Source organism: Amia ocellicauda, chromosome 10 (genome assembly GCF_036373705.1).
Source record: "Amia ocellicauda isolate fAmiCal2 chromosome 10, fAmiCal2.hap1, whole genome shotgun sequence".
NCBI classification, from domain to species: domain Eukaryota; kingdom Metazoa; phylum Chordata; class Actinopteri; order Amiiformes; family Amiidae; genus Amia; species Amia ocellicauda.
This window is the reverse complement of record NC_089859.1, coordinates 32,740,204-33,028,561: the sequence shown is the minus strand read 5'-3', so window position 1 is coordinate 33,028,561 and position 288,358 is coordinate 32,740,204. Positions and strand designations below refer to the sequence as shown.

The following is a 288,358-nucleotide window of genomic DNA, read 5'->3' as shown; positions in this document are numbered from 1 at the left end:
GTCTAATTGAAAAAATAGGTTGTTCACACAGTTGGCGGAAGGTTTTGAAACTCTGCTAAAATAAGTTATATAACACACACGGAATGTAACTTACTGGATCAGAATTAACACTGAATCAGTTACAAGTATTTTTTTTCCAAACAGAGAAGAAAATAAATGCCTTCATAATTACATGTATAAACATAGAACGCAAGTGGTTTTAATCATGAAAAGACTACAGTACTGTTTTCTTCAAGCAAGTTTTTCTTCAAGTAACAGGGGATATCAGAACTACTTTAATGCCAAGGATTGCATACATATATGTAATTCATTATATTAGACGCACCTAGAAAATAGTATTCTGGAATACAAACATACATACATACATAAAACAGGATTCTCTTTTATAACATTTTCCTTTTAAATTATAATTTAAAATATATGTTTTGTTCTCTGAATGTATTCTTCTTCTTCTTCTTCTTCTTCTTCTTCTTCTTCTTCTTCTTCTTCTTCTTCTTATTATTATTATTATAATTATAACTAGTAGTCTAGTAGTGTTTATTTTCCAGCAGATACCCTTACCCAGGGCAACGTACAGTTGTTAAAAAAAAAAATGAATTTTAATACAGCAAGTGCAAGAAATTACAGTTTTACTCAAATAAAAATGACATATCTACCATAGACCTAATGCTATTTTGAAACTGTAAATCAGATTTAGCTTTTCTATTTCCTGTTTCTTCCCACTTAGTCTATTGGTGGATTTTACAGATCATGAAATATGTTCATGAAAAAGTTTTTATAAGTGTAGTTTTTATTTAAATATTTTTTAAAATATAAAGGTTTTAAAAGCCTTTCCAAAAAGGAATCCCTGAATTACTGAAGAGCAAAGCATATTGGAACACCAGATAAATTAAAAAAAAAAAAATTATATATATATATATATATATATATATATATATATATATATATATATATATATATATCCATAATCCACTTTTGTAATGCTTTAATTTAAATCTGTATTGATTTATATTACTGCACTGGTGTAATGTTTAATTGCTTAATGTGTAAACTGTAAGTCACCTTGGATAAGGGAATCTGCCAAGAAAGAAAGACATAAAATAAATACATTGACCAGAATAATTAATTTGATTTTATAGTTTTTCTGGAATTATTGACTAGACTATACTTAAAAAAAAACTGTGCCATATTTCCTTAAAGCATTACATTATGTTAATTGATGACCAAATAAATACATTTATACATTTATTACAAAAGAAAAAAAAAGAAGAATGTTTGATTCTGGGGGATGTAGATTTTATAAAACAAATGTATTGAGTGCATTTAGAAATACCAATAAAATGATAAAGTTAAGAAACACATTGAAAAAGGTACACTAGTTTGCCTAAGGAAGGCTGAAGTCACTGAGCACTTTTAAAAGACAGAGTTTTGTTAAGATGGAGTAGTGATAACTATTCAGTAGTTAACGACAACCCAGGAATTTCAAACCTTTACATTTTACTTAAACACAAGCCAATGACACTAATTGGAATAATTAATAACAGAATAATTATATAATTAATCTTGATCATTCACTTAATAGTTTACAATCAATATGATATCAGATGTCATCAAACTAGCCTTCAGGAGCTACACAGCACAAATACCAAACAGTGAGCATAAATAAGCAAATGCTGTGCTGTCCTATTATTCTTGAAATTGGACCCTTTAAATAAACTCTATTTTTTCATGAATGAGACTTCAATTTTCTGGTCCAAACATGCAGGGCTTTTTTGTTTTGTTTTGTTTGTTTTTTGTTCCTTTTTTTATGTGAACAAGTTGTTGTTGCTGAGTCATATTAAATTGTACATTGTAATCACTTGCTTTGTCTCAGCAGGAATTTCTTTTAACACTTCACATAACACACGATTGGAGTCTACATATTTATAACCCTTTTATTTAATATTAATGTCAAGTAATGAAGCGCACAACAACATACTGAGAAAGCTACAGCATGGAATACAAAGTGTTATGATTGAAATTTGCTCCCAATGTGAGGTCACAGCTTTGTGCAGCAGGAGCTGAGCGCAAAGAACGTATTCCGTTTACATGTGTAAAAATAGCAGCTACCAAACAGTTCCTTATTTTCTTTAAATGAAAGCTTGACCAAGTTTTTTTTTTCCACAAGTAGCTTCAAACTTTGAATAATCTTTGAAACTTTCTTTTCATATAATTCTTAAAAGATCATTGATTTCATGTAATCTTTCTAATCCCTTGAAGATACATATGACTGTAAATATGAAAAATAGTAGAAATGTAAAATAAATGTAAAAGGAAAGAAGTTTGTTCATTTTTTGGTAATGTCATATCAGTAGAATGAGCTAACCTTGCCTTCTGACTAAATATAGTTTCTTCAATTTCCAAATGTTTGTATTTCTCAGAAAGATGTTCAGAGACACAAAGACTTATTTTGTTGTTGTGGTTTCAATACCTTGTTCAGTTTTCTTTATTTATTAACATCTGTTATGAGCTGTTCTCATACATTGCCTGAGAATATATTATTGTTTAGCCCAGTTAACATTGCAATAAACAGTACTCCATAATGATAGAGGTTGGCTGGAATATCTTTAACACACTAATAGAAATTGTCTTCTACTTATATAATTGCTATCAAGTTCAGGTAGTTAGCAGGTGGGTCAAGGTTTTGATTTAATCCAGCCCATGGACCTTCATTGACTGTAATCAATGCATTAGATCAGTGGAGTGATATCATGCCTTGTTTATGGTAGGTTTGAATTACTTGCATTAATCAATACAACAAAACAAAATGGTCTAAAGCAGGAAATATTAAATGGATGTAGTATTGCCCAAACACTATCAACCAGCCACACCATCTTCAATGAGACTACCCTATCTGTCATGACTTAACTGTCATTGATGTACCTACTGATATATACCTTGTTGCTGCACTGGTAGTTGAAAAACCAAACAGAAACAACTTAATTTGCAAAGAAAGTTTAGAGGGGAAACAAATCAGTGTCACCTAAGTATTTGAAGCCCATTTTAAGGCAATAAGCATTGGCACCTATTCACTGTTGGCATCTTTCCCAATTTAATTTCCTTACATTTACCTATGACAAATCCTTTCATTTCTGCTTCTGACTTAAGTAGTTTGCCAAATAACTGTGTCAGAGAGAAAGAGAGAAAGTCAGTAACAAGACACAAATTAGGATGTGAAAAGTGAGAAGATAAACAATAGGAAACATCAGATAACAATCCCCATCTCTGTAGATTTAAAGGGTGTCCTTTTGTTCTGAATAATTAGAGGGACCCTTCGTTCTGGATCTTAACCTTCACTGCATAAGAACATCGTCATCTGGAAGTCAAAGAAACCTAAGGGACTCAATTCAGCTGCTCAGTGAATATATGAATCAAAGGATTTCATCCAGTGTGATTTGTAATACTTAAGCGTCCCTGAAAATATGCCTGAAGCAGTACACCTTTAATGATCTATTTAAATTATATCCTTTAACAGGAATAATGATTTGTATTTATTTTTTTGGTGAATGTTATTGGCTGAAGTGATTTGGCCAGTTAGTTGTCATTTAATGCAGCCAACACAAGATTGTTTCAAAATAAAAATAAAAGTGAATCAATTTCAGTGGCCACATGTTGATCTATTATTGTACATTCCTCATTTAAGCTGTGATTACTAGGGTTGTGTTATTTTCCAATCAAAGTACCAATTTAACCTTAATTAAATGATTAAGTCATGAAACCATTTATTTTTAATATGCTTAACAATTCAGGTGAATGAAACTGTTTTTAACTATAGGCTCAAATTACATTTCTGGTACTTTCAACACCAAAACTTGACTCAGTTCCAGTCCAATCTCCAGGGTAGTTTGTTAACTGCGATGGGAGGAGGAACATCCCACTGCACTGTATAATCTTAAACAGCTATTTTTCTCTTTTTGGCTGTCCGGTCTAAGGTCCACATTTCCTCCAGCGTATTGATGGAACGGATAAATCACTCTGCTTTGCCTCTCTCCCCTCAGGTATCTCCAGGAACCAGAAGCAAGAGCCAAGAAAATGAGAGAAAGGAACACCAAATGCCAACAACACGGATTCACATGGGCCGTGAATAAGTTCCCATCTATTACTAAAATGACTCTATAACCTCTTCTATCACGAAATCCATTGTTATTGCATTGAATGTGTGTTTGTGTTTTAGAATACAATGCTTATGTCAGGGATTTGTTTGAGAAGGAGCAGGGGCTTATTTGAACGGAAAATCCTTGCAGAACCAATAGACAGGTGTATTTTTTCTTTTCGGAGAAGCTTAGCAAATAGCACTAAACATCTCAACATGTAAAGGTATATTTGTAGTTTCCCACTACGCGTACTGAGTTTATTTGTATTAAGGTTTAGAACCAATGGCAATTTATTTGCATGAATATCTATTTATATGTCATCACACCCATTTATTTTCCTGTCACTATTAACATTCTGGCAATAATTACTGTATGCTCCCAAGTTAGTCTACAGCAGCCTCATGGTTTCCATTACCTTCTTTAACTAATATATCACCCTGCTCGATTTGTTCACCTAAAGAGATTCCCCGAGGCAACTAGCGCCATTAGAAAATAATTAAGGGAGAAATAAATGTAGTTCAGTGTTATGCAGGGGTGTCTCTAGACTAGGCTTCAGTCCCTCAGTATTTTCTCTCAGACCCGATGAAAATAATACAACAAAAGAATCCAAGAATTAAGAACACTGTCAGCACCCCAACCGCCCCCAACCCCCACCCCCCTCACAAGATCCTGGACACCATTTCAAAGCCCCCCTAAAACTTTAAATCTACAAATGCCACTGGTGTTATGGGTGTTTATATTAGTTCCATAGAAACACATAAGAGCTGGGAAACCTGTCTGACAGTGGTGAATCTCAAAAACCAGAAATAAAACACATTTTCAGCAAGCTGCCACTTGAGGAAGGCTCAAGTTATATTAAAAGAATACAGAAACCACTTTGAAATTAACCTCAACAAAGTCCCAAAATGCTCAAAACACTCAGTACATTTTGGGAAAAAAAAGGTTACATGTTACATGCATATTTCTTATTAAAATATAGAAAATTGTATAAATACATGAAAGTAATTTATTTGGCCTTTCTAATGGGATAACATTTCCACTTGCATGTCTTGCACAATATTATTTGTGAAACAGTTAAAATATTTTATATGAAAATCATTTTTATCATGTTTATCTCCATTCCAGAAATCCATAATCAGTGGTACAAGAAATAAATAAATAAAAATGAATAGATTTTCTTCTTCTGTGCTGTAAAAGATTATTCCCATTGGAAGTCTGTTGCCATTTATTGATATAAGAGCCAGTGGGAAACATTCTATACTTTCCTTTGACATGAAACTGATTATTTCTGTGCTGAATAATATAGCCTAATGATAATATTGCAAGCCTGCAAAATTCATAATAAGAATTCTCTCCTAGAGAAATGGATTAGAATGTGAAGTAATACACAAATAAATATATATAGGACCAGACTAACTCAAAACTTCAACACACCCAGCAATCACAATTTCTTTACATGCCACTTATTTGAAAGTGCATCTGGAAAACAAATGTCTGATACACTTATCTTACTTTGTCATGAATTAGAACATTATAAGGCTGCAGAGATCTATTCTTTTCTGTGTGCGGGAGAGAATAAAACACGTGATAACTTCTAAATGTAACTTTTTAGTGGAATTAATATCAAATATTAATACAAATATTAACTTGTGTAACCAATTATAGAGAAATATAATTGCCCAGGAATTGTCACTTAACCCTCAAAGCAAAGGCTGGTAAAACCAAGCTGTGGAACACAAAAGCAAAATATTTTTTTTAAAACAAACTCAGCAAGTAGCAACAAGGACCATTTGTGAACCTACATTTTGATTTTATGCTCCTTAGTCTTTAATTTTTTTCTACTCCTGCCATCTGATCATTAGTGCAGAATTTATACATGAGACTATGGTTTTGGAGAGATAAATGTCTTTTACTTTGCATTAAGCTGGTCAACCTTGATCTCAGAGTCTATTTTGAGGTTACAAATCCTGCCAAAATACCAAAATCCTAATTCCAAAGTAATGTAATAATAAACACCAGAAGGAACTGACTGACCTCATCTGTAACGCTTTGTGCTCATGTGCCACCCAAGAAGGCCCTTTCATTAGTGTCTAATGAAGTCTTTAGTGTATATTTTACAAAAGGCAAGCAGTAACACCACACCGTGTAATGATAGTTGTTTTTGATTGAGCTGGAACAAGCGACTGCTGATTAACATTACTTGTGGAGCTTGTACACAGCACTTGCAGAGCACCCTAAGAAAATGACAAATGGCCTTCATTACAATTTAGATGAGACCCCTGAGCAGGAATTATCATTTGTAGAACCATGAGCTCCTACTAGCAAATCCATTAGACAAGCCTTTTCCAATAGAAATCACAACATGATGCAAACAGCTAAAACAAAACTAGGCAGAGTGCCCAAGAATTTCTTTCATTTATTAAGAATTACATAAAAATACACGCAAAGTTTAAAAGCAACTCATAAAAAGACAACACAAATGGAAATCTGTGTAAGTACTATTTCACTGTAATTTAGTTCTTATGGTACCAATGGACTTTTACAACATTTATGAGCTAATGAAATCAGGACCCAATTAATCAAAGTAGTTTCTACAGAGAAGCATTTAATGGGTAAAGAAAACACCAGGCAGAAAAAACATGGGAGTTCATATCAACCTTTGTGTCTTTCTATTTTTTTTTTTATTTCTTTAGGTAAACCAATTTGTTTTTCAAACAAATTGTTCCCCTGGGTAATGAGTTTCATTCTTTACAAGCTGCTTGGTGTACACCATTCACCTCTCAAACCCAAATACCGATTTTAATATTTCAAACATGCTTGACCTGCAAGTATAACAATAGTTGGTCACAATTCTGATGTTTAATTTTTTAGTTAATATTTTATGTTGTGAAAAGGGTTTTCATTTTGTGTTAAAAAAAACAAAGTATGATGATTATTATTAATGATTAATAATAACACCATGTGTTTATATCTCTAATGTAGTAATAAGTACAGTAATTAAAAGTGTAACACAATCATTTACATTTGATGTCACAGGTGTTATTTTATGCACTGAGAATTACTGAAATAATTTGTTATTTGTGCACAGACACCTCTATTGCTCTGTATCTCAGCTGGGCATATCAGATTGGTGTGATGGTGCTGCCTTTTCACACTCCTTTCCTGCTTAGCTCCACCCTTATAATGGCCTGTGTAAATGCAACATTTGTAAAGATTTATTCATCCTTCTTTATATTCTTAATATTGTATTATTTGTATATATATATATACACACTTTATTTGAATCTAAAGCTTTACATTATAGCTATTTAGGGTGGATGGGTTGTCTTTCTCCTGTTTCCATCAAATTCTCTGATATTGAAGATAAGATTTATTTGAAAAACACTTCGCCATAGCATTTGGATTCAATTTGAAGACACATACATCAAAGTCCTTCAAGAGAAGGACTGCATGCTGATAGCTTATCCCAAGTTCCTTTGTGAAAGTGTGTGATGTTCATCCCAATTTTAATCACAAAATCACAAGCTAAAATACATACTTTACTCAGTAAATAAGATACATATGCAAGGAAATGTGTGCAAGTGCCACGTTGAAAGCAAAATAGACTATTTTCTGTATAGACCATGCAAATGAGTGATAACATATTTAATTATATCGATGTAGGTAATTCCTAATGTCCTGCAAAGGTAGAACTCAGTGTTAATTCTACACAGCTTTAACTCAGGGGCATAGGTTTTGTTTCAGTATTGAGGGGGATGCTGTCAGTATTGGGGGGGACGCTGTCAATATTGGGGGGGATGCATCCCCTAAGCTTATGGAGCTGGGCATACATTATTTGGGGGGGCAATTTAGCATTCTCTCAACATTGGGGGGAAGTGCCCCTTCCCCTTCCCCCCCTAAACCGACACCTATGGTTTGGATTAAAATGTTTGCAGGTCACCCCTTCATTTACATCTCCAACTGGATGCTCCTGCCATCTGAGTTCTGCAGGGCAGCTTCAACATTCTAATCGAGACTGTGTTCCACTAAGCTTACAATGGAAGATTTGATTGAATAATAAATACAACAGCATTACCCACAGACCTTGGCAAAAAACACAAAGAAAACCTTAAGTAAAGAATTGCTAATTTCTAACATGACGCATACCTATGGCTGTTAAGCATTCATGTCAAAGGCATTTTTAATGATTTCCAAAGAAATCTATGTTAAAACAGCAGGCATCTGTGTGCAAAATGCATTATGGGCCATTGAGTGATTTTGAACTACACTTACAGATCACTGATTTTACAAATGCTGTTTTGACTTGATACAATAAAAATGTTGGTTACTGTAATCAAAGTGTCTGGACAAAGGAGACTGACATGCTTCTGATTTAAGAAAATTGGGGAAAACTAGAAGTGGAGGCACAGTGTAAATCAAGTTGTAGGCTGCAATAGTATAAATAGCTGTTTTTGGCTTTAATGGAACAACACAGAGCTTGGAGGATATTTTGAGATTCAGATTGAAACTCTTAGTTTGTCAATTTCTCGGTATATGTCATTAATTTCTATAGATGATGTATTTCAGTAGATAATGTAAGGGTTTAAACATCAGCATATGCAATATTCATTTCAGCATATATCATACTCAGAAAAACGCTATACACCTTACTTAAACACAATAACAAGATGCATAATACCATATTTTTCAATGGATTCAAATATGTCACATTTTGGCAAAGGCAATAACTTTGAGGCAACTTTCATCACATTTTTCCTTGTTGACTGGAGATTTCATGGTGCACGGAAATTATGTTGAACATGTCTACTGAATACCTTTTTTATCACTCATTAAATGTATGGAACTTGATTGATATACACTCATTTTTATCCAGGACTAATGCCTTGGTCAGCTATACCTAAACAACACCAAAGGTCTAGACCCCTTGGCTTCATCTCCAATCACAAATTACAAAAGTAGTAGTAGTAGATTTCCATTGTGTAGGAAAAATAAGGCTTTGGCCAAAGGAAAATAAAAAGCAAAGTATTTGGAATATGATATAAGAAACTAGATTCTTGTTTTGAATTCATTAAACCAATGTGTTTATGAAAAGTTTGAAATCATATCTAAGTCATCATTGGGGGAATTTACATGCAGTGTTTTTAAGTCTTGAAGTAATGATATGAGTGCACGTTTGGCCCGAAAATCAGTTTTGAGGACACAGAGAAGGACAGGCTCAATCCTAAATATTCAAGTAAATTACATAAACATTACGAAAACACAGGGAAAACATACCCATTTCCACATGTAAACCCACATTTCACGTGTAAATTATACTGAGATAATCGATTACAGTTAGGTCCATAAATATTTAGACAGTGACACAACTGTCATCATTTTGGCTCTGTACGCCACCACAATGGATTTGAAAGGAAACAATCAAGATGTGCTTTAAGTGTAGACTTTCATCTTAAATTTGAGGGTAGTTACATCCAAATTGGGTGAACGTTTTTATATGTATCTTTATATGTGTTCCCCCAATTTTAGGGGCTCAAGGTATTTGGACAAACTAACATAATCATGAATTAAATTGTGAGTTTCAATACTTGGTTGCAAATCCTTTGCAGTCAATGACTGCCTGAAGTCTGGAACCCATAGACATCACCAGATGCTTGGTATTTCCTTGGTCGTTAGGGAAGCTGTCTAGTTCCTGCTTGTTCTTGGGGCGTTTTGCCTTCAGTTTTACCTTCAGCAAGTGAAATGCTGCTCAGTTGGATTCAGGTCAGGTGATTGACTTGGCCATTGCAGAACATTCCACTTCATCGCCTTAAAAAAGTATTGGGTTGCTTTCGCAGTATGCTTCGGGTCATTGTCCATCTGCACTGTGAATTGCACAGCAATTCCATTGCAGTGTCGTACAGAGCCAAAATTATGATAATTGTGTCACTGTCCAAATATTAATAGACCTAAATGTTTATCCTTAAATTAATGCATTATGAAAGTGCAAGATAATTGGTCAGTTTATTGTGGGTTTTAAGGTAAAGTAAGCTGCTGATGGGTTAACAATGGTGTATTTCAGGTTAATGGCAATGCATTGTTTGTTTCCTGTTATCATTATACTATATTGTTGTGGGTCTGTTGTGCACTATTCAGTACTCTATATCGTTTTGTAATCTTAACTTTATAAAACATTTACATTCACAAATTGTTTAATCTGAAGCCACAGATTTAGTGTTGTAAACATCTTGAGTACTGTTCTCTGTGCATGTAAACCAAATCTGAGATTTTCCTGCAAATACAGCTCAAGAACTGTATGTAGAGATAATGTACATATTAATGCACTCCTTTGCCCTTAATTTGCATGACATTGGGTAAACAGCAGCTAGTCCTGAGTGCACTAAACTAAAGTCATATAAACCCAGACAGGGAGAGTATTATTTCATCTTTGACTTATATTGTCTCGAGTAAGGTCAAAACACACATGTAAACTCCGCCATTGTGGGTACCAACTGTTTAGTTCCAAATATTGCTTTGCTAGGATTATGGAAAGAACAACAAAAATCACATATGGTACAGAAGCAAACTCTTAGAAATGGTTTGACTAATAGAATACTGGATACTTCAGTGAAACCTAAAAATAAAATAAAAAGCATCGAGTAATTTTAAACCTCTCTGCTGCTTGAAGAGGATACAACTTTAGGACAGAATGTATACCACATTGCACTTCGTTGTTTGCACACCATTGGGTCAGCTGAAGATTAAGAAGAGTGGTTGCTCAGTTGATCAGTAAAGTTGATCTATAAAGGACAGGAGCATATCAGAGAAACTAGCTTACCAGAAGTGATATGAACCCATACAGTATATGTTTTGGGAACTGTATTTTAAACTTTCTGAGTGGAACAAAACATCTAGGCTGATTAAAAGCCAAATGTATGAAAACTCTTAGCATAGAAAAATGTATTCCAAGATATGATTGAGATAAATTGGAGTAGATTTCCGTTAATTCCATTCATGCATGAAACAGGATTATTTTTGTACTGAATGTACATCAGTTTGTGATAAACATGCTTGCATGATGGGCTATTAAAGCAAAAGAGAAACATTTACCTTGAATACATTCCAACTTGATAGGCTTAAAGGATTTGGCTTGGACCATATTTTAGAATATGATACTTGGTGACTAGGAGGTCTATAGGTGCCTAAGAGATCTGACTAGGTCTGTAGAGCTGCCCATTATTCCAATCATTTATGCATAGAATTCAGCAAGATCATAATTGGTCTCTAACTTTAATAAGTGTACACTACAAATATATGTATATATTATATACAATAAAATATTACATAAAAGTGTAAAATGAAGCTCTCAAATAAGTGTTAATTTCATTAAATATTTTACCTTAATCGTGAAAATTACTGAAACCACGGTATAATAAGATAAAGGTTATATGGTTATTGAAGAGTTAGTATTGTGGTTAAATATGTAAAAGAATTACCACTGCTTCTACTGTCGTACAGTATATTTTTTGTGTACTTTTCACTTTTTTTTTTTTGCTAAAAGGTTGTTTATGAACAGGTGGCTAATTTTCTAATGAGTGTCAATCATGTAACCTTCAAACCATTCTAATCAACTTGAACAGCTGGACTGTGCTGAATTTAGGAATTGTTAATTGTTGAGCTACAACCATATATGTCAGTAAGTTGGCAGAAACCATTAAAAAAATCTGATGTAGCCGATTGTGAGATTTCATTAAATAACCTTAAGATAATACTATTTTCATCAAATGTTCCAAATAATTCCAGGTCTATCTGTATATTGTATTTGTATATTATACAAATGTTGATATGTTGATATAAATACATACACACACACACACACACACACACATATATGTACATACACACATACATACATATGTAAAGAAAACTACGTGTTTGCTATTTTTAGGATATAGTCTGACATCTATTAGGAAAATGAAGGCATCCAGCTATAGGGTCTTTTTTGTTATTGTTTTTATTGTGTCAGTTTTATCTGTGGTTTTTCTGTAAACCATATTTTTAGAATATGTGTGCCTTTACCTAAGGTGCACAGATGTTTGTATAATTCAGGACAGATTGCTTTGCATAAGTGCACATAAATTATCCATAGCTTTAAACACTGAATCATAAACCTCAGTAAATTTAACTTACATAATTCACAACACATGCATTTTTCATGTGTCATTTAAAATATATCAGTTTAAGAAGATAAATACATACATACATTAATAATAATAATAATAATAATAATAATAATAATAATAATAATAAACATACAAGATGACACTCTATAAAAACATAACAAAAGCATGGTCAACATATGAACAAAAGATAAGAACAAAGTAAGCCAATATAATAAATTTAAAAAGCATATCCAATTACTTTAAGAAACTGTAAAATTACTATGGTAACGGTGATTAAATCATGCCTTGCTTGTCTGTGTGCTTTTTATTTGACCCCCATGCATGTAATGTTTTGAACTTTGCTTTACGAAGGAAGAGGAAAATGTGCTCTAATGCTTCCTTGTATCTGCGCATGAATGAGGAATTCCTCTGTGTTGCTGGCATTTCAAACAGAAAGAGGTAAAGCGAAGAATTAATCTAGCAATGCAAAAACAAACTACTAGTCACTGATCTATTAATATACATCACTGTTTATAGGCAAGCTAAGTTCTTCTTTGAATTGATAGAAAGGCTTGTTAAAACTTCACATAAATGGAAAACGACTAATGAATTTCATGACCGTAGGAAAATAATGTAATTTATGTAAGATGAATATACACATTAAGCCAACAAAGATTACTTTTTTTTTGGTAGTGAGTAGAGCTTGGGTGTGCTAAGTGTGTATTTTCTTTTCACAAAGAAAGGGGGACCAGGTTTTGTATTCCTAGTTCTCTTTGTGTTACAATTATATATTTTTTCTTTTCATAAAATATTTACAAGTTATTTTGATGACAATGATGATTATGTTTATTAGGCTGCTGATGCTTTTATCCAAGGATGCTTAGAAGAAACAGAAAACAAAAAAGTAGTTTTTCTATAGTTTCCTAGAAATGTTGCTTTATTATTATGGTGAGGTTTTAAATTTTTATTTAATGTCTATTTGAATGTAGAAAGGGGATATCAGTCTGTTATGCTTTCTTGATCAAGCAACTGCTGTATTGAATTACAGAAGACTATCCCATAATACATTATACATTTTTCAAGAGATTTTGACAAAGAACTATGAAAATAGGTTAATTCTTAGTCAGATGGATAACCACAGATAACAGATGGAATCCAAGGTGGAATATGCATGTGGACTAAAAGAGGCAAATGGAAATACAAAGAGAAAAGAGAAATACAGATAAATGTGTAAGGGGATATACCTCAAACAGATCATTAGTGCAGTACCGCAGGTAACAGTAGAAGGTCCACTTTTCTTGTTATTCATTTTGTGTTTGTTTGAAACATATGTGAGTTTGCAGATAATACAAAACTGTAGTGGGTAATGGAAATTACCATACATGCAAAGGAACAATAAAATCTAACACAAAGTATTAATAAACACAAGTAATACTGTATGCCTAGAATAATTTCAGGAGTGACATGTAAAAATTTCAAATGAAATACAAAACAATCTCTATTTTATTGTATTTTAAACAGTATCCAAAACACTCCAGAGCAATCATATTGCCAAAAAGTACACATTTAAATGCTTTATTTCTCTGTTTTATTTAAACATCCATTTTCAATGGGCCATAGATGCATTTTGTTTTTCTTCCCTAAGTTTACATTTCTGCTACCAACCATGAATTCTTAGACTTTAAGATTAACATTTTCATGAAGGATATTTTAAAATAGATCAAAGCATTCCCATTAAATAGAAAACTGTAATAACAGTCAAGTAAGAGCAGAATTAAATTGGCCTAGAATGAGGGCATTCAAAAGCTTAATATGACAGAGACAGCATGAAGAAGTCAGCAAATGTAAAGATCTTGTGTACAGCTCAAGCTTTCCAGCATGGCGCATAAAAGGCAAATAAATACATTTAATGTGGTGAAATCGAACACTCAAAATGTTTAAAAATGACATTTCATAATGTATCATTACTTTAATCTTTATTACATTTTAGTATTGCTGATATATTGTATTGCTATGATGTTTCACTTTTACTGTCACTATTTGTCCACACAGTACAATGTTCACATGGAGATGTACTTAGGTTCCTGTATTATAATTAAACAATATAGGCTACACTAAACTACAAATACATTTGGAACAAAATGTAATGTGATTAATAATTTATAAATATTTGTCTGATCCATTTTTATCAGCAGTAAAAAACTTAAACTAAATGGAAAATGTATCAAAATATGCTCAATGGCCCCAGAACCAGCACACAATTATTGATATACTTAATCCAAATATTGTCGTTTCTGTCCAGAAAAAGACATGGTGTCACCACAATTGAACTGTTAGGGCTGTGATGCTATGGAAACATATCTGTTTAAACTAAGATTAGCACCAAGTCATTAAGTCATGTGTTGTTTTCCTCATACACATTCAACCTATAATCATTTATCTGGCTGCAACAACCCAATAATTACGAGTATTCACAGCAGACCTTTTTTTTAATATCTGATATATATATATATATATATATATATATATATCCACTACACACCACAAGAAAAAAATCTCTGTAATTTATAATAGAATGTGGAGCTGTCCACATTTTGAAATAGATTATATTCAATTTTGAGTGACTTCCATGACTTTATTAATTAGTCAAAATACATACAATTTACCTTCATTGCTGAGAATGAACTGTTCTTAATTTGGTAGTGGATTTCTCCATACAAATATGTAAATAAAAGATGAAAAGCATAATGTAACATGTTCTTGGTCTTACAGTGATCTCAACATTTCAGATACATTTTCAATTACCTAAGTCATTATGAGAATGCATGGAGACTAACCTTATAACGTCTGTATTGTAATTAAATAATGTTAACAGCTAGTATACCTCGATAGTGAGGCTAGAGACATTAAGGGTGCGTCCAAGAGAAACACCATTAACAAAGGTCATAGAGGCATTGAAATGGCTTGTTGCTGATAAAACTAATAGCATTGGCTGAGTCTTCTCTTGTTTTTAACCTTTTTTTGTAAGTGTGTATATACAGTTAGGTCCATAAATATTTGGACACTTACACAATTGTCATCATTTTGGCTCTGTCCGCCACCACAATTGATTTGAAAGGAAACAATCAAGATGTGCTTTAAGTGCAGACTTTCATCTTTAATTTGAGGGTAGATATGTAGGATTTACACCCATTTCTATATATGTGGTCCCCCCAATTTCAGGAGCTCAAAAGTAATTGGACAAACTAAAATAATCATTAATTAAATTGTGAGTTCCAATACATGGTAACAAATCCTTTGCAGTCAATGACTGCCTTAAGTCTGGAACCCATAGACATCACCAGATGCTTGGTATTTCCCTTGTCGTTAGGGAAGCTGTCTAGTTCCTGCTTGTTCTTGGGGTGTTTTGCCTTCAGCAAGTGAAATGCTGCTTAATTGGATTCAGCTCAGGTGATTGACTTGGCCATTGCAGAACATTCCACTTCTTCACCTCATAAAAGTCTTGAGTTGCTTTCGCAGTATGCTTTGGGTCATTGTCCATCTGCACTGTGAAGTGCCGTCCAATGAGTTTTGAAGCATTTGGCTGAATCTGAGCAGATAATATAGCCCTAAACACTACAGAATTCTTCCTGCTGCTTTTGTCTGCAGTCACATCAATAAATACAAGGGAACCAGTTCCCTTGTCAGCCATACATGCCCATGCCATAAGATGCTTCACAGATGAGGTGGTATGCTTCGGATCATGAGCTGTACCTTCCCTTCTCCATACTCTTCTCTTCCCATAATTCTGGTACAAGTTGAACTTTGTCTCATCTGTCCATAGGATGTTGTTCCAGAACTGTACAAGGTTCTTTAGATGTTTTTTGGCAAACTCTAATCTTGTCTTCCTGTTTGTGGGGCTTACCAATGGTTTACATCTTGTGATAAACCCTCTGTATTTACTCTGGTGAAGTCTTCTCTTGACTGTTGACTTTGATACCGATACTCCTACCTCCTGGAGGGTGTTCTTGATCTGGTCAATTGTTGTGAAGGGGTATTTCTTTACCAGGGAAATACTTATTCTGTCATCCACCACAGTTGTTTTCCATGGTCTTCCAGGTCTTTTGGTGTCCCTGAGCTCATCAGTGCATTCCTTCTTTTTAAGAATGTACCAATTAGTTTGGCCACACCTAATGTTTTTGCTATCTCTCTGATTGGTTTGTTTTGATTTCTAAGGCAAAACTGAAGGCAAAATGCCCCAAGAACAAGCAGGAACTAAAGACAGCTGCAGTAGAGACCTGGCAGAGCATCACCAGGGAAGAAACCCAGCATCTGGTGATGTCTATGGGTTCCAGACTTCAGGCAGTCATTGACTGCAAAGGATTTGCAACCAAGTATTGAAACTCACAATTTAATTCATAATTATGTTAGTTTGTTCAAATAAATTTGAGCCCCTAAAATTGGGGGGACGACATATAACAATGGGTGTAATTCCTACACCGTTCACCCAATTCGGATGTAGCTACCCTCAAATTAAAGATGAAAGTCTACACTTAAATCTTGATTGTTTCTTTTCAAATCCATTGTGGTGGTGTACAGAGCCAAAATTATGAAAATTGTGTCACTGTTCAAATATGTATGGACCAAACTGTATGTGTGTGTGTGCTTTGTAACCCTTGTACTTACCTTATAAATACCTTATAAATAAGTAAACAAATTACATTCAAAACAACCTGCTTTTAAGATATATATTATTATTATTATTTTTTTTTTTTTAATACTTCAGGTTATGATTAGTGGTAATAATAATAATAGTTAGCCTTAATTTGGAAATATGGGATGTAAAGGATCCATGTGTTCACTGACTATATAGTATCATACATCAGTTGATAGGCAAAGTGATGGAAAATATTAAGGACACCATTTCTTGGAAACCACCTTTTCTCCCCTCCACACCAAAACAAAAGCAGAAAATACAAAATTGTATAATTGTGCCTTGCTGAATAAACACATTGTATTGATAACAATGTGGCCCTGGGGCTGTTTCTGAGATTCCTCCTTTTGGACGTACACTCCACCTTATTTAAGCTCAAAATGTATATATCAGCATTCCATTCAGATAAATCTGTATCTCTCATGCCTAGTTTAGCCTTTCCCTCCTTTCATAAAGAATCTGAGACCAATTATAAAATGACATATTTGGAACTACTGGTTGGTGTGGATGTACACAATGATGGGTTTTACGCCTTTGTTCAAAATGTTTTTAGTAGGATGTGTGCAGTGTTAAACAGGAAATATATAAACATGCAAAATCTCAGTAATCATATTTTTCTGCATACGATTGATGCTGGTCTGCTAAGGGTTATTTTTTCAGAGAATGCCTAGAATACACTGAGTCTTTTAGTAATAGAAGTCTAAGTCAGATTTTAAAGGTATACTAAATATCACAATCTAAATGCAAATGTGTTGACTGAATGTGTATATTCAATACATATTGTACTTATTCATTGTACTTTAAACTTATACTAAATATATATTTTAATAAATGGTGCAATAGTGTTATTGTTTTTAATTGGTGACTTCTAAAAATAATTCAGAAATGTATGGTTGTTTTATGTGACATATATAATACTACTAATATCTAAAATATCTACTAATCTGTCCTCTGATATTGTTAATATGATGAGAAAACTGAAAGTACTTCAGTTGCCAAGACCAGTATTGGAAATACCAAAAAATAAAGTATATTTTATAATAAATTGCATATGTCGTGTAAATACATAAAATACATACAGGGATTCAAAGTTTTTTTTTCCTGTATCAGTGCTGTCTCTATCTTTCAACTTTTACAATTACCTTTTGAAAGCCATGAGTATTTTATTCTCTTAAACAAAAAGCTTTGAAAGTCATGTTATATAAAAGTATATGAAACACCCACGATTAGATTACAATTACAGATACATAAGCTCAGGTCTTGTAAAAGGCATATAAAGCAAAAATTGAAAAACTACATAACATAAAATAGAAAATCTAGTTAATCATTAGAGCATCTGCAAGAACTGTACCTATCTTATATTTTTGCTTACTTTATAGCTTCTTGAAGAAGTGGTTTGCAAATACACCTATTTACAACAATCTTGGCTGTCCTTGATAAACTTAGTTCACACAAAATCCTTGAACGACTATTAAAACTAAGTCATAGCTTTTGACATCGCTTCTGACAAAGCTTTTATTGTCTGTACATTTACTAATGCAGTTTACGGTAAAACAAAATCCCAATAGACTTTGCATAGACTCTTCCAAGTGTTAAAAATAAAAAGTGAAAAAGCCCTTGGTAAAAGTTGCATATTATTTTGAATTTACTGTTTAGCATAAGGGCCCTAATACATGGTACTGGCCCTAAATGCCATGCTGCCAGGATATACCCCAGGCTGTGCCTCAAGGACTTTTTGCATCTACCTTCCTCCTTTAAAATTGTATTCAGGGCCTCTCCATTCAGCACAATATATTAGTTTAACCAAATAAGAATACAGTACATGTAACACTTCCTGATCACTCTGCAGCCCCTGATATCGTGTCACCTAAGATTATGCATTGTGTGCTATAATTATACATTGTGTTATGGTCAAGCAATGCACAGAAATCCACTTTTTCAAGCAATATCCAACCTGCTTATGAACTTGTGTTGACATAATGTATACTGAAACTGGAACCTTTGATCATTAAAGAAGGGTTGCCCCAAATTATTTTTTATTTATTTCCATCTGAAATCTACTCACATAATATGTCGGTCCTCACAGGGGATTAGAATTCTCTCTCTCTCATCACGGTCAGGGTTAAATGGAGTGGGTTGCCTGCTGAAAGTGACTAGTAGACTACAAGAAGCAACTGAATGAGACCACTTGAGATATCAGACACTTTATAATTGCATAATTTAGCTATAACATGATAAAGCAAACAAATTACTCATAAATCTTTATTTAGTATGCCCCATTCCTCAATGTTTTTTTACAGCTCTTGTGAGTGCAGTTACCCTTTCAATAACTTGGCTCTGAATGCTGACTGACTAGCCTGGTTCATTATTCTGATTAACTGAAGACGGAAAATTAGATTAAATACAATATCTACCACCTGAGTTAAGTGTTACTGGATCCCAAAATTATTATAACCCGAAATCAGGCTGTCACCAAATAACCTGCACAAAAAACTGTCACTTTGGAATGTGTTATAGGATGGTTTGTCATAAATGTCCAAGCAAATCATGTCTCATAGTTCAGCCTTGACAAATAGACTGTAGTTTATCTGTATTTTAAAACATATTACTCCCTGAGCAAGGTCCTTTATTTTCCCTTTTAATAAAATATGATTATGCTTAGATATGACATGCCATAAAAGTTACTGACATGCAGTTTGGATCTTGTCATTTCTGTTCAGCTGCATCAGGTCAGCAGGGCTGCACAGGGACCCCCTGCCTCTCCAGGATATATTTGCAGGAAGGGGAAATATTAGTTTTGTCTGAAAACGCAGATGCAATGCTAAGTTAGTAGTGACCTTCCTTGTGTTGTGAGGAGTGACCTTATGAAAGATCATCTCAGATCTTTCTCTGAATGGAACAGACAACTCAGTGCAGGCTTGCTTCCGTAATTGTCATCCGCTGAGGACAGTTTCAATGATAATAGTCTTTCCTGCTGTATTATGGTGCATAGATTAAATGCATTTTATTCTCTAGAATGTGACATTTAAAAACACAAAATGTGCCAGTAAAGTTTTCTCTGGAAACTAATTAATACATGAAATATAACAAAACAAAACAAAAAAACACAAAGCAGTACTTTCTCCTCAGTAGCTTGGATAGTTAAATGATTATGCTTATCTCCTCATAACAGGAGTCTGGCCTGAAGAAATGTAAAATAATACAGTATTAAAGTGACATGGTGCAACTTCTGATATCCCGTTTCAGGAATTGTTTATTTTTTATTTTTGAATGAAAACAGTTGTCTGTTCTTATCTTTCATAATCATTTAATCAGATTTTAGGGCAAGATATGTTTGTAATACAATACAATACAATACAATTTATGCTTGTAGTTAATATTTTCTAGAGCAGGGAATGTGCATTTAACCTTACATTTCAACCTACAAATACATTTACATCTACATCTCAAAAGGACATGCACATATGTACAGCTTTTATTATGAAGAATTTGCAATCTCCTGAAGATATTTTAAAGAAAGATATGAAACAATGGGCCACTGAACATCCTTAGGTGTAGCTAAAACAGTGAAGTTGATTAGTGTTAGTGAAGTTATACCTGAGGGGACATAGGTGTTGTTTTGGAAATTAAAACTACATGTTCTGATAAAGATATAATCTGTACTGTTATCCTCAGATTTTCTGCATGTAAAACGTTTAAAGAAACAGCCAACTACATATATATTACAACTTTTTTTTTTACTAATGGTCTTATCATTTAAAGATATCTTTAATTAATTTAAAGAAATCTTCAAATATTTTGAGAGATCTCTAAATCATTTAAATATATCTGCAAATCAATTAGATATCTGTAAATGAATGAAAGTACATTTAGAGAAATCTCTAAATCAGTGGTCCACAAAGTCGTGCCCACGAGAGGTGTCGGCTGTGCCCACAATGCTTATTCAAAATTTTAAATAAACTAAGTTTCTTGAGGGGAAAATGCACCAAAAGATTTTAATTCTGGAAAAAAAAAAAAAAATATATATATATATATATATATATATATATATATATATATTCCAATAATGCACTGCAAAAACTAAACAAAAAAACAGTTGTCAGGTACTCTCACGCACAGACATGCAGTGTAGTGAGAGATCGGAACAGATAGAGTTTCAGAATGACGTGTCTGTGGAACAGGCACTCAAGTGCAGCAAAATAACGGACTTTTGGTTGCAGTTACCAAAAATACAGCTGTTGGCGTCCGCAGCTTCAAAGTCTCTGCGTGTTCACAAGCATATATCCATGCTGGGATGCTTCCCTTTTTTTTGCCTTATTGGTCCCAACCGCCAGTGTTGCCAACTAATTGTCAGGGGAAGTTGCTAGAGGCAGTTCAGTTTGTTGCTAAAAGTTGCTAAATGGTGTTGTGATGTCATTGCATGATGATGTCATTTTGTAATAACATAAAACTGCGTCATTACGTAGAATACACAATAACGTTACTCAAACTGATTGGCCATCTCTGCAAAAAATATGATTTGACATTTGTTAGTTTAGATTTGTTTGTTTATTTGATTGTTTATTATCACATTTTTATTTGTAAAAGTAATATAAACACAACACATTGAATTATTGAACAATTACACATTATTGAACAATTTCATTGTATTTTCTTATTAACTAGTAAACCTACACATTCTGAACAATTATAGTTTTAAGCAGTGTATTGGTAGTTAGTTAACATGCTACCTAACTGATCAACAATTATAGGTACAAGCTAATAACAAGGTATATACACTCACCTAAAGGATTATTAGGAACACCTGTTCAATTTCTCATTAATGCAATTATCTAACCAACCAATCACATGGCAGTTGCTTCAATGCATTTAGGGGTGTGGTCCTGGTCAAGACAATCTCCTGAACTCCAAACTGAATGTCTGAATGGGAAAGAAAGGTGATTTAAGCAATTTTGAGCGTGGCATGGTTGTTGGTGCCAGACGGGCCGGTCTGAGTATTTCACAATCTGCTCAGTTACTGGGATTTTCACGCACAACCATTTCTAGGGTTTACAAAGAATGGTGTGAAAAGGGAAAAACATCCAGTATGCGGCAGTCCTGTGGGCGAAAATGCCTTGTTGATGCTAGAGGTCAGAGGAGAATGGGCCGACTGATTCAAGCTGATAGAAGAGCAACTTTGACTGAAATAACCACTCGTTACAACCGAGGTATGCAGCAAAGCATTTGTGAAGCCACAACACGTACAACCTTGAGGCGGATGGGCTACAACAGCAGAAGACCCCACCGGGTACCACTCATCTCCACTACAAATAGGAAAAAGAGGCTACAATTTGCACAAGCTCACCAAAATTGGACAGTTGAAGACTGGAAAAATGTTGCCTGGTCTGATGAGTCTCGATTTCTGTTGAGACATTCAGATGGTAGAGTCAGAATTTGGCGTAAACAGAATGAGAACATGCATCCATCATGCCTTGTTACCACTGTGCAGGCTGGTGGTGGTGGTGTAATGGTGTGGGGGATGTTTTCTTGGCACACTTTAGGCCCCTTAGTGCCAATTGGGCATCGTTTAAATGCCACGGCCTACCTGAGCATTGTTTCTGACCATGTCCATCCCTTTATGACCACCATGTACCCATCCTCTGATGGCTACTTCCAGCAGGATAATGCACCATGTCACAAAGGTCGAATCATTTCAAATTGGTTTCTTGAACATGACAATGAGTTCACTGTACTAAACTGGCCCCCACAGTCACCAGATCTCAACCCAATAGAGCATCTTTGGGATGTGGTGGAACGGGAGCTTCGTGCCCTGGATGTGCATCCCACAAATCTTCATCAACTGCAAGATGCTATCCTATCAATATGGGCCAACATTTCTAACGAATTCTTTCAGCACCTTGTTGAATCAATGCCACGTAGAATTAAGGCAGTTCTGAAGGCGAAAGGGGGTCAAACACAGTATTAGTATGGTGTTCCTAATAATCCTTTAGGTGAGTGTATGCTATCTTATTGAATAAGCAGCTTAACTCAAATAATGATGTGTGTGCTAGGCATCTCTCTCCAGCTCTCTCCAGGCTGTTGAGCTGCTTGGCTGGCTAGCTGCTCAACGGTTTCCTCCAGATATTGCAACTCTTCTCACTCACACTGCAGCGTTCCACAAAGTCCACTCCTTGCATACGTACTGAAAATGTGATGAATCATAGATTGGCAAGGAAATCCTCTTCATTTTCACTGTCCAACTTCATTGTCATGGAGCTGGAACCAGCAGAAGAGGATGGAGCTTAAAGCTGTATGCTGCTGTGGTGCCAAATTGCTACAGAACTTCATTTGGTAGTTTATGCTGGTAACAAGTATCACCAGCCAGCTTCAGCACCAGGAGTATGGAGTTGAGAGTGTGCAGTGACATTCTATTTCTTAACTTTGACTTGACCACACTCATTTGGCTGAACAGCCGTTCAACCTCCGCATTTAAGTGTGGCAAGGAGAGGGCAGTGAGTGCAGCTTTGCACAGTTCTTCAAATGGATTTGACCCAGAAGACTCAGTGTAGTTATTCACTTCACTCCAAAACTCAACTATTTTCAGTTGAGTCCCACCTAAACAGATGGATGTTTCTCCATTGGGAAACAATTTAGTCAGTTGTTTGGGGCTGGTACCCCAGTAGCTCAGCTACTTTAATAATTTCAGTGGTGCCTTTATTGTGCTTTAGCGGTTCCTTAACACTGAACAAGGCCATGTTTCGCAAGGCTTCTAGGTTGTCTGGGAGCCTTGCTTGCAGCTCCTTGCTTAAAGCAAAAATGTAGTTGATGCACCATCTCCGAATGACCTTTTCATCCAAGACTGATTTGGTACACCGTGCTCTCGAAAAGGTACCCAAGGTATGGTGATGGATTGAGATGTCCATCAATGGCATCCTTCGGGACATTAATTTTTGCAATACGGTTGACTACTCTGCTGCAAATTGATGTTAAGAGGTGTACCAGATTGTCCAAAAGCTTGACAGGATCTGTTTGCTCTCCCTCAAATGACTTAACTGCAACTTGTATGTTGGACAGGATTGATTTCAAGAATGTCAAGTAGACATAGTTGGTCTTGTCCATGTACATGGTGTGGAGCACATACGCCATGTAGCAATGCTTGCTGGCCTTTGGTCAACACAAAGTGGAGTTTCAGTTCTTCCCACTGGCTCAATATACAAGTTACCACAGGCTCAATCGATAGCCAACGTGTGGCACACACTTTGGTGATCTGCAGAGGTTTCTGGACACAATTAATGGTGGCATACACTGCTTTGTACACGCCATTTTGGAGAAATCGAAAAAAACAGTTGCAGGTTTCCCTGATTAAATACTCAACACTCCTAGGGATGGTTTCATTGGATGCTGCACTGACAGCCAATTGTAAAGAATGGCACACACAGCGGATGAGTACCAAATTGGGCAATGCACATTCTTCCTTTAAAATCTTGTTCACCCTGTTGTGCACCCCAGTCATAATGGACACATTATCAGTGCCAATACCCTGAAGATTTAAGGTTACACTTCTCAAGAAACTCAACTGGCATCTGGCATCACCCCCCTCCAATTCAACCAGTGGACACAACAGTTCTTTTTTTAACACTGAAATACCGAATCACCGCACCCAGGTATTTTTAAACTTAAATCTCGAGAGCTTTCACAATTAATTGCTCCCCTCAGATCAGAGTTCAAATATGTATCATCAGTTAGAGTTTGTGGATAAATGGTTAGCTAAAACATATTGGGAAAATGTTAACATACTGTACAAAATATAATAGAAAAGGAAATAAAGAGCCTTTAGTTATATTTAGTGCAAGGAAACAATTATTCTGATTTAATTAACAGAAGTTAATTCTGTATAGAATTGGCACTACTTTTGCTTGTGACCAACAAAAATAATGATGTTACCTGAAAAAATGTATTGTTAGTTCTGTATAAATAAGTTTACCTCAAATAATGTAGTGAATAAATTAATATTATCCATGTACACAGGTGTATGCATAAACAGTACTTTGAAAGATAAGCATAAGTCTGTGACAAAATTAGAAATCAATTTTTTTTTCATTATCTACACCTCCCAAATTCAAAACAGGAAATATAATTTGTTTGTTTAATTTATTATTACATCCTGTATAATTTCCTCACGTTTCCATGATGCTGAGCTCAATCTCTAATGGTATAACATAGAAATGCATTTGGCTCCAAAACAAAACCTGAGGATGAAGAGAATGAAACTGAGAAGGAGTAATATTTTAGTTTGGCCAGTGTGTAATATAATATGACGGGGTCAATGCATTTGAACAAATGTTCTATTTTGTTCCAAGCTTTCTTTTTCAGAATATGACTGGAAAAATACTATACAGAATTACTTTAGAGAGAGAGAGAGACTGTATTTTTAAATATATAGACTACTTTTGTATGACACAATAAAATTGAATGGTGCTGTATTCATAATGTAGCAATGTAACAGTAATAGTTATGCTGAGACTGAAACCATAGTGCATGTGCCTAGTGTAACGGGGAGGCTACCATAGGTAGGGGACCTAAATGCACAGCGAGAGGAATCTGATGACAGATCAGAGGTTAATGGCCGGTAAACAACAATGTCAAAGGGAAATCCGAGAGGCTTGGTCAAAGAGGCAGATAAGAGGTGTGGGATCAAACAAATAGACCAGAGAAGGTAATCCAGAAATCGGGAGTTGTGAAGAAGTACCAAAGGTCAGTAATATAAAGGCAACAAGGAGACAATATCAAGGACCATATCCTTCCCAATCAACCAGGTATTCAAGCCATCCTCTATGGCGATGGGAGCGGAGCAGGGAGCGAACTGTATAGGCAGGACCAGCCACCAGATCCAAGGGCGGAGGCGGAACCGGAGGAGAGCTGAGAGCGGGATCGGCGGGAGGACCCGGGTAAGATCCTACGGGTTTCAACAGAGAGACTGCGATGCTTCGGCGACGCCAGTCGTCAACAGTGGGGATGTCAGATGCATCTTCGGTCCATGGAAACAGGGGAGGCTGATATCCTAGGACACATTGGAAAGGAGAAAGACCAGTAGAGGAGTTTATTAGAGATTTCTGGGCATATTCTGCCCACGGTAAAAACCTGCTCCAATCATTCTGGTTGTTGCTGTAGTAGGTCCATAGATACCATCCAATCTCTTGATTTAGTCATTCAGTCTGGCCATTGGACTGGGGATGGTAGCCTGAAGAGAGACTTATGTATACATGCAGAGCTTTAAAGAAGGCAGACCATACCCAGGAGGTGAATTGGGATTCCCCAATCCGACACGATGTCCTCCGGCAAACTGTAGACTCTGAAGACATGATGGAACAGGGCGTCAGCAGTGTCCAGTGCACTAGGAAGATGTTTAAGGGGAACAAGCTGGCAGGATTTAGAAAATCGATCGACTGCCATGAGTATGGTGGTATAGCCCAGGGAGTTTGGCAGATCAGTAATAAAATCAATAGGGATATGAGACCAGGGTCAATGAGGTATAGCAAGAGGTTCAAGGAGACTGACAGGGTGTTGATGGGGGGGATTTAGATTGAGCACATGGTTGACAGGCAGCAATGAAGTGGGTGACATCAGTAAACAAGGTGTGCCACCAGAACTTTTTTCAGACCAGAGTGACTGTACGATTAATCCCAGGATGACCAGAGGCAGGAGCTGAATGAAGCCAATGAAGCAACTGGGATTGTACAAAGACAGGGACATATGTGCGCTTAAGTGGACAATTAGATGGAGCTGGGTCAGTAGTGAGTGCTTGTCAAATCTAATCCATTATATCTCATTGGATGGGAGCAACAAAGCAGGAAGAAGGAGGGATGGGTTATGTAGATAGCAAGACAAATTGTCGTGATAGTGTGTCTGCTTTTGTATTCTTAGAGCTGGGCCAGTATGTGAGAATGAACTGGAATCGGGTAAAGAATAAAGCCCAGCAGGCTTGTCGGGGAACAACTTTTTGAGTTTGTTAAAGGCATCAGTAGCTGTCTCGGACCAGGTTAGGGAACGGGCAGAACCTTTCAGCAGAGCTGTGAGAGGGGAGGCAATCGAACTGAAATTACAGATAAAGCGCCTGTAAAAGTTTGCAAAGCCGAGGAAGCTTTGTAGTTCCTTGATTGTCCCGGGCTGCGGCCAGTCTGTGATGGCTTTCACTTTGTCTAGATCCATATGGGCACCATCAGCATCTATAATGTAACCCAGAAATGCAATGCGTTCACGGTGGAATTCACACTTTTCAGCTTTTACATATAGTTCATTCTGCAACAGACACAGGAGTACCTGGCGGACATGGGAAATATGTTCAGAAAACGTAGGGGAATAGATTAGAATATCATCAATATAGGCGATGACAAAGTGATTTAAATAGGTTCTTAGTACCTCGTTAACGAAAGCCTGAAAAACAGAAGGGGCATTGACAAGACCAAAGGGCATATCAAGGTATTCATAATGGCTGTTGGCAGTAATGAAAGCCATCTTCCACTCATCCCCCTCCTATAATTCTGATCGTGTTGTAAGCGCTTCTCAGGTTCAATTTCGTAAAGAACCGGGCTCCACATACTTGTTCCAGAGAGGCAGGTACCAAGGGCAGAGGGTAACGGTATTTAACAGTGACAGAATTAAGTCCTCTGTAATCAATACATGGCTGAAGTCCGCCATCCTTTTTGAAGCTTGCCACAGATGGTGATGTGGAAGGATGAATTATGCCTTGTTCCAGAGCTTCCTTAATGTATTCCTCCATGGCCTGAGATTCCAGGAGGGAAAGAGGATAAATACGACCCCTCGGAGGAGCTGAGCCTGGGAGGAGATCAGTGGCACAGTCCCAGGGCATGTGCGGTGGCAACTGGAATGCTTGGCTTTTGCAGAACACGGGCGCTAAATCCTTATATTCCGAAGGAAACTCAGGAGGTAGGGATATGAGGGGATTTTCGATGTGTGTGGCTCGGCATGGCATAGACAGTCCATAAGAAAAGCAGTGCGACCCCCAGGCGAGGATTTCGCCAGTTTTCCAGGCTATGGTTGGATTGTGACGTGCAAGCCAAGGAAGTCCCAGAATGAGATCCGTGCCAGGGGAATCCTTAACCAAAAGGGAGATTTCTTCTATATGGAGAATACCTATTTGAAGCTGGAGAGGGACTGTTCTGTGACAAATACGACCAGTACCGATAGGTTGGTTATTAATTGCCTTGATCTGGAGAGGAGGCATGCACGGAAGAAGAGGAATGCCTAGTCGATTCGCTGTATCTCCGTGTTTCCAGCTGACCCCAAGTCTAGTAGGGCAGAAACAAAAAGGGTATTAGGATCCCAAGTGATTTTCGCTTTGATGAGACTCTGTGCATGGGCAACTAGCGGGCATTGGGTGCTACTCACTGCGGGGTCTCGGGAGGTGCCAGGGCAGACAGGACAGGTGTCACGGTAATGTCCCTCCTGACCACAGTAGAGAGACAGTTGAATCCGTCTCTGTCTCTCTTCTGCTGTCAGCCGTGTACGACCCAACTGCATAGGTTCGGGCATGGATACAGGTTGGGGCGCTGGTAAAAACCTGGCAGGGTGGCATGATTATTCAGGTGTTGATCTTCAGACTCGGAGAAGATGATCCAGGCAGACAGCTACTTGAATCAGATCCTCCAAACCAAGATCCTCATCCTGGCAAGCCAATTAATTCTATAGTTTCGGAACCATGTCCTTTTCGAAAGACTGTTAACAAAGCAAGTTCATCCCACTGCTGCTAGCAGCCAGTTTACAAAATTTAAGCACATAGTTGGCTGCCAAGGAAGTGCCTTGTTTTAGCATGAGGAGCTGTTCACCGGTGTCCCGTCCTTCTGCTGGATGATTAAAGACATCTTTGAAGTTTCCCAGGAATGCACTAAGGGAGCGTGTTATCCTTCCTTGCTATGTCCAGACGGCAGAGGCCCATTGTTGTGCTTTACCGGTTAAGAGCGTAATTATAAAGGCGATCTTAGCAGAGTCGCTGGGAAAGGCTGTTGGCTGATGGGAGAAAAGGAGTAACAAAGGTCGGTAATATAAATGCAACAAGGAGACAAAAGGCTTGGAATTGATACTGGAGCGTAAACAATACTTTGTGAGAAAGGGGGGACGTGAAGGGATTATAGTGAAGGGAAACAAGGGTCAGGTGTGGTGATTAGTGCAGGTGGGAAGAAGCAATGATTCAATAAGTGACAATACTGGGGAAAAAGAGCAAGGGTGACATCTAATGGTGACATGGGGAAGTGTAACAAGGGAATGTCAAACAGGGGACGTGACACAATTCTACAGAAAAAAAGGAGGAATTACATGATTTTCAATACTGAGAAAAGATGGAACGATCTGGAATGTATGTGCACTTGAGTTAATTGGACTCTACTGATAGAGTGCCTGAAAACATCTTGAAGATGTGCATTAGGAAGTAACAATTTATTTATATTGATTAATTGCCTTAACATTATATCTGCATGCACACTTGCAGCAAATGTGATCATAATGTAATACTTTATGGTACATCATTTGCAGTTTATATATTCTAAGCTATAAAAATTTAGAAATGTAATCTAAAGTTTTATCACTTAGACCAGTGTTGTTGTTTTCAAGTCAATTTAACTTTCAAGGCTGCCGGATATAAGGATGGGAAATATATGATTTGAGAGACTTTTATAACAGCAGTGTACGCAGGACCAAATTAACTTTCATTTTTCACTATTTGATTATCCCTATAAATTTAGGTCCTACTACATTTGAAACATCTCTCAAGGAACATTTGGGCGCAAATGTTCCTTGAGAGATGAGACCCTGCTATCAAGTATATTTATGAACTTCTAACATTCTTTTTATGTTTCATCACTAACACTAGCAGTAATAGTAGTACTTTGATAGACTACTCTCTTGCCTCCAGCACACACCAGTTTATTGTAAAATGATTTTCTTCACCAAAGTATATCTGTCTTAAAGGTAGCTTTGTCGCTGACACAGTTCAGTTTCCAACCAGGTGGAATGTAGGGATACCCTAAAACTTCCCCCCCAGCAGTGTGCTGCTTAAAATGTGTCTATTACTTAACAATTCCACAAATACCCTCTCCCCCTGCCCTATATTTCTCAAAAGTACTCAAACCATGTTGTCTCATGTCTGATCATCCTTGCGGCTGTTAACAAGAAGCCTTGGAGACTAGACTGATTTACAGAAACGTGTATGTGATTCCCTCCAGCAGTTATAATGCCTTTCGCAAGCTAGTCAAGCTCATTTGGTATTCCTCCAGATAATTTATGACTATTGCTGGTTATTCCTGCTGAAGTAGAATTGCGCCTTTAAATTACTGTAACAAATCATTTATGAGAGACTTTCTTTCTGGGCCCACAAAGGATTTTCTGTGTGATCAAGCTCAGCACTTGGATTACTAAATGTGGCCTTTTAACTTGCTGAAAGTCAACCACTGTCAATTATAGAGAAAACATTGCGTAAAAGACCTTTAAATGCAAAGTGAAATGAATTGCCTTTCTTTCTTTTTGAAGTGCAATAGTGATAATGAACCAGTTTTTTTCAAATGGGCAAATATGTTAAAATGTAATGCTTATATACTTAATTCTGTAGTGCATTTATAAACAATTGAATATACGCATGCTTTATTTGAAATTAATTAGGATTGGAAGACCTTTTTCCATTTAAATGTGGAATATAGATTACTTAAACTTCACATTATAGAGGGATCTGAATGTCAATACAGGTCACTTTGGTATTGTAAAGTTGTTGATTTTTTTTTCATTTTTTCATCAAGGAAACTAAGATGAGGCACAATCTATTAATAAAATGTACAACATTTCCACTTTATATTACACTGACTTGGGGTCTGGTTTCCCAAAAGCAATGTGAACCCAAGAAGTATCACTAGATCATCGTAAGAGCAACATTTCAAATGTGATATGTTTAATACTGTTGTTAGGTAAGACATTTGCAAATAGCATTGTGAGTTTACAAGTGGTCTGGGGCAATCATGGGGAGAAAGAAGAGTTGTGAAGAGTCATGAAAATTATCAAACGTAATCATTATAGTTGCTGCTCGCACATTACATTTTTAAGAATAGTAAGGCATCGATCTTTGCTGCAATTCCTTCACATATTTTATTTTGATTTTTGATTTGTTATTTTTATGTTGTAACACAACACATCACTATTAGCCTCTACCTCGTTGACAAATATTTTCTCCTGTGATTTGGGGAATGTGTCTTCTTTTTGTGTCGTCACTTGATAAAATGAGAACTTTTGCTTTCCCATATTCTTTTCTGCATCCAATGTAATGTATAGGGTAGATGCAATTAATAGGCATATTGAATGGTTGCATTATCAGGGTGAGAATAAAACAAACAATTCATAGGATGATTACATTTTAATATATTGCTTTACTCTGTCGTATAACATGAACTATCGCTGCCACTCATTTAAAAACCTATTTATTAAAATTACATTGGAATATATTGAACAAATCGATAATTTTGTGATTCCTTTTTCAGCACCTTTACTGGGACAGTACCTTTTGTGATCTACTTCAACATCGTTCTTCAACTGCAGGTGGTTTGGTAAATGCACGAGATGGATCGGTCGAAGTTGGCAGTGGTTAATCGTGAGATTGAAATCTCAAGTAAACTGCACTATTTTATTGATGTTGAGTGTGACAAGGGATTGGAATAATGTAGGCTGTGTGGCCTGATGTTTATAACTGGGGACAATAAATGCTAATATAAAAGTAAATTTTTGCTTTACCATTGCCCCTATTCATAATGTACAGTCTGTTTTTCAAGTTATTGTTTGTTGAATCTCATGTCCCTTACTCCTTTAGAAAGCAATTATATTTCCCTGAAGTTTCTCATGCATGAAGTTTCTCAATAATATTTTTTTATAAGTTCCCAACAGCTGGAAAGTGGAGGTGAAACTGGTACAGTAATCAGCACCCATTTCATAGACTACCTTTACCTGCCTTTCTCATCATGTCTTAATTTTTTTGTAGGATTTAGTTTCTTGCAGTTTAGACAAGTGCAAAACCAGATTCTAAATCTTGGCAGAGAGGCTGCCACAAACGGGACAGATCAGAACCCTAATGAAAATAAATATGCCAATTTAAGTGTGGCTCATTAAACATTGACAAACTGCAGTCATAACAGGAATAATAGTACAAAATGTTTGCCCTTTGGGCTTAATGCATGGATTCTTGTTCATAGCGTTTACATTTTCTGGTTTGCTTTTTTGTTTTAGTTTTTTCTGAAAAGCTTACAGAGCAACAACAAAAAAAATAAAAAAATTGCCAGTCTGAAAGGGTGGAAAAACTTGTGAATAATGTCTTGAACGTTTAATTTCACACATAGACACAGAAAGTAAAACACAGTAGTTCATTGCCAATTTTCCTCTCTATCAGAGAAGCTGGCTGAAATAGGTTAGGCATGGAAGTCATTTCCCTTTTAGGTGCAGTAGCATTTCTACCCAGACTCAACAAAGTCATGAAATATCATTAACATCTGATTCAAAGAAGTCTGACAACCACTTCTTTGTTCCCTACAGCAGACAGGAGGGGGCTGCTCAGCATTACCATATCACCAATATAATTATACCTATTAGACCTAGAAATATAGGATTTATTTTATTTTTTATTTTTTGCTCCCATTTGTTGAGAGAAATGGTGTGTGAATATGTCTATTGTATTCATTTAATTTTTGTAAGTGGCACGGCATAATCGTACATAAACATTACCTCACCCAAAGAACGAGCAGAAATGGTTCTGGGCATAGTACACTAGTTAACTTAATGGGCTGTACAATCAAGCCTTTGTTTTTTGAAAAGAAAAATGGTACCATCTTTCAAAATCTGAAATCTGTGGTGAAAGGGAAAAAAAAACATTCATAACCTGTTAATATTCAATGTTAAAGCCAAGTGTAACATAAGTGTCTCATTCAGTTTTTATTCTGTTATTCTTACTGTCACGTTGAACATTAAATTGACCTTCAATCCTTTTAGGCACATACTTGGATATTTATCCTTTACCCATTTATTTAACATCACTGACCTAATATCTCTGACACTACAGACATGATGTTACAACTTGTTATTTTGCTGTAATAGCAAAACATTTAAAAAATCAAATAATGGAATCTATCTATCTATCGTTATGAATTTGTATTTCTCACAAAGAAATATTTGATTGGCTAACCTCAGGATCCTACATTTATATTCGGTATGTCTGCTCTATGTTGATTTTCATAAACTGGTGATTTGAGAGTTTATATATATATATATATATATATATATATATATATATATATATATATATATATATATTAGCCTTTTTTTTTTCTTCTCTCTCAAATGGAACTGACCACATGTACTATTGAACTTGTTCTGACTAGAGTTTGATCTCCACAGTTAGGTTTGGTTATGTGTGGGCATCTTAGGAAAAAATATATTGGAAAAGGCCTTGAATCTCTTAACATCCATGACTTCCTTTACCTTTGATCCAGTGTAGTGGCAATAATTAAATAATCAAAAAAGAAATCACAAAGAGCTTGAAAATCAATTCCACTGGCAGCTTGATTTACTCAATATGAAAACCAGGGGGTTTGGTTGTTGTTATGGTCTTGGATTCCTTTCAAAAATTGATCTGTTAGTGATTGATTGAAATAAACCCAATTCAGTCAGATTCTCTTCTACCTCACACTTGATCTTTAAGCCTGAGTAAGGGAAAGAATATAAGTAAGCATGGGTTCATCACAAATGTAAACCAAAAAGAACAGCCACATGTTTTGAGTGATCAAGTAGCCTATGTGTATATATTCTCTATTGGTTTAAGGGGGAAGCTTAGGGTACAAACTGTATATTCATAATTGTTGAGGAAAGACAGATTGTCTTTCAAAAGAAAGGAAAGATCTGTAGCTTTAGCTTTCCTCTTCTAAGGACATTTTACTTGTATAATGCCTTCAGGGTATACAATTTAAGGAAAGAGTGAAATACTGAAGGCTGAACTGTACTACAGTACACATACTCTCATTTTGCCTTGATTCTGTTTATTAGTGTGGGTTAGTTAGAATGCCATCAATCAGCAGTCACATGATCAGTTGCTACGTGTGTCATTTGGTTAAAGAGGTAAAAATATAAAGTGTAATATACACCGATCAGCCATAACATTATGACCACTGACAGGTAAAGTGAATAACACTGATAATCTCGTTATCATGGCACATGTCAGTGGGTGGGATATATTAGGCAGCAAGTGAACATTTTGTCCTTAAAGTTGATGTGTTAGAAGCAGGAAAAATGGGCAAGCGTAAGGATCTGAGCGACTTTGACAAGGGCCAAATTGTGATGGCTAGACGACTGGGTCAGAGCATCTCCAAAACTGCAGCTCTTGTGGGGTGTTCCCGGTCTGCAGTGGTCAGTACCTATCAAAAGTGGTCCAAGGAAGGAAAAGCAGTGAACTGGCGACAGGGTCATGGGCGGCCAAGGCTCATTGATGGACGTGGGGAGTGAAGGCTGGCCCGTGTGGTCCGATCCAACAGACGAGCTACTGTAGCTCAAATTGCTGAAAAAGTTAGTGCTGGTTCTGATAGAATAGTGTCAGAACACACAGTGCATCACAGTTTGTTGCGTATGGGGCTGCGTAGCCGCAGACCAGTCAGGGTGTCCATGCTGACCCCTGTCCACTGCCAAAAGCGCCTACAATGGGCACGTGAACATCAGAACTGGACCATGGAGCAATGGAGGAAGGTGGCCTGGTCTGATAAATCACGAGTTCAAGGTGTTGACTTGGCCTCCAAATTCCCCAGATCTCAATCCAATCGAGCTTCTGTGAGATGTGACAAACAAGTTCGATCCATGGAGGCCCCACCTTGCAACTTACAGGACTTAAAGGATCTGCTGCTAACGTCTTGGTGCCAGATACCACAGCACACCTTCTAGTGGAGTCCATGCCTCGACGGGTCAGGGCTGTTTTGGCGGCAAAGGGGGACCTACACAATATTAGGCAGGTGGTCATAATGTTATGGCTGATCGGTGTATATCAACAGGGGCATCGCTAGACCCTGTATTTTCTCTCAGCCCCCCTAAAAATAATACAACAGAAGAATCCAAGAATGAAGAAGTAACTCCGCAAAACACTTTCAGCAACCCCCCTGCTCTGACAACGGAGAAAAACACCATCAGCACCCCTCAACACCCGCCCCCCCCCCGATCCTGGACACTGTTTCGAAGCCCCCTTAAGACTTGAAGTATAGAACCGCCCCTTTATATCAATAAATATATACACTATATAAATGTATAGAGAGAGATTATTACAGAATTCTATAACTAAAATATGATGCAGTGGAAATCAGCAGAATCCAATTAGCCTCTCGAAAACAAACAAAACTAAAATGCCAAAATGAAATGAGTTAGTACTCTGTAATTGGCAGATTCGTCAAAGTTTTTTATTTAATCTTTGTTTGATTTGATTTGATTTTGTGAAATGATTAGGCACAAAATCAAATGGAAAACTGCATGTCAGAGGTCCATGAGGATATATGTACAAAGAGCTCTCACATAATTATTCCTGCATATGTCATTTTGGCACAGGACTGTACTTTAACTATGATCATATAACCTGATACCTTAGTGATCTGTTACATTTATCCATAGAAATGACAGTGAGGAGGATGTGGTTATTATTTATAATTATTTTTAAGGTAAACACTCTTGGATTTCATGAACTAATAAACACAAATATGTATTGCTGAATTACTGGCTTCCAAAACTCTAGTTTATACCCACAAGCGTGGATGAGTGGAGGCTGTGGTAATCTCATATCCTCAATGATTAAGCGAACAGTTGGGTTTGTGTGCAATAGGACCAGCTCTGTGTTTATTGGGGAGTTATAAGATGAACATGAACACCCTGGCACCTGACTTAAATACATAGGCAAGATGATCAGAGGGTTCAAAAGGCTTTGGGTATTTATTCTTGGAGGAGGCTCATTCAATCCCCAGTCATTCATTTAATTTGACCTATAATTCCAGAAACCCCTAGCAGACTGTTTGCCTCTCCTGGTAATTGATGTGTTCTCAATTAACAATAAGCTAGAGAACTGTCCTTTTTACCAACACATATTCACTTTTGCACCTAGCAATTTAACTAATTAATTCTGTCAAATTACATAATGAGATTCTACAGTGAGGGAAAAAAGTATTTGATCCCCTGCTGATTTTGTACATTTGCCACTGACAAAGAAATGATCAGTCTATAATTTTAATGGTATGTGTATTTTAACAGTGAGAGACAGAATAACAACAAAAAAATCCAGAAAAAGTTATCAATTGATTTGCATGTTAATGAGTGAAATAAGTATTTGACCCCTTCGACTTAGTACTTGGTGGCAAAACCCTTGTTGGCAATCACAGAGGTCAGACGTTTCTTGTAGTTGGCCACCAGGTTTGCACACATCTCAGGAGGGATTTTGTCCCACTCCTCTTTGCAGATCCTCTCCAAGTCATTAAGGTTTCGAGGCTGACGTTTGGCAACTCGAACCTTCAGCTCCCTCCACAGATTTTCTATGGGATTAAGGTCTGGAGACTGGCTAGGCCACTCCAGGGCCTTAATGTGCTTCTTCTTGAGCCACTCCTTTGTTGCCTTGGCTGTGTGTTTTGGGTCATTGTCATGCTGGAATACCCATCCACGACCCATTTTCAATGCCCTGGCTGAGGGAAGGAGGTTCTCACCCAAGATTTGACAGTACATTGACCCGTCCATCGTCCCTTTGATGCGGTGCAGTTGTCCTGTCCCCTTAGCAGAAAAACACCCCCAAAGCATAATGTTTCCACCTCCATGTTTGACGGTGGGGATGGTGTTCTTGGGGTCATTCCTCCTCCTCCAAACACGGCGAGTTGAGTTGATGCCAAATCTGATCTCATCTGACCACAACACTTTCACCCAGTTCTCCTCTGAATCATTCAGATGTTCATTGGCAAACTTCAGACGGGCCTGTACATGTGCTTTCTTGAGCAGGGGGACCTTGCGGAGCTTGCAGGATTTCAGTCCTTCATGGCGTAGTGTGTTTCCAATTGTTTTCTTGGTGACTATGGTCCCAGCTGCCTTGAGATCATTAACAAGATCCTCCTGTGTAGTTCTGGGCTGATTCCTCACCGTTCTCATGATCATTGAAACTCCATGAGGTGAGATCTTGCATGGAGCCCCAGACCGAGGGAGACTGACAGTTATTTTGTGTTTCTTCTCACCAAGCTACTTGGCGATGGTCTTGTAGCCCATTCCAGCCTTGTGTAGGTCTACAATCTTGTCCCTGACATCCTTGGACAGCTCTTTGGTCTTGGCCATGGTGGAGAGTTTGGAATCTGATTGATTGATTGCTTCTGTGGACAGGTGTCTTTTATACAGGTAACGAGCTGAGATTAGGAACACTCCCTTTAAGAGAGTGCTCCTAATCTCATCTCGTTACCTGTATAAAAGACACCTGGGAGCCAGAAATCTTGCTGATTGATAGGGGATCAAATACTTATTTCCCTCATTGACATGCAAATCAGTGGGCAAACGTACAAAATCAGCAGGGGATCAAATACTTTTTTCCCTCACTGTATGTTTAAAAAAATCTGTGTTGTTTCAGGATCAGCATTTGATGCCTTTGGAAACCTGAGAGGAATTGATAGTAAACTATACTGATGAAAAATGATCTCACCTTCAGGGGAGAAATGAAATGCATCATCTGAAATAATTGTTTGATGAAAGAGACAGAAAGAGATTCTTATATTTATGATTATAAGCAGGCGTAAATTTAACCTTCCTACCCTACCCATTTCAATTGTATTTGTCCTCATCCATTAGAATTTAGAGAGACTTTTGTAAGCTTTGTGCAAATCAAAATGGCACAACGCATGATAACCAGCAACACAGAGCTGTAGTAGTACTCAAAACATCTATACAGATAGAAGGAAACTCACTTACCCTAATATGTACTGACCTCAAGTTAGAAGATTTCATCTTTATATACACTGTAGAAATGAAGAAGAATTAGATGTGTTTAATCATAAGATCATAGCAGTAAGCTTCATAATGCTAGATTCATGAAAAGTTCAGATTACTAGGAAACAAGAAAAGAGAGAATGGACTTTGATTAGATCTTTGCACACTTCACACATTAATCCTAAATACTTACTTATTCTTATTAGGATTTCTATTCTTGTTTTCATATTTCAGAATATAGACAAGCATGTGTTTTTAAAGGTATATACGCTGCGTTGCCAAAAGTATTTGGACGCCTGCTCGTCGAACATCTAATTCCACTAGATGTTGGATCATTTGCTTCCATTCAGCCACAAGAGCATTAATGAGGTCGGGCACTGATGTTTGGGTGATCAGGCCTGGCTCTCAGTCTGTGTTCCAGTTCATCCCACAGGTGTTCGATGGGGTTGTGGTCAGGGCTCTGTGCAGGCCAGTCAAGTTCTTCCACACTGATCTCAATAAACCATTTCTGTATGGCCCTCTCTATGTGCACGGGGGCACTGTCATACTGAAACATGAAAGGGCCATCCCCAAACTGCTGCCACAAAGTTGGAAGTGCAGAATCATCTAGAATGTCATTGTATGCTGTAGCGTTTAAGATTTCTCTTCAGTGGAAGGGGCCCAGCCCAAACCATGAAAAACAGCCCCAGACCATTATTCCTCCTCCAGCAAACTTTATAGTTGGCACTGTGCATTTGGGCAGGTAGTTGTCATGAAATTCGTCCATTGGACTTCCAGATGGTGAACCATAATTTGTCACTCCAGAGAAGGCGTTTCCACTGCTCCAGAGCCCAATGGCGGCAAGCTTTACACCACTCCAGCTAACGCTTGGCATTGTGCATTGTGATCAACATGTTGATGTTGCTTACAAAGGCAGTTTGGAACTCAGTATTGATTGTTGCAACTGAGGACAGACGATGCTTCAGCACTCGGCGGTCCCATTCTGTGAGCTTGTGGGGCCTACTTCGTGGCTGAGCTGTTGTTGCTCCTAGACGTTTCCACTTCACAAAAACAGCACTTACAGTTGACCGGGGCAGCTCTAGCAGAAATTTGATTTAACTGTGGCATCCTATGATGGTCACTGAGCTCTTCAGTACACTCCAGTCTACTCCCAATGTTTGTCTATGGAGACTGCATGGCTGTGTGCTTGATGTTATACACCTGTCAGCAATGGGTGTGGCAGTCAAATCCACTAATTAGAAGGGGTGTCCACATTCTTTTGGCCATGTTGTGTATATGTACACACTCCTATATAGAAAAGGTTTTCACTGTGAATAATTTGCAACAGCATAAGTAACATTAACTTCAATAATTATGCTGCTAAATATTCATGCTATTAAACAATAAAAAGTTTTCAGTGTGAAATCAAGAATCTCATAGCTCCTGTTGTGCACTGCAATACCATGGTAGTGGTCACATAATAAAAAATACATTAAAAAAGGAATTCAGGACTAATGCATTTATCCAATACACAAGATGCAGGAATGTTGAAGGGATAACATGAAAGTCAAGGAGGGTTTAACAATTTGTGATGCACAATTTTGATTACGGTATATTTTATCTGTATATCAAAGAAGTGCTTCCATCTGGGTATATACGCGTGTATATATTTACAGTGTAATTTCTAATTTGGGAAAATTAACATTTTGGCAAAGTATCAACATGTTAATCAAGTTGATCATGTTTGCTCAGACTGTAAACAGACTTGGTAAAACCCTATGCATCTCTCTATCTCCTAAGTTATCTCTTCTTGAGTAGAGTGCTGTGTATCATTTCCATGTATATGTTTGCATGTTAGTCCAAACAATATCTAAACGAAAATTGCACCATTCTGCAATTATATCAGCTGCAGTCAATGTACACTTACTGTATACAGAGATACTATAATATATTGCAATATGCATTTGGAGTGAGCTCAAGCACACGATTACTGCCTTGCCAATGGGTATGGCCTGTTTGCCAAAGTGGTAGCATGTGCAGCCAGGCTGAGGGAGATCAGGATTTCTAGTCCTGATGCCAACTGCCAGCCCCCTTTAGTATTACAATATATTAAGAATAAAATAGTAGCTACGTTTTATTTTACAGTACAATTCTAAACATTTAAATGCAGCTTTGAAAATTACATATATATGTATAATTTATGTATTTTTGCTCGTTGAATGCATGTAACAAAAAGTTATGAGTATGATTAATGAGTCCTTTCTACTTCTTTATTATTAAACAGAGATGTCTAAAAAAAGATAATTGATCAACTTTTCTGATTGCCATGGAAAACAGCATTTCATTAGAAGCAAATGTGCAACAATTTTGGGTTTAATCACCAGTTCGCAAAATATGAAGTGTATGTCTAGTACATGTCTAAGAAAAAAAATGTTGAAATTTGAAATTATTTTGAAGTTGGGTCTTATCCATGTTCAATAGCCTCAATATTACACATTCCGAAAATAATGTAATATTTTAAGAAACAAATATTTAATACATGAAGATATATTCATATATGAAGATATATTTGAAAAGTAGATGACATCTATTTTTCATGGTATGTATTTTACAATTTAAAACACACATGCATAGGAAAGCAGGGAGGTCTCAAAACACATGAACACAGTATAAACAGTTCTATGTATTTTGTATGGAGATTTTACACTCCACAAAATGTTGGGCAATTCTGCTCAATCAACATATTTTTTTTGCTGCTGTAGACTTGCACAAAAAGGTGTCACAGTAAAATAGTGAACAGTAAATGTGTTAACTAAGTATGGTGCTTAGTCTGGTCGCATTCGTGTAGTACACATTTTCGCAGTTCTGCACAGATCTGCGCTGTTCCACTAATGGGATCTATGGATTGTGCAGATCTCTACAGAACTGTGGATATCTGCGCAACACGAATTTACCTGCTACAAAAATGAAATTAGCACACAAACAAAAACCTTTTCATTGTAATTAGATTTTATTCAATATAACAAGACTGATAGCCACTGAAAATCATCTTCGACAGTCGATCTTTTTGGCTGACAGAAATCTCTTTCGTAACCTGAATCACAAATGAGACACCTTGAACAAAATCGCTTGTTCCACTCCTTACACATAGTAACCTTCTGCCAATACTAGGTTATTTATAAATGCAGAATAAATGCTCTTATTGGATGCCGAGTGCAAGAAAATATATCCCTTTCAGGTACCGATCATACATGATTTCCAGACACCACGCTTGCAGAAACAAACTATTTTTAATTATTACAAAACACTGCATGCATTCTCATGCAAATTTGTACATAACTAATATCTGTGTGGTTATATGCATATGATAATACATCATGACTGTAGTTTCTATTGAATACTGCGATGGACAACAAAATTGTGTGCTACAATGACAGTGTTGCGAACGCGACCGAGAAAAAATAGTACATTACAACTTAACTTTTTTTTTCGTTATCAATGAATGGTATAATATCAGTCTAAATCCTGTTAAAAATTAATAAGGCAGACAAAAATTCTGAGCCATTTTATTTGAAAACAAATTGTTTGTGACGACTACAAAGCATGTGACAAAATGGCGTCTTTTTGTGATCAAATTATTATTTATTTATTATTTATTCACCCCTCTTCACATTTATACATTTTGTTTGTTGTTTGGAGGTACCCCTCTCATGATCTGTAACTTTCAATGTTTATCCCAGAGTTGTTTTGAAAGCTCCTTGGTCTTCATGGTAGTAACTTTGCTTTGAATGCACTACCCAACTGTGGGATCTCTCTATATACTTAATCTGAAATCATGTGGGACCACTTTTAATGCACAAAGATGGACTTCATTAACCTTATTGTGTAAATTCTGAAGGCACCTGAGGGAAAAACAAAAGATTTAAATGCATCAAGATTTCAGGTTGTGAAAATCTGAAAAATAACTGTGATGTGTTTGTCACTTCCTAATTCTTTTTGTTATTTATGGCAAGCACAGGTTTCATTTATTACAGTACAGGCAATGAATTACCATAAACCAAAGTTAAATTGAGCTGACATTTATGATATTTCAGGACAGAGTTTACACTCAGAATAATGCTGGATGTTTGTTGATGGGTTTTGTTTTGTTTTGTTTTGTATTTGTTAAGGGGAGGAGGGGTTAGGGGACAGCATTGTTGTGATTTAAAAGACAAATAACAGATTCTGGGTGGTGTCAAGGAGTGGGGCGTTTTATATTTATGTAGAAGAAGCTAATGTACCAGTATAAAAAATGTAGACTAGACCTGACATGTTTCTTGTAAATGTTGATTATTTTTCACACTACAAGGGAGGTGTAAGAGCATGTAAGCTTGCGAAGACAAACTTCAGGTATGGAGTTCTCTTAACGTACTATACCATACTTCCAAAAAAAATAATGACAAGTAAACTTATTTCTTAAATAACTGCATAAATAAGTGCAGATTTGTATTTTTTTAATTATGTAAATGAGTATATGCAGTCTTCATTTAAAGTGCATACAATTTGGATTATTACACATTGCTAAAGCACTTTCTCTGCCATACACTTTGACAGAACCAAGAAATTATATATTAATTTGTGGTTGTGGATAACTTTGAGATATTTATTTCTAAATCTCTTAAGTGTTACATTTGAAATAAGTTAATTATCTGTAACAAATCTAGACAGATGTAACATTCTATGATAAAACTCAAATTTCAAGCATTTGTTAAAAACTGAAGCACATATGTTATGCTTTAAAATATATATATCACCAAAGAATTATAAATAAATAATAATAATCAAAAATATTTATTATTTTCTAATGGTCTGTCTGTTGTTTCGGTAAGACTTTTTTTTCAGCCTTAATGATATAATTTTGCTTTGTTTATACCTGTTACTGGATTTAATTAAGCTAGTGTCCTAGCCTGAGTTTAATCAAACAAAGGCCCAGACCAAATCACAACCCTGCCAGTCACAAATTACAATACTTGATGGCGGTTCTTTGTTTGACAGAGGATACTTCCTTCTACCTAATGCAATCCTGCCATCAAGTATTGTGTTTTTAATTTGCGATTGGCAGAGGGTTGAGGTTTTTGTTTCATCTATGCCAAAATCAGTAATTAATCTACAAGAAAACGTACGTCCAAATAATGATAATCAGTTTTTCAGTCTAGGTTGTGTACTTGGCTGATAATGTACTATTTGCTTTGTTTTCCAAAAGACTGTGATCAATTCAACAATAAATTGTTTCTAGCTCACAGCTGCGTGCACTGATATTCACTGTTGCCAGCAGCAGAGAAGGAAATTAAGAAGTGAGGAAGAAATTATACTTATCATATTTAATCTAAATCTCACTCAACACAGGTCACATTACCAGAAATCTTTTATAGTTTCCGCATCTTCAGTGAATATTTTAAAAGTATTGCTATTTAAAATATAGATGGTTGCTGGAACAAGGGGTTCAAGAACCAAATGGATTTGGAAATGTCTCAGAAAGAGTCTTCATGTGTTTAAAAAAAGTGAATAAAAACCCTTCAATCTATGTTGTCACGAATTAAAACTAGTTTCATGAATAACCATATACCATACTGCTACTTGGTTCAGGGATTGTACCAGCAGCTGACCGTCAGTTGAGTTTGCCACTGTATGTAAGTTAATAGTGATAGTTATTGAAATGGGAAAAATGACAAATATTGCTTGTATAAATTAATGTAAAAACATGAATAGGAAAAAATAATAATCATAAAATCAAACCAGAAGCACTAGGAAAGTCTCCTTTTATATGAACTTTTGGCCTAGTTAAATACTTCTAGACTGAGGGTCAGATTAAAATCAAAACTGTGACCCACCTGCTAATAGAAAACTACAGAACTGTACTCAGTTGCAGCTTCATTTTTAGTAAGATGCCTCTTCTAATCAGAAATGTAACCGCTATGATGTACAGGTTTGTAGTTTGCTATTAGCAGGTGGGTCAAAGTTTTGATTTAATCCGGCCCTAGTTTAACTTCTTAAATTCTTTACATAAAATAAAGCATGCATTAGAAACAAACACAAAATCACAGATTCACAAATATATGATAGCTGTAATTGTTTTCGTATGTATTGTCTGCTGCCTCCCTGGGAGGCAAATACAAATATATCTCCAAGGGAAAGAAACACTATTAAGAATAATTAACTAATTTACAAGCCGTGACAAGAGCAGTTGACATTTACAATTTTGTAATGCACAGAAAAGCACTGCAGACATTTCAACACTTAAAAGTTTCCATCGACCCTACTGCACATGGCAGTGTAAGCCTGTGATTAAAAAAAAACACACTTATGTCTGTTAAAGGATTGTGGTCTTAACATTTTATTTTTCAGAATTTATATAAGGGTTTTGTCTTTTTGAGATTATATATAATCCCTCAAATTATTTTTGAAAAAGCAAATTGTGTCACTGTTGAAATGTGCTTTTCCAGCAACCATCCTGAACGCTGATAAGGGCTTTAATGAACATCCCAGAGTGGGTAACTATATGGATACAACTGTTTCAACTGGTGCTTTATTCTTTAACTAAAAATATATATCTGCAAATATCACATAATGATTTTACCAGCATTCTTACAACTCAGTAACGAAGTGCAATTTTTTTCAGTCAGTCAATTGATGTTCTTTGGTTGATCATGGCCACAAAAAATGGAGGAAAGTAAGAAACTAAACTTTTCTGACAGTTGATGTTTATGAAGTCCCCAAAATAGTGCTTGTATGTCTATGCATTGAGGCCACAACAGCAAAGGCAACTGCTCTGTATCAGCCACCTTTGCTTTTTCATACCAAGAGAGGCAAATCTGACTGTTGCCAAGGAGATTAGACTGATGCACATGCAGAATGTGACAGACTGTTGGTCACAGGGAGAAGGTCAAGTGCCAAACTTTAATTAGGTCTGCAGTTCAAAGAATGAAAGAGAGGAAATAAGTTAAAATACAAAAATTAGAGTAAACAATTGTGTCCTCTGTTCCCCATATTTTAAAGCCCGAAATGCAAGTTTGGCAAAAACATTTTGAATAACAAACAGCTTCAACAAATGTCTGCAATATTTCACATGTATTTCATTTGTTTTCATTAATGTTTGTTTTCCCCCTGTGAAATAGGGTTTACACTTTGAAAAGCTCATATTTAGCAAATATATTAACTTATATATTTAGAAATGGTTTTAGGGGCAATATTTAATTAGGCTAATCTAAGTTTTAATGTTATACATTTCTTGTATTATTATTCTGGTCATTTATGTTTTAAACTGTCTTTTTAAAGTGTCTTTTAAACTTGTACATTTATTAGATATGTGACTGCTGTCTAGTGATCTAATCATTGCTGTAAAATAATAATAATTTACAACTTGCATGTATTTCAATGCAAAGATTTAAATTTTAATTAAACATGAGCAAATAATTAAATTTTAATTTGTATTCCCTAAATCAAGTAAATTAACTGTGGTAATACTCTAGAATCCATTTACATATAATAGTATTTTTAATCTAGCATACTGTATATATGAGCCAAATCCCAATACTTGGTATCACTTTATTTTTTTATCAAAATGAAAAAATAAATTAAAGGCTCATGTAATAATTACACAGCACAAAATACCATTTCAATGACAATGTAACAACAGTTCCTGACCTTGAATTCATAATTACTCCAACACATGTGGCACTTTTTATATAACATATATTCTTTCCATACATCCCTTATGATTATACGTTATGAATCATTTTATGATTATATATATATATATATATATATATATATATATATATAAACTCTGTTTTGTTTAAAATGCCATTTAGGACCAGACCAAATCAAAATGTCATCTTACTGGCCAATTTAAATATGAAAAGCATCGTCGCATCAGCTAGTGTTCCCAAGTTTGCATTTTCGTTTTCACTAAGAAACAAACTTTACCTTTCCTTTTTCTCCTGACAAGATATATCATGGTTTGTTACCTTTGTTATAAAATGGCAAACCTCATTGATAAACTGTTTTATACCATATTTCAACAGACAGCAAGCCCTTAAAGCGATAGAACTTCATAAATTTTTGCTTCTGGGAGATTTTCGGTCAGTCACACCTCAGAGTCAGTGCAATGCAGCACAAATGAATTGCTATGTTTTATGATGTAGGAATAGACAAGGTAATGAAAGATATATACCATACTTAAATTTGACCTAAATTTACAGAAATTGTTTTATGATTTATGGATTGACAGACTGTGTTATAGTGTTAACACTTTTTACCTACTGTCAGTAAATTTATGGACAGTTGGCAACACTCTTTTGGATTAGTTTGAAAGAAGAAATGTTGCAAACAGCAAGCCACTTTAATATTTAAACAAGGACCTAAAATACAAACATAAGAAGTACCTCTATATTCCTGTCTTTCAGCAAACCAAGGCAACATGCATACTCTCTCTGCATCACAGAATATGGAGCATAAAACATTACAATGGGAAAATTATGCTTTACATGCCTGCTACGAGCCCTACTTGTTAGAGTCTTAAAATTAGTATTAAGTTATTATAAATGAATACATACATACATACACACACAAACAAATAAATAAATAAGTGCAAATGGCTCTGCTCTGTTCAAGGTAATCTGCATGTGTCAGGATCACTTTAAGTAAGCAGTATCTTAACTATGAAACAATGTTAATTGTTGATTCCTTTAGTTTAATAAATATTGTATATTACAATATACTTATTTATCAATATTATCTCTCCAGAATTTGCTGAAGACTAGAGAAACCTGTCAAGATTCCAGTTGACAAAGCTGACATAAAATATAAATCAGTAGAGCAGTAATCCAAAGTTTACACAACCTGGACTGTATTACAGAATGATTTTCCATAAATTCAACATTAACATTGTTTTCCCCCGAAGACTATAAAAAATCACAAAAGCTGTATATATACTTTATCATAAACAGCATGTTTAAAATAAAACCTATGCTTTTAGACTTGCTGCATTTAATTTGTATTTTATTATTCTTAGAAAGGGCGTTTACAAAAATGAATTTGGGTTAAAAGCTTTTTGAATATTGCTCTCCCTGTGTCAACTCAAGTCAATCATTTTGGATATTTACAGTTGTATATTAGGCAGCACAAAAACATCTCAATGTTTCATCATCTATTGTTAAAATATATACAGTAAAAAATATATTTTATATTTTATAATGTTTTATAATGTTTGTAAATATTAAAAATGCATACCAGCATTACTATGCTTCCAAACCAAACAGCCTTCACAGCTAAGTTATTGGACTGTTGCACTATGGATTAAGTATAATGGAAAGCAAAACAAGACTTAACAGAAAGTCTACTAAACTATTCAATTACATTAAAAATATAACACAAGTCTTTTTTTATCTTCAAAGTTGCACTACTGGTTAAAACAGTATGACTGGCAGAGTAGCTCATTTTTTACTGTCATGTTCACTTTTGCCTAACAACCTCAAGCATAGTTGTGCCTTCTCATCACTCTCCAATCTCCCATGCTCCCTCCTTCTCTTCCTCTGAGCCCCTGCGGTGGAACCGTCAACTTATGAAAATAAGGACTGTAACTTTTTGCACCTCTTTACAGTGCCTCCTCGAAACAAACTCTCCTGTCCTCATTGCACTGGTAGATCCTACAATCAATCACACTGATTGCTCTAATGCGCTGCACTCCTGCTATATGGTTTTACTGTATTACACTCCAGGTACTGTATTGTATATCAGCATTTTGCTGCATTGTACAAATTGAATTACACTGTTGTAGACTACTGAACTTGGTAACTTGTAACACTTCTATGATTCAATTCATTTTTCCACTGTCTTTTTAAAAAATGGTCTGTTTTTTTCCCATATTATAACCTTCCTAAAATATTTTGGGTAAATGAATCAAGACAATAAAGACATATTTATAGACATGCATATAGCCTGGAAACATGGAAAAAGGTGAGCTACCTGCCCTTTGTAAGTTACAATTACAATACTTAATGAGCCCTTTTTGCTTGAGACTTCTGCATTCTACCAAATGTGGTACTGTGTTTAATTTGTGAATGGCAGGGGTTTGAAGTTTATAGCCTACAAAGGTCTGATGTAAAATAAGGTGCAGTTCATAGCACACACACAATCAACGTATTATGCTGTAGGAAGATTCTGTCCACGATGTCAATTCCAGGGTCTGGCATTTCAGAGACAAATGTTAACATGTCACCATGCTTGATTTCTATGAATAATTGCTTAGCTGTACCTGACATGAATCTCGCCCTTTTGCATCCAAATGCAATTCAGACAAATTAACGATATGCAAAAGAAGACCCACTATGGGTTTATTTATTTTAGAGTGCAAACATTGTCACAGTGAATTTATTCATAAATCCAAGCTGAATAATTATGCCAATGGAATAATGGTGGGAGATGTGAAGATCTTCTGGAAGTTAACCCTTTATAGTAGCATTTTTGTTAGTTTATAATAATGTATAGAATACAATTAATAATTTACTATGATATCACACAATTCAAGACCATTTCACATTGCAAAAAAGTAATTGTGTATTTATTTGAGCAGAATTTAATTAATGTCTGAACAAAAAATACATTCATTATAATAATACAAATGTAAATGAAATAGTCTAATAAAGATTATTGCACATGAAAAACAAAGTAAATACATACATTATAAATCAAATCCTGTTATCAATCTGGTTTAGGGAGCATATGCTATGCTTCCTTCACTTATGGATAGAAATATTATCTGACAGTGACATCTACTGAGAAGGTAACCATTGAGGTAAGATGGAAATGCCACTGGTCAGAGTCAAACCTGAGGGGAATCAACAGCTAATACACTCATCTCTCTCATGTCAGATTTGAAACCATCCATTAGGCCTTGGTGTACTTTTCTCCTCTCTCTCTCAGGAAGGTTTATATTGGGAATTCAAAATTGGTTAGGAAATAAAAGGAAGAAACCATACAATTAAAATATATCATCACATATGGTTAGATATCCCCCTGATGTTGTTTGTATAATATAATCAAATAGACATTACACCTTTAGTTGTACAGTCTGATTTGAATTCATTGGGACAGCACTACTAAATAATGATTAAATCTATGGCATATTTAGTGAGGTTTTCTCACCAGCAAAACAGCAATCAAACTACTTCAACGCAATATCAACGCAAATTTACTTAAGCATAGAATTTAAAATAGCAATACATTTCTTGAGTGCATTCACAGAGAAACACAGAAAGGCAGATACATGTCCCCACTTCCCCAAGGTAATTGTTAAAGAAACATTTGTATCATTGTGTTATTTACAGCTACAACCACACAACAAAACATACAACATTAGTACCACTGCTACACCCCAGGCTTTGGGACATGAGGTGACTTACAGCAGGAATATTCTGAGAAGACCACAGACCACCTAAAGGTTTTTTTATATTCACTGGCAGTGAGCAGTGCAATTCCTTATCCCTGCACTGAACAACAATAGTAACATTTGCAAAAGAATAGATTGATCCCATCAAGGTTTTGCTTCTTCATTTGCATATCACAACATCTGCGTTTCAGAATACACAGGCAAGACTGCACCAGTAATATGTCTTGAAATAGCGGGTAAATAGTTTTGTTGTCAGCTTTAGGTACTTGACAAATTGCATAGCGTTCTGGTTAACAGACTTAATCTTTTCAAACCACGTTGTCATGCAAAGCTAAATTCCCAAGTTGGACAAAGGGAAAGTAATTGGAATGCATGCTGTTGTGTGAAATGCACACCTACCCATAATTAAGTACAATTTCTGTTGTGTAATATAAAATGCTGTCTTTGCATTAACAGGTTGAGGAGGATTGACTTGTGTTTGTAAGACCTGCTCCAGCTTTTTGACAACCATCCGCCTCCTTCCATAAATAAATAATTAAATACACACTCACAGACATAAATAAATAACAACAAATATTTTATCCTGACAACATTACTTCCATTTGTAATAAACTTTCAGAATTGACCACTTGTGTCTTGCCTTGGATTTGCAAAAACAAAGCAAGAAAACAAGTATTTGTTTGAAAATAACTTCTTAAACCAATGCATGGCATTAAAATGAAGCAGCCATTAAAATAAATAAAGTAATAAACTATTTAACTTTACCCTGTTTCCAGTATATACAGTATGCCCATAAGAGAAATGAATGCAAATAAACATTTTATATACAAAGTTTCAAGTTACTTAAAAAAAACAAAAAAAACAGGTATGTGCAAATATCTTTTTTTTTAATATACCCATTTCTAAATCCTTTTTCAATCCCTTTTTCAAAGCAAAAAATAAATAAAAAGCTTGCTTTCCTATTGATAAATAAATATATTATTGTTGTACAAGCAACATGTAAAGAACACCACCAGGATATCATATAGTAAACTTGAACACAATTCTGATGTGGAAACTATCTGTGGAAAAACATACGTACAACATTTGAAGACTGTGTATCTCTAATAAGAAGGTTATAAGAAGAAATGTGTGGTTATAATGATAGAGCAAAAATATTACAGAGACTAACTTTCAGGTGCCCCAAAATATTTTGATTATTGTATAGTTTCCTACATTTGTACATTAATAGGAAAAACGAAATAAGCTAGCCCGACTGCTAACATACACATAGAAAAGTGAAGACAAGCACAGGAAAATGAGACACTCTTGAGAACAGTGGTCGAGTCATACACCGCATATGGCCCTCGTTATGCCATGATAATGGGTTTATTTAAGTCCCTGTTTCCAGTGCACTGACCCCACCATAGGCCTGACAAACTAGTTTAGAAAAAGAACAATTCCAAATTTTTCCATAAATCCAAGTTGCTGAAAGCAGTTGTCTTGCTTTTATTGAGCTTATGTCTGCATGAGCTACAGTATGTGCATGAACCTAGCCCATAAAAAGCGATTTCCTCCCAGTACATTATGTTTCATCCACTCAGACATAAAGGTCCACGGGCTATTCATTGAAAAAGACGAGGAGAATATCAAAGTGAAGAAATTTGAAATGACATGAAATAAAAATGTACTTACAGTGTCAAAAGTCAAGCTGTGGATCATATTTCTTTTGCTTCTCTAAGAACTGTCATAAGGATTTCTAATTATTTTCCCCTTCCAAACTCATAAAAAATATCCTCCAGCACGGAGCTCATACTTTTCAAATCTATATAAGCCACATAACTCGTCGATGCTGTTTGTAATTATCAATTCATTTGGGATTTTCTTTAAAAAATAAAGAATTGTTTTGCTCTTAGATGAAACCACATCAGAAAGCATCAAACATAAATCTTTATTGTATCTTCAAACCAAGAAAATGGAAATTCTACAGCAAGGCGCCACTGATAAAGCTTTCAGATCCCATAGGAAAAGTCTCACAGATTTTGCTTTTTGGAAGATAACAATATTTACTTGTCTAAAGAAAAGACCATCTTGTCAGTTCTTCATGAATTAATATATATATATATATATATATATATATATATATATATATATATATACACAAAAAAAAGCTAACTTACATTTTACTACATCAATTTTACAGTTGCAACACCCATCTGTAAAGGAATTCAAACCTTACATATACTTGGCTAACATACACTGTTAGAAAAATACTTTATTTTCTTTATTTTCACACAACTGCCATAAAATTCACATTTTCACAGACCTTAAGCACAGAAGTTAGGAAAGGTATAGACTTCATAGGATGTCCATGTCTATTTTGTTTAAGCTCTTATCCATATTCTAAAATAAATTAGTAAAATTGTGTATCCATGCATTGTTCATGATTTTGCCCACCCATGATCAGTAAAATTTATGTACTGAAACCTAACCTTCAAATGGTAAATTAAACCATTATTTAAATGACAGTACGTTAAGACCAACAATACATCTAAATAAACATTAGACAGAACTAGCTTTTTTAAACCAGTTAGCTATATCCAGTATTTCCATTCTGCAATCAGTTTGTCATGTGAAAGGTTATGGTGAAACCAAGCCTGGGAGGGAGTTTTAAATAGTCATCTCACAAAGTTCACTCCATGTTCATTTTTCTGTTCAGCAGGAACTGGTACAACACTGGCAAAGTGTATCAATTTTCTATCCAGAGGTGATTGTGAGAGAACAGCTACTTAAGTTAAAATTGTATGCATACTATGTTCTCTAGAGTCCGTGAGTTTGAGTTTTTATTTATTTTATGTCACTATATATGTATTGCATAGAATTTCACATAAACCTTAATTAACACATTTATTCAAATATCACAGTACGTTTTTTTTTTTTTTTTTTATGAATTACCTAATATGACTTTTAATGGAGGCACCCCAGGAGGGAATTAGTTTGATTTAATCTTTCATATAAAATTTTTAAACAACATTGCTTTAAGGTGAAAAAGGTCTGTATTTATTCAGGCACAGATCCTGTGTTCAGAAGATCTGACCCTTTACCCCACAAATACTGAAATAATTTAAACTCGCCAAACCCATCCAATCTCCTTCTCTTATGGGTCTGCACAATAATATAGAGCTCTTTATCAATAGTGGACATTAACTTTCTTCTCTACCTTTAATAGCATCTCTTCCCATGTCTCATTATCCTGTTCCAGGCTTTTATCCACCTCTAATGGCACATGTAAGACATGCCAGTGCCACAGAGTGTACTAAACTAAAAAATGTCTACAAAAAAGAAAAACAAAACATGACAGAGAGTCTTGCTCATTTGCCATTACCAGACCCAACAATTTAGATTTTCCAGAAAACCTGTTGCTGAAAAAACAGTAATATTTTTATGTCATGACGGCAACTCCTTCCACCCTCATTTCCACATAAGCATTGCGAAAAAAGAGGAAGAGGTCTATTTTATAAATTACCCGTCACTTAAAAATAAATAAAGATCTCTTCAGACAATGTCTTGTTGCAGTTGTGTTTGAGAAAAACAAGGATTCTGTTTTCATAGTCTTGTATTTCTTTGTGGAAATGGAAATGGAAAACATGGAATTGTTTAAAAATTGTTTTATCAATTTTGAAGGACATTTTCTTTATGTATATGTGTTAAGTGAAAGCTGGAATGATGCAGAAACAGAATTAGTATACTGTCATTTTAGTATTTGGAATAGTGTAGAATGTGTTTAAATAATTTTATTCTGATGAAAATTAAATTAGACAAGTAAGACAATTGTACTAATATTTGTTTTGTTTTCTTAATAGAGAAACTTTTTGAGAGAAAAACAAAGAGGGAATAAGAGTGCTATTGATTGAGATTTCTTACTGTGTATTACTAATAATGGTATCTATCTACTGCTAAGTTTTTTTTTTATTTTAGTTCTGACAGAAGTGTTCCAACCTGCTATGCCAAAGCTGTGATACATACTGTGTCTTCAATACATCACCTGTTTGCGTTGGTGTTGGTGAGTTTGTTGTAATCTCATACATCATTATTTTCTACTTCAATGCTGTGGAAAGACGAAGTTATGCACACAAGAAAAATCATAATCAATATTTAAATGTGTGAACCACAATACAGAGAATCTTTTTGACAGAAGTCGATAGTAAGATTAAGAGATGCAGTTTTCAGATGTTTTCTTAGGTGGGTGAATAGGAGAAAAAATAAGTTGTTGTTTTGTTCAGAAAATGTATTCCCTCTGTGAACTGAAGCTGTTAAACCCATACTCTCTGTAATCAAATGTTTTATAGATCTATTGATTCCTGCGGCATCCAAATCTTTGGCAAAAAACTGACAGTTACAACCACGAATCAAAACCAGTTAGATTACATAACACTGTCTTTTCTCAGAAGTGATCTTACTCTTTTATGACATAGTTCAGTTTTGAATAAGAAAGAGTTTAAGAATTCCAATACTTTTCCAGAAACAGTTTTCTGTTAACAAAGAGGAATATTCCAAAAGTTAGCTTTCAGAAAACACCATTTTGAAATTCATAATCGCATTCTGAAAACCAGTATATTCTCTGTCATGTTATCACACTGTGCAGATGGTGTACTTCAAACCATGCAAACTTTGAACTTGATTTCTGTGTCCTATATTTAAATAAAAATATATATTCATATGTCACCTTTTTAGGTGCATAAACAAACATATTTAAACAACAGAGCCCATCAATGCGGGTCTGGCTTGGGACGCATAACTCCAGTCCCAGTCATCTATCAAACGTTAGAACCCGTATCGATAGGGCTCTTTTGCTATTCAAAAAATTATTTATGTGTTTATATTTTAATTTAATAAACTCAAAAACCTATATTTACCTTGATATTCTGATGTTTTGTTTGGTAACCTTCCACTGAGAAAAATTGGGAACAATGTAATTTGAATGAAAAATGAAAATGTTCCCAATGTAATTTGAATGTTTTTTTATTTTTTATTTTATTTGGCTAAAATATATCCAATTTAATGACTATTGTGTCGTTAGTCTTTCTTATAGTTGATCTGGACATTGCCAGAGATGTCAAGTAAGGTTACAGTTACTGAACAATCCCTGTAGTATTGTTGTTGATGGAGGTGGGGCATCATTCATCATTGCTCTCACCTGGTTCTCCTCCTACCTCAATGACCAGACCTATCAAGTGACCTGGCAAGGTTCCTCATCCACCCCCTACCTCTCCTCACAGGCGTACCCCAAGGCTCTGTCCTGGGCCCCCTCCTGTTCTCTCTCTACACTCGCTCCCTGGGCCCCCTCATCGCATCCCATGGTTTCTCCTACCACTTCTACGCTGATGATGCCCAGATCTTCCTGTCTTTTCCCTTTTCTGACTCTCTCATCCCCTCTTACATTTCGTCCTGCTTGTCTGCTATCTCCCCCTGGATGCACTCGCACCACCTCAAGCTCAACCTCTCCAAATCGGATCTCCTCTTTTCTCCCCTCTTCCTCACCTTCTGCTGACCTCACCATGTCAATCCCCTTGGAATCTATGACACTCTCTCCCTCTTCTTCCGCTGAAAATCTAGGAGTCACCCTCGATCCTGCGCTCTCCTACACCCAGCACATCACCACGCGGCAACACGAACATGCAGATTCTTCCAGAGCAACATACGTCGAATCCGTCCCTTCCTCACCAACTACTCGACTCTGCTGCTTGTCCAGTCACTGGTCCTCTCCCGCCTGGACTACTGCAACTCCCTCCTGGCCGGCCTGCCTGCAACTACTACCCACCCGCTCCAACTCATCCAGAACTCTGCGGCTCGTCTGGTATTCTTTCTGCCCCGATTCGCACACACTACTCCACTGCTCCGCTCCCTCCACTGGCTCCCGATACTGTCAAGCATTCATTTCAAGACATTGATCATCACCTACCGCTGTCTCGACCACACTGCACCAAGCTACCTTCAGTCCCTCGTCTCTCTATACATCCCCTCCAGACCACTGCACTCTTCCGGTGCCAGAAGACTAACACTGCCTCCTCTCCACTCTCCTTCCTCCAGAGCCACTTCTTCTCATCCCTGGCCCCTAAATGGTGGAACAACCTTCCCACTGAAGTCATAACAGCAGAGTCCCTGACTTCCTTCCGGTGATTACTCAAAACACACCTTTTCAGACAGTACTTGTAATTTAGTCCTTTACTCTCCTGTAAGATAGCACTTTACAATGTTTTTCATTCTACTTGCCTTTGCGTTACTAGTACTCATATTGTTATTTTGATTTCCCCTATGCTCCCTTTCCCTTGGCCCTTGACTGTGACCTAACATTTTGTCTGCTCTCAGCTCTTACAGTCCAGGATGTAAGACCTCATATATTGTATACACTTGTGTAAATTGGAATTTGTAAGATGTATTATGCTTTGAATTGCACTGTATTATGTAAATTGGAATTTGTAAAGTTTTATGCCTTTTTGTACTTTGTGTTGCGCTTATATTTTGTAAGTCGCCCTGGATAAGGGCGTCTGTTATTAAATAAATAAATAAATAAATAAATAAATAAATAAATAAAAATTCAAGGAGGCAGGTAGCGGATTGGCTGGAGCTGACAGTGCTAGCTGTTTGACTGGGTGGTTTTAGGGCAGAGTAACTTTGGAATCCTGCTGAAGTTAAAACTGTGGATCAATTGCGTCTTTCATGTGAATTAGCTGTCCAGTAGCTGCAAATTGAGCTTTCAATCAGGTGTCTTGTCACTGACATGATTTCCATTGTCTACAGACCAGCATCAGAAAGAAGCTGAACAGTTGTTGCTCTTATACAGTGGTTGGTGTATCTTGCTAAGCTGTATATGTGCGTATTCATTTTGACACTTTATAGATTGTGAATGTAATTTCTGTTTCTTTTGAATACTTAATATTGTCTATAGTAAAATTGTTAGAGATCATATATTAATTACTTTTTCTTATCAATGCACAATAGGTTGAACCATAGGTACAGACAAAGTAATCTGAAATTGAAGCAGATGGTTTTATAATGAAAACAACATGCCTGGTTGGAAACATTTAATAAATTAATTTCACATTTGAAAAATCTAACTGAAAACGTAGAACCGATTGGAAACCCAGTAAGGTTCAAGTGTTTCTCATTAAACAAAAACATTACCATAAAATTGAGACTGTTTACTGGCCAATCTACTCCTGTTATTATAATACACATGAAGATTATTTATAACATTTTTTATTTTTTAGTACATTTGTTTTACAAAAAATGTGTGCACTATTATTTGGCCCACTTCATAAATTGCTTCAATTTTCTGAATGTATTGAATTGTACTACATACTGATATTGACTTATATTATCATTATTTAGTTTTACAGAATAAACCTTGCCTAGTATTCAGATATTGCAAAATGTTTCTAGAGACTATTATATTGTTACCAAAGCAGAATCTATAGTGCGTAGAATACTGAACTCAGTACTTTCAACCTATAGACAAGATTGCTTAAATTGTCCTAATAATTTATTTAAATAGATAAATATGTACATGAAAGGATTATGTTGTCATGTTTGCATTATTTATTAATTTTGATGTATGTATTTATTATTGAACATCATATTGTTTAAATGGTGGTTTAGACTACTACTTGTTAACTTTTTAATTTTGGAAATGATTAATGTTTATCCATGTTTGTCCTTCCATAATACTATTATTTTACTTTACATTGTTGTATGGGGTGCTGTTCAGAAAATAATTATTGGTTTGCAGAAATATACATTGGTTCAGTTATATATATGGGTAAAATGGATTCCACATAATATATTTCTGAACCAATCTATTCCTACCAATATATATATTTATGAACCGATATATATATTTATGAAAAAATGCATATATTTATGAACCAATATACATATATATTTATGAACCCATTTATATATATCTGAACCAATGTATATATATATCTGAACCAATATATTTTTCTGAACCAATGTATATATATCTGAACCAATGTATATATTTCTGAACCAATGTATTTATTTCTGAACCAATCTATATATTCCTGAACCGATCTATATATATCTGTACCAACATATCTGAACCAGTATATATTTCTGAACCAATGTATATATTTCTGAACCAATCTATATATTCCTGAACCAATATATATATTTCTGAACCGATCTATATATATATGAACCGATGTATATATATCTGAACCAATGTATATATTTCTGAACCAATACATATTTCTGAACCGATACATATTTCTGAACCAATGTATATATATTCAAAACTATGTTAATAGATACAATCCAATCAATTTAACTAAATCAATATGTTTCCAAACCAATATGGACACATAATTATGCAAATCAATGTACATAGTCATAGAATTATGGGTTTTATTCATAAAAATATAATATTACTGTATGCCTCTTGAAAATGTACAAAAAAAAAAAAACATTTACTATTTGACCCTTTAAAGTGTCCACTAATGCAGCTTGTAGCAAGTCTGCTTTCATGTGGGTCCTCACTGTCCTCAGGGCGGATTTCGCTCAGGACCTGGGCAGCCATAACAGCCTCGGGTTTAGAGACGCACACGCATACGGGAGTCCTATGTGAACAGTATCTAACACAACGGTTCTCTGTCCTTCTGCTATTCTGTTAAGGAAGTATATATTTTTATATTATTATTATCATTTTAGAAAAACGTTAATCTCCTCCACACTCAAAAGGTAGTTTAATTGTTTCAAAATCTTTAGAAACGGGTAGCCACTAGTAACTCAAGACATGCTGATCTATACAGATGTGTATTAGGGGTGTGTGGCTTATTATTATTATTTTGTATGTGTATTTTGATTAAGATATCTGAAGCTTATAATCAATCTGCGTCCTGCTTGAATTTGTAGCCGGCTGAGGTCGGAGCTTCGGAGCTTCGGAGCTTTGAGCCGCACACTGCCGGCGCCTGTGGGAGCTCCGCCCCACCGCGGCCCTGGAGCAGTGCGGTGTTCAGGCCTCTACACCAAACACCGGGTCCCCCAACGCGGGGGGCTTAACACTGTACTACTTTTACTGAGGGGTTACGTCACTTTGTAACTTACTCATTATATACCGAATGAGCCCCGTTACATATAGAAGAGAATAAATCCACAAGTTAGATAATAGTTTAATAGTTTTATGAATGCACTAAAAGGGGGGCGAGGGAGGCATGTTCCCTCACTTTTTGAAATCGGAGTAGGGGAATCGTTCAGCCCACAGTTTGAGATGTCATTGCCTGCTGAAGCACCTTCCGCCTGACGGCATGGTTGCACCCTCCGACCCACCCTCCAAACTCCCTCCGACTCACAATTATAATAGTAAAATATGCATATTGTTGTACACAATGTACGATAATAATCTAAACTCTATTAAACAGACATGTAGTTTAATGGCCAAGTTTAGTGATATCACACTTTAGGCTCCCTCCTTCAACTTTTGGAATCACACTGCACAAATGACCTAGAAACATACAATATGTCTACAAGGCTACAATTGGTTTCATAATATATTTCACAATTTCAGTTTAATAATCGGGAGATTCTGGTATTTGACGGAGCAGCAACTCCTAGACATCTGTCCATGATTAAACCTCTTTTATTGTTTTGCTCTAAACCAGGAGTTGTCAACCCTGGTCCTGAAATACTAAGAAATTAGTCAATTTTAGTCGTTTAAAGCACAGTTGAAACTGGGGATCCCCTCAGTCTTCAATTTTGTTCTTCCATATTAGCTATATTACATAATTGAACAATCAATTTGATTAAAATACATAATTATATGTAACAATATGAACTGAACCTTTTCACCCTGGAACAGAGGAGACTATGTGGGGAATTGATTCAAGTCTTCAAAATCATGAAAGGCATCGACCACATCAAACCAGAGGAGCTTTTCCAGATCAGCAGGGACACACGGACCTGGGGACACAAATGGAAATTTGGCTTCAAGGCATTCAAGACAGAAAACAGGAGACACTTCTTCACACAGAGAGTCGTCACAATCTGGAACAAACTCCCCAGTGATGTGGCTGAAGAGACAATTTGGGAACATTTAAAAATAGACTGGATAGGATCTTTGCATCAATTAGTCACTGGACACCAGACAAGCACGATGGGTCGAATGGCCTCCTCTCATTTGTAAACTTTCTTATCTTCTAAATATCCAACCAGTTTATGAATTTATGTTAATTTATGTTCTTTGAAGTAATTGAGGGCTCAGTTTGAACATGAAGCAAAATATACTGTATTTTCCCTACACAATGTGAACCACTGCCTTGATTATACATATTAGTATGATTTATTAATGTTACTTTATTAACAATCCTAATGAACAGACTTAACTTGTTAGAATAAATAGTAAAGGTGTGGTAAATGAGTTCTCTTGGTGTTCATATTCATTTCCTATTGTGTACAGTGTTTCACTCTCGTTAACGGCTGCTTACTTGGGCACTTCAAAGGAAAATAAACAATATTATTATTGTACAGCTGTTGACTCCGTCTCATAAAGAAACATTCACACAAATAATTACTACATGCACAAGTATTTTGTCGTGTGGATAAGGACATTTTTCAAGAAATAAATACTAATAATTGTAAGAACAGCAGATTTATATTGCATCTAAAAACGCACATGTATACTGACAGCACTATATGGCCCTGGAGAAGAACTAGAGCCTACTGAAAATAATTATCTTGCCTATCAATTATTATTAGGGCTGCTTTGATTAATCGGGTCTATTAACCAACTAATGATTTGATCGACGATCAATATTTTCTCCATTTAATGGTGCAGATTTTGTATTAAATGTTTTAAAATGACTGGTGATTGTACGGTTAACACTGGAGCCAAAACCGCTCGTTTTACCCGATACCGCTTTAAACGCTGTGATATAATAATGAAAGGCAAACGACAGAATACAAGTAGCACAAATTTAGAAGTGTATTTAAATGGGAATATGAACATAAAACATTAAAATGATTAATATAAATAACATCAAATCTCTTTTTTGTTCTAAACGGATACATTGTATAGCTGTCAAAACAAGTCAAACGTGTTTATTTGTGGCGTAATCACTCAGTGGCCACTCAATTTCATAGTTGTTAGAAGACACTTATAATGCTGTACAATGCGTTTGGTTTTTAAGCACATGAAAGACTGTAGACAGGTGAGGTAGACATTGAGACTTGGAAATATTTTGAGGTTTACAAGCTGCTAAAGGGTAAACTCCAGTCTAGCTAGATTCAAACTGGATTCGGAAGGAAACATTGAAAACAAGAGAAAGGTTTTCTGATTCATTTGCAAGTGATGCCTAGGGCAGTGTGAGTAGTTTGCAGTGTCGTTTGTGAGCACAACACCCGTTTGCTGTATATTATTTAGTTTGTTGATTATAATTATTTAGTATTTTTTAAATTAATTAATTAAAAAATAATAATAATAATTACATCAGTGTTGTGCTGTAATAACAATGCCTGGTATTGATCAAGGTATTACTGTGTGGCATAACCACTCAAAGATCATTTAAAGACATTGGTTAAAAAAGTGCCCGATTAATAATCAACTAATGCCCCTTGATTAACCGATCAAATATTTATATATATATATAGATCGGTTCAGAAATATATATATTGGTTCAGATATATATAGATCGGTTCAGAAATATATACATTGGTTCAGATATATATACATTGGTTCAGATATATATAAATTGGTTCATAAATATATATATATTGGTTCATATACATATATATATATATATATATATATATATATATATATTGGTTCATAAATATATACATTGGTTCATAAATATATATATATCGGTTCATAATATATATATATATATATATATATATATATATATATATATATATATATATTGGTAGGAATAGATTGGTTCAGAAATATATTATGTGGAATCCATTTTACCGATATATATAACTGAACCAATGTATATTTCTGCAAACCAATAATTATTTCCTGAATGGCACCCCATATTGTTGTACATTACTGGAGTAGGGACCAGAATGTTTTTATTATTATTTGTTGTTAAAAACCTGGCTGAAAAGGTATTGTTTACCCTTACTATTCACATTGTTACTCTTTCACATCATAGAAATAAGCTGGCTCAGACCCCTTTGGTGTAAATGCACCATATTATTAATACATATTTGCAATATATACTTTAATGTATACATGTATTATTATTGTATATGTATATACACTCACCTAAAGGATTATTAGGAACACCTGTTCAATTTCTCATTAATGCAATTATCTAACCAACCAAACACATGGCAGTTGCTTCAATGCATTTAGGGGTGTGGTCCTGGTCAAGACAATCTCCTGAACTCCAAACTGAATGTCTGAATGGGAAAGAAAGGTGATTTAAGCAATTTTGAGCGTGGCATGGTTGTTGGTGCCAGACGGGCCGGTCTGAGTATTTCACAATCTGCTCAGTTACTGGGATTTTCACGCACAACCATTTCTAGGGTTTACAAAGAATGGTGTGAAAAGGGAAAAACATCCAGTATGCGGCAGTCCTGTGGGCGAAAATGCTTTGTTGATGCTAGAGGTCAGAGGAGAATGGGCCGACTGATTCAAGCTGATAGAAGAGCAACTTTGACTGAAATAACCACTCGTTACAACCGAGGTATGCAGCAAAGCATTTGTGAAGCCACAACACGTACAACCTTGAGGCGGATGGGCTACAACAGCAGAAGACCCCACCGGGTACCACTCATCTCCACTACAAATAGGAAAAAGAGGCTACAATTTGCACAAGCTCACCAAAATTGGACAGTTGAAGACTGGAAAAATGTTGCCTGGTCTGATGAGTCTCGATTTCTGTTGAGACATTCAGATGGTAGAGTCAGAATTTGGCGTAAACAGAATGAGAACATGGATCCATCATGCCTTGTTACCACTGTGCAGGCTGGTGGTGGTGGTGTAATGGTGTGGGGGATGTTTTCTTGGCACACTTTAGGCCCCTTAGTGCCAATTGGGCATCGTTTAAATGCCACGGCCTACCTGAGCATTGTTTCTGACCATGTCCATCCCTTTATGACCACCATGTACCCATCCTCTGATGGCTACTTCCAGCAGGATAATGCACCATGTCACAAAGGTCGAATCATTTCAAATTGGTTTCTTGAACATGACAATGAGTTCACTGTACTAAACTGGCCCCCACAGTCACCAGATCTCAACCCAATAGAGCATCTTTGGGATGTGGTGGAACGGGAGCTTCGTGCCCTGGATGTGCATCCCACAAATCTCCATCAACTGCAAGATGCTATCCTATCAATATGGGCCAACATTTCTAAAGAATGCTTTCAGCACCTTGTTGAATCAATGCCACGTAGAATGAAGGCAGTTCTGAAGGCGAAAGGGGGTCAAACACAGTATTAGTATGGTGTTCCTAATAATCCTTTAGGTGAGTGTGTATATATATATATATATATATATACATATATACATGTATATATGTATATATATATATATATACATATATACATGTATATATGTATATATATATATATATACATATATACATGTATATATATATATATATATATATATATACATATATATATATACATATACATATATATGTGTATATATATATATATATATATATATGTATGTATATATATATGTATATATACACATAGGTTTACAAACAGATTGAGGTTACTGTTAACCAATAGTTAATACAACTGATGACAAGGGCAAGGGTGTTTGTAAGTCTTTTTCAAATTCAGAGATTATTTCTTGGAGACAACACATTAAAAAAATTAGTATGTGGAAGAAGCGTATCAAGAGGATTCCTTCAGTAAGCTCTTTGGATATGTACAAGACTAATCTCCTATCCCTACATATTTCATGGTAATGTGCCATGAGGATGCTTTTAGACTTTTATAGGAAATATAAGTAGAAACAATGGAGTATCTAAAATTAACACAACGTCAGAGAAGAAGTTGCAGTGTCCACACTCAAACTGTTTTAAAAGGTTTTTATTAACAAGCAAACACACCTCGTGGTGCTTCAACCAGGAGCAGCAGGGGTGTAGCTCTACACTATCGGGGTGCCAACTCTAACACGCTCAACCCTAACCCCACACTATATACCCCTGCCTATGCATGACTACCATGCAGGTCCAACCCCCCTGCCGGTAGCACACCTATCCCCACACATTCACCCTGTGTGGTCAATTCCGTAAACACATGGTAGGGACTCAATTTAGCAGGGACCCTCCCACAATCACATGCACAGTGCCCTAACACTCCCGTTGTATAGGTTGTATTCCTACCCCATCATGCAAGAGGAACTAGTTCCCAATAGGATCACGTACGGTTTGCCCAACAACATCGAGGGCGTAGCCCCCTGACACTCTCAGGGCTGGATTAGCAAACTCTGGGCCCCTGGGCTGTTATGGCTGTTAAATTAAATTATCCGCTATACATAAGTAAAAACGATATACACAATTCATCTGATTGCCTGGCAGGCTACAGATGCCAATGGAAAATTAACAGCCAGTCTCACAAAAAAAAAGTAGTTTAATCATACAGTACATACCACAGTTTATTTTGTATTCTTGCCATTTGTGAAAATGAGCGTGTTACCAATGTTAGCAGACCAGAGGTGGCATTAGCAACAGGTGCCTTGTCTGACGAACAGCTAGCAACCTCATTAAAAAAACCACTGTATAGATGGTACACTTTAGAGAAGAGCTGCCTTTCTCGCTTCATTCTACTTTTTAAATTCCCACTATGGGTATGCCAATCCATTGCTTTTTCTTTTTTAACAGCTACCTATATATAGCCTGTTGATTCCAGTATTCACCTTAAAATTGGACTGTTGAGTTTCTCATTATAATTTATTTTGGTGCAGCACAAATACATTATAACAGTGTCATCAGGGGGCCCCCTGGTGGTAGGAGGCCCCTGGGCAATTGCCCCATTTGCCCGTGCGGTAATCCAGCCATGGACACACTGCAGTATCTTCAAAATACACACAAAATTGCACAAAAAAGGATTGACCAAAGGCATGTTTGAATCTGCTTCCCTGGCGGAGAGGGACAAACCCTATGAACCAATAGCAATTTCATGATCTATTATTATTATTATTATTATGATGGTCGATTATGTAAAGATACAATATATATATATATATATATAAATAATTTAATATATATTGAAATAAATAATATTGAATATAATTGTATACATTTCAGTATATATTTCAACATTCATTTATGTATTTATTCATTTATGTCAACATTATATTACATGTATTTATTTATTTAAGTATTTATTGATTGATTTTGGCACAAATTATACTACATAGATGTGTACACTTTATTTTTGACATTGACTTTCAGAAGTGCAGATATTGCTCATACTCATATACTCACCTTCTGACGTGTTCAGTTATTATTCAGTTCAATTGTGAGAGAGACATGTCTTTCTATTTTTCCTGATACACTTTGTTATATTAGTACAATGTGGTAAATGTTCAGTATTTAACTCAATCACATCATGCTTATTATTATTATTATTATTATTATTATTATTATTATTATTATTATTATTATATAATTAAATGTACTCTATTTTCCTGACATTATTTAAATGAACATAGAAACAAGACTGAACAATTTACTTTGAAAAACACCAAGGATTTTTTCCTCATATGGTCTGGAGGCAGCAAAGTATCTTGTGCAGAAATCATCCTCTGGTGATAGGTTCCTAAACATACTGATAAAAGCCATAAATCTAGGAAAAAGAAAGTACTGAGGATACTTTAGGCACAACTGGGTATTCAACTCATCTTTAACATTTCAAGTGAGCTGTCATATTTTCATCGAGAATGAAAACCACAGATGAATTAATCTTTCCAGCTTGGCAAAAGCTAGACCTGAGACAATGCCAGTGAGTCAGTCGCTCGTGTGCAAATAAAGAACACTCTGAATGCTTTATTTCTAAATCCCTGAGCTTGTCATTGCATGGGAATGTATACAGTAAAGCTCTGCTAATGTGGACATATCCATCAATGAAAGTGTACGTTTCCAATTCCAAAAGAACAAATTAGTTTCCTATCCGTTGCCCCCAAGATGAATATGGACCACTTCAATTCAGCATGCTGAGGATTGTATTGTTACTCGTCAGGAAAAAAAAGACATTGCCACCGTGGAAAAAAGGCTTTTACATAATATCCCTTATAAATGGGAAAATTGCATTAGGATCTACTCTATGAAGTACTGGTTGCAAAAACTATTCCCTCAACAAAGGACTGGTTCTTCCTTAATGATTAAAGTATTGCTCTGTAGCCTTCCTGCCACATTTTTTAGGTGTCTGTTTTCTCGGTCCCCCCAGACAGAATTATATAATGCATTTGTCATTGTTGCTGTTGCTATTTTTGTTTGTTTATAATAAGATAATAAGCTACTTCATTTGAAATGTCTTAATATTCATTTATTACTTATTTATATACAGATGACTACACGGAGAGACAGAGGGACAAATAGACACATTTCTAACACATAGTGCCAGCACTGGAAAACACATAATTTAGCTGAATTTGGTAAAGTATAAAATGTTCTTTTCTAATGTTATAATATAGATTCTGTACCATAGCAGCAAAGTGTCACATTTTCTAGTCTTAGCATGAGCTGCCAGTGCCCTGAATCAAAAAACATTAAATCAAGGTCCCTATGGAAAAGTGTACTTTGTATTTGGATGATAATTTGTATAGATTTTGAGAGGAACAAAAGGCGGGTGAAAATAAATAGCACGCCGTCATTGCACATTGGATTTCTGTCGTGTCAGACCTCAGACACTAGCTGGTTGATCGGATGAGATGACTTTTTAGGACTATCAGATGCAACTTACTGTGGGTAAGCCTTTATTGAACATTGTTTCAATTTCCGTTATTATCATTATTACTAATTTAATAGAACTCTCCCAAACCAGAAGCTTAGCAGACATGCTCTCTAAGAAATATGCAGTATCTATCTGAAGAGACTAAGGCCCTGTTTCTGCACATGAGAGTTGACATTCCATGGCTCTCCTTTAAAACTGTGTGGCAGCTGCCACGCCACAGTGAAAAATCAGGCTGGTAAAATCTGGTAATCCTACATTCCCCTTACAATGTCTTATTGTCTGTTAATGCTGATTTTAGAGTGCATTTACTTTTGCGATTGGTTCTAGTGGGTTTCAAGAATCTCCCACTTAAAAAACAAAAACAAAATATATACCAGTATGTTTTCCTAGATGTTACTTTAGTTGTTTAAGTAACATACCTGTAATTTGTGTTTCCACATTTAACCTCTGTATCAAGGTTTTTTGTGTACATGAGGTGACATGACTACCCTAGACTTGGAAAAGTGTTTAAGTGAGTTTGTTGTTTGCATGGAGGTGTGCCTTAGACAGTGATTTGACCACACACAATACATCTTCACGACATGTTTTAAAGTCAGTTTTAAATCCCTTGAACTGTGGGACATGAGATGGACTTCACATTTACTGTGATATAATTGTTGAGATTCTAACAATGGCAACAAAAATGACAAATACGTTATGGATGCAACTGCCGTAACATCATTTTGAATGAAAAACTGCTGCTTTCTCTTTTACATGTAACTAATGATTATTGAGAATGCTAGGGGAGATTGATACTATGTACGCATTCACCAGATATGATTGGACAGAGCTTTTTAGAATTGTATTGAAGAGGAGGTTACTATCTCTGAATATGTTTTTTTTTGTATGTAATATCTATTGGCATCATGATTCCTCAACACAGGATTTAAGATCAGTGGTCTAGAAAAAAGGACTGACTTGAAAAACAGCAGATTAGACAGATAAACTGTAAGTCTTTATCACTGGTTGCTACAAAAGAAAATTTGAGTTTCTTGAACCTAGAAGACCCACCTTTACTTTATTAATATTATACCACACTTTGCCCTGGGAAACAGACACACTTGATAATATAATGAGCTCTACTTCTCGTGTAGTGAAAGGGGATTTCATCCTGTGGGAGCCTTTAGAATTTACTTGCCCTTATAAGTAGGTCTTCTGTGAGACCTTTCCATTCAACTCCCACAGAGGTCTGGCTGACTGGTGAAGCCTATGTTATGAACCATCAATATGGATTATCGCCATAGATTTCTCGCTGGTATCACCCCCATTACTCTGTGAGTTACAGTAGTTTCTGAATGTATTATAATGTCAATATAGTTACATTTGGAGGAAACTATGGCAGGAAAAAATGTCTCCATGCAAATAGAGACGTAAAACCCAAGACATATAAAAATGAATTTGCCCTGTAAATCAATTTTCTTAATATTTAATGTCACCACATAACCTTTTTTTTATATGATATACCATTAAAAGCTGAAACTATATAAATGTATTTTTTAAGATAATATACCAATTCCCTTGTCATGCTTTTTTGTGCTTAAATATGGCATGATAAAAGATATAGTAACATGTATGTATTTTTGCGTATTTGTTTTTCAAAACATTAAATATATTTAATGAAACAGAAAGCCCCAATCAAGTAGACCTAATTTGGTCCAGACCCTTTTTAGAATTATTAATTACTGTGACAACATTTAGCTAGTTAAAAGATCTAGTTTTAATGGTCAAACTTTAAAACACTTTCAAAACTATTTTAGTTAGTGGCACTAAATGCATCCCCCACAAACTAAGACTTACTGGCCTGGACATGTGCAGAGGTCTCATAAAACTATGGGGCGCTGTTTGTGTCATTCATAATTTCATGTACATAATGAGAATTATTGTCCTTTGAAATTCAAATTTCATGCATATAATTCACATTTCGTGAACATAATTCACATTTTGTCCCACAAAATGCCCACTTATTTTGTGCTTGGACGAAAAGTAAAATGTACTTTGCCTTCCATGGACGGAATGAACAGCTGATTATGCAATATATCCATGAAATGATGAAAGGAAACATAAATTTTGTGCACCAGTCAACCTGTCGCCAGGCCTACACCTGATACAAAAGAATTAGCATCATGATCAAACTGGTGACTGATCAAGGCATTGATCCAGAGTTGGGTTTGCAACGTGATCAAGATTGAATTCCACAGGAAAGTGATAAACTTGCTGAGCCAATCAGGACAGGCAATACATAAGAATGGATATGCAGGAGAAATTCACATACGCAGATCTACATTTGAATTAAAAAGTGGCAATGGTGGTTCTAGTGTTAAGTCTCTAGTCAACTATAGCAAGACAATATAGATCTGCACATACAGGATGCAATATGGCAATTTGCGTGTGTATGTGTAGTTTCTGTAACATGTCATTAACGGTAGGTGTTGACTTACATCCATACAACCCTAGATGCACCATAGAAAATGGGATTTGTTTTCTTTAGATTGTGATGTGTAAATGTGACACTGCCCCCTATCCACGCATCAACGTTACCTGCAAGTATGTTGGTAGACACCTATGCAAACGTCTGCGGACGACACCTGCGCACATACACAGAGACACAGACACAGAAGTATAAATCAGGTTTAACACACCATGTCTTCATCCAACAAACTGCCAAGCTGCATTTATAGTTTTCTGCTAGAACAAGAAGGCTTCACTGTTTGTCTTTTGCTTTCCAGTAGAACTCTGGTCAGCACAGGGTTATCATTTAATTTGGCATTTTAAAAAAATTACTTTCATTAACATATTTTATGAATACTTTTTCCATACCAATTTTTTTCATTTAATTTTGTGGTATGTCAGATAGATCTCATTGGAGACCAGTGCTAAGTATCATTTAGCTGTTTGGAGCTTGAGGGAATTTTACTGATTACTACTTCAAAGTTTCTCTGAGGACGCCCATAAGCTAGTGGAGAAGGAAGTTGGTAATATAATTGATCCCATGAAAGCACAAGTAGTTTTATCCCATTAACTGATGACAGCTTTCTGCACCAGAGGAAGGTGAATCCAAAAAAGGCAGAGACACTTTTTTTAATCAATATGTTTTCAGATTTCTGAGTTATTTTTATTTTTTAAATAATTAGGGGATGATACTGGTACATAAACATCTAACATAAAAAAATGTAAAAGCAAAACTACCAAATATGATTGATTGATTGATTGATTGCAAAAATAACTACAAATTATTAGCTGCAATTTTTTTTTTTTTTTGTAAAATGTATTATATTTGTGTTACTTACATATATAATATGTACATATTTACTACAATATGGAAATCATATTGGGTATTTAAAAACCTTTAAAAATATATTATTTCCATTGTATATATAATTGTGTTTTTATAAATTGTATTACTGTAATTAAATTCAGATTTTCAAAATGTAAAGTGTTAATATGCATTTTATATACAGGAATATATCAATTAACAGCATGATGTCAGTTGTGCATCATTAAATTGTTATCATTGTTGAGTTTATAAAACTCACTGTCATAATCCAAAAAATAAATGAATCCATTGTTTTGGGCATATATGTCTTAAAGAAGAACATTTAACCAGCATCATATATTGTGTATACTTTTTCAATAAATTATTTGGCTGGTCCACCTTCAAAACAATGGGATTCTGGTAAATTGTGAATACATATGAGTGCTGGTACATTAAGATGTATCTTCCACTTCAGAAAACAAATGCCAGTGTATTAAAGTCACTACATTATTAACATAGTATTCATCATTTAAATAGCTGAAGACAACTGTGTTTTTGTTACTAACATTAAATTAATCACTAGATTATTACCATATTATTGACACTCTATTAACACTCTATTAGATATATCCATGTTATAAAGAATGTATTAATGAGGTTTGTGTATTCAGTGGTACATACATGAAGCACAACCATAGCCCTGCTTTCTTCTAATCCTTGTATTATTACAGTCCTTATAAATGTCTCAACTAATATTAATGTATACAATTACAGAAACAGTAAGCTTGTAGCCACATTGCCGTAAATAATAGCTTTAACCATTAACAATATTTCACTCAAATCTGTATAATATAAAAGTATATTTCAGTGCATTCTTGAGTGGAAGACAAAAGTAAGTTATATTGTAGTACTCATAACCTTTAGAATTGTAGATTAAAAATTCAGAAACCATTGTCAAGAACATTTTTAATTGTGCTTTTGCTTTTAACCTCTGTCTGTATTAAGGACAGACAAAGTGGAACTTGAACCTGGGTCACCAGAAAGAACAGACACAATTTTACTAAGTTCCACAAAATACAAGTAGAGTGCATTACTCATTAGCTCCAAGCCATATTGAGAGCTTTTAATCTATTCTTAAATAACATAAACTGCATTAGAATCTTAAAGGAAGATGTGATTTTTGTCCAAGTAGCCAAATTACTTTTTGACCTAATAACAAACACAGGGTGATCAAAAGCAGACGTATGTTATATATATTTTTCATTTAAAATCTGCTTTTTCTGTATGTTCCTTATTCGGAGATGTTTTTATCTTTGCGTCTGTCAAACGATGGTCTAAATTCAGAGTTAGGGAGACACACGAGAAATGCCCTCTGTGTGTGCCTTGGCTGTCCACAGGCCTTTGTAATAAAGCTGCTGATTCTTGACTCCAGACCCTGACTCCATTTGTAAAAAACAAATACTTCAGAGTAGTTAGATTTATGCATTGTTCCCAACAAATCAGATCAAGTTCACCTGTAAATCACAATTTCCACAGATTTTCACCTGTTACCTATAATAAGGTACCATTCTACACTTAACAACTAGGCTAATGAAACCAAATTATTATTTATAGGCTAATAAATGCAGTAATATGCCTTTAGGACACTGAACCTGAAGTTCTTGAAAGTGGCAGTGAAAATAAAGGGTTGACTGTGATGTTGAAGATTACGGTTTTGTTCACACATGTAGGCTATTCCTTGTCATACTGTTCCACAGCCTCATTACTGGGAAATTAAAGGGCGTCTAGCGCGACTCCTAAAATGATGGTATTATGAGTCATTTCATGATGTAATTACCGTATATGTAACATACATGGCATTTTTCCAGTTTTAATGTATCTTTTCACACTTTAAGATTGAAAACTCCCAAAAATAATACCTGATGTCAAATGCCATGCTATGTCATGACTTCCTAGACAGTGGAGACACAACGGGAAAACTAAAAAAGCACAGGAAGTCACCCAAGTATTAGCATTCCACGGCATTGCTCCTTGATCGTAAGTCAGTAAAAATGAAGTGATGCTGTGTCCACGGCTGCAGTTAAAACAGCGAAGACCAACTTATTATTTTCTCCATTCCAACAAAAGAGATTAATGCTCAGTGGAGATAGTTAGTGCAAGTACAGTACATATTCAGTGCTCCTGTAGTATTTGTGCTGCGTTTCCGATATGGAGGAACACATCCAGAAACCTTGAAATAGCACATGCTGGCTTTTGACATCCATATGGTGAGTTTGGAATTTTACAGGTTTAAATATTATACACCTAAGTTATTCAATATTAATTATTAGCAACATATAAAGACACTTAAAACTATACATTTAGGAACCATGCTAGTTCCCCTTTAATATCAGATCTAGGTCAGGGAACATTACTTTTTCACTGAGGGAGGTAAAATGTTGCCCCTGTTAGCAGCTGTAAAAGCAACAGGTACCTGCAAACCACACACAAAGCAAAGCCTTACACTGAGCTAATAATGCTAGTGACAATAGTAAAAAGCACACAATAGTATTCCAAATAATAACTAGATTAATTACTATTAATTTACAAACTCAGCAATTGCCTTTTGTTGTTTGTTTTTGTTTTGTTATTGTAGGAGGGGGTACGTTATGGTTATCTCAGATTAAAGTCATAACCCATAGTGTTTTGAAGATTTGACTGTTCAGTTTGTATGGCCACAGAAGAAACAGCAAGAAGCAGCCTAAGAAAAAACTGTGCACTCGGAAAGACAAAAGAAGGGCTCAGATCATGAACGAGGCTTGTTATAATGATCAAGGGTTAAAATAGGACATCTTACTGTCTTCTGGAAGTCATTAAGTTACAAAGCCCTAAAGAAGATAAAAGTTTCCATTTTCTAACATGTAAATCAAAAACATATTCATTAGTATCGCAAAACTAACATGCAAATCTTCACCACTTGAAAAGCTCGGCTAAATATGTACAAGAGCAAAAACAAAAAATACATCTGGTCCTCGGTTTCAAGACTTGCTTTTTTGGTTTTATCTGAAGAACTTGTCTCTCTTCCATGCCTGGCTTTTTAAGGATTATGGTAACTCATAATAAGCCCTTAGTTAGGGATGACATAAAAAGATAAGCCTCTGTCTCTGTTTTTTTTGTGTGTGTTTTTTTAATAGTCCAGATGGGGCAATTTTTTCCATGTGCTCCATACACCAAATGTTTAACAAAGCTTAAAACAAAGGCTTCATTAGATGTAAGTAGGTTATGGGTCTAGGCAGGATACGAAATTTACAGTTTGTGTAATCTTTGCACACCTTTTAGTGCTCTTCTGGCATTGCATTTGACTGCAAGAGTGTACAGTCCTTAGCTAGAGGAGAAGGGAACATGGCCAACTGATCAAGAGAAGGTTTCGTGCCCAAATTTGGATGCAGTATCAGTGGTGAGGAATGTGTTACATCATAACAATGACAATGTGGGTAACGCTGGCAAAACTTGACTCGGTATTCTTAAAGTGATTTACTTAGTGTCTGGCAAGGCCATTTCCATGATGTTTATTTCCCATAAACAGTTTCAGAACTGAAGAGCAGGGTGTCAAGATAACGGACATATCATCAGTCATTGCAAAACATCATTGAGGGCTGCCAGGAAAATAAGATCGTTTTATCTTTAGGTTTTTATTGTGCTCGTTTATGAGATGATTGTTTTTCATTTTCTGTCCCTTTTTATATGTTTTTTTTTTGTTTGTTGTTGTTCCCACACATTTTTCCTTCATTTAAATGCTGACCACTTGGGCTCATTAAGTAGTACCCACTATAGTCTTTCAACCTACGCCAACAAAGCCGAATCTGCGGTGCATCAGCAATGCGAGAAAAAACAATGTTCTACCCTAATTTGTTTATGAGTATATATTTTTATAGACAGCACATTAAATATACCACTTGTGTGAAGCTGGTTACAAACCATACTTTATGTTCATTCCATCTAACATTTTTGTTAAATTCTAAACAGCTCAAAATCTGGTAGTGTTATTTCTTTGTCACCCAGTCCCACACAAACCAACACAAAGAACTATGTAAGTATGTATCAAAGGTTGACTTTCAACTTTAGCACTGCAGACAAAATGCAATTTCCTACCAGCACAAAAAAGAGCTTAATAGAAGAGTTTGCAGCTGTCTCTTGAGTAGTATTTTGAAAACTTGCCATGCTTTATGAGTTTTTTTTTCCATTGGATTCTTCTAAAACTATTATAATAAACAAATCTTACTATCTTTTTATTGCACTGACACTCTCTAACACAGCTGAAGTATTTTTGTAGCTTCTTAAAAGTTTTGCATGTGCTCATTAACTTATTAAATATGAGATGATGATGATGATAATAATAATAATAATAATAATAATAATAATAATAATAATAATAATAATAATAATAATAATAGCTAACACATGCAACCATTTTAATCATTGAAGATTTCCAGGTAGGCGGGAAGTAATCCACTACTGAAGTGCAACAATCTTTGTGCTTGTGAGTTGCAGCCATTTTGTGGCAGTAGTTCAACTAACACTGCAGACTGAGAAGAGAAGAATGACTTACCAGATACAGAAGGACTGGCATTTAGCCAGGGCAATATGATAGCACCTCAACTCTCTGTAATACACGTATGGGACCCTTAATGACCACGATAGATTAGAATATTGTAGTTCCTATGTTTATCCATTGTTTGTATAATAGGAAAAACTAAATTCCAGTGACTCAAACCTATAACAAAAAAGGTTAACAAGCTGGCTTGAACATCATTTAGCATGATCTTGGTGACACTTTACAATTCATTTCTGTAGTTTTCTGTGGAGGATAAAAAGCAGGTGTAAACGACATAGCTGTTAAAATGTGATTGATACAGTCTGTAACAGGATAGCCATAAGGCATCTTTAATTTTAAATGCAGTGAGCCAGACAAAAAAAAATTAAAAGGAATATATGTTCCTTATAGAGGAGTCCTTAAACTCCAAAGGAGGAGTTCTAAAACAAAAGACAAACAAAACAAACTAACAAAAGTAAAGCAAATAAAAAAAAACAGCAAGGGAATTTAGGGGAGTCTCCACTGATGCTTAAAGGCAGAATCAGGGGATGTGGTGCATGGGAACAGGCTGAAAGAAAACAATAGGGAGGTTAAATAAGGTGAGGCCGAGCAGTGGTGAGAGTGCTGATTGTGGTGATCATCCTGGAGCACAGCACCTAAATGCGCTGATGAGAAGCAACCCCGCCTCCACCAATAGCTGTGCCTTGACAGTGCTGACCTGTCACACAGTCCTTGATAAATCAGAGTACCTGCTTTAAAGATAACTTCCAGTGTGTCACCAGTGCTTGACATGCATTGTGATCAATGCTTTTTTTTTTTCCCTTCAATCTTTGAATGTCGAAATTCAAAAAGCTTGGTTCAGTATATATTACTATAGCTTAGTGAAACTGCTGTAAGCTCATTTGAAAACAATTTGTTCAATGTTTTGATCCTGAAACACATGCTGAGTTATACTCCATTCAAAGGCTTTTCTTTTACGATGGTTGATTTTTATGATCATTTGTTTGTAATGTTAGGAAGTGGAGTCCTATAATAGCTTATTTTCCAAAACAGTACTTACTGTATTTGATCAAATACCTCTAGACCATCATTGGATTCCTGGAAATTGACTAGACAATTTCAAAAATAAAAGCATCAAAAAGGTGAAGTATTCAAAGATGTATTTCTATAGTTGTAAAATGTTATTGGCAAAACAAACAAAAACAAAAAAACAAACAAAAAAGTCAGCAGAGAAGATATCAACTGCAGGGTATTTCAATTTTCAATTTTAAAGTCTGCTTATCTCATTCTTGAAGCATTCCACAAAGGCATTTTCATTAACTTCAAGAAACTGTAAGGGATAAATAAAAGCATTTTAATTTGGTTTGCAATTGTCACATTTGTATTCAATAAATTATCTCCAAATACATCTGAAGAAGTGAACGAAGAGATACTGAAAAAAAGAAAGATTTCCACGTTGTACTTTTTAAGTCTGACCACCTGTTTGATGCCCACATATGGTAACTTTTGGCTGGGAGAATATGCATTTAATGTAAACAAAACCTTCTGAATTGAAAACAGAAATCCTCTTCATAATGAATCGCTTGCCCAGCACTGCCAGACAGCTACTGAATGAGAGAAAATGAGGCACTGCCTGGGGAAACACAGTTTGAAATTGAAGTCGGAAAATGTCACATTATTTTGGCTTCCTTAACAGGGAACTTGAACAAAAAGCACACAGTGATAACTGGTGCCAGACTTCAGTAGTGCTGCTCCTAGACGGTGTATCATGTCGCTAGAATCTTGCATGGCAGTGCCAGAACTAGAGCGTCGCTGCCCACATTACCTGCAGATTCTGCTCGGCAGTGCTCTCCAAACCAAACAGTTGCAAATGGAATATTTAAGGGGTTAGTTTCAAGAGACACGTTGCCAAGCGTTCTTTTAGAACCGCTAATCGTCTTGTCGTCAAATCCATTTGGATGTATTAAAAATAGAATGTAGGAACAACACTTTTGATGCATGTTAGAAACCCATTATCATTATCTCCAGAAACTCTTCTCATTTTCACTGTAACTGCTCATACTATTAACACACAAAAAAATCTTCTGTAAAGAAAATTACTCATCATCAGAGGTCATAATTGTTAAGACTTAACTGGAATATAAATCTAGCACTTCTCCCCATGGCTCTCACTTCACCTGCAGTCTTTGCTCACCTCGACAATCCCAGTCCAATTCAGTGTGCACTTTCCGCACAGTAATGCTAAAACTGCCTTAAGCAGCCCCCAGTCCTAATTTGGGCAAGTTAGACAGTTGTACCTTACAACAGTGACCTAATTAAAGATTGGCCTGACATTTTTTTAATCTTCTGAAGCATTATTTAAAGAAATACATTGAAATAAGAAGAGGAAAACACTATGTGTAATTAAAGAAAGGAAAAGCCCATGGACTCGTGAGAAAGTGTACCACACTTTGTTTTGGCAGCTGCCTTACCAATAATTTTGAACTGAGCTCTCATTCAGATCGTATCCGCAGGTAAAGCCACATTCTTCACAATGCAGCTTTTCAGAATGATAGATGTAAAAATGAAAAACAAAACGTCTGTGGACTGGATTGGACCTTGTGCCGGGATGCAGTAATGGCAGCTGGAGCAAAACTGCTCCTTACAGTTTGTCCCAAATATAAAAGGAGAATCTGAAAATGGGAATGCAACTGTAATAATGACAGCACCAACAATGTGGTATCTGAATAATTTTACATAGTCTTTGCATCTCCCTCTGGTGGTTATGAGAAAAGTGAGAAAACTCAATGAAAATGTATTGTAACTGCTTTATTAGTCAATTGCTCATGAAGTTAATAGGCAATTAGATTTCCCTAAAATTGGGATTTAGTTATGACCCATTACCATTTCAATTGATAAAAGAACAAATGCTTCTTCGAGGTAAACTGCTTTCTGCTGTTACTTCTTTATGATTTTTTTCCTTTGGATTCACATTGCCCTTTGCCTTATTTAGATAAGTACCGGGAGAGAACATTTATCTAATTATTAAATCTTGCTTAAATTAGGGTTCTAAATGAAAGACAGCTCAGCTTCCCTGTATTTTAATGCTCTCAAGTGTGGTATCTACCCAGTAGCCATTGTGGGATAAATTCAAGTTTGATCTGGATTATTTTACTGTCATGCATTGTAAGAACAATGATAATAGTATGAATGTATGCTGTACATATATGTATATTTTGTATTTTTGGATGTAAATCTTATGTGTTTCTAGCTGCTTAGCGAAAAATACACATGATTTTGACTGCAATAAATCGAAGGTTGTCCATTTCTGCAGACACATAGAGTTAAAAAGTCTATTGGCTTCTCTTGGTCCACTTTAATTTAAAGGAAAGCATTTGTCTACCTTTTTAAGGACATAAAATAAAAACCCTCTAACAGACAAACAGTTACACAGTCAGTCAATGCACTAACATTTCTATAGAACCCTACCTACATAATGGAATTGCTCAGAGCAGAAGAATAATTGAAAATAAGGCTTGTTAAGGGAGAAAGCCCTTAATACTTTTTGTATAAGAAGAGATGAGATGAGAATACTGAGGAGGCTGTTCTTTGAGTGTTAAAGGACAATGAATGAAAGACTATGCATCAAAGGAGAGGTAATTGTAAAAGAGAAAGCAGCTGCAGCTCTGGACAGAAAACAACCCAGGAACATTGAAGCACAAACTCTAAATAGAGACATGCTGCTGCACTGCCACATCAAGTCTTATACATAAGAAAGTGTGTTCAGTCCTTTGGAAAAATAAAATGGGGGGAAAAAATGGAGTCTAGACAAAACAGGTGATGTGATGACTGGTGTTATTTGGGAATCAATGGAAACCTTCATAGCATACATTTAGAGAGACAGGCTAATAGGGCTGTGCAGAAGTCTAGTACAGAGGTAATGAATGCATATGCCAGCCGTACAACTGTGAGCACATTACTGTACTTTATTATATGCCGGCTATTGCTGAGAGTCACACTCAAATAGACAAATAGTGCTCCTGGTGGCAAAAGTTTACTTTCATATACAGTAGAAAAATATATATAATAGTATTCCACAGATTCCCCCGGGGGCTGTGTTAATATCAACTATATACATTCTTGGGTCTTTAATACGTCAATACAGAACAAACAAGGACAAAATAATATAATCAAATCAAAATCAAAATGGGAAATGAAGTATAATAAATACGTTTTCATTCATGTACCTTTCTCACGCATCAGGAAAAAAATTGTTCTGTATTCATAAATAGGTTATTTGTTGTTGGTACATTTCACTTTCAATGAAGAATCTCCTCTTCCTTAAAAAAAGGCATAAAGGAACAAATTCATACTATTCAATTTTGCAATGCCTCACTTCTGAATCTATGTTTGAAAAATACGTTTTGACAAAGGTAGGAGAAAGCAACATTTTCAAGGGGTGTTTTTCTTGAAGCTTACCCTTAACATATTTCAATTTAAAATGCATACACTTCACCTTTCTCTGCTGTTTAGAAACTAGTAAATGGCTGTGTGTTTATTGTTCTGTTTTGTTGGATTTCTTGACCCTGGGGTACACATTCTTGAATTAATAAATACAGTTTTCTAAAGTGTTAGAAAACACAACAGCTTCAAATTCAAATTATGCTATTCGACTCTGTGTGGTTCTTTGTTATGACTGCCTCATGATTCAAAATGAATGCACCTGACTGTGACCTGAAAAACAATGGAAGTACATTAATTAATTTATTTATTTTTTCTCAGCTCTCAGATGAAAAGATGTTAATATAATAAATACATTGAATGAGAAGAAGAAGAAGAAGAAGAAGAAGAAGAAGAAGAAGAAGAAGAAGAAGAAACACCTACGGTGAAGCATAACGTTAAAATGAGACTATGTTTATATTTGCACTCCAAAATGAGCACCTAACGTGAAATTGAAAAATTGACTTGGAAGATTGAACATTTAACTAAATATGCATACTCCTGGGAATTTCAAACTATTTTGAAAACATTTGTAATAAAAATCATATGCAATTTATTTATAGAAGCTTCAAAAAGTAATGTTTTGTTATTTTGTTTTAAATCTGAAACTGTGGCAACAATGGGAGCTTCAATTTGTGTTCTTATACATACTGTCCATTCTTGTGAATTTTCAATAATAAGCAAAACCCCCCAAAACAAGTTTTGCAGCAAGTTTGTCTATTGTGGTCTGGAGATACCTTTTTTTAATATACAGTATGTCTAAGGCTTAGTGACTGGTTACATAAATCTAAATTTGTAATAGAACGATAGAGGTAATTAAAATAATAAAATACAATGGAATTTTAAAAAGTACAAACTGATTACATTTTTACAGGAAATCCAGACACGGTATGGTAATAAATCAGATTTTACATTTTCAGAAATTATAATATATTCAGAATTTACTTACCAAGCATTAAATACAGCTGCATTTTATACCAGATAGCAGGGAGATTGTGGGTGCTGAAACAATTATTTTCATTCTCTTCACTGAGCAAAAGCAAAAAATATATTTCCATATATTACTTATTATATGTTGCCTGGCAGCAGCAGCCTATTGCATTTGCAATATTCACATTATTCTGTACTGCAGAAAACTGTATTACTGTTAATTGTCATGCTGGTTTCTGTTTAAATCAATTGCTAAAAGAAAATATAGTGGTAAAAGTTTTCTCTGCACAGCTCTACCACAATCTTTATTAAGGCTATACGGAGCAAAGTTAAAGATGCTAGTGACATGGAATATTTTCTTTCATTTTAAGGTGAAACTTTCCTCTGCAAACATGTTTTAATTATTAATTATGAAAAGTTATGAAAAGGAGACATGCAGTATGTAATCCTATCATATATTCCAAAACTCAATCTGTGCCTTAGAATCACATTCCGAGTTAGATCAAATCAAAACTTTGACCTGCCCATGAATCGCAAAGTACAAACCTGTATCCATTTACATTTATTGTCAGAAGCCACTTTCTGCTACTTACAAGGGTACAAGATTCGCTGGTGGGTCAAAGGTTTAATTTGATCTGGACCTAAGTTAATGTCTTTATCATACACAAAAAACAGACCTAATATATTACATGAAATAATTGTTGATAAAGTTCAAATGCATTGCTGAGTTCTGTAGAAAAACAATCCCATATATCTCTGTCTGTCATTGAAGGCTGGAAAGTGAAAAGGGCGACTGGACCCTTTCACCTTTGGGCAACCATGTTTTATATTCCTTCAAGGTAAGATCTGAAAGTAATGTGGGGGTGTTATGAGTTAAAACACAATTGTACAGTATAAAGAAAGCTCACTCTCCAAATTGAAGACTAAATGGTGCATATAAACACACTATATCATTGTTCTAGCTGCTCGCTGATGCCACTAATAAAATAAATGTCCTAATGTTATAGTGCAAATGATTGGTGACATGTTGCACTATGCTTAAATGGTACAAATATATAATTGATTTATATTTGTTTTATTAAATTAAAAAAGGAGTATGATTCTATAGGCTCAGCAAGTTGAGTCCATTGCATAATCACAGATGTAGCTTCCAAGAGCCCTGGCAGGACTTAAATGGAACATTTATATGGAAGACTGCAAATAGATTTTTGAAAACAGTTATTTCCTTCTATTTTTTTCCATTAGGTGGAGTCTCTAAACTTTTTAAATAGTTTAGTAGAGAATAGTTTGCTGCTTAAGTACCTCAGGCAATACCTCACCTTGAACTGTGAAAACTTTTTTTCTCCTCCCTTCCCTATTTGTCCTTTGTCATGAGCACATGCATATATTTCTCATTTGGTGATAGAACTACACTTCTGAGTAATTTACAAACTCAACAGTCATCTGCTTAGGGCACTTAATATCTGAGTAACTTTCCACAGAATTATATGCAGGAGTTACATATGCCCTTGTTAGTAGCATAGTAGTTCAGCGTTGTCTATTTTTAAATTAATGCTTATGTTTAGGTAGGAAAACACATTTAGAAGTACTAATCTATTCCAACCTCAGTTTTCCCCTTAACAATGCTGATAGTATAATAAATTATACAGTATAGTCATATACCTGATTCAGTGAATAAATGCAGGTTTCCTCATAAATAAATGTATTTGTCTTCTTTAAAAATGAATAAATAAATAAATAACCTCTCAGTGATCCATGTCAATAACTTTCCACTTGCCTTTATATGTATACAAGACTGAAACCTACCAGTCTTGGTTTTCATTTGAAAAACAGGTAATTAGGCTTTCCTTGGGAATGGAACAAGAAGATTGAATGAGTTTTCCTAATGATATATGGTTTCAATATGCAGATATTGATTAGGAGTATCATGAAAACAATATAAATAAATAAACAAGAACCTAAACAGCTTTGAAGTAGGTCCATTGCCAATATACTTAGACTGTACATGTATTTATTTTCTTAGCAAAGGGGAGAGTGAGTTAGCCTATTATATTTATGGGCATGGTGGGTTAGTTGAGAATAGCCCAGAGTTAACCCGCTCAGTCAATTATGAAGTTTATTGAGCTTGTCTATGGCCATGGAAATTGCAAATGCATACACTTCATCACGATAGCTCAGCACAGAAACTAACTTGCTTTTTTTACTATAGGCAATTTATTTTAAAGGTTTAGCCCTGATTTAGTCTTTTGTGGAATATCCAGTTTCCCTGAAGCCCTTTTAATAACAGGTTTTGTGTGAGGGTGAGGATTTACATTTGAACATTAGAAGCTTAAACTGCCTGCAGGACATCAGAGTTGTGTTGCTTGTTTTTGATCACCATGTTCTGTTGTGCAGCAACCAGAGAAGAAACTACGAAATTTCTGTAACATTTGATTAGGTTTCTAAATCCATAATGATAGTGCTTTGTGAACATTATGGAGAGTGACAGAAGTGCAGTGGACAAAGAAAAATTACCTGGACATACATAGCCTACGGTCGGTCATCCTTGGGATCCACACTTAAATAATCACAAGGTCTCCAGTGAATATCTCTATAGCAGGATTGCAGCCAATTATATTTCCCATTACTGCCTCTGATTTCCTGTGTAACCAGATCTTGACCCCTATAATTAAAATGAATCTTTTGCAGGTAATCACAATTTGCCCTTTTGTACAACGCTGAGGTCAAAAAAGAAAACAATTCAGATTAATCCCTTCAGAGGATAGCTTACTGTATTATAGGGTGTTAGGTGGAAGGTCTAACAACAACATCCACAGTGGAAGTTATGTGACACATTTTTTTTCTGTTTAATCTTAATAGAGCTGGTTTATCTTGTGATACTCAGCACACCACAGAAGAGCTGTGATATTGAAGCATATTTCATACAAAAACTGGAAAGTGACACATTTCTCGCACAGTTGTGACAGGTCTCCGTTTACATGTGAGTTTTTGTTAGACATTAACAATACAATGGGAGGGTTTATTTAAATATTATAGAATGCACCTAAAAGAGATGTTGCACTATAAAGGAAAATGGTTTTACATGTTGTTTTACGCTGAGTGGGCTACTTCTATCTGTCTAGGATGCAGAGGGCTTGCAATTAAAACTCTTCATGCTGCCATTAAGAAGAATATGGTAATAATAATACTAATACAATGAATGGTGTAATTACAATTTTTGTTATGATTAGTTGTTCTAATAATAGTAGAAGTAGTATGTGTAAAAAAATCACATTATTGCTTTTCTTAGGCAAAATAAGCACTATAGCTACTGAGAGAGCAGGGAGGGAAGGTACTTTATAAAACTTGTCAGAATTAGGCTATGCATTCACACAACATGTCCAAATCAATGGCAAGCCAAGATATAGTTTAAGGTTCTTCAATTGCATTTCACGACAATTTAAATATTGAAAGAAATCTTTAAATCAGTTACAGATATCTCTATCTATCTCTGTCTCAATGATTTTGAGATATCTAACTCCATTTGCAGATATCTGACATTAATTTAAAGATATTGAACTAATTTAAATATATATTTATTTTAATTCAAGACTTAACTTCCAACAGGTTAATGAGTTGCAGATATCTTGTCTATTTCGATATATCTGCAAATCATTACAAGATATCTGCAAATGACTTGTGAACTGTTGCTATGGAACCAATTAGCGTTCACTTTATTGTGTTTCACCAAAGTATAATAACACTTCAGTCGCACCCTTTGTTTTCATGCAGTTGTGGAACAACCATAATCATGCGTCATTTGTGCATGACACAACCTGAATGCACGCTTGCATGTAAATAGCCCTATTGTTGGTAGGTTCTCTTGTGAGATTAGTCCTTGATGTTTATAAGTTTTAGTATGTGTAGTGGTGGATGATGCTTAGAGTGAAAGCTGTAAAGTAGTACAATTACAGAATGCATTCCATTGGGATCATTAATGTTGTTTGTTTATAAAGAGGAAACAGTATACCAAAGGCATTGAAGTGAGGGAGAAAAGGATCACGTGTTATACTCGGTGCTACACTGTGCACAGGCACTCCACTGTTTTATAGACATTTACAATTAAGGTTATCTACATTGCATTAAAAAAATAAAAATAAAAATAAATGTCCTAAAAGTTCCAGAGAAAAGCATAAGTATAGGTGCATCACCATGGTTACCACAGCACACTGTAAACACTGATATAATGAGGCACATCCAATAAAGATCACAATGTATGTGACACTATGGCTTTTTCTTTAATTGTTTCTAAATTCTTTCATATGTAATAGATGTCGAAACCTCACATTTTTGTATGTGTAAATATTTTTTAATCACCAATATTGCAAATAATGATGTATTTTTAGCTACTGTGTGCCACACCCTTACTGTCAGACTCTGCCAAACACTGGAGAGATGGCTGCACTGTCTCCTTGTTCTGATCTTAAATGCATCTGTTTTCTTTGGGGTTCCTTGGGTTTTTTCATCGACTACATTTCTTAAACAGTCATATATATTCACAAATATATACAAATAGCTGCCACGTTTTATTCAAGTTGAATACTTTTTATAGGGGGGCATGGTGATTGTTTTCATAATGTAACGAATTGGATATGTTAAGTTCTTGTAATTTTTTAAGCTTTGTGTCTGTTACAGAATCTTAATTTTAATACAATTTATTTGTGAAACTGGAAGATTACTGGATTGTACATTATTTGTAACTCTTCTACTCTTTTACTAAGTCTCATTACAGTGGTGTAGGTTTAAGTTCCTATTATCATCACTTGATTAAATACATCAGCTTTATTAGCAGAAGCAAAAAAAAATATTGTTTTGTCAGGAACATTTAGGAGGATAAAGAGCGTCCTTGTTTTGACATATGGTTTCTTGGTTTTGTTTTTGTTATTAATCAAAAACATGTATTTGGCAAGCATACAAATACTACAAGTCACCACTGTGAGAGCAGTTTCCACTTCATTTTGAAAAAGAGAGTAGACCTACTAAAGCATGAGGGTGGGATTGAAGTGTATATGGACCAGCTTAAATTAAAATGTGTCTTTTAACATGTAAAAACCTGTGTAGTGCAAAGAAATACTGAACTCAAACATTAACATGTTAACATCAGTTGTTGTCTATTATGTGTTTTCTATGTAGAACTTTGTGTACTTACTCAACTCAATATATTATATTATATTAAATACATTTGTTTATTATAATTTGTATGTAAATAGAGTGGAAAAGTAATGTGTAGGGGGGGTATTTTTCAAAATGTCTGTATTATTATGGTGGTAATTTTGTAGTTATTATTATTGTAAGAAAAAGATTGAGAAAGCTTTCTCTGCCATAATTTAAGGCAAAATGTAATTCCTGTGAACCTTTTTGGTGAGTAGTAAATAGTAGCTTCAATAATATATTATTTATGTTCAATTTTTGCAAATTCATACTATCATTAATTAATTATTAGTTAAAAAAACTAATAATTGTGTTCAATAATATAATATAATGTCAGAATTTATATAGCTTAATCAAAATATGCTTTAGACTTATTTATTTAAATCTATTTTTAATTGGCACATCCTTAATGCTTAATGTTACACACTATTTAGTGTGAGATCATCTGTGAGTTGAACCAACTAAATCTAGTCACCTCTATATGACATTTCTCATTCAGACTCTAAACTTAATGTAGATTGTAGCCAATAATTACACCACATTTATTCACCTTCTGTGATTTGTTTTAATATCCACTAAGTCTATAATCTGATTTATATGAATTATACCCAGTTTAACTGAAGGTGACAGGTTAATGTAAATAGATAGATTAGTCCATTTTGACAGCATTTTTATTTTCCCCAGTTAGCACTTTTTACTGAGTCAGAACATTAGCTGATTCTGCATTTTGCAGGAAATTGGATAATTTGACGTGGCATAACCCTGCTTGTAATCCCTGACCTGGCTATCAGAATCCAGCCTTGTATGGACTGATCAGAATGACTATTACAGTAATAACCTACCCTACCTGTTTTTAATGAACACAGAATCGGGACATCATTTTGCTGGGGTAAGACCATGGCATTACAGAAGCAGTTGTTTCAAAATTTTGTGGACTGTTTCATTACAATTTATATTTCTTGCTTATTCTCTTAATAACTTTGTCTTTCATTTATTAAATTAAAGCCTGCTTCCAACTATTTATAAAACATACCTTAATCCATAAAGTTTGTTTATATATACTTATAACTTTGCAATTAGGCAATTCTTAGCCAACCCATTTTCTTCCATGAATCTTTACTACAAAAGAAGAAATAAATGTGTCCCAAAATGAAACTGGACTGAAATACATTTTCCTTTACACACTCCATTAGTGTAATATTTGAGAGCCGCAAGCAAGTGACTGAATTAAATTGAGATTATAATTTGTGTCTTGAGCTTTATCTGTTCATTTCCACATTGTGCGACTGACGTTAGCCAATGGTCAGAAGTCTACAAGTCGTGTCTTTGAACTAGTGACTCATTTTGTGTTTTTTTTAATCTTCCATATTCACTAAATACAGAATAAATCATTTTCTCAGAGCAAGGTTGATGTGTGCCAGTTGAAGGGCATACAATCATTCTGAAAAAAGAAAACCACTGACATCAGCGAATGCTGACTAGTGGCATTTGACTATTATCTGCTGCTGTGGTTTAGCATAAAACAGAGCAAGCTAAAAAAAACATTTACTGCTGCCTTCCCATAGGTTATTGTGCATTATAAAATATTGAATTTTCCATATTGTCTGCAAAAATATATTCAAATATTTATTTAAATGTATTCCATGGTCTATTTGTTAACCCCTTTGATGACTGGGCTCATCATTAATTTACAGAAAATTGATAATATTTTTGGTATGAAAACCATATGTAAGTGATACATTTGACATTTTTGTTATTTTTCAGTTTTTTTGTAGAGAACTCTATACAATTATTCCTAAAAGACTTGGAACAACTATTCTTCCATCTAACCAGTTTGATATAATGGTGTTCATCTCAAAGAACCTAGCTGGTTCTTGTTCAATACATCATTTACAAGAGAGGCTATATTTCACCAGGCATCTCTCTGACATTAATAGCCATTCAATTATCTTTAAGGATAACAGAATTTTTGAATTTCTGTTTTCACACCTTGGGATAGTTAATGTCCCACTGTGATTTGATGTGCCATTGGAAATCCAACTGTACTATTCCCCAGCTGAAACATGAGAGATAAATAAAAAAAGGCACTGTCTGATATTAAACATAATTTCAGACATTTATTTACAGTATAGGGACTAAACAAAAGCTTGAAACAAAGTATGTCTAGCTGTGTTGCTCATCACATCTGAAATATTAATTACAAATAAAAAACAGCATTGGTTTCACTTGATTTTTCACTTCAGCTAGAGCTAGGACACATTTGTGTGAGATCTCACTGGAATTCAACCACAATTCAGTAGCTTTACCTGTTAATGTTCCTCAAATCAACAAAAGCATATCAATTGCATTGGTCAAATCCTGGTTGCCAGAAAATGTAACTAATTATCAAAGGTTTTCTACATGGCCGTTTCTAGCCTTTTGGGGGCCCTAAGCAGGATTTAATTTGGAGACCTACAGCCAGCCAGCTATCTGGTTTAGCTACACACTTACTTTAGCCAGTAAGCAAGCAAGCTACTGTACAGCAATACAAATTAAGCATAACTAAATAATATTACAGTAACTTTCTATTGTGCTTGTTTTTCTTCTTCCCTTTTTTTATTTATTTGATATATTTGCTATTTTTTGCGCCAGATCGTAATGTTCTGTTTTTTTTTTTCCAACATTATAATTTGGTTGCAATCCCTTTTTTTCTTTGCCACACACAAATCATTAGCATGCATATGCTATGCAGCCACAGTTCGATGGCAGGTTTCTAGCGCATAAATTATAATGTTTGATTCCATGATGCCCCTGGGCATGACTCGCTCATGAACAAAATCTGTAAATTCTTTGAAAACTGATCACTGTGATAATTTATGAAAATCAATTATAGAAAATCATTGAAAATATATTTGATTTATTTATTTAAAAAAATGCTAGAAATGACTCTGGTTTTCTACATAAGATCCAACACAGTGAGTAAACAATCAGATGTGTTAATGCATGCGTAATAGAGACTAGGTAGTAGATTTATATCCATAACATCACCTGCCAGAATAACAGAGTGGCAGGGTGATGAGGGGAGGGGAGGAAGGACAGAAATCAGAGAGATGCTGATGATGTGCGGCATCTTCTCACAGTCTGTTCCTTGCTGGAGTCCCACAGCTAGAGTCCCTGTCCTTTGGGAAGTGGGGCCCTTCAGAGCAGTGGAGCTGAAGGCTACAGAGATCCACGAGGTTTACATGAATAAATGGTTCTGAGATAGTGAAGTCACATAAAGTTAATTGATTTTAATGTGTGTAAAATCCAATTTTTTAAAACACCTATGTACAATTTGTGAAGAAATGCTCATATTTATTTCTTCAATCATTTTCTCACTCCCTTGAAGGCCCTGGGTTCAGCTCTGTTGAATAAATGGTCAGGAGACAGCTGACAGGCGAAATTTTTTCTCCCCCTATATAGTTCTTTGTAACAAGCCAAAGAGCTCTGGATCTCTTTAACAACTTTAGCGCTTCTCTCCCTGTTAGGATCATTCTCATCAACTGGCAGCACTTCGGTTCATGTTTTTGCGATTTTCCATGACGCTCAATTTTAAGTTAGACACGTACTTATTCACTACACTGCATTAATACGTTGTGCAAATTGAATTAGTTAAAATACCGTTTGTGATGCTTCTGGCTCTACAGCCTCAGAGAACACATACTTCCTGCCGCCTAATTGAGGATGCGCACACTGTGATTGCACAACTAACCAAACCCACTCACGATCGTCCCCAAATAAAATTGCTCCAGTTCTGCTGGTCGTGTATGCAGTTTTTATTTAGATTTATTTTTAATTGAGGTATACCTAGATTGCATATAACAAGAGATACCTGAACTGTGTTGAATGACACTGGGTTGGTGAGATTGCAAACAAAAGCCTTTTCTGAACCTTTGCTGAGAAAGCTTCCAAAAACATGATTACACTGTACAGGAGCTCAAAACAACATGCTAGTATGTAATGAGACCACTCCTGTGTGTCTACACGTGATTACTACAGCCTAAATGTGTAATATTAATATGCGCTACAGGTAATCAAGCCACTGGATACAGAATAGGTAGTAGTCCCTTGTAGCAGTGTAAGTTAAAGTAAATCAGTAGACACTGTGCTAAATTATTGAACACAATTTAGTTGAGAGAGTATACTGTATATATCAAGTTGTCCTTAAAAAAGTGAGCCCCCTTCATTGTTCTTCAAAGAAACTCTGAAATTGCCTACATTTTATAAAATAAAAATATATAATCTAAAATATCAATTGTATTTCTACCTCCCTGACCCTGTGTGGGAGTCTAATTATCCTAGCATAATCAAAACTAAAATAACCATAAGCAATTTGGCTGCTTGCCCAAAAAAGGAAGCAGCTATCTTCTCCTAAACATTTAACATTGACTTATGTTTTGAAAAGAAAAGAAAAAACAATGACCACATAATTATTCAGAACGTTCTATGAGAATATATACATTGCATGTAGAAAATGTGGCTTACATTATACAATAGGTTATCTGCACATGTATACTGCAAACTTTCTTAAGCTCAGCATTAAGGTCCCCCATGATCTTCTTCTTAATGTTCATATGCCATAATATGTGATCAATGTGATCATGCTTGAGAAAAAAATTGGAACCTTATTTTAATAAAGATAATGCTGTATTTCAATTTCATCTGAAGACATGTCACAGAAGATCACAATACTGTACAGTTCTGGAGTATTATCCATTCTTCTTTGGTTAGAGAACTTCATGTTTTGTCTTGTTTGTCTTGTACGGTGGTTTATTGTGGACATGACCATAAAACAAAAAAGAAAATTGATTGTAAGAGAGAGAATAAAAGATAAATTATCTCAAAATTGTTATACTTCAGAATGGTTCTGTCTAAATCTTCAGATAAATGATGGAAGGATCCTAACATTTTCAGCTGGTTTTGACAAGGTCACAAGAACAGCAGTTTTTTGCTGCTTGGAATAAGAATAAGACATTTCAAACGGGTGTGGGGTGAAATACAGCTACAAATGATCCAATATCATGTTAGAAATGTTACATTAATGATAGGTTGCAAATGCTATCTGAAAAAGGAAGCACTGTTCAAGGCGGAGGGATTTCTGCAGACTTCTGTAGGAACCCGATTGAAAACGTTACTCTATCAAAGCTGCCATTATCCCCTGTGCTCGTCACTCACAACAGGCCCCTTCCCACTTCCTGTTCTATAAAACGTGAGGTCAGCGCAGGTTCGTCCTCTTTTGCTGGGAGCTAGGACTCCCACGTGACCTTGCAACCCTTGGGCAGTGCTTCCTTTTTCAGATAACCAGGGTTGCATTCACAACCTATCGTTATCTTTCAAGTCGGAAGCACTGCCCAAGCGGGAGCGGTTACTGTATAACAAAACCGACATGAGGGAGGAGGCAGTGAGCTGATAAGGGAGCCTGCCCCGAGGTGCACCGCTAGGGGGCTTTAACAACAACTCCAGACAGTAATCTCAGGGGTCCCGTAGGGCCGCACCTGAGCCACCCAGAAGCGAGGACTGTCTACAATCAGCATATACAAGCAGGGCTACAGAGGTTAACTCTTACGCCCTCCGCTTACAATAGCAAGGCCGGCTGCTCTACTAGTGCATCTAGGATCGAGGCCATATCTACTTGCACAATATCTGGCACGGTCAATCAAGCAACTTCTGCAGCCTCCGTGCATATCATGGCAGTGGACCCCTGATCCAATAGGAGTGGGGCCACAGACCCACTGAAAAACACAAACATAATACACAGCGGGCTAGTCAACAGAGAGCTGAACTACAATATGCAATATATACATAATGGGTATACGGACAAGGCGTATAACCCGCTCACGCATTTGCAGAGGTGATTGCCAGCAAAAACGCAGTCTTAAGTGACTGAGTCTCAAGTAACTGAACTCAGTCTGAGTTTAGTGGCTCAAATGGGGCTTGGGAAAGTGCGTCCAGCACTACATCAAGGCGTCATGCGGGCAGTGAAGGGGTGCGAGGAGGCCGCAGCCGTCAAGCTCCCTTTAGAAACTGCATAGCCAAGAATAGAGACCCAGGGGGCTTGCCATCAATCCGGACATGACATGCGGAGATGGCCACGAGATACACTTTGAGCGTGGATGGGGACTTGCCCCGGTCCAACAGCTCCTGTAGAAATTGTAATATGACCCCAATGGGGCAATTAATTGGATCTTGACTGCCGTCTTGGCACCAGGTGCTAAACATCCACCAGCGGTAGGAATACAGCGACCTCATAGAGGGAGCTTTCACCGACTGAATAATGGCTACTACCGCGTCTGACAGACCCCAGGCAATCAATCGCTGCCACTCAGGGGCCAGGCCCGGATTGGGGTGCCAAAGCATGCCCTGCACCTGGGACAACAAGTCCACTCTCACTGGGAGCTGCCAAGGCTCTCCGTGGAGGACGGCGATCAAACCAGAATCTGCAAGGCCACTGTGGGGCTATCAGCAGAACTGTCAGGACTACCGGGAGAAGGGGGAACAGTGGGAACGTGTAAAGGAAACAGTGCAGCCATGTTTGGGCTAGCGCATCAATCCCTAGTGTTCCTGAGTGGTCTCGGATGGAGAACAATAGCGTACACTGTGTGGACTCTGCCGAGGCAAAGAGATCCACTTCAGCCCTGCCGAACCTGGCTCCACAGATGCTGTCACCCGAGAGAGGAGGTCCGCCGCCGTGTTAGACAGGCTTGGGAAGTGAACTGCTCTGATGGAGTGGAACCCTGGCAGGCAGTGTGCTAGACAGTACAGTCTGTGCAACCGGAGACCTCGTTGCCTGTTGATATAGGCATCCACCACTGTGTTGTCCATCCGAATCAGCACATGTCTGTCCCGTAGGACTGGCAGGAAATGAGACAGTCCATGTTGTACTGCTTGTAACTCCAGGACGTTGATATGGAGGGCTCGTGTGGGCTCCATCCACCTGCCGCGGTCTCCACATCCATCGCAGACTGCTCCCCAACCTTGCTTGGAGGCATCTGTCATCATGACTTCTCGGTGGTACACTGGCCCCAGGGGCACACCGAGGGTCAAATTGTGAGGGCTCCGCCACCAACAGAGTGCCTTCCAGCACGCTGGAGTGACTGTGGATTGGCTGAGTTGGCATCAGTCAGCTCTTCTCTCGATTGACCCAGAGGCCCAATTCGGAGAGGCGGCCTGAAATCAGGTTCGTGTGGCTCTGAACCTGCTCCCTCGAGTGAGAACAACACTCGGCCCTCGAAGGCAAAGCGGAGAAACTTCCTGTGCGCCTACACAATGGGGATGTGAAAGTACGCATCTTTCAAATCCACTGTGGTGAACCAGTTGCTGGGCTTGATGGCCTTTGACATGGTGCACAGGTTCAGCATCTTGAAGCGCAACACCTTGAGGTGGCAGTTCAGGCGCCTCATCTCCAAGATGGGGTGGAAACCGCCATCTTTTTTGGGAACAAGGAAGTATGGGGAACAGAATCCCTCATGCTGCCCCGGAGGGGGCACTTCACGGATTGCTTGCTTCTCCAGGATTTTGAAAGCGCTGCACACTGCAATGGGTCCCTCACTCACGTCCACACCACGCCTCGGAAGGGGGTGGACGTGTTTGAAACTGCAGGGAGTAGCCAACTGATATAATTTGGAGAACCCAAGAGTCTTGGGGGCCAGGGCGGCGAGCCTGGGGGGGCGCCTGCCTGCCAGTGAGACGCTGGTGGAGATCGGCAGGTGGGCAGGGCTGTGGCCTGGGAGCCGTGATCAGGGGGCCTCCCCACTGACAAGCTGCCGCAGGCTGCCTGCGCTGCTGGGCCTGGGGTGCAACGGGGTAAACCTGGGCCAGCTGCAGGGACTGCTCTCTCTCTTGGAGGGTGCACGAGAGCATCTCCTCCACAGAGGGGCCAAAAGTGAAGCCCGGCGAGATGGGGGTGTCCATGAGGCGGAACCTGTCCCGTCGTGCCTGGGACAGCCAGAGCTGATGGCGCACCACCACAATGGCCGGGGATCACCCAGTTGCCCTTGCCCCATGATGCATCACTGTCACCAGCTGGTCGGCCACCGCCGCTATCTCCAAGATGGGGGGGTCTCGGGGGTGCTGGATCTCCGCCTCTCCCCAAGCCCCTCTGTCTCCTCCTCCAGGGTTGTAGTGCTGGAGACAGCTGCGCTTGCATCTCTGTGCCACGCCGTCGGCAACAGAGGTCAGGCTCTGCGGACAGGGAGCGTGATGAGGCCATCCATGTTCTAAACATCAGGATGGACCAAATCTGCGCTTTCCTGGCTGCACAGGCAGTGCAGGCAGCGCAACAGGTGCCGCCCCCCCAACACCATGACGTGGACTCATGGAGAAGGAGCTGGTCTCAACTACCCCTCCTCCTCCATTGAGCAAGGACATCCCTCCTGCTCCTACGGGACAGGACCGGGAGTTCTGGATTCAGAGGGCCGTGGAGTGTCTCCTGGTCCCCTGGCCTCTGATCCTGCCCTGCCACGCTCCAGGTTCGAGAGAGGTCAGCGTTTGCAGCAACCCACACGGGCCCTCCTGCTGTTTCCTGACCTCCTCGACGAACTGAAGGCCACCTGGGACCATCCAGCAACAGCCCCCATCCTAGCCAGGAGAGGGGAGGGTTATGCCAGGACCCAGGGGTGCGGCAGAAGCGGGCTTGGTGAATTTTCCCCATGTTAATTCCACCATAGCCGCGCTTGTCTCCCTACCTCCGCTGTCCGCGGAGCCACGTGACCTGGCCTGCCCCAACAGGCAGTGTCGCGTGACGGAGATGCTGCTCCGAAGGGCGTATGAGGCTGGAGCCCAAGCGGCTCGCCTCAGAAACACAGAGAGCCTGCTGGCCCTGTATTTGGCCCGGCTGGCAGAGCCCTCGATGCAGGATGGCCAACCCCGCCCCCTATCTTGGAGTTGGAGATCGTCACCATAGCACACCCGGAAGTCGCAGCCAAATCACGCCCGCTGTCGGTGCCCAGACAGACGGGGCATAGGACCTCCCCAATCCAGGCGGGCGAGGTGCATCAGCCACAAGCGGCACATTGGCAGGAGCAAGAGGAGCTCATCGCCGAGTACACATGCGTGTGAACAGGGAAACGTGCAGTGGGGGCGCCAGTCAGTGTTAGCACCAGGGGACACACAACAACTGAAGCGCCGCGTAGGCCCGTAGGCTTAACCACACTGTGTGTGCCGGGGTTTTGAGGGACACTGGTTGACGCGGAGTCTGGGGTCTGAGGGGGCCATGGATAGTAGACCACCAGCTGTAGCGGGATATAAAACTGAGGCCTGCACACATGGACGAGTAGGGCTAGCAGTGCTCGTTCTCAGCAAACTGACAAGACAACTGATTATCAGTGTTATTCACTTCACCTGTCAGTGGTCATAATGTTATGGCTGATCGGTGTATTTCCAACAATACAGGAAATTATTTATAGGCCGCTAACTAATCTACACCGATAATCTTGTTATCATGGCACCTGGCAGTGGGTGGGATATATTAGGCAGCAAGTGAACATTTTGTCCTCAAAGTTGATGTGTTAGAAGCAGGAAAAATGGGCAAGCGTAAGGATCTGAGCGACTTTGACAAGGGCCAAATTGTGATGGCTAGACGACTGGGTCAGAGCATCTCCAAAACTGCAGCTCTTGTGGGGTGTTCCTGGTTTGCAGTGGTCAGTACCTATCAAAAGTGGTCCAAGGAAGGAAAGGGTCATGGGCGGCCAAGGCTCATTGATGCACGTGGGTAGTGAAGGCTGGCCCGTGTGGTCTGATCCAACAGAAGAGCTACTGTAGCTCAAATTGCTGAAAAAGTTAATGCTGGTTCTGATAGAAAGGTGTCAAAACACACAGTGCATCGCAGTTTGTTGTGTATGGGGCTGCGTAGCCACAGACAAGTCAGGGTGCCCATACTGACCCCTGTCCACTGCCGAAAGTGCATACAATGGGCACGTGAGCATCAGAACTGAACCATGGAGCAATGGAAGAAGGTGGCCTGGTCTAATGAATCACGAGTTCAAGGTGTTGACTTGGCCTCCAAATTCCCCAGATCTCAAGCCAATCGAGCATCTGTGGGATGTGCTGGACAAACAAGTCCGATCCATGGAGGCCCCACCTTGCAACTTACAGGACTTAAAGGATCTGCTGCTAACGTCTTGGTGCCAGATACCACAGCACACCTTCAGAGGTCTAGTGGAGTCCATGCCTCGACGGGTCAGGGCTGTTTTGGTGGCCAAAGGGGGACCTATACAATATTAGGTGGTCATAATGTTATGGCTGATCGGTGTATTCCAAATGACACGTAGAACAGAGGATGTGCCAACTGACTGGAAGACGGCACATGTTAATACCAATCCACAAGAAAGGGGACAAAACTGAGCCAGGAAATTACAGACCAATCAGTCTCACCTGCATTACGGTAAAATGTTGGAAAAAATTATTAGACAGAAAATAGAGGAGCATCTTAATGAAAACCATATTCTTGGTGATAGTCAACATGGGTTTAGATGAGGCAGATCATGTCTTACTAATTTATTAGAATGTTTTGAACATGCAACTGCAGCTGTAGATCACGTGAAAGTATATGATATGATATACTTAGATTTTCAAAAAGCTTTTGATAAGGTTCCACACCAAAGACTGATCCTCAAATTGGAAGCTGTAGGCATTCAGGGTAATGTAAGTAGATGGATTATGAACTGGTTGATGTCTAGGAAACAGAGGAGTTTCTTCTAAGTGGAGTGAGGTTGTTAGTGGAGTTCCACAGGGTTCAGTACTAGGGCCTTTACTTTTTCTAATCTATATTAATGATCTGGACTGGACTGCAGATGATACTAAAATATGTGGCTCAGCAGATACAATCTCGGCAGCACAGGTTGTTCAAAGGGACTTAGATAATATTCAGTTGTGGGCCGACACCTGGCAGATGAAATTCAATGTGGACAAGTGCAAGATAATACACGCAGGTAACAAAAATGTCCACTATAATTACACTATGGGAGGTACAGATCTAGATGAAGTAACGCATGACAAAGACCTGGGAGTCTATGTGGACTCCTCACTTTCTCCATCCAAACAATGTGGGGAAGCAGTTAAAAAGGCAAACAGAATGCTAGGGTATATTGTCAAAAGTGTAGAATTTAGAACAGGGGCAGTGATGTTCAGACTGTACAATGCACTAGTTAGAGCTCATCTGGATACTGTATACAGTTCTGGGCTCCACACTTCAAGAAAGATATTGCTGCTCTAGAGGCAGTTCAGAGGAGAGCAACCAGACTTATTCCAGGTCTGAAGGGAATGTCCTACTCGGAGAGACTGAGGGAACTGAATCTTTTCACCCTGGAACAGAGGAGACTACGTGGGGACTTGATTCAAGTCTTCAAAATTATGAAAGGCATCGACCACATCAAACCAGAGGAGCTTTTTCAGATCAGCAGGGACACACACACCCGGGGATACAAATGGAAATTGGGCTTCAAGGCATTAAATACGGAAAACAGGAGACACTTCTTCACACAGAGAGTCGTCACAACCTGGGACAAATTCCCCAGCAATGTGGCTGAAGCTTAAAATTTGGGAACATTTAAAAATATACTGGATAGGATCCTTGGATCACTTATTAATGGACACCAAATGAGCACGATGGGTCGCATGGCCTCCTCTTGTTTGTAAACTTTCTTATGTTCTTTCTTATTGTTGTGCCTGTGCTGTATACCTCTTGTGTTATTTCTCGGTATGTGATTATGAATTCTGCAACTTTATTATATGTTTGATGGACTCTCACTTCACGACTTTCACACCACTGAATCAGTCGCACCAGTCCCTTGCCATGCTTGGCAATCGGGGAGAGTTGGGATTTTAAACTTTGCCAATTTTAACACACTGTAAGCGATTGTCGGAGGTCCTTTAACACTACAAAGTTTGGTGAAGTATGCAATTCCTTTTCCACGAAGCCTGCATACAAAGGGATTTATGTGAATTGGCATTCAGCAGCAGAATACCAGGTGTCATGTCATGCTATGCATGGCTCCGTTGGCAACTTTATGCATACAGTATAGCCTTGTTGGATTGCTTCTGCTGAGACAGTGCTATAACATTTTTTTAAATGGTTGCAATTGGCTTTTCTGCTTTCAGAAAATGATTTGACCAGATATTGCTGTCAAGGGTTATGATGTGGTCATTACATGTAAAATTTACTAAATTTGGCAGTTATCCTTGGATAATGTCATTGTATGCCTTGATCATGTAACTGATACCATGATTTTAGTATTTTATATACATTGTTCAGGGAATAATGTTTTATTTACTCAACAAATAAAATCAAAACCAGCATTACGGCAATTTACAATAAATATTACTGATTGGCTTCAAAATGTAGCCAGAGGTATTTGTTGGGGTATGCAATAAATACCTGCTATTCTCATGAAGATAATATATAAAATATTAATGGAAAGCTTAAGGTGTAGAAACAGGGTAAATTAGTTTGCATTCTACTTGACTCCCTGTGTAAGGCTGTTGCTTCACAATATTGGGAGATTTCATATTGCCATATTGCATTTGTTGCTGCTTATATTTTCCCCTTCTGTGCATTATATTTTAATGTACATCTGTTCCTTTAAAATAAAAATATAAGGTTCTATGAACTAAACACATTTGCATACCTATGCTTAACTTTATTATTATCAAACATAAAATGGTGAATCATGAGGAAAAAATATGTTGCATAAAAGGTGGGTTATGTACAAAGCGATATATATATATATATATATATATATATAATATTTAAACACAAAATTCATATAGCAGTTAAGTCTTAATATATCAGTCATTGGAGCAGACCTTTGTTATTCTTCACAGCACTGACATGCTCTTTAGCTATTCATACTTTATATCTTCAAGAAAGATAGTGTTGCTATAGTAACCATGTCAAACTCCAACAGACAATGGAAATGAATAATGAATTCAATACTGCAATTGTGCTAATCCACTGAGCAAAAAAGTGTTAGTGTCAAAGATCAGTACAGAGGTTTCAAGAATGTCAGACGTTCAAGCAAATAAAGAATTGCCTTCACTAACTTTGGATAATGAGGCCCGAGTTGCTGTTTTCAATTACATGCCATGAAATGGTCAGGTTTCTTAATCATAGTCTTAAATCTGTACTTAAAAACACCACTGAGCTTGAAATGGAGGGTATATTTGAATTGTTACCACATCTATGTTTCAACTGAAATAAATGGTGTGTTCTGCAAAAAAAAAAAAATATATATATATATATATATATATATATATATATGTGTGTGTGTGTGTGTGTGTGTGTGTGAGTGTGTGTATGGATGTACAGGACAGTAGAATAATGTGAAATAATATAATGTGAATTACTCTACTACATGTAGACACACATTTAATCTAAAAGTGCTGTCAAGCCATCTTTTTCTTTTCTCACTGCAAATAACCATCGCAAACAGCAGAGTTCGAGCACCATAAGGAGAATAAATCCATCTGTCAATGAAGGCAGAAATTTGCACTGTAAAATGAGGAAACCATGTTTGACCATGAGGGCCACTAACCCCAGCAATGTTCAGCCAGTTGTGTACCTTTCATTTGTGAATCAAAAGTCAAAGTCTGATATTTGAAAAAAGTAATTATAATTGCTGTCCTAAATTTTAGGTGTAAATGTATGAAATATCATTTTTCATAAATGGTCTGAAGAACTGTAAAGCTGCCATCAAATACTGTGTTTGGAATTCTGCAATTGGCAGTTTCATTTACCACAGATATAGGTTAAGTAAACTATGTTTGTACTATTATTTGAAAATAACATAATCTGGATGATTGTTCTTGTTATTTTCCACTTCCTTTGCTTTATTTTCTTATTGTTTTACCTAATATATATATTTTTACTAGTTAAATAATTTATGGTTTCATTTTCATTTTTCTACCACAATCAATATGTTGCTGAGGTGTTGGGGATTACAAGTTGGATTTTTAGATTTTTCTGTCTCTCACCTTTAGCATTTTGATTCTGCTGAACAACTGTTTCCATGGCAACACAAAAGGTATCCCAGACATGACAGTGAAGTGATCACTACCTGTCTCACCCTGTTTTCCTCTTCCTTTTATAATTGAAGGAAACATGTTTTTTTATGTTTATCACCATACAACCTTTATTTCTACATAGAAAAAGATTTGGCCTGGCTGGTATATAAATCTGTCAAATCAAACAAGGCCTTGTAAGATTAAAATCCTTCCAGGCTTAAGTAGGTAGCACTTCAGGTCAGTACATGAGCAACAACTAATGAAAATTCAGAAAAGGTAGCCATTTGCCCTTTTTCATACAATAGGGAATATGAAATTTAACAGAAAGAAAAATACTTTCCGCTTTGGACAAGCTTTGAGAATACATAAATAAATGATACACCTTTTGGGATATACAAGTGAGGACTTTTTATGTTTCATTTATTTTAAAGCTGGGAGTCTAGAACTTGAAGGCGTCCAGTGAATAGTTGTGAATATGTGATTCCACTCGCACTGCTCTCTCGTGGACAGTGGGAGAGTGTGTTGAATGTCAAAGTATAGTAATCTGGTCCTTATGCCTTAATGAATGCATAGGATAACCAAGGAATGTGATTAATAATACAAGTTACAACCTGTAAGTAGAGGCAGTGAGTTTGACTTTATATGTAGGACTTTAAGAGTTTGGACTCAGAAAATGTATAAAATATACTGTTTTATATTTTATACATGTTGCTGTGTATTTTGAGAAAATATTTTAAAGTCAAATCATGCTAGTCACCACAGAAAAAAACATTATAACTGTTTTCTACATGCTTTAAATTTTGTTCTTTTGAGAATTTGGTTAGTGACTTCAAAAAGCCCCAAACTCAAATGCATAAAAGTGTGGGAAAGCAAACTGAAACCATGGTAAAGTTTGGAAAGGATAAACAACCCATGACACAAATTGTGGAAAACCATGGCAAAGCAAAGTACGTACATTAAGTACATACATAAAGCAAACTGAAACAAAGCCAATTTACTGTGCACAATTACTGTGGCCAAATTAGGGTGTAGAGAAACTCCAAATCTACTTTAAAGCTGTTATCACTACTATACAAAATTGCACAATGACCTTAATATGAACATTACATTAAGAAAAAAGACAATTCATGCTCATATACTTTCTGAACATCACCTGATGAAAGCAGGTGAAATGAACCCAAACTGAATCGCTTCAAACTCGACACATACACAAGGACCTAAAGATACACCTTGACATTTACTGTGTGTATATTTTAGCAAGGAAATATTTACTTTTTACTCAATGTTTACAATGTTGTGGGAATATGGAACAGACTCCCAAACTATGTTGTCAATGTCGATTCTATACGCCATTTCAAGAAACCGCTCGATGAGGCTCTTAGATCAATAAACTACTACTAGCAATAAAATTATTTTCTCTTGTTTGTTATATATCTCTTTCTTAAAGTGAAATATAAGATTTTCCAGCAAGATTTTGCACAATTCTATAGAAGAGGACAGAAATTAACAACTAGGTAAAGAAAGGGATTTTATGTAATATTAATAACAATAACTATAATAATAACAACAATACTAATACAAAAACAAATGGTGAATGGCATGAATCTGTAAATAAATTGAATACGGAATCAGCAAATAACATAATCAAACTGACTGCACAGCACTGTGATTTAATAACATCAAGATGAGAACACTCCAAATATTTCTACAACATCTAGATTTGCTTTTTAATCAGTGCATCCATCAAGGCAATCATCACACTTACTTAAATTCTTATTTCAAAAACCCTTATGCTAGTCCTCACAAGACTAGGCAGATATAGGGAGTGCTGATGTAACCCATATTAAGATAAAGCAATTGATAGAGATATGCTGATTGCGCCGCATTACAGAATGAAACACATTCCAAAATAAAGCTGTGAATTTAGCCAGCACAAGACCACAAATGGAGCTCCTACTGACAATATAACATAGTGTTACCCAGGGGCTATTTACGTCTTGAAAGCATGTCACCTGACCCAAAGCACTAATGTATTTACTTTTTATTGTTGCTATGGAGTGATAAATTGAATTTACAAGAGTTTGGAGCAGAAATCATAAAGCAAGAAATCAACTTGTTTTTCAATTCCGTTAAAGCAGCAGTGGAAACGTATTAAACAGGCCTGGTTGAATACATTTTATTATTCTGTAGACTGTTCCTCAGCCATCCTCCTTATTTGCAGAAGTTCCTTCATTTATTAAGTGTGACAGTTTAAAGAATGGGAAGTTATGGTGAGTTATTTATGTGTGTGCATTACCTGGAACACTGTATGGTGCACTATCTCTTGATCCCAGGGCGAGAAGAAGAAGGAGAGGAGAGGAGAAAAGAGGAGAGGGGAGTAGAGGAGAGGAAGAGCAGGAGCAAGAAGGGTAAAGAGACCCTTTTTCTGGACCTGGACCATTCTCCCTCTTGAACCCTGGACTGTCTGACAAACTCCCACTGGTAACGAACTTGGATTACGAACTTTGATTACGAACCTGCCTTATCCCACTTATACTTCTGTCTGCCCGGTGTTCGGCTCTGCCGACCCAGGCATTTACTATTATTATTGTTTGTTAGTCAGGGACTGTTTAAGTTTAGTTAGGGCTCATACAGAGCTAGGTTTTGTTTTGTTTGTTTTGACAGTGTGCCTGCCATTGAGGGGAGCAATAAAACAACAGCGAGCCTGTTTTGTACTCTCTGCCTGCCTCCCTACTGTGTGTTTCAAGACCAGACCCCGCCTACAAAACAAGCCCTTTTTGTGACAGACTCCCCAACCTGCTACAGTGTCTTCTAAGATCCCTATTGAATTGCAGTGGTAGTTTTTGTTGTAAGCTGGGTCATGTCCTGGTAGCAAATCTGCATCTACAGTTGGGTCCATAAATATTTGGACAGTGACACAATTGTCATCATTTTGGCTCTGTATGCCACTATAATAGATTTGAAAGGAAACAATCAAGATGTGGTTTAAGTGTAGACATTCATCTTTAATTTGAGGGTAGTTACATCCAAATTGGGTGAATGGTGTAGGAATTACGCCCATTTTTATATGAGGTCCCCCCAATTTTAGGGGCTCAAAAGAATTTGGACAAACTAACATAATCATGAATTATATTGTGAGTTTCAGTATTTGGTGGCACATCCTTTGCAGTCAATGTCTGCCTGAAGTCTGGAACCCATAGACATCACCAGATGCTGGGTTTCTTCCCTGGTGATGCTCTGCCAGGCCTGAACTGCAGCTGTCTTTAGTTCCTGCTTGTTCTTGGGGTGTTTTGTCTTCAGTTTTGCCTTCAGCAAGTGAAATGCTGCTCAGTTGGATTCAGTTCAGGTGATTGACTTGGCCATTGCAGAACATTCCACTTCTTCTCCTTAAAGTCTCGTGTTGCTTTCGCAGTATGCTTCGGGTCATTGTCCATCTGCACTGTGAAGTGCCATCCAATGAGTTTTTAAGCATTTGTCTGAATCTGAGCAGATAATATAGCCTTAAACACTTCAGAATTCATCCTGCTGCTTTTGTCAGCAGTCACATCATCAATAAATAAAAGGGAACCAGTTCCCTTGTCACCCATACATGCCTATGCCATAACATGCTTCGGATCATGAGCCGTTCATTCCCTTCTCCATACTCTTCTCTTCCCATCATTCTGGTACAAGTTGAACTTTGTCTCATCTGTCCATAGGATGTTGTTCCAGAACTGTACAGGATTCTTTAAATGTTTTTTGGCAAACTCTAATCTGGTCTTCCTGTTTTTGGGGCTTACCAATGGTTTACATCTTGTGGTAAACCCTCTGTATTTGTATTTGTATAAGTCTTCTCTTGACTGTTGACTTTGACACAGATATACCTACCTCCTGGAGGGTTTTCTTGATCTGGCTAAATGTTGTGAAGGGGTTTTTCTTCATCAGGGAAATAATTCTTCTGTCATCCACCACAGTTGTTTTCCATGGTCTTCCAGGTCTTTTGGTGTCCCTGAGCTCATCAGTGCATTCCTTCTTTTTAAGAATGTACCAAATAGTTGATTTGGCCACACCTATGATTGGTTTGTTTTGATTTCTCACAGAACAGATTCCAAATGCAAATGCCACACTTGAAATCAAATCTAGACCTTTTATCTGCTTATCTGTAATTGAACTAATGAGGGAATAACAAACACCTGGCCATGGAACAGCTGAGACAGCTGAGCCGCCAATATTGTGTACAGAGCCAAAATGATAACAATTGTGTCACTATCCACATATGTATGGACCTAACTGTATATCCTGGGCCTATGTCTACCTTCCTTCCTCGCACTCTACACACTTTCTTTATAAAACCCTTCTAATCTGAATCACTCACCGAACAAGATAAACCCACTTAATTTACCATCCTATCAAAACAGCTTAACAAATATCTAAAACTGCCTGCAATTATAGCCCGTTATCTATTTACTTTATTTTCTTCATTCAGCTCTTGGTGGTTTTTAATTGCATTTTTCAGGTGTGCCATATTATCTTTCTTGCCAGTTTCTATTACCCTGTTGGATATAATATCTTAATTCTCAGCAATATGTGGTGACAGTAATAATAATTCTTCATTGTGTGTTCTGGATTTGAAAGTGAACAGTTGACTCCGTCAGTTTAGATAACACAGAAAGAAACTAGAATGGACTTCATTGATTTAACCTTGTTTTACATCACCCTTTAAACAAAGGAATTACCTTGGATTATTTCAGTAATGATGACATCTCACCATATGACAAAAATGACTTAAATATCTCTGTTTGCTGCTCTGCTTTGGATTAACAGACACTCAGCTAATTCTGATTCAAGGTTACCTGCCTTTCACTATAGTATAAATTGATTTGAAGTAATGCTTTCTTCACCTCCCCACATAAGTCTTCATTAGAGGATCCCTTCTGACCAAAATGCAAACCACTGTCATTATCCAAGCCATCATCAATATCCAGTTCTGGTCCCATGACGAAATTCGACTGCAACTGCTAACCTCATTGACTCATTCAAGTCAGTTCAATTTTAATCTAAATTCTGTCACAGCAAATAAACGCTAAACCAATTCAATGCATTGGGAATCCACAGAGGTATCAACAAACAGAATTTTATGCATCTAATAACATTAAAATGTGTCCATATTTCAGTTTTATAATGCATGAAAATGGGTTTTAACATTTTGAATGCGTTCATAATTCTCTGCATTTTCATTTCACATTAACTGTGGCTACACATGTTAAAGTGAAACGAAAAAATCGTGGCAATGTGTCAGTGAATTCATAACTAATTAGGATGAAGAGTTTATTTTATGATAGGCAATTAAGTACATCGCTACAGCTTCTGCCTATTTTAAGTTGAATTATTGTGCAACTTACTGTAAGGAAGGAAAAATATATTAACCTTGCAAGATTTCAGAATAATCTGATGGTTTGGGGGGAGTAAGGAGAATGTTATTATGTAAACAGGTGACAATTCATGTAAAAGCTACACTAATGCACTGCCCCAATGTAAATGAAGCTTATCTGTATTCAACTTCATATGACTGTGGATCATTTTACCTTCATTGCAGTTCCAGTTTTAAAATCACCATCAAAGCACCAATAAGATGTAATTCTAATCGTTTTCTAATCACTTTCCAGTAAACCGATACTGAACAAGAGGCCAATAAATTCAGAATACAAACAAAAAAGATGAAAACATTACTGGTGCGTTGACTTATTTTTATTTGGTCAATGTAAATATTCAAAATGAATTTTGCATATGTTGAACATCGCATGCATACATATTTGTATTTTTATAAAATGTGAAATTTTACTTTTTTATTGTAAGTATTATTGCATTTCTGAAGAGTTCTTTTTAACAATGATCACTGCTCTGAAAACAAAGTAAAATAGAAAAAAGACAAAAGAAAAAAGGATTATTTGAAGTGCTTGTAAGGTACCATCTGAGTTAGGTCTCCAAGGAGCGAAGTCAATCCAACTCCTATGATTCAGAATTTAAATTAATTATGAAGCTTCCGCAGATAAGAGGCCAAAATGCAGAGCGAAATTTTCATAAAGAAATTATAAATCACACAGAATGAAATTAAGATAGCATTCAATACAAATTACAATGCTGATCCGTCCTTGCATTAATTATTTAAGTCTGTAATTGTAGCACAGTGGAGGCCCACACATGTGAAACCCTGAGGAAATCCTCAGTGAGCAGGAACTAGAAACTGAGGAGAGAATGAATGCTTGTCAAACATCAATGGAAGCTGCTTACGAAACATCAATGGCAGCATATTGGCTGAAACCCAGTGTATAAACCTTTGAAGGCCCAGTGTAGACTTTGGCTTTTTACCTACAATTGCCTCGGCCAGACAGCACCTAGCTGCTTACAGCCTATCATCTCTCCTTACACTGCCTCGAGACGACTCTGGTCTTCCTGTGCAAGAAGACTTTCCCTGCTTCCCGTCCTCCAGAGCCTGTTCCTTTTCCATCCTCGCCCCTATGTGTTGGAATGACCTTCCCACTGAGGTCAGGACGGCACAGTCCCTGACCACCGTTTCACAGTTTACTCAAGACACATCTGTTCAGACTGTACCTGTAATACAGAAGCCTAATTTCCTGGGCTGCTCAGCACTCCTCTTATGCACTTTCTTATTTGTGCTTTGTTAGCACTTCTGTCATTTTACTGCAACTTCTCCGATGCCTACATACCTAAGCCTTAACTGTATTATGTCTGCACTTGTTAATTCATTGTATTAGGATGTATGCGTATTGCATTTTGTACTGATTGTATTACTGCACTTTAAAATGTTTCTTGTGTAAGTCACCCTGGATAAACAAAAAACAAACAAACATACAAATCAATGATAACCTTACACTTTACATAGCAGAACAATTCCTATACATCACTTGGTGAACAAAAGAAAAAGAACTATATATTTAAGCAACAATGCTTGTCTTTAGAGGGAAATGTTGTCTGGGTTTTATTTCAAAATAGTAATAGAACATCATGAGTCACTGTTGCTTTTATCAGTTCAGGACAATAACAATTAACCAAATCACTTATTCTAATCAGTCGCCTAGAAGAGAAGGACAGAAGGGCTTACCAGATATGTTCAAGAAGACATCTTGAAAAGAGAAGAACTTGTTTGTAGAAATATTATTCTATATAGGATTTTAAATATAGAAATGAATGTTAGAGGTATGTTACTTAAACTGTTGGAGACACATTTCAGGATGTGTAAAGTCATCATTTCAGAACTCAGCTACCTGCTCCTTAAATAGACAGTGGAGGTGTTAAACCAATCATACCTGTTCAGAAAGCACCAAAATTACACATGAGCTCTTTTCAGACTCAGGCTGCCATTATCTCCAAAGCACTTTCCACAAGCAAATATGGCCCTGAAGCAGACACAGTACCTGAACAACCTGCCTTGTGCGTGACATAGCAAATGTACCATCGCAGCCCCGAAGCATAACACTATGTAAAATCAGCAACATTTTGACCGATGCAATTCATAGCTCCATTTCTCTATTTGTGGTCTTCCTATGCACGGATCCTATTTATTTTTTGTGACATTGTCTGACGCTTCTGCTAATGCCCATTGCCATTTGCAATGAAAACCTTTCCAATGAAGGAAGACACACTGTGCACCTGTTGAGACAGAACAGATATATCAGCACAGCAAACAGAACTGGAGTACACGCTACTTTCCCATTGTGTGATTTATGTCAGTTTAGTTGATATAAACATCCATTTCGAGAACATTTAAAACACATCACCTTGTTCACAGCAAATGACTGTAGACAAAGCACAAAATGCTTAACAAACATTTAGTGGGGGAAAAAGGGCTCTGAATGTCAAGATAACCTCAGCTACAGTGAGGAAAAAAAGTATTTGATACCCTGCTGATTTTGTACGTTTGCCCACTGACAAAGAAATGATCAGTCTATAATTTTAATGGTAGGTGTATTTTAACAGTGAGAGACAGAATAACAACAAAAAAATCCAGAAAAACGCATTTCAAAAAAGTTATACATTGATTTGCATGTTAATGAGGGAAATAAGTATTTGACCCCTTCGACTTAGTACTTGGTGGCAAAACCCTTGTTGGCAATTACAGAGGTCAGACGTTTCTTGTAGTTGGCCACCAGGTTTGCACACATCTCAGGAGGGATTTTGTCCCACTCCTCTTTGCAGATCCTCTCCAAGTCATTAAGGTTTCGAGGCTGACGTTTGGCAACTCGAACCTTCAGCTCCCTCCACAGATTTTCTATGGGATTAAGCTCTGGAGACTGGCTAGGCCACTCCAGGACCTTAATGTGCTTCTTCTTGAGCCACTCCTTTGTTGCTTTGGCTGTGTGTTTTGGGTCATTGTCATGCTGGAATACCCATCCACGACCCATTATCAATGCCCTGGCTGAGGGAAGGAGGTTCTCACCCAAGATTTGACGGTACATGGCCCCGTCCATCGTCCCTTTGATTCGGTGCAGTTGTCCTGTCCCCTTAACAGAAAAACACCCCCAAAGCATAATGTTTCCACCTCCATGTTTGACGGTGGGGATGGTGTTCTTGGGGTCATTCCTCCTCCTCCAAACAGGGCGAGTTGAGTTGATGCCAAAGAGCTCAATTTTGGTCTCATCTGACCACAACACTTTCACCCAGTTCTCCTCTGAATCATTGGCAAACTTCAGACGGGCCTGTACATTTGCTTTCTTGAGAAGGGGGACCTTGTGGGCCCTGCAGGATTTCAGTCCTTCACGGCGTAGTGTGTTACCAATTGTTTTCTTGGTGACTATGGTCCCAGCTGCCTTAAGATCATTAACAAGATCCTCCCGTGTAGCTCTGGGCTGATTCCTCACCGTTCTCATGATCATTGAAACTCCACGAGGTGAGATCTTGCATGGAGCCCCAGACCGAGGGAGACTGACAGTTATTTTGTGTTTCTTCCATTTGCGAATAATCGCACCAACTGTTGTCACCTTCTCACCAAGCTGCTTGGCGATGGTCTTGTAGCCCATTCCAGCCTTGGGTAGGTCTACAATCTTGTCCCTGACATCCTTGGACAGCTCTTTGGTCTTGGCCATGGTGGAGAGTTTGGAATCTGATTGATTGATAGCTTCTGTGGACAGGTGTCTTTTATACAGGTAACGAGCTGAGATTAGGAGCACTCCCTTTAAGAGAGTGCTCCTAATCTCAGCTCGTTACCTGTATAAAAGACACCTGGAAACCAGAAATCTTGCTGATTGATAGGGGATCAAATACTTATTTCTCTCATTAACATGCAAATCAATGTATAACTTCTTTGAAATGCGTTTTTCTGGATTTTTTTGTTGTTATTCAGTCTCTCACTGTTAAAATACACCTACCATTAAAATTATAGACTGATCATTTCTTTGTCAGTAGGCAAATGTACAAAATCAGCAGGGGATCAAATACTTTTTTCCCTCACTGTACACTCACCTAATGGATTATTAGGAACACGTGTTCAATTTCTCATTAATGCAATTATCTAACCAACCAATCACATGGCAGTTGCTTCAATGCATTTAGGGGTGTGGTCCTGGTCAAGACAATCTCCTGAACTCCAAACTGAATGTCTGAATGGGAAAGAAAGGTGATTTAAGCAATTTTGAGCGTGGCATGGTTGTTGGTGCCAGACGGGCCGGTCTGAGTATTTCACAATCTGCTCAGTTACTGGGATTTTCACGCACAACCATTTCTAGGGTTTACAAAGAATGGTGTGAAAAGGGAAAAACATCCAGTATGCGGCAGTCCTGTGGGTGAAAATGCCTTGTTGATGCTAGAGGTCAGAGGAGAATGGGCCGACTGATTCAAACTGATAGAAGAGCAACTTTGACTAAAATAACCACTCGTTACAACCGAGGTATGCAGCAAAGCATTTGTGAAGCCACAACACGTACAACCTTGAGGCGGATGGGCTACAACAGCAGAAGACCCCACCAGGTACCACTCATCTCCACTACAAATAGGAAAAAGAGGCTACAATTTGCACAAGCTCACCAAAATTGGACAGTTGAAGACTGGAAAAATGTTGCCTGGTCTGATGAGTCTCGATTTCTGTTGAGACATTCAGATGGTAGAGTCAGAATTTGGCGTAAACAGAATGAGAACATGGATCCATCATGCCTTGTTACCACTGTGCAGGCTGGTGGTGGTGGTGTAATGGTGTGGGGGATGTTTTCTTGGCACGCTTTAGGCCCCTTAGTGCCAATTGGGCATCGTTTAAATGCCACGGCCTACCTGAGCATTGTTTCTGACCATGTCCATCCCTTTATGACCACCATGTACCCATCCTCTGATGGCTACTTCCAGCAGGATAATGCACCATGTCACACAGGTCGAATCATTTCAAATTGGTTTCTTGAACATGACAATGAGTTCACTGTACTAAACTGGCCCCCACAGTCACCAGATCTCAACCCAATAGAGCATCTTTGGGATGTGGTGGAACGGAAGCTTCGTGCCCTGGATGTGCATCCCACAAATCTCCATCAACTCAAGATGCTATCCTATCAATATGGGCCAACATTTCTAACGAATTCTTTCAGCACCTTGTTGAATCAATGCCACGTAGAATTAAGGCAGTTCTGAAGGCGAAAGGGGGTCAAACACAGTATTAGTATGGTGTTCCTAATAATCCTTTAGGTGAGTGTATATGTATGTGTAGTGTATAACAAAATCAGTTTGTTTTTATATTGCTGGGTTTCTTCCCTGGTGATGCTCTGCTAGGCCTGTACTGCAGCTGTCTTTAGATCCTGCTTGTTCTTGGGGTGTTTACAAAGTCTACAAAGTCTATTGTTTCCTTTCAAATCCATTGTGGTGGCGTACAGAGCCAAAATTATGACAATTGTGTCACTGTTCAAATATTTATGGACCTAACTGTATATATTGATGAAAAAAAGAAGGAGTACCACTTACCAGTGATAAATGAATTGCAGCAGTGTCAGCACCATCCACGGGTTAATTTCAGAGTTCAAGCCAAGGAGAAAACAACTCCACACATGAGTGACTTTCTGCTTTCAAAGGGGGCAAGCACTATATCTTGCTATAGAAGTTTGTGGAAGAGGGCTCACCGTTTTAAACAAATAAGTCTGTTATGGTGACATCTTATCCTTCGGGCTTCGTAATGGTGTCAAACCCCCCACGTCAGGGCAACTGTCTGTTGGCATAGCGGCACCTACAACTGGGGTTGGGCTGATTAGGTGCTGAGATGTGTGCTGAGACACATAACATTTGCATGTGGATTATGTGCAACATAAGATTAATTTTCAGTCATATTGCAGAGCAGTGAGGTCTACATCTTGGTTCAGTTGAGTATTACATTAATAGTTTATTAATTATGTGTTATTAAAATATGGTAAATCCTCCAATAACATGACATTATAATTGCCTACAAACCTTGTTTAGTTAGTAGTAATCCAGATAAATCAGACGTTCATAGAACATCAGCCTCCACCAAGTAAAAATTGGTAGGGTATTATAGGCTTTCAATATTAATAAAACATAGACTGACTACACAGAACATCTCATATACTTGGACTTCAATAAGAACATGCACGTGGTTTCACAGTAGATTTCATCACCTACCATGTGATCATTAGCAGAATGCCAACGCTGCTGCTAAGTTCAGCATGGCACTGGCAAGCATCAGTGCCTTTGAAACAAAACATCTGACATACACATACATTGGCCATGGCTATCACAGTAGAAATTAGTGAAAGTTTATAGTTCAGCAGCTGATGGAAAACTTCAAGAACAGAAATGTTGCAACTGAGGTTTCATTCGTAGTAACTGAGCTAGTGGGCACATTTTGTCTTGGGAAACAATGATCTCACTGGAGTCCTCATGGCTTGAGAACCATCTTGCTCCAGACAATGGTGTGATGAAAGCCTGTAGGGGACAGGAGCAACACAATGTTATGCATAACAACTAAAAACTATATCTCAAACATCTTACCACAGATGAAGCCTCAGACAGCCTCCCATAGGCAGCGTTCCTCTTGGTAGCTCATGTCTGTCCAGTGGAATTGGACTTTAAAATATAAAAACCAGATGTAAACAAAGAAGTGCACTCACTACCTAAACAGTTGAAGCAATATAATGTTCAATATAGTTGCTCTTTACATTGAAAGGTTATTCAATATGTATATGAATAAGGCTTTTAATATAGCAAATATTTTTAAATATATAGATTTGTAATTTTTTTACTAGTGCCTTGTGGGGTGGTTGAACTTCATTTGTTTTGTTTAAACTTGTTAAGTTATCTATTTTATAAACCACAAACACTGCAAGGGAAAAGGTTTGAAATAATACCATGTAATCAGTGTATGGAGGATAAATGTATACTTAAAGACCAAAATATGGGTGTTAGCATTTTTTTTAATTGCTGAAAGTTTAATCTCTCTCCATCACCACACAATTGTCTTCGTCTTTACCACACATTTGACAATACAATGCATTCCTAGCCAAACACAAATTACACTTAATAAGGCTAACAATAAGAAAACATACAGTAAAAACCAAAATCTGTAATTAAAAACACAGCCCTGCACCACAGAAGAAAACAAAACAATCTGTGGATGACTGTACTAGTATACCGTTCAAATAGATATTTCTTAAGAGTCAGACTCAATTCTTGCCTTTCAGGCATTTTTAAATTTATTTTTGGACTGCTTCTTTTGACCAGGAAAGTACACACTTTTCAAAATTGTGAATATGGATTTTGAAAGACAGAGATAAGTGTTTGCAAAACTGTCTTTGGCTTTTTTCCCAGTGCAATTGACAAACTGATGTGAAAATGTAATTTGATTTTATTTATGAGAAACATTGCGCAAATCTCTCATTCAGCGATCCTTTTTTTGATATAAATGCAGTATGCTGACCATGAACTGCTGTCACTACAGGAGTGTGGATCTCCTGCACATTCAGTAAAGGGTGTTAAGACACAGAGCTAGCAAGACAGCACCAGGAGCTGAAACCAGTCATTGGAACAAGAAAGCTAAAAGCTGTCTAGTGAAAAGGATAGCCAAGTGGAAGTGGGAAGAAGCACTTGAAACAGATTGAAGAAAAAATGTATTCACCTATCAGGGAACAGCAATGAAGGGTCAAATGCAAAGAGCTTTAAATACATTGATACATACATACATACAAACATACAAACAACCTCCCTGAACCCCAGGGTAGAAAAATGACCGGGGGAACACCTGACCCATTGTTCCCTCTGTGACTGTCTCCCGCCCTTGAGACAACAGGGAAGGAATACACTTCCTGGGAGTGAGGAAACAGTTACAGAGCGAGAGAGAGAGAGAGAGAGAGAGAGAACATGAGAATGTAAAAGAGAGGATTTGAAACATTAACTATGGCACTGGATTATGGACTTGATTGTTTACGGTGTGTGCTGTTCATGTTAGTAATATTAGTGTTCGTGTAGAGATGGACTGCACTCTCTACACATTTATAACATTTCAGACACATCTCCATCCCCAACTCCACCACCTTCCTCAAAAAATATTAAAAATCAAAATTACCTGTTACATTTATGCTGTACAATATATGCAATAATTCGTAGTAACTGAACTTACAGCTAGTGGACACATTTTGTCTCGGGAAACAACGCTCTCACTGGAGTCCTCATGGTTGCTTTCTGCTGACGTCACTTGGAGCAGCTTGAGAACCATCTTGCTCCAGACAATGGTGAGATGAAAGCCTGTAGGGGACAGGAGCAACACAATGTTATGCATAACAACTAAAAACTATATCTCAAACATCTTACCACAGATGAAGCCTCAGACAGCCTCCCATAGGCAGCGTTCCTCTGGGTAGCTCAGGTCTGTCCAGTGGAATTGGACTTTAAAATATAAAAAACAGATTTAAACAAAGAAGTGCACTCACTACCTAAACAGTTGAAGCAATATATAAATATATAAAGTATATAAAGTATATAAAACCTCGACAAACCCATTTTAACAAAGTGTATTTAATGTGTATTTAAGACACATTTTCTTAAGAAGAATGAAGGTGGCAAGTTATGCTAATGAAAATCCAGCAAAACAGTTGCTCCTGTTATCCACAGAAGATTTGTGTTACCCAGTGCAGAGGAGACATTCTATAACATGCAGCAATACCTTTTTACAAATTCAATGATTTCAGCTTCAGTGGCCACTCACAGATCTGCTCCTTTTTTCTACTTCACACCTGCAAGAGAAGGAAAATCCCTGAGCGTGTTTACAATACACTCCCAAAACACTGATCCCTCTGTTCAGATGTAAACAAAACACACTCTTGCTGGAATGCTACCAAGAGGCCTCAGTTTGCAATGCTTCAGTAAATGACACGTATAAAGGGAACAAGAGCAACCAACTTAGTGATATCAAGGGTATTCTGTAATAAAGCCAATGCAAGGTATTACAGGCAAAGCATTTGCAACTGTGGTTTAAAGCTGCTTTCTACTAAACAGATTTTTTTTTTCCACTTGACTTCTTATTCTACTAACAGAAAGTCTGGCATCTTATATTGTGTTTAAAGGGCACAGCTGTACACTGGACATTCGTTTTCAATTAAATGTGCTGACAGTGTTACCTACAAGATGGTTTAGCCAGCAATGGTATTTTGAAATTCTATTATGACAATAATGACATGCATGACTTCAAGTTCAGGAGATTCGCATTATACGGAGAAATGCTAAATCAGTGATGAGTTGGGGAATGGGGCCGTAACATGTCATATCTTACATCTCCGGATGAATAAGGCTGGTTGGTACTCGGAACAAAAACCTTGCAGTCAAGTCAAGTCAGGAACTTACACCGATGATCAATAGGAGGCTACATTTTCTCTCGACCTTGACATCCAACGTGTTTAAGACCACCATGTTATAAAAGCAAACACTGTATTCTCTAAACCCTACATTTCCCTAGCTGCCATAGATGAGGTGTTGGCATAAGTGTTAAATCTTCCATTGTTCCCAATTGAGTTTAATTTAAAGTGGTCTATCTAAATTCCCAGAATTCTCAGATGAACTGATTTTCTTCCCAGACCCCATGTGCCTGCAGAGGAAATGTAATGTGTTCCACTGAGCTGATACTTAATATAAATCAAAGTGCAAGGATTATTACCTTTGCTTGGGCACTGCTGTGAACCACAGTGCAGTCCACACTTGTGTTGAAAGGGTTACTTTAAGCATTTGAGAACAATAAGGGTTACAAACATGAGCAGTTCATCGATGCAATAATGTCTTGAAGGATCCTACAGAGTCATCTTCAGCTACTGTACTTTTGAGTAAAGACACACCTCCAATTTTCAGTCTTATTGGCACTTACTCTTCATTTCCTTCATGACTCTTCATGATTCCTCTTTACCTTGTTGAGCTTGGAGTAAACCTTCAGATTGACTTGATCATTATAGAGTCACCGCCGTGAATAATTCCTCACATGTACATTTGATGGTTTATTTTTTCTTTATTTGGGGCTGGATCAAAAGGGTCTGAAACATGATGCAAGTGTGTTTTAAGCCGTCCAAATGACATATGTCTGCAGCACAAACTTTAGACGCAGCACTCGATAAGTAGGTGATTTTTACATTCAAAATACACATTTCTAAATGTTTTTTGTTTGTTTGTTTGTTTGTTTGTTTGTTTCTGGAAAAGAGTTATGGTGATGCAGGGTTTATTTGTTCCACTGTCAGTTTCTCATCATCACTTCACCAAAGAAATATGCTCTCCTTAGTAAACTTCTGGCAGCCAGTGAGCTTCACATAACAATCTACAAATAGAGAGAGAGAGAGAAGAAATAACCTCATAGATATGACAGGGCAAGGAGCTGGGAGTAACAATATTTTTCATAATGGTTCAGACTTGCACAGAATTAATAAGCTGTTGGCTATGCCTCGTAAGGTGGCATTGGCAAAATGTAATTGAAGAGATGCTTCACAGGCGGGAGACCTCAATGGATAGTTCCCTAATCCATGTACAACACCAATACCACATTTCCAGCAACTTAAATGTTTATTAAAAAAAATGTATTACCCTGGATACTAATTAATACAAATGCACAGAGATACAGCTTTATGTTCACATAAACCTGTCTTAACTAGACTTGAAAATGATACGGTCTAGTATCAGGGTGAATTCAAATAATACCCTGAGGTCTGTTTTAGATTCCAAAACCAATACAATGCTGAGCTACATTAAGGCTTTCTGCATGTTACTTATGTTTCACAGCCTTTTTCCCCAAGATTCTTTCTCTAATAGAAACACTAATAGGACAAATCTAAAGATGCAGATCATTTTAAACATACATATCCTCTTTAGGGTTACTAGTATGAGTCAGGGAATATAAAGTAATTTCTCAAATGAAATAGGTTTTATAAATAAGGTGAAGTGATTTTAACAATTATACAACAACAACAACAAAAAAAGAACGAACATGTATTCATCACAGCTCCTCAAAAATTACTTTCATGAGATACTGAACAATGTGCGATAAGCACTCGTTTTCTTTTTATAGAGCTCCTTACACCTACATGCAAATCAATACCAAATTACTTCAGTTACTACTCATTTCTTATCACTGTATCATACCCACATTGTTTCCATGTTTAACTATATTGAGAAAGACATATTTAAAGATCTCAACTTATGAACTGGAACAATGATGATACATAATGTAATTTAAAACTAAAGTGAATATGAGCTGCCAATACGTTAACTTATGCATAATATGCATGGGTCTGGAAACACTAGAAAGAGAAAAGACATCTGAAGACAGCTATAATTGAGCCTATTTTCCTCACAGCCTTGAAACACAATGTGTGAAAGTATTGTGTCAAGCCCTGGGGTCCCTTTCTGATTACAGACTGTACTGTATGATTAAATGCATAATTATGCCATCTGCTTTTCTATTTAACTTCTTCTCTCTCTTCTCACAATTTTAGTAAAATAAATAAATGATAAATAAATGCATATATACAAAATTCTATTACATTTTTGCAGCACCTATCAAATATGTTCAAATGCAACCATTAAATATAAATATTCTAGTTACATTATTGAAAACAGCAATTGCACAAGGGTTCTTACAGATGTGCATTTATTTTCACTTCAATGCAAACAATTTTCAACTATTTTCTCATTTAAATAAAGTGCAATGTCAGCACTTCAAGGAACATATTGATTCATTCAGCAGAAGACTTTACATTTAGTCTTAATGTTACTGCGAGAGAAAGCACAACAAATATTTTCAGCTCGTAAACACTTTTACTATAAGTTGTATTATTTATGGTTATACATATTTATATCTCTGTGGTTTGGAAGGTTTTATTAACTTTATAGCAAGGGCTGATAAAGTGGCTGTGCACTTTTCCTTTATTGTAAGGATGGTATGTATCCATACCATACATTGAACAAATAATTATGGGTGATGTACAGTATGTACACGTTAACCCGCAACTTCAGTTTATGTCAAGCAAGGAACCAGCCCAGGGACTGCTGCTCTCGGTCATCATGCCTTGTGTCCTCATCTGCTGGATAAGTCCCTGTAGCTCCTGGTACATGGCGGAGGGCAAAGGGCAATACGTTCCCGTGATGGGGGGCAGCTCTGGTTGGGATGTGGTGGTAAACAGCCTCCGTCCAGACAAAATCTTCTCCATGGGTGGTAAACACGTACCACCATCGTTGCAGCAAGGCTTCTTAATGATGCCACTGCTCACGAGACAACCTTCCACCCCCGAGGACTGGAACGGGTCCTCCAGTACATCAGGGTATTGGAACTGAAACACCACTTATTTTTGTGAGTATATCTCCCTCTGGTCAATACAGGATAGCTTGGCGAGTGGCCGACGCTGGGTCTATAGGGAAAGAACAGAAATCTAATAGTTTTAAGGGGACCTTACCCTGTCAAACCCATGTCACCGTCCATGCTGGGTATCATCTTGGGCCTCAATCAGGACACCATGTTCAGTCCGATGGAAGAATTCAGTTAAGCGCGCACACAGAACCCACCAACGTGGCACGTCCGGCTTTAGCCCCCAGACACATGCAAAAGGAGAAGGCCTGCCCCCCAGTCTTCATTCACCCAGCTGCCCACTGGCAAAAAATATATGTTTCCGCATTCATCCCCAGGATCCCCTTATGGGCACTGTAATCCCCCCCATTGCAGTCTATTTGCAGCTTGGAGTTTAAGCCAGGTGATTTCTGTCTGATCTCCCACTGTGCATTGTCCCAGATATTTCCTAAAAATGACTCACTAAACAGGGACACCTGGGACCTGGTATCTAACATGCATGGGAGCTTTATTCCCTCTACTATTACCTTCATGACTGAGCATTCTCCAACTAGGTTGGGCTTGTGAACAGCGGGGTTAGCCCATGTCTGGCCCCATCCTAGAAACCCTACCGTGGTCGGGAATCTCGCTGATACACCACAGGGGACAGTGGCCTCCTTGATGGTCTTGCAAGCACCAGGGAGGACCATTCTTGTGTCATTACAGGAGGGTCCCTTCACGCAACCTGTCCCGGTACCAAACCTCCCCCAGAACCAGGCTGACCCAACTCCACCCTCAGGGCTCGGCCAATGTTCCTCTTGCACCTCAGACATCATGTCCGGACTCCATTCGGTTGAACTCTGAGGTGCCTTGTTTTCAGAGAGGTCCTGAAGTCACCAGTCGGACTGCTCTCCTCTTCCAGCAGCTGTATTTCAGCCTGCAGTGCCCCCAGAGTCTCCCCTTTATTCTCTTTAGTTTGAAAAAACTGGGTGCACAGGCTAGCCGTTGAACCTCATGAACGATATACTATATCTAACCTGAATACTCATTGTACCCAATGGCTCGATTGGACCCCAAGACACCACAACAGGTACGGGTTAGTATGAACAGGTATATATATTTATTTTACACACTTTTAAGAACCAAGGGCAAGGCACAAAGGCTGCACCTAGCACAAACAATAAACAGTTTTATCAGGGGAGATAGCAATATTAAAACCTTACTAAACCTGCCTTTAAAACCACAGGGGCAATAAAATGCTAAAATCCCTACCCAAAAGAGGAAAGAAGAAAATAATAGAATAATAATAATCTAACTAAAACCCAGCCATTTCACACACACAATTCAGCCGCAATAATGGGTTTTATCCTCAGCACAACAAACCACAGTCAGGTAAGTGCGATGCGGTATAATTTCAGTCGACCACTTTTAACGGTGAATGACCGTTTCTCTTAGGCAACCCTGATTCCAGGGTTGACCATCAGGACTCCCAACCAGGACTGCAGGCAAGATTAATCCAATTTTGCTCTCTATGCACTTTGAAAATGCTCTCTATGTCTTTCTCTGTCTTCTTCTTTTCAATACCGGAGGGGGAAGGACAGCTCAAGCAGTGCAAAAGCACAAATATCAAATATCAGCACGCGCTCAGCAAAAGAAAAATAATTAGACACACATGCAAACCATGACCCAATCAACCCAAAAATCAAGAAAGCCAACATAGCAGACAATGAACACAAGAGAAATTTCAATACTAATAGTTAAACTGTAAAAAAAAAGATAAATCAGTGCACAAATATAAATAAATAGATAATAATTGAATAAACAATACAGTGAGGGAAAAAAGTATTTGATCCCCTGCTGATTTTGTACGTTTGCCCACTGACAAAGAAATGATCAGTCTATAATTTTAATGGTAGGTGTATTTTAACAGTGAGAGACAGAATAACAAAAAAAAAAATCCAGAAAAACGCATTTCAAAAGTTATAAATTGATTTGCATTTTAATGAGTGAAATAAGTATTTGATCCTCTATCAATCAGCAAGATTTCTGGCTCCAGGGTGTCTTTTATACAGGTAACGAGCTGAGATTAGGAGCACTCTCTTAAAGGGAGTGCTCCTAATCTCAGCTCGTTACCTGTATAAGAGACACCTGTCCACAGAAGCAATCAATCAATCAGATTCCAAACTCTCCACCATGGCCAAGACCAAAGAGCTGTCCAAGGATGTCAGGGACAAGATTGTAGACCTACACAAGGCTGGAATGGGCTACAAGACCATCGCCAAGCAGCTTGGTGAGAAAGTGACAACAGTTGGTGCGATTATTCGCAAATGGAAGAAACACAAAATAACTGTCAGTCTCCCTCGGTCTGGGGCTCCATGCAAGATCTCACCTCGTGGAGTTTCAATGATCATGAGAACGGTGAGGAAGCAGCCCAGAACTACATGGGAGGATCTTGTTAATGATCTCAAGGCAGCTGGGACCATAGTCACCAAGAAAACAATTGGTAACACACTACGCCGTGAAGGACTGAAATCCTGCAGCGCCCGCAAGGTCCCCCTGCTCAAGAAAGCACATGTACAGGCCCGTCTGAAGTTTGCCAATGAACATCTGAATGATTCAGAGGAGAACTGGGTGAAAGTGTTGTGGTCAGATGAGACCAAAATCGAGCTCTTTGGCATCAACTCAACTCACCCTGTTTGGAGGAGGAGGAATGACCCCAAGAACACCATCCCCACCGTCAAACATGGAGGTGGAAACATTATGCTTTGGGGGTGTTTTTCTGCTAAGGGGACAGGACAACTGCACCGCATCAAAGGGACGATGGATGGGGCCATGTACCGTCAAATCTTGGGTGAGAACCTCCTTCCCTCAGCCAGGGCATTGAAAATGGGTCATAGATGGGTATTCCAGCATGACAATCACCCAAAACACACAGCCAAGGCAACAAAGGAGTGGCTCAAGAAGAAGCACATTAAGGTCCTGGAGTGGCCAAGCCAGTCTCCAGACCTTAATCCCATAGAAAATCTGTGGAGGGAGCTGAAGGTTCGAGTTGCCAAACGTCAGCCTCGAAACCTTAATGACTTGGAGAGGATCTGCAAAGAGGAGTGGGACAAAATCCCTCCTGAGATGTGTGCAAACCTGGTGGCCAACTACAAGAAACGTCTGACCTCTGTGATTGCCAACAAGGGTTTTGCCACCAAGTACTAAGTCGAAGGGGTCAAATACTTATTTCACTCATTAAGATGCAAATCAATTTATAACTTTTTTGAAATGCATTTTTCTGGATTTTTTTGTTGTTATTCTGTCTCTCACTGTTAAAATACACCTACCATTACAATTATAGACTGATCATTTCTTTGTCAGTGGGAAAACGTATGAAATCAGCAGGGGATCAAATACTTTTTTCCCTCAATGTATAAGTGATAAGGCACTGCCCCTCCTGTAACACAGTCACACATGCTGGACTACTCCTGCTTTGAAGTTTTTGTGTGAAACAATGTTAGTCAAGTCCTGTAAGACTTTTTGTATAATTATAATAGCAGTAATTAACTTCAATATTTAAAAATAAACCTTTTATTTAAATACATTGCAGGCTAAATCTACTGGGGCTGGAGATCAATGAGGCAGACTTGAAGTGAAAAGGAGTATAAATAAGATACATTTAGTCCTCATGAATACTGCATGTGGCCTGGTTTGTCACAAGTCGTATTAGTTCTCGACAAACATGTTTATGTGCTCTCACAGTATATGAGGTGTGAATGATACACACTCAGACAGGTGGTTTGGGTTAAAAGAGCAGTTTATGTCATCTGCATTTTGCTGCTGCTGCTGCTGCAGTTCTCGCTTTGATGTTAATTCTGGCTTCTTCCATGCCATTATTTCTTGTTACATTGTTGCTGTCCTTTCTAACTAAAAGAAAATAGCTGATGAAAAGCAAATCAAAAAGGAGTTAAATGTGAAACAAACTAGCCTTTTTGCAGCAACACTTGTGTCCCTCAGTCTGAATTATACCAAATGATCCCTATACCAGAGCTGGAAAAACCTGGTCCCAGACTCGGTCCTGCTCTGAATGTATATGCCTTTGCCACTAGCAAAAAATGTATTAAATTCACCACCTCAACACTTCAAAGCTTGTACAATTGCAAGAATGTCCTAGAAGGCTACAGTCCTACAGGTTTTGTATGCATATTTTAATGATTACCAGCTTCGAAACTATGCCTCCTCTGTTACATTTAACACAATAATTTGGCTCAAGTAAGTAATCGTGAGCTCAGGTTGGACAGAATATTGAAGTACGCTGTGCCCTACATTGGCAATGAGCACATTACCAAGACCACAAGTACCCTCATGGCACATACATTATGAAAAGGGTGTTTGAACACTGTACTGAGTGTGAATTTAGTCTTTTTCTTCATAATTCAGCACTCGGGAAGATAAAGATAAAGGTTAAACTACAAGACTTGCGTGTTTCAAAAGAGGAGACAGGTGGGAAGATTACAAGAACCTATTTTATATTTTTACACCCATAATATTTTCATATTAAAACACAATTTTCATATAACACATAACTGTTATTATATACATGTATATATGTCTATATTTAAAATCTTATTATTATAATTATTATTATTATTTATTCTAGTTGGAACAGAAAACCTCACTTCAGTTTGTAGAACTAAAGTTTTATTTTGGCAGTCTTACTAAGGGATTTGTGTCCCGTGTTGGTGAAAGTTGTTAATGTAACTTTGCTGTTTACTGTAATCCTTCGAATATGGCAGAGAAATGTTGACAGCGTTTTAATTAGACCAGGTATTTTATTGCTTTGCCCACAGTTTTCTTCATCACCCTGTGGTGTTTTTCTTATAGTTCCCTTAATAAGGGATATGGTAATCTTTTTTAGTAGCTGAAGGCAAATAATAAATAATTTCATTGGAGAGAGATGAATAAGCTTTATGAAGCTTTGTTTGTGGCAAAACAGTTGAATCCCAATAATAATGTTATTATATTATAATTATGAATTACTAAACAACATTTACACCATTTATTGATTTATTGGACTGGACTTAAATATCTGAATTTTAAAATATAGATCAGTTAAACTTTAGAGCCCTGACATTTCCATGAAACCTTTAAGAAGTATAATTGGCTCCTATTCTCTTGGGCATTAAACTGGAGCATTGGCTATAGCTTCATTCATTGTTCACATTTTATTCGTAAAAGACCTTTAAAGTCTATCAAACACACACACACACACACGCACACAATGTTTTAAGCGTTCAGACAACAGTTACTGTGGAGTCATCACAATCATATGAAGCACATTATATTTCATTCTGGTACATTTCAAATTGGTTGCCATAACATATCCCAGAAAACTGTGTTACTTTGTCAGGTGCCCTTACCCCTTAACTACCACGCAGTTACAATGCAGAGCATTGGTAGATCGGTCTCTTTCAGAATTTAGTTCCATCAATACCTTTTCATACTGGGAAAGAAAATTAAAACAGCAGGGTATAAATACAGATGGGGGAGAGGTGTGACCCTGTGTAGCTGCAAAGTCCAACAGAAACACCTGGACAAAAGCAGATTTAGTCGCTGAGTGACAGGAAGTAGATCTATCTGCCAAATGTTCACATGAAAATCTTGCTTTAGCAGGAGCTGATTCAGCGTCACCCCTGTGAGTTTCCTGTGGAGTGACCCATGCTGGACTTGAACCTATGATCTCAAAGGTGGAAGCTACATCCTGCACTGTGCATTTGGATATTAATCAGATGACTGGTATAGAATTATTATTAATACTGTGTATGGATATATTTCAGTTTTTTCAAAAAGATTATAGATTTCGAATCAAACCAAGATTTGTACTTGGAGATATAAAGGCATCAAACCCCAAACTGATTGCAGTGACAACGTTGTACAGATGTCAAGATCCGAATCAGTTTCCTCATGTCCTTGTATATATACACAAATACACAAATGCAATTCATATTTAATTATCTTACAACTTTTTTTTTTTTTGAGGGTACGTTTCAACATTTCATGTATTTGAAATAGTGTTTTATAGACAAAATATCAAATCCAACATCTGCTCTCTTGGACAAGTACTGGAGACATTGAAAAAAATACATTTTGATGCATTTCTGTTAAATTCATACCTTGGAGAGACTGACAAGAAATGCAAAATTAAAGAAAATACAGTGAGAAATGTAGAGCCTTGTCTGTGTGTAGACAAGTACTGTGGAGGATATGTTTTTGTCAGTTCAACCACAAAATGTACTTTAGCTCAACACTACTCCACTTTGTGTAGTAGCATACAATAGACCAGTACACAAGAGCTCATAAGTGCAGTGCCGTATCGAGTAAGAGTTCCTCTTTCAGAAGAATGATGGCAGGGGAATATAGAAATATATTTCTTCTTACAGCTCAATTAAATATAATGGACAGGTCTTCTTAAACCATTTTTTTTGTTAAACTCAGGTCTTAGTTTAATTCTTTATTGTTTATTTTCTGTGAGCCAAACAGAATGGAATCTTGTGTGAACCAGGGACCGTCAGTGATATTATAGTTCTACCAATAGTTTCATACATATATATTAATTTGTACTTATCCAAACAGTTTCTGAGTATTTTCCACAGATGAAGATTTTCTAAAGGTGCTGATCTCTACACAACCTTGCAGTAGCTCGAAGGAGAACACAGCCATTGAATACCATTTTGCCAGGCTGTCTGGGCCTTTTACTAAAGCGATAAAGTACCCAGCCGTGGCACAGAAAATCAGGGTTTCATTCCGATACCAGCTGACAATCACCTATCGAGTTATAATATAAATGTGTATGCAGTCGGTGACCATGAAGTGGCATCAAACTATCTGCAACACGGAGTTCCTGAGGTCAGTAGAGCCCAAATGTATTAGAATAAATTAAAGAGACGCAGGTTCATGAAATCCATAACACATTTTATGTGCAACAACTAACTAGCAATACAAGAGGAGGAAGTAATTAGGCAGAGATACTAATAGTATATTGACCTAATATAATTTGGGGTTTAGTGATTATAATAATTAAGATGAAGGTTCATCTTAATCTTAATAGTGTTAGTTGGACAAAAATATATTTGAAAATCATATCAGTCTCATTATCTAATGCCCTAAAATATTAGAGGCATTAGGTTGGGATGTCCTTGGCTATCCTATTAATACTTATATTAGAATTGGTTGCCAACCCTTTAGATATAGACAGGGCATATATGCAAATTAATCTATGATTCATTCTTATAACATTTAGATTTAAGACCCCTAATAGGAGAAGAGTGAATATCTAAGTGCACACTGGTAATTAATTAAAATTACTCACAATGAACATTTCTAATACGGGGATAAAACCTTAAAAGATTATATCACTCATAAACATGTATGCTCCTAGTTCATGCTTATTTCTCAAGTTTATAAAATGAGGAAAATTGCATTTTTAATACTTAATACACCTGACAAGTAGTGTTGCGGTTCCTAGGCCATATGTTCCCTGTAACTAGTGGCTAGTTTGTTGGTCTGGACTAGGATTATTCTAGCAGCTTCTGAGGTGGTTTGACTTCATTGGGGCCTTTCTTGCAGGTAAAGTACAGTGCACAATTAAATAGAAAGCAAACTCGGCCAACTTATCTCCTCAACTCTTCAAGTCATTGTGCTTTGTAACCCATGAACCTTCGTGAAAACATGTTCCTTCTGTGAATTGAGCACGGCAGCTCTTTTCATACTTTTCTTGTCCATGGTGGTTGGACAGCTCAAAATCAAAGGCTGTGATGAGACCCAGTGTTTTTTCCTCATTGGTGTTTCCAGTCAGGACAGCCCACAATTTTTGATTGATTGGCTGCCGAGCAAATCGGTGATGGCTGATCTGCATGGGTTTGCAGATTTACGACCTGGGGTGTCCTGGTCTGCTTTGGCTCTCACTGGCTCTCACCTTCTTGACATTAGTTGGTAGTTAATTGCATAATGTCTCATCTGTGGACAAATGTGGTAACCCCATTATGGAGGTTTGCTCTATATACAGTATATAACGGATAGACAATCACCGAGACAAACCACATGATCAGCAGATTTACTGCAAAGACTAATTGTGCTTTTTTAACAAGCGCTATACGTTTGCTCAAATAAAGCCTATGTTTCAAAGGGAGACAACACCGTTTCGAAAAGACTGGCCTTTGGAATTTAAATAATTGATCAATTAATCAAGACCAGAAATTATGTATAATGCATTATATTGTTCAATCCTTACATTAGAGTAGTTGTTTATACTTAAAAATTTACCTGAATTCAGTCTTCGATACACTGCGTTCTTTAGTTTAAATAGTTCATTCAGAATTCTAAATACTTTTGTTCTGAAAATCATGTTTCTTTCAAGACAAATATTCACTGGAGAGCTTTACAAAGACTTCTTAGAATCTAGGAAGTAATTTACATTTCACAGTTAATATAAGAGAATTAAATCTCCAATAGTCAGTTTAGCAAATCGAACAAGCATCATTTTGCTGTAAAATCAAAATGCATTAATCCTTAGATAAAACAAAGTTGGGAGACTTTTAGTAAATTGTTTATTATTCAGTGGCACAAGGGAACAATTCACAAGCTTAATCCACCATCAGATACAAAAGGGATAAAAGTCATTCAGAACAGCCCAGTGTTTTTTTTTTTTTTTTTTTTTTTAGATATTCTGATGGTCACACTCTACTTCCTTCAAAACACATTTCATGTTTGTAATTATTACCATCTCTCTGCTTATGCTGAATCTAAAACAGGCAGGTCTTTAAAAAGTATACAATTATAGCGGATTTAGATCGATCAGTTGTATAACCTTTTGATTCTGGGTGCCAATTATTCCCCAAAACATCTTCAGCAGGGGGGAGGAAACAATGTGGGGGAAATTAACCATGCCAATGAAAATAAAATGCCAATTCAGGTGAAATTCTCACTTTATTAATATCCAATTACAACCAGTCATTTTTAACAGAGAAGCTAGATTATATCGATTTAAAACTCCATTGCTTAGGCGTCTGGCACATCCCACTCCTTGGTTCTTCCTTCAGCTGGTCACGTCCCATTAGCCTGGCGAGTTTGCCTGCGCCTCCTCAACTGTTGTGACCTTGGAGAGCTTCCGCCATGAAGAGTTTACCCAGGTTCTGAGAGGTGAACTCCTTGATGTTCTGGCAGTAGGTGTTGATCTGCCCTATTAAAGAAAACAGAATAAAATGGGGGGGTGTCACGCCAAGTTGATTTTGTATCCTGTCAAGTGTTAATGCCTTCAGTTTTTCAGAATTGTGAAACCTGCCATGCCCCCTTAAATTATTGTGTTTCTGCTTGGCAAGGCAAGAGGCAACTGCTCATTTGTGCTCCAGACCTCCTGCAAAAGTGACAAATGAGGAATCCAAGCAAGGTCTTCAACTGCAGAGCAAAACGACTCCATTATTCTGTCTTTCGAATTGGCCTTCTGAAGGAACAGAAAGGCTGAAAATAAGTAGGCTCTCAGGAAAGCGTTGTCCTCAGAATCAGATGACATGATTGGTTTATTCATATTCCTTCTGGATTCCAAACACCTCTAACACATACATACTTGGACTCTAAGGAAAGGGGAGTGTGCACTGAGAATACATATTACGAAGCGCCAGTGTGGTAAAGGTTTAATTATACGATTCAAAAGGCGTCTGTATTTTAACATGCAGTAGGTGAACTTCATGAAAAGGGGACCTAGAAACTAGGCCTTAAAAGATAACTATTATCCAAAGGAAGCCTGCAATGTACAACACTTTACTCTTATATGATATTGATGTAGGGCCAGGGTCGCACGAATTTAATGGGCTGAGCACAAAGTAAGCCAGCTGCCTGCAAAATGCGAAACTAACTGCAGCCTGTTCAATTTTACATCAGTAGGACCAGCAAATTAGAGCTTTGTTTGAAATTGAGAGCCAGCACCTCTCCTTCCCTGCACAATAGCCTTCATTTCACAATTCCTCACTTGAACAATTGGTGTTTTGCATAATAAGTAAAGGGAGCATCAAAACACAGCTCAGAGTGCATCATTATCCTGAGCATTTCAATGCAGCTGATGAACCTGTTCTTCAGAAATCAATAACTTGAGACATTACAGAATAGTAGGCTTTCTTGAAGAGTAATACATCAGAAATCCGTCAGTGATTACCAAGTCTTGGTAAATAATTTCCCAGTATGACCTATTCTAGCCTCATAATTTTCAGCTGCTGGGAAACACAAGGGTTAAAATCAAAATCCTCATACTGAAGAGAAAAAGTATAGAAGTCTATGCTGAGGCCAAATGAGGTTCATGCAACCCTTTGGCACCAGTGACTTTTTGCTGCAGCTACCTATGAAACATTATGCAGTAAAGAAATGGCAAGTCACTTTGCACTGATGGGATGATTTATCACCCCATGTGTCTAATCTACTTTCATAAAATATAGTATAATAGAAGCCTGCAGGCTGGGAAAAGTAATATTTCTAGCCCCCTGTAAAACCACTTTTGCTATTGAATTACTTCAAGATTGAAAATCGTTGAAAAGCATTTCACAAATTAATTATTAATAAATAGATAAAAATAATAATAAAAAGAGCAAGCACAAAAGTGTAACTGAGCAAAGCATAATGACATGTAAATACTGTAAAACAAAATAAAAAAAGAAAGCAGGTATCTCTTGCAGTGTAGTTTTAAAGAGCTGGGGGGGGAACTTCCTTTCCTCAGTGTGGTATAATTTAGCCTAAGCAGCTTTAATGATCAACATTGATACCAACCAAATAGTAACTTCAGTTCAACAACAAAACTGCAAACTTAAACCGAAAATTGATGGCTATCTACATACCCATCCATCTGTTTCATAGACAGTTTTATGAGTGTTTCTTTTCTCTATTGCTTAGCTATTTACATTGCAACAAAGTATTCCAGGTAAACAATAAAAAGCAATATTAAAATAAATTAAAAATTTCAGTAGTACTAAACAAGTACAGTGTTTACAATTTATATATATATATATAATGAATGGAACAAAGTATAGAAAAGTCCCTGAGGAGAACCTGCTGCCCTCTGCAACAAAGCTAAAACTGTGACAGAACTAAACATTTCAGCATTCACAAAGCACTAAAACCAAGTAAAGTGCCCAGTCAGAGTCCAGACCTAAATCCAAATGGAAATTTGTGGTATGACTGAAGTTCGTTGTCCATCAACACTACCCCAAAAAACTTGACAGAGCTTTGTAAAGAAGAATGGTAGAAAATAGTCAAATCTAGGTGTGTTGGTAGAGACCTATCCCAAGAGACTTACAAAGGTGCTGATATTTCAGTTTTTTATTTTTAATATATAATTTGTATAGACTATAGGCATTGTGTGTATAGATGTATATGAAATAAATATGACATTAATGCATTATTTAAGGTTATAGCAAAGGCTTTTCCACTTTCAAAAACATGACTTTTCCCAGCTTGAAAAAGTTATTTTTTTTTTTTTTACAGATTTCAGGGCACTACAGCCAACAGTGCATACTGTACAGTGTACTGGAATCACTGACGGACTTTATGGTGAAGGCCTCTTCAACGATCAACGCAATGCCTGGAGAATATGAGTGGATTAAGGAGAAAAATTTGAAATGATCCCAAAAAACACCTCTACGATAAAAAGGCACAAACCAAGTTCTCTCTACACTGTGGATGGAATGGCCCAGTATTCCAACAAAATGATTGCAGCAGGCAATAAGGCCAAATGTGGGCCAGTTACCATTCCTTTCATTTTTTAAATTTGGTCTTGTTTGCCCTCAGGTTGCAGTTACACAGCTCCACAGTATTTACTACAAAGATGGAGGAGAGGGGGGATAATAAAGAGAAAATAGTAACGATGACATGGAAGAGTGAAATTAAAGCGATCTTTAATAGGTTTTGTAATTACCTTTTGCAGAATACTTAATGAGCTTTGCACTTACTGCCAAACTATCTTATTGTGATAATTACCTGCACAAACACATTATCATTTAAATGATACAAAGGCACAAATGTCTAAAAACCCAGTTCTAGAAGAGGTTATCCATTAAGGAATATAAAGACACCTGCAGGTGAATAGCCCTCTTTTGTTTGTTGCAAAAAGTATTTCCAAAGAACTACAGGGGCAGAGATTTATTCTAAAACGGGCTCATGCTACCTACACAGAGTCCATAAGTGCAACATTAAACTGTCACCTTAAATTATACAATGAGAAACTATTGGGAATTAACAAATGATTCCAAATGTGTACATTTAATTTATATATTGTTAATTCTCAAATGTTTAGACTTCGGTTTGGGGAGAAAACATTGAGTCACTGAAGAAAAGGACATTTAAAAAGTAAATTTGACAAAATTTCACCTTCATTGCCTTATAGCCTGGAATTATAAATCAATTGAAATAGTTTAGTTTTTTTTCTATGTCTTACCCAAAACTTCTAAGTGGGGAAAAAATATTCTAGAAAAATATTAAAAATAAAAATTTAAATAGCTTTGTTGGATAAGTGTCCACCCCCATTATAATAAAAATCCTAAATTAGAACAGGTGTAATCACATTCAAAATCAGACACCAAGTTAAGTGGCCTGTGTTAAACTGTAGAGATTCACACGATTTCAGGATCAATTCAGCAGTTCCTGTAGGTTTCCTCTGCTGGGTTGTGCATTTCCAAGCAAAGACTCAACCATGAGCACCAAGGAGCTTTCAAAAGACTTCCAGGACAAAGTTGTTGAAAGGAACAGATCAGGGGATGGGTATAATAAACCGAAGGCTTTGAATATCCCTTGGAGCATGGTCAAGATTATTATAAATAAGTGGAAGGTGTATGGCACCACCAAGACCCTGCCTAAATCAGGCTATCCCTCCAAACTGGGTGACTGAGCAAGAAGGAGACTACCTTTGGCCTTTGCTAAAATGTGCTAAAATCTGTTCATTCGGCAACTGATGTAGACAGTACAGGGTTTGCGATTCAAGAATAGAGGACATTGCAGCATTCATTCCTGGACTTTCTACATCAGCTGCAGAATTAACAGATTTTAGCAAATGTTAGCACACTTGCAAATGCAGCCTAATAGATCAGTAAATTGCAATCACTGATCAAACTTTAACCTTAAATCTTAAGCAAGACCATTTTAATGTCAAAATGAATGGTAAGAGTACCAAAGACAATAAGGTTAATGGATAATACATTTTAAACAACCGATCCTGGAGAATTGACAAAATCTAGAGAATCTGGACCTCACATACCCAGAAGGCTCCAAAAAAGTTGAACCTCACATGAATTCAGTATGATAATCCTATCACATTTAGTTCAGCGGGCCTAATGTTTTTAGAAAATATAGAAATGCACTGCTTCTGGGAAAAAATGGCACATGGAAGAATCACAGAGAAACAACGAGGCATCTTAAACTCTATATTGAAATCAGATCAAATAAACCACAAGATAATCCAGGCTGGTACTTTGGTAAAGACAAAAACAAGAGTAAACAAACAAACAAAAAAAACTAGCATATTTGCAAGACATGGCATTTCTCAGCGTGGAAACAATTCGTCTGATAAACATTTAACAGAAGCTGCAGTCACACACAGGTTTTACTGGGGTGCCATTTATGCTTCACATGTGCACTGTTGTCAACACCCTAGAAAGGAGCATCATGTATATAGTCAAAGCTTTTAAAAAGTAAAAAATTACCTGTTCAGATTAGTAGATAAGTTTAAAAGTATGTTTAACTCAAACAGGATTTGTTCTGGTACATACATTAACAAAGAAACCACTGTTTCATGAATGCATGTTCTCTGGGGGCTCAATTTAGTTCTTCCCTAATTGTGTTAGTGTTCCCTAACTATCCTGTGCATTTGCTGCATGTAATAAACTTGAAAGGCCATAACTTGGGCTCTTTTTCCTCTGTTCTGATTTTACAAGATTTTGCTTCCATTAATACTAATGAAGCACTTTTGTCAGAACCGCAGAGCACTTTCAACCTCTAAGTATAAGAGGTCTGAGTAATTAATTGCCACTTTTCACAGGATTTTAGAAAACTTTGATGCCTAGATGGCATCTCCCCATGTAATGGTCCAAGGAATCATTAACAAAAGACAAATTCTTGTTCAAATAGACAATTTTTCTTTTTTGTAGTTTGCCTTCTCATGCCGAATGATGCATCAGTGAAGCCAAAAGGGCAAAAGTACCTCTTGCACAATCCAGGAAATTTCATCTGATCGTGTATTCTAGTAATATCCACACTGTACAATAATATTTTTTTTTTAACTGTCACTGTAGAATACATTTTCAGGATCTTGCAATCGCGAGCATATGGCTCTACATACTGATACAGTACATAAACACATTAATGTTTTTCTTTTGTATAAATGAGCCTCTGAATAGCAAAGACATTTAGTGGTTTTATAGGGTTTTACTCCCCCAATTTAAAATGGTTCATTGTTGGTCAACTTGACTCCATGCTGCACTCCTGAATTGACCTACAACGAAAGTGCACTTTAACAGCACACAGTGGACTGACAGACACCAATGTAATAGGTCTGGTCAATTAGGGATACTAAGCATTTAAAGTTTGTTATTAGAAAATAAAGTGGGCAGTAAATTACATTTAAAAAAATTGAAAAATCATGTGTACATTTTTAGCATGGTAACAATTGTAGTGAGATCTGAAGACATGAGTTCCTCTTAGAATTCTGCAAAGTACTGTCTGTTTATTCACTTTGCGGTTTTTTCTTTGTTCTTTATTTTTATTTGTTGCGGTTTCTGCTTTGTCCTTTATTTATCAAAACAAAATGTCTTTTGAGAGTCCAGAGACTGAGTGGCACGGAGACTGAACCACACTATGCCTAAGTTGGTGGTCCCAACAGGACACAGTTGACGCACTTTGGCAAACCGAGAACTTCACACTGCAGCTGTCTGTTCTGGGCCTGCGTTGTGGAAACATAGCAGATTTCCGTTTCTATTATTACACATCCAGGGTTTCAAAAGCACTAAAGCTCAACAAAGTACGAACAAAATGGAAAACATGACTATTGAGCTGCATTCATTGAGGTTTCAAAGATAAATAAATTCAGAAGCGTTAACGTAAGTCAAGGAGGGAAAAGCATTACCAGGAAAGGAAGATGCCTTTACTGCACAAATATATGACAACACAAAAGGTTACTGTATTGAAAAAAAAACAGGAAAAGGCCAGCTATTTCAGTTGATGTCAATTACAAAACAGCCTTGTACAATCCCAAGCTATGTCTATCTATTCTTGCCTAAAAAGCTTTCATGTGGAGTCCTTACCTTATTATTATCATTTAGATAAATATACATGTATTTATACAAAACCCAATAAGTTCCTCTAAGGTGTGGCAGGTTTCCCCAAGTAATGATGGGGTCAAGGAGAAGAGCATTTAAAAAAAAAAAAAGTTATTTTACTAGTCTGGAGTAGAATGCCATTTTTAATAAAAAGTAAAAAAAATCTCTTGTAAATACAATAAAATGTACTCTTGGGTAAAAAGTAGGTGACTGATGTTTAAATTCCTGCAGCACAAGAGACAGTGCCCTGAGCACTGACATCTATTTGAGATTCAGGAGGTGTTGATGCCAAATACCTATACTTCTCTGTGGCATGGGAAACTGAGTTCAAGAAACACAAACCACTCACAGCTTTTGAACACCACGGAATGGAAATATTTCAGCTGCGGTACCGGAGTTGAGTAAAGCCTTGTTACTCATTTAAAGCATTTCTAAGGTTTTACTTGGCTCATTAAAATAAAGTGTGTGTGTATGCACACATGCATGTGTGTGTGTATGTGTGTGGGTTCAGTACAAATAGGTCTGAAGTCATTAGAGTTTAATTTATAATCTTTGTTCTCACCTCCATTAAAATTAAAAATAAATGTTGCCAATGGCTTTATTACCGTAAGGGGAAAATGTGTACACAGAATAAACAAAACTATACTAATTTTATTTTTATTTTTTTGTATTTGAGGGGTACAATGACAGGGTCAAGAAAGCTGGGCAGATGAAAACATGTGGTTCACATCTTTAGAAGCTGAAGGGATAAGAATGTCACACTTCAGTAGGAAAAATGAGCAAAGGACCACAACGACATTTACACTCTGTAACTTCTACTGGTAAAATTTTGAATCATGAGAACAAGTCACAGTAAGGTTTGACAGGAAAAAGAGCATTGTAAATAAGCTCTGTCTGAAGCAGAAAGTATTTGCAGCCAGCAATATCCACATGGCTGTGCAGGTAACGCATTACTTTAATTATCTAAAAAATAACAATTCTAAATAAAAACCCTTAACCAATTTTCTAGTTAATGAAATTCATATATTATACGACAGCTCGTTTGCTCTGTGCTGGGAGTCATAAATTCAGTTTAAATTCCTTTTCTAAAATGAAATTAGCAAATGATTAATAACACATAAGTGTTATATATTATTTATTTCTTAGCAGACGCCCTTGTCCAGGGCGACTTACAAAATATAAGAGCGCTGCTGTCTATAAAGATGTAAGTGGGCAGTTTCTTTCAAAGGGTAACAATCACTTGCCCGACCAAATTAAAAGGAAAATAAAAATGCTAAAATCAGCTGAAAAAAACTGGACCACAGCAAGCAGTGGAGTCCAGAGTAAAACTTGGAAGTTTCTCCGGGAACTCAGAAAAAATAATAGCAGCAGACTAAAGACAAACCCATCATGGCTGTTGGATTGCATGGGACATATACTTTAGCCTGGAAAACAGCACCGAAGACACTGACGTTTGACATTCTATATTATACGTACAGATTGTAAATCTCAATATTGATAAATAATGTATACAATGATATCCTGTATTGATTTCAGGTGATGTTTTAGGGGAAGATCATGGTTTTCATTCTCGGCATGCATTTCATCGCAATCTTTAGGTCTCCTTTTCAGCTACATATGTGAATGCGCCTCTTAAAACCTCAACTGTGAAGGGGGTCTGGAAAAAGCAGGGTTATATCTCAGGTCTTTCGAAGTCTCATCGCGAGAGAGAAAAAGGGCAGAGGAACCAAATCACACACAAGGAATCTCTCTCAGTGGCTCTGGGTAACACTGTTGCACGGGCAGTAGGGCTGGGGAACTACGGGCACTAACCTGCAATGAGGAGCGTGTCCATACGAGGTGGGGCCTGAGGGGGCTTGAACATCTTGCTGATATCCTCCTCAGGCAACGGCGGCTCCCCGCGACTTTGTCTCTGCACATTCTCCTGCTGCCGTCTTTGGACATACTGCAGAGAAACGGAAACAGAGAAGAGAGACAAACAGTCAGTACTGATCTGATAGACCTGGTATTTACTTCTCATTTCATTAACCTCTGCTGGTCTCTGGGCTGATGTAATTACACTTTTTGCAAGATTAAAAAAAACAAAAAAGTGCTGATGCACTTAGATGGCCTGCAAATGTATCTTTAACATGGTAGCAGTGATTGTTAGATGTCTGTCCTGAAGCAGCACATAAATTGAAGACCTGCAGCTACTTCTGTGGTGAACAGAACAGATTACCTGAGGAGCTTTACAAAATTTCCATAAAGCCTTTTTCATTTAATTTCATATTTTTGGTTTTGAAGTATTATATGAAATCTCTAGCAGATGCAACGTGGTTTCACGGTCACCATTTACTGATACAACTTCTGTTTTCTACAAATGCAAAGGACCACACATGTTGATATCATAAGTACCGGTATCCCATTTATATTTTCGTCATGAAAAGTAAAATTAGACAATAGCCAGCATTAGTGGCGATCCACTGAGCAGAAAAGTGTAATCATTTATAAAAAATAAATTAACCAGGCATTATCAGAAAAATGGTAAAACTTCTTCAATTGCATGGTATGTGCATCATCGAAGACATAAGTAAAAGGTTTTTATTTTACTATGCGTTCTCTCTCTCTCAAACATTGTAATAATCTGAAGGGGAATGGGGCAGAATACATGATCATAATTGTATATATTTTGAAATTGGAATGCAAAATAAAAATTGCTTTATTAAAAACAAATACTATGTCAACCAATTCTTAATAGTACCTTACTTGATACTAACAACCTCTTCCATTTGGTCTGTTCTGGTTTCAAAGCAAGGGCTTGCAGGATTGACATTATAAAGTCTCCCAAAATTAAGCCTCCATTTATTGTTGGCCTACTTCCCCCCATGCTTCACATTTTATTTTCCTGAAATTTGGCCCAACACATAAATGCAGCAGTCTGTTGGATTCCTTGACCAATGAGGTGGCCTTTATGAATATATGGACGTATGACACTTTTAAGATTAATCTGCAATGGAAAGAACTTCTAAATCTTTGCTTGTGTAATCACCTATCATGCCTTAGCTTCAAAATTCATTTTGTGTGTGACTTTTCGCTGTGGAAGAAGATTGTTGCCCTTCAGGGCTCCCAACAGAGTTTTTATAAGGATGTTAATTCCCAGTTCTGCACTTGCAAAGCATATCTAAATGTTTAGTGAGGGAAATGTGGCCAACAAGGTTTCTGAGGGAAGCTTTTGGATTCCTTTGAAATACCTGGTGTTTTTGCTGCTGCTGTTTGCTGAGATTCCTGCTGAAAGTGTTGTATTTAACTATATCCTGGCTCATGTCATCCACTCTGTCCATAAGCAGCTGAAGGCTCTTTTCCAGGTGATTGCTATAGGGAGATGGAAAAAGAAGAAAAAAAAAATTAGTGTGAAGGAATAATTACAAACAGTACTAGTTCACAAGTAATGGTACAATAAGGCATAGGGGTCTTGCATAAAGCACATCAGACAAGGCCTATGACTTATGTATTATTCAATGTGTACAGTTTGCACATTAGGCCTATGGTTTCCTCCAAGATTGACAATGCATATAGAATTCCCTAGTACCACAATATTTAAGCGGGCTGCACTACACTGCTGTGTCAATAGAGAATTAGGCCTGTGAAGTGGAACTCCAGCATTACAAATCTCATATGTTTAATGAAGTCCTTTTCTTTCTCTCTCTCTCGGCCTGCTGAGCCACAGGGAGAATGAAATCAGATCTCTATTTTTCCTTTTTACATGTGGCACCCATCCATGCAAACCATCAACGAATGGTTAGCTAGCTGTCTTTTCAGAAATGTCTTTTTTTTTTTTTTGCTACCTTCTTGGAAAATCATTTCTAAAAATACAAAAAAAAAAAAAAACATTGCCTATCTACGATGTTCTTAGTAACACTAGTTTTATATCCGAAGCAATATTAAACCTAAGCATTTGTAAAACCATGCCTTACAGTAATATTAGGTTTGTAAAACTCAACCGTAAGTGAACATGGAAAGCTTCATGGCTTTGTCAAGACTATTTCTGAATATTACCTGATACTGTATTGAAGCAAGTCAAATGCATTTTTCAAAATCATTTCACTTGTTTTTCCAAACCTTTCAAAGTTTGAGATCAAAAACTTGAATTATGACTTTCCCAGTGTAATTTATGCATATCTATACAGTTCTTCACATTCTGTGTGGTAACTAAATTCAACATTTTTAGTAGTACCTAGTTACAATCCCTGAGTAGTCTCTCTCTCTCACACACACACACACACACACACAAGTCACACACACGGCAATTTAGAGAGACTTATCAACCAACCCATCATTGGACAGTGGGAGAAAACCAAACATGCAAACTCCACACAGACAGGCCCCCACGGCTAATTGCCTGTTTAAATTACTCTAGATACAAAGCTTTTCAAAAGATATATCTAATAAGCTTAAAAAGGTACTTAATCTGAAATGGGTAGTTATCATACGAAGATTCTAAATGCATAATAGGATGTGCAAACAGGATAAATATGCAAAATACATGGTAAGCCTGCCATTTTAAATACTTTATCTAATGTGTTAAAATGAACAAACTGTAGCAATTAAAACACAAAACCAAATCATTCAAATTAAAAAAAACAAAAACAAAAGGAAAAACTATCTGTGGGCTGTGTTCTGTAATGTGAAAAAGCAATTACCCCCTCTTGTACAACATGATGTGTAGTTTGCCACTGGTTCTGGTTTCCAATAGAAAAAAAAAACAAAAAAAAAAAAACTATAAAACATATATAATCATTACCAGTGGTATTAAAATGTACCAATTAAGATTTTTTTTTTTTTTGCTAAATCAGCAAATTTGCAATAAGAAATTAATACAGCCTGTCTGGCCCCATCAGATGAAAGAGTTCCTAGAGAGCCTTGTTTTCAAGGCTTCTCCTAATAAATTAATACAGATATGAGTCCCCCAAACCTCCCACTGGCTTTGCATACTTACTTTCAAAACATTATAAAAATGCACAACTGAAAACACTCTTCATATCAAACCTCTTTCTAATTCTGATGTCTTTCTGCATATATCAAACACAACAAAAGAGCCTTGGGGGCCAGTGGTCTGACTTAGACGAACCATTCTCAGAGGATGGAGAAATTGATTCTATGATGTAGATGAAATACACTTACAAACTGCCTGGAGAATCAATCTGTCTTCTATGCGGTTTTATTCTGAAATAAATTATTTAAGTAAATTATGTATAATTTTATTTTTTAAATAAAAAGTAGCAGAAATTGTTAACTAAAAATACTTTGCAACAGCAGTTTGGTCTAAACCATTTTTTAAAATCAATATCTTTGTACACAAAACTAAAGCAAACTTTCTTGCACAAGTTTCAAAACATAAGAAAGCTAAGTGGTCTATACATACTACTTAAATCAGAAGAATGAGCAAACTAGAATACCTACAAGTCATCTTCACACTGGAAGTTTAATGCAATTAAAATCTGATTTATTACTCCTAATCAGACTTTAACTTTGGGCAGTCTGAACAGGCAAAAGCCACATGAAGTCACATTCAGAGGTGGTTTAAGTCCAATTAAAATCAGATTCCTGGCCATGCGACTTGAATCCGAACGTTCAAATAGGATTCATGTGCCCTGAATCAGTCTGAAGTGCTTTTTCCGTCACTACATATGTGACAGAGTGATGAGATCACTTCGCGACAAATCATGTACAAGCATGGTGGACGCAGTTTGTGCATTAAAGTCTGGCGAATGCATTGAATGCAGTCTGAACACTCATTCGTTTTAGTCACTTGTAAATACCGTTTGAGCAGTCAGTATTATATTAAGGCCTGCAGTGTGAATAAAGCTAATGTTAGTTCTCTACTTGGCCTCAACTGTCTCAGGACAGGGTTGCTAGACCATATTACTAGTATATTTGGCCCTAGTTAAGGAGAGGAAACAATGAAATACTGAAGCTTAAACACTGTATAACCTGAACTAAACCTAAATCCTTCCATCAGCCTTAATATAAATGACATGCTTGTAGTTGCAAACAGTCTAATAGTTTCACTGCAAAAAAAATGAAATACCAGATCAAAATTTTAAAGCCACAATGCCTTATGGAGCCTGTGTTTGTTAAAAGTAATTAATAGAACTATATGCCTTTGTTGCACTCTTGCCAGATGGCAATCTATATGTAAAATGAGGAGACGTATCATTTCCTGATTGCTCATATAAGATTAAAAATCATCATCTGCGAAGTAAAATGTATAAGGCTGAGTACACAAAAGATGACTTACTGATCCAAAGGAAACGGGATGGGGGGAAAAAAAAGCATAATTTGTCGGGATCTGGAACATTTGCAATCCAATAGGCACTAACCTTTACAGAAATGGTGAAAACACAGTACTGGTGTATTTTGGAAAGTATAGTTATTACAAATGACTATTACGTTACACTTCAATAAGTTGCAGTTCTAGGTCCAAAGCACTGCATTATACTGCAATAACACTGAAATGCCACTGGATTGTTTTTGTACAGGGCAGATACCAATACAAAAAAAAAAAAAAAAAAGTAACTTTGAAAAATAAAACTAACTGCCTCAGTTTCAAAGAAAGCAGTAAGTTCAACAAACAGTGGTATGGTAAATCCAATGAAGCAGCTATGAACAGCTTAATGGTTGAAGAACGGCAGATGCTCAATAGGTGTCAAACGCTAATTTGGAGTACAAACCTTGGTTTTAACTGCATTATAAAGTAGGCCTGTTCTCCAAAACCTATAAACCCCTGCTAGTCTATACGAACAAAAACAAAAATCAATAAAAAAAATTGATAAATTTTTCAATGGTGATAAAAGACTCTACTCTAATAATATCTCTATGGATATACAACCTGTGTTACTGGCACTATATATTGAATTTTGCCATTCTATGGTAGTGCAATGCCAACACCAGGGGTTTTTCTTCAAAGCTGCATCTACTAGTCCTGATAATACATCATAGCTGGGAAGTAACTGCTTGAGGAGAGGTATACCAAGGTTGTGAGAAGAGCCCAGGTTTTCAGACAATTAAAAATAAGTGCATGCTTTCATAGCACACTTTAATTTGCTTGATTTTATAGTTAACAATCAATATTTTCAGAAGAAAAAAAGACTTGCACTATGGGTTACAAAAGGAGAAAAACAAAACAAAACAAAAAAACAGCTTTGGTATATGACTCTAGGCATCACTGAACAATACAAAATACCCCCTTCACCAGAAACAAATACATGAAAAAGATACAAAGCAGATTAAAGAACATTTAAGCAAAAACATGTTATTCAAACAAAAATAAATAACTGAAACAAAAGACGATAAAAAGAATACCATCATTCAGAAGACAATACTTCAATAGCCACAAATTTAACATGGATTTCAAAGCTTGTATAAACAGAAAATAAAACCCTGATCACGCACACACACATGCATAACTGTATAACATTTCAAAGCCAGATGCAAGAAATAAATAAAAGAATCAGCTGGAAACATGCATGGAGCCACAGAATCTAACAAGAATCACAAGTTGATGTCTTACACAACACAGGAATGAAATGCGTACTAGGGGTTAGTATTTGCCAACAAGAAAACTGATTTAAGACAAAAAAAACAGTCAAGTACTACATGCTGTACCTGGTGTGCACCTGCGAAATATTAGACTAACTCTGTCCTATATGTTTGATCAAACTTCACTTCTCAAGTTTTTAATAGCAATTACCTAGGATGTGGAATCAAATCACACATTATGGTTATAAAGTTAAAACAGGTGATCGTGTGACATCCATATATGCGTTTATGAAATATTGATACCATAGTTAAGAATCCAGACATGAGTTAGATCAGTGCTGATACTCATTAGCATTATGTATTCGACATAATTAGTTTATATTTTAAGGACTTGCACTGTTATTGTACATCATTATTCATTTGTATATTACGGATTTTACAGTCGCAATACAGATGCAAAGGGACAGCATGTGGACATTATTGACAAAATTGCACTGTTAATCTCCAGGAAAGAAAATACCCAAGTATGGCTTCCTTTCCCATCTCCCACAAAGTAGGTCTCTTAGATAGTTATAATCATATTATAAAGGATCTTAGTCATAGATCAGTCTGAATACCAAAGATTTTGGAGGGGGGGGGGGGGATACAATCATTTGGGAACCTTTCTTAAAATTCCACAGTTTGTCTTTAAAAGCCCCAGTGTGGTTGAAATAGTAAGTTTATGTTGTCATGTAGATGGTTATCTTTACTTAGGCAATGGGAATGGGGGGTAAAGCACCCCAGAGAGCTCAAAGGAGTCATTTTGCACTATGGTGGTCCTATCCTAAGACCCTCTGTGTGGCAAATCGATTTAATAAAGCATTCAAATGGAATGATACTGCTCGATTATGCTCTTTTAATCTTCAGTGACAGTCAAATTGGCTAAAAACAATCCTAAATAAATAGCAACATAGCTCTGAAACCCAAACCAGAGAAAGGGGACAGGCTGGAAGGGAAATCAGAGATGTTAAGTGAAGTTGGATTCAAATAGATGGGAATGGAATGCATAATTAAAATGCATTTAGGGTCTTCCTAAGGGCAACTCTACTGCTCCAGCGTTATGAAGTCCTTATACATATGCTTTAATATGGTCAATGTTTAAAAGAAACATTATCCATAATTATCCATGTATCAGCCATAGAACAATGCATCTCGTGTATTTTCCACACTCTGAATCTCAGTTACACACAATTGAATTGCAAATAAATGCAAGGGGTCTCTACATGAGGGTTTCAAACTGTTTGCAGCATGAGCAAAATTATGTCTCTGATATAACACCCTGATATACAATAGTGATTCCTATATTAGTTAAACATGGGATCTTGATCAAGAAACTGTACAAGCTGCTGTTTTTAAGTTATCACTTCCTACTGAAGTGATTTTCACTAAATTAGTGATTTGTTTTTACCTGATTATATATATATATATTGATTCAGCTATAGCTTTAAGCTCAAGGTCTGTTGACTTTTCTTTTAGGGTACTATTTCAGCACAGTATTCAGTACTATCACCCTTCAAAACAGCTTTTATGTTTCAAAATAATTACAGTATGGCGATTACATAAAATTTGTTAGAAAGGGAAACTGGATTATTTTATTAACGGTGCTATGGGAAAGAAGAAAAAAAAAAAAAAAAGGGTGAACCTGATTTAACTTTTAGATGAAGTCTTTCCTCTTTTCCTGTCACTGGGAGCAAAACCAAAACCTGATTAAACCACAAGATTGATAGCACAGAACGGACAATGGCCACATCTCTCCTTTGAGGACCAAAGCTGTGGAACTGCTGTAAGCAGTTAGTCTTCAGACAGTGGAAAAGGCCAAAACCAGAAATTGAACTGAAGGGAAAAAAAGGCTCAAGAGACTTACTTCATATAGTTATAAGCTCTGTTTTCAACTCTAACAAAACATTTTAACCAGGCTATAGGGCTCTCAGTCCCCATGCATATTGAGTGTTCATAAAATGTTTCAAAAAGGAATTCAATTTTGCCCAGAGATCAGGACAACTGATTTCAAATGAACCCTTCAGGGGCCCAGTTGAATATGCGGGAGCAGTGAAACAGGGAGTTATTGTTAAAAAGCTGCAGTAATGCCGTGTTTGCTTTGGTTTCTAGGGTAACAACGAACTGCAAAGAGATAACTTAAACAGATGTGGACTGAGCAAAAGCCACTGATAAATCTGCTCTCTGAATGTTTTTTTTTTTTTTTTTTTTTTTTTTTTAACTGCAAGGTCAGAAGCTCTAGACTTACAACCAAAAAAAACGGGATTTAATCTGAACCTGTATTTAATCATCATTGTGATCTTAAAATAATAATAATAATAATATATATATATATATATATATATATATATATATAATTATTATTATAATTAAAAGGCTTGAGTAACATTTGTGACATTTTTAAAATGTTACATGTTTAAGGGACAGCAGTGTGTATTAATCACATACACATTTTATTTTTCTGCACAGCAAAAATCCTCAAAAAACAAATGCTATGACATACCGTTAACTCAACAGTCTAACTGTATTGTGGTCATGATCAGAAAATGTTTGTTTTCCTTTCACAGACTTGATTTTACACTGGCCAGAGACTAACTTGCAAGTTTGGGAGGAACTGGAATACATAGTCAAGTGATCGGGATAGATCTAGTGCTAAACAGTATATAAAAAAAGTATTAGCTCCAGCAAAACTGATAGATTTGAGACAAATTAAAGATAATATTCCCTTTATAGTCAATGAAATTTACTGTAGAAGATAATAGCAACTTAACATTTTCAACCTCATTGACTTATAATGTAAAGAGGAAAAAAAGTGAGGAAGGCACCTTAAACATTCTCATAGGAACAACGTACTTCCTCTGGCAATAAATTATCTGCAAAACTATAAGTGGCAAATCCTTCAAGGGAAGTTAAATCAAGTTTGCAGATTTCTCTTTGAAATTGTACTACATACAGTCAGTTAATTGCAGTACATGGATGACTGGGATTTTCTTAATTCAGGGACACTTAACACACCAAATACATACAGGCTTCTCAAGAACTTCACTTCATTTATTCTTGTAGGTCTAATTCTATCAATACAGCTTCATAATCTTTTCCAGATTATAATCTTTTCATACTGCAGTAAAAATGATCTGTCCTGAACATTGCCAATCAGATGCATCTTGAAGTCCTGATCTGATAACTTGTTCCACCACCTGCAGGGTTTTAAAAAACCATATGCAACTTCCTGCTGAGATCTAGCTCAAAGAATATGAATACACAGTACCCATAAGATCCAAATAAATAAATACAGGAACAAATTAAATGACTGTTCAAGGACATGTGCCTTTTCATGCTGATGTATGCAATATAACCTTCAATACATACATTTTTTTTGTTACTTTTCTACTACTATTGTTACGAGTCTAGATATGATATGCAAAAAAACACTAACATACGGGCAGATGTTTAAAAAGCTAATAAGAGCTTGAATAGCATTGACAAATAATGCTTAAATCAGCACAACTGATCCAAATGCTTTACAAATGCTAGAGTAAACTGCCTTGTTCTAGTTTCCTTGAAAATAAAACCACAAAAACAAATTAAGTCTTCATTTTCCAAATAACTGAATGGGACAGCTTGCTTTCCATCCCTATTAAGCTGTGAATGTGTTTTTGTCAATACACTCCAATTAGGCAACACTGGAACATGTTCATTTTAAATAAAACACATTCTTTGCAAAAGCTGTTTTACAGGGAGAGACAAAACGCAACACTTCACTTCTAGCACTTACCTGCTAGATAGGTTGAGAAGTTCATGCTTATCCGCTAGGGTCGACTTCTCCTCCAGCTCCCACATCAGGACATTGATGAGGTGCGAATTCTTGATGACAATTGGCACTTCTTCAAACATGCACTCAAAGCCAACGTTGGCTTTTTTCAGCCTGTGGGGTGCGAGAGAGAAATGCAGTGGATTGATTTCACACAACATGGCAGTACATTTGTGGTCTCCTTAATCCTTGAAAAAAAGGAAGTGAACTTTCCAACATAAAAGATTGGATGTTTTACAGTTATCAAGATTAGTCTATTCTCCTCTCGCTCTCCCCCCGCCCCACCCCCACCGCCTTTCTAGGTCTTAAACCTGCAACCAACAGAACACCCTCAAACATGCATTTATTTATAGCACATGGCTGAATGTACAGGTTGTATGTGTTTATATTACTCCCTTTTCCATTACACTTCCCAAATGAATATTTGACACTTGAAATTGATATTTCTAGAGTGGTAAGGGCTGAAGTATAATAAAAATGTAAGTGTGGCAATTTTGTTCTGTGTGTCTATTTCAAAAATCTTTTCAGGAGGAATACCTGTGTCTTCACTTAGTATTCAGGACATTAAGATCTTGGTTCAATACCTTGGAGAATTCAGGGATGGAAAACATCTCTTGTCCCTGTTTTCCCTGTTGGACTATTTCAGCAGTAGCAGATGAGTAGTAAGAAGCATCTACTGTTAAAAACTAGCTTGTGAAACTCTTATTCAAACTAGAAATAAACTGAGAAAGCAGCCTATAATTCTCAAACATGAATCTTTAAATACATATCCCAGTGCTAACTGATATATATACACATTATATATATTACATGTGTTATACTAAGCATAAAACAATCTGAAACTTTTCAATTAATTCCTTTCTATTACTTCCTGGGATCCTTCCCCAGTGATTTAGAGGTGCAGCAAAACATATTATGTCTGACTTCATTGAGGCAGAATGTTACTGCTTCAGTGTCCCTTTTGTAACCCGTTCCCATCATGTATCAGTCCAACAAGACTCGCTGGGTTCAGAGATTTATAATGGAATATCTGGGCAGGTTACTGGTGGACTGATCATCTTCAGCTGTAAATTTCATTGGATCATATCTCACAAGGTTATTGCTACTGTCCTGCAATATCTTCTTATACCTGCTGGCTTTCCCAAACTATCCATTATTCAGCTATTGGCACCTGTCTGTGGTTGCTTTTATGCACAATTTGGTTCAAAACTTATTGCCTCACAATTCTAGGTGATTGAGATTTCGGAGAGGCTTAAGGCCAGTTGATAATGGTAAGCTGGCCTTGAACACGTTTCAAATACCTACTTTGTGTGAAAGCATGGATTACAATAAGCAGATTCTTTTCATGTATGATACTTTGATTAGAACTCTTCATTATATGACATCAACACAACATACAGCGAAACCTTTGAAGTTTCCTTTGCTTCATTTCCCATTTTTTGTTGAAGTCTGGAGAACAATGTTTCTGCTGAATTTCCACCTTGCCTTGCCCTATTTTTTGCATCAGGAAAAGGTTCCGAATGCCTGGATTCACCTGAACATAACAGGCTTTATTGCAAATGCATGAGAAATTGCAAGACATCCTTTGTCCAATTGTTGAAATCAATACTTGCAGCATGTGTAACATGTGCTCATTTAGTCTGCAATGTTTTTAATCATACATAAAGTATAATAGCAAACACTGAAGATCACGTTCATTGTATCAATATAGTGAACATGATTTCTACAAAGCTTGCTTCCGACTGGGTTTGAAGCAGATTTTCTATGCTGTGACTAGGCAATTTCTTACCAGAATGCACCAATTCTGGCCTGTTCTGTAAGGCTGTGAACAACACTAAGTTTATAAAACATTTACAGTAACACTTATACTTACAGCCAACCTTTTCAATTTAAATGTGCCACTACAAGAAAATACAGTTTCTGTTATATCCATATGCAATGTGTTTTGAGATAATTCTTGCTAAAGAGCAACACGATTCTCACACGAGTCTTGCAGATGGCCCACACCTGTTGGATGTGTATTTAACTGGAACATCTCAAGACAAAAGTGCTGATGCTGGAATGTGTTGTAATAATACACTAAATATATACAATACATATTCCATCATATTCATTTCAAAAAAAGGGGGGACATTAGAACAAAAGAACGGTACGGCTAAAATGTGAATCTCTATTTTTGTATTACAGACAAAAACACAATTATAAACATCTACTCATGTTAGGCATTAAAACGCAGAAAAATAATGTATAATTCCTACTAGAAAAAGCTCAGCATACCGCTAAATTAAGGGAAACTTACAGCTTTGTCTTCTAGAGGTGAATCAAATACTGATGGTCCATGATAAACAAGAAACTTAGCAACACAGCAACAAGTATGAAGCCAAGACGACTGATAAATGAAGAGCAACTGTCTGTCTGTCAATTTGGAAATGTGCCCCTGCAGAGGATTTATACCTTTTCTAAAATTAAGCCATCTGCATTTTAAATCAGCTTCACAAGAGCTCATTTTCATACTTGGCTTTCGATTATTATGGCCAATTTTGGTAATTAGCAACTAATTAATTAGGTTTTCATACAACCTTTGGCATATCTGTGTTGTACGGATTGCACACTTTACAAACACAACAGACTAAATTTGAAAGGGAATATAACAATAAGTATATGGGAATGCAATGTGATATTTTGAGTCTCCAAAGTGCAAAAGCAAACTGTTAATTAGATCTGTAAACTGTGGAATGATCAAATCTAGTGAATGGGACAGCCATAATTGTGTAGAACTACATCTATGAGGTTGCTCTCTAACTTGTCTGTGAGTGTAAGGATGTAGAACATGCATTAAGGCTAGGTGTTTTGCAGGCCTTGGCTTTTAAAATTATTTCAGTCATGCAAAACACAGGGTCCCTACCTTGTACACATTTATTATTTAGGTGTGACATTTAATTAAACTCCTTCCAAGCATGTTGATTTCTGTGAAAACTACATTTTTTCATTTGTGCCACGATGTATTCTATAAGTATGAAACATAAAACAAAACAAAAAATCTATGAATTACTTATGAACAGAAAGCTTCTAAACCTGACCGCAATTAGCAGATCAAGGGCTGGGAATGCATTTGGTCATGTAAGAGATAGAGACTAATGAAAAAAAATAACACTTCTCCCAGGTATATGACAAAAGATATTGGCATAGGTTCCACAGTAAGGTCTGTGATAAGTACTGGTATAGCACTTGCGCCATTACGTTTATTTTCACCGATGTCAGTAATTCAAGTCCACAAGTAATTAGGGACAATATTAATTAGTCTTGCATACACTAGTGATTCCAACAGAATGTATTCCCTTTAAATAACTCTGTTCATTAGACCTTTTTTATATATCCAATTTAAAGGCAATTAGCCTCCGCACTGAAGCTTACTAGCGCAACTGCAATAAACACTGCACAATACCATTTGCTTGGCAGGTAAAATGAACTGGTGTTTAACAATTAGCACATATAGTACATACTATATATACACAGTATATTTTATGCACAAATGTAAATGCTACACAAACACAAATCACAAACATGGTGCTGCGTATTTGTATACCAGCGTCCTCTAGAAAACAAGCCACTTATTTTCTGTGCCCACTTTCACTCGCATCGGTTTTATCAACAGATCAAATTAAATTCTGGGAATATTTCATTGTACATACCCTTCAGGAGTAAAGTCCTTCTCCTTGCAAATCTCCATTAATTTGGGAGTGAGCCTGTATGCCTTCAATGACAGAGAGCCCTGGGCCGTCTTGATGGGGTCTGTGTTGACAAAGATAGAAGATGTTAGATAGTTAAGGCTGTAATAGGTATAAGAGAAGAAAGTGTCGACAAGGCTGTGATAAAGCCATCACCTAGCATAGTGCAAGTCCCTTGTTGATCATCGCTACGTGTCACACCATCAGCATTATCTTTTTGGAAAGGGTCATTTAATAGAGTGGAGCATTTTTTGCTGTTGGGAGGTAAATCTGGCAGGAGACATACTGCCCTAGTATGATCGCACAGCCCGTTAGCACAAACAGCATTGGCAGCCTGTGGAGAACTAATCTGCAATCAATGTTCAACAGCAGGGAGAGGGGAAGAAAAAAAAAAAATTGCATATTTGGGTTGCTTAGAGGAAGGAGAAGAGAGAGAGGAAAAAAGACTCAGAGCTTTAGCAGGTCTCTGGTTCTTGAATGTAATGTCCTTAAGCTATTACATAGAAAAGAAAACACTTCTTATACACAAGTTGACACAGATAAAAAGGCCCACAGAAAAAGCTTGCTTCCCACTGCAGTTCTGAGTTGATTTCACTTACTTTGCACTGTTTCAAATTTGGATAGATTTAAAAGTTTACAACACATGTATTTCCCCACATTAGTACTTCTTTCCTTAATTACAGTAGGTCTGGCAATATTTGCTCCATTTGTCATGCACATTAAAACTCATTTCCTCCGATACGTTGTTAAAGAGACAAATGATTGTTTATATACAATACTTGCACAAGTTTAAGCAAAATGTAGAAACCTGCTGCAGACTCAAAAACTGCAATAGAATATTAGTGCTTTAGATTGTGCAAAGCAATATCATAAGCAATTGCATGCTGGTGGTGGAAAGTTGTTTTGTAGAGCCTGCCATATCAGACCAATTAGACCGTGAATGCAAGTCAGGTATTTATATATTTACGTACACACCTACACCTCAAAATCTTGTCATGCTGTGTTTTACTAGAAATGGTATGGCTTTGTTTTGTTTTTTTAATCCAGGCTGTATTAACATTGTATGGCATAGCACTTGTAAGAACAAGATTGACTTATCTCCCTTCGAACACTAAAGCAAAACTAAAACAAAAACAAAATCACCTAAAGTGATTAAAGTGACTCATGCTACAACATCCATATTTTAAGATGACCCCAAATTCTTCAAGCTTCACAGTCTGGGAGAACCACTTTATGGATTCAGAACCTGCTGGCATTGCTTGAAAAGGAAATTTCCATCTTGTGAAGAAAAACTGCCAACTGACCTTAAACAGATTGCTATGGTACTCTATCTTAGCACCAGCCTTCTGATGCTGGTATTTATGCTCCTGCAATGTGGCTAAGGGTGTTGTAAAACCAAACATCCCTGTGAAGTTTATAGCTCAAGTCCATAGTTAAAAGAAAAATAATACACTTCCACTCTTCAACTGACAATATAACCCCCTCGGACAGAACATTTTGTATTTGCAGAAATTATGTGGAACTTCCAAAATATTTCCCTTATAATATAATAATATCCTGTATACTTTTAGCCATTTCAAACGGACCTCTCACTTAACAGTACTGGCTACTGACAACTCAAACTCAAAGGTGCTTTGTTTAGCCCATTATTGCAGTCATTTAGGATAGAAAAATAAAATGTAGGTTGACTGGTTAGTACTTTTGAATGTAAAACAAAGGCTACAAGATGTATTTTGTTTTTTTCTTCAATATTCTAAACCAAATTTGATATTTTTCCCACATGAATATTCCCAAATGTATTTTCTCTTCCCATCGCTTTGACAGAATTATTAACAGTCTATTTTCAGAGCTTGAGCTAATCAACAATAAAAGTCAGGTAAATTAGCTTCCCCAGCTGCAACAGCGTTGGCGCACGACTACGGACTGTAATTCAAGAGTGAACGAAGCCAACGTGAACTGTAGAGATAGGAGCACATGTTGGTAAGACATCAGTTAACCTCATGAAATAACTTCTCAATCTAGGCTGCTGATCAATAGACTGAAATTACAATTCCCCTTGTAAAACAGCTCAATCTCATGGTTGTTTGCAGGGTACCTGTATTAATGACAAACAAATGCCAGAAGCAGCTCAAGACCTGAATACTATATAAAAACTTGGATATCATCATCATCATTAAATTATTCTTTACATACATACAAATGAAGGGAATATATAATAGATGTTTATTCTATCAATCAAGCTGTCTGCTCTCAGTAACAAGACATTTTCTAGCTAAAAAGCTTTATTAACCTTCCCATGCAACTGAGCTGTCAGTATACCTCTAGTAACAGATTCCTTTAAAAAATACACTTATTGTGATACGTCATCTTATATTGTGCGTTTTCCATTTTAAGATCTTAATGTAACAAGGGAGGTAACAAACTTAAGTCTTGTAACAAAGGTTTCCACAAGTCATTGGGCTCATTATCATATCCAACAAGACTGGTCAGCTCTCCCAAATGAGTTGTAATGGTCCATTCAGGTGTCTACCCTCCTAATATTGGAAAATAAGGATCATTTCTCATTGTTTATAATTGCTACCAATTGGAATGGTTTTGGTTTCAGACAAGGGTGATACTACTACTGTCAGCAAAAGGGTGGGCAACAGGCAAGACATATGGGTTATACATCATATTAACATTAGTGAATTGGGTTGTAAAATATTGCCTAAATATCTGTCACCAAACATTTTAGCTAATTTATTAACTCCTCCATATTTATCACAAAACTTATTAAATAATAATTATAATAGCAATAATAATAATAGCACAGGTGGTGAGAGATCAAATTATAGTAGAAAAAAGTCTGGGAGAATTGGAAATCTCATTAGCTAGAGTGATGCAAAGTTTTCCAGTTGATGTGAAGTGCATTTTAACAAGTTATTCTAGAGCCTAATCCAATTGTTAACATGCTGAAACGATTTCAGTGGGCGGTTCTTCGAGATTGATCATATTCATTAAGATCTTTCCTAGCAGATACCAGGGATGTTACATTTAGTTCTCAGCTGGAAACTCTGGAAACTCCAGCCAGATACGGCAAGCTTGTGGGCCGTTTATATTATTTTTCTTAAAAAAAAAAAAAAAAAAAAAAAAAAAGGTCTGTGCAATAAAACCGCTAAATTACCTACAGCTCTGATACAGCACAGAACATCTGGCCTGGGAAAGGGAGAGGAAACTTACTTAAAGAGGCAGTTTGAGAAGGGAGGGGTGCTAAAAACAGTCAAGGTTTTGTGAGTCTCTTGCACCCCCTTCTTTCCTCTAATCACAGACAGTTTATAAATGTAGGTAGTGGTGGTAGTGGGGGAGAAGGGGAGGTATAAAAAAAAAAAAAGGGGGGGGGGGGCAAAAAATGTGTCATAACTGCTTGGTCACGTACTGAGCCAGACTCTAGCAATCGGTTTTTGTTAGACATCTGGTCTGGTTCCATAAGCCATCAGTGAAAGGAGAGAGGGAGAGGAAAGAAGGGAGGGGGGGATTGGAAGGAGGAATAAAAATGAAGCAGCTACTCAGGCATTCCAAAATGTACACATCAGGGCTCTGATAGCAAGAAAAATAAACAGAAAGAAGGAAACCCTGTCTAGACTGAGCCGCTGTTGGGGCTGTTGCAGACACTGGGCTGGTATTTATTTTGAAGGACTTGCCAAAGCTACCCTTAGAGGTAGGCCTGCTGAAGTCAGAGAAAGAGAGAGAGAGAGAGATATAGAGAAAGGGGAGGGGGGGGTATACTAATAAAATTGTTGGCAGGAAAGAAAAAAAAAAAAAAAAAAGCAATTATTACCGTAAATGAGGACCACAGACTCCTCAATGGCATGCTGGTAGCTGAACTGGGAATCCAAAAGGGCACGGCTCACAAAGGAACCATAGTAGGTGGACTGGTACCAACCAACGTGAAGATGGTCAATGTTGACATGTCGCAAGCTTCGCATCATCTCCATCTGGTATTGAACTGTAGGAAAACGAGAAGGAAGGATTAGTCCCTCAGCAACTCTACACCTTGGGGGGGGGGGGGGGGGAGGAAGGAAAAAAAAAAAGTGCTTTGATGAAGGTTGGGAAAATTGGCATGTCAGTTAGATTTTTGTGGCTTTAAAATGTACCGTACCATTTCATTTTGATCTTTAACTTTAACCTGACAACCCCAAAAGGGCAGTTGTAAATTGATAGATAAATAAATAAACCAACAAAAACAAACCACTCGGCCTGATCTAAAAAAAAAAAAAAAAAAAATTGATAAACTTTATAACAAACCTTTATTGGTAACCAGACTGCTTTTTAAGGCATAATTTAGAAAAGCTTTTTTTATGCATTTGATTGATACTGATATATTTGGTTCCTGTGCAAATGTTACACTTCCTAGAAAGGAATTTGTTTTCAATTGTTTGAGGGATTAAACTGAGAACTAAAAAGCATTTCTTGTGCTTACATTGTTACCTTCTTTTAATACAGAGAAACAAACACTTACATATTAAACATTCGACATTGAGAGACTGGATTATTCTAGTAGAAAATATTTTAAAATAAACATGTACACCAATAAACACTAAAACTAATGAACCAGAATTTTAATAAAGAACAGCACACTTTTTAATACATATTACTGTTATTGCATTCAGAATGTAAATTAGTGTCAAATTCCTTCAGCTTTGAGTGATGTTCATTATATTAAAATGTCTCAACTGACAGAAAAACTATAATCCATTTTTTATACAAAACAATAAAATATCAAGTGTTCACGTGAGGTTACAAATCTGAGAATCGGCAAGCTGTCCTAAAAAAAAAAAAAAAAAAAAAAAAGGGGGAGGGAAACTAAAAGGTTTCTTGCCAACAGATGAACTATTACATGTACTCAAATAAATAAAAATGTACCACCCAAACAAACTGTCTGCAAGTTAGTCTCACTTTTTCCTAAGATGCCAAGAAAAGCAGTCATGCATGCCATAAAGATCAAAATAGTACCAACATTGCACATTTAAAAGTCAGTGTTATGGACACTATTAGTCCATAGCATTTGATAATAAACAAAATGAAAATAATCGTAATTTTCCAAAACCAAAGAGAATGTCGGATTCCTCTTTAGCCATCCCCCTTCAACAAGATTATAATAAGGGAGTGGGAAGCGGATTCGTAACAGACTGGAAAATTTCCCCAGCTTGTGCGTCAGTTTCTAGTAACTTGGTTATACCAGCATACTGGTCTTACACTAATGAGAACATCTGATAAAACTGAAGGGCTTTTAGCACTATGCTTAATAAAAAAAAATAAAGAACTTAACTTTGTGTAACAACTTTACCTCTTAATTAACAAGTACTGATTGTGCAATTAAACAAAATTCAGAAATTAAATCAACGAGCAATAATATACACAAAATTAATATATTTTTACAAAACTGCTCAATTTAAAATTCTTTGGTGATGGACAGCAATCTTCGAGTCATGCCACACATTTCTGACTGGATTTAGTGACTGGGCCACTGAAGGACATTTTTGCTCCTTAGCCCCTTCACTGTAGTTTTATCTGTGTGCTGTGGGATGCCGTGCTGAAAGGTGAACCTCCATTCCAGTTTCAGCTTTCTTGCAGAGGGCAGCAGGTTTTCTTTAAGGACTTTTCTATACATTGCTCCATTAACTGCCCCTCCCATACTCACACGTGCCTCAGTCACTGATGATTAGAAACATCCCCATAACATGATGCTGCCACCACCATGCTTCACAGTAGGGATTGTGTTCTTTGGGTGATACACTGTGTTGGGTTTGTGCCAAACGTAACACTTTGCATTTAGGTCAGAAAGTTCCATTTTAGTTTTGTCAGACCACAAAACCTGTGGCCACATGGCTACAGAATCTCTTTAGTGTTCAAGATGTGCTTTCTTGAGAATTAGCTTCCTTCTTGTAACCCTACCATACAAGGCCAGATGTTTGGAGCGCTTTGTTGTCACATGCACAGTTTGACCAGTCTTGGCCATAAAAACCTGTAGTTCTTGCAAAGTTGCCACAAGCCTCTTGGCACACTCTCTGATCAATCTACTTCTTGTGCAGTCATCCAGTTTGGAGGGATGACTTCATTTTGGCAGGGTCTTGGTGGTGCCATACACCTTCCCCTTCTTAATAATCATCTTGACTGTGCTCCAAGGGATACCCAAGGTATTTGCTATTTTATAATACCTATCTCCTGATCTGTATCTGTGCCTTTCAACAACTTTGTGTACTGATTGTGTAATTAAATAAATTCAGATACATTAATCAAGCAAATTTATAAAAACAACATTGTGCATACTGAACTACATTTATATAGTGGCTGTTGAATTAGTCTTCGCCGAGTGATTTACAATTCACAAATTCACAAAATTCCCAATCTGCAAGCCAGAATACATCAAGTCTACCTAGCCGTCTATTATGTGCTAATGCATGCATGCATCGCATTCCACTCAAAATAGAGCCGAAATGGCATGTGTAACTAGAACGACTCTCTCACACTCCCTCAGATCCAAAATGGCACACAGATATCACTAACCAAGAGAAGGCAAAAGGTATGATTCAGAATACGTTTCAAGTTACATGGGGATGTGTGTATGCTATAGCTAATAAGCCTACTCAGAATAATGTCACTGGGTAGGCATGTACTGGAAAAAATTAATAACTGCAGTCAGACGGAGATAAGCCCATGTCTCACAAGATCAAGAGCCGTCTCATATCGCAGTTTGAGAGATCCTACTGTATCCCTGTTAATAAAATGAGGCTGAAGTAAAATATTCTCCCCCCATGGGAAACATCTAATTGCTTTTTGACTAGTAATTGATTTTATGGGTAGGGGGAGAGATTCAGATTGGCTTAAGAAGTAGATACGAGTGCCTTTCTTAGGGCAGACAACTAGTGATAACCTTATGGATACTATAGTATATATACACAGATACGTGCAAAAAGTTAAATGTAGAGGAAAGATATTAAACATACAAAAACCATGGAAAAGGAGCAGTCTATAACATTAGCCTTTATATTTCTAAGGCTATTCTGACAAACATTTCCCTGTCCCTGTCTATAAGGAAAAACACAACACTAAACCCTCAAGAGAAGTAGATATTTTAAGAACTTCTCATCCCTTAATGGGTTTTACATTGACAGCTGCAATGGACTTGTGGAGTAGCAGCACTATCTTGCGAAAGGCGAGGGTTAAAGTTTTCATTCTACGGTGACGGCAAAACATTTTTTTCTCGTGTTATACTCAGAATACATATTTGAGCAGTCTGAATTTATTTCAGGAAAGCCAAACACAGCTGTCAGATAATTAAACCCAATTGTAATAGAAACAGTCTACAGAAGTGTACAAGTACAATGTTGTACAGTTGCAATACATCAAGTTCTTAATTTGACCCAGAAGTTAAGGATGGGAAGGCACAGAATTTAATGCTGCACATACCTCAGAATACACGGTTAAAAGCTTGGTAAGAAAACACTGATGAACTGCAGGAGACTGTCATCTTTGAGTGGGTAATGTAATATTTCTTTCCCCAATTTAAGTGCAGTATTGGCTTCACAAACTAAAATGCAGGAGAAATGTCAGTGAATTTCTAATCATCAGGAGTCTAGCTATTACCATGCTGACTTTTACAATTAAGTACAAAACAGCATATGCAAGCCTATTTCACGGATATATTTAAGAGTAAACATTTTATTTTTGTTATTCTAAAACAATAACATTGGAATGCTGATTTTTTTTTTTTGAGGAAAAAATAACTTAAAAAAAATGATAAACTACTATTGTAAAGGGTTAGACAAAAATAAAACATGACAAAAAAAAGATAATGGACATAATTGTGCTCTGTAATTCTGCATTTTTAACTAGATAACTAAAGTATTCTGTAAGATCCATAAATTGACAAATTTTAATTGTTTGAAATGCTTTCTAAAGCTTTGATATACTTGTGAAGCTTCAACTTGCTTTCATAATCTTCAGAAGTGAAAGTAGAAAAAGTTCAAAATTAACAGGATGAAACGGACGTTGAACTAAATATTTACAGCAGTGTAAATAAATGATGGTACTAGACAACCAAATAATTTCTTTACTACTCTATACAGTTTGGGAACTGCACTTGTTCTGCCATTGCAGAATATTTAAAGGATTCATTTTCACACTTCTATTTTAGGAACCCCTTACAAATATAAATATTTGTTTGAGAAGTGTGTATGCACTTGTTTCTTGGCAAAATGCCTCAAAACTGTTTAAAACAATCCGTAGGATTTATAAGATTTGGAATCCAATTGCACTTTAAATCTGATCTTTTTTTGGTTGCACATATGAGGTTGAAGGTCTACACTAAATACTTCAATATGTAACTTGCATTAAATTTTACTTGACAGAAAGGGACCAAAAAAGCTGCTTGTTTGTGGACAATCCTACTAGTGCACAGTAAATAGCCTGTATTCCTTTGCCAGTTAATTTGTGCATCAACTTTACCGCTTAATTAAGCAATTAGAATAGATCATAGCACAGGGCAAAAAACTCTTTGCTTCAGTCAAAATGTAACACTGCAACTACCGTCTATGAAACAACATGTTTTATGACCTTTAAGCACATCTGGACAGATTTGCATTCGGAAAAAAGTCACATACACATTACTGAAAGGGTGGGGTGGGGGGTCAGTCACAGCTGTGGAAGATCTGTTCACAGGAGTAATTGAAATCAATGGTAAACTAAAAATTGTTTAGGAAATGAAATGTTTCCATTTCCTCATGCTATCAGCCACTTCCATTAATGTGCATGAAAAGGCACTGTTTCTTGTCAGTGCATTCCTATATGCACATAGTTTCAATGACAGACAAAATACAACTTAACACTGTGTAATTCCAACACCAAGACAAGCAAGGGAGTAAGGGAAGGGGGGGGGGGGGGGCTTGGCAGTAAAGTAAATAGACCGATTTTTTTATTTTAGGAGACGAAAAGGAAATGAAAAAAAAAAAAAAAACACAAGACAAGAAGATTAAGATTGTTATATCTGTCTGGTAAACTGAACCCTACTCAGATGTATTCAAAGTAAGGCATATTTATTCCTACTATTACAAATGCTTATGATTAATTGAACTGAGTGATGCTCAATTTATAGGTACTGGACTGCTGGAGACATGGTTCAGTTAAGGTGACACCTATGTTGTTAATGGGAATACACAAACACTGTAGTTTACGCTCCAGCCATTGCCTTGGTATAACCTTCCATCAGCCCTGAAATGGTCCAGACACTGACAGTTTTGAGCATTGCAGCAATTTTGGACATCATAACAAGGAGGTTTTCTTTCTGTCTTTCTTTCTAATGAGACAGCTTCAATAAGAGGTCTGTACAATGCCTGTCCTAACCCAAGGTGATGAAAAACCCAGAGAGGCTTTCAGTCTAGTTCTCTCCAGCGGTGTAGCCCAGAGCTTCAAGGTTGACAGCTTTACTCCTTGGGTTTTTGCCTATCTTCCTTGCAAGGTGCTTTGTCTCTAATTAGAATATCTTACAGGGGGGATTTTTTTTTTTCCTTTCCCTTTTTAAGTGAGTGCATTTTTTAAGTAGGAAAAAGCACCCACATTTTTGAATCATCCTGAGCTAGGACTAAGAAAGCACATGGGACAGATTAGGGGGAGGGGGGGGTTGGGATTACATACAATACTGCACTCAACTCGAACCGATTCTGCAACAGAAAATGTATTGATAATGAAAACCCATGGGATGGACACTAGCCTTAGAAGCAAGAGCACCGCTTCGAACATCCCAGCTGAGATGGCTCAGGACTGCACCTTTTAATTGCTAAAAAGCACTATTTAGCCTGGTTATATGGCACCTGCTTCTTTATTCGTTTTCTTCTCTCTCCAATTTTAAAATGACAAGAAAAAAAGTCAGTTGCGGCAGACAAAAACCTGACAGTAATCCCATTTTATCTGCAGTCTTTTAGCAGCAGGGTGAGCCCATGCTAATTAAATTTGTTTTCAAAACACTTAAGAGGGGGAGAAGATAAAAAAAAAAAAAAAAGGAAAATCCTATTCCATAACTACTAAAAACTATGCAGCCTCTGCTACTTAATCACTGAGAACAGTCTGCTATCTCCTCCCTTCCACCCTGCAACAGCCCCCACGTTCCTCCCAAGCCACCCTAGTTTAAAGTCAAAACAAAGAAGGTGGTCGACTGAGTACCTTATTAATACTCTAATCACAGCCTGAGACGTCTCATTAGGGGGCTTGCCGTGGCCACAGGGAGATTGTTATCTACTGCTCTGCTAAAGCTGTCACAGTGCAAGCAGCCTGATACCACACATCTCCCAAACTATTAGACAGCAATTAACTTAAGTCGAAATGTGATTTCAAAGTAAAACACCCTTAGTGTCAGAATATATGACATGTACTCAAAAGAGTGTGTGTGTGTGTGTGTGTGTGTGTGTGTGTGTGTGTGTGTGTGTGTGTGTGTGTGTGTGTGGGGGGGGGGGGGATATAAAAAAGAAATCTGCATTAAATCTTAAACGCAAAAATGTTAGAGACTTCAACTCACAATTAAATATCTTAACGGACTTCGGAAAGTAAAAGCGCAAAAAAAGAGCAAAAGAAACCGCAGCCCACAGCCCCCGTGTGTTTTAGGTAATTACTGTGCTACTCAACCCATCAAGAAACATATGGTGCAGAAGGAAGGGAGAAGAGCTGTGGAGAGGAGATAAATGACAGTAGGTAACCACGCAGTCTTCGTCCCCACACAGGCAATGCAACCTTTGCTCAGACGCCAATTAGTAGCAGCCACTTTGGTGGTTACAAGATACGAAAGGTGAAAACACAGTTCAGACCACCTTCACTGCTGCTTTACAGGCCCTGAGCTGCCCTCTGATTTCAAGACAATACCTGGCTACAACATGTGTTGGTGTCCCTATCCTCAAAGCTTAGGGAAGTCTGGCTTGATGCCTTAGCAGCAGGCACATATTAAAAGTGCAGACCATTTCTGAATAATAATTATAAAAAAAAAAAAGCCTGTAAATTATATTTAATTGCACATCTTTGATATGGATTTGGAAAATATGACCCTGGCCTGTCTTATAATTATATCATAGATGTGAAAAACTGCAAAATGTTCACCATCCCTCGACTTCCTTTTAAAAGAAGACCCAGAACCTGACACATTGGACAGCAAGCTATTAGCACTTTGAGGAGGTGAGGAAAAAAAGTACATTTGTTCCAGAAAAATAATAATTCCTCTTCAATTTTAGATCCCATTTATAACAGGAGGTTTTATAGATAATTATCTAATGAGGTGCTTTTTATAAAATAAATAAATAAAATCATTCCAACATTCCTGAATTTAATAGTTGCGTTTAAATTACTCCATCCCATTTATCTATCACATATAGCAGAGCGGGGCCGGTTCTTAAATTTGCTCACCGGTTCTTGTAAGGAACCCATAAACTCAATACAGAGATCTCGGTTTATGCGTGACTGTTGTGGGCACAGAGTAAAATATGCACATGTTTTCACTGGAGAGAAAAAAAACAAAACAAAATTTTGGAAGATTACAGAGTTAAAAATCATTGGTCTTACTTCAGAGCTAATTGATTATAGTCCAGTTTTAAAGAAGCAGAAACCTTTGTCAGAGGCACTTTGGGTTCCATTAAAAATGTGTAGATCAAGGTCATGGCGCCATCTATTGACTGAACAGCCGTCAAAGGACAGACCCCAGAATCCCTTCCGCCCTGCTAACACAATTTTGTATTATAAGGCTTTTGCTTTGAACATCTGACCAACAGTTTTGGAGAAACTGGGGAGACGAAAGTAATAGATTTATATTATAAAGCAACAAATTACATAAGCCTATAAAGTAAAATACTTGGACAGCTTATGTTATTTAACCGCCCCTCCCCACCCACCCTAGATAAGCTATGGCCCATCAAAAGGCGAGGGATTGACAGCTCTAAAAAGAGCAAGAATAAAAATCGACCCCCACTAGAGCAACAGACTAAGACAGCAACTGGCTTGGTCTCCTTTGAGAAGTAATCGTTTTTTTAAATCTAAGAAAATCTAAAGTGGCTGTCAGTAACCTATATCTGGAATGCCACAGGTTCAAACACCTATGGTTTGGGCTGCTGTAGTGCTAAACATGTAAGTAAACAGGTTATAGTCTTGGGCATTATCTGTGCAGCACTTTGTGCAAAAGCAGTTCAAAGCAAGCTCAATTAGTGACGCCTCCGTGGTCATGCATTGGCTCATGAAAGACTGTATGCCTGTTCTTTTATATCCCTGATCTCTCTCTCTATTTCTCAGGCTGAAGAGATGCTGTATTCCCCGTCTATTAAGTCGAGTGGCTCTTTGAAACATGTCATTTGTGCCAAATTTAGGAACAAGGCAGGAAGCAAAGAGCTTTTTAGGAAATCCTGGAGACCCCTCTGAAATACATGGATAGTTCTCTACAGCATGCTGGTATTATTACACAGTTTTCCTATTTTCTATTTGCATTTATCTTACCCCTGCACCCAGGGTCAGCTGTTTTTACATTCATTTCCTTTAATAAAGAATTTTACAATCATTACACTAAAGATTACATCTCAATCTCAAGGAGAGACTGGTTTGTCCTTTGTAATTTGCTTTTAAGAAAAGATAATTCTACAAAAACGCTCTTAAAGATGATATAAAGAAATTAACACCTAAATCCTGAAGTCCAACATAGGTGCCTATATACATTTTAATAAAAGCCATACGAAAAAATTGTGACAAAGATCTGCATCAGTGCCAGTTTAAAAGTAAAGGGAGGGCCTTTGCGCTCCTGTGAGGCATCGGTTGAAATGAGACAGATTAAAACCAATTACCAGCCATGTCAAGTCTCATGGTTCTGGAGGGAAAACTCCTGTTTATGTTTCTCCTCATGCTTAGCACAGCAAGAACTCGTAACAAGATTTTATTTATTGTTTGCAAGGCTGACAGCTCCCCCACACACACTCACTCTCTCTCCTGCTCTTGCGCTCGTTTTTCTCCCTTCCTCTCTGCCTTCTTTTGTTAGGAACCCAAAATGGAAACAGCTGAGTGCTAAGGAGGACTGTGTAAGAGGCAGGCAGAGAGAGAAGAGCTGGCAAGTTCAATAGATTAATTCAAGAGCTCTGAGGTTACAGAGTTCAGTTCTATCTGTGCTTTATAGCCAAATATAACCATACTTTTCTCAAATACATGCATGTTATCCTTCTTGTGGGCTGCTTTTTGTCAGCCTATATAGGCAACGCCCTCTTTATGATAGATGGGGGCCTAAAATAAAAAACTCTAAAGGACTTTCCATTAAAAACTAAAAAGATTTCAGAAATGGAGATCTAAAGCAAATAGTGCGGTTTTACTGAAAACATTTCTGGGAAGTACATGCGGATTGAGTCTTCTACTTGCATGGGATGCCCAAATGATCCGTTTCAGAAAAAAAAAAAAAAACTAAATATATTTTTAAATCCAAAATGATAATACAAGGCAAACTTTCTTGTGGCAACAGGCTAATAAGAGAGATACTGCACCACAAACTCATGCATACTTTTGAAATGGATATTACACAGTATAGAATAAAGACATTTTGGCATACAAAAAAATAAAATAAATGAAAGCAGCATAGACTTAGCTAAGGAGTTACTGCATAGGAGACTAAATTAAAAAGAAATGAGTTACACAGAGGGCTCTGTTGAAGCCATTTGTGTATATAACAACCTGATGATGTCAGACAGAAGCCATAACATTTCAATATCTACTCTAGGGAAATAACATATGCTGGTCTTGGCAAACTACAAACATTCAGTCATAGAATCACTACAGTAATAATAACTGCATTGTGCACGTCTGCTGTTATTGCACTAATACCTCCATCTTCTAGTCCAGACATAAATCCAAATTTGCTTGGCTATCATCCATGCCTATCCCATGGATAATTTATTCTATGTGGCAATACTTCTGAATTTATATATTCACTTTTCCCAATATTTCTATATTTGTACAATCTAATGTAGCATTAGAGACCTCAATCGCAATAGTAGCTCAGACGTTAATGCATAATGCATAGACATGGATCAATTACATATTCACAGGACTCAAGTACTTGTTTTTACCAGGTTTATTTATCAACTGCATCTGTGTTCATTAATTTAGCAAAGCGTCTACGGTTTTACTTGAACTTCTACAAGGAACTACCACACATTTAGGCAGTAGTGAAAGTTTGTAGTTTGTGACCCAGGAGATCAGTGTTCCGCCTTCTATAATGGTCTCATTACATACTAGCATTATTTTTTTATTTATTTTTTGCTCATGTACAGTGTAATCGTGTGTTTGGTAGCTTTTCTCTGCAATGAGAGAAGGCTTTCAATTGTGGTGGCATTCCAGGAACTTTTCTTTGCATTCAGCCAATCGCTGTAGGAGGGAGGGACTCGCACAGTCTAGTCAACCATGTGTCATTCAGCACAGATCAGTGCACTCTTCCAATTAGCTACAAGTGGACTATAAAACTGCCTCATGGACCTCTGCAACAGCAACCTTCAACGCCTTCTCCTACTACATAAACGACCGCACCTACCAAGTGACATGGAGTAAATAGTTGTCCACACCGCAACCTCTCCTCACAGGTCCTGGCCCACCTCCTGTTCTCTCCACACACCCACTTTTGGCCCCCTCATCACATCCGATGGATTCTGCTACCATTTCTCCTACTAGATCTTCCTTTCTTTTCCATCTTCTGATCCTCAAATCCTCTCTTGCAACTCTCCCCGTCTGTGATTTCCTCCTGGAGGCACTAGCATCAACTCAAACTCTACCTCTCTAATATCTGATTTCCTCTTTGTTCCCTGCTCCTCCTCACCTTCTACTTAACTCCATTTCAAATCCCTTGAAACCTACCACACTTTCCCCCCCTTCTTCAGCTAGTCAACCTTGGTCCTGCGCTCTCCTATTCTCAGCACATCACAGCGCTTACGTGTGCCTGCCCATTCTTCCTGGACAACCTATGTTGAATTCACTCCTTCCTAACCAACTATTCAAATCAGCTGCTTGTCCAGACACTGGTTCTCTCCCGTCTGGATTACTGCAACTCCCTCCTGGCCGGCCTACCTGCAAATACTCCCCGCACGCTCCAGCTCATTCAGAACTCGGCTGCTCGTCTGGTGTTCTCTCTGCCCCAATTTACACATGCTACTCCACTGCTCCGCTGCCTCCACTGGCTCCCGATCTCTGCTTGGATTCTTAAACACGGTTGTGTCGACCAGACTGCCTAGCTACTTTCAGACCCTCATCTCTCCATGTACTCCCTCCAGACGTCTTCGGTCCTCCTGGACCAGAAGACTTTGCCCCCCTTCAATTTTGACAACCTTCTGGTGATTACTCTAGACACATCTGTCGTAATATAGCAGCTAATTCTCCTGAGCTGTTCAGAACTCTTGAATTTTGCACTTTATATATCTATGCTTGCTTATACATTGTTAGAACTGCTGTTGTATGGTGATTTCCCATATGCCTCCTCTCTTGAGCACATACCTAGAACTTCACTGCATCATGTCTGCACTTTGATCTTTGTATTGATTATACTACTACACCTTTGTCATTCATAAGTTGTACTTTGCATTGATTTGTAATACTGCACTTTTGTAATGCTTGTGTAAACTGTAAAGCACCCTGGATGAGGGTGTCTGCAAAAACAAATCTAATCAAAATGCTGTTTCATGTAACCTGTTAAATGAGTGCAGAAACTAAAATAAAATTTGTGTTGCTGAAGGAGAATAGTTCATAAACTATTTACTGTAATACATTATATTACTCTCATTAGCCTTAAAGGACTGACAGAAACCTTTGATACTCATGGGGCAAGTAATTTTTAAACCAAATCTATCAATGTGAGATACCTTCTACTCGTAACATTAGTCAAATCTGTAACTAAGAATAATGTAACCATTTTCGAAAACTCATTACTAGTGTTACCGAAATAAATGTATATATTGGTAATCGCTGCTTCTGGTCATTCAGTAGTGTCCAACGAGATGTTAAAGGTTATTATCATTAAAGGTAATAAAAAATAAAATAAACATTCTTGAATACTAATGCTGCCATATTAACCAAAATCACAGGAGTATAATATTCTGTATTAGTTGCTGCCAAGTCAATAATAAGGTACACTGGAGATACATTAAATATAGTATATTTAACAGTAGGCAGATAGATTACATTTAATATTAGGTAGGGAATTGAACATGAAAGATGAAACACTGAAAATGTAAAGGGTGCAAAGAAAATAAGTACATTTTGCAATTGCTTTACCCCTCAGTCAGTAAAGGCAAATCCCTTTATGTACAGAAATACAAGGAAAAAGCATAAATGCCAGCATACCCAACTGCATAAAACATCAAATTGCATTTTATAAAGAATAAAATATTTTTTTAAATGCTACATTTTGTATTTTATGCTTATATATAAGAAACATTTTGACATTGCACTTTTTGTGTATTTTGAAATGAACAGTTTTATTTTCAGCTTGGTATGGGGTCCACTGTAGTCCACAGTCCACAGTAAATTGCTGAAGCAAAATAGATTACAAATAGCCTGTTGCTAAATTGTCAAATTTCTTTCTTTAATTTGAATTTAAAATGCAAAAGAACATCTAGTGCCTCTCTTTGGATTACACTAAATTTAGACTGAGTGAAAACGGTTAGTTTCTGTCACTCACATCTTGATTTGCTCTCAGCAAACAGCCATCTGTGGCTCCAGTTGGGCAAAATAAAACTGTCATTCACAGTTATAGCACAGAATTCCTGTATATTAATAAAATGAGTGCTTTTAATGGGTTTGCTTATAACCTTGTTGCCTTGGCATTAAAACCCTATTGGCCAAGGCTGAATTCTTGTAGTTAATCCCACTGGGTTGCATAGGTTCAGTGTCTGCTTATGACACACTGATGCCAGGGATTTTGAGCAGCTAGGCTCGTCCCATCATTCCATGTTAAAAATCTGAGGTAGCCACTAAGCCAATTAAGATGAAGATCACACAGCTTGTTTATTAACTTGAATAACATTCAGAAACCATCTAGCTTCAAGTCAAGCAAGTGCCCTACAATGTTGACCTCTTCACATTAAAATCACACAAGCTTTCCCACTGGTCAAAATCTGTTAAAGACAGCTGATGCAAACCCCAGCAGAGCTGGATGTTATTTGAAATTAACAGCATCAGCCCACTTACTAATGTTTTTCAGCGGGAGAAGATGTATTTGAAATTTCACTCACTGAGACAGCATCATGAAATGCATCATCCTACTTTCATCCATGTCTCAAGAGAGAGTAAGCACACATTTAGCAGCTGAGCCGAGTATTTTGGCAACACTTTTCTAACAGCACAATAAAATTCCTAAAATGACAGAAAACTAATAAAAACTGATGGCAAAACATTTTAGTTTTCAATTGACTTTAAATGAATGTTCATGTATTACAATCTGGAAATCTTTAAAGTTCTCCAATACAAAAAAGTAACTTTTTTTCTGACCTGTACCTGAAAATACCGAATACAAACTAAAAACTGCTAAACATTTCAAAAGTCAATTTATTGCTGCATTTTTAAATCAATCCTTTGAAAATCGGGAAGCCCAAAAAAGTCTGAAGATTTTTTCTTTTGTAAATGTTGTGCACACATGTATATAAAAAATTAGGGGAGAACGTGTTATACAAATAAATCATTGTTCCATTTGTGTTTGAAGCTTTCATTGTCAAATTATGCATCAGCAGTTGCAGGCCCTTTGTCACTGCAAGGGCCCTTTTAAATTGGCTGTGTTCATGCCATTCTAATCACCTGGTCTCCTGATTGATAGGTGATAATAAACAAAAAACAAAACTGTGTGCTACACACAGATAAGTCTACCCTGTGACAGAGTACACCGGAATTATTTATTCCTAAATTGTTAATTTCTCCATCATGAGAAGTACCTTAGTAATTACTTATGAAGTCGAGTGTGAACAGCTATTAAGGAATTAAACGTGTCCATGTCAAATTCTTGTTATTTCGATGTCAAAAACACACAGACTTAATAAAGTGAAATACAAGCAGCTCTGTCCCTGGTGCCTTGGTTACATTGAGCCAGGGATTTAGTTCGGTAATACATCTCAAGGTAAGAAGTAAAAAAAACAGCAGGTACACTGGATGTAGGCCTGGGGCCACTAGGGGAACAAGCTGTGGACTTGCATTACATTCTAAACAAGCAGTGCACAACTCTAAACTTCAAGGGTCATAAACCTATATGCTCGATAGCCTTTCAACGATCTCCTGCTCTAGAGATTACCATCTTCATATGTAAATATAATAACATTGAGTGTGCCCAAAACCTAGTGATTTTAATGTATTCAGTCCCACAAAAAGAAACTTATCTATTTTATACAAAGAGAACAAAAAGTTAAATTGTTATTCAGTATGATGTAGTAGTGTTTAGTACGCTACTGTGGTGTTAACATCAATTACCATTTTAATCAACTGAGGATATCGAGAGAAGAGAACAAGCTTGTTTTTTTGTTTTTTATAAATAAACAGCTATTTTGAGTTCAGTTTAATAATGTTTGCAAAGTAACCTACATCAAAGTTCAACCCATTACAAATATGGCAGTAATGGTATAACTGTGGTATACTGAACTAGTTCGAGCTCACACTGTTCAGTTCTGGTCAGCACCACAGAAGAATGATATCACTGCTCTAAAGGCAGTTCAAAGGAGTGCAACCAGACTAATTCCAGGTCTGAGGGGAATTTTGTATTCAGAACGATTAAGGGAATTGAATCTTTTTAGCCTGGAACAGAGAAGATTACGTGAGGACTTTCTTCTTCTAATGTAATCAAAATTACTTAAAGGTACCGAGGATCAACACATATTAATAGCGTATATTTTAAAACAAGGCAAATAATGGTATAACTGATTCATCTTCAAATCTTAATGTCAGGCAGTGCATTTGTAAACCATGGCAAAGGAGCCTTCATGTAGTGGTTAGAAACAGTACTGAAAGGTTAACTATGCAAAAATTGTTCTGGGGATCTAAAGCCAACCAAGCTTTCACATATGCATCCTTAATTTCCAGGGGGTTGTAGCCAAGAGGCCCTGGATTCAAGTTAACAATGTTAATAAGGAGCTTTACAAACACACTCGCACTTCTATTTACCACACTAACCTAAAGGGAATCACAGCCATGGTGAATGGCATTTACAAGAGTCAGAAACAGTATAATAGGATTTGATATAGAAATATTGTCCTTTAGGGCTCTAATTATGTAGATAACAGACTCCTTGGGCAAGAAGGAAACAGCCTGGAGGGGGGGGGGGAAATAAGAGTTCCTGATGTTGTTACTACACTGTAAAAGTAAAACATTCAAACCTAATATTTTTCACATTTCAGCAGTGAGGAGAAAAGCCTACTGTAACTCAAACCCAGCCGTAGGCAGATGTGGCAAAAAAGCTTGGTAACTAAGATTAATTGAAACTTTAATCTGTGTTGCAGGGCCAAAGATTGACTGCTTAAAAGAAACTCTGTTCTATCATCTGGTGGGCAAATAGGGTACTGCTTTAAAATGTCAGGCTAAACAAATACATTCAATATACGATTTACTCCAGATGAGTCTTGGCATTCATCAAGGTCGAAGCACTATGACACGCATGCTTCCTTTTTGCAGTGTTTCTTAACCCTTTTTGGCACCGCTGATAACCTGTTTGTTACATTTAAAATCTTACTGAAAAATCCTCCACTACTATACATCAAATATATAAACAATATCATTCACAAATTGACCTCTAAAACAGCATACAATAGCTTTTGAAAATAAAAAGTACTCTGTATTATCAAAAGTATTGGGATGACCAAAACAGCAACTCAAAATGCATTTGATAGGATGTAGGTTCACTTCGGCCCTTGAGGTCTACTGCAATCATTTGGTTAGATGACCTGAGGAATACTGCAATATTCCTTCCGCAACAGAGCTTCTAGTGCAGCGAGAGGAGTTAATCTCTTGCGGTCTCTTCCCGATTCATTGTTCCAATTCACCCGAGAGGTATTTTGTGGGATTGGAGTTCAGGACAGAGAAGGACATTAAATAATTTCAGGGCTATGCTCCTTGAACCACCGCAGTAAACACTCCCAGCACTCTGACACGGCGTTATGCTGTAATTCCAGTCATTCTGGCAGGAAATGGTTATCCAAAATGTCAACATTTTTTATTTATTTTTTAAAGGAAAAAAACTAAACAAAAAAAACAACTAGTCTAAGTAGCACATGACTGGTAAAATCCATTACTGTGGTGGGAGGTTTGTTCTATCACTTCTGATAATCTAGCGCAGAGGTTCCCGGCACTATACATTGAAGTTCCACTTATCTTTCCTCTGAGGTCCGGTCACACAAGTTTTATACTTCATTACCCTGAATGTCACATTACTGTCCGATTTTTGTGCAACCTCCTTTGAAGTCAGTCAGTTGGGAACCCTTGATCTTGTGTTCAGAAACATTTTATGAGACCAGATATTTTTTCCCCCTACTCATTATGAGAAATAACCTACAAAAAATGTGTATTCCTATGATTTTATTATGCATACAACGCCATGCATTGGCAGGCAGACAAGCAATCAGGACATTGGTAATATGAAGCCTGTTGTAAATATGGTTGTTGTAACAGGTTAACATCAACAGGTGGGATACCTGATACCATCTTCACAGCTGACTGACAATGAATGATTAGTATCCACATGCATGTGTAAACCAGATACATTGGATGACATGCTGTCGCTCCTATGGAGCTAACGACACACTAACACCAAAATGCCACACTAGCAGTTGGGAGAAAATCAAACTGAGGAAATTGCACTGAGCTACGGGACAGTCTTTAAGTGAAAACTGCAATAAAACCTGGGTAAATATCCCTGCTTCAACAGAGAAGTTATACTGTCAGAATAAATGCACGGTGGTTAATTTCCAGACAGAAAAATCTTTATTTGTTAATTCAGGTACATGAAAGTTCATCTCAGACCTACAAGATCCAGGAAACGAGAATTAGTCTGCAAAAAAAAGTGATTTGTTTGGAAACTTAATCTGTCCAATATATGTATGCTGACTTGCATCCAAAAGTATCTATGCAATTTCTGTGTTTTAATTAGCAGGTGGTTGCTCAAGCGATTTTGTGTACAAAGGAGTTTACAAGAGGCCTCATGTTACCGCAGTCCTGATTGCTTGTTGTTCACTTGCCAATGTTTAATTATTACACAGAAGGACTCCTTGCGTACAAGCAAGACCTGACTCCGCTGTTATATGTTCAAAACCCATTTGTACAGATTCTGTTAAGTAATGAGAAGTAGCAGCTTTAAGGTTAGAACATGTTTGACTGTAAAGGTATCAACAGAATGATCTCTGTTGAGGTACGTTAACTTCAATTCATCAATCAACTGAATTAAATTAAAGCTTATTTATATTACACAACCAGGAAAACCAGTTTATACAGATGTCACATAATCCTTGACGGATTGAGGAAGGAAAAAGTTGTTTTTAAATATATATTCTATATCAAACAAGTACCTAAGTCATTGGAGCAATAGTAACTTTGCCATAGGTTTCCATAACTTTTCCAAAATTACACTCAATTTTCCATTACCTTTTTCAGCCTGAGAAAGAATTTGTACAGGTTATTTGGAACAGCACTAACAAACCTGTATGAAAATACAGAATAGAGCACGGATGAAAAATGTTTGCACAGCTGTTTATAAAAAGTAATTTGTATGAGTGAAGTGCAACCATAGCAAATAATGTTGATAAAACACTAATAAAGGTTCAGTTTTTGTATTAAGCTAACAAAGTTAAAAGGTATAGTTGTCTTTTCTTATTTGTTAACCCCAAAGCACGTGAAAATGCTTGCCCAATGTTAAGTTGAAACCGGTGTATTTACGTGTTCAGCACACAAAACGATAACCTTGAAAGTACCTTCTCTCTGGAAAGATCAGTACTTTGGACTTGGCAGAGATGTGAAACCGTTTCACATTCTTATTAATTACACATGTTAACATAAGGGCCTAAGAGGATACAAGGGGTTAATCGGGTAAAAGTATTGTGCTTTACAGTGTAGAGCACAATTCACTGGTCACGACCTGGGAAATCTTATGTATGGGCCCCTCAGGCAATCTTCATTCTAGTCTTAAGACCTTCACATAATTGCTTTTCTTCAACTTTTCTGCCTGCTTTCATTATTTACTTTTATGTGAGGTTACCATATGGGGCAAATGAAATGGACTCTGAGACACTGATTACCTCAGGGCCAAGCTTTCTTTTTCTTGTGGGTTTTAAGCTGCATGAAAATAGGATTCATTTTATATAACAAAACCCATGATGATTGACAGATCATGATATAAATATCCCTGTTCTCTCCTTCTCTCCCTCTCCATATAGGTAGATAGGTAGATAAAGAATAAACTAACACAAAATGCTGCCATACTAAAGCTACTTTTTCCCCCAAATATCAATGGCTCTTTCATAAACCTGTCTACAACAGCCATGTTCTGTATGAATAGAAATACAGAGCATTTAAATCCTAATTTCAGAAGATTAAGAGCGGTTCAATTATTGGTTAGTGGTAGAAAGACCAAACTAATTAGATGACATCGAGATAAAAACAACTTAGATAAGATAGAGAACAATATTTTCAAATATGGGAGAGAGTCATGAGTTTTCTGTGCAAACCTGTAATTCTTGCCTGTACTGAAAAGTAGTGATGGACGTTCCGATCATAACAAAATGTGCTTTCGAAACACCCATTCACAAGCCGGGAGTAAAGATATACAGAAGCTTTTAAATAAAGAACTCCGTATAAAACAAAGAAGCAGGAACTGCAGATTCTGATATCAGGTATTTTAGAAATAAATAAATCAACTGAATGCGTTCTTAATTGACAAAAAGGCAAAAAATTGAAAATAAAACGCCTGGATAATATGTCTGGCAAATATGAATGAAGTGCAGTGCATGCAGCATTAGGTAATAACCTATTATGCTGTACACATCAAATTGCTTAAATATAATTTTATCTGCAACTGATCTATCTATATCAACATAACAACAACAACAACTTTATATTTTCTATGTATTTTGGAGAGAACAAAGAATGAACAATATTGTTTGTCAGTACTTTGGAAAAAGTTCTCCTCTCCAAATTACACTAAAAGCTTAAGCAGCTCTGCAATCTGTAAAAATGGAGATTTGCCAGTATGAGAGAATTAAATTATACAGTCCAGATAATTATTCTTTGAAGTCATGAACCACAGGCATTTTTTTTTTAATGGCACTGTAGTTACCGTGAGGGGTAACTGTAAAAGCTTGGGTTAAATTAAGAGTAAATTCAGTGCACACAGGCAATACATAATGCCATAAAGAGTCAATGAAAATTATTGAACAGCCTCATAATATAACCCATTGCTTTTTAAAACTATTTACATCAGCAAAACATCAGAATTTCCAAACCTTTAACTCTAGTCAAAACTGTATTTTTATGCATAGTTAGATTTCCTTATAGAATAATATAAAGAGAAACAAGTTAATGGCTTTGAGATTTTTGTTTGTTTTTATTGGTGGGGTCCATTTTTTTCTAACTCAGGCATAACTAAATCTCATGTTTCATACAATGGCAAACACCCCCAACCTTCACATCATACAGTAGCTAACAATTACATGTGGATTACCCTTGATACCAGCTCATGCATTACTGATCCCTGCTTTGTAAAAATGAAAGAATAAAACCAAAGTCATGGTGCTGTTCTCAGCGTACACCACTAGAGGATTTGGGCATTGCATTACCTTTAAATCCAGCGCAATAATTGCAAGCTTCAAATGATTAAGCAGAAAAACACCACACAACATTGTTAACTGTAAATTCCATTTCTGCAGTCTAGGTCCTATGTTGTTTCGTATTATGCTTTCAGAACAATGGTAATATTCACAGTATGATGTCTGGATCAGCACAGTCATCTTTAATATCCACGCTCAGTGCTAGTACACCTGCTCCTAATGCATTTAACAATCAACAGCACTGAAGTGCAAGCCTGCAAATGAATAGTTCAACCACTTGCCTGATGTGATGAGGCCAATAGGAGGTCCAAGAGCAATTTTTATGCTGGAATGACTGCTGAAGTGCTTTGAATGCAGATGAATGTATGAGGGAGGATTTTATTTTTGGTTAAAATAATTTAATATATTGAGCATGGAGTGGCAGTATTTGTGTGCTGTGTAAATGCCTCTTGCTGATCAAAAGAGCGTTTAAATCTGATTCTATTTGTGAAGGTACATCAAACAGTAATTTAAGGATACTACAAATAGGCTGGGAAAACATTCTGCATTTGGGGTTTTCCCCAAAAGTCTAACTTATTAGATGCAGTTTTTCCCATAGGAAGGCTGGGCTAAGCTAAAGGTAATGGCAGGCAAATGCAAGTCAAAGGCAGTAGGTTAGATTAGTCTACTGTAATAAACTAGTTCATAACATAATGTGAAAGGTGACAAATGTCCTGCAGGTCAAGGGGTTGTTTGGCCTTGGCTGATTGGCCAAAGGAGGCTATAGTTTGGTTCGGCAAGATGTTTTATTGAAGGTAAACAAAAAGCTGTCTAGGAGCCGATTTACCTGAGCAGACCCCAGTAATTAAAGACTAAGCAGATACTTGCATCTAGAAAACAAGCAAAAACAGAAAAATTAATGTATGGGAACTCCCACGCTGCTCAATTCACTCTAAATGCTGAAATTAGTACACTGAAGTACAAGCTTAATGCAAATAACTGTTATAATAATAATTAATGCATTCTGCAAACTTTCAGAAGTTCTGTTTACTACACCTGAATTTATCACCTTCTCCAGTTGACAGGGGAACCACAATTAAAATTATGCAAAGCATCCTTGAAGCCAGTTTTAGTCTTGCTTGTGAACACAGGCTCTTTTTCAATTAAACCCAAAGTAGGATGTGGAGAAACATTTACTCTCATTGCTGGTAGCAATCATTTTCTTAATGTGTCAAAATTTCCTCTGTTAGGCCGTTAGACTGATTTCCAAATGATTTGGTTGCTGGTATGGTTTATGTGCATTTATATGTTGTGAAATGAAGGACTTCATGGAAAAATCCTAGTAAGGCATCAAAGATTCAGGGGAAAGGATGTTAATTCTTAATGGAGCAATAATAATATTAATAGTAACGTTATTTATTCCCTATTCATTGTTATTTGCAGCTATAAAAAAAAATTCAGATCTCCAAATAACTGCTGGAATGGTGTGCAGATAGTGCTATGGGTAACTATGGTGTTGTGTGAACTCCAACAGTATGCTCTTCTAGCAAAGTTCTCATGAGCAAAGCGTACGTTTAACCTGATTGGCCAATTTAGTTTTATAACCCTTGCTGTAGGGGAAACCAGGTTGAAAATTGTTTCACCTTCAAGAGGTATGCCACCAGCTGGCCCACAGCACTGCAGTCTATCTAAAATCCTTGACTAGAAACAAGTTTTTGTTTTTTTTCCCTTTTCCCCATGGTGTAGCCTGCTGTCATAACAGGTTTAGTCTGACTGGCCCTTGATACTGATCTCCACGCTATCTTTGGTTGCTGAAAGCCTATGACACTGATGAAGTAGGAGAGGGATTTGTTTTATGATTATTGGTGATGAAGTCCTCAGTTTCTCAGAAATCTCAAACCGTCCCAGAGATGTCTGAAAACATGAAAAAGACATCCCAGCATTCAACCTTTTAATTGTTGTTCCCAACAAAAGACAACCAATGATAATACTTCAACCTTTTCTCTTAGTGTCAATTGATAAAAGTCACAAGGATTGGTTGCAATTTGACTCTAGCCTAGACTGAAACAAAATATATTGCTCTGGAGCGAAAGGCCATGGGGGGTTTCGGGGGCTCCTCAATACCTGCATGTATAAGATAGCTTTTACAATAGGGTTGTTTGCGTTAATGCGTTAAACATGCAATTTTAAAAATGCTTTCATATTTCTATCATGGCAGAACCACAGTTGCGATCTGGATTGAGAAGAAAGGTGGATTAATTAATGGCTGTAAACACTTTCCGATGGTTCAATGGACATAAACAAGGTGATATTTAATCTCGGCGAAGGTGAATTTCAATATCATTGATGCACATCAAGTTTGAGCTATCACCTAAAAGCCAAACATGCTAATGTACAAAGTGCTAGTGAAAGGCGGTGTACAGTGTCAGTAATAATACAATATTGCATTTACAGGGGACCTGTTTCAGTATATTTATAATGAAGAAAACTCTTGGGACTATGGCAACCTTTTGTGACTTTTATATAGGCTTAGATGTATATAATTATGTACTGGATTACTAGATTATAACAAGATTTGATTGAAGGATTTCCTTGGGATTATTTTACACCCATTCTGCTACAATTACACTCATATATAATGTAAAATGTTATGTCATTTTAACATGCAATTAGGGAAAATTTGAGATTAATTGCGAATCATTTGACAGCCCTACATTAAACGTTTTAATAACTCAAAATCTCACACACGGGGAGCATTCACCAATTAGATTACATAAAAAAAAAAAAAGTGTCAAATGTGATCAGCTTCTAAAAACCAAGCTTCCTCTGAAAGAGAACATTGTAGGGTGGTTTTCAAATCAATGTTGTAGCAAAGGTTGTGACTGTGGAAAGGTGGAGACTGTAAAAGATGGAACATTCATGCCCTGTCAGAAACCCTGCACCAGGTGTCTTAAGCAAGCAGAGAGAAATGAGAGCAGTGCAGTTTACTTGGCAGCACAGAGATAACGTGTGATCAGTCACAGTGAAAAAGGAATGCTGTGCTTGGAATGAAGACTCATCATGACGGAGGTAATCCCAGAAGAACCCTAGCTTCTGCACAAAACCAGTCCCTTGTCTGACATGCCATGACTAACTCGGAAAAGCTTTGCTCGTATTTGCCCAAATTGACAAGCTTCATAATGTAACCAACAGTCACCTCCTTAAGAAATTTGGATTTCTCCATTAAACACACAAATCTCCACTCTCACCCTCCAACCCCTTACAAGATGCCCAGATCTTACCGTCTTTTCCTTCTTCTGACCCTCTTATCCCCTCTCGCATCTCTTCCCGCTTGTCTGCTATCTCTGCCTTTTTGCACTCACACCACCTCAAGCTCAACCTCTCCAAATCTGATCTGCTCTGTTTTCCACCATCTTCCTCACCTTCTGCTGATCTCTCCATCTCAATCCCCTTGGAATCTACGACTCTCTCCTTCTTCCACTAAGAACCTAGAAGTCACCCTCGATCCTGTGCTCTCCTACACTCAGCACATCACCACGCTAACACGCACCTTCAGATTCTTCCTGAGCAACATTCGCAGAATCCGTCCCTTCCTCACCGACTACTCGCCCAGTCCCTGGTCCTCTCCCGCTTGGACTACTGCAACTCCCTCCTGGCCGGCCTTCCTGCAACTACTACCAGCCCGCTGCAGCTCATCCAGAACTCTGCAACTCGTCTAGTATTCTCTCTGCCCCAATTCGCACACGCTGCTCCACTGCTCCGCTCCCTCCACTGGCTCCCAATACTGCCACGCATTCAGTTCAAAACAATGACCCTCACCTACCGCTGTCTCAACCACATTGCACCATGGATAAATCGCAGATGGCAGAAAGTTTGTCTTTAAATGACTGTTAAAAATCAATATGCTTAATAGTTTGAGGAACACCAATGAGTAAAGCACAAGCAAGGCAGATAAATACACCCGAAAATGCTGAACAGTGTATATAAGGCTATATTTGCCAACTTCATCAGAAAAAAAATGCTACACACTGCTTGCATTGTGATCCTTTTCATAAGGTTTGCATTAAGAATATTTAACAAAAAGAAAAAAATAGAATTGGAATGGCATTTCTAAGACTGGAGAAGTTCATTTTCAGATCAGCGATTTATAAATTAACTTTACAGAATACATAGGCTACTCAACAGTTCGCAGTGTTAAAGGATATATCGGAGCCAGTTAAATCTGCACCAGAGTACAAAAATACATGAATAACTAAGAATGAATGAGTGAATAAATAAACATAGTATGACATAGCACAAACAATAGACAAACAATATGCATTTTTTTTTAATTAACCAATACAAAGATGGTAACTGGCAAGCTATTCAGTACAGAGACTAAGCTATATTATGTATGCTCCTATTCAACATGGTGTTTTCTGCCATTTTTTGCTTCAGTGGTACAGTAGAGAGAAATCTTGACTGAATACTTTATCGTTAAAAACATGTTTTAAAAAGTATTTATGATTACTTATTACTATTTCCCTATATAATTACGAGCACTGCCTACACTATTACAAAAACTAGGAGGCCTACACTCAAGTTGGTGGCTGTTGTAACTGAACAATAGTATTTCCACTTAAGTCTCTAGTTAGATATGACGCCAGTACTAGATCACAGCTTAAGCACCATGACTGCCCTATCTGGATTGTCTGCACATACAAACTAAATAAATAAGTATGCATGACCAAATTCAATCCTCACAAACCAATCAAGATTATATATAAAATGATTTATTCTTGGACTCACTTGCTTTGGAATGTGCCAAATCATCGTCTGCAGTATACAATGGATTACCCTATCAGATTAAACACAAAAAACGCAATCTCTCACTACATTTTGAAACGGCTTAAAAGGAAACTGTTAAAGGAGGCCAATGATCCACTAAATCAATGTAATTATTTAACTAAATCGATTGGGAAATGGCAAAACAGTTTGAGCTACCCCACGGGGGATGGAGGGTTAGTTTGTGTCAAAGTGAATACTGATTTGTAGTTTAAGAACGGAAAGATACTGACCCCACTAGCTCCTGAAGCTCCAGTTTCCACTTCACATTTCACAAGAGCTTTCCAGGGGTCTATGAGCTAAAACCACATTACAGTTCAGCATTGTTGCGTTTCATTTGTCATCTCTTCGGTCTTCCTCCAATAGGAATGGAATAATCTGTGCAGCTTTTAACTGTCTACTTGTAGTCTTTGTGAGTTAGGGTATGTGCTTTTATGCAACATAAGTGTTAAAAAGGTTAAAATAATTTTGCAGGACCCTGCAAAATAATCATCAGGAGTAACTGCAATATTTGCTTTTTCAGAAAAATACAGAATAATATCAGACTGTTGCAAACAAAAACCTTTGAAATCCTACATTATTTTGTTTGATAATTGACCACCCCCCTCCTTCTGCCTTCCCTTCCCCTCCCCCATGTTCAGTTTTCGTCCTCCACAGCCCGGCAGTGCCATCTGCCGCCATGAAAGCAGAACTGCAAGATCTTTGAGCTTCCCGAGATTTCTTTGTACCCATACTAATGAAAGATGACTTATTGACCAGGCACAATGCACTTTTAGCTTAGTGCGGATGACACTTGGAGCTCACTGTGCAATATAATTTAAGTGGCGTGCCACTGTGCTCCGATTCATGTCACAATCCCAGAGGTGTCATGCTTCAAAGTTGCCAGTAGAATTTAAAAACTCAATCTGTACCATCTGTAGTACTGACTCAGCTAACTTCTGTTACAGCAGTTTTCTTCAAAGGAAATGTATGTATATATGACCCTGCCATATATACTTACAGCAGCTGACATACAGATATAAAATGGGGGATTACAATTCATTCATCTGCTGTACTGAAGTCTTAGGTTTTCATACTCCCATATCTGCAAAAGCTGTACAACTGAGAAGTAGGTGTGACGGTGACTTGTTCAGAAAACTCGAAATACAGAATGCCCCACTTTGGGTGTACCTGAAATACTTTAAGGAGTAGCCAGTTACAGAATCATAGCAGCTGACAACTACAAATTATATTTTTAAAAATACACCCACAACATATTCCACACCCCATTCCGAAAGAATGATGGAACCAAAATGTTGGAAAGACACTTATAAATGCAGCACTAGTTTACACAATGGCAGGACACCTGAGGCAACTTCACAATATTGGTTCATGCTTTTGGTACATTAAGGGACTACACGGCAAAGCCCCAACACTCCCCTGATGAATTATAGAGCACTTCAAACTGAATTTAGATGAACCAATGATTTATCAGCAGGGCTCTTCAGAATAAAGCAAACCATTTCCGTCAACACCACCAGAGACGAAGGGGGAAATACTTATGTTCATTCCAACAGAAAGAAAACAGTGCGTGTGTGTGTGTGTAAGAGTTTAATCAGCCATGGAGAGCAAACTCAAAATAACCCCACCAAAAACCTTCAACCAATCTTTGCTTTGCAGATAATCTCTTTCTGAAACACTTAAGGTAAGAGTTGAGTGAAAGGGGGAGGCAGGTCACATTTTAGTTAAAGGCCCTGGGAACAAATCGGAAAAACTGCAGTCTCGATTTCACCTCAACTTACAGTCTTGGCCTGTCTGTTTTAAACCAAAATAAACACGCAAATACATAAATCTTAACACCCCTGTGTGGTATCCTGTTAAAGGTAGGTCTTTGCATGAACTAACTAAAGATGACACAATTTAGACCAGACACTCAAAAAACCAACCCCAGTCTGTTTGACTAGGTGAATATACGGTGTTTTCAGTCACAGTTAGCCGTTTGTGGTAAGAACGCAGTTTCCATTTCCCAGCTCTGCAGCAAGCTATTCTTTACCAATCACGTCTCAAAATAATTCTCCTTTACTTGCTGTTGATGCCATCTAATCCAATCAAGAATGCATTCAGCATGTGATTAGAACAGCCATAGTTTTGAAGGGTCTTTGAAGATTTGTCATAAACTGCTCTCAATACATATTAGGGATTCAAATGCTTTTTTTTTTTTTTTAAGAGAGCAATGGAGTTTCATACCCAAGTAAAATGTATTATGGTCATCTTCACAGAATGATGAAAAAGGAGAGTTACCGAAAAGGATAACAGTTCAGCTGTTGAAGTATTTATTCTGTACTAAACAAATTCAAAATACACCAAGCAGCTTATTTTGGGGGAAATAACCATTGAAGCAGGTAGAAACATAACCATGTCAAAGTTTAAGGGATAAGATTTTAAACTTTTGCAGTCATGCAAATCAGGCTTAATTCCCAGTCAAGTACCAGGGGTGGTCAGGGGTGGCAACATCAACACACACAAACACACACTGACAAAAGTAATAAAACCAGCATTACCAAGAACAAAAGAAAACAAATTTACTGCTGAGAAATGTTGTGTTGCACTCAGTGACCCATTGAACAATAGAAGGATGTCTAGCTTGGCTATAAAACAAACCGGAGCGGGAAAACTAAATTGATAGACGTTTAGCAATCCACCCAGGTTAGCTTATGTGCGCTTTCATCCTTTTTTCTTAGTTATGGATGGAACTGCATTTGTGCCATCAGCCCCAGGGAGCCACTGCCCTCCCTGACAACATCAAAAAAGATGACCTCTACCTGATGGAATGATCCCAACCCCGCTTTCACATTAGTGGCCTCCAGTCGACTGCCGAGACCCGAGCTAGTGACATCAGTAAGTAGAATAATGTCAGCGTATCCTTCTGTGTCACATTAACGCCGGAGGTAGAGAAATAAGTGATTTGCACTGGTTGTGATCAAATAAATAGTATCAATCCATTTTTATGTGGTGTAGCATCCTTCGCTGGGTCGCCGCGGAGTGCTTCGCAGATCACAGGCTCTTGTTTTACTTGTCGAGAAAAGCGAAAAGGTAGAAACCAAATGTAAAGTCTTTATTTTTATCGAACTAATTCTCTTCCAAAGGTAGAGTTTAGCCCTGTCAGTCATTTCCCCCCCACTGACAAACATTAGCATTCCCCCCGCACATTCGCTGTTGGACAGCCAGTGCTTTTTTTTTTTTGTCCGTCACATGCTGTTCCATCTCATTAACTGGAACCTCGAGACAGGTGAGTGACACTTTTCTCTACTTGGGGTAATGTAAATCACTAGGGATGCTCCGGGGAGAAGCAGTAGTTTCCAATGCTCTACCAGCAAGCAGGGTTTAACATTAAGTGAGGTAGATCAGCCTGTGGCTTGTACCTTAGTTGCATCGATGAAAGAACTGTAATTAACAGAAAAGTACTATGTACGTACAGGGTTTTAATAAAACACTATGACAAGCCTGCAAATTAAAATAGCTAATGCTTATTTTTGATTATAAACCTGCAACAATGTAAAATTCCACCACCCCCTGTAAAGTAGGCTGGTCCCAACACCTTCTTATGTTTTAAGTTAGATGCATCAATAGAGGAGAGAGAGTTGTATATTTAGATACTTGAAATTGTACATTTTTGGCATTCTGGGGTTTGGCTGCTGCAAAGAGTGGAAGACGTTCTGTTTTAGCAGGCCGTAATTAAAGTGTATGCCTGTAAATATGCAGAATTCATATTTAAATGGCACAAGCATTCATACAATAAAATAACAAGTGTTAAAATCCTGTATGAAAGTGTATTCTGCATAACGGCAAAGGACAAGAACGGTAACCTTTAAAAAAGGTAAAGTACCAGGAGGCATAACTTGCTCCGAACACTACCATTTAGGGCCGCAGTCACCATTTCAATGCATTTCTACTGTTGAGCACAGCCCCGTGCACCAGCACACACACCGTCGCTTTGTTTGAGCACCTCCCGCCGGGACGCCAGGCAGCAGACGCCTTGCAGCAGCTGTGCTTTGCCAGTACAAAATTCCACAGTGAGTTATGGTTTAGCAATTGATTAGCTAAGTTGTAATTATGCAAACTCTATAATGCAAATTAATTCAGTGCTCACTTCAAATCGATTAGCAGCTTCCTGTCTTTTGAGTCGAAAATCATTATTCTAATCCTAATCTCTCTCACTGGTATCACTAGCCTCTGTGCGTACTGCTCGAGAAGAGGAAAAACTGAAAAGGAGAAGTGGTCAAGAGTTCAGCTCTTCAGAAATTGTCAATTGTGCATCTACAACTAGAATGCAACATTAATTGTAGAAATGCAAACCTCTGCTTGTTGTTAAAAAGTTTCCCTCAAGGACAAATACTGGTGTAATTTGTTTTCTATCCTCATAAAGTTTCAAAATTAAATGCATTTCTAAGCATTGCTACTTGATATTTTTCTTTAGCCAACGAGAATACTCAAAGTGTCAGTCTGCTTGTAAAAGAGAAAGAAAATGGTTTAAGTGTCAAATGTTTTTCTCCCCCAGATGGTGAAATGTTGTTCTGGAGAATAAATAGGCCACTGAAAGAAGACTTGGGGAGAGGAAGAGAAAAAAAAAAAAAAAAAAAAAAAAAGCTGAAGTTGCAATTTCATTTTCACATTAGTAAATATAGCACCTGTCCTATGTTGTGGAAATAGTTTAATAAGCAACTAAATTGGAGAATTTTATCCAGATATATCTGGGCTGAGTCTTAGGTTTGAATAGACCGCACTGTCCCAGACGTTGTGTGAAATGCTTTTATTTTTTTCCGGAATTAGTGTCAAAGCCCACGTATTTATCACAGGAATAGTTGGGGAGTGAATCAAACTCCCTTAGAGAAACACATGCCAGGGTAAACACTTGGAGTGAATTAAAAATAAAAAGAGAGTCTGCTGTGGAAACAATTTTTACAACATATTTGTTTAAAAATTAGGCTACATCTTAAACACAAAGGGGGAAAAAATATTATTAATCTATTACTTTAACAACTGGAGTTTAAACTTGATGCCCAGCTTTTTCTGGCAAATAATTACAATAAAGGATTTCTCTAAAGGTAAGGGATGTTTTACAATCTTCCCAACAATCTTTGTTCTGTACTAAATGTTAACTTGCATGTATTCTATGCCTTTCACCTGGAGAATATTTGGGTGACTCCTACAGATGACAAAAGCATCAGTCAGCCGGCTGGACCTGTTCAGTTGCTAATAGATTGCCAATATGAGAGCCTCCAACATTTCTTGTTAACAAATGGCCACACATTTGCACGTTAATGTTCAGTAATTTATATTATTAATATGAATACGTTTTCCTCCAAGTCTTAAGCTTTTTAGGATACAGATTATCACCTATTTAACTGCATAAAAAAAAAAAAAAAAAAACTTGTCAGAATCATGCAAGGTGAATTAAATACATTTAGGTGTAACAAAATACCACCCATTTGTGAATTTGTTTTAAAAAGTCTTAAAATTAAAATAAACCAATACATAAAAACATAACTATAAAACAGAGCACATACACATATTGAAAATTCAATGAAATTAAACCTAGCTTTTCAGAGCACTGATTGATTTGCCCAGTAGGGAACTGACTTTATGATAAGCCTTTTATGACAAAAAGCTCCCTGACAATCTCATCTTACTGTGTGAATCCATCACATGAGAAGTCTGCTCTCGAACTTTGACAATAAGAGCCGTTTGTTTCACAAGACACGGGCACATCTATATATTTAAAAAAGCAGACTTTCCCTGGCTCTGTGGAAGATCGTTATCGCAGATGCTTTTCAAATAGATTAACCAGCTCAGAAAGCAATTAAATGCACGGATTCGTTGTAGCATGAAATGTATAAAATTTGATTTTAAAATTAAAAAATAAAATAAAACCACAACATTAAAATACCAAACATCAGCAAAACTGAAATACAACACTTGCCTTGCACTGATAGGCGGCATAGCCATACATACATACATACATACATACAACGGGCCCAAAGTGTGCTTGAAATAAAAGGGGGAAGCCAAAACTAAGCAAAATAATTATTCGGCAGAATAAAGTTAAAATTGCAAATAAATATGATTAACAGCACATTTATATTAGTATTGAACTTATTTTCAGGTTTGTTTTCGCATTTATGAAACCTATCCCCGTTAATACAGTATGTTCCTAACCCCATTTAGCACTAATTATTCTGGAATCTTTCATGCAAAGAGGTATACCTGTAAACCCTTGAAGTCCTTAGAGACTCACTTTGTTTGAAGGACGATCATACAGATTTACTGAATTACCTTTGTGCGAGAGAAACTGGAGCATGCGTGAAGGCTCACCCATTCTCAGATGTAAAAAACCATCATATTTAAATTCCCATGCTGCTTTTACATTACATCCTTGATTATAAGCCCATGTAACTTCTTTCAATGGTTAAATAAGGCAGATGAAAATGCCAACCAGTGAAATAAGCAACTACACTAGTTCCCTCAATATGTATGACTGGCTTTGGTTTGACTGAAGTAAACAAATTAATTTCACACGTGCATAACACCTATACATATGAAAGGTGAAACTAGCGTCCAATCAATGAAATTGAGCAATCTTAAGTGTCGAAATAAAGGTGGCAAAGCATTGCTCCCATCGTTCTGCATTTGTGCAGCCAATTAATTCTGCTTTGCGTGTCATCTTCAAAAGCTCATCCATAAGCTCAAAGAGAGGAGCTTCGTATTTATAAAGGATCTCAGCAGAGGTTTTACAAAATGTGTCAGGTTTCCTCCGAGACTTCGAAAAACCCAGATCACTCCCCTCCTTCTCCCCCATTCCCCCAAGTGACATTTAACCATTACTTGTAACCCTCACATTTCAGTAGAGGTTTTTCAATGCACACATTTTACATTATTCATTATTCATTATAAATTATAATAAAAAATAAATAAATTCAAAACTGCTTTTTCATTTAGCACCTTTTAGTCACTTTATGAAATAGGACCATACATCATTAAAAGTAATTAAAAAGTGCCCTAAAAAGGATTAAATAAAATAAAAAGCCCTGGAAGATATGAAACGATATTATTAGTGATTAAAATACTAGCGTCACAAAAATACCATCAATGAAGTGTGGAAAAAAGCCATTCTAGCAAAACGGCTTGAATTATTAAAAATGGGTCTGAAGTATCCGAGAGGCTCTGAAAGAATACGTAGCCCTACCTAATATTTGGTTCTCATTACTACCTCGGTCTAATCCATCTTTCTGTCAAAAAGAAAAACATTTTAGATCACTTATCCCTGCTCTGGATTTACTTTATGCCTGCTAGATTGATGACTGTACTGGCACAAGCCTTTTTCTACCTTACCCACGCAAATCGAAAGCAAACCTTCAGCACTAACTTCAAATGCAAGGATAAATGTGCAAATGATCAGGATTTTCTTCTTTAAATTAATCCACTTGTTTCATAGCCAAATTCTGGATAGATGATCATACTCAAAGCTGCATCAACAGTGTGGTCTGCGTACACTCACAACCGGCTTCATCCAAGACAGTCTTTCAATGGTTGTTTATCTCTTTCCACACTGTGAACCAGAGGGGGTAATTCGGCGGTGATTGACATGACAGGGTAGTCTTGAAAGCCACTTAACAAAAGTCTTTAACTGGGTCATGGCATGTATTTGAGAAAAGCAAACCGTTAACAGCTATTATTTTAATATATTTTTATTGTGTTTTTTTTTTAATAATATAAAGTTATATTCAATGGGGGATTTAAATTCGTAATCTTTTACACTTATGTTGAGTTTGGCATCATCTTAGAGCAGCTTTAAAAGAAATATTCAGTAGGTTACGCATATGATTTAGATCCCCTTTGACACTTCCAGTCACTCAGTGCCACGGCTCTTAAATTAAATGTATATTGCGCTCGCTCATTCGAGGAATACATCTTAATGCATGTTACTCATTTAAATGGAAAGAGGTCTCAAACAGTGTTATACAGACCTTGGTTTCTAAATTATGTATAATGCATGGGATTTAAGACAATGTCTGAGAAAGGTACTGCACTGCACTAGTTTCAAGTCACCTTGATAGCATACCTGAGGGCCTAATGATCATCAGGGAATTATATACATTCAGGCCAATACATTCATGTTTTTTTGGGCATCACTTAAGGTAGGCATGAATTAATTAATACATAGAGCAAATCAATTTGTTAGATGAAGGAATGTATGAAAATAATAAAACCTGACCTCTATCTTCTGAACAAAAAAAAACGTATATAAAATAGAGGTGAAATTCATCCCTTTTGTATATCATTTTACTATGGGTTTAGGAGTGTTGTAGAGAACTACTCTGCAGTGTTTACAATGCATTCAATTGTATGAAGTGTTTTCCTTATTTGTAACTTGGCTTAACTATATACAAATATTTGCAAAAATGTTAATCTAAATATATCTGTCCCAACTGTGTTACACTCCAAACTTGCAATCTGTAGATAAGATGCCCAGGCCCTCACCAAAAAAGTGAATATATGCCAGCATTGCAGATGTCAAAAATAAAGCTCATTAATTTTGTATACCGAGCTTGTTTTGACCCTCTACCATATGTGATTGTGATGTTCTAGACTCTGCCGGTAAATAAACACTCTCAATGTTGCTGAACAATTCAAACTCAGCAATCTTCTTCAAGCTTTGTTTAGCCCACACTTTGTGGTCTGTTGCCAAATTTAAAGGTGATCCACCTGGCTTCCTCTCAGCAGGGAAATTTTTCAGCACCTACACATCTTTAAATGTTTGGTGCTAAACTTCCACTGACCACAGTAGATATACATTTAATTTGATTATATTCTAAATGTTATTTGATATGGAAAATAAACTAGTTAGTAAAATGTTCTTAAAAGAAAATAACTTACAGAAAAGCATTCTATCTGGCTACTTCTGAATCAAAACTTTCCCGTGCCACTTCAACCAACTAGATTCAGTGCCACTTATTAACACTGATGTGGTCAAACTGTGATCGTGACCCATGAAATCCTATTTCAACTTTCCAATGCACTTCGCTCTAATCGCTTTTTAATGGTTTTATCCCATCAAACTTTGTACATTAATGTATATTTTCCAGTAGTTTCATCCTACTATAGGCAAAATTTTAATGACCCTCATAATTTGGGCATTAGGCAGTGTCACTGGACCAGCACAGCATGTTTAAGCCTTATTTGAAAGACTTAAGGAATGTTAATCCTAATAATAACAGAAGTTAAAAAACCAACACCAGTAAATATATAGTTTATAACTGGAAAGATTAATTTAGTTGATTATAAGTACCTACAACAAGTGAGTTATTTTGTGTGAACACTGAAATCACATTCTAGCGTTGATCAAATTCAAGTACTTTAAAAATATCAATGATTCACTGATGTCAGACTGTGGGGGAGAGGAAATACCAAAAGAAAGCTCCTGTTTGGGAGGAGCTGTTTAACCTTCATCTCACTAGCCAGTCACACTGAGATGAATACCATTTTTATGAGGAACCTACACCTATGACTAAGCAATGTGTGGGAACTCTCCTATGTACTCTATCAGAATTTGCTGAGCACTTGTAAATCAATTATATACTTCATCATCATTTTATATGGAAGAGCCTGATCTGCCTCCTCTCTCCTTATCTGAAGAGGTGCAAGCTATCATGGCTCTGCGCAAAATGCATGCCTTAAAAGTAGGCTTCCTCAGCAATCACCTGAGAGAGAGGTAGGTCAACGAGAAAAAAATGCTGTGTATTGTAGAACACATTACGGTTTGTTGGCTGTGAAAAATAAGCAGGCAGGGGGCAATTTAAAGTGAAATAAAAGGCAGCATGTGATTTTGGACACCACACACAGATACGCCTCCCTATATATTAATGCACATTATTCTTAAGATTTACTTTTCAGCAGTTGAAGTAAGTGTATAAATGGGAATTAATGCTTTGTTTTTTTAAAGCAAATGTAGTTCCTTCAGACAAACTCTCCTATAAATGTTTTCCATTCAGCCGGCTTTAAGGTTTACAAATGGTCTGCACGTCTAATGGGAATGCTGCACTTAAGCTATTTAAGCATGTTCAAAACAGCTGCTAAGCTCTTGTAAAAAAATATCTGCTTCTGCCTGGTCCATTTATTGCCCACTTACCTCTGTCTGTGTGATATGCTTTTTTCACATTCCGTCATTGCTAATGACACCTGCCTACACTATTCTGCATTCAAACCCACAGTAAAGTTCAGTGATTCAAATCTAAACCTACGGGAGTCTCTCTGACTGATGTCAATGCCAGGAAAAAACAGAAGAAAAAACACTTCCTTATGAAGTTGGTGATAATGCATCTAAACAGGCATCACTGAGGCACATCCAATCAAGCAGGAAATGCATACCCACTACAATCCCAAAAAAGAAAATATGATTTGACTAACTGCCACTGTCTAACAACTGTGTTAAGCACCAAATAGACAATTTAAAAACAAAACAATCCCTTTAAATTAAAGGCTAAAAATAAAGTCAATGAAACATTCTATAAGCCAAAGCTACAGTGAGGGAAAAAAGTATTTGTTCCCGTGCTGATTTTGTACGTTTGCCCACTGACAAATAAATTAATCAGTCTATAATTTTAATGGTAGGTGTATTTTAACAGTGAGAGACAGAATAACAACCAAAAAATCCAGAATAACGCATTTCAAAAAAGTTATAAATTGATTTGCATGTTAATGAGGGAAATAAGTATTTGACCCCTTCGACTTAGTACTTGGTGGCAAAACCCTTGTTGGCAATCACAGAGGTCAGACGTTTCCTGTAGTTGGCCACCAGGTTTGCACACATCTCAGGAGGGATTTTGTGCCACTCCTCTTTGCAGATCCTCTCCAAGTCATTAAGGTTTCGAGGCTGACTTTTGGCAACTCGAACCTTCAGCTCCCTCCACAGATTTTCTATGGGATTAAGGTCTGGAGACTGGCTAGGCCACTCGAGGACCTTAATGTGCTTCTTCTTGAGCCACTCCTTTGTTGCCTTGGCTGTGCGTTTTGGGTCATTGTCATGCTGGAATACCCATTCACGACCCATTTTCAATGCCCTGGCTGAGGGAAGGAGGTTCTCACCCAAGATTTGACAGTACATGGCCCCGTCCATCGTCCCTTTGATGCGGTGCAGTTGTCCTGTCCCCTTAGCAGAAAAACACCCCCAAAGCATAATGTTTCCACCTCCATGTTTGACGGTGGGGGATGGTGTTCTTGGAGTCATTCCTCCTCCTCCAAACACGGCGAGTTGAGTTGATGCCAAAGAGCTCGATTTTGGTCTCATCTGACCACAACACTTTCACCCAGTTCTCCTCTGAATCATTCAGATGTTCATTGGCAAACTTCAGACAGGCCTGTACATGTGCTTTCTTGAGCAGGGGGACCTTGCGGGCGTAGTGTGTTACCAATTGTTTTCTTGGTGACTATGGTCCCAGATGCCTTGAGATCATTAACAAGATCCTCCCGTGTAGTTCTGGGATGATTCCTCACCGTTCTCATGATTATTGAAACTCCACGAGGTGAGATCTTGCATGGAGCCCCAGACCGAGGGAGACTGACAGTTATTTTGTGTTTCTTCCATTTGCGAATAATCGTACCAACTGTTGTCACCTTCTCACCAAGCTGCTTGGCGATGGTCTTGTAGCCCATTCCAGCCTTGTGTAGGTCTACAATCTTGTCCCTGACAACCTTGGACAGCTCTTTGGTCTTGGCCATGGTGGAGAGTTTGGAATCTGATTGATTGATTGCTTCTGTGGATAGGTGTCTTTTACACAGGTAACGAGCTGAGATTAGGAGCACTCCCTTTAAGAGAGTGCTCCTAATCTCAGCTCGTTACCTGTATAAAAGACACCTGGGAGCCAGAAATCTTGCTGATTGATAGGGGATCAAATACTTATTTCCCTCATTAACATGCAAATCAATGTATAACTTTTTTGAAATGCATTTTTCTGGATTTTTTTGTTGTTATTCTGTCTCTCACTGTTAAAATACACCTACCATTAAAATTATAGACTGATCATTTCTTTGTCAGTGGGCAAATGTACAAAATCAGCAGGGGATCAAATACTTTTTTCCCCTCACTGTATAGCTATAAGCTAAAATTGAATTTAGTGCTACAGAACAAAAATCTATTCTATAGGAATATATTAACTCTGCATAAATTCTTCACAAGAAATCTACATCTATTAAATAATCTTCCCAAAGATATTTAAACATTTTATGTATGTACTTGTTTTGTTAATTGTACAGCATACACAAACAAAAAAAGTTTCTAGTCTGTTAGCTACAATATCTAGTTTGTAATTGGAAAATACATCTGCTGTATAGATCTGACTGCTCAACAATTGAGTTGGGATTCAAAGTTGGCCTGAAGCAAAATGTGTATCCCACTCATTATTACTATATTTCTGATATTTTTTTGAATGCAGAAAAAAAAATTGTAATAATGGGGTCCTACACAAATTTTGCTTCAGGCCAACTTTAGACAAAAGCCTTCAGATGTTATTTATTTTAAAAACCTACCAATATGGTTCCATCATTCAAAATATTTAATATTCTGGGCCATTAAGGTGGCTGAACATTTCTAAGAAAAATCTAGCAACTCCTTATCTCTCCAGGTGATGAATGACTCCTTCCATCTGAAGATAAATGTTAGATAGAAGCTGATGAATGCAAAGCAATACAGGTTTGCTATTTCATTGATTACGGTTACATACTGCAATTCATACAAGTCACTTTGTTTTCATTTTCATCTGGCGCTGGGGTACCGGTGCTTTATATTAAGAAGAGAATGTAAAATACTGCTGACTAACATGAATGAAACTTACTACAAAATAAAAATATGCAAAACAAAATGTAATAAAAACTTGTAGATCTTCAAGGTTAATTATATAACTCCAAAATAAAACTAAACACATTAATAGCAATAATTAATAATATGATTTAACCAAAATGCATCTTCAAAAGAATCCCCTAACTTTTAAAAGTTCTTTAACCTTATTTCCAATATATATTAAACACATTATTGTAACATTTCCTCAACCAGAAGGAAACCAAAAGCAAGCTCATTGTATGCTTTAATAAGCAAGGGCTCATCATTTAAGCTTAATAAAGAAGTAACATCAACAGTGAAATTGGGGTCTTTGCATGAATTTAAGTATCGCATATTTTGGAAGCTTTAAATCAAAATTCCCTTAAAAGAATCTCCACCTACTTATTACAAGCAGATGTATTCCATTGTTGATCCAAATATTAATTACTAAGAATTCCCCTTATTACTACAGAATAGGCAAATAGGTAGGTAGCTGGAAGGATATGATTTTGTAATGATTGTACTCTGGTAAATCCACAACCCTGCCAGATTATATAGTGACCACTGCACATACACAATGCCCAATCAGCTGCATCACTTGTACATCACAGATCATAGAATAAGGAATTTACAGCAAAAAAAAAAAAAAAAGTTCTCTCTCTCATCCATTACAATAACCTCATGCAATTTACCCTTCTTATTTGCCGTTGTGTCTCAGAAAACGATCAGTACAATACAGGTCTGCCTACTCAGTGTGCTAATTCAAATAATTGGATGAGAACTGTGGGTTAAAAGGTACTTGCTCTTTGCACAGCATATGTTAAAAATAATGATAAGCATCTTCAATACAAAACCTTGTACATCTCTTTTAACCCCATTAAGTGTGACCATACCATTTGTAATTATTGCAGGGAAACTATTCTGCCGTTTATGTAAATTTATTTTAAGTATGTTCTCATGACAGATGGCTATGGAAATCTGTATCCTGTATACATACAGCTGAAGTCAAAAGTATGAACAGCCTTGATATGAAACAAATATTGTTCAGTGACTCAATTAATGAGATAGAAATTCACCAATATCTTGTCAGAGTCTGTTAAACAGTGCTCAGCCTAGAGAGCCAAGTATTCCAGCTGACTGAATTGAGTTAAGGCATAGGTGTGTAAACATTGGATGACCACTGTATATAAATCTGAGATTCTGCGAGTGGCCAAAAAACTTTAATCTCAAATTAAAATTCCAACTGACAAATTTCTCCCTTCTTTCTAAAGCAATCTACATCAAATATTGCATTTTTAACTGGATATGTATGAAAGGTTTGATTTGGGTGCGATAAAGTGACTGATGTAATGGTAGGCCTATATTTTACAATTTCTCACAGACCAAGCTTTCCAATAATTCCCTTGGCATACATTCCACTTACCGCTTTACTTCAATATAACTAGTGCTCAGCAGTTTCTATCAGGAGAAGGTACTGGATAGAATAAAAATCTAATAAAAGTGAAAACTATTAGTGGCAAGAATTTGCATATTTCACAAGTTGCAGCAACTAGATGAAGGCCATCTCATTTTTTCTTTTTAAATGTGGGACAAATTAAGAATGCCATACACTTATTCTGCCACCCATGTTCTTCCAGAACCATTACATTTTTATGCAGAGCTTTTTAAAAACTGGGAGGATAGTTTTGGCATAGTCATGTTAACTGCACAGGGACAAAAAATGCAGACCTTCACAGAATTAGAGCTAACCGACTCATTATCTCCAGTGTCATTTTCAGCACAACTACTTCAAGGAAATGCATTTAAAGTGTAATTCATTTTTGGCAACATTAAACCCACAATCATAATTCTGCTAGTAAATAATAAAAAGCCCCCCCCAAGACCATTACATCTTGAAATATGTTTCCCGACTAGCTAGCACCATTTGGGTTGAATCCCAACGACCGTTAACTTTATCACCAGCTCTTTCTTGGACTTCTTTGCTTTGGGTTGTAAATAAAATCAATTTATTTTTCCTCGAAAGCTTTGCAATCTGAGCGTGACCCAACCAACAGACCTGGTACAAAGCCACATCTTGTAGAATTAAGTCATACTGAGAACTTGGCTTGACATTCTTTGAGAATTAATACTATGGAATAACAAAATTGAAACATTTACAACCTTTTACACAAAGTGACCTTTCTGCCTCTCTTCTTGTGCTATTTCTAGTAAAGCTTGCATCCTCAGCGTTGCATATAGTGAGTGTGCAAGCAGTCATAGAGGCCATTGAAAATGTCAGAAAAACTGCAATTGTATGGTCTTCAGCACCTGTCCAAGGCTCTCTCATCACAAGCTCGGGCTAAACCAAAACCCAGCAGGCATCTCACAACAGTCATCTGCTAGAAATTCTTTCATCAGCATAATTTTGAGTTTAAAATACATATTTTCTAACACACGAGACAAAGTATGTATAAATAAACATGTATTAAACTATGAACTAAAGTGTTTTTATGTAAGGTAAATGAAAAGGATGAAAACTGATCTGAAATTACCGTTGTAAATAAATTTATGAGGACAGTGAACAGTAACAGCTAGGTAGCAATCATAATATATTCTCTTCACATTTTAGAGATTCAGTACAATGTCTAAACCTCATGTCAAAACATGTAATCTTTTCTTTCTGAAAATTTAACAAATGAATAAACAAAATGAATAAATACTTAAATACATAAGTAATACATTTTTTCACAATCTTGACTAACAAGAGTGATATATGCTAATTATCTTGCTTACAGTGCATCCGGAAAGTATTCACAACGCATCACGTTTTCCACATTTTGTTATGTTACAGCCTTATTCCAAAATGGATTAAATTCATTATTTTCCTAAAAATTCTACAAACAATACCCCATAATGACAACGTGAAAGAAGTTTGTTTGAAATCTTTGCAAATGTATTAAAAATAAAAAACAAAAAAAGCACATGTACATAAGTATTCACAGCCTTTGCCATGACACTCAAAATTGAGCTCAGGTGCATCCCGTTTCCACTGATCATCCTTGAGAGGTTTCTACAACTTCATTGGAGTCCACCTGTGGTAAATTCAGTTGATTGGACATGATTTGGAAAGGCACACACCTGTCTATATAAGGTCCCACAGTTAACAGTGCATGTCAGAGCACAAACCAAGCCATGAAGTCCAAGGAATTGTCTGTAGACCTCCGAGACAGGATTGTATCGAGACACAGATCTAGGGAAGGGTACAGAAAAATGTCTGCACCATTGAAGGTCCCAATGAGCACAGTGGCCTCCATGATCTGTAAATGGAAGAAGTTTGGAACCACCAGGACTCTTCCTAGAGCTGGCCACCTGGCCAAACTGAGCGATCGGGGGAGAAGGGCTTTAGTCAGGGAGGTGACCAAGAACCCAATGGTCACTCTGACAGAGCTCCAGCGTGTCTCTGTGGAGAGAGGAGAACCTTCCAGAAGAACAACCATCTATGCAGCACTCCACCAATCAGGGCTGTATGGTAGAGTGGCCAGACGGAAGCCAATCCTCAGTAAAATGCACATAACAGCCCGCCTGGATTTTGCCAAAAGGCACCTGAAGGATTCTCTGGTCTGATGAAACAAAGATTAAACTCTTTGGCCTGAATGGGAAGCGTCATGTCTGGAGGAAAGCAGGCACCGCTCATCACCTGGCCAATACCATCCCTACAGTGAAGTATGGTGGTGGCAGCATCATGCTGTGGGGATGTTTTTCAGCGGCAGGAACTGGGAGACTAGTCAGGATCGAGGGAAAGATGAATGCAGCAATGTACAGAGGCATCCTTGATGAAAACCTGTTCCAGAGCGCTCTGGACCTCAGACTGGGGTGAAGGTTCATCTTCCAACAGGACAACGACCCTAAGCACACAGCCAAGATAACAAAGGAGTGGCTACAGGACAACTCTGTGAATGTCCTTGAGTGGCCCAGCCAGAGCCCAGACTTGAACCCGATTGAACATCTCTGGAGAGATCTGAAAATGGCTGTGCACCGACACTCCCCATCCCCATATTGTTTGTAGAATTTTGAGGAAAATAATGAATTTAATCCATTTTGGAATAAGGCTGTAACATAACAAAATGTGGAAAAAGTGAAGCGCTGTGAATACTTTCCAGATGCACTGTAAATATATGAAGGGTTAAGTGGATACGTGGAGCCATTTAACAACCTTTTAGTAAGTAACTCTTGGGAGATATCCTTCTGTGGTTGTCAACTGGAGATCAAACAAGAGAAAGTCAATATGGTTTCATCCCTTCATTTTTAAAGATCTCAGGAGGTGACTGCTACACTGAAGGATTAGGATACCTCTTAATCCTCTCTTTTTCATTTTAATGCTTCAGTTGATAGGCTGGTTATAGGCTTTTCCTGCAGTCCTCAAGACACATGCTGGGCTAGTTTGACAACACAGCAAAGCCCATAGAATGACTAGTACTGTGCCTGGGTGCTGGTATGTGTGCATGCGTTTGTGTGATAATCGTGTAGGCCAACACCTTGCATGAAGATAGACAAAAAGAAAAACAGATTGAGAAGATCAAAATGATTAAGAATGCATGTGGTGGGTTAGAGTCCATAGCTTGGAGGCAGGTCATTTCATAATCGCCAGCAGAACCCTTACAGTTTTCAATTTACAGGACCAGTCCTGTCCAAAATAGTTACAAGATGGAGGTTGGGGGTGTAGTGGGGAATTACACTGCTGAAATTCAATTCAGCCTCAGAGCAGAATGATTTCAGCTTCTCCTGTGGGAAACGTAGAATGCCTCTTTAAGATGAAAACGACATTGGGGAAGAGGAGCCAGCTGCACAGATTTTAATGTAAAGGGATGAGCAGCGTTGATATGCCGGCCTTTTAGAAATACATGTTCTCTGGAACTTGTAAAGGAAAATGTAAATATTACAATCTTACCCTCTCAAAGATAGCCAACAAACTAGGTCTGCTGGTGAGAATAAAGTAAACCATATGAAAAAGAAATTAAGAATGTATTCTCAATTCTCTTACAATTAATATTATGAATGGCATTACAGGAGATGGCAACACAAGATCACATTCTGGAATTGATTAAAATCCTCACATGACCAACAAACATTCCTAAATTTAATTAACATATATTAAACCTGAGTGGAACATTAAACTAGGCATAAGCCTTTGTTCTCTGCCTCACCATACTAACAGAATTCACTATCTTAATTACAGAGCGCTATTCAAATGGGTACAAATCCTAATAATCAGTTACAAAAATGGCAAGCAATGTGACAGAAAGCAGGAAAATCACTTCAGGAGCATCAACCCGACAGCTGGTGAGGTACAGATCTCTGATAAGGTCAAAGTCTCATATTTGGACACAAAGCACGTGTTTAATCCTACTACCACCTGAACAATCACATAAAGGTAATGCATTAATTGAAAATTGAAGAGGTTCAAAATGTAAATTGAACTAGTGGATGGCGTTTTCAAATCTGCAGTAATCCTTCACTTACCTTACCAAAACCCGGCTAACTAAACAGGAATCACTGGAAAACCTGATGATTGTTTCAACAAATACGAATTAATAAATAAGATTTGTCAGGAATAAAATAAGATGTGATGTAGGAAAATATGGCATGATTTAAAAACAAATATCAGGTTTGAGGTCTGTCTTTACAGAGTAGAACAGATTTTATTGTGTCACCCTGATAAAATGTTTTATTGTGGTATTCTGCTAACTTAAGTACTGCTAAATGAGCATTTAGAAAAAAGAAAGATTATCGTGAACAACAAAATATGACCTCAAGTTCTGCATTTCCTACAAAAATGCCTACTGGAGAATCACAACCCACACTCCCACAACCATCTCCTGGGAAAGCGAGAGCACACACAATAAAAAAAATACATATATACAAAATGATTACCAAACACTAAAAAATGACTTAATCCACTGAGCCCAAATGGGACTAACTAGTAAATAGTATGTAGTCTAATGGTGTACCGGTGCATACACTGTACCATAAACAAGTAAACTGAATAACTATCTAAAAATCACAAACCACTAATTAGGGCTGTATTTGTTCCTGTGATCTGGAGCGGACTGCCCTTTTATTAACAGATTTCTGGAACAGGTTCACACAATCACTTCAAACAGCAATTAAAGCAAGAATCAGTGTAGCCTAACTTCATGGTTTCTACATCAGACATGAGAAACGGACTGCTTTATTCTTTCTTCTGGAATATAATGTGTCAATTGAAAAATGATATAATGCAATTTTATTTATATTCTAATAATGAACCAAAACATAGGGGTTCCAAAAAATTAGTTATGCCTCCCTTCAAGTCTGTGTAGTGGTTTAAGATTATTTTTTTCTTCTTTCTATAGTGAAGACCCCAAGTATGTTAATTGTTCATAAACCTGCATAAGCATATTATTCCAGGTTATTAAAATAAATTCCTTACTTGCCTCAATTTATTACTTTACTAGGTTGTTTATTCAGTATACACACTCGCACACACACACAAACATATGTAAGCTGAAGAAAAAGCCACAGATCATTTTTCAGTACATAATTTCCCAGCAAGCCTAACTGGCTACATTACACTCTGTACAACAATTGATACATCTGGACTGATTTAAATAGCCTCAGCAGTGAAAACAAGGAAGGTTGTGTTCCTGCAGTGCCATTTGACAGCGACATGGAAAACAGTGGCAAATCGCCAGCTCCCTCAGTAATGTGGATGCAGAGAAATAGGTGTCCTGTGTGGAGTCTGTGAAACTGAAGTGTGTGAGGTATGCAGAGCCCCAGAGATTGCCTATTTTATATTTAGAGATACAGACCTGAAAATTCAATGTACATGCCTGTCAAGCCGCCATAAATATTAGTCACCAATATGCACTATATTGCCAAAAGTAATTGGACATGGCTCCTTCTGCAAGTAATGGATTGTACCAGAGGGCATGTCCTCGGTAGAGGCTGGTGTTAATGAAGGGCCTCAGTGATACTTTGGACAACAGTGTTATTATGGCGAGCCTGTGTAGCTAACCGATACGATTATGCATCATTTGAATGTGGATTCAAACAGCCACTGCTTTCAAACAGATGCCCCCACAGATATGAAGACTTGAAATAAAATCAACTAAATAAATTACAAATTATTCATGTGTTAAATTTGAAACAGTCACAGTGAAAGCATTACTGATGATGCTTATTTTGGAGCGAAATGTGTGCAGCCCTGTGTGTGTGTGTGTGTGTGTGTGTGTGTGTGTGTCTGTGGGTGGGGGGTGGGCCTCCCCACAGCCCAGTTTGAGAAATGCAGCTGTAATAAATTATGCAGCTTTAGCTAAAAACTGTCACCATACGGTGCATATTCTGCTCATAGCTCTTATATAAATAGACTTAAGGGGAAATAAATCAAGCTAAATAATTCAACTCAGATAATAATATAATAAACAGTACAACTGAAGCTGTGTTACCTTTGGACCTTCTCATTAAACCTCATGTCACAGAGGACAGTAAAAATGGCTGGAAAAATCTAATAAGTCACATTTTCATATAATTTTTCATGAACCATGCAGCAGACAGACCAAGCAACCCATTATGTCATATCCCTATAAATACATGCACACAATACACGTAACAAAAATCTTCCTCGTAAGATCTTTTGACTGAAACATTACTTCAGTCCCGTTTTGAATATATCAAATAATGTGCTGGTGTGGCACCTTAAATGCTATAATTTTCTGGAGTTTTCTATTAAATGCATCACTTCCAACAAATCATTCACAAAATGGACATTTTATTTATTATGTCCTTCTATCAAGTCTCTAAAACAGATTAGACAATTAAACAATTAGAATGTTGGCCCAATCAACATGCAGCTTAATAATGGAGCTATTGCAAATGCAGTTTGCCAATTCTCTACACTTAAGTTTCAGCAATTCTGATCCACAGGGCGGTTGGTGAAACATGAACGGGGGAAACAAGCCTTTTAGGTATGATGGAACATTTTTCTACCACATTGCAGGATGTTCTGAGCCTTGACACCAAAGGCTTGTGCTGTTTATTGGGGAGCCGTGTGAGTTATATCCCAACTAACTGGCATCGACATTCCTTTCTATGCAGAGCCAGTCATGTGCACACCGTATATTTAGCACACATATTATGGGGAGAAAGCAGGGATTGAGAACTCCATGGGAATCATCATGCTACTTTTTCCTTCCAGACAGAAATCAAGATCACCCAATTTAATACCTATAAAAAAAAAATGATATAGCTTAACTGATCTTTTATTTTTAAAATTAAAACAAACACAGGCACATGTCCTTATCATTTGGATACCCAGGCACTACACTGGGACATTCAATTGAATTCAAAGATGTAGACCTGAACCCTGGGGGACCCACAATTCAGGCCAATGTGTTGAAGGTCAAACACTAATATACATTTCTTCCTGAGCTTCAGTTAAGATGCTGATCACTACTTCAGCTGGTTTTCCATTTTAGGACATGAAATGTCAAAAAGACACATACGACTGTCACGTTAAAAATAGGGAAAGCTTCCGTTACATACTGCAATACATCAATATTTAAGTTCAGAATTGATCGCAACTGGTGACCGATGTGTGATAATTTGCAGCTTTAATACTGCTGGTATTTATGTTCTCACAGAGACTCTCCATCTTCACAGTTCAATGATTTGCCTCACATTATTTCAATAGACTGCCTTACTCTGCCATCTAATGGTATGGTCAAGCTTGAAGCACAAACCCTCTGTCTAGGAGGATGTTTTCCAAGGAGAGAAACGACATATCAATTTTAAAGGAAAAAATATTTAGTGGTTTATTTATTGAACACTGCATTTAAAATTAACCAGATTGAAAGTTGGAAATTTGGGGGGGGGAGAAGTAAATCCACTTCACTCCGTTATGCAATTTCAGATGTAGCCTTTGGGTACTAGCAACAGTAAGTCTTATTTAAATCATCTTAATAGCATCAACTCCTCATTATAACCAACAATGTGCATGGCTTCCAGAGTGAGGGTGATAATGAGGTGCAACTATACATCAAAAAAAGATTACAGAGCCGGTTATTGTACTTTCAAATTGGTCTAATTGATCCCTTAGATTTTATCCTTGCAAACGTCTTTTTTTTTTTTTCCAGTTTGCGTTTTCCTTAGCAACAGCACATTTTTAATGACTCCACTCTAATATGGAAAAATTAGGCACACAGTGAACACTTAAGTAGACAGGGAAGCTTGAAAATTCTCAAGTTTCATGTGCTCTTCGCAGTTTCTCACACAAAGCCAGATACACCTCACATGAAGTTATAACCCATATAAACTTAAAATAAACATATTTGCAGGGGGGGAAACATTTTAACATCCTCAGATTTTCTTTGCTTTGGAAAGTACAATCATTTCAGAGACTGATAAATCCATAAATCCATTTAGAACAATCGACTTCTAAAAAGTGTACTTCGAAAACACTTTTACCAAGAGCGTTTTGCCAGAGGCTCCTTATGAGTTGAATAAAATGACCCTACTAATTTGAAAAATATCCTTCAACAGTTTGACAATAGCTTGATATTCAGACCTCTAACATACTTAACAAGGAGCACTTTATTTTTAGCCACTTCATAGCCAACAGGGAGGTGACATGGGGCGCACATCATTTTTCAGAATTGTGACCCGCTGTGTGCAGTCAGTAGGTCGGATGTTTCAACAAAACACATGCAACGCGATTTATTTTTACCGCTTTTATTTATCATGGCTTAAAATTAGAAACTTAAGTCTTAATGGAGGTTACCAACCCTTGCATTTAATTGTATGAAAACTTGCAAATGTTTTTTTTTAAATTAGGAAACGTTTATTCCCCATCACTTGAACTTACTGCACAATTGCAGATTTGCTGTAACAGTATTCAATACACTATGGAGCGCTGTTGGAAAAGAAACAATAATTGTTGCTTTAGTTTCTACTAAACACGGCAGTTGGTTGGTTAGGCACAGCCACCTTCAATTGCAAGGTCACCAGACTGATTCCTTAGCGTGCTTGTCAGTAGCGTGACCGGAGTCTTTACATACAACAAGTTGAGTACATATGCACGTCTGAAAGGATTACGAGGCTAGTTAGAAAAATTAAGCCCACCCCCGACATCCCTGCCAAAATAAATAAATAAAATAAAACTAGTGCTCTCCAAGAACAATTATAGCATTTGTGTTTGACAGAAATAGTTAGGTGTCCACCATAGTAAGAACAGGAGCAGTGGGTGTTAAGGCATGGTAATGGCACTAACAGGGCTGCCAAAACATTTGAGGGGAAGGTGGGAGGGGGTATCGATTACAGGCTTTGTATTCAATTCCCAACAGCCACATTCCTGGCTTTCAGATATTGATTTTTCTTTTCCAGGGCTTTCAATAACCACGAGAACCACAGAACATGTTTCATTACAAAGAAACTGCAGTTACTTGCACCCTGTAATTTCACCCATAATTTAATTTTCTGTTCGGCACAGGTGACCTACAGGCATGTATCACTACCATTTATTACTTAAATGCTAGTAAAAAGAGAAGAGAAAAAAAAGTCAGTTATTTTAAAGATGTTGCATCAAAAAGAATGCAAAGGGAACTTAAGTAAATCAGCTTTCCCTCCTCCAAAAACATGACAACACTGCAGAAAAAAAACAGCAGGGAAAGGAAAACTTTAAATACTCCTGTAAGCACATGAGCAAGCACAACTTCACAGCCTCCTGGATAGTAGTCAATTACTTCAAATGCTCTGCTATTAGCAGCACTGAATCAATAAGGTTTAAATAGCGGTAATGTGCATTCTGACCTTCAGTTTCATCATTCAGCTGAAATGATTCTACAGCTGAGCCAAGAGACAATCTCCCCTACACAGCTCAGTGGTGGGAGATGTCCGCCAAAGGGGCAGAAAATTAGAAGCTGCTTTAGAAGAGGATATATCGCAATTGATTTGCCCACCTTGACTCCTAAAGAAATAAATGTGGATTGTGCACAGGTATTTTCTTTGATTCTCCATGTATGCAGGTTACATTCCTGAGCTGAAAGGGCTACATTTTACAATGCAACAGAGACCTTGAAAATGGTCTGTATTCACCATATAATACACACGGGCCTATACAAATAAAATAAATGAAAAATAAATAGATTATGCATTCCTGATATTTCTTTTTTTGCGGGTTTTGACATAAGTAGGCGACATTTCCTTGAGACATTCCGAATTATACTGTATTCGTAAAAACATCTTCATAACCAGTTCATTTCAATGGCCAAGAAATGTCATACAAAAGAGGCAAAACCTCAGATACTTTCAGTGACAAAATCCAATGAATAAAAAGAAACTTAATGTACAGTATATATATTCTTTCCTTTACAGACATCAACATATATTTCTACCTTCATCAAAGTCGGCATCATCCTCAGTGTGCTGAGGAAATGGGAAGCAATTGGTGATTTCCAGTCGGTCTTCAACCACCAACCCAAGCAGGACTCCTTGGACCACCTCATTCCCCTGTCCTTCCTCTTGATAGTGCTTGATGATCTTCAGAACAACCTAGAATGGAAAGCAGAGAGCACTTGAGAGATCTGAGGGTTGGACAGACACAGATCTGCTCCTTTACAGAAGAAGGCTCAAGGTCAGATGCACTTTGTCCTCAGAAATCAAAATCCAATTGCAAAACACCAGGCGTTTGTCTTGGGATGATCAATAAATACTTCTTGAACAGTTTACAAGGACTTCAGGGACAATTAATTAACAGCCCAGCAGGCATCACGAACCTTCAAACCGCAGTCGATCTGGGATTTTAAATTTCCCCGATTTAAAAATGTCAATGCTCATCACCAAGCTAAACCTCGATTTAAATCTCACTGAGGGGTGCCAGCATAGTTCACAGAACTGCATCTGGACAATTTGAACACTACCAGCAACCTCAATCAGCTTATGTGGCATCGATTCACTACTAACTTAGAGACCCAAATCCCAGGTTTAGTCAATCCACATTGTCGGTTAATTACACTTAAACAAGACACTGAGCATTGCTAAAGCAATGCGGAATGATGCATTAACTGGGAAATAATGGCCGCAGGCAAAGACATGAGTGTGTCAAGGCGATAAGCATCGTGCTAAGTCAAGCACAACAAGTGGACCCTATTTCACAGAGGTCTAATCCATCCAAGCAAACCAAGGCAGAAAGCACTTGATGGCCTTGTTGCTAACAAAGCACTATTGATTTTCATGTCCGGAGGCAGTCCTACTACTGTAATGGATTTCACCATGACCATAGTGTGAAAACGGATTTTGCATAAATACTGCAGCTAAAGATCCAGCAAAGCTTTCTGAATCTAATGAAACTGAAGTCTAGTTTTATAAGGCAGTAATAAATATCACAGCAAACATCAAATTAGAAGCTTACCTCATTGCTTACAGCTGTTCTCTGGGCTAGAGGGGGATATAGCTCTGAGGGCTACAGAATATAAAAAGGCAGAAACTATCCATGATAGAAACCTTTGCCACAGGTTTGTAGGAAAGTGGAAATGGCTTAGAAGCCCTAAAATTTAGATAATTATCTCAATATCTAAATATACTGAAAGGTAAATGTAGTGGACTGAAACTCACAAGCATTAATTTACTTTTTTTTTTTAATGATTTAAAAAGGCATTTTGCAGTTTTATAATGCAGCATATGTACAAGCCTCACTCTCCCATCTGTATTTGATTTAAAATTTATAAATAAAATATACTAACAGCATGCCCCAAACATTTTTCTCCAAAGCTTTTTATTACATTTCAAACACCTTAGAGGTCATCTTCCCTTAACAAGATGGTAAGCAATCACCCAGTACAAAAACCGCCACACATTTGCGGTTTCAAGCAGGTAGCCTGTAATCAATTCAGGTAATTACAGATTAAATTTGGATCTTTAGCCGACATCTGGAGTCTACAGAACATCGCAGCTTGTTCTTGCTGTGTATGGAAATTTTGATGAAGATCGTATCGAGAAAGGCCACAGTTCAGCAGTGGCTCAGCCCACACTGCGAGCTTGCTGCCACCCCCCGCTCAACCCTGACAGCTATTACAGAGCAGATTTGAGCTCCTCTCTCAGCAGGTTAATAAACTGGCAAGAAGACATTATGCCGTTGCAGGTAGGCATCTTTGAAGCAACATCTGAAATCAATCGCATTCAAAACTAGATGGAGAAGAGTTTAGTAAGCACATACAGATGTTACAATCGGTCGTTACTACATTTACACACAATACAGTGTAATCACAAGGTTTCGAAATTTCGAAGTTCACAACTGCCTCACAGAAACCAATGGCAAAACTCTACACTGCACTGTGATATTCTGAATTGTACGGTTAGACAGGCTACATTTCTAGCTGCTTTACAGCCAGACTCCTCGAAGGAAGGTCCCCCTCCTAAAAGAGACCGGGGACTCTGGCTTTATACAATAAAATTATGTCATCCTTATCTAATGTTGATCATGCTATTACTTCCTTCTGCCTTACAAAAAAAAAGCAACAAGGGGAAAGGGAAGACAAATTTATTCCAGGAGCAAAAGACAAAACTGTGACTTATTGTACACCCTCAGGAGAGTTAGTTGATACAAGGAGAAGGAGGGCCATAGATTAGTGCAGCCATTCACCTGAGTCTGCTGAAGCCGAGCTAAATGAAAACTCCCTCAATCATCAGGCAGCACTTTTTCACAGTGTTGGGGGGATTAGAAATAGTGAGAGGAATCATAATGGAAGATGGAAGTGGAAAGGAAGGAGAGCTTCCCAAAAAAGCAAATAAAGTTTGATTAGTGGAAGGATCTGGGTCTACCTTGGAGAGATTGGTAATCTTCCACTTCATATACATCATCATGGTTGTTTATAATAAGTATAAATCAATGGCACCCCCAAAAAAGTAAATTAAACACATCCTTGCTGGTGACAGAAATGGTGTAGTATTTTCAAGACTGTCCACTATGGTTAAAATTAAATCAAAAATAAGAACTTGGGATGGCAAATTAGAATGAGAGAGAAAAACGTAAATGGAAGGGGGTGGGCGGGGTTTATTAAAATACTACATTGTAAATAACGCAGTTCAAAATGATTAAATTTAAAGGCCGGCTTTGGCCCAGTTCCCAGATAGCACACAAGAGTTGCGGGAGCTGCTAGGTTAGGACCAAACAAGTTTCCTTTGAACATACCTCACATAATGTCCAGGAAAGTGAATCATACCTCAACACAAATGTCATCACATTCGTGTCTGCTCTATTGCATCTTAAATCACTTTAAGATGGCCAGCTGTAATATGCATAGCTGACTGCCATGCCAATAAAACCTGAATGAACAGTCCACCCAACTCAGAAAAACCTTGATTCTTGCTTAGAATTAATACAAGGAGTGATCTTAAAAGTATCTGGATTTTTAGGGCTTTAAAAGAAAATCTACGCATATCAAATAACACCTGGCAGGCTGACTATCATTATCAGGCAAGAAATGCAGGTGTAATTGCCATCTCTCTCATTAGAGGGCATTGGATCCCTGTCAAAATGCTTGTGAGCTCAAGACGAAAGCTCGGATTCAGTTCAAGGGGATGAGTGTAGGCTGGGTCTGTGTGCGTGGGCTGAAACTAGCGGTGATAATGCTGTAAGGTCTAGGAAGCCAATTAGGGCACTGAAGGCTGCAACCACTAAGCAAGCTGGACCCAGAGAGGGTTGCAATAGGGATACTGCAGGTGACCTAGAGATTAGATCAGATTACATTACATCTCTCAGTGTGTTCTAGTTTTAAACTGTGAAAAACTTTATGTTGGGAAGTAATTAACTAAAGAAGACGAGTAAAAGGGGAGAAATGGAAAGAAAATTAGTTTCAGGAGATTCCAGGGAGCTAAATATTTATTGTAAATTCCTTAAGGACAACATAGTATTTCAATACGGACAGATGTGAACTTGCAAAATATGCTTGAAAAGTGTAAAATGTTTTAAAAACCTCAGTATATAGGTAAAAGAGATGGTATGTGTTCAATAACGAACCACTAACAGTCTCTTGTACACGATAGCTGTTGCAATGTAGCTTAAAAAAAAAAAAATGTACATCCTCTTCACTACAAGCAGTGCATTCTGGTAATCATCACCTCAGTTGCCTTAATAAGGCTTTTAAATACCAATGTCAGTCAAAGAAAATATCAGCGGTGAAGCCGACTACACAATCCTCTTCCTGCAGCACGAATCCCACTACATAGACTTTGTCAAAGCTTCTGTGTATCAGCACCAGGCAGGCTGTCTGTTACTGCACTGCACAAAAGATGCTGTGTGGGGGATCTTCAGCTTAGCCATCTTCCTCCTCTTGAAACAGGCTCGCTCTCTCTCTCTCTCTCTCCACAACGAAGAAAGGTGAGCCGCAGGCCATTGCAGCCCAGATCTGCATTCTCGTCACTGCGGCAAGTTCCCGGCAAGGACTCCTAGTCAGAGTACTAGAGCACCGAAGGTCAATGCTGTAAAGCATCGCGGATCGCAAATTTTTGAGGCACTGCGTCAGCCCGCACAAGCATTTGAAGGGAGTGTGTTGTCATGTTCCCTTTCAATCAGGTAAAGCCATGTCATAAATTTCCTGTAGTGCACTGCTGAAGCCAAAACAGCATTCATGTGGAGATCTGAAAGAGCATCTCTTGTAGGTAGCTTACAGCCAACGTATTAATGGTCTTAGAATGACAAACTTCACAGGAGGTTTAGATTACACTTAAGTTCTCTTAAATGTGGTTGAGAAGTTACAATGAACCATTCAGTAACAGACATCAATATTACTTTTGTTCAGCCACTTTCCCTGTAAAATGTTGATTGCTTGGAATTCATTTACTTCCACTTTTTAATTTTAAGAGATATCAGTTGATCCAAATTGAGGATCAGTTCTTGGGGAATCTGGCAAATTACATTTACACCTCAAAACATTTCTCTCCTTACAATGAGAAAGGGCCAATGAAAAAAATAAAGTGTAGTTGCCAAAGTAACAGTGTTCATTCAGTCGCTGCTGATGCAGAAAATTGACGTTAGCCAAGCTGACATGCTAAGCAGAAGGAAGGTAATTATTCTGCGTTTCCATATCTAGCTGTTAATGCAATGTGATGGTTATTGTCTGTTAGTGGACAGAGTGAATTAGGGTTGCGGCAATTTGTTCCCACATACACAAAATACAACAGCAACAAAAACTATTTCACAAGTATTTTCTAGTTTTGCACTCAAGAATCTAATCTTCTGAATACAAGTTCATTTCTGTTTACCATTTTTAACGTCATACAAGTAAATTAGTTTGCTATCTGTCCTTGCCTATAAGAATGGAAAGCTGAAAATTCAATTAAAGAGTACATGGTGACTGAAATGCCAAGCAATAGTTACTACTCAATGACCTGGCTTTACATGGATTTCTACAGTTATATAGACCTAGTACGCAGGATAGGATGTTTTTCTTGTTGGTTTTAAAATCAGTATTTATAGCTGCTGATGTAGGATTGAATTAAGTTAAGTTATTAGAATGATAAAAAGCCCCAGTTTGTGGCTTAAGCTTGTCAATAATTAGTACAATCTTTCAGCTGGTGAACTTTTGACCAGATTCCTCATCCTGTTAGCAGTAGTAGTATGCTCGCTTTTATTGCATTGCCCTGCCATGATTATTCCTCCTTCTTTAATTATACCAAGCTTCCCTTTATCTGGCAGCATCTCCAACAGTGAGCCGTCTTCTGATCAACAGCTACGTCTCTGCTCCTCAGCTATAACTTCAAATCACTGACTTGATTTGCCTCAAAAATCAAGACCTTGAACCTCCCCCTGTTGATTCCTGGACAACCATTTTAGTTTAAGAGAAAATGTGAATTTTCCCATCAAATGCCATTATCCCCTCACTACAAACAGGCTTAACTCCCCCATGACCTTAAAGCATACACAGAGCAAAGAATGTAACGTCAAATACAAAACCTATATGAAACACCATGAACCACATTGGCTCTGTTGGTATAGTGGGATTGCATTAAGGTTTGGATCCCAAACTAGGACTCGGCAGCATTCTCATAAGAAACTTTATATCACTGACCTGTGTAGTAGTTTTGTCTACCTGAAAAGGTATTCAATCAACCACATCATGAGGCAAACAAAATAAATATGGATTATCAATGATGTACTATTAAAAACTACTACTAGAACACCAATAGTACCTCTGGATACAATAATTAATTTTAACACTCAACCATCATTCAACCAATTGTCCTCACTGATCTTCACACATCTAGTGGAGTTCTCTACTGAATGCATCACCAGTTGGCAATGTAATTTAAAATTAGAGTTTTAGAATCTTCTACTAAACAGATGACTCTTAAATATACATCGGGGTTACTCCTGGATCTCTCTCAATTGCCTGTGAGAGGTCTGCATGATTAGAAGACAGGGAAGTTACTGGTGGATTCCAAACCACAACCTCAGAAACAGGCCACCAGGGCTCTCAGGAGAGCCTAAAACAATTTATAGAGGGGCCTTACCTTTGAAATGTGTATTTTATCAATTGGGAAATCTTTCTTCAGCAGGATCAACTGTGAAGCATTTATTTTAAGGCAAACATCAATATTCTCTATCACACATTAAGGGGTCTTGCTGTCAGGACTCCTTAAGTGCTCTACTTACTGGACTCTCAAAGAGCTATCTCAGCAGGCTCCAGCTGGCACAAAAAAGCCCACAACAGAGACCTTTCTAGTACCAAAGAGGACTCCACACTTGCTTGTCTACCCATCAGCATTCCAGTCACGTACAAGACTCTTCTTCTAAGCTACCGAGCTCTCCACATGTTGGTCCCGATTACCTTTCTGTTCTGCCAAATCCCCATGTTTCTTAGCGACAACTCGGATCCTCTGATGTCAGCACCGCTAGTAACCGCCTATGCTGTGGGGATGCTCTTTCAGTTTAGGAACAGTTATTAGGGCTGACTCACCTTCCTTGTTCAGATCCATATCCATTTGGTGACCTTCCTGACTTCCCATTGACCTGCTACCATTCAAACCATTACCTTGATATCTAGTTGCATATTATTTTGGATTTCTCCTTAAAGACATCCCCCCAGTATTATCGTTCTTTTTGCATTGTAACCTTGCTTTCATTATGTTTAACTCCTTGTAAATATGCAAGCTGTATTCTTATCATTTAAAGGAGTTCTCATGGAGTCCTTTATTTATCATTAGGTCGACTTTGTGATCTTTTTTCGGAAACCATGATTAATTGGTTGTACTTCCTGCTGTACTTTTACTATTCCCTTTAGTAATTCAATTAAGTTGCTTCAAGGCACTGCTTACCATAAAAATGTACTGTTTATAAAAGCTGAATGCTTGGCCTTCCAAGTCTCAAAGTTTCTTTGGCCATGTCCTTTATTTGTATTTTAAATATTTCTAGCCAATGATTAAATACATGTAACTCAATGCTCTAATTACTACCTTACTTGTTGCTCCCGCTAGCCAAGTTACAGAAGATCTGAAGGGCCAAAACTTACTCTCAATGCTTGTGCTAATATACAGCAATAATTTAACAAACTAATTTATTTAATTGGAAAATAAAAGACACCACATTCAGTTGTCACACACAATTAATAAATCAAATCTAAAAATCAATAAATAAGAGGATGTCAATTCTCCATTACATAATCCGAAGAGAAGGGGTTGTCTTTTGCCGTGTTACGTCACAAATCTCATTTCTCTCAGCAAACACATCAGGGATGTTTTAAAGCTCAGCAGATCTACATTTCCCTGCCAGAAAAATTAACCCGAATGCAGTTTAAACAAGCTGCAGCTAGAGAACTCTCCTGTAGCTTCCATATTATCTTTAGAAAAACTTTTATAGTGCTCACATTCCCCCAAACAGACTGGACTTGGTGCCCAGCAAAGATGAATCCAACAATTGGTAATCCTGATGATCAAAATCAAATTATCTAGCATGATAGAGACGGCTCCAAACTCAGAAAAGCTTCCAGCACTCAAGGATGGCGCTGTACTAGCCATCCTATACTAGTGAAGATTATCTTCACCAAATTGTTTTCAAATTAGATGAGGAGATGAGGCCTAGGGCCCAACAGATATATCGCAGCACCGATGTTAAATCGGCCGATATTGGTCTTTTACATAAATATCTGTATCGGCACATATTCCACCGATAATGCACCGATACATTTTCTCAAACTGTTGGCTAAATCTTTTACCATACAAGTTACCATAAAATACATGTTAAATTGGTTTTAGTCATCATAATTCAGCATTTTATTTTTTTATTTTTAACATAGTTATGGTGCTTTAGTTTATGCTGGAAGCTTCTGACTCGTCAGTGACTCTCATGTGCAGCGGCACCGCGTGCTCTACTGATTGCCATGGTGTAACAAACACCCCCACTGAGAAACACAGGGCTCAAAAACTAATAAACAAGTGTTTTACCAACACCCTCATAACCAATAGAAAGTGTTTTTGAAGGCTGTGCTGCATTTGAGTATCCATGGTTTTGATTGTTTATTTTTGCCATGATGAAGATTACCGTTATACTATTGCATAAAATTCACAATAGGAATAAAAATAAAAATAGTAAATGTTTGCTGAAGATGTTGACTTGGATATCAGCAAACAAACGGTCTCCAAATGACAAGCAAGCTCAGATCACAGTAAAACATTTAAAGAAAATTAGTGAAAAACGCATCTCTCAGACCATGTTGGATAAAACAAACTATACATGGTATTTATAAAAAAAAATTAAATCCTACACCATTTTTTGGCTCTGATTCGAATTGCAATACGTTTAACATATGCATTAAATAAGTTACACTTTCAAGGGCATTTTTAAATACATTTGTTAAAACCAGCTGTGCGGTGCTGCCTGCGCTATAACCATCCACTGTGTGATCGGCACTATTGAGCACTGAGCAGGACTTGTGAACCCGAGAGAAGCTGATGCGTGTAAAATTAAAATATAATCTAGACCAGCACTTAACACTATCATAGTATTTGCTCTAATGTATAGAACATGAACATTTGTGTGTGTGTGTGTGTGTGTGTGTGTGTGTGTGTGTGTGTGTGTGTGTGTGTGTGTGTGTGTGAGAAATTGCTCATATACCTTGGTCTTTTGCTAATGTATAGAACATGCATATTTTTATATTTTTCCTTTATTCTCCCTTATTCTAATTTATTTTTATAATGTTTACATTTTCATCATAAATAACAACCACAAATCAATGTTAAGTTTATTATGTAAAATCCTGCCTTCAGTGCATTTGACAATTTCTCCGATGGAGAGATTTGAGGGATCCATGTTTGAAAATGTCTGTTTTGCATACTAACCAAAAAAATAAGTAAAAAAAACAAAAACAAAACAGCAGATATCGGTAAATCTGGAAATTTAGCTTCCCAATTATCGGTATCGTAACCAAAAAAACCTGCATCGGTAGAGCTCTAATTAGGCCTATACTTTATTAATCCTTTAATAAATATGAATTAAGGGGAAATTTGTGCGTCAGCAGCATCATACACACACGTCAGAACAAGGACAACATGAAGCAACACCAAAATCAACAATCCAAAAAAGAAATCAATGCAATCCAGTGCTAACAAAGGCCAGAAGCCACCCAAGGCCAAGGACATAGGATTGTCCTGTCCTGGCCTATCATCATTTGGTCCGGTTAAAACAGCATATAGCAAAAGGTAAGAAGGTGGAACACCTGGAGGCAACCACATTACTCCACATTTTTCAACCATATGACTGTAATAATGTATGCAAAGCTTAAGATCAACCTTCAATTCCAGAAGGACTAAATAGGTCTATTTGTTATCAATATATCAACTACATGGTGTAAATTCCAAAGACAATGAAATCAACTCTTCTTTTTAACTACTACACACATTTCTACAGGTCTGCGATCCTGTGCCTAAATTTTAACACTCATCAAACCTGAGCCTTACAAAATGAAAATCAATATCCTTTCGACACAGCATTGATTGACTTTTTTTCGTCATTGTTAATTGGAATATGGGCTAGTTGGAAAGCTGCCCACGGATCAATAGTTTTTATAGCATTGATAACGTGTAATGACCTCTCCGGCAGTTGCATGATGCATCGGTGAGGCTATTTGTGCTGATGGAGTCTTGGTTCTTTTAGTTACTGCACACTTATGGGTGTCTGCTATAGAACTGCACAGACCCAGTTCAATTCCCTCTCACAGTTTTCTATGCACAATTAAGGAGCCTGAAGTGCCAAGAAGGATCCTACAAATGCATTCAAATCATTTTCCAACCTCTTTCTCGTTTGTGCATTTTTAAAGCTTGAGTGGGGCTTGTCACGTTGTAGTACAACACCCGTAATGAACTGTGTGCAATTTTCACTGTTGTCAAACTGGCAAAAGAAAATAACATGTAAAATAAGTAAATAAAACATGTTTCATTTAAAATCTCTGGTCTCATTCATTAAGAACTTAATTTAAAAGAAAGGTAGTAATGTATGGTGAATAATGCAAAATAACTCCATGGCAACTATAATACTTCCTTTGAGAAGATTTCCTTCAATTGCCCTAAAAATAAGATCAATATTCCTCTGCTTCATCATAACTTGTTTTTATGCATTACTTTGTGAGTTCATAACCAGTATTTTGGTCATAAATGGGAAATACTGCGTAAAACTGAACTACATCTAATTCAGAGGATACATTTTTTTTTTTAAATCACACTCATCAAGAATTATTCTAGAACTGAAAAAGAAAATCAGTTGTGTTCAGAGTTTCTATTGACACTCTGGTTCTGAACGGTATCTCTAGTGTGTAGGTTTAATTTTTAATTCTCAAATACTTAAAACTTTGTCTCATTGGAATTGTCTAGACTTTCCATTACACCTCTGCAGGGTTTAAATACGAGTGTTTCAGCTGGGCCTGGCCTGATGCCAATGGGCATGCTATCAGATGCAGTCCTGCAGGGTAAAATGCTCAGTCAATGTAAAACACAACATGGAACCAACAATTATTACTCTGCATGTGACAACACGCAGAGAACTGCTCTCTCTCTGGTTCTTTATGGGTCTCCATGTGACAATATGGAGAGTGCTGTTGTGTACTGCAATACACAGGGTGTCGGTGTTACATACACACAGTACTATCACTGCTTCAGGAATGCATATACTAACTTACAACCTAGTCTGCTATTTTAATACTACAATTAACCTACCTAACCTAGTATGAAGCATACTGCCACAACTACTTACATACTAACCTGCATGCCCGTAAGTACTGTCACATGCAGACAAAGCATCTTCTAAATATTAAACGTGTTAATTTTTTGGCCTTAAATAAAGTTTATAATAAGCAGTTCACATTCATCTGGATTCAAGTGCCATTAATTTGGTCTCTGATCAAGTTATAGTTCTTGATTTGTTGTTGGCTGAATACAATCAGATTTGATTTGCTGAAGCCTGCTTCTACTATCAAGCCATCAATACTGCTATAACTTTATTATGTGCCATTCACATAAATAATCCTTACATGCACCAGATCACGTTTCACATAAGCAAATTGTGAAAATCTGGATGGAAAGAAACCAACAAGACAAATAAAGCAGTGCTTGAACTGTAACTGATCAGTTACATGAAGTGTACAGTAGAAATGCAATGTCGGTTTCCACATTTTAATACAACAAAGAGTAGGCCTACTTGCATTTAGTTCCCCAATAAAGAAATTCAACTGCCAGGCTCTGCCAGCACTAGTGACCGTACCCAGTTAAAACTGGCCATATAGTTCCATTCAACAAATAACTGTAGATTTGACTGTTATAGGGAAATAAATCTCTGAACACTGAAATGATTGAAAACAAAACCCCCAGTTCCACTAAAGTATAGGAAGTTAAAGCTTCCATTAAGAGGGTGGGGACTCATGGCACTGTACATGATAATGCAGCAGACCAATTCTTTTCTAACAGTTCACCTTAATCTGAGGGAAGCTTACAGCCTACAAGACGAGAAATTCGATTTTGTGAGCCATCAGGCCATGAGAGAAGCATGAGAGAAGCCAGGAGGCTCAGGCGCTGTGAAGTGTGCAAACCCCTCCTCCCTTTGAAACCGAAAAAGAAAGGCCAGGTTACAATTAAAGACTCTGAGAAAGACAAATCTCTTCAGAATATGTGCAATCCATCTAAATTCCCTCAACTCTTCCTACTCAGCACCCACTCAGTGACAGATAAGAATTTTACAGGAAAAAAAAAAAAAAAGACCACACACAAAACAAGCAGGGAAAAAAAAAAAAAAAAAAAAAGCTAGGAAAAGCTGAATCAAGGTCAACAAAGACAGAGGCGTACAAAGCATATGCCAACTTCTCTGAGCAGACAACAGCTGCAGTACTGTACATCTTTAAAAAGTAGGTAGTATATGCATAACCTTTGTACAATCAGTAACATCTATACATATATATATATAAGTTTTTCAATAGTTTTGCCATTCAGACTACTGGATTGAGGCCTAGCTGTAGTTCTTCTGTTCTCCCGCTCTAGGCTTTTTACAATTGATTTGAGTAGGCTAAGGGTTTCTGGCATAGGGCCTAGAAATCCTCCATACATTACAAAGCATTACATCCATTACAAAAAATATTTACATCCTGGTACCAAGAATTCCACAATTCAAAACATGTTAATCCATTCACCTGTTTTCTACTGGACAAAAAAAACATCCATTCTATCAGTAACAGGATTAACTTTGGCTGAAATTGGAGTCTGGAAGTGAAGTCCAAGTTACAACAAATCTCTATTTTCATTAACACTTGCACCATATTTCTTAAAGCAGAAAACATAACAAAAAAAAAATCTGACTTTGGCTACATTATTTCAGGTGAAGTTAAACTCCAGTTATTGTGTTTAATTAATTTCCCTAAATTAAAATTGATCCAGATCAGACTAATTTCACTTAATTGTAGACATGGCTGTTTAACAAAAATAAAATCCTGAAATGGAGTTAAGAACACTGTACATTTTTCAGACACCCCAGGGGTCCCCAGATACCTGCTACTTTAGCAGTCAATGTACTTTCAAAAAAAGTTAAATTATGTAGAAATATAAATAAATAATCCAGATGTGCCCAGAAGGTTCATACAATTCCTAGGTTTTAAAACATCCACCGATCAAAATCTGACACGGGTTTCGCAATTAAAAAAGGGCAACCAAGACCAAGACATTTTATTTATTTAGGCCTTTCTACTAGTAATACAGGTTTGACATAAGAACATAAGAAGAAAGTTTACAAATGAGAGGAGGCCATTCTACCCATTGTGCTCGTTTGGTGTCCATTAATAACTAAGTGATCCAAGGATCCTATCCAGTCTATTTTTAAATGTTCCCAAATTATCAGCTTCAACCACATCACTGGGGAGTTTGTTCCAGATTGTGATGCCTCTCTGTGTGAAGAAGTCTCTCCTGTTTTCCGTCTTGAATGCCTTGAAGCCCAATTTCCATTTGTGTCCCCAGGTGCGTGTGTCCCTGCTGATCTGGAAAAGCTCCTCTGGTTTGATGTGGTCGATGCCCTTCATGATTTTGAAGACTTGAATCAAGTCCCCACGTAGTCTCCTCTGTTCCAGGGTGAAAAGGTTCAGTTCCCTCAGTCTCTCAGTAGGACATTCCCTTCAGACCTGGAATAAGTCTGGTTGCTCTCCTCTGAACTGCCTCTAGAGCAGCGATATCTTTCTTGAAGTGTGGAGCCCAGAACTGTATTGGAAAGGAATTGCCTACACCTTTCCCCATCCTCCTAGTACATTTACCTCCATATATTGCATCCTGCATTGTTATAATTGATGCACAAATATTATTTAGTTTAGTTTGCCTGACAGCACACACACAGCAGCCTTCAGACCTGCAATGTAACACCTTCTCAGATAGCTAGCCACTGCTGCAGTCAAGGTACAAGTCAAGTTCCCAACCTCCAGTCCGCTAGTAGCTTAAAAAAAAGTGTTACGTGCTGTGTGAAATAAGGTGCCTAGCTTTTAACATCATTGTAACATAATTCAGCAGGCATGTGATTCTCACTAACTAGCCCTGACATCCGCCGTTTTATTTTTTATTTTTGTTCCTGAATGGGCTTTAGCCTATAAAGGTACTAAAACCTCATACTATAGAATGGAAACAATATATTGTATATTACATCAGGTATGAACTGGAAGAGAGGTTTGTAGTGAAAGTCACTGCACATAATAGCCATCAGCCCCACTGTGTAGTAGCTTCCCTGGTCTGGCAGCAAACAATTTGTTCCTTCAAAATTGCATTACATTGCAGTGCAGTTGAATGGAAAACCTCTAAGGAAAAGGGTTATAGTCAAAACAAATCCAGCAGTACTTGTATAATAGTCAACCAGTGAATACAACAGGCTAACTTAAGATTGAAGTGCTTGTTTGTGTAGAGTCCACTTAAAGCATGACATGTAAACGTTAAGTTCTGTAGGAATTGAAACCGCAGACTAAATGTAGGAAAGTACATGCAGAGATCTCTGAAGAGCCTGTCAATCTCTTCAACAGACCATTTCCAGTGCAAATGACACGTGTGCAATAATTCATATTTAAAACTAGTGCATTGACCCCAATTAATTCAGGCCCACAGCCCCTAGTGCAGTGGTTCCCAAACCTGGCCCAGGGGACCCCCTATCCTGCTGTATTTTTACTCAAACAGAACTCAATTAATTAACCGAAACCTTAAGTGAACTAATCATTTGCTTTCAAAATGGTTTAACTTTAACAAACCTGGAGTAATTCAGGTGCCTAATTTACTTTTATAGTTAATATGAAGTCTACAACAGTTGTAAAATTATGAACAAGCTCTGATTAGACCAATTATTAGTTCAAGCCCGAGACCTCAGTTGGAACAAAAACTAGCAGCAGATTGGGTCCCCAGGACGGGGGTTGAGAACCACGGCTTTAGTGCATTTCATACAGTAATACTAAGCAGTCTACACTTATACCAATGAATCCACATTAACCAAGCAGAAAAAAAGGGGGGGTGGGTGGAGACAAAGCATTTTCTGTAATTAACAGCTTGATTTAAGTGTGGAATAAAACTCATCTCTGCATCAATGTTAAGCACAGCATGGATCCAAGGAGTTCACGCACCCTGGAGCACTGCTGACAAATGAATAAAGGAACAACCAGAATGATCCCTTTATTGATTTTAACATATGGTGGAGCTGTCCATGAAGTGCCAGAACACAAAGAGAAACAGAATGAGATCTGGGGTTAGAGGGGAGAGCCTACTCACTGAAAACTTGCAGAGAGAGGCCTCAGCCCATATATCAAATAGTGTGTCATACACACTGAAGGAACAGAACGCTTCGGGTCAGTACCACCTACATCTTCTATTAGGCTTGTCACTGCAGGAGGCTTTGCCTTCAGCTGAAATCCCTAGGAAATGCTGGAGTGCAGACCCTACGAAAAGACTCAAGGACACTGGCTTTTCTTTTTTCCCTTAAAAAAAAAAAAAAAAAACATTGAGGCAACGCAGCCAATCAATCACTTTTACACTTCCTTTAGAACTGTCTGAGTTTACAGGGAATAAAGTCTTTCAGAGCCTTGTGCCTTTACAACCCAAGCTATTAATCTACTGTAGGGAGCAGTGCATTCTGCTTGTTCATCTTTTAAAGAGACCTACAGGTCAGAATTTTCCTGCCATCCTGCGAAAGCTCTTCAAATCCCTTACCAGCACAAAGCAGCAACAATGAACAAATAAAATAAATAAAAGATTGACAAATCTCCAAATTAAGCAGACTGAAAGGAAACACTCCTTTTCAAAATGGTTTATGCAGCTATTCAGCAGGGTCTGTTGAGGAGGAAGAAATTCAAATTCTCTGGGTTCACTAAAGTCAACCTGTGCAATCGCTGAGTAATTGTGATGGGCAGAAAAGTCAACCGAAATTCTTTTCATAAAGACTGTGGATGGATCTCGGAGCAGCCAGCCAAGAATGACAAATTTCAGCTCCTTTCTCCACTATACCCCCCAGAAGGGTTAATGCTATTCACATCGAGGGCAAAGCCCTTCACAAACCTAAGTGGCTCACAGGACCCGAGATTATCCTGGTTTCCGTAGTGCTAAGCAAACGGTACAAGACTCCCCCTGGATGCGAGGTTGGTGCCTTGCAGATCACCTGCCAGGAAAAACTGGAATGCGTCTCTAAAGCTGGTTTGTGTAGATCGTGTACTTGGAACCTCATCATTACTTTGTGATGCCATATTTTGATGTTCTGTGCATTTAGAAAGTGCAATTTAAACTATCCCCATTAAGGAATTGTGTTGCATATTATTCTGTAATGCATTTTGTGGTTAGTTTAAGATTTTTGTGTTTTATACCAGACGCCCATGTGCATTCTTCCTTTTGAGAGACTTAGGAGGCTTCAGATACCAATTCTAACCATAAATTGTTTCTGTACAAACTAGTTATTCAGGGATGAATAAATCTTGCAAAATGTGTATTTCCAGCCAGCATGTTTTATCATTACCATAAGGCAGGGAACAAGGAACCGTGAGGTTTCTGTGGTTTAGATGCTGTAATACATAAGCAGAAAAACAGCTCCTGACAACGTGTTGTGTAATTAAAGATAGGGGTTTGAATAAACATGTTTACAAAGAATCAATACAACAAGAAAAGCATTCTTAGCCCAACACACTAGCTCTTAAAATACATCAATAGTTAGGTAGGGTGGAGTATGAAGTGACAACTGTTCTTTTATTACAGTAGACTGAATTGCAAAAAGCATCTAAAATGTAATACTTGAGTTACTTATACTAAAAAGTGTGACTGCACGAGACATCTAGGTGTTATGGGATAGTGGAGGGGTTACTCTTTTGCTGCCTAGAAGTTAAAAGTGGTCTGTGGGCTTCATTTCTAGGATCCCAGTGTTACATGGGGTACCATTTCTAGGTGGGGTGAATTCTGCTACAGGGATAATTAATAAGCCATTTCAATTGGAAGGACTGCTGCCAAAGAGTTTCTTGATTGGCTTTCAAATTAAATTTTAATTAAATTTTCAAAGGTCATTCTATTTATTTGATCATTTTTAATTTCCTTCACACTAACAAAATGCAGCAAGAACAAAGCTCTCTGTGAAAACAGGCATTTTCCACCACTAACTGTTGCCGTAAACTTGTTTTCACCAGGGGCAATGAAAAATTGAAGCAGCTGTTCTTTCCACCTCAAGAGCAAAGTCATTCAAATCAGCCTCATTTCGCTTCTTCTCGATCAGCTCAGTCCCGGTAATTAAATAATTAGCTCATGCAATGTGCTTTTTCACCCCTCTCTCAAACTAAGTTTTGACATATTGTTAACAAGCCTGTGACACAATTAAATAAAATTGTCATGTCTCCTTAAAGACAAACAACTGTACTGGAACTGCCATGACTTTCTAAAAATGTAAGGTCAGATAACAAATGTGACATGCATCTGTGTGTGTAGGGAATGTTCCGGCTGGCTTCTTCTTTCACAGATGTTGAATTGTTTTCCGCAGGACCAAGGCCAATCACCTTTTGTCGGAGTTTGAAATTGAAGACGTGCTCTACAGGGAATGACAATGTAACCATTAATAAACTAAATACAAACAAATAATGTAAATGCTTAGCCTTTAAATGTTTTTATTCTAAAGATATAAATGTAATGAGTTCAATCTTCATATTCACATACAAGAAAAGTGATGTGCTCTGCAACATTGTCTGCAAAAATGCCAATTGTTCAATTCATACTTTCCAACAATTTTTCTTGTTTTTTCTAATGGCATACCAAAGTTTTTAATGCACATATATAGAAGATATCCCTTGTATGAAGGAATTTAAAACTATGTACACCTTAATCCTTAAGGCAAGGTACCAAATTGAAGTTTACATGCTGGATGTGCATGGCTGACTGGCATCTGATCAAAATCACTATTTAAACCTCATTTAAATGGGTCAAAATGTGCATTTATAATGGCAAATTTTTACTTTTCATCGGGTACCATAATGGAAACTTAGCTGCAATATAACATTTTCTTCCTTTATGAACAAGTATTTCAAACTGTATGGTGTTAATATATAGGCCTACCTGGAATACTGTTAATTCCAAAGCATACTTGTCAATTCACAACCCAATCTGTTATGAAAAATGTATTAAAGTAGTACTAAGCCCTGATGGTATTTATTAGTAAGCTTATTTTGTTAAATGGTTGAAGTAAAAGGCATGCTATCCCTAATGTTTCACATCTGCTTGTATTCTCTGATCATTTATTTTAAGTGTCGACCACCTTATTGCATTTCATGTAGATTTGCTTGTTCTTCTAAGTAGATGCACAGCTACAGCCAGAATCAAATCAATTGCCAGGTGACAAAAATCAGTATTGGAATTACTAATGGTGTGCATCACACAATTTTTTGGCCACTACCTTGGTCTCCCCACAGCTGTCAATTGTTGAATTGGCTTTTAATGCAACACTGACAATGTCCTCCTGTGAATGCATTTTGAAAATAGTCCCTTGAAAACAGACACCAGCCATTTTGGCTCTTTCACTTAATTCTCCATGTTTTAAATCAAGCTTGGTTGGCACATGGCTGATCGCATTAGGGAGTACTATAAATCTGATGGATGAGAACTGCTCTTACACATTGCCTTCCCCTTTTTACAAGAGTGAGCGAGTACTTGAGGATAAGAGGAATCGGGTCTGTGAAAGTCATGTGATCTGGACATTTCAACAGCAGCTTCTCTTAATGTGTAGGCAGAGAAAGGGTGGGGGACGAAGTGGATCAAAACAGTAGAGCTACCGTCTGGCTATAGAAGGTAGGGAATCACATTAAGAGATGTTTGGCTCCCATACTTGTTTGTACATGATACATTTAAATACTCAGACACGCTGAAAACACTAAGCCCATCTCTCAATGGAAATAATTAATGGACATGTAAATGGAGTGTAGGCATACATGTATGATTACTGTAATTAGTATTTGTAAACTTTATAGAATGATTCACTGTACACAGCTTGACATAGTGCCATAAAACAGACTACACAACTGCATTGTAAGGCACAATTTGACAAGAGTAATTGTGAACTACACTATAAATATTGCCCTACAAGACCAGGCACCCCGCAACCACCAACTGACAATTACTTAAACCGTTTACAAAAAGTAAACTTCCAACTACATTGGAAAAATGTTTTCACTTTCATCAGTGAACCTTCTGACAAGGCTGCTGCCTAAATCAAATTTTTGTTTTGCTAAAGAAGCAGTTATTTTTACACATTTTGAACTGATACTGATAATTTACAATATAAAGCCTGTACAAACAAACAACAAACCTAAACCCAAACCTGAAAATCTGATAGAGTAATTAGGGTACAGTGGCCTACATATTTGTACACTAATTAAAAAATAGTGTAGAGCAGAGGCATAAATAAAAAGATGTGTGCGTATCATCCCACACAATTTCAATATCATCTGTGTAAATCTCCACTCATCGCATACGCTTCACAAATGACAAACAGCCTGTTACAATTTTACAAAGAAAGCGAACTGCAGTCTCACAATGGAGACAGTACAGTGATTATATCTGCCATTCCTCCTTCCATCCACTACCACTTGTTTGACAGCACAATGTACATTTTAAGGGAAAAACTAAACAAAATTGAAGAACAAATCAAAAACTTACCACAAATTAAGAGTTAAAGCTAAACACTACTGGAATACCATCTCCCATTCATCTTGTCAACATCTGCTAGCGTAAAATCTAGTGCATGGTGGCAATTATAAAGGATGTCCAAAAAGAAGCGATACCAGCAGCACCAGCTGTTTATTTCACACAGTAATAACTTGATCTTAAAAGCCCAAAGGATCACTGTGAGCTCCATCACCTTCATGCCAAAGAACAATCCATCGCCATATTTGCTGTGCCTTCAACCTGCAGCAACAGGTGGACCAACTGTTTTCAGGTCAAAAGCCATTACACACTTAAAATGTAGAGTGGTTTAGAGAGCAATAGCTGTCTTTCCATTCATTCAAACTGCATACTGATGGGTAACATGCAAATTTGAAAAAATAAAAGGTTTTTAAAATTAAACTAGACCTATAGTTCATGCCTTGCTTCTCAAGATCTACTGAAAAGTTTCAGGTAGGGAAGTTCTGGAACTTCAGTGCACTTCCTCTACCAATTTGATTGAATGCACCTCAACTATATCCTATCCAGAGCAAAACTGTAAGCAAAAGTGGTGATTAGGGAAAGCAGGCTGCAATTATATTTGAAATCAGTTCCTAATTGGTTAAAAATGAACCCCAACAGCAAATAGCAGGAGCTTGTCTCCGCACAATTAAAGCAGTAGTGTTAATCATTTTCATATCATTTCAAGCTTATAATATTACACTAGGTGTATTCAGAAATAAATAGTTTGGTTTCATTTTGGTTCTTGCTTAACTTAGTGCCCAAGTAAAGGGTAATCATTCTCATTCAGAAATTCAAACAGCTCAAGTCAAAGTACCCCTTCTCCCCAGAAATACTGCCGAATTACATTTTTACATTACAATACATCTTGTTCTTATGTAGAACTCTGCGTAACATCTATAGCTGGCACAAAAAAGGACAAACTGAGAAGAAAGAAAGTAACAGACGACACACAGCGGGAGATTAAGTCGTGGCCATGAATATAAATAACGTTTGCCCAACTCCTCCAAATCCTTAAGACTGATCATGGGAATTCAGTGTTGAATCTGTTAGACAGAAAATGTGTTTTTAAACTACATGCAACAAAGTTTGATAGACTGAATGCATCCTATTAGCTTGTCCTTACCTGCACCTTGTACAATCCTGCATCAACGCATGAATTATTGATAAGCTTTGAAGGAGTCTACAACACCTCATCATCTACAACATCTACTCTGACATGGTGTGTGTGTGTGGGTGGGGGGCGAAAATCAAAGCCAACAAAGGCTCGACTCTCGACTCATTTCAGGGACTCGAGTTAATGCAAGTTGTTGGACTCTATTTATTTATTACCAGGACAGGCTGGGTTTGAAGACTGCCTTTAAAAGCCAGCATACACTGGCTGCTGCAATGCTGTTTTTCTTGTGCCGGTTTAACTTTATTCCATATATTTTTTATGTTATGTGAATCACTAAGCATAAATGTTACGCTGCCTCCTCCAAGAGAAAGTGGTTTCCGATTTAATCTGGAGAACACCAACCCCTGCTGCGCACCTTTGGGCGAATCCAGCAGCATCATGGGTTCGTACAATAGCAATAATCCTGGCCGGAAGCCGAGGCTGTAGGTGGAAAAGGGCCATTGTAGGAATAGAAAGACGCATCATCCAAGCTAAATTCATCTCCTAAATGCTGTACTGACAGAGGAGGAGGAGGAAATTTGTTGCTTTGTAATGCCCAAAAATAACCGCTACAACAAGGCTGCTGTACTTAAAGCAAAGTCAGAATCCATTTATCTTTGTCTGCATCACACAACAAAGTCTGCGGTGAGCCACTTCTGCCCTCTAGTGTCAATATCTGTGAACGTCAAGGAACACATTCTGCAACAAGAAGAGCAGAGAATCTGGATTTTGCAGACTTGCATTTGCCTTAAAACACCCCTGGTTTAACAGAGTTTAGCAAACTTATAATTTCTGAAAATGGATGCCCTAAAGCCCCAAAGCCCAGCAGAGCAGTGAATTCCATCAGCTCCACCTGAGACTGCTCAGGTCTGGCATAAAGCGGTTTTAATATATATTTTTCAAAATCTGGAACACCTCTCAACAAGGTTAGTTCACGGATTTTAGGAGGATTAAAATTGTGTGTGAAGGTTCAATTTCTGCTTGGATTTTAAGGTGTTCCATATCCTGAGCAACTTATTAGGCTGGAGAAGGAAAAAAGTAAACTTGAGGTTACATAGGGCTCTCCTTACAACAAAACTCTGACAAAACTTTTGATTGCAAGAAATATTCTATTATGGTGGAGAGGCCTTGGTCTATCCAGGATATACAATGAGGCAAAAAGGTTTACACGAGTCCTTCCACCCTCCACAAGCAGAAAAACAAACAATTTCATACGGACGCTAGGTTTGCCCTTGCGGAGCTTGCTTTCAATTGAAAAATACTTCGACAGGATGGATGGAGCAGAAGATTAATGTGCCAACTTCAATAATCACTCCAACCTCATGGATTTCAGCTCCATCCTGGCTCATGGGAATAATCTGCCTCTTCAGTACTTTTTCTGCTATGACTGCTGTGTGCTTCTCTTGGACTGTACTTTACACGGCAGAAACAGATGTGTTAGAAGCAAGTAAAGGAGAAAGATCAACAGCACACAGCAAAGAACATTTTATGCAAATCACAAAAGCATGGACATTAGAGGGTTACAGCTGAGAAAGGAATTGATGCAGTTATGTGTATGCATGTATATATAGGCCTAAGCTTCACTCGTCCTCTGCAAGTAGAACACCTGTGAATGGTTACAGACACAAACTTATCTGTAATCTGAAACAGCCTCCCTGAGACCACATACCATAACAAGCAATATCCTTACACTACAGGCACTAGAGAAAGGAAAAAATGCTTTAAAGGGCCCGTTTTCTTTTTTGTTTTTCCCCCCCCACTAAGAAAATAAATACAACACTTATTTACATCCTCTAGCCACCTGGGGGAAGTTGCGGCGGCTTCAGCCAGTGGTAGAGGTAAGGAGGACAGAGGAGTGGCCGGCCCAAACCTCATACCTGCAGGAGAGGGCGTGAAGAAATGTATGGAGATGTTGGGGACCAGGACCTCCACGACAGTGGAAGACTTGGCCAGGCAAACAAAAGAAAAAGAAAGAAGACAATAGACACTCCAAGGAGCTGAAAGGCACTCCTGCTCCTAAAACGCATGGTCCAGAGTCCTTGGGCCACCACCTCCTGGCTGCTCCTCTTCTCCTGAGGGGCAGGGCCCGACCTAGACATGGTAGTCTCAGTAGTACACAAGCATCCCATGTGCACTGGACTGGCTCTTTGTCTCTCTCTGCAGGTCTGTGAGGACGCCGGCGCCTGGAGATCATCCACACAGCACGAGGGCGCCGGCGATGGACCATAGCCTGCAGAGAGGAGCCGGTACATCAGTGACAGGAGCCGGTCCGGAGTGAAGCACCAGCACTGGGAAGCATAGCTAGGACATCTCCACCGGGACTGTGAGGGCCTCCTCTGCAGGACTCATTACTAAAATATTCTTTCATTTTAATACAACGAAAATTGATTTTTATAATTGTCTGTTTTTAAATGCTTTTAAATGCACAGGGTTTTTTATTTTATTTGTTTATTTAAAGAATGTTACTTTTATGATTTATCTGATGTATTGACTTTTTAAAAACAAGAAAAATGCATTAGACTATTTTGTTTTGATTTAGTAGCATGTTTGGTTTTGATTTGTTTAATGCATTCACCGATAATATACAATGCATCAGATTGTTATGAACTGTTTTTTGGATGTTTTAGTTAAATGCACTAATGGTTTATTTATGCACCAATTAATTTGTTGTTCCTGTTTCTGTTCTTACTGAGATTTATTTGTATGATTTTTAGAAATTAATTTTTAACAATTTTAATCATGAGTATTAAAAATGTTGCATGTATTTACTTATACTTATAATACCTAACCAAATAAGACTATTTACTGGTCTCAATTTAATTCACCACTTTAAATAAAGATTAAGAATCAACAGCTTACTCCCTCTGAACTCAGTAGAACTATTTAAAATCCTACAAATCCACTTGTGGAGGTAGGTGTGGAAAGTTACAAGAAAGATTTATAGAAGAATTTTGGAACCTGTTTTACACATTTAGTAAAATACAAAAATTAAATCTAATGAGTTTTCTTAATTTACATACATAGCTGAAACATGAGCCGTTAGAAAAAGGTAAAAAAACAGTAGCCAAGTGTAGTTTTTTATTCAATTAACTGCTGTTGAAATAACTTGATTCTGATCAATTTCTCCAATACACACATTAACAAGATTCATGTCTGTGCTGAAGAATTGTTTCAGAACGGAAAAACTAAATGAACATTACCAAAACAAGCATTTTGCTGCATTTGTCAACAACCCTAATTTGTACTGCTCTCGTTAAGCTGCTTAAAAGTGAGAAAGAGTTAAGCAGGCAATTTTAATCCAGTTTTGTTTATACGTTAAAAAAAATCAAAATAAGTTGAGCAACACTGCAGCTGTTTTCAGTAAAACACATGCTGGAGATACAGAAGCCTGCAAAAGGTCTGCTCAAGCTTGTCAAACTAAGCTGTCTATCAGTACGTCTAGCCAAGCTCCTTCCTACAGACCGTCGACAAAACCTCAGAAGCAAAACAATATTTCCAATTCACAACATCTCCGAATGCTTAGGATCAGCACAATAGACTGAACGGCAGTCCCAGCACACCTTTTGGATGAAGAGGATTAAAATATCAGCGCATGTCGAAGCAACTTGTGCCTGGAATAGCATTGGTACCATTATTGGCTACATACTTGATTCGTATTTTAATGGCTAGGTAGAAGAGAAAGCAGTCATCGTTTGAGGTGTTGTAACATGGATTTGAGTCAACCAGAGCAGAAAACAAGACATGTCTGTAGTATGAACTTGCAAGTTTGTTATTATTTTATGTTTTTTTAATAGAGTCAGAGACAAGCTTTACATTGCATAACATTCACAGATCGTTTTTTAGCTAAATACCAAAAACTGGGTCACACCAGCCTTAGCAGCAAGTCTGTTAAGGTGGAAATGCACATCTCTAAAAGAGTACATCCTATGTTCATGTAGATGGTTTTAATATAAACAGTATTCCCTTTAAATAAGCAGAGTTTACGAATATGGAACAATGAGGTACATATAATAAAATGTTATAACCATGTAAAATTAACTCCCTTGTGTTGAATGTAATGTGATAAGTACAGACATTACAGACACTAATTATAAATTGATACCCACAAAGATCCTGGTGGAAAACCAAAAGGTTAAATGATGGTCAGAGTTTTGCAAATTGGGAGCCAGTAGATGTGACAAGAATACCCATTAGTGGTCACTTTCCATGACAATTTTATATTTACAGCAGTTGCCTCTTGACAGATATCCCACTGTTCTTCATGGCATTACCTTGCTGTATAAATAACACTAAGCTGTTCTGAAGCACTTGTGTAAATGCAAACAGTTTTCAGAGGGAGGGGGGAATAAAATAACCTGGTTCTTGCATGTAGGACTTAAAACAATAGGATTAAGAAATAAAAGGTGAATCAGCACTGAAAATATTCAATCTCAATGCTGAATCTGTGTTCACAATACATGAAGGCCAGTATTTGAATATTGCAACTCTTCCACAGAGGCGGCAGTGGGCAACTATAATTTTGTCTGTCACTTTCTATAAGGCATGCATCCTTCTTTTTTGTGTCTATTCTACAAAAAGAAAGCCTAGAAACGTCTAAATGACGCGTGACCCTTGTCTCACAAATAGATGACGCTGATAGCTAATTTAGGTTAAAGGTTATTGCACATATACCACATTTATGAAGTAGCAGAGCATGACTACAAAAATCTGATGCATGAGTGTCTTCCAATAAACATGCTGTCCTCTGCACTGGGATTTTTTAAGGTCTGTTTCATTTAAAGGCATAAAGCAAAGTTCACTTATTCAGCTTGTACTTTATTTAACAGTGCATAACGTTTTCATTCAGCTCAGCTCATTCAGAGTCTGCCATGTTGTTCTCCGTCTTGGAATCTCAATCTATTCATCCACCTTTCTATATTTATGCATATCTACATCTGTCATATATAGTGTCATATAAAAAGGTAGTTTATAAAGTTTAAGAATTTACCATGTGCCAGCAGTGAAATGCAGGAAACCACAGGGGTGAAAAATAAGCGGTCAGAATTTCAGAGCTCTACAAATGCATAAAAGCAGTAAGTGTCACCGAGGATGGGGACTTACAGAACACACAGGGCTCGGGAACTTGCAGTCATAAAATGAATCTCAGGTAACTGGGAATGAAGCACTATTGTGGATTTTTTATTAGAGAGAAAAAAAACTTAAATGAGTAGGTTTTAAAAACCACAACCAAATTACTGCCAATAACTATTTCTTTGGGGAAGAGGAAAACCCATTCAGTTAAAAGTTTTTGTTGTTGTTACAGTTCTGTTTTGTTGTGAGCGAACTGTGCTTGAGCTTCCAAATAAAAGCCAATTAGTTGAATGCATGCTGGGGTGGTTCAGTACAGCACAGATAAAAGGAAAGGAAATCAAAAGCGAAGGCCAATAACCCCAGCAGTTTTAGACCACACAGCAAATGTTCACCAAAGAGAGTAACAATTATGTCAAAGACTCCTGCACTGTTTGATCCATTACAGCAACACCTAAAACTCGGCCCCACGAGTGTGCGCTGCCCTACTCAGTATCTCTGATGCATCCATTTATCGGACACGTCTTATTATTGTGGAATTATGTGCTCCCTTTTTATTCTCACACCTGCATTGCAATGCGTGAGGCATGGGGAGAAGGGTTTCACATCAGTTTAGCTTGACTCAGCTCAGCTCCACACCACATGGCAGAGGATGGTATTGGAAAATTGCATATTGTTAACGCTGAGAGGTGATGTCACACTGCATGAACACCTTAATATGTTAATGATAGTCCCCCTCATGAGATTTAATGATAATCAAGCACCACTGCTGATGAAACCTGTCAGGAAATACACAGAACACTATAGCATAATGTATAATGCAAGATAAAGGGATTAATAGGAATAGCATGCAATTATATGATAGTTTGTTTTAAGATACTATGAATTGAAGGAAAATTAAATCATTGGATAAAAGTATTGTTGTATGAGCTTCCAAGTCTGAGACGCATTACATTTATCCAGTTAATTGTTTAATTAGACAAATTAAGGAGCCAAGAGGCTGAGCTAGGCTGGAACAAAACCCAGCAGTCCCTCTAGGACTGGAGTCTGACACCCCTGCTTTAAGACATAACATAACTAATAGAGATCAGGACATTTTGGCAAAAGAACAGTTTGAATATTCCATACTATATCAGATACAGCACTAATGCATTTTTCGTTTTAATTGGATCTCACTGCTTTCTTGCCAAATATTGCTATAGAGATTAAATGCGATAATATACTATACAATTATGAGAATGTAGTCAATATTTCATGAATGTGTATTTAAGTCAAGTAGTTTTCTAGAATGAAAGAAATATACTGATAACTGCTTGTCAGATACAAAGCAGGAGATATTTATTAGTGGCAAAGATGCCACTAAAACTATTTAAAATCCAAACAAAGTGTATTTTTAGCCTTCGAGTTGAGATGATCTGATCGTCCACGTGCTGACATACAAAACTTGTGCCGGCCAGAGTTAGGCCAACTGTAAAAATAGGGATAACCAAACATGACAGCATTATAAATACTGTGCTTCAAGGCTTTGTAGTGGAAAGCTCAACTTAAGTCTCACAGGGATTTAAATGTATTTACAATCTCTCTCCACAGGCCATGAACTCACCTGAAGCATAACCTGAACACCTACAGGTTACTTCTACCGACAGCCCCAGGGCTTTATTGAAGGAACGTCTGAATAAAGTCCACAAGGCCCTCTAGGTTCCTCTTGAAAAATTCACAACAGACTGTGAATGAAGATAACTTGCATACCACACAGGCATTGCGGTACATTAAACTGATGTGAAATACATCTGAACCACTGACAGTCTCTCATGGCAGCTTTCTGTTGTCCTCTCTCTAATGGCCATTCATGCTTTCTTGAGCTAAAAAAAAAAAAAACCCAATTCAATTCCTCTTTCAAGGCCATGCCATATACAAACTTCAAAACACGAGAACAAGTATACATTAAAACAAGGCCTCAGGCAAATTGCAGTTAAAAAATAGATTATCTTCTAATCAGCCTACTATTCCTGGCTTACTGTGAAGCACAGCGTAACCTTATTTTTGAAGTAAAGAAATATTTCTGTAAGTATATATTTATAGAAAGTATAGATGAAGCAATCTTACAAACAAGGGGGAATATGAAATAGTTCTATCAGTATTGTCGGTAACTACGACAATTATTCCTGGCTTGAGAACACTTTTTTTTTTTTTTTTTTTAATTTACACAAGAAAGTGTACTGAATTATGATTAGAAATAGTTGAGAAGGAAGGAAAGTGGGCAACTTCCAGTACCGTGGGCAGCTGTTGTTTTTGATTTACTGGTAGTAGAAAAGCCTAGAACTGTTGAAAGAAAGGGTAATTTTCTGATGGAAACTTAATCAGCTACACACAAGTATGTAACTCAAATAGGGAAGAGAAAAAAAAAAACAGTATTACAGTCACGAAAAGATTCAGGATTGAGAAATTGTTTAATTCAACATTTTGCAGCCTAAATGACTAATGCTTGAGTCCCGAGTGGGGAGTTTCAAATGCATTGGTCACACATGTATTTATTGTGCCCAGCGATGGCCTGACATCCCATCCAGAGTGTATTCCTGCCTTTCGCCCTATGCCTGCCGGGATTGGCTCCAGCTCCAGCGGTTTCGAAAATGGATGGATGGATGGAAAAAAATATATATATACAAGAATAAATAAAATCCCTGTTATGAATGTAGATGTGGAGTAACCAAAACTAAAAACTAGTGCATTTCACTCCTGACAAATGGTTCTAAATGCATTTAAAAATCTATAGAATCCCAATGATTTGACTCCTGTAAGGAGGTTTTTATTCTTTTACTGCAGGGTTTGCGATGAATGCGTTTCTGAGGCTTCTCATAAATTATTGCAGTCAAGCTTTTGATTTTATTTTCTGTTTAACTGAAAAACCAAAATTAGATTATTATTCACGTGTTATAAACTGGAGACGTTTTAGTCTTTGTCAGTTTCCAATAAAGCAGAGATAGAACTGGACCCCCCCCCGCAAAAAAATAATGTTCCTTATCTGTAACTTTAATGCAGGTTACCTTCATAAAATACAGGCTAAACTGCACAATTTGTAAGATGCCATTGTATTGTCTGTTTTAGTAATTCCTGGAATGAACACATGACAAATAATATACTTGCAAGTAAATAACTACACATGAAAAATAATAAACTAGAAAGAAAATAAATGAGGACAAATTAAATTGGACAATTAAATGTAATACATTAAATGTGCAAAAGGAGGAGACTATTAAAAATACATTTAAAGGGGGAACAAAACAAAACAAATAAAAAAACGTCTCTTTCTTTCTATATAAATTAATCTCTCACTTCAGCAGAAAGAAGTGGCTACTTCTATAGTTTCTCTCAAGAGAGGACTGCCTGTACTGTAACACCAGAGCACTGAAGCGGATTATTAAATTCACATTAAATGTTAATACCTGGCATAAGTCTTTTTTTAATCTCTGTGAAAAGGTACTCAGAGCAGACTTCTAAATATGAGATGCGTGACCAAAAAAAGGATGCCCATATAGGGACCATATATATATATATATATATATATAAAGTATATGTAATACATATTATATATATATATACATATTATATTATATTATATGAGAGAGAGAGAGAGCCTACATTTTATTATTCCAAGGGGTGCAGAATGTAACAGAAACTATGCATTTCATTTGATCTCATATTTCCTGTGCTCTTAAAACAGTTTAATTGACAGAAATATAGATAAATAAAACCATAGCACTGCTCAGAATTCAGTGTGATAAAATCTGTACTGCTGACTGGCATCTGGTGGGAGTCAGTACTTTAAACATGAGAATGTCCTGAGGTTGAGTTCACATCAGCGTACAGTTTTTTTTTTTTTTTTAAGGCAGTCTACCATCTGATGTAACCTTCGACATCCTGAAGCATGGGTTTGTCACCAATGTGTCTATGGTGTTCCTAAAGAAATGTAGTCATAATTTATGACAATGTAGTACAACTGTTATATAACTCTCCATATGTCAAATGTACCATTTAATAGTAACATGAAAAGCACTAGCTCATAAATGGAATGAGTCAGCCATTTTGGGAAACCATAAGTAAATCTCAAAGAAACAGTGTCACAGGTGGTATTAGTAGTTCAAAATGCAAGATCACTTCTTTTTTCATTTTCATTGCTGCTCAAGATAATAAGTATACCTGCAGAGACTTTCACTGAAATCACACAGCATTTCCAAATATCATTTACCCGAGGCATAAAAATCAGACTAAATGAATGCACCAGCTATCAATTCAAGATAAGAAACTAGGTCTGCAGGGTAATAGAAAAACAATTTCTTCATCTGCAATGTTTTCCTAATCCTTGTATGGAAGCATTACTAAATTATATATTGACCCATCTCTATACTAGATGCTTCGTACAACAATAGGTTGGTTCAATGTTCTCTACAGTCAAATTTAAAATGTTTTTGTAAAAGATATTAGGCTCAAGCCAAACAAAATAGAAGACTCGTTTACTATTGGCTTTCTTTTTTCATATTGAAGGAGTTATTAGGAAGAGCTTCTAAATGTGACCGTTCAAATGAAAATACAAAATGCGAGGTAACGCTCAAACCCAAAAGATTTTGGAGATTCTACAGTCCTACTGCATCCTAAACTTACTGCAGGAACGGCCACAAGAGCTGTTGCCAGAGAATGTAATGTTCATTTCTCTACCATGAACCGCCAAATTTTATTTTAGAGAATTTGCCAGTATGTCCAAAACTGGCCTCACAACCGAAGACCACGTGTAACCACACCTGCCCAGGACTCCACATTCAGATTCTTCACCTGTGGGATTGTCCGAACCAACCACCTGGACAGCTGATGAAACTGTGGGTTTGCACAACCGTGGGTTTGCACAACCGTGGGTTTGCACAACCGTGGGTTTGCACAACCGTGGGTTTGCACAACCTTCTCAGGGAAGCTCATCTGCATGCTCATCTTCCTCACCAAGGTCTTGACCTGACTACAGCAATATTGTTTTAAGTCTATCTAAACTACTTCTCCACACCAGATCCCTGAACAATGTGCCCCAGCCCCCAACACACAGAACAGAGAACACACTGCAGTCCCTCTACATGACAGTCCCAGACTGCTGAAGTATGAAAACAAAATTAAGCAGCTCTATATTGTAAAAAGATAGGTATTATGTTCCTTATAAAATGGACCTTTATTAAAATGAACACATTCCCTCAGTAATGGCTATGGGTAGCTTTTATTGCAAGAGATTTCTTAATTTCCTGAATGAAAATCACTCTTCAATGCACACCGATAGATAAACATAAGGAAGCAGTGATTGATTCCTAAATTATAACTACTGTTTAGAAGCATGGCTTGCAGTATTGCTCTTCTGGTGCAATAATACAATTTCCCTGATACGCTATATCAGAGGCAGTGGTGCACAGTTCTGATCCTCAAGGGCCACAATCCCACAGGTTTCATAGCATTCTGCCAATGATCAAAAGCTTGAAATCTGGAGAAAGGATTAGACTGGTCCAATTAAAAAAAGAATGAGTTTAAAGCGGTAATTAAGAGCTCAGGTGGAAGGAAATCCAGCTGGCCCCCTTGGCCTTTGAGGAATGGAGCTTGAACCCTCACCACTTCCATACATTTCCTATACAAACTTTCTTTTTCACTTGGGCCTGGAGTTGAATACATTTCATGTTGCCTGCCATTTCATTTCAAACTAAGTTTGTGTTCTAGTACGTTACTAGTTTTCCTCCATAGTACTCTGTGCCTAGATTAATCTCCAGCAGCAATCCTTCAAGTCTTATAAATGACTAAAGATCATGAACATAATTTTTACCAACGAAGCCATTCATTTGTAACTGAAAGCCAAGCTCCAATGCACATGAGTATGTACAATATCATAAAGAAAAACCTGATTCAACACTAATTCTGGATACGAAACAAATGGCAAAATTCAATTTTGTTTCTTAACCTTTTTAAATGGTCTGATTATATCCAGGTCCAATGAAAATTATAATTTGATTCAGTACAAACTGACGGCATTATGAATGTTTTCTAAACACAGAACAAGACATTTTGTGTGCCCAATTTGTACACGTTTTTCTGTAAAGCATCTGCTCAAAAACTAAATCGTGGGTTGTTTTTTTTCCCCCGGTCGCTTACTGAGGACCAACACTGAAGTGGAATGGCTTCAAAGTTGAAAAAAATGTGTGTGACATGGTACATTTGGTGCATGTCCCACTCTTCAAAACAATCCTTTGAAATGTTGCAAGACAATGAACACGGCTACTTTGTGACTTGGGTTACTTGTCCTATTTTTCAGTGAACACTATCAATGCAGGACATGTTTTGGGTTGATCTTGTTGATCATAATAATCCGTGACTTGAGCCGATAAGATAACCAAGTTCAGTAAGCCAGTAAATTGAATGGAAATTTTTGATGAACTAAACAACCTAATTCTAAAAAGCCAGCAGGGTGTGATGGAATTGATCCATCCTTTTTAAAATTATCTGCTGGTATAATCTTCAAGCGGCTTTTCTTATTGATTTTATCTCTTTAAACAGCTGAAAGTCCCAAAGGGAAGGGAATCTGAATTTCACACTTCTTTTCAAAGAGTGATAGTGAGGATACTCATTTCAATATTCATAGTGTATTTTGATCTATAATGTATATTGTTTGTCAAAGATAAAGGGGGGGTTGTGTTTCAAAATAAATGTCCCTTTATTTCTCAGCAATTAAGTATTTTTCACTCAGACTACAGGACGATAGTTGCTGCCTTTTAACAAAGTATATGAAGGTTATTGATAACATACAAGGCTACTGCAGCCATGTTCTTAGATTAATCGAACTGAATCATGCTGCAGATTGTCTGATTTGCATAAAAATGCCAGCAGTATTGGTTATCAGTTTGAAGCCATGACCTGGTTTTAAACCAATCTCTGCCCAAGAGTGCAACCCTAGGTCAAGAAGGACTTTAGAGTTTTAGATTTGGATGGTGTTTTTTTTTTTTTCTGTAAATACTAATCATCAGGTAGCCCATCCACTTATCTCATATACAGATAAACAATTAAAGTGAAATCTTGTATTCTGTACGCATTTATCTGCAGACAGGATTGCAAGACATGCAGTTTAATTCTGCCAGCCAGCCTAAAAAAGCTTTCATTTGAATTTAACGGCTAATGCAAGTCAAACTAAACTGACAGTATTTAGCATATTTAATCTCACAAAGCCCCATAGTTTAAACAGGTACATGGTCGTGCCGAACACGGTACAACTTACAGTTATGCAGGAAAATAGCTTCATATTAAAATAACTTCAAAACATATTCTGATATTTTAAATGAAGGATGTTTTGTTGATTGTTTTTTTTTTTTAATAAATATGGATCAAAATGCTTGGGATGGAATCGTTCCTATACAAATGCTGTTTAAATAATTCTCTTATAGTGATCAAATAGTCTGCTTATAGTGTTCATTTTGGGTGTTTTCATACATTTCAGAAAATGGAGAAAAATAAAACGAGGTAATTAAATTACTTTTTACCTGCCATGATAGGCCTATTTAGCTGGCGGTAAGCCATCTGCTTCCGGTTGGCTACCTACACATTGAAATCATGACGGGGGAAAAAAGGTTTTCGCTCAATGATAAATATTGTCTCCTGGAAAAATATGACAAGCTGCCTAAAATAGCAAAAGGGATGCTGCAGTGAAACTTGGTGTTCCTCCGACTACCTTGTGTTGGTGTACTCAAAAAACAAGATACGGTCATGGCTTGTGATGGAGAAAGAAAAAATATGTGCGAGGGGGAAGCACCTGTGGTGGAAGCTGCCCTCGTCAGCTGGATTGATAATGCTCGGTAACATAATGCCCCCTTGAGCGGGCCCTTGGCGAGGGAAAAGGCAGTCCTGGGAGAGGACAATTTCAAAGTGTCCATAGGCTGGTTTGAGTGATTTAAAAAGAGAGAACATTGTGTTTAAGAAACTGCACAGGGAGGCTGCTGAGGCTGACACGATGTCACGCGATGAATGGCTTGAGACCCAGTGGGGACAGATGAGACAAGAATACACGGAGGAAAACATTTGGAATGCTGATGAGCGCGCACACTGCCTGTCCGTTACGCACCCTATGCTTCTGCATGGCTGACCAGGAATCCCTTTGTGGAGTGGTTGAAGGAGTGGGATCGCAAACTGAGCCAAGAAAGGAAGAATATTCTGCTGCTTGTGGACAACTGTACAGCCCATTATGTGAAAAACACAACACTGAGAAACATCGAAGTTGAGTTCCTGCCAAAGAACACAACCTCCATTCTCCAGCCCTGTGTCCAGCCCTGTCATCAGAACAGCTAAAGCTTACTTTCGCAAGGAGATGGCCCACACTGTATTGCGCCAAATTGATGATAGGAGTAGACCTACTGCTGCAGACATCGCCAAAAAAATAAATCAGCCTCCTGGACTCTATTATCATGCTAAGGGATGCCTGAGCTGATGTGGGGGCCTCCGCAATAAGAAACTGCTGGAGGAAAAGGTCTGGTCATGTCACCAGAGGAGGAACTGGAAACTGTTGATCCTCCTGCCGAGATCAGCACCGAGAAGTTTGAGCAGTGGGTCACAACTGATGACAGCACCCCTGAATCAGAGCCTGTTACTGATGAGGACATCATCGCGGAGGTGAGAGAGCGCTTTGTTTGTGAAGTTTGTGAAATGACTTTTCCAGGCGGCACAGAGCCGACACAAAAAACAGGTGTAGCCTCATTTGTTTGTAGGCAAGTTATTGTTATGCAGTTTTTATTTTTTGACTTAGATCAGAATATTTTATGATTACGTTTGTTTTCAAACTCTGCTACCAGTTCGGCATTGATAGCCTACAATTTATTTATTTTGAAATGCACTGAAACCACCAGCAAGCTGTGGCTTAGCCTAGCCGATTTGCACTACCAACATATTTTGAAAGTCAATAAAATTCAGTTAATAGCGAAGCTGTCCGTTTCATTACTTTATATTCATGTAATAAATATATAAATGTTAATTAAAAGAAAACAGATGACATAGGCTTCAAATGCATTGACCCTTGACATTTAGAGTGGAGTACTTTACCAGAGGCCTAATTTTTATTGCAAATCCACAACAAAATTAATTTCGCAAAATCCTTTTATGAGGATACCAAAGGCAAGAAAATTTAGAGTAATGTGCTGAATTCAATTTCTGCACCGAGTTTAAAGGGGAAAAAATCCCAAGAGTTGAGTTAGCCAAATATGATGTGCTTACAAATGATGTGAAGTCACTACAAGGATATTATAAATGAGGAAACCAGTGCCTCGCACCCTGGAGATAAAAATGTTTTGCGCTCTTCCTATAATGAGGTCCTTACGGCAGGAAATAACCCAGAACAGATGGCAAAACAAAGACTTAACTATCACAGCAATGTTAACAGAAATGAAGCAATTACAGAACAATACCCAGTTCTTGCTCAAACCCATGTTGATTTTACTGTAAATGGCTCACACAAGCAACAAGATGCTCTACTACACAAATATAGAAGCAGACTTAACTTTTTACTAAATGTACCCCATTCACAAACATTATTAATAAATCTTATAGAATCTGTGATGAAATGTTTGGCCTAATCCTCTGTCTATCATCTGCCATGCTCCGATTTGCATTCTCTATTGACTTTCTTTTCTCGGCATGTATTCAGTTCAGGATCTTTGTCCTGGCATACAGCTCTTTTCACTCCTGTGCTCCCTCCTACCATAAGTCTGCTTTCTCCTTATATGCCTTTGCCCTTTCTTTGCTTGCGGACAAGCCTTGCATCCTTTTACTCTCCAGTCTCCCGTGCACACTCTCTCTCTCTCTCTCTCGCCTCCTACAATCTCACCTGCTCAGGCTACACTTCAGGTCAGTCAGACAGTCACTCTGCTCCTGCACCTATTGATCGTTGTACTGCTCTGCTTCAGTCATATATCACTGCACATGTATTGTATGGTATGTATTAGACTCCATTAATATTATATTTCTGCATTAGTTAAACTCTTGTACTGCACCATGTACACAAGCAAATGTATAATGCATTAGCCTATGTTATTATTGCAATTTGTTCTTGTGGATTATTTTGCATTAGTGTGTAAAAGGTGTGGATTAATATCTACACATTGTAACAGCAGGCATTTCAGAGCAGAAGTAACTAAAAACCTACTAGGATAATAGTAAGTAATTGAAAAACATCAAAACATTCAGTCTGTGTGCTAAAACAATTACTATTATTTGATACAAACCTGGCAACTTACAGCTTTTCCAAGAAAACCTATAGATAAGTTTTCATGACAGAAATGCACAGCCTACACATGCCTTCCCACTGCTGAAAACGTTGTACATCGTATAACTGTATAGCATTATGTTCCGAGACATATGTGAAAAACTGTTTATTAAAATAAATAGTTATTAGTCAGCAAACCGCCCCACAGCTACCATTTCTGGAACAATGTTTCACAGATAAATCAATTTGCAAACTGTTGGCATGGCAACAACTCCTAGGTTTAATCAATGCACTGTTATTTTTATTCCATTGCGAATGCTGAACCTATAAGGTAGAGCTCAGGAGTTCTCTCTCTCCTTTGGTGTTGTCATTATATTATTTCACCCAGGATGCTTGCTTAAGAAAATATTCCACTTAAATATTTTTCCGTGTCATTTATTGTACTGATGTAACATTTTCTTCAATGAACACGGGAAGCCCACAGAAATCATTAATACCACATCATTTGTAACCTGAAAAACTAAAATTAAATAAACACTACACCGCATCTGAAATGAGCGTTTTCCTACTGCAAATAAGCTCATTTGCACTGCAACTAGGCTGCATCTTCATTTATATTCACCCTGCACAGGAGAAACTGTTCAGATAAATCACATACATTCTTATAAATGTTTCACAAATTACTGCAGGTTTTAAGGTCCAGTGTTTGTGATAACTCAAACTAAGACAGAATCCAGACACTAGATAATTCATACAGTTCTTCAAGACACTGCTGTAGTAACAGTAATTATTAATAAAGATACATTTATATATCTACAATAGATATTTCATATCAGTTTTCCCTGCAAATGTATTGAACCTTTAAGTTCAATAATAAGGTCAGAAATTAAGCTGATTTCATTCATTTTCTTCAAAACGTGATGGATTACTTCATTCACTGCACACTGTTAGTAACTAGGCTAAGAATGACATTGTGATTCACACTGTATTATGTTAGCTTCCCCTTGTTCTGCACCATACTAAGTGATGGGAAAAGCTTACCTGGGTTGAACAAAGTTAGCTAAGGTTTCCAAAGTAAGCTTGTTGCGTTTCAGCAGTGTCAATAAAACACAAAGCAATACATAAATCACAGCAAAGAAGCTTACTTTAGTTTTTCAGAACAACCAGGAGCTATAGTTTGTTTATTCTGCAGGTGGCTTATGCCTTCCAAAATGTACTTTTGCCAAAATGGATTTGGAAAGCACTGACAAGAATGAAGCCAGGCAGGCGACATGTTCGGATTTCATAGCGAACAAGAGAATACAAAGTCACAATACTTTCAATTTGAATTAAAAATAAAATTATGAATATTACTCTGCCTGTTCAACACGGAAATCGTTTTGTTTAGCTAGATTTGGAAAATAAAATGAGGCCTTACAGATAAAAAGAAGTGTAGGTTTTGGGTTCCCCTTGGTTGGTGAGAATTTATTTTGCATGCGAGAAAACAAGTGTACTTTTCAAAACCAAGTAACTTCTACATGGAAGAGAGGAAAAGCTCTTCATTACCAAAACACAACATGCTACACTTGACAGTGAGAGATCACTTGGGATTTACACAAAACTACCAACTACAAAATGCAGTCGTTGGTTTTATACTCAATTATGGGTGTGAAAGCTGGTCACTTAATGTAAAAATTATACAGAAACTGCGGTCAACAAAGATAAAGGAAAGGTGTATGCTTGGAATAACAAGAGAGAAAAGTAATGGATCAGAGAACAAAATAAATGTGACATTGAAAGTAGTGAAAATGTTAACATGGCTAAGGACACATTCCAAAAAGAACAGGTTAAGGTAAGACTATGGAAGTTATTGAGTGGATAACAAGAGGTGAAAAAAAGACCACAGAAGATGACCACATAACAGATGGGAAGATTAAATAAAATGCACAGGAGGGCCATGGAAAAGAGAATCAAGTGGAAATATAACCAATTCTACTGTTGAAGTTTGCTTAAAAGTAAGAACTCTGGTTAAGAACTAAGGTAATGTACTGCAAAATCTGCCTGTCCAGCAAAAGGAGGAGAAAGGCAATGGACCATCATTTTCTAATGGGGCATTTATCTTGTCAGTCCTGAGTAGAAGTCTTTGGAAAAGCCCTATCAGTCTTCCTTAGTTGTGAGGCACGCTGTAGGACAGGAAGCTCTAGAACGGACGGCGATAAGTCATGTGAACAGGACCAGATAACAATCACTTGTTTGTCTGAATGGATAGGCACTAGCTTCTAAAACCCCGAAACCTGATACATTTCTCCATATCCAGTTCAACAAAAACAGCGATTGGCAAAAAGAAAAAAAGACTACAGCCGAGGTAAAGTCGCCTAAGGTGTCTTCTGCACTTTCAAAGCTTATAAACTAAAGACTCTAATGTCATCCGGAGAGGGTCAGTGCAGGTTTCTAAATTAATCGCCCAAAGGTTGCATTTAAGAAGTTTAGCCTACGTTTTTAACTACTTGATTCTGGAGATGTGACTGAAAAATAAACAACGCTGTAAGGTATTTCACTCCCACTACTGTGGAAATGTGACCACCCATGTGGAAATCTTTTGTTTCGTTTTGTCAGTTTACAATATCACCGAATTAGCCGAGATCTATTACTTTATTTTGTGCTCCCAGAAGCTATAAGCACATTTTCTAGATGGTGTGGAAACTAATAGACCTGATATCTGGGCCTTTTCATCATTAGGTCTTAAGGAAGTCAAACGGATGAATGTTTCACTTCATGGCGACCTCCTCAGTCCAAAAGTGGTGTTCTGGGAGTAACTGCTAAAAAACATATTTGCATAATTGTCTATGATGAAAAGCAGAACACTGTCATACAGTACTGTAACTGTTTATTCACGGACATGTCACTGGTTAGTTTGGTCTCCTTGAGGGGACTCTGGTCTACAGTATTGTTTTCATGTCTCATTGAGGTCTCTATGATGTAATTAAGAAGAAAAAGCAAGTCAATTTATCACCGTTTTCTTCCCTTTTTATTATTGGCACTGTTGATGTTACCTGACGGTAATGAAAACTACATTTTAAATGCAGTGAGAAAATATTGCCCCTCCAGGTATCAAAAATGATCATTTTCAATTTTGTTTCTGAACCTATCAACCACAATGATAGTCATTTTTCAGCCCCATTATACCAGTTTCATGATTAATATACTTGAAGACAACAGATTTGAAAGATTACAACTCTGGGGAAGGCAGGGACTACATTACTAGTCTAATCAGTTATACATTTATTTTTTGCGAGGCACAAGGCTTGAGAGATTCTTTGTTGCGTCTAATCAATTTGATTAAATTAAGTTATATTTATTTTATTTTTTAATTCAGCACTCAGAGGAAGCTGCCATTCTCGATTATATTTTTTTTTTTCCTCTTTTAATCACCCACATTTTATCAGGCTTTCATTCGATTGTAAAATGTAGAACAAGCCAACACACGAGTGTCTGCTGAATCATAAACATCTCATCTGCTGCATGTCAAAAAACTGATCACCTGCAAACAACCACCCACTGAAGCAGCATGCACAGAAGAATACAATAAAACAATCCAGAAAATACCCCTGTGCCCAATTTGCCAGATTTGTGCCGATGCATCCATTGAAACAAATAAAAAAGCTCTAATAGCAGTGTGGTAAAGTTGTAGCTGTACATTTAAATGCTTAAATACTAATCTAAATGAAAAGGCTAGATACAAATGTAAATTATTTTTGCAAGGTGGGGATCACTCATCACAATACAGGGTTCCACCAAATAAAAACTTTAAATCACCCACAAATTGCCAATTACAATCTAGTACCCTCTCACATTTTGGCAAGTAGTAGAAAGTAATTGCTGACAATAAAATAAACCACAAATCAGGTACAGGTTAATTTTATTAGTCATAAGAGTCCTTTTCACTACTAAAAAAAATAAATAAAATAAAATGGGCCACAACAAACAATGCTGTATGATCAAAAATATATATATAGGCGTAAACACTGAAAATACACAAGACAGCAAATATGACTACAGACACAAGGAGCTTCTCAAAACTGAAAAGCTGTCTGCAAATGGAATATCTTAAGATGTTTGCCAACCCACATAAAACTTGTCAGTAAACACTTGATCTATAGCTGTATAATACTCAAATTAAAAATTCTAGGTGCATCAAGCACAAAAAAAAAAAATACTAAGTCATCTACTGGGATACTTTGAGTGCTTGAAAGGTCAGACGTCATCAGAAAGCAAGAGGCAAGATCAATCTGGTTGGAAATGAAAGTCTTTCACTTTGCTGCTGTTATTTTTCCTTAAAAATTCAACACACAGAAGGATGCATTTCAAAAAGGACTGGGACTGCAGCAAAAGAGCATGATGCTGAATTTCAGTTGGTCTTCGCCCTCACAGCAACTAAATTCTCTAAATGATGCATTTTTGTTTCCTTCAGATTGATCTATAAGGTTTGAACTATAGCCTTCGCAAACCTGACAAGTCTGACAACTACTCTTGAATTCCTCCGGAAATAACACGGGTACTAAATGAGTTTATGAAGGTAGAGTTTGTAAACCAGGCAATCCTACTGACTTTCTGATGACCTTAAAAGAATATATACAGCTAACAGCGTTGTCCTGGAAAAAGATTATTCTAGGACCATAGCTAAAAGCAACCTCCCAGTTGATCTGCACACTGAATTCTAAGTCGTGCTATTAGTAGTCATAGTCATACACAGATTGCTTGCCCTCTTGGATCAGTTATGCAATGGCGCCCCAGAACGTCAATTCTATATGCATTCCATATGTCATATTGTCAAGGTGTGCAGTGCTTGAATAAATGCATTAGGTGCAGATTAGACATGCACACAGCCCATGAAATGCAAATGGGAAAACTAACTATTCAGGTAGTCAATGTGCATAGATCCTGAAGACTTATTAAAAGCAATGACCTCTGTGGCTTCAATTCAAATTCAAAGATGAATTGTTTTCCAAAGTTATCGCAACTAGAAGTCATCTGAAGCTGTAAGCTGCACAATTAGTTCTGCCATTAAAAAGGAAGCATATGGACTCCCATATCAATGGAATTGTCATCGCTTTATAAACTACTTCAAATCGGAGAGTGGCAAACGTGGCTCAGTGGGTTAATTAATATTGGGAGGAATGCAGAATCCTCAGGTTTGAATTTCAGACAATGAGGGGGACTGCTGCCCATGCACAAATATGTAAGCAACTGTAATGTTAAAGGTACTCTTTTTATCTAAAGCTGCACATCCAGGGTATATGTCTCAACCAGTAAAAACACAGACTGAGCCCTCTAGATACTGATAGGGCTGGCACAAGGGTAAACTGTCTGAAACTGTGTGCCCACCCACCCCCAGGAGTGGTCACAATACAATTGTCAGGTTTAGTCTACACACAGTGACTCAGTTAAAGCTTTAAAAAAAAAAAAAAAAAAAAGACTCCATAATGATAAACACAAGACCTTTAAGATATTGCAAAAGTGAAATCAGAAGTTCTCTTAGCCACAGTATATTATATGTACTATATATTTGTTTTCTTACCACATACATGAAAAACACCTTGAAGGGGACTTTTCATTTATTTATTTTAATTAACATAACATTTTTGAGGAATGGTCCCTGTGAAAAAGCAAACAAAAATGGGTCCCTGCAGCAACAAAAATAAATGTTCAGAAACACTGGTGCATCATTCCACCTCCATTCCACCATAATGCTTAACAAGAGAAAATAATATAAAGTTGTAAGTCACTGGAGGGAAGAGGTTTTTTTGTTGTTGTTGTGGTTTTGTTTTTTTAATAGAGGTGGGTGGTTTGGTTTGCTTCTATATACAATGTATTCAATGTCTGTCTGACAGAGTTCACATGCAAGCCTTTAATCTCAAAGATGCCAAGGATGAAAGCTTTTGAAGTTCTCCACAGAAACTTTTAGTTTGGTGCCACCATTAAAGTTTTCCCATGTTTTTTTTTTTTTTCCTCACAGGAAGAAGTCTATACTCCTTCCACAGTAGAGCGGCTGTAAATAAGCAGAGCATGAAAAAGCTTCAGAAACTGATCCCACAAGTTTCGCTTCCCTAGACTTTTTACTTTTCAAAGAACTTTTGCAGTCATTTATATCGACATTTTGTTTAATTACGTTTTGCAGATATACTTAAAGATGTTTCAATATTCAGCCACACATTAGGTCATAAAAACTATAGAAAGGTATTAAACAAAACAAAACAAAAAAACTCCTGCTACAGCCCAACGTTCTGCTATAGTTCGGTTGTCACATGGAATTCAACAAGGTAGAAAAATATCCCAGATCCAAGAATGTGAGAACTGTCACTTATTTCAAATCTGAATATATACTCCCTCGACAATTTAAAACTGCTCACACATGAGCAAAAAAGAAGCTGTCAAAATAGGACAATATACTTCAATGATGATTCAGAAGTACAAAACTATAAACAAAAAAAGGATTCACGGTAGTCTCTTCTGCACAGTGCTGAATTTGTATTCTAGCAACACACTTGAACCATTGCAAGATAAAGGAAAATAACTTTCTTAAATCCATAAATCTTTGTCCTTATTATTTCTGTGGCCTAGAACGCATGTACAGTTACTCTATAGGAAGAAAAAGAAGGGTTACCGAGCAGGAAGCCTCAAAAGACGCAGGCCTATAAAAAGAAAAATCACTACATGATTCAGAAATGCCAGGAAAAGTATGAGAATTAGGTTAGTGCCTCAATTCTTTTTATGAAGACCACACTGAGGAGATTTCTATATTGTAGAAGCATAAAGCAATTTGTACAAGACTGTAATGGCATTTCAAGGTAAAATGTCAAGTTCCTTAAAATAAACGCAGGCAATGTCACTGATAGAGGCCTCATCATGGTATTTTTTAAGTTAATTCTATGACCCCTTTTCTAGGGCTATACCAAATGTTCAGTACACTGACAAAACATGCACTTTCTATTTATGACTGCTGTTTTTCTGTAAACTAACATGAGATTACCTTTACAGCAGGGAGATTTTATTTTTTCACTGGACTGAACCTCACAATGATATTGATATGGCATTGAATATGCACCCGATATCTCATAGAAGACCATTTATATACAACTTTAATCAGGATCTAATTTTAACAAAAACAAATTGCAATCATTACCTAGTCACTAATACAGAGTACCATATAATACGTCTCTGCAAAACTGCATTTTAGGTGGAAACAAATAGGATGTTTAAATTAAATGTACTACAACCAAGTTATTTTACATGAAGTCCACATTTGTATACATGTTTGATAAGGATAAATCCAGATGCCTAATACATATCTTACAATTGAAGTGGCATCTATGGTTCATTCAATTCAAACTAAACTTGTCGTAAAAAAACGGAAAGATTCATGGTCAGATATTAAGGATTTCTCTTATTATTAAATCATAAGAATAAAATATAGGCATAGTTTATAAATGTACAAGCTTTGTAGAAGAAATCTTCAACATTAAACAGTAATGACAAATATGGTTTGAATCTTTATTATTTGTAGTGTGCGTGTGTGTGTGTGTGGGACTGTCTCTAACAATAAATATAAGCAAGACTTCAAGCTCCAAAGAACACAACAGAGATGACAATGTAAAATAAATAATGAAACTCATTAAGTTTTATCCTAAGGGGGAGAAACTATCAAATGCAGTGCTAGTCTAAAAAGTAGGTAAAGGGCTCCATCTACTGCTACAATCTGAAAAGTAAAGTCTTAATACTAGATGTCTGGTAAAACGAATAACTGATGTTAAAATACAGGGAATTTCTTTGGAACAGTGCAAATAAGCATAACTTATTCAGAGACATTTTAATTAATAACAAACACTAGATTATAAGTCTAAATCAGTTATTTCAATAGATAATGGAAGGCAAAGACAACAATCCCACTGTTATATTTTGTGGGTTCAAATCCCGGGTGGGACAGTGCTGTTGTACCCTTGAGCAAGGTACTTCACTTAGACTGCTCCAGTAAAATGCCCAGCTGTATAAATGGGTTCAAATGCAAGTCGCCCTGTATAAGAGCATCTGCTAAATGACAAATGTAATGTAATGTAATTTTAAATGAAGGTGGCCATTTCCTACTTACCCATATTAAACCATTACTGGTAACCATGGATCACATACAGAGATAGCCTTACAGATATCTCATGAATACTTCAGCTAGCTAGAAGGCTACTGCATGTGATCTTCAGCTTGCAATGCTCACATGTTGGCAATATTAAGGGTGCAGATCTGCAGGTCCATGCACAACTCTCACACAGTCATTTCATTATTGTAGAAAACACCGACACAGTATCTTATGAAGAAACTAACCTACTGTTGATTCCGATGCCAGTGATATCATTTTATCAATACAAAGTGAACACCTGACGTGCAAATTACAATTGGCACAAGTGTGCATGCATTTACTGGGCTGCTCATGAACCTACAGAACAAACAAGTATGTGTGCGCCAAGCAAACTTTATACACTTTGGGGGAAACATGAACTAACTGTACATCTACTGCACAATCCAAACTCTTAAAAGGATATTGCATTATTTTTTATAGGAATTTTGTTTCATGTCCGACAGCCTGAAATGTTGTTACAATCCACATTTTGATAATGTAATTCACTATCTTAGAAAATGCTTCATCCATTATGCATAATCTCATCATTCAGGAAATCTATCAAAGTGTAGCCTTGGGCCTTTTAATTAAATGTTATGCATTTGTTATTTAAACTTAACATGGCAATGAGCTGTAAACATTGCAAGAAGAACAGACTGAAGACGGAAAAAGCAAGCTATGCGATGGATACCAAGAGATGAAAAAGACATACAAGACGTCCACATAAGATGGGAAGAGGAAATAACATTTGTGCCATGGATGGAAGAGAGAAGCTGTAGACAAAAGCAAGTGGGAACATCTTGTGCAGGCTGCACCCAGCAGTGCATCGATATGGGTGATGGTGATGATAGTACATACATGTATAATCTCATTACAGTGTGTTATCCCGCAGTAATGTTTGGTGCTCTACATAATCTTGCCAATTGGGGGGAAGATTTAGTTCTAACCAAACTACATGCAACATCCTGGTCAATTAAAACACTGTGGCGTACGACATTTCAATATCCTGTGAGACTGATCTGAATTCTGATTTTAAAAAAAGAAAAAAGATAATATGAAGCATGTAGTTTTGAAACCCAAAGTCTTTCACATAAGTCTCACTTGCGTTCAAACTAAATGCTGCCCATGTGTGCTCCGCCGGGCCGGGGACCCATGCTTATATGAAAGCTCCCAACACCCAACATCCGCCGATCGCCACCACTTACCAGGCCCTCTATCTGGATCTGCTTCACCGGGGAGTCCAGGGTGTTTCCAGAGGCCGGGGCAGGGCTGGCCGCAGCTGTAGCAGCTGCTGTGGGGACCGATTCTTTGCGGGCTGCCATCTTTACGGATTGCGTCGAGAGAAAGGAAGAGACAAAACGCCGCTTTCCCGGATACCGGATACAGGTCAGCGGTGTTGCTCTTTAGTGTGCTCGGCTTAAAACAATTGCTCAGGCCGTCGTTACCGGACAACCATAAAAAAGTATGTTAGAGCTGATGATATGGTGTAGATATGGTGTATATATGTTGTAATATATACCAAACTGAAATGCAACGTCAAACTCAACTGCAAATACATTGACTAGGTTGTCATTTGATTTCTACGGAATTGTTTTTTGTTTCCTTGCTATTTTCAAGATTTTACATTTTTTATTTATTCATTGCATGTATTATATCTCAGATTATGAAAGAAAAAAAAGTTTGGCTTGCTTGTTTTAAATAATTGTTACAATACCCATGTAGACTCTGTTATGTTTCCGTGGGGAAGAAATTCATAGTAAGAACCGGAAGCACGTTTCTGACGAGGCCATGCTTACATGTTTGAGTTCAGCAGCCCTGGGTTGTCTGGCGTTTATGATTTTAATTCACAATATTTTAATTAAAATAATAAATAAATACATGGTCTTGGTTTATACAGATTCGTAACTTTCGATTTGTCTATAAGTTAAAATGAAGGTCAAACGCCAGAAACAAGCCAAGAAAACCATCAGTTTTTATAAATACAACTTCAGTTTCCGGGAACCTTTTCAAATCTTGCTCGATGGCACTTTTTGTCAAGCCGCCCTTAAAAATAAAATTCAAATTAAAGAGCAGATGCCAAAGTATCTGATGGGAGAGGTACAACTGTGCACAACGAAGTAAGTTTTGTGTGATGTGATTTAAGCGATTTAAACTGCATCTGCTGTTCGTGTTTCATCGCTTGTCTATTTACGTATTTGTAAAGTCAGTTACCCCTCTCCAAGCATGCACAAATAAATCAGTAAAAAGTTGTAAATGAATGTGTTTTGTTGCCCTTACATGGTATGTAGATTGAATAATACCATATCCTTCTGTAGTTGTGTTTTAAAGGAACTCGAGTCCCTTGGGAAGGAGCTTTATGGGGCAAAAATTATCTTGCAAAGGTTTCAGATTCGTAACTGCCAGCATTTCAAGGATCCAATTCCAGCATCGCAGTGTCTCAAGTCCATGCTGGGAGAAAACAACCCTCACCACTACTTCATTGCTACACAGGTAATGTCATGATATGCAGATAATGGGGTTAATATTGCTTAAATTTGTATTGAAACGTGGACACCAATTTAGAAAAGAAATGTTAATACTATGGTAGTTGTAGTCAGTTTGGCTAAAATTAAAGCACCAAAAAAATAAATATGCATGTAGTGTTGAATCTACCAATAAATGAATACTCTAGCCTATAAGTTATTAAGGTGAATTGTAACTTTTGAGTATGATGATCCAGGATGCATTGGTTTTATTATTCAGCTTGTAGGCCTATTCTTCAAACGCATAATCCAGCATCACCTACATTAGGGTCCCATAAAGTGATTAATTACATCACTTCTTAATAAAAAGCTCTAAAATATGCTTCTCCTCCGGTGTATTTGGCAGGACCAGGCGCTGACTGCAGCAGTGAAGAAGATTAATGGGGTTCCCCTGCTATTCATCATTCAGAACACCATAGTACTGGATAAGCCCTCTCTCCAGTCAGTGGCTTATGTCCAGGCAATTCAAGCAGGTCAGGTAGTGACAACGCAGGAGCAGAAGAGCATCCAGACCCTGAAAGAGGAGCAAGGCCTGGTGAAAAACATGGAGCGCAAGGGCAAGAAGCGTAAGAGGAAAGGGCCTAACCCCTTGAGCTGTCTGAAGAAAAAGAAGTTGCAGTCACCTTCGGAAAAAACAGCTGATGTCAAGAAAAGGAAAAGGAGTCGTCACAGAAAGCACAACGCGACAGGGCTTTTGACTTTGCAAACGGCAGCTCCGTCTGGCACGGATTAACACTGTCTAGTCCGGCAGACGGAGTGTGTCACTCACTTTGTTCTATGTTTCTTACTCTCCACATCCATAAACTCTTAGTTTTCTTATTTCAGAGATTGTAAAGAAACTATTTTTTCTGTATATATGTCTGTACACATTCATAATCTATGATACATGAAAGGGTTTGTATTGGCTGGATGAGTGAGAACAATTGTTAATTCAGGGTGTTCTTCAGAAAACTAAAATATGTAAATCAACTGAATACTGCAATAAACGTCATTACCATCATGAATACATGTTGATGTTAGCAATTTTTATCATGATGTTGTTTCCCGTAATATTATAAAATTGCGTGAGTTTGTTAAACCATGCTCACATTGGATAAATAATAATGAAATAACCATAAACCGAAAATTAAACCCATGTGCAACATTCAGTGATGATTCTTGCATACATAGAAGAAAGTAGCAGTAAACTACAACACACAATGTTTTAACGGTGGCAGATGTGTCCAGGGTGGATACGTCTCGCCATCTTACCAACCAACCAGACTGATTGATAGTGTCTTGTGTCTTTTTTACTATGAACAGTTAGCATCCCAAAAATAAAAATCACATGCAGGAACTTGCATACAACCGGAAAGCAGCAGGGACCGTTCATGGAGTCTGGATGTGCGGGTAGGGTTTTGAATTTTATAATGGTGCATAAAAAAATCCTATGCCTTTAGTTACTCAGACATTAATTTTTATTATAGTGTTATATTACTTCACAAACACCCTTGTCCAGGGTGACTTACAACCAAGGTGACTTTGTATATATATTAACATACAATTACCCCTTTATACAGAGCTAGGTAAAGTCCCTTGCTCAAGGGTACAACAGCAGTGTCCCCCACCTGGGATTGAACCTACAGCCCTCCGCTTCAGAGTCCAGAGCCCTATACCTTCCATGTTTGATACAAATCTTGACTGTGCTCCAAGGGATATTCAACTTTGATATTGATATTTAATATGATTTTCTTAAACCCATCCCCTGATCTGTTCCTTTCAACAACTTTGTCCTGGAGTTCTTTTGAAAGCTCCTTGGTGCTCATGGTTGAGTCTCAGCTTCGTAATGCTTCGAAACTACAGGAATTGTTGAATGTATCCTGGAATCATGTGAAGCACTGCAATTTAACACAGTTGGAGGCCACTTAACTTGGTGTGTGATTTTGAAGGCAGTTGCTTACACCTGAGCTTATTTAGGAGAGTTATTAGAAGGGGGATAATACATTGGGGGGTGGCCCACCCCCCCTTGAACATGAAAAAAAAAAACAGTGATACCAGCACCTCAGACAGCAGTGTGGAGCTGGTGGTGAACTGCAGTGGCCCTCACCTGGACACCGGCTTTGTAAAGGTCAAAGGAGTTGGTGGACCATGTGCTGCACTACCACCGCACTCTAGCCTGCAGGTGCATCTGGAGCAGGGATGCAGGCTACAGCTGCAGGGCTTTCTACTGGAAACTGTTCTCTATACACCAGAGCAGTGGTCGGCAGGACAGCGAGCAGAGCACCTACAGCTCCAGGGCTCCCAGCGACCCCCAGGCTGGAAAGGACATGGCACGGGCAGGGCTGGCAGGAAATGCAGGGCAGAAGACCAGGAATGCCAGTTAGTGCCAAAGAGAGGGAGGGCACTGTGATGCCACACTGGGTGGCGTGTGAGAGAGTATTGAGAATGAGAGAGGAGCATTGGAGACAGATTTGGATTACAGGACTTTGGCTTTGCACTACGACTATGACAATGGATTACGGACAGACTTAGTTGCTATATTGTCTTGTTCGTGTCTTTATTTTTATTTTTATGTGTAGGGTAGGGAGCGGTTCAACTGTGCTTAGTTTAGGTCCGAGAGATGAGCTAGGGTTTTCGTTTGGAGTTTTGTATCTTTTTGGTTTGAGCACTGCAAAGTACAACGTACTTATTTTCCCCACAATCCTGCCATTGTGTTCCATAGACACCTTTGAGCCCCGACAGTGCTGGATATACTCCCCCCACTGCCACAATATGATATCAAATTATTCGAATTCCTATTTAAAAGCATTTACTTATGTATTAAAACTATTACATATTTAAAATCAAATTTGTTTTCAGGACCTTTATTCTTTCTTACCTTTGCAGTAATGTCTGGTCTAATGGTTTATCTTTGCTTATGCACATACAAAGCATGCCTAAATGTCTACCACAGGATTCTATATTTAATTACAGGAATCATTAATTTTAAAATCAATTAACATTAAAATGACACGATAAGTATGAGCAACAAGAAAAGCCAAGCATAGAATGCAGAATAATTCTCCAGTGTTTCCAATACTTTTTGTTATGTAAAATAAACAGTTCAAATTATAAATGTGCATATCTCACAAACTGACGGGTTTAATGTATTTTTTTAAGTAAACAATACAATGACAACATAACCTATTCGACACAAAGAAAAAACTTTCAAATTCATTTTTATTCCACGCTATAAAGCAAAAAAAGGGTGAACCTTTCAAAAGGAGATGTAGACTTTCTATAGGAACTGTATATATTAGAATCTGGGTGACAGAAAAAATATTTGCATGACCATCTTGTAAATGATCCTTGATCCACTGAAGGTCTGTTAAATATAATTACATTTCAAACTTTAAAATGACAAAAGCAGACTGCAATCTAAAATATCTAAAGATGTATTATTTCACATGGCAGACTGCAGGGTGCACTCAGTGATGGTGTGAAGATTAGTGTAAGTAGTGAAAGCAGAAATTAGGTGAGGAGTAGATGAATGTATACATGTTAGTATGTGACAAAGTAGGTTAGTAACAAGTATAAAAGCATGTTGTTGTCTATAATAGTACGTATGTCAGAACCATCCAAAATACAGCTGTATGCATGTAACACCACCGCACCACAGTATAGTACACTAATATATAACTCAGTACTAAAACACAATCATACATGAGCAGATCATACATTAGAACCCCCAACTGACCAATTTTTATATCATGACCACTATAATATGCAAATCTGCAAACTAGAGTGTACAGGATTTAAGCGATCTTTTTAACACACAACTCAAATTTCAAGTGCTTCTCAGATATCTGTGATAGTTCAGTGTTTCTCCAAGTTGACAGAATTTAACAATCTTACCATCTACATATAGATTCCCAAAATCATCTCAATAGAACCCAAAATTGTAAACGCTGCCTGTACACATTCATTCTCTCACGAGGACGGGCCGTTCTTGTCACAGCTTCAGGTGGAGTTAAAGTCGCAACAAAAAAAGGATCTCAAAACTACAAAGACTGCTGAAACAGTGGATTTAAGAGTTTTATTAGAAAAGTTATACATAACAGTTGCTATTTTTAAGAACAACAAGTGGGAGAACTAAATAAGCAGTTGACATCTACCAAAACAATTCCTGGACATTAAAGGATTACCCTTTCCATAATAACAGTATCTACAAGATCATTTTTTATTTTTTATTTTTTTTCAAAAATGGGATAATGCAAGTTTGCAGGCACATAGTTCAAAATAAAGTTGCACCTAAACAATTACATGATTCATTTGAGGAAAAAGTAAGTTGGTTTTAATAAAAGGTACATGGAGAATGTACAATATAATTTTCCCAAATTTGTCTTTTGTGCTAGGGGTACTTAACTCGCATCCATTTAATGAAAACAATGTATGGGGGAGAGAAAAAAAAAAGTTGGCTTTTAAAAGGATAAGTGCGCACACTGGGAAAACATTCTGCAAAATGCAGAAATACACTATTTAAATATTTTTCTCATAAAACCAATTCACTATGGGTTAGTTACATTTTTAAAATCAAATATAAAAGTATAAACTTTAAAAGTTTGGAGCATGCAATATTGGGAAAATAGTTTAAGTTGCAAAAAAATAAATAAACAGGGAAATGTTACTTTAAATGCACTAAATAAAAAGGAACAATTTTGTCTTTACAAAGTCATATAAAAGTATCAGCTTATTACTGGAGTCCTTTAAGTCAGGAGTTACTCAAGTCAACAGGTTCCATCTTGGGATAATTTGCCGTTGTTGGGCTCACAATATATACAGTTTAAAATTGAAGCATCCCATTGTAATTGGGTTCCACAGAGCCTGATATGTGGAGGCTGGTTCTGGAGAGGGTACCACTGCTGCCTGTAATGTTTTGATCCTGTTTTTGGACAATAGTGGTCTGCTAACAGATGGGAGTTTTAGGTTAAGGACCCCATACATCTACGAACATGATGACACACCATGTCATAAAGCTAAGAGAAGCATGTAAAACATTTTTGGAGTCCTGACCTCAATTCTACAGAACACCTCTGGGATGGTCTGCAAAGGAAATCTGGGGGATTATTTATCAGATCATTAAAAGGATATTAGCAGTCAAAGAGACCTAGGGTGGGAATATAACCAGAGAGGTCCCAGTGAGTTTAGTAATAGTGTAGTTTGAACATTTTCCCTGCAATTTGTTTAATGCAAGAGGCCAACTACTAAAAGGTTTTACCCCTTTGAAAACAAAAAAGCTCAATCTGTTGATGTAAACAAGCCAAGAAACAATCATTTGGAAGCTGCTATTCTAAGACCTCAAAACAAAGGTCCATTAAAAGATATGACTGGGTTACATTTTGCTAGACTTTTTATTAATAATTTAAGGTTTTTATTTTGCAATTAAGGGCCTGAAGTCTCCAATATTACACACTCCTCTTAGCCATGAAATAAAATGCAAGAATTGCTCATCTTGCATACCATCCTCATAAAAAAAAAAAAAAAAAAAAAAATGAAAACAACCCCTCCCTCTCTAACACCCAAAGACAAATGTAATTTTACAATAGGTAACCAAAAAGTAACAAAACAAAAACACGTCATATACAAACAATAAAATAAACCTGCAAAGATGATTAAAATCTGCTAGTGTGAAATCCACTAGACATGAAAAATGCCTTCTATATAATATGGAATCTAGGTCCTGGCGTGGCGATAATATCACTGTAAGGTTCTGCTTGTGCAAGTTCAATGGCTTGCTGCTTTTTAAGTACCAAGAAGCTGTAAAACTTTGCAGCTGCTTGTTTCTTGTTGTTGTTTCGACACAGCTCCAGTAGGCTGATCGATTCAGCTCCCGTTTTCGCCAAGGCTCTCTGTAAGAGGGGGTAGCAACAATGATAATTTGAATGCAGACAGCAAGCATGACAAGAGAAGAATTTAATGCCAGTCACATGAAAAACAGCTCAGTCAAAACAATATTCACAATGGGTTTCCAAAGAATACTGTATACGCAAATATTTTCAGTTATTAATTGGTAAATAATGTAGTGCCTCTGAATATCATAAACATCGCATCAAGCCCCTGTGCGAGATGGTTAACGAACGCTTCCCAGCACATAAAAAAAAATCCAGACTATTACTGAGGTTTCCAAAAAGGAAAACGAACCAGAGGCATCGGAGACCCAATTAACTTACTTGAATTAAAGTATAACACTAGCTACAAGAAACTTTCCATGTACTATGACGTTTTCAAGTTTGGACTTTTAAAATGTTTAAACCGTTAAATAATGTGAAATCTGCAGTTTAAAAGTATTAAAAAATTAAATTAAAAAGGTTGAATTTGGTTTGATTATTTGCAAACTGTGATTTACTTTAATTCTATGCATTATTTATTTTGTATGAATGTGTGCTTAATCATTTGTATTGTGCTGTGCTAATTATTCAGTTGTTATATTGCAGTTAGTATTTTTCTTTTATCAAAAACCCAATCCAAATGTCTGGACTGTGGCTGCATATAATCAGGGTTAGCTGGTGTGGAATTAGGCACTAGCACTCAGCATTAGTAAGCACTGAACATTTTAATGTTCGTTTCCTGTGCACCATCTGCAAACATTTCTCCTCACAAAAAGGTGAAAAATAAATGATTCGCAAAAATCGCATTCATAAATACATATACAGTAAACAAATAATCAAGTAAAGATTTATCCACTGGTAAACAGGCGACCTTTACATGACATGAGAGAGCCGGGAGTGTGCCTACCTGCAGTCCGTGAAGCATCTGCTGAGTCCTCTTGTTCCATCTTCTCTCCTCTTGATCCTGGTCTCCACCCTGACCCTCCTCATCCTGAGCAATTAAGAATAAATATTTAACAAAATGTCACTCATCTTCATAGTAACTACCTTAAATTTAAACCCTGATGTAAATAGATTTTAATGAAATATTGCTCGTCAGTGTGCTCAGAACTGGGAATGTGAAAATTGCAAGGGCCCAGTTATGTGGTTATGCAGCTCTCAAAGTGCACACTATGCGCTTCTCATTAGTAAATCCTTGGCAGCACAGATCTAATTGAATGCCAGCCTATTCATGGTGCCCATACCTCCTCCTCTTCCTCATCATCCTTTTCCTTATCCTTGCTCTTCTCTCCAAGAAGGTCGAGCTCAGGGATCAGCTGGGCGAGGGTCTGGGGCTCCTCTGGAGGCAGCTCCACTGGGGGCATCTCCAGCTGTGGTGGGACTGTGGTCTGCTGCTCCGGCTGCTGTTCAAGAGCGCTCATCTGCAGAGTGGAGGAAAAACAAGATGGCACAACACACTCGCACTGATTGAAAGTCCTTTAATACAGATGAAAATAGACTCCACCACATTGTAACATGCACGATTAGAAGAGTCTTCTTCCTCACCTTTCTGGTGTATTTGGGCTGGAAAAATCTAACTTCCTGACCGGTTAATTTTTTTTAATTGCCAAACTGTCTAAGATCTCATTAAATGGCCACTATTTACACATGCCTGAAACATTTACACTGATCTATGATGTGTGAAAATCTGAAGAGTAAGCATTTCAATAGAAGAAAATAAATACTCACAGAAAGGGCAGGCTCAGGTTCCTGGGACTTGCGTTTAATTCCTCTCTGGGTAGGAGGTGGCATGATGGACTCATCAAGGGTGGTCCTGCTACCCTCCATTGCAGACACCTGCAGTACACTGGGCTCTTCCATGATGGGATGATCTGGAATTTATTTTTACAATATCAGGAAATACTGAGTCATAGCTCACACACCCTGTTTAATTATAAAGGGTTAATCAGCTGACTGAGTAAAAACACTAAAACATGAACATATGCAAATTACTCCTGTACACTGAGAAATTGCACAGCTCAGGATAGGAACACCCTTAATAAGCGAGTAAGTCATCGTTTGACTTACTCCCAGTCTCTAGTATCTAACAAACCACATCTGTATATTTTGTAGTTTTGATAAAAATATTATTTATTTATCGGATGATCAGAAAATAACGGGGCGGAGTGTAAAGGGTTGATGGAAATTCCCCAATGCACATCCCAAGTATCATCTCTATTGGTGTAGAGCAAAACAAATTCCCATAGCAAAATATCTGAATGGAAGGCCTTCAACCATTGATTAGGAAAGGTTGAAAGGTTAGTTTTATCTCAGCACTTAAGATAACCAAGCCCTTAGAGAAGTGTTCAGTGGAACTTACTGTCCATAAGTGTGAATCACCGCTCGTCTGGAAACCAATGCTAAGCACAGCAACAGAACTGCACTCAAGCTATAAAATTTGAATTTCAAACCAGGCAATGCAACACTGCTCACCAATAATGTCCCGTTGCTGGGGCTGTTGCTCCTCTCTTGGCACCTCAGGGTTTTCCAGGTCTTTCAAGAACTCATCGAGACTGTCAGCCTCTCCACCCTTCCTCCTCTTTCTCAGCTCATCTGGGACCAGCGGTGTAAGGCAACGTGTAAACATCTACGAGAAACAAAGCCGAAGGTTAAATACCAGCAAAATACCCTCCACCAATCCACGTATATATTTACCACATTGATACTTACCTTTTCAGTATTTATACACAGTATGGTAAAATAGTTTTAGATAACATTTAAAAGTGACCTAAACAATTAATTGACATACATATACAAAGAACAAGGTGTGATTCAATATTCACAACTGTAAATTAAGCCCTAAACCACAACAAAATGAAAATGTAAATGTATCGATAGGAGAAAAGCAGTGCACCTTAAGCAGCCTGCAGTTCCACAGAGGCTGTGCTGGCAATGAGAACAGCTTCTCAACACCACCCGTTTCCTTCCACATCATGAGCTTCTTAGTGGGAGGGGCCAGGTCCAGTGTGGTGACAATGTCCGAGTAGTCACTCAGCTGCGCACGGATTGTCTTGCTGTCGAGTTCCTTCACACTGTCCACAATAAGTTTCCTCTTCCTCTTAGCTTTGGTCTCCTTAACTGTGGAATACAAAGACTAATTAATACAATTAAAATAACAAAAGCTTCCAATAAGCTGAAAAGTAAAGTAGGTGTAAACAACTCAATAATTGCAGCATATTTACCAGTAATATCTATGGGTTCCAGGGCAAAAGCTTCTTCCTCGTTGTGTACAAGAGTGGTCTGCTCTGTCTGGTCGGTCATAGTTGGCAGAGGTTCCACTGGATCTACAGAGTCTGGGCTATCAGGTCCACCAGCTGGAAAAATATAAATACACAGCATTCATAAGACAAATCACAGTATAAACCAATGAGGATAATTCCCAACTGAGAATTATTTTTGCATTTCAAGTTATTCAAATTTCTCTTCATCGATTTCCAATGTGTATCTGTACGAATCGTTGAAGATATGCTCTTGCATCTGCACCCTCTCAACTAGGAGTTGTTTTTTTATTTACAACCATTTGTATTGACTAATAATAACACCAAACCTCTATGCTATTGGTCAGCAGTTTGCTGCCATGAAAATTAGACCAACACAACTTTTGTAGAGAAAATGTGAGGACAGAATCTATGGTTGATCATCAGCTGTCCATTTCTTTCACAGCACAGCTCTGTGCACTGATCAGCTGTGTAGTCTCTGAGGGTTAAAACACTTAGTTGATCAAAACATTGCCGAGTGATTTTCCTTATCTCACCCACAAAAAAAAACACTTACGGGACAGGTTGTCAAAGTCATCTTCATCATCGGGGGCATGCTCCTGAGGCATCATAACCTCACTTTCAGTCATTGCTGGGGGGTCATCAAAAATACCACCACAATCCCCACCTGTAGATCGATAAAAAAAATAAATGAAATTAAGCATTGCTCAAAAGAACATATACATAAACTTTATAACTGAAGAATATACATATGATGAAACAGAATGAGGAAAAGTGTATGACATTAGAACCTTATTCATATTTTAATACTAAGTACAACATTTTGAAAAACAAATAAACCAATACTTCTGAACAAAGACTGAAAGTTTTCATACCCAGCATTCCCTCTCCGGTGCCATCAATTGGGTTATCACCAAAGGTGTCATCTTTGTACTGGTCATCGTATTCCAGGTGGTTGGACTTTTCATTTAGCTGACTGGCGTTTGGCTCAGGTTCCAGTAGCAAATTAGAGGCAGTGGCACCATGTATGATGTCCACTTCAAACGCACTCTCCTCTCGCATCATCTCCCTATCATCCATACCAAAGTCCGCTGGAAACAAATGTACAGTTCACATTTCTGTTATCACAGCCCTTCTGGCAGAGCTTCTCCATGATTATCAGAAAAAATTCTGATGTGTCGTCAACTTTCAGTACATTACAAGTTATAGCTCAGTCATTGCATTTCCATTTTTAAAGTTAACACTTTTGGATATTAGCCTCCTACAAGAATGATGCTTGATGGTAAAATCAAATATGACCTTATTTTAGCAATAGCTTTATAAAAGCAGTAATGCATGCTGGAATAAACAATCTCAGGAGTTTGCTACTGGCTGTAATTCTCAATCAAAATATATTAAATGCATGATAAGATACTTGGTTTCATTTAACTGGATAACAATGTCATGTTTACAAAACATTTGCAGCATAATTGTAATTAATTTTATAAAACAATTTAAAAATCTTCTAAATTTCATAATAGTAGAAAGACTAAGGGCAAGACCAAATAAAAACTTTGATCTTCCCATGAATGACAAAGTACAAATCTGTACCCTATCAAGGTTTAATTTATTATTTAGGAGTCACTTTCTACCATTTGTAAATCAAAAGGCATATTAGGTACACGTTTGTGATTTGTGTTCAGATTTGGTTTAGCCTCAAGTGAGAAAGCTCGGAATACATACAGAAGTCATTATCTTGAAGAAGACTGAGATTTCCCACTTCCTCTCTCATGGTGATTTCTTCTACCCTGCTCTGGTTCAATGTGAACTGCTGTGCTACATCAATATCACTTAAACAAAAAAAACAGTGGATATTCATTATTAAAATAATTACATCTGATGCAGCAGCACAATGTTAAAATAACATGCAGTGAGGAATGGAGGGATTCAGCAGAAGAGGTAAATATCTGAACACTGAAGAAAATACTGTGCATTTTAATATAAAAAAAAAGTTTAAAAGGTTGGTAAAAAGCATGAGACATAGTTTGTTTTTCTGCATATTTGCAAGGACTTCTAAGCATTAAATGTTGGTCCAGCTGAGGTATATACATGTAAAGAACATTGACCTGAACTAGACTAGTTCAATATCACTAACTGAGCAGGAAAGATTCTTTTCTTATGCATTTATACATCCATCAGAGCACAGCAGCAGACCTTTTATCCAGCTTATCCCATGGAAAGGGGAGATAAGAGATGTCAGCTGTATGCTACAAATTAAAATAGGGAGTGAAGAAAAGTGTCCTGTTAAAAGTACATGTTCTTCACTACATTCAAAAGCACTTACTCTAGATCAGGTAGTGGCTGATCAAAATCGTGGAACTCTTCAGGCAGGGTGATCGCATTATAGGCAGCCTCCCTGTTCTCCTCTGGGAGATCCACCACCCCTACAACACACCAACAAGTTCAAACACAACAGGCTTTGAGAGCAATATGGAACTACTTACCCATTCTCTTAAGTCGGTACATGGTATTAAATACACTACTTTAATCAGGAATGTATAGGTTCTGAATAAATACTGCATAAGAACAAACCCTAGGTATGAGATTTCAGACATAAATGTCCTACAAAATATTAACTGAAATTTACCTGGACGAAAAGCCATTTTGATCTTAATAAATGCCTCATTACAATCTGCAAGGAGGTATTTGGCTTTCCTGTGGTAGATTCGTACAACCCCCAAGAGGAGATGACCAGAGGTCCTCAATGCCATTTTCACCTGAAACAACAACAAACACTCAAAATAAGGGACCATTAATCCAGGGGGATATTTTGTAATTGCACAATATTTAGACCAAGTAAAGAAACATGAAAAAGATACAAGCTAATCACTGAAGAATTGTAGCATTACAAAATCTAGTCCTAACATACAACAGAAGTTGAGGACATTTCTCCCCCCCCCCACACACACACACACACACTTCCCAAGATGAATCTCATTGGCCACGTCACCACTACCATTCATTTAGCACTAGGCTGCATATCATCCATGGGAAACAAAACAGCAATTAAAATGGATTGAAGCAACTTCCTATATTGTACTGATTTTGGTGACAAGGTTCATACCTTGGGGGAGATGATGCTTTCCACACTGCTCTCCAGATTGCACTCGAACACATGTGCTTTGGTGAGCTTCTTATCCCAATGGGCCGCCAGCCAAATTTTGGCTAGCGGCCCTCTCTTGCTGAGGACAAAGTGGGCATAAAACATTGTCCCAGCTCCTTCTCACAGCAAGAGGAAAGAAATCCTAAAAAGGAAAAAGAAAATGATGATGTCCACAAATGAATTCCAACATATTCAGTGATAATGCAGGGTAAATCTTGTACTGGTTACACATTCAGGGTTCTGTCACATTTTAAATATACAAAATTATAAATTAAGCAATGTATGGAGTCCTTTAAATTATAGACTACTAAATCATAACATCTTAATCAAATATGTGACTGTGACCACACAAAATAGTTACTGAACTATTACATTATTCCTTTCATCCTTCATTACCTCTCCATGCTAGATTGTTGAGAAATACCAAAACAAGTACTCCATTTGACATGGTTGCTCCCTCCTGCTTCCCCACCATTAAACTGAGGCTTGCCATTTGTATCAAAAAAATATAAAATGTGAAATTCCACAAATTGCCTTCACTGGAATTGTAAAACCTGTACTTCCATGAATACTAGCTATGTGAACCATAAAATACAACCCATATAATGAGGTTTCCTTTCACCTGTAAGTGCTCAATTTAACTCAAATATGGGTGTTTAGCCATAATGATCATGTCAAGATATTAAAACTTAGAAATCTGGCACCAATTTAAGCATTGTCTTTTGGGTTAGTATTGCAAAGAAACAGACCAGCAATGATAATTTGCATTTATGTCAGGAAAGATGGGTGCTTCATGTACTTACAACTTAGGACACTGAATACAAGTCTAAAGTAAGGTATGGTACACTTTAGACACTGTGCTCTGTAGAAGTCATACACACACAAATATTAACGTAATGTAATAAAACACCTGAGGATTCCATTCGAAATGCATTTGCAAAAATGTATATACTATATCTACAGGTTACTCATTTTTTCAATGCATCTTAAATAATGTTTTTTCCTACTTAAATAAATAAAAAGCTCATTTTGTGAATAATTAAATCCTTGTCCAAATTTGACCCCCGAGGTCTTCAATTGAACGCAAGTTTATTTTGATATGCGTAAACGTAAGTCTTTATAAACCAGGATCTCATCGTTACATTGTTGCTTCCCATTTTCCCACTGCATGCATACAGAAAATACTACAAAGTAACAGTATTTGTTTAAACTTTCGTTGTTTATTTACCGATTGAAGTTAAAGAAAACAACCGACCACCTGTACAATCTGACCGATGATCTTAATCACAGGCTCCCCGGATTAATAACTATTCTGCTACCAATTTTCACTTAACACATCATGGAAAACAACTGTGGATTTCAACACGTAAAATGTATTATACCGTAACGTGTTATTTTACTTTAAATGCTTCCTGAATTCAAACAAGAGAAACAAACAGTCTAGTTTCACAGGTAAAAGTGGGCCGATGGGCCAGCCGCGTCCTTTCCTGTCGCCCCAAGCCCACCACATGTCGCACGTCACCCGCAACCAATGCCAACTACAGCTCGGTACGGGATGTCAGTAGACTTCCGTTGTAGACTACACATTTCGCACACGAAGCATGGCCAAAGTATCTCAAATATGACGAGCTAACGATGTAAACGGTTCTTCCTCCTATTATGAACAATTGAGAAGTAATTCAAATATATAATACATCGTATATTTTAAGTCTAAGAGCAGAAGGCCCAAATAGCAACCCCAACAAGCTCCTACAACTTGAACATAAAAAATAAATAAATAACGACCAAACGAGATATCTAACAGCTACAAACCAAAACCAAAAACACTCAAGCAAATACACAATATAACGTATTTGGGATTTGATTTAATATCACTAGCGTGCAGTGCATGCAACATGTAACATATCAAAAATTAATTTGGTCGGTATTTGCAAACAAGGCTGCACATCAGTTGAACCCTGAATATTTCCGCAACCAAATCTGCTAAAAGTGTAACTTCTCCTATAATAAATTCTACGATACCAGGTTAGTGCTCGCTAAATTAATGTTAAACAATTACTTACCTATTTATCTCCAGTAATTGTATTCCTTTTGGCGGCTATAATGTACTTTTCTACTCCTCCTCCTTCTCACTGATTCACTAAAACAAACAAGATGGCGCCGGCCCTTTTTCCTCTTCCTCCCGCCCAAAGTCTCCTTTTAAATCCACAGGATGTTTACAGTCAAAAATTCAGCTTCATGGGGCGGGTTTGCTCAGCTGATTGACTGTGGAGTAGAAGGCAGTTTACAGATAACAAAAGACGGCTAGACGATGGCTGGATGTGCTGAAGGTTCAACAGGGGGTGCAAAGATCTTTGTAAAGTCTCATCAATATTACAGCATGAACCTTTTTCAAACATGTCACTCAGTAAATGCCTATTTTTGGATCTCCACTAACCTTGATCACTGTAGTCACATCAGAAAATGCAAACTCTTGGATAAACTGAAACAATATATAATCAGACATAAACACATATTGCTTTGAACACTAAAATGTGAGAGACATACTGACTATATCAATTTACTTTGTGTTCATGTATTGGTATTAACAGAGAAAAACCCATTCAGAGGCCTCTATATCTTGTTTATGTTGTTCTGCCAACATAATACCCATGATTGCAGTAGTTAACGTCGTATGCCTTTCTGTTTTATCATTTCAAAGCACTATATTTTGGTTCAGTAAGATAATTTTTTTGGTGCTTGTGATATCAACATATTGATTTATTATTTTTTTGGAATCTCAAATTGGAAAATATTAACACAAGAAACAGACTTAGAACAAAGTGTAATATGTCAGTATCATGGGGAATTCATTAATATGAATAAATAAAGGCAACTAAAATCACTACAGTTATCCTAAATCATCACTGATAAATTGCTTAATATTTGGTCATCCTGACAATCCCTCCTATTATATTTTATTGTTTTATTTTAGATTGGATGTCTGCCTGGAATTGAGTCCAATTATTTTTGTTTTCCTCAATTTATCCGAACTACAGACACTACCACTAGGTAGCAGTAACACACAAAATGAAAGTAATTTCAACCAGAATGCCTAAAAGTGTTCTGATGCATTTACATCTCTTTCCATACATATTCTCATTTCTGTTTTTGTACTTAGGCCTAATGTGTTTATTTACTTATGTCCACTGAATCCAGACAAAAGTTATATTTTACAAACATAATCTGAATTTGTAAGTTTTATGGTCAATTTATATTAACATGTTATTAATCCCTTTTTGCTTTTATTGTTTTTTTTTATTGATTTTCTGTTCATCTTATAAGAAAAATATATATTGTATTCTAACATAATGGAAAAAGTGTTACTTTGTTGCATTTCAATCCATGTAAATAACAATTATAATGTAAACAATTCTAACATTAAAAAATCCTATTATTATTATGTTTTGGGACAAATTAAGTACATTTGTAAGCATACATGATTAACTGAATAGAAGCATCTACATACTTGTAGTCACAAATATTGACACCCTTCATTTGAAACAAATTTTGATGGGTGAATCATTTAGTTTAATCAATATTGTTCCCTAAACTGTATATATTTATTGGTAGTATCTTTTCAAAGTTTGTTGAATACAGATGCAGCCAATAGAAAACTGTAAACTAAATTAATCACATAATATTGTTTCAAATGAAGGGTGTGAAAACTTTCAAACACAGTGTGTAAGTGTATATATATCATTTTTATCACAATCCTTTATATCATCCTCTGTTGTCACTTGTAATATGTTTCTAATATTTGTTTATTTTTTAAATATATGTTTTTAAAAGATTGTTTCTTTTGAAGCCTAATATATATGGAACAAATCTGTCTTGCTTTCTTTGACATTAGAAGCAAAGAAAATGCCTTATCTATCAAATTTCAGAGACTTTCATAGAGATCCACATATTCTATTTTTAGAAGGCTTCATTAAAACCAGGTGATGTTCTTTTACATATTCATGAAATAAAAACTTACCAAACATAAAAACTCAATATAGCATATTTTGATATCATTGTACAGAAGATTTTTTAAATGTATTTACATGTTTCCTGTTAGCTTCGAATGGGATATTTTGATCTTCAATTTTCAGTATAGTTTTGCCACATTTTTATGATAGTTTGCATTGTATTATACAAGCATTGTGCCCACAATTTCCAATTATTCAGCACTGTATAGTAAAATTGTGGAGTATACCTAGGTTTTTGTGACTAATTCTGCTGTACTGAATTCCTTGAGATTCCTATAAAAGTAAAAGAATATATATATATATATATATATATATATATATATATATATATATATATATCTGTGTGCTATAAGTGTAGACTTTCATCTTTAATTTGAGGGTAGTTACATCCAAATTGGGTGAACGGTGTAGGAATTACAACCATTTTTATATGAGGTCCCTCCAATTTTAGGGGTTCAAAAGTAATTGGACAAACTAACATAATCATGAATTAAATTGTGAGTTTCGATACTTCGTTGCAAATCCTTTGCAGTCAATGACTGCCTGAAGTCTGGAACCCATAGACATCACCAGATGCTGGGTTTCTTCCCTGGTGATGCTCTGCCAGGCCTGCACTGCAGCTGTCTTTAGTTCCTGCTTGTTCTTGGGCTTGTTCTTAGAAATCAAAACAAACCAATCAGAGAGATAACAAAAACATTAGGTGTAGCCATATCAACTACAGTGAGGGAAAAAAGTATTTGATCCCCTGCTGATTTTGTACGTTTGCCCACTGACAAAGAAATGATCAGTCTATAATTTTAATGGTAGGTGTATTTTAACAGTGAGAGACAAAATAACAGCAAAAAAATCAAGAAAAATGCATTTCAAAAAAGTTATAAATTAATGTTAATGTTAATGAGGGAAATAAGTATTTGACCCCTTCGACTTAGTACTTGGTGGCAAAACCCTTGTTGGCAATCACAGAGGTCAGACGTTTCTTGTAGTTGGCCACCAGGTTTGCGCACATCTCAGGAGGGATTTTGTCCCACTCCTCTTTGCAGATCCTCTCCAAGTCATTAAGGTTTCGAGGCTGACGTTTGGCAACTCGAACCTTCAGCTCCCTCCACAGATTTTCTATGGGATTAAGGTCTGGAGACCGGCTAGGCCACTCCAGGACCTTAATGTGCTTCTTCTTGAGCCACTCCTTTGTTGCCTTGGCTGTGTGTTTTGGGTCATTGTCATGCTGGAATACCCATCCACGACCCATTTTCAATGCCCTGGCTGAGGGAAGGAGGTTCTCACCCAAGATTTGACGGTACATGGCCCCGTCCATCGTCCATTTGATGCGGTGCAGTTGTCCTGTCCCTTTAGCAGAAAAACACCCCCAAAGCATAATGTTTCCACCTCCATGTTTGACGGTGGGGATGGTGTTCTTCCCGTGTAGTTCTGGGCTGATTCCTCACCGTTCTCATGATCATTGAAACTCCACGAGGTGAGATCTTGCATGGAGCCCCAGAATGAGGGAGACTGACAGTTATTTTGTGTTTCTTCCATTTGCGAATAATTGCACCACCTGTTGTCACCTTCTCACCAAGCTGCTTGGCGATGGTCTTGTAGCCCATTCCAGCCTTGTGTAGGTCTACAATCTTGTCCCTGACATCCTTGGACAGCTCTTTGGTCTTGGCCATGGTGGAGAGTTTGGAATCTGATTGATTGATTGATTGCTTCTGTGGACAGGTGTCTTTTATACATGTAACAAGCTGAGATTAGGAGCACTCCCTTTAAGAGAGTGCTCCTAATCTCAGCTCATTACCTGTATAAAAGACACCTGGGAGCCAGAAATCTTGCTGATTGATAGAGGATCAAATACTTATTTCCCTCATTAACATGCAAATCAATTTATAACTTTTTTGAAATGCATTTTTCTGGATTTTGTTGTTGTTAGTCTCTCACTGTTAAAATACACCTACCATTAAAATTATAGACTGATCATTTCTTTGTCAGTGGGCAAATGTACAAAATCAGTAGGGGATCAAATTCTTTTTTCCCTCACTGTATATATATATATTCAGACGGGTGACAAATTAAAGGAAAATCCTGAATAAATGAGTGGAGGAACATAACGAATATAGATGCTTACAAACAGATGTACTGCATGATACAATTAAGTAATTAACATCCTATCATGCTCTGTGGCATGTATAAAAATCCTGAGCAGGCCCAGTTGACCTAGATTTTGGATCAAGATGGCAAGAGGAAAGGATCTAAGTGACTTTGAAAGAGGGGTCATTATTGGGGCACCATAGAAATGGTCTACAGAGATGTGTAAAAAAGTGATATTGTCAGATGAGTCATCCTTCATCATATTCTTGACAAGTGGGCGACCGCATGTGTGGCGACACCAAGAGAATGGTACAGGCCTGACTGCTTGACCCTTACAGTGAGGGGGTCCGGAGGCTCTCTTATGCTGTGGAGGGCATTTTCCTGGCATGGTTTGGGTCCACTTGTCCCCTTAGAGGGAAGGGTCACTGCAAATCATTGCAAAGTTATTCTGAGTGATCACCTTTATCCTATGGTGAAACATTTCTATCCTGATGAGAGTGGTTTCTTCCAGGATGACAATGCCCCCATCCACAGGGCACGAGGCGACACTGAATGGTCTGATGAGTGTGAAAACGATGTGATTCATATGCTATGGCCTTCACAATCACCAGATCTCAACCCAATTGAACACCTATGGGAGGTTTTGGACCGACGTGTTAGACAGTGCTCTCCACCACCATCATCAAAACCCCAAATGAGGGAATATCTTTTGGAAGAATGGTGTTCATCCCTCCAGTAGAGTGCAGAGACTCGTAGAATCTGTGTCAAGAGCATTGAAGCTGTTCTGGCGTCTCATGGTGCCCAACACCTTACTGAGACACTTTATGTTGCGTTTTCCTTTAATTTGTCACCTGTCTGTATTTATTTATATATATATATATATATATATATATATATATATACACACTCACCTAAAGGATTATTAGGAACACCATACTAATACTGTGTTTGACCCCCTTTCGCCTTCAGAACTGCCTTCATTCTACGTGGCATTGATTCAACAAGGTGCTGAAAGCATTCTTTAGAAATGTTGGCCCATATTGATAGGATAGCATCTTGCAGTTGATGGAGATTTGTGGGATGCACATCCAGGGCACGAAGCTCGCGTTCCACCACATCCCAAAGATGCTCTATTGGGTTGAGATCTGGTGACTGTGGGGGCCAGTTTAGTACAGTGAACTCATTGTCATGTTCAAGAAACCAATTTGAAATGATTCGACCTTTGTGACATGGTGCATTATCCTGCTGGAAGTAGCCATCAGAGGATGGGTACATGGTGGTCATAAAGGGATGGACATGGTCAGAAACAATGCTCAGGTAGGCCGTGGCATTTAAACGATGCCCAATTGGCACTAAGGGGCCTAAAGTGTGCCAAGAAAACATCCCCCACACCATTACACCACCACCACCAGCCTGCACAGTGGTAACAAGCCATGATGGATCCATGTTCTCATTCTGTTTACGCCAAATTCTGACTCTACCATCTGAATGTCTCAACAGAAATCGAGACTCATCAGACCAGGCAACATTTTTCCAGTCTTCAACTGTCCAATTTTGGTGAGCTTGTGCAAATTGTAGCCTCTTTTTCCTATTTGTAGTGGAGATGAGTGGTACCCGGTGGGGTCTTCTGCTGTTGTAGCCCATCCGCCTCAAGGTTGTACGTGTTGTGGCTTCACAAATGCTTTGCTGCATACCTCGGTTGTAACGAGTGGTTATTTCAGTCAAAGTTGCTCTTCTATCAGCTTGAATCAGTCGGCCCATGCTCCTCTGACCTCTAGCATCAACAAGGCATTTTCGCCCACAGGACTGCCACATACTGGATGTTTTTCCCTTTTCACACCATTCTTTGTAAACCCTAGAAATGGTTGTGCGTGAAAATCCCAGTAACTGAGCAGATTGTGAAATACTCAGACCGGCCCGTCTGGAACCAACAACCATGCCACGCTCAAAATTGCTTAAATCACCTTTCTTTCCCATTCAGACATTCAGTTTGGAGTTCAGGAGATTGTCTTGACCAGGACCACACCCCTAAATGCATTGAAGCAACTGCCATGTGATTGGTTGGTTAGATAATTGCATTAATGAGAAATTGAACAGGTGTTCCTAATAATCCTTTAGGTGAGTGTATATATATATATATATATATATATATATATCATAAACAGAGATACTTACATACATGTTCCATTGGTGCATGCCCAGAAACAATTGAAATTACCTGTTACCTGTATATACAAATTCACAATTGTTCCATGTTTTACCTTACAGGTAAGCTGAAGGCTGTTTGCCTTACACACCTTTAACATTTTCAGACAGCTAGGGAGAAAATGTGTTAAACATGGTGGGCATTTACAGTTATATTTAAATACACAGGTGAATTCAGATTGCACTTCAAACCACAGGCACTTGTTAGGTTTAAATATATCAGGTAGATGTCTGTGTGGGACTACTTTATGCTACTTTTAAAAGGAGACTAGGCGCACAAAAATAGTAATAATATTGTACATTAAATTGTTACAATCATTACTTTGCATTGACACAATGATTTTCCAATGTGAAACTAAAATTGTCAATTTGCTCATATTGTAAGCATACTTTATGTTATAATTGTAATACAAAGTCCCTCACAATCAAACCACAGTAACCATTCAACTGACATTTGCAGCTGTTTACAAATAATGAGGATTTCACAATTAACCCTGAAGCTCTTTGAATTTTTCCTTCAGTAATAGAAAGGAAAATAGGCCATAGCAACAGTGAGAGTTACGAAAAGGCCAAGTTAATTGCTCAAGTACATTTAGTTTCTATGGCTTCAGTTCCATCTGTGTAAAGCAGCAACAGGACAGTGATGAATGCAGCCCATTTAATTGCTGTTTTCTGTGAAACAAGGCGATTTCTGTGGAACTCTGTGAATCTTTACGGATCTCATGAATTTTGCACAAGTTGTGAATCTATGGGGTCTTTCTAACTCCCTGTTTAGCATATGACCTTTTAAACAGCACTGTGAAAGGTGCATCAAACTAATGAAGATGCTTTCTTAAAGCTGTGTTGTTTTTCTGTCCTTTATTTTTTCCTTCGGTGTTTTACATGCTGAGGCCAATTCAACAAGGCATGCTGGAGGAAAACATGTCTTCAGAAAGGGACCAAGGGACCATTCTAATGAGATAAAAACAGAAACTTAACATTTACATTTAATTCCCAAAGAAAACATATTTTATTAGGTTTTGCGGATTTCTTCTACAGAATTTTGGTAGGAATTTAATATATGCCTCATAACAGATGAATGGGGAAAGAACAGGCTATAAGAACAAAGGACAAAAGTGTTTCTGATGTGAAGATACTGTTCCTAACCATAGAAACAGTTATTGACTTCAACCTTCAACCGTCAATAGGTATTTGACCATTTCAACCATAGAATATAAATATACATTAATTTATTTGAACAAAATAAAAAAAGTTAAATTTAAGTACTTTGATAAGGTGTACTTAACGGTGAGACGTAATGTAGAATTAGTTTTGTGACAATATATTTTAAAACTTGAACAAACTGAGCCTAAAGGTCAACTCAACAGTATTTTTATGAGAGAAAAAAAAATATTCACAGAAAGCATTAAAGAGAGATATAGAGCGGTCAAGATTGTGGGCCAAGTTTGTGCTCTGCTCCCTGTATGTGACATGACATGAGCAGAGTGCCCCTGCTGTTCAACATTTGTAAATGTATCGATCATTGGATTAGAAGGGCTCCATAACTTGATAAAGCAAATTCTTTATGGTCTTGATACTAACAAGGTAAAACAATGAGTAAATAATACCATTTATTAAATATCACTGGGGATCTATTTAATATAGTAATACAAAGGTACAATAATATATACAAAATTGGTATTATGCACACATTCATTTTATTATTTATGACATACATTTATCACAACTACAAAGCAAATAATGGACTTCACCTGAACATTTAATTAATTAAATTGCTTTCTGTTCCCGTAAGCTGGTCATCCCTTTCAGATGCAGTGATTTGAAAGATGAATCGTCAACAGCTCCAATGACAGCCGGAAAGTCTATCAAAAGTGGATATATTACCTTTTACCTTTTCTGTTCTGTATTACTGATAAGTAGGTTATTTTCAACATATGGAAGTTACGTATAGTATGTACCTTTTATATACAGTGAGGGAAAAAAGTATTTGATCCCCTGCTGATTTTGTACGTTTGCCCACTGACAAAGAAATTATCAATCTATAATTTTAATGGTAGGTGTATTTTAACAGTGAGAGACACAATAACAACAAAAAAATCCAGAAAAACGCATTTCAAAAAAGTTATAAATTGATTTGCATGTTAATGAGGGAAATAAGTATTTGATCCCCTTTCAATCAGCAAGATTTCTGGCTCCCAGGTGTCTTTTATACAGGTAACGAGCTGAGATTAGGAGCACTCTCTTAAAGGGAGTGCTCCTAATCTCAGCTCGGTACCTGTATAAAAGACACCTGTCCACAGAAGCAATCAATCAATCAGATTCCAAACTCTCCACCATGGCCAAGACCAAAGAGCTGTCCAAGGATGTCAGGGACAAGATTGTAGACCTGCACAAGGCTGGAATGGGCTACAAGACCATCGCCAAGCAGCTTGGTGAGAAGGTGACAACAGTTGGTGTGATTATTCGCAAATGGAAGAAACACAAAATAACTGTCAGTCTCCCTCGGTCTGGAGCTCCATGCAAGATCTCACCTCGTGGAGTTTGTGGTCAGATGAGACCAAATCGAGCTCTTTGACATCAACTCAACTCGCCGTGTTTGGAAGAGGAGGAACACCATCCCCACCGTCAAACATGGAGGTGGAAACATTATGCTTTGGGGGTGTTTTTCTGCTAAGGGGACAGGACAACTGCACCGCATCAAAGGGACGATGGACGGGGCCATGTACCGTCAAATCTTGGGTGAGAACCTCCTTCCCTCAGCCAGGGCATTGAAAATGGGTCATAGATGGGAATTCCAGCATGACAATGACCCAAAACACACAGCCAAGGCAACAAAGGAGTGGCTCAAGAAGAAGCACATTAAGGTCCTGGAGTGGCCTAGCCAGTCTCCAGACCTTAATCCCATAGAAAATCTGTGGAGGGAGCTGGTTCAAGTTGCCAAACGTCAGCCTCGAAACCTTAATGACTTGGAGAGGATCTGCAAAGAGGAGTGGGACAAAATCCTTCCTGAGATGTGTGCAAACCTGATGGCCAACTACAAGAAACATCTGACCTCTGTGATTGCCAACAAGGGTTTTGCCACCAAGTACTAAGTACTAAGTCTCTCACTGTTAAAATACACCTACCATTAAAATTATAGACTGATAATTTCTTTGTCAGTGGGCAAACATACAAAATCAGCAGAGGATCAAATACTTTTTTCCCTCACTGTATGTATATATATATATATATATATATATATATACACTCACCTAAAGGATTATTAGGAACACCTGTTCAATTTCTCATTAATGCAATTATCTAACCAACCAATCACATGGCAGTTGCTTCAATGCATTTAGGGGTGTGGTCCTGGTCAAGACAATCTCCTGAACTCCAAACTGAATGTCTGAATGGGAAAGAAAGGTGATTTAAGCAATTTTGAGCGTGGCATGGTTGTTGGTGCCAGACGGGCCGGTCTGAGTATTTCACAATCTGCTCAGTTACTGGGATTTTCACGCACAACCATTTCTAGGGTTTACAAAGAATGGTGTGAAAAGGGAAAAACATCCAGTGTGCGGCAGTCCTGTGGGCGAAAATGCCTTGTTGATGCTAGAGGTCAGAGGAGAATGGGCCGACTGATTCAAGCTGATAGAAGAGCAACTTTGACTGAAATAACCACTCGTTACAACCGAGGTATGCAGCAAAGCATTTGTGAAGCCACAACACGTACAACCTTGAGGCGGATGGGCTACAACAGCAGAAGACCCCACCGGGTACCACTCATCTCCACTACAAATAGGAAAAAGAGGCTACAATTTGCACAAGCTCACCAAAATTGGACAGTTGAAGACTGGAAAAATGTTGCCTGGTCTGATGAGTCTTGATTTCTGTTGAGACATTCAGATGGTAGAGTCAGAATTTGGCGTAAACAGAATGAGAACATGGATCCATCATGCCTTGTTACCACTGTGCAGGCTGGTGGTGGTGGTGTAATGGTGTGGGGGATGTTTTCTTGGCACACTTTAGGCCCCTTAGTGCCAATTGGGCATCGTTTAAATGCCACGGCCTACCTGAGCATTGTTTCTGACCATGTCCATCCCTTTATGACCACCATGTACCCATCCTCTGATGGCTACTTCCAGCAGGATAATGCACCATGTCACAAAGGTCGAATCATTTCAAATTGGTTTCTTGAACATGACAATGAGTTCACTGTACTAAACTGGCCCCCACAGTCACCAGATCTCAACCCAATAGAGCATCTTTGGGATGTGGTGGAACGCGAGCTTCGTGCCCTGGATGTGCATCCCACAAATCTCCATCAACTGCAAGATGCTATCCTATCAATATGGGCCAACATTTCTAAAGAATGCTTTCAGCACCTTGTTGAATCAATGCCACGTAGAATGAAGGCAGTTCTGAAGGCGAAAGGGGGTCAAACACAGTATTAGTATGGTGTTCCTAATAATCCTTTAGGTGAGTGTATATATATTTTTTTTATATAACTTTTGACCATATCCTTAAAATGGTCAATAAAATCAACATAGCGTTTCCGCAAATTTAGTCAATATACAGTCAAACAACAAGACTTTCAAGATCATATGAAGTTATTAAAATCAGATTTTAAAAACAATAAAATGAAAAGAAATAACACTTAAGAATATGGAAAGGGAGGTCAAGGACATTTGCAACCAACCAACCAACCCACCCACCCACCCACCATCGGAAGATTCATTATTATTATTATTTGTTTCAAGTAAACATGAATATGTTCTTTGCAGCCTTTATGTTTACAATATGTTATTCTATTTAAAATATATTAATCCTGAGGTTGAATAAGCTGTAATGTATATTTTTATACTATTTACAGTTCCAATGTTTGATTGTTATCCATCTAACTGACTATGTATTCCTGCTGTCCTCTTTGAGTGTCCCTTGTAATGCCTGGATGTACTTGCACAACTCCCAGGAACTTATTGACTATATAACTGTATTTGCACTTCAATGGAAACAGACTCCTTTATGAGAAGACAAAAAGGCTTCTTGTGTGGCCTGAAATGTGTAGCTCTGAAAAGTAGCACACGAGTGAGAAAGAGGCTGTTGTGTACTTGTGTTTTCTTCATGTACCAAAAAAAAAAAAAAACAGCTACGATATGTCTTATTTCACCACTGCTCCCATAGAGCTTAAATAATTGTAATAATGTTCAACTTTTATTTCACTTTGTCATTTATCTAATGTGTCTGAGGAGTGACAGATCACATTTCATATAAACTTTAAGGACAATTTAATTAAATATGTAAAAACATGATTTAATATATACATGCAACATATCAATAATTAAATACATTATTTTAGTTGTATGTTTTATGAAAATGATTTGTTTTAACATGCCCTGTGGCACAAAAACAACCAACACAGTGCCACAAGAGTCCCCCTAGGGTTTTTTGTTCTTTTTTTTAACATGAATATGAATGAAACTGGAATTTCATCACATCAGAATCTTTCCATTTAAAATCCATATTTAAATCATCCATGAGTAATTTTTTGTTGGATATACCCCTTTTTATATGTCTATTTTGAAAGCATTGAAATGTGTCTTGTCAGGCATCGAGACCTTAGTTAAATATACAATAATACATGATCTTCAAGAAAAGAGATGAGAGTGCTGTCGTTTGTAATTGAATTATAGCAGATGTATTGATTTTTTTCAAGACCAACGCTATTTAAGACATTGCACTTTCAAGGAAACACAATCGAAATATGTTTAAAGGTCACTGTCATAGATTTAAATCATAAGGACTGAAAACACATAACTGAGAAATACGCCATTCTACAAATGCTTGACCTTTCAATACATTAAGGAGACACTTCATCAACACAGTCATTCCTATTTATGTTGTACATGTCAACCTTTGAATACTAATGCCCTTTTTAAAATGTAAAGAAATAAAATGTTGGTTATATCAGTTCACCAGTTAAAAGTCTAGCATTTCAAATCTCCTTAAATAACTAAATTCTAATGTAATGACGAAGCAAAAAGTTAAGAATTAAAGACACAGTTGTGAGCAAGAGCAGTGGAAAAAGAAAAAAAAAAGAAAATAAATGATCCTCTTTGTTAGTGACATAAAGGAGTGACGTTGTTCCAAGACTATAAACTGCCACTCTGGTATAGCTCTGCATGGGGTCTTTGTCAGCTTGTTTTAGTCACTTTCCATTACTCTGTGGCATCCTTGCGTGGCTAACTGAGTGTACAGTGTTTTAGAGATCTCAGCAAAGCTTGGTAGTGATGTCAAAAATATTTTTGCACCCCATTGCTGGTCTCTTAACAAGAGAGGTTTAAAGATATAGAGCTCCGTTGCTTTGCAGCCAAATCCCAAGTCAGTGACTGTTGAGCTAAATTTGATTCCATTTGCCTGGTGCTCGGTGTTAAGGAAAGTGAAACATTTATCACAGAGTACTGTCACTTTTTTTCAGTTGTCTGACCTTCAGCTCATAGACATGTTCACACTTGAGTGATCACTGTTTAAAATGAGCTCTCTTTCAAGCCACTTATGCTTTGACAACTATTTACCAGCTTTCTTGTTGCTACTCCGTTCCACTGTGAAAAGAGAAGAGGTGAAAGACCTTCCCCCGAGGAAGTCTTTAACTTTAGTTAAATATTTCCAGTGACTTGTCAATATTGGCATACCTTAATGTGTCATAAGTTCTAGCACTACCTTCTAAACACGTTAGACATTATTCTGTGTAAATGCCTTATGTTTTTGTAATTGAGTTTAAAGAGTAGATTGAGTCTTGACTGTGAGGTAGACAAACATTAAGCAGATTATTAACAAACCAGGATCTCTCAGCTTGTGTGTGTGGAGAGAGAGATTTCTGGATCAGTATGAACAAAAATCAGGTGGGCATTACATATTTAGTGAGTCAAAGTTGTTTTAAATATCACATTTCAGGCTAATCTTGAGCTGGATTAAATCAAAACTTTGACCCACCCTCTAATAGAAAACTGCAAACCTGTACATCATAGCGGTTACATTTATGATTAGAAGAAAGTGGCATCTAACTTAAAATGAAACCGCAACGGAGTTCAGTTCTGTAGTTCTCTATTAGTGGGTGGGTCAAAGTTTTGATTTAATCCCAGCCCTTCTCTTTAACATTCCCTCTGCCTTGCTGTGGGTATTGATTATCTATATGTTTGCTGCCTGAGGTTCAGATATATGTATCCATTGATCTCCATCCATCGTCAAATCACTGGACAAATGTCTGCCTATCATTGGGGAGACTGGTCATAACTCACAATGCTGGTTAGACAGGTTGGTGAGTATTCAAGAGTGGACTCTAGTGTTACTAAACCAACTGAGCCATGCCTCTATAAACACACCCACACCATTACCAAGCAGTTTCAGAATCCACATATGAGACATTTGCAAGCAGGCAAATCCGCTTAAAAATAACTGAGTTTGAGCAAAGATTTAATATTGACAGGAGTACTTAGGAGTTTGTACTTACAATGAAATATATGGTGTGATTCCTAAGCAAATGGTTTCAAAGTAGTATCTCAAACCTCATTTGGGTATAAATGTAGTGATTTATGTAGTGATGTAGTGAATATTTTGTGATTATAAACATCACTAACTACTGTGGCATTTAGGATCTAGTATCAATTTTGTCTGGATTGTTGCCCATGATCTGCAGGTTATTGTCAACTTATTATCAGTTTATTTTTTGAGAGTCATTAATGCCTGGTCACAGAAATACCTTTCGGCAACTTCTTCAGACCTCACTATAGTGATCATTCATTGTAAAGGAAGAGTGATATAGCTGGTAGCTTTTTATCTTGTAACTGTATATTATAACAAAAATAAATATTGCTCGCTATGTTTTCTCAGCAAATTCTTTTCAAACATTAACAAGATTATTTTGATGTGTCAGAGCAATGGAATATCAAATTTCAATGAAGGGGTGGGGACAGTTTATCCTGTACAGTGGACAAGTCAAGGGGCTTACCAGCTTTTCTGAGGCAGAACACTGGCACAAAGAAATGCAGACAAAGGCTTGTTTTATTCTGAGTTTATAAAGGGCAGGTTTGAATTGATAATAAATGCAAGAACCCTTTGTCCCAAGCCTTTGAAGAAATGTAAATTAAGTCATAATAAAATTAGAGGGCAGAAATTAAAAGCTATTACATATTATTTAGCCAATTGCAGTGTGTGTACATGTGTGTGTGGGGAGGGAGAGGTTGTTCTTAATATTGTGGACCTCAATGGACTGGTTTCAGTAGGAGGTTACTTATCTTCCTTCAAGAAGACTCAAACATACCCCAAAATGCTGAAGTGTTACATCTTAGCAGGGGAAAAAAGATCAGCAAGCTTCTGAGGAACCATGGAGTACAAACCTATAGGATACCAAACCCTTTATTATTTTTCCAATGGTGCGTGTGTTTTTTTTCTTTTGTTAACAGTACTTTACCAAGTCTATGTACTTAACCATCCTGACCTGTCAGTCAAGGCGACAAACAACACTTTATTGGTGATGACAGGTCTTCTGAGCAATGGAAAATCTACTGACACTGTCATAACCCACCCCCACCTCCCCACCACCACCACTCACTTTTCACCCCCCCTCACCTCTCCCTCTGAAATGCCCACTTTCACACAAGGGTGACAGTCTTGCCCTTTTGAAAGGCTCAAACCAGTTTTGTTGTAAAGAGGGAGACAGGGCTTTTCACTACTGGAAGCAACAATAGGCTTTGTCCCAGATTTCCCACCACTACTCAATAGGGTATTGAAGGAAGGGGGTGGGGGCTGAGGGGGGTGGGGGTTTAGGAGGGATTTTCCATAGTAACAGTTACAAAACAAGCCAGTAACACAGCACGAAGAGAAGAGCAAAGCTGTAAAAATGAAAATAAAAAAAATAGGAGCAGATCACTTGTATGGTAGATTCTTTTTAGTAAGACCACATGCGGGCAATGTCTGACAGAAACGAAAAGGCGTGAAAAACAAGCTACACTTTCAATAGAGAGTCAGCGATTTTGGTGGAAGGAAGAGCAGTGGCAGTACTTGGATGGCTGCACCTAACCCAAGGGCTGAGGAAAATCACACAGGGCTTGTTGTATTGTACAACAGAGACCAACTTCTTCCAGTCCCTTGCTCAACTTTATGACTCCTGTTGCGGGTGGCTTTTGCAGTGTCAAAATGAATGCTGAGACTCAGTATGAAGATACTGTCTCAACAATGGTGTTGGAAAACATTAAGAATAAACTGATCAATGCCTTCAGGGGAACCGGAGAGCAGGTTGCAGCCTCCTGTGCTGAGAATGATACTGAGAGATGCATCAGAAAAGACTTCCATGCTAACGAAGAACTCCGCAGAGCTAAAATAGATGGAGCAATAACCTGGTTAAGGTCTGAATTGGTAAGTATATTGTTTACTATAGTTTATTTATTATTATATATGTATATATTATTATAATAATACTTGTTATTTTGAAAGTTTTCATAAGCCACTGCCGGCATTTCATCATTTGCTTGCTAGAAAAAAGACATATAAATCAATGGAAAATGGCACTGTAGTCTGCTTCAGAAAATATGTTTAGTCAAGAGTATTTTACTAATTTGTTGATATTAAAACACATATCAAGAAGTAAATATCTCAAAACTGAAATGTGATCATGTAACTATGAAAGAATCACAGGATAGGGGACAGCACCCATTTATTTATAGTGAATACTTCTCATACATTACTAGTTATTACTTAAAGAAACTGCAAATATTTTTAAGATTAATTTAAACTTTTCCACATTTAACCACATAAGAAATTTTTTAAACTTTTAAATTCTCTTTTGCAAGATATCTGGGGCAGAATGATGTATTGATTTGCTTTAGATTAAGTAATAATTATAATAATTAAAATTAAAGAAAATAATAATAATAATAATAATAATAATAATAATAATAATAATAATAATTATTATTATTATTATTATTATTATTATTATTATTATTATTATTATTATTATTATTATTATTATTTTATTTTCTTTAATTTTAATTTAAGTGTTCTAGAGTTCTGGACATGTTGATTAGAAGGTCATAAATTCCCTATACATAATGTCCCTAGCACACACTGTGCTGTCCTCATCCTGTACGTCTTAGTCAGTAAATACATGCTTAGACAGTCAGGCTCAGAAGTTGTCCTGAAGTTGTCAAATGTCTTTCTAGGCAAAAGTCTCATTGTACCAGTGCACAATATACGCAGACAAAAGCCCAGTGGAAAAAAAAAAATGTATATAAGCCCAATTCCTAATATAAATAAGGACCGCAAAATGTATGCAATTATGTATTAACTTTGAAAAACGCTGTATTTATTTTACCCCTTCCTTTTATGGAATATACTCTCAATTTGAGATTGATATTGTATGCAATGTTGTCCATTTACAAACTTGTATTTGATTCTGTTTTGAGGATCTGAAATTAATATTACTAAATAAATAATAATGAAATACATTTAGTATTTATCACAAAATATAGAAGAACTTAAACTTTACTTGGACATCTGTATAATCTTGCAGAACCTCAACCTCATTCATTCACTTTGTGGAGTTGAAAATTGGTAACTTTTAATATATCAACAGGTAATGCAATGTCTTAGTTGACCTCTATGTCTGGCATATGGCAAGCCAAATTATAATTTAAAGATATCTCTAAATGATTTGAAGATATCTGTAAAGCATTTAAATATATCTTGACATATTTGAATATATCTTTAAATGAATTAAAGATATCTCTAAATGATAATTTGGCTTGCCAAACTGGCAGAGCCACATCCTTATCTGCACAACTGCATGACAAAAGATGTATCTTTAGAAATAATGTATCTAAACTTGTCTTTTTGTTTGTCTGGTGGAAACAAAGCTGGAGATGCGCTCTCAAGACAGGCAGCTTGCCAAAACACTACTGGACATAAACAGTGAAATCCAGAGACTACGGAGAGAAAACGAAGCGTCGAGTCTGGAGAAGAAAGAAAACGTCACAGCTAATCACAGTGGTCTTCAATCATCCTTTCCCTTTTAATCAAGCAAAGGAGAGGCAGTCTCTTGTACAGATTCACGAAGAAGCCAGTTGTTCAGTTGCTGCAGTTAGGTGATCTTTAACTGAATAATGATGAAAAGACTAGTATAATTTACTGCAATGCACCTCAGGAGATCCTCAAACATTTAACGGATGTTCTGCTTTTTGGGAAAAAAATGTACTGCTGTGTATTTTCTAACTCCAGAAAATAGACTAAAGTTCACTGCCGGGTATGAATGTTTAACATTATCTGTAAGCACTGACTTATCCTAGAAACTCCAACTGAACAATGCATAAAAATGTTGTTAGGGACATAGTGGTTAATGTACTTTGAAAATGTAACACATGGAATATATAGCATAGGCTGTCATTCAGTCATTTGGGGAATGTGGGATAACCACATACTGTATATGGTGGGGAATGTAATCAGTTGGATTCAGGTTTTCAGAAACAAAGTCCAAAATTGAGACAAATGTCAAAAAAAACAATTTACTTGAGCTCACATTTTACACACTGTGAATATATTAATAGAAAACCTGTATTAATAGCATATTGCTTGCTGTGCATTACTTTTGATAAAAAATCCTGCCAACTTTGAAAGTTGGCATTGTATCTGCTTCAAACATTTGCCCTGCCCACTCTGTGTCAATGATACTGAATGTGTAGATTTCTGAGAGTCTTCCAAAGCACATTTCCAAACCTCATGTGATATTTCAGGCAAAAAAAAAAAGGTATTCAAAGGATCCTCAAGCTATACAATCTTTCTTTGGTAAGAAGCTACTTGGAGTTCTACATTTCCTTGAGTTTTACTAGGGGGGGATTAAGATGGAAAGGGGGGGTTGGCTTGCTTCATTACTTTGGTACGATTCCCACTGAAGCCCTGAGGCTAGTATCTAATCTATTGTGCATAAATCCACAGTAACTTTGTTACAGATTTTTTGTGGTGAAAAGAAACTGGTGGGGTTGCCTGTTTGCTCTGAGTGTATGCTATAGGTTGGATGAGCTGGTCTTGAATGCAGCCTATGTCATTGCTAGCCTTGGAAAGGAATTCCCAGATGACACTGCACAATGACTGCTTTGGGGGGGTGTTATTCAGGGGACAATTTGTTTTTGGTTTGCTGAACATGAGAAACCCCGGTGGCTGATCTGGTGCCTGTTTAATTCAGTGTATTATCTGTTCCATTTGCATCAAATCCTTTGAATGGTGTGATAAATGGTACACATTCTGTATACATATACATACTCTGGGCATGCAGTGTGAAAAATAGTGGATAACTTTGTGACATTGTGATAATTGGAGGATGCATGCTTTGTCAGATTGCTTTTGAAGCAGTACCAAAGTCACAGCAGTGATGAGCCCAGTCCTATTGTTTGCAATTCCAAGTTGGGGTGAAAAAGTGGAAAAAAGGAATTGGCAATTCAAATTTTATAATTATAATTAAGTGATAATGAATGCTACTCACCAATCTTCCATCTACTCTACCAAATGTTAACTGGCATATCATTTGAAATTCCAAATTAATGAGAAACAGTTACAAATGATAATTAAAACTAAATTAAAATGTGGCTTCTGCTGAACCAAACCATCCAATTTGTTAACTTTTCAGGTTGCCTTAAGCATGTATATTGCACAACATTAGGATGCTAGTAGAATCAAGAATCCACTAACATTTTCTCACAGTGCTTTTCCTCTTGGTTCTCAGTATTGTGTTCAAATGTATTTTCATATGGAAAACAAAATCCAAATGCTTGTAAGTGATGCATAATGGCAAAATAAATAATAAAACCACCTTATCATGCCTCAGGGTCTTAAAAACACATACCATTTCAACATCCCTTTATATATTTAAGACATTTGGATTATACATTTAGACCATTCTATTCTTCTCTTACGCCTACATTTTATTCACTGTAATGTGTAGATAATTTTATAGTTATGTTGTTACCCTTGTAATATTGTGTAAAGGTAGAACATAGTATATTAGTGATTGTTAAACCACGTAAGGCTCTTTGCATTGCAAGAAGAAGAAGAAGAAGAAATGTACTCAGTTGTTCTTAAGGCAAGACCAGGATATCCTGGATTGTTCTGATACAATGAGAGAACAAAATTTGGATTTGTTGAATGAACACTACATACTTGGACACACATATCTCACTTAACTCTCCTGAATGAATGGTAAGCTTGGTGAGAGACTGTGAGGAAAATAGCTTTTTTAATAATCTACCAAAATATAAATATACACTCTTTCACAACTGACTTTGCACAACTCTTTTCCCCCAAAAGTTGTTCTTTGGAATGTAATGTTTTCACATTTCCATATACTGTTAGTAAAGAATATATACACTCAAAATTATTTTAACAATTCATGTTTGAGCAATAACCCCCCCCCCAAAAAAAAAACAACAACAACATACTAGCTAATACTAATCAGAAGTAGCAAATAATAAACAATTGAAGTACACTCACATTTACTCAAAGAAAAGTAAGTGTTTAATAGACTTTATTATTTGGTATACTCAAGTACTGCAGTGATGCAGAGAGTAGCTGTTAAAAATCAGTTAGGAATGGCAGAGAACATGTCCACCTGTCAGTTGTCGTGGTGTTATTTTTGTTAAAAAAAAACTCTTTTATCCCATTCAAGCAAACGCTTTGCTTATAAATGCTGTCACTTCAGAGAAATCATTTTTTTCCTTTTAACATTTATAAATCCAAGTCTAAGAAACAAACAAATAAGACGTACAAAAAAAGTTACAGTATTGACAATTCTTCTACTTCATTATTTATACATTTTATTTAAGAAAGAGCGGCAGAGGCATTCTGATTTGTCGAGAGATTTACTTTGTGTTGCTCCTTTCATCAAACATACGGCTAAACCTAATTTCAGAGCATGCAGTATTTTAGTTTACAAAAAGGTGGAACACAGGTCAGCATTGACAATTATATCACGCACCTCTTCCATATTTACTACAGAAAATAAAACAGAAACATAAGTCCCCCGTGAGATTTGTTCCATGGAAAGTTGTTAACATTGTTCCGGTTGCTTTAAATAGTTGAAAAACACTTAAATAAATCGTAAGAAAAAGTATTTAATCATAAATTAGACAAAAATAAAAAGCAAAATATACTCTTACAAGTAAGGTACGTTACTTGTTTTCTTATATTTCTTATATTTATATTAACTTTACACATGAAACTATGGTAACTGAAAGAATGATATTCACATGGATATTATGTGTTCATGTTTAGGTTTCTAATGAGCAATCTAAGCCACACCTGACTGCAGTATGGACACACTGTACTGACACGCCTGCATTCATGTGTAACCACTGTATATATGTATGTTCAGTATTTCATCTTACCATGTTAAGCAACATGGCGACTTGGAATTGCATACAAAATGGAAGCAGCACATTTGAAAGTTACATACAGCTCTGAACTGCTCTTCTCTTACAGAGCCTTGTCATATTTAAGCAAACAGCCTTTGAATTAAAAACATAAATCCAAGCACGATATGGTGCCCAAACAAACATGGCGGCATCTTGTAACTTGCCCTTGTACAGAGGCTGATGTGTTGGGGAAAAACAACATTCTGAAGGATGCTGATTGTAATATGACAAGGCTGTGCAATAAAGCTGTTGTTCTTCATCTGAGAGCTGCTAAGGCATAGAACTTCTCCTGCTGGAGGTGCGTCTAGGCGAGTGAAGTGCGGTGCCCACAAAGGCTAGACTGGAGCACACTTCCCCTGAACTGGAGTAGAGGCTGCTGCCCTCTGTGTCGCTCTCAGAGTCCAGCTCAGTGATGTCTGTGCACTCCAGTTTCAGCTCCTGGATTCCAGTGTGAAGATCCATCAACTGCTTAATCAGAAGCTGGTCCTGAGAACGCATCTCCATCTGTTGAGGTGAACAAAAGATGCATCACACAAGATTATTATGATAGAATAATTTGGTACAGTGCATTACAATGCAGCAAAATATCCCAGACAAAGAAACGTGGTCACACTGATCTTATAGCAACTGTACACCTGCTGTATATAGGCTGTGTTGCCCAAAAGCTTGTGCAAATGAAAACATTTCAAGAAAGTCCAAATAACTTAATGTATCCTTCCATGGTTTAATTAATTTGATTCCAAATATTTAGCAAACAGTTAATGAAAAAGGTCTAAAGTCACACATTTTGTGAGCAATGTGTCCTACTAAATTAAAAGTGTGACCGCTTGAAACAACCCTATATCTAACTGCCGACTGAGGAGAAGGTTGGAATCAGACTCAAACACTTTATAAAATTGTAATAGGATATCTTACTGGCTTTTATGTAGCAGTTGTGACAAATGAAAAAGTCAAGGCTATTTCCAAGTGTATGAACCATGTAAGCATGCCAAATCCATTACTTATCCACTGCAATGTTTGCTGCTGGTCAGACTGCTCAGTCATTCGTTAGCCGTAGGATATTAAACTGGGGTCTTTGATCTGCTATCCACTTCAAGGCTCTATAATTGGAACACGATTAATGCGGTGGACATTTCATGTGCACTTTCAATTTTCTGCAATTTAGGTGCATGTAATAACATGTTCTAGCAGGCAGCATGCTCTTGATTTGAAGTGGTTGGTGTGCATCAAGTCCTTCTCACACTCAGGCCGGCTGGACTTTGTACAAAGAGCTTTTTTTTTTTGTATAGCCCCGTGACCCGTGAAATAAGTTCTGAAGCACTGCTGCGTAAAACATCAACCCTTCCTTTTAAAACAGTTTGCCAATTTCAGAAGCAATCCTGTGCTCCTAAAGGCAATGTTTCCATCTGCATTTAATAGGCTGGTCAGTTCTAGTGTACATGTACAGGTGGATTGTCAAAGTTTGGGCTTTTTTGCTACCATTTTTCATGAAGGAACTGTAAAAGTTTAAAGTGCAAATACATATAAATATATTTAAATAAATATATAAAATATATAAAACATTAATTTCATTGTTATCCTCTGTAAAATGTTCACTGTCTGCAATTAAATCTATCGATCTATTGAGTTTATAAGTTACAATATTATTTAATGATGCTCTCACACCATACTTAATGTGAATGAATCCACACATAAAAAAAATAATACGTATATTTTGTTCCCATAATAACTGAGGCAATGTTTGTGTTCTCTCTTTTATTGAAAAAAAACAGCTATTTCCATTTAATTGAGCCTCGTTCAAATGCAAATGTTTCTTTTTCCACATAAGAGTCAGAGTCTGCCTAATTGCCTGCATTGTGAATACAGTTCCGAATGGCAATGAACTTTTGATGGATTTGCATTTTTCAACAAGTGCATCTCCTCTAATTATTTCTTGGAACTGGACATTGGCCTCAAAGGTGGCTATAAAAGCTTGGTAAAGGTAAAAAAAGGAATGTGAACTTTTTTGAGGAAGTGTCAGTCAACTGGGCATAAATTGTCTTTTTTCCCCCCCAGTTATTCAAAGCAGCGTGTGGGCTTCTCTTTTCAATTATCATTGCAATCCAGGCCATGAATAATCTCTAAAGAAAATACTTTAACTAATATTCACTCATTTTAAAGATGTAACTTCCTCTTTTGTGAAAGAACACAAACTTTGTGAAAAACAGTTCTAATGGATTTTGGGCACTTTTGGGGATTGTAAAGAACATGATTTGAAGGTTGATAATGGACAATTACATAAAAGGACTGGTAGTAGGCTTCATATACACTGGGAACCAAAGGCAAATTAAACTCTATTACACTGAAGCCTTGCCGATACTAGGAGACAGACACACTTTATGTAATGTTTGTGTAAACCACTGGAAGAAACAGTTTAGTCCATCTGTACTGCACTTTTTCATAGTCATCTTGTATCAGTTAATATATTATTCCACTGCCTCTCGTCTTCTTTTTTCTAGCAAGACATTTCAATCTTTAAAGTGTTTACTAGATTTGCCAGAAGACAGCCTCAAAGAGATGGGCTACTTAGAAAACTGCTGCAGGCAAGAAGTGAAGAAAAACACAAGGGAAATGGCTTTAGAAATCCATTTCTCTAAATGCCTTTTGATGCAACACTTGTAAGACTTGTAATGATTCATGGTTCATACAAATATATGATATATACCACTACACCATACTATCTAAACTGTCAATCCATACTGTCTAAACCAGCAGTTTTATTCTTTATGTAAATAAAATATTTTTTTTTTCTCATCCAATCAATGACAATCTTTTTTTAACAAAAATGGATCAATCATAATAGAAAACAGGTGGGCATACTGTGAATGATATCCGATACTGCACTAAATATTGTGCCCATTTTGTAATAATTTCCCATCATGAATAACATGATTGATGGGGCAGGGGCTACACATAAAGACAACATAAGGTTAAAATAGATAATTAATGGCCATTTAAACTTGGCTAAATGTATAAACGGGAGAATGACCACCTGTCAAGCTGAGGTCAATCTGGGCTTTTCCAGGAAATTGAAATCAAAATGTCTACTGGACTTCTGTCACCTGCTGTTACTGTTAGCTCTAATTTAAACCAAATCTCAAAATAGTGTTAACAAATACCTTGCTTCTAGTTTCTATTTCAACCAGATTCTACATTTACATACCATATACATTGAAGCATTTTTAAGGTGCATATAACATCTTTATATGTCTGTTGTTTTACAATTTGACACCATCACAGAATTTCCTTATATTTAATATGTAAAAAGTTACATTCATTTAATCTTTTGCCATCGCCATCTGTGACATTTAATATCCACACACATTCTTCTTGTAACAGCCCATACTATCGTTAACCTTATCCTATCTTTTGGGAAATGAATGGTCTAATGAGAATGACTGTTGGTTTTACATAAAAGATCATTTTAGTCCATTCCTTTTTTCCAGATTTTTTGTATTATTAAAACTATAATGTATGGTAAAAAAAAGGCTGAGCTAGATAATGTTTTAATATTATAAGACATTTTGATATAATTATAATATAATTAATCATTTAGATAAATTGGACTATTTGCTTTAGTGTAGAAATACTGTAAAACAACAGTCTCATTGCCTCCCAGTAAAGTAACTTAAGTATAACTTTTAACTTAAAAAACAACAACACTTTTACATCATTAAATAATTAATCGAAAAAATAAACATTATGCAAGGAAATCAACATTTGTAGATACAAATCACAGAATTAACTAAAAAGCATTCCACCAATTAAAATTGCTTGTACCAGCTAAACAGAAATGTACTAAGAACAAAAAGGCTACATCAACTTTTGTTATATCAAAGGCTTGGACTAGCGCCTCTGTGATTGTGATATATGATATCTTCACTACAGGAGTATTTCTGTTGGAGGGGGCACTCTGCTGACAGAATGTGGTGAAGGATCATATTCATCAATGTAAAAAGACTAAAATAAAGCACTCATATCACCCACAATATTATGGTAGTCAAAGCTTCAATGATCAAACAACCACTGTTGGTCTCAGCCTAATGTTCTTTGAGGTATTATTGGATGACATTTAAATGTATTCATTTGACTGCCATTTTTCTTCAAAATCTGATGTTCTGGGCTTCTGCATTTTATTACCTGTCTCTATGCAATTGAAAATGTCATTTAAATCAGATAATCCACCTTCTGCCTATTGTAATACATTCCAAGGATTTGCAGTTACAGAGCTATGAATGCAGATAATCCAAAGAGACAGAAGTAAAGGATTCTGTACACACTACCATAAATGTTTAAGGAAATTGAAAGAATTACAGGTGTCTAGCTGCCTATAAGATTTAGAAACATCTCATTCTCGAGTGACTCAATCTTACCAGTTCTTTCCTGAGCCAAGCCAGAGCAGACTCAATGTCTAGTTGCTGTCTACTTTCTCCTTTACAGACTTCGGGGGGGATTCGGAAGGAAGGTGTTTCTGCTGATTTGCAGTCGTTGAAGGTCGCAGACTTTGAGGAGAAATCTCTGAGTCTTGTCAGGACTATTTCCATTATGCCTGGATTGTTTCAGCTGTGCCACATACAGCCTTGTCTGAAGCACACTCGAAGTATCGCTTTACTTTACTAGTGTTAGCCTGCAGTGCCTGGAAACTTAAATCCAGGAACACTTTTCAAATAATACTCGTCAACAAAACATGACTCAGCCTGAGTGATGTCAATTTGGCCAATAGAAGCGCCAAAACCTTTGTTTACTATTTTACTAGCAACTGCTTTTATAAGTCCTCCAATGATTCAGACGTGGAGGAGGTGCTCTGAAGAGGCAGTAACCGTAGCTACTGATCTTGGCAGTCACTGTTTTAAATGGTGAGAAACTCAGCTGAGGAATTTCTCTGGCTTACTTTCACATGGCCTGAGTTAATGAAACAAGTAAACAAGATTGAGTGGACAGCTTGGATTCAGAACTGTGACTTTCTGAAGAAGGGTACGCTTAATGAGCTGCAGAGACAATCGAAGCCAGTTTGAATTAATTATTTCACCTAATTAAATACAACATTTAAAAAGGTTTGATACCATTACTGAATATTCATCTCAGGTGATTCTGCAAATAATGCAATTTTGCAGATTCACATATCAGAGATTTGTAAGCTAACAGGCCATATACCCTGTTATATTTAAAGTATCTTATCTATAAACTAGATAGATAGACAGACAGAGAGACAGACAGATATATAGATAGACAGATAGCTAGAACACTTATAGTTCACCTGTATTTCACTACTCTAAAAGGTGTGTTAAATCCATGATGTCATGCAACATGGATTTTCAATGTGGGAATGTCAATGTGTCATTAATCACTTCCTCTTGAAAAACAATCCAATTTTGCCTTCTGACTGCATCTTATTTCAATATATCAGTACTGTAAAAATGTTTAATGATGTGTCAAAATATATCAAATAAGAATTAGGGAAAATAAAACAATGCTGAACTGAATTGTAATTAAGTATATTTATTTTAAAGAAAGTTACATGAATCAGACTATTTAAAAGAGCCTGGATTCCGTGCAATTATCCCACTGCATGTCAGCCTCTGTTTGTTTTTGCAGTTTAAAAGCTATTTTTATGCTGGCTTTCTGCCTGATGTGCAATTGCCATGATTTAAACTAATTTCCATCAAGATAGTTGGCTCATAGTTTGCTAACAGACAGGTACTGATGCAATATCCAAGATAAGCTTAGCTACTTAGCTAAGTGATTGATCAGATGTTACCTTGTGGTAGGATATTCAGTACGATGTGGCATACCCACTACATTAAGTAATTCAAAGTGAAGATACCTCTTTATTTAAGAAAAGGTTTACTTGTATATGACACACTTTTAATTACATTATGTAGGCTTTTAGTGGATCTATGTGATCTATCATAGACATTACTTTTTGTGGAAATCGGGTTTAAAGTAAATATACTGAAAGTATGAATCAAACGTTAAAGCATTCAAGACATATACGTAAATACCTTGATTCATTCATGGGAAATATTAAATGCTGAAATGGGAACAAGTTGCTACAGGAAAGGTACCTTTTCAACTGAACAGCTTGAGGCGTTTTCCATACCTTACCATATGTTTCCATTTCTCTTTGCTAGCTTAATATTTTGAATACAACTAAAGGGTATGAGGTAATCGTATCAAGGATTCTGATCCTTGTTTAAACTACAACGGATATAGTTTTGACAACATTCTAATTAAAGCCTTTCCTTAAGGTTGACTTATGCATTTTTAAAATGTCATTCAAGAAATGGTTCACTTAAAAATATTACAAAGCATTGTTTCCTGCACAAACAGACAAAATGAACATAATATATACACTCACCTAAAGGATTATTAGGAACACCTGTTCAATTTCTCATTAATGCAATTTTCTAACCAACCAATCACATGGCAGTTGCTTCAATGCATTTAGGGGTGTGGTCCTGGTCAAGACAATCTCCAGAACTCCAAACTGAATGTCTGAATGGGAAAGAAAGGTGATTTAAGCAATTTTGAGCGTGGCATGGTTGTTGGTGCCAGACGGGCCGGTCTGAGTATTTCACAATCTGCTCAGTTACTGGGATTTTCACGCACAACCATTTCTAGGGTTTACAAAGAATGGTGTGAAAAGGGAAAAACATCCAGTATGCGGCAGTCCTGTGGGCCTGTAGTGCCAATTGGGCATCGTTTAAATGCCACGGCCTACCTGAGCATTGTTTCTGACCATGTCCATCCCTTTATGACCACCATGTACCCATCCTCTGATGGCTACTTCCAGCAGGATAATGCACCATGTCACAAAGGTCGAATCATTTCAAATTGGTTTCTTGAACATGACAATGAGTTCACTGTACTAAACTGGCCCCCACAGTCACCAGATCTCAACCCAATAGAGCATCTTTGGGATGTGGTGGAACGGGAGCTTCGTGCCCTGGATGTGCATCCCACAAATCTCCATCAACTGCAAGATGCTATCCTATCAATATGGGCCAACATTTCTAAAGAATGCTTTCAGCACCTTGTTGAATCAATGCCACGTAGAATTAAGGCAGTTCTGAAGGCGAAAGGGGGTCAAACACA

General features: G+C 37.2%; 4 protein-coding genes and 1 long non-coding RNA gene across 5 annotated transcripts; 2 read left to right on the top strand and 3 right to left on the bottom strand.

Moving 5' to 3' along the window:
- Positions 1-125,106: 125,106 nt before the first annotated feature.
- On the bottom strand, positions 125,107-245,094 carry LOC136760536 (eukaryotic translation initiation factor 3 subunit H). The gene is made up of 8 exons (XM_066715974.1): positions 244,931-245,094; positions 199,829-199,985; positions 150,775-150,942; positions 146,922-147,021; positions 143,194-143,343; positions 135,095-135,215; positions 133,677-133,809; positions 125,107-125,755 (listed from the first exon to the last, which is right to left on the bottom strand). Exons 1-8 carry the CDS (start codon positions 245,045-245,047, stop codon positions 125,658-125,660), a joined length of 1,044 nt encoding a protein of 347 aa, XP_066572071.1. The 5' UTR covers positions 245,048-245,094; the 3' UTR covers positions 125,107-125,657.
- Positions 245,095-245,487: 393 nt separating this feature from the next.
- Positions 245,488-247,251, top strand: utp23 (UTP23 small subunit processome component). Its single transcript, XM_066715973.1, has 3 exons — positions 245,488-245,842; positions 246,041-246,215; positions 246,594-247,251. The coding sequence occupies exons 1-3, from the start codon at positions 245,655-245,657 to the stop codon at positions 246,978-246,980; spliced, it is 750 nt and encodes a 249-aa protein (XP_066572070.1). The 5' UTR covers positions 245,488-245,654; the 3' UTR covers positions 246,981-247,251.
- A 3,025-nt stretch (positions 247,252-250,276) lies between these two features.
- rad21b (RAD21 cohesin complex component b) lies at positions 250,277-260,667 on the bottom strand. The gene is made up of 14 exons (XM_066715972.1): positions 260,556-260,667; positions 258,454-258,634; positions 257,977-258,106; positions 257,674-257,773; positions 257,073-257,179; positions 256,226-256,441; positions 255,907-256,017; positions 255,315-255,446; positions 254,987-255,210; positions 254,566-254,719; positions 253,822-253,964; positions 253,338-253,514; positions 253,001-253,084; positions 250,277-252,114 (listed from the first exon to the last, which is right to left on the bottom strand). Exons 2-14 carry the CDS (start codon positions 258,595-258,597, stop codon positions 251,923-251,925), a joined length of 1,914 nt encoding a protein of 637 aa, XP_066572069.1. The 5' UTR covers positions 258,598-258,634; positions 260,556-260,667; the 3' UTR covers positions 250,277-251,922.
- A 14,961-nt stretch (positions 260,668-275,628) lies between these two features.
- Positions 275,629-279,631, top strand: LOC136760532 (uncharacterized). Its single transcript, XR_010820210.1, has 2 exons — positions 275,629-276,182; positions 277,682-279,631. It is a non-coding gene; the product is annotated as an uncharacterized LOC136760532 (long non-coding RNA).
- A 690-nt stretch (positions 279,632-280,321) lies between these two features.
- On the bottom strand, positions 280,322-285,947 carry LOC136760531 (uncharacterized protein C20orf202). Its single transcript, XM_066715971.1, has 2 exons — positions 285,637-285,947; positions 280,322-281,728 (listed from the first exon to the last, which is right to left on the bottom strand). The coding sequence occupies exons 1-2, from the start codon at positions 285,805-285,807 to the stop codon at positions 281,495-281,497; spliced, it is 405 nt and encodes a 134-aa protein (XP_066572068.1). The 5' UTR covers positions 285,808-285,947; the 3' UTR covers positions 280,322-281,494.
- Positions 285,948-288,358: the final 2,411 nt, after the last annotated feature.

What these genes read in the sequence shown, in the direction of transcription:
- LOC136760536 (XM_066715974.1), bottom strand. Translation starts at nt 245,047, where the DNA reads ATGGCAGCCCGCAAAGAATCGGTCCCCACAGCAGCTGCTACAGCTGCG. An exon ending in TGATGCCGACTTTGATGAAG is followed by an intron (nt 150,943 to 199,828) that starts GTAGAAATATAT and finishes GTTTTCCTACAG; the next exon opens with TTCAATACCAGATGGAGATG. An exon ending in GTCTGTGGTCCTCATTTACG is followed by an intron (nt 147,022 to 150,774) that starts GTAATAATTGCT and finishes TTGTCAACACAG; the next exon opens with ACCCCATCAAGACGGCCCAG.
- utp23 (XM_066715973.1), top strand. Translation starts at nt 245,655, where the DNA reads ATGAAGGTCAAACGCCAGAAACAAGCCAAGAAAACCATCAGTTTTTAT. An exon ending in GTACAACTGTGCACAACGAA is followed by an intron (nt 245,843 to 246,040) that starts GTAAGTTTTGTG and finishes ATCCTTCTGTAG; the next exon opens with TTGTGTTTTAAAGGAACTCG. An exon ending in ACTACTTCATTGCTACACAG is followed by an intron (nt 246,216 to 246,593) that starts GTAATGTCATGA and finishes TGTATTTGGCAG; the next exon opens with GACCAGGCGCTGACTGCAGC.
- rad21b (XM_066715972.1), bottom strand. Translation starts at nt 258,597, where the DNA reads ATGTTTTATGCCCACTTTGTCCTCAGCAAGAGAGGGCCGCTAGCCAAA. An exon ending in CACCGGAGAGGGAATGCTGG is followed by an intron (nt 256,018 to 256,225) that starts GTATGAAAACTT and finishes ATCGATCTACAG; the next exon opens with GTGGGGATTGTGGTGGTATT. An exon ending in CCAGCAACGGGACATTATTG is followed by an intron (nt 253,965 to 254,565) that starts GTGAGCAGTGTT and finishes AATAAATTCCAG; the next exon opens with ATCATCCCATCATGGAAGAG.
- LOC136760531 (XM_066715971.1), bottom strand. Translation starts at nt 285,807, where the DNA reads ATGGAAATAGTCCTGACAAGACTCAGAGATTTCTCCTCAAAGTCTGCG. An exon ending in CTTGGCTCAGGAAAGAACTG is followed by an intron (nt 281,729 to 285,636) that starts GTAAGATTGAGT and finishes TCACCTCAACAG; the next exon opens with ATGGAGATGCGTTCTCAGGA.